General features: G+C 41.1%; 6 protein-coding genes and 1 non-coding gene across 8 annotated transcripts in view; 5 read left to right on the forward strand and 2 right to left on the reverse strand.

Annotated features, from left to right (window-relative positions):
• The first annotated feature begins 1,051 nt into the window (after positions 1-1,051).
• Positions 1,052-40,989, forward strand: lmtk2 (lemur tyrosine kinase 2). Its single transcript, XM_002931972.5, has 14 exons — positions 1,052-1,462; positions 16,390-16,514; positions 19,237-19,381; positions 20,575-20,648; positions 21,840-21,958; positions 23,194-23,281; positions 26,867-27,000; positions 27,741-27,825; positions 28,800-28,921; positions 29,153-29,302; positions 30,907-33,610; positions 35,229-35,370; positions 35,975-36,220; positions 38,130-40,989. The coding sequence occupies exons 1-14, from the start codon at positions 1,366-1,368 to the stop codon at positions 38,156-38,158; spliced, it is 4,260 nt and encodes a 1,419-aa protein (XP_002932018.3). The 5' UTR covers positions 1,052-1,365; the 3' UTR covers positions 38,159-40,989.
• Positions 27,423-27,482, forward strand: mir338-2 (microRNA mir-338-2). Its single transcript, NR_049698.1, has one exon. It is a non-coding gene; the product is annotated as a microRNA mir-338-2 (primary transcript).
• A 5,157-nt stretch (positions 40,990-46,146) lies between the features above and the next one.
• Positions 46,147-60,849, forward strand: bhlha15 (basic helix-loop-helix family member a15). The gene is made up of 2 exons (XM_018097339.2): positions 46,147-46,492; positions 59,303-60,849. Exon 2 carries the CDS (start codon positions 59,378-59,380, stop codon positions 59,903-59,905), a length of 528 nt encoding a protein of 175 aa, XP_017952828.2. The 5' UTR covers positions 46,147-46,492; positions 59,303-59,377; the 3' UTR covers positions 59,906-60,849.
• Positions 60,850-71,749: 10,900 nt separating this feature from the next.
• On the reverse strand, positions 71,750-116,727 carry tecpr1 (tectonin beta-propeller repeat containing 1). Of its 2 annotated transcripts, none has more exon segments than NM_001113816.1 (25): positions 71,750-75,378; positions 76,176-76,295; positions 76,393-76,499; positions 76,762-76,854; positions 80,656-80,791; positions 83,024-83,198; positions 85,329-85,385; positions 86,219-86,298; positions 87,743-87,839; positions 88,258-88,360; positions 89,896-90,023; positions 92,167-92,324; positions 92,448-92,597; positions 94,113-94,268; positions 94,526-94,671; positions 96,003-96,496; positions 96,938-97,083; positions 97,767-97,868; positions 98,596-98,696; positions 99,747-99,921; positions 101,759-101,884; positions 102,855-102,977; positions 104,222-104,404; positions 104,717-104,949; positions 115,512-115,579. In NM_001113816.1, coding segments are annotated over 24 exon segments (3,522 nt in total). In that variant the 5' UTR covers positions 104,942-104,949; positions 115,512-115,579; the 3' UTR covers positions 71,750-75,237.
• A 5,899-nt stretch (positions 116,728-122,626) lies between these two features.
• On the forward strand, positions 122,627-133,368 carry bri3 (brain protein I3). The gene is given in 3 exon segments (NM_001122812.1): positions 122,627-122,993; positions 130,489-130,594; positions 132,704-133,368. Coding segments are annotated over 3 exon segments (405 nt in total). The 5' UTR covers positions 122,627-122,827; the 3' UTR covers positions 132,837-133,368.
• Positions 133,369-136,538: 3,170 nt separating this feature from the next.
• baiap2l1 (BAI1 associated protein 2 like 1) lies at positions 136,539-206,967 on the reverse strand. Its single transcript, NM_001100227.1, is given in 14 exon segments — positions 136,539-138,447; positions 140,410-140,450; positions 143,514-143,703; positions 144,815-144,886; positions 149,352-149,559; positions 151,777-151,921; positions 154,223-154,390; positions 156,566-156,718; positions 157,496-157,633; positions 158,271-158,342; positions 159,185-159,246; positions 180,949-181,035; positions 187,343-187,418; positions 206,795-206,967. Coding segments are annotated over 14 exon segments (1,539 nt in total). The 5' UTR covers positions 206,846-206,967; the 3' UTR covers positions 136,539-138,371.
• Positions 206,968-282,223: 75,256 nt separating this feature from the next.
• Positions 282,224-288,358, forward strand: part of nptx2 (neuronal pentraxin 2) — a 15,167-nt gene continuing 9,032 nt past the window's right edge. Inside the window, 2 exon segments of the mRNA NM_001102834.1 lie at positions 282,224-282,923; positions 284,726-284,942. Of these exon segments, the coding sequence (NP_001096304.1) occupies positions 282,474-282,923; positions 284,726-284,942 (667 nt within the window). The 5' untranslated portion in view covers positions 282,224-282,473.

A 288,358-nucleotide genomic window follows, 5' to 3' on the forward strand; every position in this document is an offset into this window, starting at 1 on the left:
TCAAACTGGCATTGAAGTCAATATATTTTTCTTTACATCTTACTACTTGTAAATGAAGAGCTGTAGTTTTAAACAAGGGAACAACACAATACTAGAACATACAGTACAGTTATGGGATCCCTTATATGTAAACCCGTTATCCAGAAAATTCAGAATTACGATAAGGCCATCTCCCATAGACTCCATTATAAGAAAATTACTTTTTCTCTGTAATAATAAAACATTACCTTGTACTTGAACCCAACTAAGATATAATTACCCCTTATTGGGGCAGAACAGCCCTATTGGGTTTATTTAATGGTTAAATGATTCCCTTTTCTCTGTAATAATAAAACATTACCTTGTACTTGAACCCAACTAAGATCTAAGTAATCCTTAATGGAGGCAAAACAAGCCTATTTGGTTTGTTCAATATGATTTTTAGCAGACTTAACTTATGCAGATCAAAATTACATAAAGATCCCTTATCTGGAAAACCCCAGGTCCCGAGCATTCTGGATAATAGGTCCCATACCTGTAGTACCAATATACAATGTATGCAGTTACAATGAAGTGCTAATTGTTGAGATGCAAGAAGGAGGTTCCTAGGCCCTAGCCTAATATTTTATATAGTTCCATACTAAAATAGCTAGCCGCCCCTGCCAAAAATGCCCACAAATGTCCCTATTGAGCAGGAAAGGCTGGGATTGGAGGGATTGGAGTAAAATGTACAATTTTCGTTGTGTTTAAAACAGGTGCTAATTCCAGGGAAAAGATAATCATTTTCAATTTCTATAATTCCGCCTCCCCCATTGCTGTTCTACAAGGCACGCTGGGATTCGTAGTACTAAAGCCACCGAATTACCACACCGGTTGCAAGCCCCTCCCTATGGAAATTGACTTGCTCTGCCGATGACATCATAGATCTCACCTTGACTCACAGCCCCTCCCACTCACGCTTTTCGATATTCATTGGTCAGAAAGAGAAGCTGGTTTCTATTTTTATTGGCTAACGTTCCTGCCAATCGGAAACATGGATTCGTCTTTTTTTTTTTTTTTCCCCTCCCGCCCTTACCCCGTAAGATGTCATAGAATATGGCGGCCGCTGTGTGGTGAAGGTTCCTAGGAAACTGCGGCGGTGTCTGTGGCGGCACAGGCCTGCTAGTTATGAGCTGTGCGGGGATTATGTCGACTGAAGAGCCCGGGAGAAACCTATGGGGGTTGGTGGGTGACAGCGGCGGGTGGAAGTGAGAAGCTTCGGTGCGTATCCATACCCCCCCCCCTTTTACACTACTGCGTCCCCCGTTGCCAGCCGGGGGAGGACTGGGTTACCGCCGCACTGCGCGGCTCTGGACCTCTATTCACTGAGCCTCGAACTGTAGGGCCATGAAGGGACTTGGCCTTACCCTTGAGGGCTTCGGACTCCTGCTCATCCTGACGCTGGGTCGGGTCCAAGCAGCTCCACTTCCTGAAACAGGTGCAGGTAAGCCATACGGTCTGCCCCCGTCCCTCTCCCTCGGGCAGCCATTGCATTGGGCTCTTACCCCTGCAGCCATCAGACCCTTCCTAAGTACTTTAATAATCATGGGTAATACCCCCAATTGAGTCGTATCGTAATAAATTGGTTGGTTGGGGGGGGATCTAAATGCATGGTCCTATTTGGTGGGGGAGGGGCAAGGAAGAGAGATTTACATTAGAGGGGCCCCTGGGGGGGGGGTGTTAGTGTAGGCCTTAAAGATATTATTTACAGAGATTATACATCAAGATTACAGTATGTAGCTACACACATAGGAATAATGGAATCATTTAGATTGTGGGAGCTGCACATGTATGTATGTATATCTTTATTTATAAAGCGCTACTTATGTACGCAGCGCTGTACAGTAGAATACATTAATACAGACAGGGGGTTATTAAGATGATAGATAAATACAAAGTATAACAATAAATACAACTGCAATAAGTTAAGAGTCGAGGACACAAGAGGATGGAGGTCCCTGCCCCGTAGAGCTTACAATCTATATGGGAGGGGTAACTAACAGACACAAATAGGCAAATATAAGTGCTGTAGGTCATAGTGGGTGACATTACAGTATAAGTGCCACATCCTTACCCCTCATTAAAATGGGGTCCCCAAGCTTGGCAGCATTGACAGGGCCCCCTCCTTCCTAACTGTTGCTCTGTCTCTGACTGCAGTGGAGACCCCGAGCTTGCATTTTGTAAGATTTCAAATGGTGTTTACCGCTTTCTAATGTTTATAAAAATAAATAAAGGGGGGGGGGGTTACTGACGGTAATCAAGGCATTTCCTCACATCTTGTTATTGATTCAGTGTTTCAGATGTGTATATTTATAGATAGAGGGGTCTCGTATATCATGGGCAAGTGGAGTCAGCTCTGTCAAGGGTTTCCATTTAAAGCATGGTTTCTTAACCTTTTCTGCCCTGACTTGGAATTCTTTCAGGCTGACTTGGTATTACTTACAGTTGGAGTATTGGCTATCCCAATGGAGTAAAGTGGCTGACAAAACACCTCTGTCAGCCTGTAACCATTCCTAAAGCTGGCCATACACACCGATAATATCGTACGAAACCTCGTTTCGTACGATATTCGGTGTGTGTATGGCAAGTCGGCGAGTCGACCGATATCGCAGGAAGCTGCTGATATCGGTCGACTCGCCGATCGGCCAGGTTAGAAATTTTTGATTGGGCGCCATAGAAAAGTCGCCTGACCAAAATCTGCCGTCGGGGCTGAATCGGCAGAAGGAGATAGAAATCCTATTGTTTCTACCTCCTTATCTGCTGTTTCAGCCCTGACTGTGTGTGGTGGATCTGATGATGTTTCGTGCGACCGATGGTCGTCAGATCGCCACGTGTATGGCCAGCTTTAGAGTGCTCTACATTTAGTAATATTGGGGTGTGGTAACTGCTGTACAGGGACTTCATGACCACCTCCTGCACCCTCAGTGAATTTATTTGCTAGGTTTTTGTGTTTTCCCAGGCCGATGCTCATTTTGGGGGGGGGGAAACAAAACATCTGCCCCAAACATCTGCTTACTATCCTTCCTCAGTTGTCCTTAGCGCAGATTTAGACTCATACATGCATAATGCTTAAGTTTGCTGAGGGATGCTTGGGGAAGGTAAGTAAGATGGATGAGAAACACTCCACTATTGTTTCCTAAAAGTAGCACTGGCTTGGGAAAAAACCGTAGCAATTGAATTCACTTGGGGGTGTCTAACATATTGTCACCCCAAGATAAGACTTTCCTTGTCCTTTGCTTCCCTTCACTGAAAAACAGAAACACACTCTGGCTAGGATGGTTGTCCATAATTTATATTCCGGTAGTGTGAATAAAATTTGTTCCTGTTTAAGGGATTCTGTCATGATTTTTATGGTGCACTTTTATTTCTAAATTTTGTATTTGTTTTTTAGTTGTAATATTGGTGGCAGCCATCTGCATTGTGCCTGAGTCTGAGCCTTCAGAAAGAGCCAGTGCTACAATTTAGAACTGGTTTCAGGTTCTTCATATAACTGGGGGAGTCCCAAGCCGTACTTGGATTTCTAACTGAGTGCTGTTCTGATATCTACTGGGAGCTGCTCTCTTGCTCCCTTCCCATTGTTCTGCCAATCGGTTGCTGGAAGGGGCGTGATATCTCTCCAACTTGCAAAGCAGCAGTAACGGCTGTGACACACTGGGAGATTAGTTTCACCACAACAAATCTCCCTTGTCGCGGGCAACTAATCTCCCTAAAATGCCATCCCACCAGGTAGAATGTAAATCACCGGTGGGATGGCATTCGCGACTATTTGCCGAAGTTGCCTTGAGAGGAAACTTTGGCAAATCGCGCTGCCGCGTATGCCATCCCACCGGCGATTTACATTCTAGCCAATTGGATGGCATCTCGGGGAGATTGGTCGCGCCGTGACAAATCTTCCTTTGTCGCGGGTGACTAATCTCCCCGTGTATCACAGCCCTAAAATGTGACTGAAGTTTATCAGAGCACAAATCACATGGTTGTGGCACCCTGGGAAATGAAGAATATGGCTATCCCCATGTGATGTCATTATTTTATGGTTTCTGTTCTTCATTTTAACTTTATTAAATCCGCTCCAGTCTACATTGTAAATTTAGACAGTCCTTTCTAAGGGCTCTGGTACACGGGGAGATTAGTCGCCCGCGGCAAAACTCCCTGCTCGCGGGCGACTAATCTCCCCGAGTTGCCTTCCCCCTGCCATCCCACCGGCGAACGTGTAAATCGCCGGCGGGATGGCAGACACGGGCGACTAATCTCCCCGTGTACCAGAGCCCTAATAGAGGCATAGCCAATTTGTGACATTGTTTTTCTGATTCTTAGAGGAATGTAGTAGAGATGGTTACATAATTAGGCTCTTTAACCTATGTAAAAAGCTTCCCTCGTTTGGTGTTTTTTTTTTTTTTTGGAGCCCTGGGGCAGACTGAGACCATAGGGCTATTATCACATTTGCCAGGTTTTCCATGCTGCCTGTCCTCTTTGTATTGTATTGGTTACCAGTTGTAGTTTTGTATGTTATCTGTATGTTCAGTGTATTGTACGGCGCTGTGGAATATGTAGGTGCATTATAAATGTGTTGTTAATAATAATGAACCGTGCTTATTCTAAATAAAGCATATGGCTTGCATAATAATCACCATGAAAATAGACAATTAAGTCACCATACCTTTTTTAATTGCTTTAATTCAGGGTGCAGCACGTTTTAAATATGTAACTTCACAGTCAAAATCTGTGATGCTGCTTGCTTAATCCATCATCAGAAGTATCGGAAGTATTAACTATAACATGCCCATACGGTTTCTATCTGCACGTCCTATATCTTGTGTATATTATATGAAGGGCGGACTCCCGCCTATTTTTTCACATGTATATTTCATGGTTCTCTGAACCCCATGCTGCATACAATCGCCAACCATTTACACATTAAAGGCACGTCACGTGTAAGCGAGACATTGGCATTTGTGTATTGTCAGTGGGGATGTTCACGCTAATTATTCTGGCTGCGAGTCCAGTCAAGTTGCACCATGCTGCAGTTTTTTGTAAAAAGAAAAAAGAAAACCCGTCAGTTGGGCTTGTTAGGGAAACATATTAGAGTTTGAAATGTTTTTACATTTAACAGTACAGGTATGAGATCTGTTATCGCGAAAGCCCCGAATTATGGGAATTGACTCGGTTTTAATCAAATAATTGATCCTAACTAAGATATAATCAATCCTTATTTGGTGCAAAACAATCCTACTGGGTTTAAGGTGGCCTTACACGCTGCAATTATGATCTTTCCCACGACCATTGGTCATAGAAAAGATGGTTCATCCACTCTGCTAAATTTGAGAGCTGAATCATCAGAAATGCAGGTAAAAACAAAGGAACTCTTAATCCTATCTGACAATTCAGAATTAACATTTTACAATGTTCAGGCACCTTCAAAGGCGGCCGATCAAAAGTTTCTGATATCCAAGGCTTTTACCAATGTCTGTCGCCTTGTTTCCCACCATACATGCACCAATTTTCGTATGAAACTTAAATGCTTTTTAGCATACTCAAAGTATGGTAATCTAAATTACAGAAAGACCCCTTATCTGGAAATCTTCAGGTCCTGAGCAGTCTTGAAAACAGGTTTCGTACCGGTCCATGAAAGAATATGTGATTCATTTTTTGTTGTAGTATTAGAATATAATCCTTTAATAACACGGTGCTAATATATTATGCAATGGATTTATAAATAGCCCCTACTGCAAGGAAGCTAACACTCTAACTGCCCAAACACGTCTGGGGAAATTCAACTAGAATACACATGAAGGGCACCCACGCAGTCTTGGGCAGAACATACATACTCCACACACTGCCTTTATCGCCTGCCTACCCAAGGCACTGCAGCTGTGAGGCAGTCCTGTGCATGTCCAATTTCAAAAACATAGACCTGCAACCTGCGTTTTAACTCGCTTGGGGTTTTCTGGATAAGGGATATTTCTGTATTTGAATTTCCATACCTTAGGGCAGTTACACACGGGGAAATTGGTCACCACGCAACAAATCTTTGTAATCTCCCCGCAATGCCATCCCACCGGCTAGAATGTAAATTACCGGTGGGATGGCATATGCCCCAACACGTTTTGCCTAAGTCACCTGGTTTCCTCTCAAGGCGACTTTGGCAAATCGTGGCGCTGCGTATGCCATCCCACCGGCGATTTAGATTCTAGCTGGTGGTATAGCATTGTGGGGAGATTAGTCGCCCACGACAAGACTAATCTCCCCGTGCACCCCTGCCACTGAAGGTCACCTAAACAAGTTTTTTCCCCCCAATATTATTACTATAAATAGAAGTGGTATAAAGAGGGAGCACTGTTATTTTACTGCCCTCATGCGCATTTATTGCATTTGTAGTTGATACTGAAAAGTGGAATATTAACTTGTATCTTTGTTTAAACAAAAACAAGTTTTTAAAATGCGGAACACCTGGAAATGTTTTCTTTTCTCTAATGCCTTGGAAGTTTTTTCTTTTATTATTTCTCATTCCATACTGTGGCTGCACCAACCCAAGATTCTTCCAATTTTGTGGTGTCATTGTTTAGCTGAGCAGCAGGTTTTAGCTGCCTTTAAAGTTACAAGGAAACAATTCAGTTATTATATTTTGTTATAGCACAGTCACATGTATGCAGTGCTGCTTTACTGATACTGTTCAACATTCAGCTTCAACTATGGAGGAGCTTGCAATCTAGTCTATTGCATTCGCACTCATACACACACACTTTTTCACTGATTTTTTTTTCTTTCACATTAAAAAGTGTACTTTATGCAGTGCCTACTTACCACTATAAACACATTATAGAATAGATACAAGTGTTATTGATATTCTGCTTTTTTACATTTGCATCCATAATTGCAATTCACATACTGAACAGAGGAAGTAACAACTGATAAGCTTGATTATATGGAAAATGTTTACTTTTTTGTTCTTGTGAAGGAAATTTCCTGTCACCCTCATCTTATTTTACTTCCTTTATTTTACTTCCTCGAGCCAAATGATTACATTGCAATGAAGGTGATAGGAAAAGGTGGAGCAAGGACTGCATCAATAAGCCAATATGGTCCGATGATAAATCAAGCCTGTCCAATCAACATATGGCCATTTTTGGCCAGATATCGGTCGGAAAGGCCTGCCAGAGGCCCTCATACATGGGCAGCTGAAATCTGCCTGTGTATGGCCACCTTAAGAGGGCAAACGTTCTACAAGACACATGGCAGGGTTGGTTTACTTTTAAATTATTTGCCCTTGTTTTCTGCCTTCATATGGGGGGTTACTAATATCATCAGGCAAATGTTTATTCTGTGAGGCTATAATTTTGCAGTTTTAACTTTTTATGATTTATCTTACTATTCAAGCCTTATCCTGTTCATTTTCCATCCTTTTATTCGAACCACTATTTGATTGCTATGCTATACTGAAGCCTAGCAACTAGATAGATGCTAAACAAATAGCTAAATATTTTTTGTAAAAAAGACGCCGAGTTGCAGATTGGCACTGAGTATCATGTCTACACCATACTAAGGGGCCCATTCATTAAAGTACGAATTTTCGCCAATTAAAAGCACGTTTGGAAAAAATTCTAACAACAATCATTTCTGATGTGCAAAAATTATTTTCTTGGTCATACGAAAATATTGTAGTTGCGATTCAAAAGTCACAAAATTTTCGTATCTGAACAATTGTAAACGGTGTGAAAACCTTTCTGGCTTTGAAATTTCAATGCATGATTTTAGAAGCCTTCCATAGGACTCAATGGCACTCAGCAGCTCCAACCTGGCCAAAAGAAAGTCATGATACCAAAGCTTGAATGAATTCCAAAATGTTCGTAGTCGATGTGACCAATGCCATTTTGTCGTGGACTAACGCAAACTACGAAAAAGTTGTGTAATTTAACACATAACGCAAAATTCTATAAATTATAAAAAAAAATACGAATTTTTCTCATTCGTACTCAATCGTACTTTAATGAATGGGCCCCTAAAGGTTTATTTCAAAGTGAACTTCGCTTTTGTCGCATTTCTGCCACATTTTGTTTGCTAACCTACTGTGAAGACAGGGCATCAATTGACTTTTTACAGTGGAACAAGCTTTGTACTTTACACCTTAAAACAAACATGTCTTTTATATCGTCTGATTTTCACGTGCCCAGATAGTGATTTGGTCATAGGGCGTTGGTGCACTCTGCATAAACATCAATAAGCCATGTTTTGTGTTTACACATTGCTTGCTTAGTCGATCACCCCGTTCCTTTGGTCTTAAGTAATTTCGTACCCTTTATGCACAAGGTATGTCTCATTTCCCTTATTGCCCTCTGTGACTTCAGTCGCCAAGGTTTATTGCACAGGCACAATTACCCATCTCTGCTTAGAATGTCTGTGTGTGTATAGTGAGACTAGGAGCGTACTTAAACTTAATAGTCTGCCCTGCAACTGCCTTTGTTATAACTGTAAATTGGAAAAATTGACAATCTGTTATGTTGCTCTGAAATCCCTGCTATTTATAATGATATTGGGTGCTGGCGGGTTTTCTGCTGGCGTAGGATATTCAGCACAAAAGCTTTTATCTGCAAAATTGCATTTACTGTAGTGAAAGTGGCAATACTAGTTGATATGATAATATAAAATATCTAGACTGAGACTTGACAGTACCCACTACTTGGCACTTAGTATTGTTAAGCAAACATGGAAATACACAATGCCATTCTCTTTTCCAAAAGAGATGGCTTTTATATAGTTTTATATCGTTGCAGCTGGCATGACCTGTAATTTTCTTTTTACCATTTTAGCTTCTATCCGGGAACTTATTATCTAGAAAACTCAGAACTACACTTCCCATAGACTCAATTTTAATCAAATAATTCAAAATTTGTCATATGATTTCCTTTTTCTCTGTAATAATAAAACAGTACCTTATACTTGATCTCAGCTAAGATATAATTAACCCTTATTGGTGACAATACAATCCTGTTGGGTTTAATTAACATTTAAATTATTTTTTTAGTAGACCTAAAGGGGTTTCTCACCTTTGTACAAAATACACAAAATCTAACAGTTCGCATTAATAGAGCAATCATTGCTGTATACATAGGTAACACAACTGAAGAGATATTGACCTCAGAATTATCCTTCACTACTGCACAGACCCTGTCCTGGGGGGGTCGGTGACCCCTATAAACACTACAGTTGCTTATTCACTTCCTTATATGAAGTCACACATAGTACTGGCAGCACACTTGGCTCCTATTGGCTGTGTTTCCTGTCAGGACAGGCATAGGAAGCAATGTCAGAATATGTGACAGACTGCTGCAAATCCAACATAACAATATGTGAGATTAGTGATATGCCCAGTCTGTGTGCCTATGGCTATGCCATTGCAAGGGAGAAATTAATCAGTGATCTTTTATGCAACTGGTTAGAGTGCACAAGCAACCAATGAATTGGTCCAATAGGGCAAAGCCTGGATGTTGTTATGTAAGCATATAGAAAGTTCTCAGTGTGCCAAGTTCAAAATAGGCCCCCCCCCCCTATCCTTTCAGAAAACTGATCAGACACAGAAGGGCTGATTTAACTGGTATAAAACGTAGCTTTTTTCAACACACTGAGATTGTTTAACAAGATTTGAACATTGAAGCTGAGCAATGGAGATCCAAATTATGGAAAGACCCCTTATCCGGAAATCCCCACACCCCAAGCATTGTGGATATCTGGTCCCTTACCTGTACCTAGTAGTGCAGTGGCAGGGTCCCCACTTAGTTCCTAAGATTAGATACATAATGACTATATTTCTGCATTAGCTATTCAGCAATATTTCCAAGAATATCTTAACTAGAGGGCCCAGCCCCACAATTTGCCATCAGAAATGCTACCTTTTTAGGGATAATTGCTTTCCCTACAGTTTTGGAGAAGATCAGAACTTTTCGGCCGAATCTTCCATGGCAAGTTTGTTTAGTTTTAATCCTATTGAGGGCCATAACAATTCTGACATTGTTCTTATGTATGCAGCATTGTTGTTTTTTTCCTTGGAATAAATTCTGGGATAATATAGTAGGAATTTTGTATTCTAGGATATCACTAGGTTATGGGTAATTTAGACAGTACAAGTATGGGATCTTGAAGCCTGATATCCAGTAAGCCTTTAATTATGGCCATATCCAAGTTTAAGCGGATAATTCTATTTCCTCTCTGTAATAATAAAACACTAGCTTGTACTTAACTATAACTAAGTTTCATGAATCCATATGGTGGCAGAACAATTGTCTGGTTTATTTAACGGTTAAACATTTTCATCAACGGTTATCCAAAATGCAGAAAAACCCATTACCTGGAAAACACCCAGTTCCCAAGCATTTGGACAATAGATCCCGTAACCGTATTTGCTAATGTTTTATGACCCCAGCAATTCCTTATGACTAAAGTGCTCTTAACATTCTTTTTCTGCATATTTGCATCTGTACAAAGTTGCAGCTGCAATAATCTTTTCCTGTACTTAGATGTACTCATTAAGAATAATGCTAAGGCACAGCAGCTGCAAATAGAAATTTTGCTTGACATCTCTTGGAGGGTGAGCTTACTGCATTCACTGATGCTTATTATCTCTGTACATCTGGCAGGGAGCCACTGCTACAGGATGCAAGTCAGTGATCTTGTGTGTTTGTGTATATCTTTACACCGAGTCCAGGAGGGCCAGTAGATTGCTGCTAATGTCTGCTGATACCAGTGATGACGTACACTCATCTACTAGTACAGGCATGGCACCCATTATTTGGAACATGTTATCCAGAAAGCTCCAAATTATGTGAAACTATCTCCCAAAGTCTCTATTATATTTATATAATTCAAATAATTTTAAATCATTTTTTTTTCTCATAATAATTAAACAGAACCTTGTACTTGATGGTAACTAAGATATAATTAATCCTTATTGGAGGCAAAGCAATTCTATTGGGTTTATATAATGTTTGAATTATTTTTTAGGGGTTGTTCAACTTCAATGTCCAAATCTTATTAAACAAGCAATGCTCTCAGTGTCTTGGAAAATCCATTTTCTATAAAAAGGCCAATATAATAGCTACTTTTCATACCTGTTAAATCAGTTCTTTTTCTGTCTCTCTGATCAGTTTTCTGATGGGATGGGAGGGGCCTATTTTTAACATGACACAGTAAGAAATTCTTACATTGTAACATCCAAGCTTTGCCTTTTTTTCCTGTTGGACTAGTTCATTGGTTGCTTGTGCACTTTAACCAGTTGTACAAATTGAAAGGCCATTGGTTAATGTGCCCCTTGCAATGGCATATCCATAGGCCAATAGGAGCTAAGCCTGCTTCCAGTACTATGCGTGACATCATATAAGAAATTAAAAAAGCAACTGTAATTGCAGAAACATCAGCAGAGGGATGATTCTGAGGTGAATTTCTCTTCAGCTGTACAGTTAACTTTGTTTTTGGCAAAGATTGTTCTATTAATGTGTACTGTTAGAATTGTGAATGCTGTACAAAGGTAAACAACCCATTAGGACGAAGACACACTGGGCGATAAGTCGGCGCAACTTTTCAAAAAGTCGCAGCGACTAATTTGTGCAATGAAATTGCGCGCTCATATTGTCGTGGCAACCCAATTGTGCTCTATGGCCAGAAATTCGCTGCGATTAGTCGCCACCACTGAATTAATTAAAAGTCACGGCGACTAATCGCCCCGTGTGTCTTCGCCCTTAAGGTTGAAGACACACAGAACTAGTAGTAGCAGCTACTTGTTGTGGCTACTAAAAAAAAAAATGCTGATAATTTACTGATAATTGTCTTTGTGTGTTTTAGCAGAGGCAATTCTCAGTATTCTCCATGGCAGGGTATTTTCTGGTGTTTAGTAACTGACAAGTAGCTGCTACTAGTAGCTCATTGTGTCTTCACCCTAACATATGATGATCCAAATTATGGAAAACCCTTAGAAAACACCAGGTACCAAGCATTCTCAGTCCCATAGCTGTTCTTATAAATAGAGAATATAGGGAAAGACTTTGTTGTATGTAAGAGCAACGCTATGTATCATGTAACCTACATGACTTCTGGGGTAAATGATCGGGTTTCAAGTGGTTAAATCTGGTTGGAGAAATTGTACTAACATACTTTTAGGCCCTTAGAATGAACAAGCAGAATGTAATGTGGCTGGTAAATTTCTATAACAAAATAGGGGAAATTGTGCTCCCCATGACATTTTAAACAGTAAAGGCAGGGTGCAATGAGGCTGTCACCACAAAATTCAAACAAAGATAAGAGGCCCTCTGCACTCACCCATTATCATTATATATAGGACACGAAAACATTTTGTGCGTTAAGCTACGAAAAATGCTCTTCCCTTTAAACCAAAAAGAGGTTGTTTGTCCATAAATTGCAATATATTCAAGCTGGCCAACTATGCCGGTCATCTCCGGCTGGCCTGTCCTACACTCGCTTTCAACTGAAATTGAAGTAATAAATATGAAGTATGGCTTATTTTAGACATAGATTGTAAAGCTAAACAGGCAAGGCGCTTGTTTTCATATATGTACTATTCGACCCATCCCAGTCTGGCTGTGGGACATCAGGGCATCAGGTATTTTGTTCTTTTATAAACCTGCATTACATAGGAGATTGATATAAATCCGAGGCTTGTGTCTTGCATTCTGTTTTAGTTTTTACTATATATGCATGGTTATAAATATTCCATATCATATAGAATAAGTACAATAATGGAATGGAATAATACATGCAATATCGGAGATAACGTTGTTATGCTAATTCAATAGTAAATAAACAAAGTGTAATTTATAAGGATGTTGTATTGTATTTCCCTAGGCCATTTGTTGTGTCCCTTTCATGCTTCAATGGATTTTGGATGTATAACAAGATTTTGAACAACGTTCTTATGTAATGATGAGATGGGTGAAAACCTGCCTGAAAGGGAGACATTCAGAAAGGCAAAATACACAATTTTGTTACCTAGGGCTTCCAGCCCCATGGTTTCTATTGTAAACATTTAACTAAATATCGTTTGATATATTATCTAGGTGCTTTAAATAGTTTCCATATTGCTTCCTTTGCAGAGTTTGCACGTCCACAGGCTTTACTGAATGCGTAGCCAGTTTATCAGGAGCCATATATTGGCCATATGAACGCCCTTGATTTGTTTCTACGAAAGTCATTTAAGACATTTTACTTTATAATTTTAAAATGAGAAGTACACGCCCCTGTTTAACATAAACTGGGCTTATGTTAAACAATTAATACTGCTCTTTGGTATAAGAAGTTTTTTTTCTTGCATATGCATGCAATTTCGTACATTATTACTCTGTGAAGAAACTCTGGGTGACTCTTTAATCTGTGTCCCCAACCCTAGTAGGCAGGCATTTACTTATACCCCAGCATGTTCCACACAGTTGCAGTAAATTGCTGAACCTTCATTTACAGTATAAGCCCAAAAAGTATCATTTGGATTTGAATAAAAACAAAAATTGGTTTCTCCCACAGATCAGTATTTTTTTTAGATAGTGTTTATCTTCTGTCTTCTCACTGGCAGTTTTGAGGTAGCTTCATGGGAAGATATAGACCATTGTTTGTTTGTGTTTTGTTATACAGACATAACTGGTTCCAGAAATTGGAGTCAAACCATGGTACAGGCGGGTATGGGACCTGTTATCCAGAATGCTCGGGACCTGTTATCCAGAATGCTCGGGACCTGGATAAGGGGTCTTTCCCTAATTCGGATCTCCTACCTTAAGTCTGCTAAAAAAAATGATTTAAACAGTAATTGAACCCAATAGGATTGTTTTGGCTCCAATAAGGATCAATTATATCTTTGTAGGGATGAAGTACAAGGTACAGATATTGGACCTCTTATCCGGAAACCCGTTATCCAGAAACTAAGAAAATGGGGAAAGCCCATCTGCCATAAAATCCATTTTAATCAAATAATTCACATTTCCCTTTTTTCTGTAATAGTAAAACAGTACCTTGTACTTACCAACTCAAAGATATAATTAATCCCTATTGGACCTAGACAATCCTATTGGGTTTAATTACTATTTAAATATTTTTTTTTATAGACAAAAGGTAGGAGATACAAATTATGGAAAGACCCCTTATCTGGAAAAGGTCCCAAGCATTCTGGATAATGGGGCACATACCTGTACTGTTTTATTATTACAGAGAAAAGGGAAAACATTTTTAAGAATGTGAATTATTTTATTAAAATGAAGTCTATGGGAGTTCCTTTCCAGAACTTTTGAACTTTCTGGATAATGGGTTTCTAGATAAGGGGTACGATACCTGTACTCTGATTAACCCTTTCCCAACATCCCTTAAGGCTATACAGGGAAAAAAAGCTTTGTATTGCTATCCTTTCCGATTTTTTCACGCAAGCTAACGAAAAGTCCCGCGGGCGGCAAAATCACGCAAACAACGAAAAATTAGCCGAAAATACACTTGGAGCGTTCGTGTCTTAGTAAATCTGCCCCCAAGGGTTGGTGGGGAACGGATACCTACGAACAGAGAGAGAGAGAGACTATCAGTTTTTCCATTCTATCAGCAAAATCAGGCATGTCTATGTAAAAATATTGATAATTCTGGAAGTTTAGTATTTATACACTTTCTACCTAAGCCCAAAAAGTAACCTGTCAAAAAGGGGGCTATAATTTCCCTTTAATGCTACTAAGATGCATTCAAACCCCTATTATTTGAGTGGAAATCTTTCTATCACCACTGTTTGATGCAAAATAAATTGAACATAAAAACACACTTTCCAGCGACATTTCTCTGTTTTTCATTATATTTTTTATGGTTCTTCCCTGGGGACTCCTGTGAGCAGTGCACTTAATCTCTGTGCTGACCTATATATATTCTACTATTTCCCAGCATATAAAAGGGTAATGTAATAATGTAATCATACAATTCACGAAGTTTACACTAGGTCTACCTCAGTCATGGTTAGTTTTTATATATTCTTTATTCTATTTTAGTCTTTGAAATTAAGGAGGAAATTCTACACATTTGTATATTCTAGATCAGAAGTCCAGAATTTAAAGTAAAACTGCTATTATCCCTAGACAAACTGGTCAGAATGCTGGATAGGTGCGTTGACACAGGCAGTTAATGTCAGAGAATTTCGGACCTTGTACAGGTCCAAACTTCCTTGAAATTTGCATGGACTTGTCAAACCAGCATAACTTTAACCCAGTAATTGGCAGCCCATCCAGTCCAGCCATCTAACAGCCACACAAATATATCAGAGTATGTGTTGGCCAGTGTGTTACTACTGTGTGTAGTCGAATTTGCCTCTTGTCAGTCATTATGTGCTTAACAGTAGTTCAACTACAGCTGAAGGTGGTTCAAAGTTATTTATTGTAGACCTGTACTTGTGGTGGGAGGATTGGAGGAATTCTGCTAGAAACCTTTGGACTCAGTTAAGAAGTCTTGTGACATGTTATTAGTTTATGCAATTTCCCTTTGATCATAGTAGGCTTGCTAGCATTTCTGGAATGTTTAAAGGAGTGATAATAACTTGCAACTGTGTAGCTCTCTTTGTTAATCATACTTTGTATCTGAGAATATTCCAGCAAAATTTGCTCCCCTTTAGTCAACAATTAAACGTAGCGTTCTTACAAAACAACAAAAACTTACCTTAATGGCTAACATCCTTGCAAGTATATATTCAGTAGACCAAAATGACTTCATTCCCAATTCTTAGTGAATCCATTTAATTTGATGAATAAATACTGAATAATGAATATGCAAGTTACTATACAGGTATGGGATCTGTTATATGAAAACCTGTTTTCCAGAGAGTTTCAATTTACAGAGAGACGGTCTTCCATAGACTGCATTGTGCAATTCAAATTTTTGAAATTAATTTTCTTTTTCTCTTTAATAACACAACTGTACTTGATCCAAACTAAGATATAATTAATCCTTATTGAAAGCACAACAATTCTGTTGGGTTCATTTAATGGTTAGAATAATTTTCAGCAGACTTAAGTATGGTGATACAAATTACAGAAAGACCCTCTTAACTGGAAAACGTCCGGTCCCGAGCATTTTGGATAACAGGTCCCATACCTGTATTATATTGTAATATGAGCTTTGTTTTCTTAACTCCAGGGATTAGGGGGTTAGTTTAGTACCCCAGTAGCAGTTTGCATGAGGGGTTATATATGATTTTGTGTGTGTGTGTATAATCATAATGTTTCAAGGCAAGTTTCCAAATTGCCTGCATCATATTCTAAAAGCAAAATGTTGTGCTGTAACATCAAATAATTCAGGTAAAAAGACAAAAATATCGCACTGGGAACATAAAATTTAACAGCCAATTCATTTCTGTATCAACAGAAGATGTTCCCACTGATGGAGTTCCCTTGTTTTCTGTGCTTCTGTCCGTATGCAGTTTTATTGCATTGGTTCTCCTTGTGATCGGCTGTATATCTTGCTGCAAAGAGCAAGAAATAGACTTCAAGGTAGGTGCTTTTTCCTGATCATCTTGTCATTTCAGATGACATTTGTCCTGGTGGTGGTCATAATTTCTAAAACTAAATCACCAGGAAAGCTGGGGTTACAATGATCATATCTATGTGAATATTGTAGTACTACTGTGCTTACTTTAAATGAAATATAAATGTGGACTTTTTCTCACATGTTACAATGCAGTGGGGACGTTATGGAGCTTGTGCTTCCTCTTTCCTGATATTTGTTCATCCATGAGTTAAACTCCATTAAAATGTACACCCGCATCTCAGTAACTGCTATCAGGTTTCTATTTACTAATTACTCACCCTTGGTAACTCAAAGTAGGAAGTACACTCAAGCAAACAAAATCAGACATGTCTCTTCCCTGTTTCCTCTTCTGTTATTATGTTTTATGTATATTTGCCATGTGTAATAGATGTAATTTCTCTGTTACATTATTATCAAGCTGTTTTGCAAACTGATGATGGTATGTTTCCATCTATAGCACACTGAAACCAATTAGGTGTTATCTCCGGAAATGGCTATATATATATATATATGGACTGGGTGTGTTTGTTAAGCTAGACAACTAAAGATGGTGAAATATCCACCTGTCTGGATGCTGGCTTATATTCAAGATTTTAGTGCATTTTCAAAATTACTGGCATGGCTCAATCAAATAAAAAACAAAATCTTATTTGCTGCACAGTGGCCTTAAGTAATTATGTGTATACCCACTTTGAATTATAATTGGGTGAGTGAATGATACAATATTTCTGTCGTGGACCTTATTATTCTAGAAGAGCTTGTAAAATATTTTTGCACCTTAAAGATAAAAGCAACACCCACAACCATTGACAAGCACATTACTAGTTAAAGTTGCCACTGGAGTATATGCTGTCATATTGCACCTGGTACAATTGGCATACCCCCTTGTCTAATCCACCTTGCTTTGCTGGTTAAGCATGACATTCTGCCATTACCTGTAACAAAAATGCTTCTGTACCTCCTGTAGAAACCATAGATAGATGGCTACTAAGACATGCCATCCCCTAGGATTGTTTGTTAATATGTTAAAGCACAAATACATTCAGCTGGCTAATTATGTCAGTCATCCCCACCCTGGCCTGTCCTTAACTTTCATCTTATTCATTAAGATTTATACTGTTTCATTGTATTCATTTTACACAGGGACTAAGTTTTACCTATCACCACTATATTGCAATTTATGGACAAACATAGTGCCCAAAAATTGTATTACAATAAAGGCAAATTTGGCAACATTTTGGCCATGCAGCGTGTCCTTTCTCAAGCCCACAAGCCATCTCACAGTGCATACTCATTGCACAAAATATAAAGATAAGCAGCAGTAAGTGACATCTTTAGTTTCCTAAGAGCTAAAATATCGTGGGACGATCCGAAAGTTCAGAAATTTTCGTATCCGAGCAATCGGAAACAGTGCAAAAAACTTTCTGACTTTGAAACTTCAGTGCATGTTTTTGGAAACCTCCCACAGGACTCAAATGGCACACTGCAGCTCCAACCTGGCCAAAGGAAAGTCTCCCATAGGGCTCAATGGCACTCTGCAGCTCCAACCTGGCCCAAGGAAAGTCTCCCATAGGGCTCAATGGCACTCTTCAGCTCCAACCTGGCCCAAGGAAAGTCTCCCATAGGGCTCAATGGCACTCTGCAGCTCCAACCTGGCCCAAGGAAAGTCTCCCATAGGGCTCAATGGCACTCTGCAGCTCCAACCTGGCCAAAGGAAAGTCACGATACCGAAGCTTGAATGAATCCGAGCAATCGGAAACAGTGCAAAAAACTTTCTGACTTTGAAACTTCAGTGCATGTTTTTGGAAACCTCCCACAGGACTCAAATGGCACACTGCAGCTCCAACCTGGCCAAAGGAAAGTCTCCCATAGGGCTCAATGGCACTCTGCAGCTCCAACCTGGCCCAAGGAAAGTCTCCCATAGGGCTCAATGGCACTCTTCAGCTCCAACCTGGCCCAAGGAAAGTCTCCCATAGGGCTCAATGGCACTCTGCAGCTCCAACCTGGCCCAAGGAAAGTCTCCCATAGGGCTCAATGGCACTCTGCAGCTCCAACCTGGCCAAAGGAAAGTCACGATACCGAAGCTTGAATGAATAACAAAACTTTTATACACAAATTGACGCATAGTATGAAAAAGTTGTGGAAATTACACACAGACTTTAATGAATGGGCCGCTAGTTATTTAGTTTTCTCTGTGTATGAGGTGCATTTATCTATTGCTTTGCTCCTGGGTAGCGAAGTAAGTCTGCATTCTGTCTGTTGAAAATCTATATATAATGTTACTTATACAGCGCTGCGGAATATGTTGGTGCTTTATAAATAAATGTTAATAATAATAATATGTGGTGCTAGGTAGTGATTTTATTTTTAACAAAAGAAATGTAATTATATAACACCATTTATGTGATAAATATTTACACATTTTCAGCATAAGACTAACTCTCTGACTGTTATCGCTGTAAATGTAGTGTCTGTGGCACCCACATTAAAAGACTGTAGTTCCTGTGCTGTAGATTCTATGGTACTGGTCATCTGCTGTTGATAAATGTTAACAAGATAACTTTTCTTTAACACATTTCCCCTGGCTTTATATTTTCCTGTAATTTACAGTATTTATTTCTTGTTCTCTTGAGAACATAAAATGGGGATTCTGCTGAATGCAAATTTGATTTTGCTTTGTTGTAGGAATTTGAGGATCATTTTGATGAGGAACTTGATTTTACACCTCCCGCAGAAGATACCCCATCAAATCAGTCTCCTGCTGATGTTTTTACTTTAACTGTCCCAACTGTGTCTCTCTCTGTTCCTTCCCAGCTACAGGCAGCTCAAGGTCAGTTTTTGGATTGCTCATATCTGAATGATCACATTTTTACAGATAAGCTTTTTTTATTTATCAAATAACTTTGAACAGACTGCATGCTTCAGGCATACATAGCAAAGTGTAACACTGTGTATGATCTTGCCAAATGAGCAGATTTTTACCAAATTTGGCCACCAGTGCTCTGGACCAATTTGGGACGATCTGTTCATCTGACCCACTGGGTTGGTTGGTTGCCGGCTTAATCTGGATGTACACAGTTGGCAGCTTTTCTGGCCTGTGCATGGCTACCTTTAAGTAAACATTGTTTGCAAACAAAATGCATATGAATGTGCTGCAAATACTTTGATATGTGCAGTTTATAGCAATGGCACCTTGGGCTCCTTAAAAAGGCTACTTCATTAGTTTGAAAGTGCCCCATGTTCCAGTAAAGCAATGCTTTGTTATTTATCTGAAAATGTTCATGACATTCATATTGACATCTGGTGCATTTTTGTAGCATTTATCACCTTTGTTGGTGAGAAGAATGCAAAATATACTTTTAGAGAGATGGGTAAAGATTATGATGGATCTGGGCAGGTATGAACAAACCACAGACAGGCTTATTTTCTGCTTAAACTTGGTCTCTGGCTCCCTTTTAATCTAAAGTTGGTATGGTATCAGTATTAAGGTGCCCTTGCACCCACAGCTTATTGCTGACAGGCCTTCCCGGCAGATATCTGGGCAAAAATTGGGGTGGGCTTATCGGGAGAAAGATCCACTCGTTTGGCAACCTGGCCAAATGAGCAAAACTTATAGTATGTGGCCACCTTTAGACGAATAGTAGCCATACCTTACCTGGCTATCATGTAATATACTTGCATACCTTGCCTTGCCTTCAGAAATTCTCAATGCTAAACCCTGTAAAGGCTTACATGTAATGTGCACATTTAAAAAAATAAAACCTTATAATAATGCTGACTGTATGCGCATGTACTTCTGTTGCAAGCTCTGCATGTTAGGCAACCTTATTCCCAGAACAATGCAGAAAGTTTGTCAGCAGATTGCAGCCCTGTCTCTGTTTAAAAGGCATTATAAATCTTATGAATAAAGCCTGTTGTTCCTTCCTGCATACTGCAGATTTTTCTCATTCCGGTTTTACCACCCCCTTCATGCATTGCAGTTCAAATCTGTTTTACCAGTTTTCTTTTCCTCCCCTAACACAGATTTATCAAAGTACCAAATACCTCGTCACAGTCTGAGCTACATCCAGGAAATTGGAAATGGCTGGTTTGGGAAGGTAAGTGTGTTACTTTGTTCTGTTATTGACTAAATATTTTATACAGCTTAGTGATCTTAATGAAAGATCTGAAGGCTCTGCTCTGATCCTAAGCTATTAACTGCTAAGCATTGCAAACAAAAAATTAGTCATTGGCACTGCTGCATTATTAATAGATTTTATTAGGTTGAAGTGAATATCAATTTTAAGTGGATGATACTTATATATTTAAAGGCATGACATAGCATGACACCGTGTACATTGCAAATTGTTCAATCTACAATTTAAAATTGTATTCTTGAATAAATTCTTGAATATTGTTTCCCCTACTGAATGTAACTGGAGGAGTCCTGGCCAGACTTGGTTGTTTAATATTGAGTGCTTTTCTCATATCTTCCACTATGTGGGGCATGGAAGCATTTTTAAGCAGTGCAGGTATCAGGGAGCTGCTATCTTGTTACCTGCCCATTGTTCTGTTGATAGGCAGAGGGTGTGGATATTTCAGCTTGCTGCACAGCAGTAAAAAGACTGAAGTTCACCAGACCACAAGTCAAATGGCTAAGGGCACCTGGGAAACTAAGAATATGTCTAACCCAACTTCAAAAAATGATGGAGGAGCGCTAATAACTGATGCATTTTGTGAAAAACATGTTTTCTCGGACAAATCCCTTTAATCTTGTGTGGACTCCTCTAAAGGCTCTGAACTGCAGTGCCTGCCCTAAACATTCAGGTTTTTTCCCATTTCAATAAGATGTCATCCTTTAGTATTTGCATTTACTAAAATGTACATGTTTTTGCCTATTCTTAGCAATAGCAGTGCAAGTAGCACCTGTAAATCTACTCCATATGTCAGGGTTCATTTGAGTGATTTATCAGTGTTCACAAGACTTTTTATTAATGCTTTTTTCACCAAAAACACACCGCTTTATTTATGCTCTGTTTCTCCCAGATGGCCATAACTTGAGTAAAAAGGCTAAAACACAAACATGAAAATCTTCCTTATTAAAATTATACAATCGGAACACAGCCAAATTCCTGCTCACAAGTACACACCTTATTTGTATGCCTACTGAGTTTTGGGGCTTTGCAGTTGTGGTTATTTGCCTGCTACACTACTAGATTGCATGTCTGCTTCCTCTCAATTTAAAGTAAGCAAGGGTATACGCTGTTTGTGTCACTATGTAATAGACTCCATAATTCTGTTTCTTACAGGTACTGCTTGGAGAGATCTACAGAGAAAACAGTGTAGCAAGAGTGATTGTGAAGGAATTAAAGGCAAGCGCTAACCCCAAAGAGCAAGATCACTTTATAAACCATGGAGAGCCATACAGGTACATTTATTGCTGGGAAGTTATGTATCTTGTCCCCTACTGTTTAAGAAGGCAGAAATAATCAGAGATGTATAAAAGGGCTGACATAGGCTTCAGCAGAGAACTGCAGCAGTCAAAATACCTCAAATCACCTGTCGCTCTTCTCCCAAAATGACGGTAAATGGACAAATGCTGTCTGAAGGCAGGATAAGCAAGTGCAAATAGCAAGAGATGAATATATATACATACGTGTAGCATGTACTGTGTTTGGAACTGCTTGTAGAGAAGAAAATAATTAGTTTGTGTCTTAAATTTTACAAATGAGGCACAATTCTGCATTTTTACGTAGGGGTTAATTTACTAACAAGCGCTAAATTGCAGTTATTAATGTGTGAGAACTTCTGCATTCTTTACTTGGCAGATGGTTAAACACTATCTATAGACTTGTTAAAACCTTAGAATCCTTCCTTAGGGATACCAAGCAATAACTTTTTAAGTTATGAGATGGTCCATAAGAAACGATGATGTTTCCATAATTTATTAGTGGTTGAATCTTTACTGAAAAGAATCAAGGTCTGTTTAGCTGACAGAAGGCTCGAACAAGGTTTGTTTCTAGGCAAATGTAATGTGCCGAGATTTCTATTTCATTTTCTGATAAGCACCTCAAGTCCTGTTAGGATTCATAGCAGGGATATAAGCTTTTCTCTATAGGTCAGAGCCACTGTTTCCAATAAAGTAAAATATAGGCTACATGGTCCAGGTTTTTTGCATCTCTGCTAGCAAATAATTTGCCATGTGTACCATGATCCTTAGCCACAAACATCTAGATAAAGGTGTGCTGTAAATCTTGAATTTGTTTTAAAGGGACAGTATATACACCCTTAATCAACATGAGTTGAATAGGGCTTGTGCTAAATACACAATGTCATGAAAAATCTTTGGTTTTTGGTATTTCTTGAACTAAATAGGGCAAAGTTAGAAATTCAAGCTACTCCACTCTACACTGCAATTTCTATATTTTTAAGGTTTAAAAAAACATGTTTACTGTTTGTTAAATAATGAGAGTATAATCTAATGTACCTGAACTTGAATGAAAGATACCAGGGCTATTTTGGGTGACTTTCATCTGACTAAATACAGGATTTAATTTTGGCAGTAGCCCATCAAATAAAACGTGTGTTTTAATACATATAAAAGGCTAAAATGATTGTGGCTGAATTTACTTATCTTTTATTCACTTGTCAATTGTTTTTCAGTTTTCTTCATCATCCTAATATTGTGCAGTGTGTTGGGCACTGCATTGAAACCATGCCCTATCTCTTGGTGTTCGAGTTGTGTGACTTGGTAAGTCAAGTAAACAAAATGACTGTATAGTACAAGTATGGGGCCTATTATCCAGAATACGTGGGACCTGGGGTTTTCCTGAGAAAAGAACATTTTTTAAAAATTGGAATTATGTGCTTAAAACGGCCTTCCCGTAATTTGGAGCTTTCTAGATAATGGGTTGCCAGATAACTGATCCCATACCTGTACTTAAGGGCATGAGATAGCAAATGGAAGCATCTCTTGTTCATTTAAATATTGTGCATTGTCTGGATTTTTTTTTTTTTTTAAATGTGTTTTTTTTTTTTGTTTTTCTTTTTTTATTAACAACCATGTGTCTGGTACATTTAACCAGTGGAATATCTTTTCCATTGTGCTCTATAATTGTGGGCATGACAGTGTGTCATTGTCTGCACAGAATAGTTATCAGTGTGAAGCTTTGATAAGTTAAAGGACAAAGAAAGAGATGCATATGTTATAGGGCCTCTCCCCATTTAAATTGTACCACCCACACTCCCTGACATTGCCTCACAACTGGTAATAAAAAGTAGCTTAGCACAATGGGGTCGGCAGCCACCATGTCTGTCTGCTTGACTTCCTCTTCCTAGCTCTCTGGCAGCGATCACCCACCAGGATACAGTGCAACTAAAGGCAGGAGTATATTGGCTTCAGCTGTGCATGTTGCTCATCAGTCATTGTCTGTTTTTTTGAAAAGGTAAAATGTTTAAAATATATTATGTATTATTTGGTAAATCTAGAGCATTGTTATTTTAGTGAGCAAGAACTTAACTGCATCCTTTCAGTTTTCTTTTCTGAATCACTGCCATTTGTGATTTCTAGTAAAAATGTCTGATTCATAACAGACTTCATTAAATGCTATTCCAAGGTCAGTTACCTTCTTGTCTTTCTTATGAACGAGGAGGCATTTTTATAAAGATTTATGGCTAACATTTAGTCAGTATATCAAAAAGTATGATTGCTTTATAACAAGTTTTATTATTTATAGTAAGGTGAGTGTCTTTACACCTTAGCCTGAATGACTAGAGTCTGGAGGTATTTATGGCAAATCTCTGGGTATTGTAATGTGTAAAATGTAAGGAATTTATGATATACTGTTCTCCCTAGCGGCTCATGGCAGCATAGTAGTAACCTTACTATCGCATTACTCTTGCACGTCTTATATTTGGGTCATAGGTTGATATGCTCTCTGTCCAATGTCTCTAGGGTAATAGCAGCAGTAACTGTATGTGATCTAAACTAAACCTATTCAGGAAAGCAATTATTCATTTAGCGAGGGACTGTGCTTTCTGTACTTTGGTGGGCCATCTGCTAAAGCCAGCTGCTTGGGAAAATCAACTCTGTGGTTATATGTAACCCTGCCATTTCCCTAACCTTAGCACATCTGTAATCTGACTGCCTGTGTAAGGTAGCTGCCTTAAGGCTGAATGCAACTGTTCAAGAATGAGGAGAATGTTACAAGTATATTGTGCATCAACCAATTTACATAGCAAGCAATAAATACAGTAAATACAACTTCCCCAATTGTGATAAATGTCAGTATGTCTTCTTAAGCAGTGCCAATGGTTTAAAAAGAATACTTGTGTGCTACTTTTAAATAATTTTCTACCACCAACATGTCCAAGCTGTGAAATAAAGCTTAAGATGAACATGTCCTTTTAAAGGAGAAGTAAAGAGTAGGCTAGAATCGCTGCACATTGTTATGGGCTTCTATACCAGCCCAAAGCAACTACTTGCCCCCAGCACAGCGGTTCTCAACCTGTGGGTCGGGACCCCTTTGAGGGTCGAACAACCCTTTAACAGGGATCGCCTAAGACCATCGGAAAACGCATTTTCCGATGGTCTTTGGAAAAATTTTATGGTTGGTGGTCACCACAACAGGAGGAACTGTATTAAAGGGTTGCGGCATTAGGAAGCTTGAGAACCATTGCCCCAGCAGTTCCCCATTATCTTTTCTATTGATTCATATGCTTTGTGCTGTTGTTACTGAGCTTAGGGACTGCATAAAACTGAGTCACAATACAAGGTTAAATAGCAATTCATTTAGTTATTAATTATCTGGTAGCTCACAAACCAGTGCAATTTGGACCAGGATTTAATAAAAGCTCTCCTTTTAATACCATGCCGCAGGGGAGTTTATTCATCTGCACTTGGGCGTACACTTGTGCACAGTAGAGTAAAAATGTACTAAAAATACTACCTATATCCTGCTGCAAATTTCAGAAATAGTAGCCAAAAACAATCCTGAAATCAAACAAATCTGCCACTAAGTGTTAAAGGGTTAGTGACACTTTTACACATTTCAAGTTCTTTTGACTGTTCTGGTAGCGTATCTGCCCATGTATGAGACCCCCGACAACCCCCCCCCCCCCCCCCGTTGATACCTGCCCAAAAATCGTACAGGTGTCAATCAGGTCCCTAGGGCCAAACGATCAAATTAGATTGATATCGGGAGAAGATCTGCTCATTTGAGAACCTCGCCAAACAAGTGGATCTTACCATGTATGGCCACCTTTATTAACATTAAATTTGGACGGAGGGGCAAAGTTTAGATGAACAAATCATATGTAAGCCAAGCCCCAGCCTGTTGGGTCTTTGGGTCACCCCTGAAGTCAGACACCTACCAAGGGTAAAGTAGCTGCAGTGACAGGTACACTGACAATTTACTTAGCTTTTCCATGGTGCCTTTAGCACAGATTCACATGTGCACATGCGCAGTAAAGCTGAAAAGATAAGGATACAGCTAAGCTGAGCTAGGTGGCAGCATCTAACCATTTAAAAATAATAGTCTCCCTACAAAAAAGTGGTTTGCAAGAAAGCCGTTTTATTCCTGTTACGTACTTGCCTTTTAGGAAACTGAGGTTTACAGGCATGCTTCAAAATGCTCAGAGAAGCAACATCTGCCTTCTCACAAAAGTACTGTAGTAGTAGTAGTATTGTACTGGGAATTTTGTACCCAGGGCTACCATAGAAATGAACCTAGTTTCCCTGCTTTTAGAGGTGAATTGTTTGCATCTCTAAGCAGTATCCAAAACTGACTGCCATTATAGTAGTGTAGTATAGTAGCTACAGAGGTAATGAGTCTATCAGCGGGAATGTAGACTAAATATATGGAGCTCATGGCCCAGTTATAAGCAATTCTGTTTTGCAGAGCTAGGGCCCTTTGTTCATTTCTGACCTATGCAATGGGGGCAATAGATTTATATGTATTTTTTAAATTTATGTAGCACAACTTATGTATGGAGCGCTGTACAGCAAATCAGTAATACAGAAACGGGTAATTACAATAATATAAAGTACAGTTACATTAAAGATTAGGTGCTAAGTGGCAAAGAGACAAGAACAAGGAGATCAAAGTTTCAAAATACAAGTCTTGTTTATGTTTGACCTTTAAGTTATAAAATGTACTGTTTCTCTGTTTAATGATTTGCCTTACTCTTCTTTAAAGTGTAGTTTACCTTTCAAATACATTAATATGTGTCCAAAACTATTAAACTGCAAAACTTTAATAACCTTGTTGAATACTTAGAAGTTTTTCTGAACCGGCAAATGAGCCCACTAACTTCTGCCTCCATTTTTCTTTTGCAGGGTGACTTGAAAACTTATTTAACCAATCAGAGAGAGAAATTGAAAGGGGATACAGAAATTGTGCTGCTCCAGCGAATGGCTTGTCAGATAGCAGCAGGACTTGCCATAATGCACAAACACAATTTTGTGCACAGGTATGTACTATTAGCAGCAACGCAAAACCTAGGGGACTGACGAGCGGAGACGGCACTGGCCCGGTCCGTTTGTCAAATTTTAAGTCAATGTGGCCCCTGAGCCTAAAAGTTTGCCCGCCCCTGGTCTAGCACATGGGATGTAAAATGGCTTGCCTAGCACTATAAACATTTAGTAAACCTATACAGCTCCATAAATGTTCACATACCCAAACAATATTGCCACAGGAGCAAACAGAGGCATACACCCAAAGAGCAGAGATGAAGATGATTTACACCTTATTCAGAACAGTTTCTTGCAGAAATCTTTATTTTTTTTATAATTCATGAACTTTAAATGAAGGATGTGTATTGCAAAGAAGTCTGAATGAGTGGAATTAAACCACCGTCTCCATTCCACTGAGAGGCCATGTGTTTACTTCTGGCAACAATATCCTGATGCCGTCTGAGTGTGCGGGAAAGCTCCAGCATCAGTGATTTTGTTGGTGGTGGTAAATAAAAAGCATCTTAGACTCTGCTTTGGACTTCGCATTTATCATTGTTTTAATGTCTGATTAACTTTGTGCATGTTATTTTAACATGTTTCCTTGCACATAGAAATGTAACTTTATCATAACTCATTGAGTATACTGGTAGCTACCATCTGCTTAAAGAAATCTGTTTTGAGTTTGGTTTTCTGATTTGGTGAAATAACTGTTACGTTTGCATTAGCCGCGCTTTTAAACGTTGTCTGTATTTTTCAGTGATCTGGCGCTCCGGAATTGTTATGTTACATCCGATTTAACCGTAAAAATAGGAGACTATGGCATAGGATTCACTAGGTATAAGGTAAGTAGGGTTTTTGGGGTTTTTTTTTCTTCACTTCTGTAAAATCAGTGTCAACATTCTGATTAGAACACTGATACTCCCATGTTGGGAAGCTGTTTTGTTCAAAAGTAATTGCATTACAATTTTATTTTTAACTAATTTATTCACTGGAGGGCACTTTCCCTACCTCTTTATATAAAAGTGGCTCCTGCCACTGACATATTAGATCTCAGGCATACTGTAAATAAAAAGATTTAGCCTCTGGCCGACATGGCCTTATCTAATATTGGGGTCTCTTTTAAACACTGGGCAAATTTGCCCATACGTAGTAACCCAGTAGCAACCAATCAGTGATTGGTATTTTTTAGCCATGTTGAACAATTCAAGTGAACATCTAATTTAATTTGGTTGTTATGAGTTACTGCCCAGGTACAAATTTGCCCAATGAGCCCCGAATTAAAATTTGCTGAAGCCACAATACAGAGTTTCTCCCATATATGTGTGTGATTACACAGACGCAAATTGCACCCATGACAAAGAAGCCAGCTGAATGATCTTGCTTATACACCTAATTTTTGTGGTGTCATGTAGAAAAATTAGGCAGAAAGGTGACATTGCATTTTAAGCCTGATCAGCATGTGTTAAGTATAGAGGGCTTCCTTGCACCTTTGTGTCCATTTGCATTTGGAGCTAGAAGTGGCTATTCATGGGTTTTTGGTGTGAAAACAGAAGCAAACTTGCTTGAGCTAAGCCTTAAGTTGTTGTGGCCCTATGGATTCACTACATGTTTCACTTAGCAAGAAAAGCCACACAGAACACATTTTGTAAATATATTTCAAATGCAAACAAGAGAATGGGCTACGTGTAAATGCTATTTAATAACAGAAACCTACATACACACTGTAGGCTGGATTGTGTTCTGTGTCCTGATGAAAAATGAATATAACTTTTTTTGTTTCTTTGTAATATAATCTAATAGATTTTTGACATTTTAGGAAGACTACATGGAGACCACTGAGGAAAAGTTTATTCCTGTTAGATGGACTGCTCCAGAGTTAGTGACAAGCTATCAGGATCAATTACTAGTGGCAGATCAGACAAAGTCCAGTAATATTTGGTAAGGTGTGTGTGTGTGTGCCCAGAAAATGCCTGTCTTTATACATGTGGCTTAGTCCCAGAATTTATCTAGATTTTATTTAAAAAAAAAAAAGTGTGATGTCCACTGCAGAGTGCCATGATTGAAGCACATAAGGTCCAATAATGAGTGCCACATGTCAAACTGCAATACATATGGATACATAATATCATAATGCATAAAAAAACCTATTGATGATTTTCTTATCTCCAGGTCACTAGGGGTAACACTTTGGGAGCTATTTGAAAATGCAGCCACTCCCTACGAAGATCTGTCAGACAGTGAAGTCTTGGCTCAAGTCATTAAACAGAGAGAAGTTAAACTTCCTAATCCGCAACTGGAACAACCGTATGCAGACAGATGGTAACGTAAACTGTTCTAATATACTGGAGTGTGAAGGCTTTTTCAATTGCAAATAACTTGTCCGCAAAAACCTTTTATCTTTTCAGTCTCCTTGTGTGATGACACAAATGTATCTGCTTGCTATTATTCACTGCAAGACTTACCACTGATATATCCATCCATTGAGTGGTCATACATCCCAGCAGGCTTGGATAAGTCTGAACAGCCCTTTCCTGCTAAAGGACCCACAAACATAGATTTAGCTGATTTCTTTTTAGTATATTGAACAGTACTGCACTGTACAGTTAGGTTTTAGCATGGCAGCCAACATTATTGTGTACCTTGCTGTTCCAAACACAGTACTTAAAGGAGAAGGAAAGGCTAATAAAGAGTTAATCTCAAGCTGCAGGCATACCTTCAGTTCTCTCAATAGTGCCCTTAAGTCTCCCCATATTTCACCTGTTCAGATGATCAGAAGCCAAACAGGAAGAAAAAACGCTGAGTTGTGTAAAGAAAGTTCCCATAATGCCTCACTCCTGCACAGAGACCGAGACTGAGTGTACATGCTCAGTTAGTTAGACTATGAGTCAGCTTCCTGCTGATTGGCTCAGATCCACATTCCTAAGGGGGGGGAGTGAGTTCTTAGCATTCTTGAGGAAAGGGGTAGCAGGAGAGAGCTGCGTGTTTTGAATTACACATGAATTACAGACACAAGAAATCCTTTTTTTTTTTTTTTTTGTTTTAGAGAAGTCAGTGCAGCGTTTCTGTGAGTGCTTCTGGCTGTATTTACATAGACCTTTCTGATAAAGCTTACTTCGTTTTTATCTTTCTTTCTCCTTTAAAGGGATAGGTGAATATTTCTTGAAAATGCAGAATTGCACCTGTTTAAATAAGTTACTGTTACTTGTGGTATTTTTAAAGTGAATATGATGACTGAGGTGTCATGTACTGAAAGGCACTAAGTTTGCCGAGGAGCAGTAACCCATAGCAACTAATCAGCAGGTAGCATTTACTGGTCACCAATTTAAAAGCAGTCTTTTTATTGGGTGCGATTGGTTACTGTTCCTGGGCAAACTTAGTGCCTTTTATTACATGTATGTATTTTTTTTCCCCCCTCCCGAGGAACTACAAAAGGCTTGAAAAAAACATTTGATGATTGCCTTGTGTGCCATTGCCCTTAAAACCATCACTTTGGCCATATCTTTGGCCATATCAGTCTGTTTTAGCAAGGCATGTTTGTTCTGTTCTTTTATTAAGATTAAGACTGGAATGTGTAGCTGGGATATAGTTATTCCTGGGGTCACAGACTATAGAAAGAAGCAATCTTTAGTATTTGCTTAATTATTAAAATACCCTTAAAGCTTCTTTATACAGGGCAACTCATGTGCTGTTATTAAGTTTATCCTTTATGTAGCAATGTTTATATGTATCTTTGTAGACCCTAATGGTCAGACACAGCGGGTCCATGCCCTGTAATGCTGCATAATAAATGTAGTTCCCTAGGGAAGATAAGGGGCATACTTATAAACCCCCATGTTGGGTAGCATAAATATATTGTCAAGCTAAATGATTAATTTCTTGTTTTTAATACACTGCTCAACCAATTAATTTTCTTTCTGTTGAAGGTATGAAGTTTTGCAGTTCTGTTGGTTAACTTCAGACAAAAGACTCACTGCTGAAGAAGTCCATAGACTACTTACATACCTCCGCATGCAGAGCCAGAAGGAGACGGAAGATGACTTTGAACAACGTTGGAATTCTCTTAAACCAAACACTAGTAATCGGCAAGCATCTACAAATAACTTGGCTTTTCCAATCTTGGAGCATTTCAGTGGCGATGAGCTAAGCCAAGAAATGGATGAAGTTCTTACTGTTACTGAAACGAGCCAGGGGCTTAGCTTTGAGTATGTATGGGAGGCAGCCAAAGAAGACCACTTTGAAGAGCAGGGACACTCCGATTCTGATGCTACGGTCAATTACAATAGTTTATTTTTCCCAGTGCCTGTTGATGTTTTACAAAAGCCAGGTGTTGATGCAGAACAAGGGAAGCCAGAACACAGTGGGCGCGACAACACCCTTGGTGCTTCGGAAGTTGTTCCAGTATTTGATTCCCACAATGTTTCGGTTGCCAATGAATATTATATTCAATTGGAGGAGCCAGGAGAAAGCAGATTGGACTTTGATAATAAGAAACAAGAATCAGAAAGTGCAACTTTGCAGTTTATTGCCCTTAATGAGCTCAAATCATCTGGAACAAACATAAAATCTGATTTTCTTCCATTTGAAGCTGAACATCGCCATCTACCAGAATATCTGCATGTTTCTAGTGACAGTTTTCCATTCTATAACTCAATTAAGAATGTTGATTGGTCTGATAAAAAGCCTCTTGGTAGTACTGTCCGTGAGCTTCCACTACAAAATGGTCTTCACGCTGACAATCCCTCCCTTCCATTTTCTGAAAGCTTTAAATATTCTGAAAAAGAGTCCACTATTTGGGGAAATATTCTAGAGACTGACCCCGTTGTACTAAATGTGGAGGAATTGTCTGAAAACTTCCTGTTTCTTAGAGAAAATCATTTGTTATCTGACTCTCTGTTTAAGGGAAACAAAACCTATGAGCCTCAAGCAGAATTTTCAAGTAAAGTCAGTTCGCAAAAGCTCTTTGAAATCTCCCACACAAACAGTTTGGATGTGGAACTCCAGCTTTCAGAGTTAAATTCATCTGTGCTCCAGTCAAATAAAACTAGTTTTGATAACTCTCCACAAACTGGGCAAGAGAGTGGTCTCAAAACAGAGTTAACCTTGCCCTTACCTAATACAGAAGGTCTGACAAATGATTTTTTTGTAACCTCAGTGAGACCTGGACTCACAGATAACCAACATACAGCTATTGAAGTTAAGAACGTAAACCATGCAAGTGAAGGTGTACCGAACAGCCAGCTTGCTCCTAAGAGCCATGCTGCAATAGATGATAGTATTGATCTTTACAGATCAGGCAGCAATGAAAATATATTTGTTCTGCCAAGCACCAAAGTGGTTAATGATGATGCACCTTTAGGGCAAGCGTGCCTCAACTCTGTAGAAGCTCCTTCACCCCAGCACCACACAGACAGTGCCAGTGTGAATGATGATGACCTAAATCCATTCATTGTAACGTCTGCTGTTCCATCTGATTCTACAAGTCAGGATAGCCTGTTAGATGATAGTTCAAATTTTATGCCGTCTTTGGTGCCATCCATAGGAACCCCTGATTCTTTAGACTCTTTAGATGTTCAGAATGTGCTAGAGACTCTGGAAAGTGAAGAGCATCAGAAATTTGGACATTCCGATAAACCTGCTGATAGCGGCTACGAAACGGAGAACGTGGAGTCTCCAGAGTGGACATCTCATGCTAATGGGCAGTTAGGCCATGACCCTAATGAAAGGAATGGAGTGTCTGCTGCCACTGCTCCGATTATAATCATATCAGATGCTGACCATCTGTTGGATGATGTCGGCAAAACCCAAATGCCTACAGATGTAAGTCCCAGTTCTTACAGAGACTCTGCTTATTTTTCAGACAATGATTCTGAGCCTGAAAAGAGGCCAGAGACCAATTCAAATCTGCCAGTATTACTCACATTTTCAGTAACAGGATCATTGTCTGAATCCACTGATAAAGTAATTAGCCCCGAGTTAGCTGCCAAAAATGAAACAGAGGTGGAAATTGTGTCACAAAAAGATGACCCGAGTTTTCCACTGCAGTCCGTAGAACAGGTAGAAACCGACCTGAATAAACATGAGGATTCAGAGGAGAATGAACATTATGAAGAATGGAATGATTTTTCACCCAGTTCTGAAGATGATGCAAACCATTTTTCAGCTGAACCAACCCGCCCAGAAAATGATGAGGATTTTCTAAACCCTTTTGGAGCATCAGAGATCTTTTCTTCCATGAATAAACTGAAAGAGATGCCAATTGTAAGCCTCCCTGATGCTCAGAAATTGAAAGAGCCTGATATGGAAGGGAAATACCTGGGAAAACTCGATGCATCTGGCCTGCTGGATTTGTCATCAGAGGACGGCATGGATGCAGATGAAGAAGATGAAAATAGTGACGACTCTGACGACGATATAAGGGCTTTTAATCTTAACAGTTTTAGCTCTGATAGTGATGATGACATCGTCCATCCTGTTCCTGTTGTTCATGTGGAAAATGATGACGGAAGGCACCTAAAAAGCCTAATAAAATCAAGCAAACCTGCTACTGACATGTTCTCTGAACTTGAGAAAAGGAGCAGTAAAGCTGTGAGCTTCTTTGATGATGTCACGGTCTATTTATTTGATCAGGTGAGTGTCTGCTAGCCATGGCCGGCACGTTAAACACTTATTCTGGCCCTTTATCCCTTGATAAGCCTGATGTATTCTGCCACTTTTGTTTCAAATGTTAGCTTAACATATCTATTTATCAGAAGCTTAAAGTGACCTGCTTACAGGAATAGTTCACCTTTAAATTAACTTTTAGTATGTTATAGAATAACTAGTTATTAGCAACTTCTCAGTTGGTCTTCATTTTTTAATTATTTGCATTTCTGTTCTGACTCTCTTCAGCTTTTAAAAGGCTGTCACTGGCCTGGCAGCCAAAAATGATTGCTCTGTAGAGCTACAATTTAATTGTTTCTTATTATCATTCAGGCCCTTTCCTATGCATCTTACAGTTTCTCATTCAAGCTACTGCCTCATTGCTAGGGTAATTTGAATCCTACCAACCATATAGCTGCTGAAATTCCAAACTGAAGTGTTGCTGAATAAAAAGTTAAATAACCCAAAAAATTTCAGAATGTTTCAGAATAGCACGCTCTACAACATACTAAAGATTAATTTAAAGCTGAGCAACCCCTATACCCCAACTATATGGTGCTGGCTACCCAGTTTGTGTTTCTATGACCATCATTAATGGTTTGAGTGTTTCCATGTGTGTGATGTTGGGCAAGAAGGCATTACCTTTTAAATGTATATGAAGCTCTTGCTGTTGACATTAGATCCTGAATTTGGCTAATTATAAGATTCAGACTCATCATTGGTCATTTCAGATATACAATTATGATTCTTAAAAGGTTAGCTTTTCATATGATGTAGACAGACATTGCATTTGTCCTCATTTTTTTTATTTTTGTGTTTTTTTTTTAATTATTTAGCTTGTTGTTAACCAACTCTTCATTTTAGGCTAATGTCCCACTGGGAGATTTAGTCACTGCCATTTTTAAAAAGCGAGTTCCAGCAACAAGTCGCTCGTCTTTTCCTAACAAGCGATTACTAGAGATTTCAACAACAGAGCGATTCTGTTTCCCACAAATCCAAGTGTCATATTCCCCGCCCACAATTAGAAATTACATTCAGTGCAATATGGGGAAATCGCAGCCACTTCCCACTCAGTGGGTTTTACTTTTAGCGATCCCAATGCTTTCTCTGTAAAATCGCTCGAAAAAGGGTCTTATAGCAATTTGGAGTGATAAGCGGTTTTAAGTAATATCATCTGTTTAGGTACTGATGATTTATATTCTTCTCTATGTAGAGACAAAACAAGCGACTTGATGCTGGAACTTGCTTTTTAAAAATCGCAGCAACTTAATCTCTCCATGGGATATTAGCCTTAGAATTTCAGCAGGTGTCTGGTTGCTAGAGTCCTGTTTATGCTAGCAATCACTGGGTAGATTGAATAAACAACTGAATATAAGACATTTTTGGAAGCTGATGAGCTATTCCAGTTGACTAAAGCAAAGTCTGTATGTCTTGGAGACCCGTTACTTTATTGCATATTATAGAAACTTCACCTCTTGGCTGAACAGCTGACAGACCTGTTAATACTATTTTGTGGCCCCAAAATAGCTGACCCCTTGTTTGCTGAAAATAATTTGAATTTTAAAGTTTGGTGCACTTAATTATTGTGTAATTTTAATTTTTTTAGGAAACTCCAACCAAAGATCTTGGTTCTCAGGTGGTGGATACAAACAGCCAAATCTTTAGTAGCTGTCCAACTACTCCTCCTCCACCCCCTCCAAGTTACCTAAACCGGTTTACAAACTCTGAGAGTTCTACTGATGAAGAAGGTAAAGAAAGTTTGCGCCAGTGTCTCAACTGAAATTTTATAACTCTTCTATTTCCCCTTTGTCAGACTACATATAAAGAAGCGCCTGCCCAGATTCATACCCTGAGCTATGGCTATAACAGGTCTTTTCCATGCAACTAGCTTTTGTCCAAAGTGCTCTCCCTATGACTACTTGCAGAAGGAGCACTACCAATGGATATGAGCAGGCTCGTGGTCTTGGACTTTAGCATGTGGGTAGCCCCAGACCTAATGCAAATGCGGCAGAAGGGGCTATTTAAGATATTAAAAAGGTGTAAAACAAAGCCCCTTTAGATTAGTATGCCCTAAGGGGAAACGTAGTGCACTATGTGTCAGTGAAGAACAAAGTTTTTTGGTTTTTTTCCCTCTATACTGTTTATTAAAATATGTATGAAATATAGTAGCAGTGGTACAATTGCAATTTGTAAATATCCAAACTGAAAACAGAAACATTTTTTAGATTTGGCTTTTGTGTTTTTTTTAAAACTTTTGCTATTCTGAATCTGGCAATTTTAATGACTGGTTCCTGTGTATGTGATATATTATATACCTTTCATATAATAACGCTGCTGTTCTTTTCTTTTCAGGGGGCGGCTTTGAATGGGACGATGATTTCTCCAATACCGAGCCTTCATTTTTAACTAAACCAGCAACGGGCTTCAGTGGGCAAAAACTTTCCATGAATCCCTCTAAGTACTTCTCACCTCCGCCTCCAAGGAGTTCTGATCAGAACTGGACGCACACCCCGTCTTATTCACGTTTCTCTATTTCACCAGCAAATATCGCCAGTTTCTCTCTTACGCATTTAACGGACTCCGATATAGAACAAGGAGGTGAGGTGTTCAAAAAGAATCAAAAGCAGATTTAACATGGGATAAGAAGTTCCTCTTGTTTTTCTGGGTGCCCCCCTGCAGGCCTGGACTGGCAAACATTAATTCTGGCAAATGCCAGAATTTAAGGTGCCAGAGACAGTCACTATTTATTGGTCTGGTGGGGGGATGTTTGGGCCTCTTTGTACTTGAAATTCCAGGACCTATTTTGAATCCCAGTCCAGGCCTTTCCCCGCTGTGTACTGGTATCCTGGGCATAGTGTATGCAGATGTAACTGCTAATAAACACCAAACAATAGGGCACAACATTCCTGAACTTTTCTGATTGTAACTGATACAGTTTCCACTTACCCTTGAGGAGTGCAGTACCAGTAACAGACAACTGTGGGGCATTGGCGCACCAACATTTCATAGAATAATAGAACCCCTGCAAGTTCTCAGCAAAGTAAGAGCTTGATATGAATATAGCAAGGAAAAAAAATCCATAATAGAAATGTTTATTTGCACTTGCATTGTGCGCTTGACAAGCGATAAGATAAATGTCCCTGTTAGCTTTCAGCACGTTTTTTTCTGCAGGAAAACTCTCTCCAGATTAGCAGTAAAGTGACATTGAACTAATGTGTGATTCCAACAGATGTGTGGGGGTATGAGAGGGGAACAGCTGTTCCTTGTCTTTTTAGTTAATATTTAATATATGCTGCTCTGAGTGAAGGGAAAAAGATCACTGGCAGTGGGTTTTTTTTTTTTTTTTTTAAAGTATTGCTGGCAACAAATCCAAATATTTATTTGGAACTGCCTTCCCCACCAAGGAATCTGCAGGGAGCCCATGAAACAAGTCACCTTATAAGCCAGTCCTAAGTCTGAAACAGTGACACTGCTCCTAGTTGTAACTTGTTCCTTATTAACTCATTAAAGGGGACATATTCCCTGTAACTCTATGCATGCAAAATTGTGCTGAGCACTTTTGCAGTTTACATTAATTATTCCTTTCCCCTGTTTTTATGATATTAGCAGTTTTTACACAAATACAATAAATGCGTGAGCATTCTCAACTGTTTTCTACAGGTTCATGCTGGAGAGAACTTAAAGGGGTTGTTCACCTTTAGATTAACTTTGTGTCATGTAGAGTGATATTCTGAGACAGAGTTTACAGATGGTCTTCATTACGTGCAGTTTTGCCATTCTTTAGCATGTTCAGCAGCTTTCCAGTTTGGAATTTCAGCAACTATCTAGTTGCTAAGGCCCAGTTTGCCATAGAAACAACTCAGTATTCAGGCCTGAATAGAAAGATAAGAAGTAAAATATAAGTTAACTCAAAGGTGAACTACCCCTTTTAAGAAGCTTTAGTTACTAATAGTGGAATAGCCTCTTGACTACTCTGCTCCGTTCTGTAGCTCCCCTGACACTTAATGATGAGACAAGTGAGCAGGGAAGCATCAGTAGACACCTCCAGCATCATTCATTTAAGCTGCTTTGGTTCTGTCGGGCCAGATTCTGGGCAAAATAGTAGGGGGATATCATCTTACATAGTCATGATATTACAATTGTAAAAATAGCTAATATCACAAAAAACCAAATGGGGTTAAAATGCAAAAAGTGCCCAGAAGAGCACTCTGAGCATATGAAGCTGTATCCTATTTGTTCCCTTTATATAGTATAGGGGATCATGGGAAGGTTCAAAATATTGAGCAGGACTGACTGATACTGCTGATTCGAAGTCTAATGGCCGCAGAAGTCAGTGCATCAGATTTGCCCGTTTTGTTTTTTTATTTTTTTTTCCAACAAGAACAAAGATGACAGCACTCAAGGCCACACTGCCTGCTACAGGAAGCCATTAACCTAATGCGTTTCAGGCTGCACCCTTAGTCATAGATAGCTGTAATAAAAAATGCTTTAATTTGTTTTTTTACAGGCAGCAGTGAGGATGGCGAGAGAGACTGAGCGACACTGGTGTGACAAGGATGGAGAGTGAAGACTTTCACTTTTGGGAGTGCAAACACAATGCATCTATTTGAAGTAACATGTTACGCATGAATTCTGCAAAAGAAATGACAGCGACACACTTTATGTTCCTCTGTGCAATCCGCTTCCTCATCGACGAAAAACCTGTTTCTACTGCCGTGCTCCTAATTACTTGAAGCACCGTTTGCTGTAAATAATCACAGAACTGTAGAATCGGTCCGACTTTGTAGGGATTGTTTTTCATTGTTTTCCTTTTTTTTTTTCCAGCTCGGCTGTAATGATTCTTTTGTATATATCTTCAATCATGTCTGTGCTACTGTAATGATATTTGGGAATGTGTATTCAGTGATGTATCAAAAACACTATGTATTGCTCCTTATTGCACTGTGTAATGTTTTCCTGCCTAATGATACGTGTACAGAGTTTTTAGCCGTTAACGGAGAAACGCCACTCGCCATGGATTTTCTCCTGTGCTCTTGTTTGAAATATTATTCCCTTGTATTGTATCCTGCATAATAAGCTGCTCCTGGGCATCTGGATCTCTGTTTTTAATATGCCGTTCCAGTTCTTGATAAATGCTTACTTTTACAGCAGCACTATGTCGGGATGTGGGATCCCGCCGCTTGCACCTCATATTGTGGATTTTTCACTCCTGCAGACGTTGGTTTGTTTACTGTGAATTGGAATTTGTTACTGGAATGTGGTAGGTGATAAATGATCACAATACAAAATGTTCAACTCTTTATTAGAAGAGCTAAAGTGGAGCAAGGCAACCTTCTTCTAGTGCTCCTTCTGAGCTCACCAGGTGGATAGTATGCCAAGCTCATCCAAGTCCAGGTGGATAGGATGTCAAGCTCGACCATCCCTTATTTTTCTTCATATGCTTGAACTTGAATGGGACCTACTCCATTCGTTGGAGTCGTCTGCTTTCTGCTGCTATAGGTTTGTTTGTATACAGGACTGTACCGTCGCATTTTAACTGGGTGTTGTGCTTGTCTTCAATGGTTCAGCCCCTAGCAGGTGCAATTTCTCCGCCACTGGCCTCCAGATCAATGATCAGTGTGTGTTTTTCATTTGTTTTTCTTTTTTTTTGCATTTGTGTTGACTAGGTAAATACTGGTACAATTCTGACTGTTTTTCATTTCATAGAGTGTTCTTCCATTGTGGTATGAAGAGACTCACTTGATGTTTAGTTGTATGAAAGATGACTTGTTTAAAATTGCTGGCAAATTTTATCCAGATTTTTACAGTTGGGCTGCTACAGAAGGCTATCTTAAAAGGAAAAAAAAACATGGTTCCTGTTAGTGGATTTATGATTATATAGTGTAACGTTTTATTTGCCTTTTCCTTCGTATAGTTGGATCTCACCACCTACATATTTCTTTGATTTGGTGTATAATACCTATTTTTTTTTTTACATTTTTATAGTTCTTAAAATGTCTCATTGAAAACGGTAGATAAACCTAAGATAATACTTTGGGCTTTGTTTTCTCATGTTCAAAAGTTTCCTTAGTGTCGATCACCTAGGACAGATTTTTTGGTTGTGATGATTTGCTCAATTACACTGGTTTTTACATGATGTTTTCCCTTTACCTCTTGTCTTTAGTCTTACTATAAATCAGGACTGTTCAAATGGAAGCCCATGGGCTGAATGTGGCCCTCTGAAGGGTTTCTATGGCCCCCAGTCTGCTCAAGGGCTTCAAAGACTTTTTTTTTTTTTATATAACCTGGCCCTAGAACCAAATGTATGAGAAATAATGGGCCTACTACATGTATTAAGTTAGACACAATTGCTATCAATTAATGGAAAGTAGTCCTAAAGGTGAAGGCGTTTACTTAATTTCCTAATTAAGTGCACTTCCCTGTGACATTCCGGGGGGGTATGTGCTGGTTTCCTTTCTGAAAGTGAAACTAATGTGGCACATACAAGGTGGATGATAGTTTCCCAGTATCTATGTTGCTGAAGAGCAGCCAAAATCCATTGAATCTAAATCTAAAGGAGCCGATTATTAGGTTATAATGTTTAGGTCGGAGATTCTTGTTTTGGAACAGCAATGCAAGCAAATCCAGATTCCTCTTGCTTTTTCATATAGATAATATGATATGAGTCTTTTCAATGCCAAAGACCTGCTATTACTCGGATTGGAAGTTTCATCACTTCAGCGCTACAAAGATAAAATTACATATTCAGTTCCCAATGATTTCATTGGTATCTTTTTCTTTGGAAAATGAAAACTTTTGGGGTTTTTTTGTTTTTTTTGAGATGTCACCTGACTACTGAAATGGCTGGAGACTGTATGAATGCTGGGAATTAAAGAAATCACTGCGAACATTTGATCATTTCTTCAATTAAATGTGATTGAGATGACTCTCAAACGGACGCAAGGGATGTTGCTAAAGATTACACAAACGATTCAACACAACTATGCGAGTTTAACTTAAATAGGGGTTTTTGGGGGTCTAGCCACACTAATTGTTGGACATTATCTAAAATGTCTGAGGCAATATAACCAGTTGCACTGACAAGCCTATCTCCCTCCTTCCTATAACTAATGTGCAATCAGTCAGTATTTTACAAAATACTCCTGTATGTGTAAATTGTATTGCTATGAATATAGAAACATAACAAATGACACCTCTAGGTCTTAGATACTGCCCTGTACTGAATACTCAGTATGTGCAAGTGTGGTATATTTTGAATATAGATGTATATTGGGGGGTGGGGTCTTAGGCATGAAGGTTTTGTAGCCTTATTATATTTGCCTTAAATTAAAATTGTATAAAAAAAATTAATTCCTCCCTTCCCCCCCAAAAAAAATAGTAGTCATAACTTCTTGATTTAAAGGTGTATTGTTTCAATCTTTCAATGTTGTATCTTCCTGGAGAAGAGGAACCATTGCAGCACAGTGTATATATACACAAGACCTTCATAAAGGTGAGAGTTGTAGTCGTGCGTTTTTCCTATGAATTTAATGAGGTGTATGGCAATATTCTAAAGAATGAATTTACAGGTCCTTCGGTCTTTAAATGGTGTACATTTTTCTTTTTTGTTTGATTTGTAAAAAAAAATTTTACTGTAAATTTGATTCTCATGCCTAGTGTGATTCAAACTGCTTGTAATTTAAAACTATTTAATATTCAAAATAAAAGTTATATATTTATAAACAGCGTTTGACGGAGGCCTTTGATTTTCTATCCATACATAAAACGGGGGATTGGAAACTTATTAAATGTTGTCTTTTTTTTTTTTTGTATTATAAATTCCATGTACTATAGCAGAAGGGGGCACTTGCAATCTGGTGATCTGATAGGCTCTGAGCGAATGAATGAGATACACTCGGGTGCAGGCAAATGTTATACGCATAAAAACACAAGACTTTGCATTCTCTCGCGTTTTCAAGCGTATATCGACTACATGTGCCTGCACCCGAGCGTATCTGAATTATTCGGGTGCAGGCACATGTAGGAGGCATAGGGCGGAATTTTCAGCAAGTGCTTTTCCGCTTGTCGAAAATATCCGCCCTACGCCTCGTCTTGCATTAGCCTAAAGGAGACATATTGGATAAATGGAAAAAACCCTAATTTTGTAGGCAATTATGAATAATATTCGGTGCTGGTTTCACTTTGGGCTAAACATTAATCCTATCTGTAAAAATGGCCCCTTTATTGGAGCTCCCTATAGATCCTATCACTTCTCTGTCCGAGTTTCAAATGAAGGGTGGGCGTGTCCTAAGGGTCCCAGCCAGAAGCAGAGCAGGAGGGGGAGAGCCAATCACAGCCGTGCAAGCATATAAGCAAAGACAGGCTTCAGTTCCCTATCAGGTCAACTTAGCTGATGATTGGTTCCTATCCTACAGTGCAGTGTACTGAGAGCCGCCGGCTCCCCAGCTCATCCAGAGAATTCAGCCAGCAGGAAGTGGAACAGATGGGCGGGGCTAGTGGGGTTTGGGTGGAATTTCTCAATAATTCAGTCTGAAACAACTTTTTTTTTAAGCACAATCCTTCTATATTATTCATTGTATTTAGTATAATTCACTGGTACATTCTTAATTTGTCTATGATACGTCTCATTTAAATGCCTTAGAATTTTAATGTGGCTTTATCCCAGTGATAGCCAACAAGGACTTTCCTCTACATTGTCCACAGCACACTTGGAAATGCTCATTCTTTAGATATTGAGGGACTGTTTCAGCACCCCCTCACACCCAAGACTTTGAAAGCATATGATTTGTCCAATGTTTTTATACTTTCCCCGTTGTGTGTGCAGCTTCCCAAGTATGGTCTCCACAAACCCATCAAGTGATTAATGCTTTTGAAAGAAGAGTAGGAAGTAAAAAATGCCCTCTCATAGAGAAGTTACTTAAAAATCAAGTACAGGTATGGGATCCGTTATCTGGAAACCCATTATCCAGAAAGCTCTGAACTACGGAATGCCTTTCTCCCATAGACTCCATTTTCATTTTTCTCTGTAGTAATAAAACAGAACCTTGTATTTGATCCCAACTAAGATATAATTAATCCTGGAGGCAAAACAATCCTAGTGGGTTTAATTAATGTTTTATTGTTTTTTTAGTAGACTTAGGATATGGAGATCCAAACTACGGAAATATCCCTTATCTGGAATACCCTTGGCCCCAAGCATTCTGGATAACAGGTCCTATATCTGTACTGTAAAAATGTCAGTTTGTTTCCCATTTAGAGATAAACACTTGGTGGAATTTGTTGACTACCCGTTGGCCTTCAGTCTGAGGGAAGCAGATACAAGTAGGCGAGGAGCCGCGCCAAACGTTACAAGAGATTTAGTTGTATGTAATGAAGCTGCCTACATTGCAGAAGATTATTTCCATGAAATATATTGTGTAATTCATATTACACTTTTTGCATGAAATACTACAGCTTTATTTTTGTATGGGTTTTCAACTGTGCTCCACGGAAATGTTCATTCACAAACAGTAAAAGTGAATTCTTTGGCAGTGAACAGCATTCCTTCCAGAGTTTAGCTAATAAATGTTGGACAACTAAGCAAGCAAGATATGATAGTGGATATGTTGCCCTTGGGTTTTTGTACTGTAGGTCATGGTTTCTTAGAGATTTTACTCCAGGGACCAGCAATATCTAAGAAACCTTTCCCAAACCTTAGTAAGTAGATTTGGTCCGTTTCTGATGAAGGTGGGTTTTCACAAAGGCCGAAGTGGTGGCAACACTAGAAATTCTTGCACTGATAAGCAAACACTGGTGCTCAGTAGCTGCATCTGGTATGAAATCGCCACAAGAGGGCAGCAGATGTAGGCTACCAAATACAATACAGCCAGATGTAACTAGAATAAAAGGTAACCAGTCTTGCCATGCTTAGCTGAAGACCAGGGTCAAATACCCAGCCATAAAAATTAGTCCTGTGGACAAGTAAAATGAGTGAAGGTTCAAGGGTCCAGTTTCTACACGGGATTCTAATTTTGTGGGTATCAATTAGCACCTGCCTTTTTTCATGGGTGGTGGAGTAGGATTACATAAAAAAACCAAGCACTAATGAAGCCACCATCTTAAGGGCATAAACAATGGGATACGTGATTCTCATGTATGTGGTCAGAAGTCTGGATCCCTTGGGCCTTAATAAAGGCTCCTTTATCAACACTGAACAGCAACATATTTCCTAAAGGTTCTCCACAGCCTGAGAAGTGTTTTTGGTAAAGTTGAGTTCTGAAGGAGTTACAAAGAATTTATGTGGGTATCTATTTGCACCCACCTTTTTTCATGATTGGTGGAGTAGGTTTAGATGCAAATAACCCCACTAATGAAGCCACCATGCTTAGGGTATAAATGATGGCATAAGTGCGTCAACACATGGGAACTGGGCTGATAGGTCATCCCACTATTTCCTTGCAGCAGGTTTAGATGTTTTGATTCTCCTGCATGTGGTGAGAGACATAACGTCTGGAGCCCTTTAGGCCTCAATAAAGGTGGCTCGTGTACCCACACTGAACAGCGAGGAAGATGCATCTCCTGATGTTTTTTTATGGTCTGTTGCACCTGGGCAGCATTCTTGGTCAATTTCTGTAGAGAACTATGGAAGTGCAGTGGGAATGTTTAGATCAGGAGGCTTCTCTTGATGCTTCTCTCTTCTGTTTTACTGTATGTTGTGGTAGAACTTTGCAGAGATGAGTCAGGAGATGCCTCCTGCATTAGGTGAACTGCTGGCTTCAGTCTGGCCATACTCATTCATGATATTGACAGTGAAAAGCCAAAGAAAAGCCCCCTTTAAAACAATATCCATTGTGCATTGCTCTGGCTGTCGTTGAATCCGAAGATATCCTGTTCCGCACGTCAGCCCCTGGATTTCCTTTTGCTTGCATTGGTACAAATCCGGTTTGACAGCCAAGCAGAGTGGGGCAAGAGAATGGCCTTTTACTTGCGTTGTCATTTGCTTAAGCAGTTTATTAGCACTTTGGTTTTTAGCAAGATAAGGTCATCACAACAGATAATGCCTGATTAAATTTCATGCTCAAATCGCAGTACATAATGCTGGGTTTTATTCCGGTGTGCTGGGTTATCAACGCCAATTGCACAAGACACTGCTAAAACTGGCAAGGCAATAAAAGAGCAAATGTTCTGCTTAACCCCCCACTTAAAAAGAGGCGTGTGCAGAGGTTTTAAATACAGAACTGAGAAAATGACATGAACCTCTGGCTTCTAGAAAGCTCAAATCAGTAAACAAATGTCATTATTTAAAGGGAAACTAAAGGTCCCCATACACGGGCCGATTCTAGCTGCCGATATCGGTCCCTTAGACCGATGTGGCAGCTAATCAGCCCATGTAGGGGCACTACTGATCGGCAGGTTTAAAAATCTAGTCGGATCGGGGACCACATCGGCTCATTGATGTGGTCCCCGGACCGACATTATAATTCGATCGTATCACCCACCCGTAGGTGCGGGATATCGGGAGAAGATGCGTTCGCTTGATGACATCGCCAAGCGAGCGGATCTGCCCGTGTATGGGGAGCTTAACACTATAGAAAAAAAAAAAAACAACTTACTGTATCAACCCAAAGGTTTTAGCAGCCCTATAACAGCAATGATCCAGGCTTTCAAGGTTGTCAACAGCAGCTTCCCAGCTTGGCTTTTGCTAGATCATCTTTAGCCAGTGGCTCTGCACATGCTCAGTGCCATCTAGGCTGCTGTTAAGAAGCAATCCAAGGGGTTGTTGGAAATGACATTAGCAGAAAAGAAGATAAGGGGCTATTGGGGGCATCTTCTGAGGCACAGATCTTCTATGTTAAAGGGCCGTGGATGCCTTGGGCTGGTACAGAAGCCCAAAGAAAGAAAGCTCATTCATAAACCCAGCCACAAGTTTAAGTTGTAATTGGCTGTTTCTTATGGTGGTGGTGGGGAAGAGGGGGGTGGAAAGTAGCCACAAAGGTTAATAAAGGATTTGGATTTCAAGGGCAGGCTGGGGGGACTTCGTGATTGTCCTTGCAAGTTTTATTACTGTAAATTTCAGCTTCCAAGTTACTTCTGGTCAAATTCTGCCAGTTGCTCTCATAAACCCTAGACCACTAGAACCAATTGAATACGTTCAATAAAATAGTGCAGTGGCATTTGGAGCCAGCTGAACCCCCTACCTGAATAAACACTGCATCATTTAATACTTTTCATTTCAGTTTTAAGCAGCCCCAGAGGGCACAAGGTTCCTTCTCCCCCCATCACCGCCTCCACTGAAACTCAGCTTAGATCTCTAGGGAACTGTACAACGTCAAACAAGGACATCCTGTAATTCATTTTAGTCTTTTATTCTCATTTGGAGAGGCTTGGGTGGCTTTTGGCAGGCCAGGTTTATTTGGTTGTCAGTAAGTAACTGTTCAGCCAGAGGGCAGATGTAATAGTTTACTGGGTTTGCAGCAATTGACAGCCTTTGCTTGCCTGTACGGGTCTTATATGAGCGGGGAATAACACAAATATGTTGCTATTTCTCCCATGGCAAGGTAAGGGACTGGCAGCCACTTTGTTCTGTGCCGAGAGTTCTAGGTGCTTGTTTGATTTTTGCATGTGGGATGCTGCCAGACCCCTCCTCCTCCTCCTTCTGAACTATGCAGTTAAGCTACGTGTACTATCAAAAGGCTCCCTCAGCAGCAGCCTGCAGTCTCTCTGCACCTGTAGCACCTGGGTTCCCCTAACCTAAGCAAGAGCCTTCATCTTTACAATTCCATCACCTGGACCCAAGTGAGATTCTGCGCCTGAAGCATTCCAACCACTGGACCCAAACAAGATCCTGCGCCTGTAGCATTCCAACCACTGGACCCAAGCAAGATCCTGCAGGTATAGTGTAAGCAACAATACCCGGGTAGTTCTCCTTGACTTACCACCAATAGCACCTACAGATCATGTACCAATGATCATGCAACCTTCAGGTGGTGACCTCTATAATATTAATTGTAACAGGGACTTGCAGTTAAGAGAGTAAGGATTATGTTAGTTTCCTCCAAGTCCTTCTTGTGAACAAGTGCAGGGACCCCAGAGCACCCAAAAACAATCGAACGCATAATTTAGTGCTTCCCTAGGCCCATTGTGTTTGGCACTTTCTACAAAACTCCACTGGCATCATGGGAACAATACTGGCTGCCCTGTATTTAAAAAGGGGTGCGTAAGGTAATCGGTCGCCTCACTGGCAAATCAGTAATCAGTTGACTGCTTGTCCGGCATAATCAGCATGGTGTCATGTACCTTTTAATTATTTTGTTGTTTTTATATCCCAATTTGGGGGTGTAATTAAAGGAAATTCTCTGTGTTAATGTAAATGTACCTATACAAGCAACAGCCCATTTTATATAAGGGATGCAGATCTCTTCTGTTACAGGTGGGATTATATTGTCATGCAATCAACCAATATTAAATGTTGCCTTTATTATTTTTAACGCACTGGAATAATTACATTGGACGTGTTGCTATTTACTATGCTTTGTGAATTTTCCCAGTTTCATTATTTGGGTAACATTAGAAGCACTGCCCCAAACAAAGATGTGATTTGTCTCTTTGTTATAATTGAGAGAAAGTGATACAGTCCTAATATCTCAAGATCTTACGTGTTGTCTGCAATGATTTTGGTAGGATCAGGTGGAATCACATTTTCAATATACCTTGAATAATAGTTAGGTCTGACTTATATATATGACTTAAATATATTGGCACGGGTTATTCTGCCTAGGGGGTCCTTATCTCTCTGTATATTGTTTTTTTATATGATTGCCAGCAACCATGATTGCTCTAATAAGAACCCCTGTTGGGCAGATTTTCAAATATAATGGTGGGATACTCGCATCTCTTCATAGTGGGTCTCAGCATCTCTCAGGCTCAGTGGTGCCATTGTTTTACTCTGCAAGAATAGCCTTGGTCATTTAACAAGACCAGGGGAAGAAGCACAAGAGCTCACCCTTTATTGCTCATTCAGACAGCAGTCTCCCCCACCCCCAGTCTGGCTGAACTCTGCACCTAATGCTGTACAAAAAAAATTAGGTGCAGATCGCAACACAAGGGGGTGCAGGCAGTGCTGTATTTAGGCCCTGTGAAACCATAGACACTGGACCTAAATACGCCCCCAGATTGCGGAAGTGATTGGTGATAACATTGTGCAGCCTACCCCCTCCCACCAAGCTTCAGCTCCAGAATTCACCAGAAACTTTTCAGCTAGGGGGGATTTTGAAATTTTTTTTTGCAAAAAAGAAAATGTATTTTATAAGCAACCATGCGCCACTCCCCAAAAGCTGCCACCCTAGGCACAGGCCTTCAGGTCCTATGGCCCTGGCTGCAGGTCAAACCCAAGGATAGGGTCCTGTTACAGAGTGTGGCCTGTGCCCTGTGCACTGTATTCATGAGGGGCGGGAGGGGGTGGGAAGTAAATGGCCTCCATCCCTCCCTTCATGAATACAGTGCTGCCCAGCACATGATATGCTGTATTTATCGAGGCAGCAGAAGGTCTCTGTGCTCCAAACCAGAGGGCAAAGACATGCAGCAAATGGGAACTAGAGGAAAGCTAAAAAGAATGCCCAATTGTGCCCTTTTTTCACTTTTCATAGTGCCTTCCAATAAGTAAGTGAGCCCTACTGTGTTCTTGTAATGCATTTTAATTGACTTTTCAAGGGGAGGCCTACCCCTTATCATAAGATCAAAAGGCAAAAAGTAATCAAACAGCTTCAGGCAGCATTCGAAAACTGCAGTGAATTTAATGGCAGTGTCAGGCCTGCCCCTTGTATCAGTTCAGTGCTATTGTGATATCATCAGGCTGATACCTGGGATGCTTTGAGAGTCAAAGGTATAGACCAGTCATCCCCAACCAGTGGCTTTTAGGCAACATGTTGCTCACCACCCACTTTGTTGCTCCCAGTGGCCTCAAAGTAGGTGCCCTTTTTTTACATTTCTGGCTTGGAGGCAAGTTTTGGAAATGAAGAGACACAGTTTTACTCCAAGCAGAGCCTTCTGCAGGCTAGCAGTCCACATGGGGCTACCAAATAGCCAATCACAGCCTTTATTTGGCATCCCCAAATAACTTTTTTCATGCTTGTGTGGCTCCCTGACACTTTTTATGTCTAAATGTGGCTCTCAAGTAAAAAAAATTGTGGATTCCTGGAGTAAAGGCAAGCATGAGTGAGCATGTGTATTTCAGGGACAGCCTCTAGATACTGGAGCTGCTTGTAAATTCTCACATTATCAATCATTCCATGTCAGTCTCACCAGCGGAGCTGTGCGGTATTCCCAGGCAGGGTTCTCAAGAGGGGGCAGAAAAAGCAGCTTATAGTTAAGGTCTCCTCACAATATTCTCATTTATTTTTATCTTTATATTAACAGGTCGGTGCTTAATTAAGCCTCACGATGTAGCCCCCTAACATTGCATCTAGATATGCAGCCCCCAGCACAACTGACAGATCTATCTGGCTGTGCTGCTAGAAAACATGGTTGGTCCCTAAAATAAGAACTTTTTTATCCAACAAAATCCTGATTTCTGAAAATTGCCATGTCTTTAAACCCTAAATGCAACATTTCCCCCCCAGAATTACAGTGTAAAAGTGGCTTTGAGCTAAGTTGCATCAGTCAGTGCAAAATGAGCCAACACAGGTGCAAACATTTCCAGAATGTGAACCAGAAGTGACATCACTCAGGTATGGATCAACTGGATAAAGGAAAAAAAATCCTTAATTGCCAGAGGTGGGTGGGTTCACAGCTGCACTTTATCCAGGTCCACAAGCAGAGTACCTGCAGACTGCCCACATGGTCAGGAAATTGGGGATTTTTTGGCCAAAACCCAACAGCTTAGCAGGTATTTTGCAGGTGTTTGACCCAATGGAGGTCTCTCTTTTCTCTTCCATATATCCTTTCTTTAATTTCTTTTCTTAATTTTTATATAGAAATAGGGAATGACCATGGTATAGGCATCCAAGGTCAAATATATAGATGAGGGGAAGGACCCACTGGTACAGGAGTGGTTTTCAGCTGCTTAATGTTGTAGTTCACAACAGCCGGAGAGCTATGAGATTAAATAATAAATAATTAAATAATAGATTGTTTTTTGTGGATTACTCTCTTCTCTTGGAATCAGCAGGGGTAGGTTAAGAAGCAGTGCCCCTGCCTCACCAGATTAGATAGACAGGAGTTCATTGGGTAGAGGGCTTAGCAAGGTGGGAGAATCTGGCTTTGTATCTACACTTTCTCATCACATCCTTGGGTTTAAAACCAAGCTACTTTGTAATTCAATTATTTTTTGTACAGTCATTTATTTGTACATTCAAATGATAGACAGAATATATATTGCACTTTTGTTGAATGCAAGTTCCAATTCTCTGCAATAAATATAAGTAGAAATAGGTAGCAACTTTGTCTCTCGAAGGAAGCAAGCTACTTAGTAATGGCATTAGTTTTAATCAGGCTTGTCAGGGTTGGACTGGTCTAGCAGCGTACCTCCCAGTGGGCCCCAGCATTGATCATTTCCCATCAGCCCTTTCTAATTTATACAATATGCCTGTATGAAATATCAAGTTGTTATAAGGCTGTGCCCAATGTCAAGTTCTCTGGTGGGTACTAAAAGCCAACTCCGACACTGCTTGATGCAATAGGCTGCCTGCAAACTATGGTGGCTACATTTGAAAGTCCAAGAGAAAGTCCAAGTCAAGTCAAGTGAGGTACTTTTACCAATGAGGTGATTTGGAGAAAAGTTTACAAAATGTTTTTTTCCACATTCGCTTACTTCTGATTCAAATTAATTGGAAACTCTCTGCCTGTGGTAAGCAGTGAGGATGGTAGGCGAGGGTTGCTTGGGAACGGCAAACCAAGTGTTCTTATATGCAGTAGCTCTAACATTTTACACCTAATTTCTCCTAGTGATAAACCAACATGAAAACGTTGAGGGGAATCGATATAAAGATTCTCCCAAATTCTACCCCAAGTTAGTATGTTTGTAGGTGCTGTTTTTAGCATAAGAGATCAGCACAGTTAGGTACATAGTAACCAAGGTCACCAAGCGAGGTGACCAAGCGAGCAGATCTTCTCCCGATATCCCCACCTACAAGTGGGTGTTATCAGGCTAATTCAGTCATTTGGCCCTGGGGGTATAGGCGATGAACCAACCGATGCGGTCCTTGATCCGACTGATTTTTAAACCTGCCCAATTGAGATCTGTCGGTCAGGCAGGCCCATCGTTAGTGCCCATACACGGGCCAATAAGCTGCCGTGTATGGCCACCTAAAGTGTATGATATCTTAAGTGATTTCCAGTCACTACACTGATCTGTAGCTCTCTAGAGAGACTCCTTGTCTCTAAGTGCACACACTTCCACACCACCTGCTTCGCTACAGGTTGCCTCTTTTACAGGTCCCTCTTTGGCCCCATGTCTCTTTTACAGGCTCCAGTGGCCTCTTATACAGTGACAACAGCCAGACCCATGTCTCCACTCCAGACAGCCAAGAGAGCATATAGGTGCAGAAGCACAGCCCTTATACAGGCAATAGCAGCTCTAACCTCAGCTGCCACTTAGATACCTGGCTAAGAGGGAAAGTTAACCCTTTTCTTTGGGCCTCCCTCTGTAGTCCATACAGTGCACTTAATATGCACAATTTAGAGCAGACAGGTGTGTTCTGGTCACTTTGTTACCAGATAGTAATCATAAGAGAACACTGAGTGCCTCTTTTACAACCTTTCCTCATAACTAAGTTCTTTCACAACTTATTGAACTACCTCTGTTATAATAATGTTATTTTTGTGTTCTGGAGACCAATGCTCCACAACATATTTAGATGGGGCCTTACCGGGCTTTGTAATAGTGATGTCAAGTCAGGAAAAAACTCAACCCTCACCTAACCCTAACCCACAAAACCTTAACCCAAACCCAGAAAGTGTTGCTACTGTAGGACCTGCACCCAACACATGCACTACTTTTGTGCACGTCTGATCCTCACCCAGCCTAATTCCCCAATGGCTGCCAGTGGTGTAGCCATAGAGAAGCATAGAAATCCCCCCTCCCCAGCCACTCTTCTTCTTTAAATATTTGTACACAACCACACTGGGTTGGGGCAGGTAGCTGCTGAGGGAACTCAGCCCCTTTGAAAATTTTTTGGGGGGGGAGCCCAGCTCCCTCTTGTTACACCACTGATGGCTGGCCAAATTTCAACCCAAACTAACCAACCTGGGACAACTTGCATATCGCTCTTTGTAATGGGGAATAATTGCCCTTCCCATCAGTAGATATAAAAGGGAACCCTTAAGTGGAAACCCATTATCCAGAAAATTCCAAATTATGGAAGGGCCATCTCCCATAGACTCCATTATTACCAATTAATTATAATTGCTAAAAATGGCTTTTTCTCTTTAATAATAAAACAGTAACTTGTACTTGATCCAAACTAAGCTTCATGAATCCAGATTAGTGTCAAAATAATCCTATTGGGTTTAATGTATAAAATCATTTGTTTGGCAGGGAGGAGGGACTCAAAGTAGACAGCCAGATCAACAGGGGAACAGGGGGTGGGGCTTAAGGAACTGTTCCAAACCATATTATTACATTAAATATAAAGGCTGCATATGTTAGTCGATGTATATTGCAAAGTTGCTTGAAATTATGTTAACTCTTCAAAAAGATTAAGTTGTGTTCGGGTGGAATTTCCCTTTAATTTAATCTTTTTATTATTGAAAATAGCTTTCAGACCCAAAATATCTGTTTACTTATTTTATATTTCTTGTGAAAACCCCAAGATTAAATTAAGTACCGAGCTTGTGTTTCACCTTTCAGTAGAAAAGGTGTTCACTAAACGAGGAAATGAAAATTAACCAGCTGCACCGGTGGGGGGGTCAAAGAGTAAGCCTTTTGTCTGTGCTGTATGGGAGTGTTGCTCAACCATGAGTTATCCAGAAGCTACATGGACTGTAACAACCTGCATTCATATTATCAAGAACGATACTCCATCAAAATCAGCAACAGATTCCAAAACCAGCAGCCCACCTAAAGCAAGAGGATTGCTTGTTCCCAAGTTCAGGCACTCTACCCTGCAGAGCAGTGATCCCCAGCCAGTGGCTCGAGGGCAACATGTTTCTCTCCAACTCCTTGGATGAAAGCAGATGCTTATTTTTGAATTCCTGGCTTGTAGGCAAATTTTGGTTGCATATAAATCTGGTGTGATGCCTTCTGTAGGCTGCCAGTCCAGTAGGTATAGGGGCTACCAAATAGGCAATCATAGCTCTTATTTTGCACCCCTGGATTTTGTTATGCTTTTGTTGCTCCCCAAAACACTTTTCCTATTTGAATGTGGCTTACACATATAGGAGGTTGGGGGACCCCTGCTGCAGACAGTTTTTTTTCTTCTTCCTCAGAACATCTGAACACCTGTATATCCACCATTCTGACATTTCATTACTGTGTAATATCACTAAGCCAAAACTGGTCAGAAATCTCCAGATTTTACATAACAGCAAGATGACATTTGGGCAAGATTTTTATTGGAGCTTTTTCCTTGTTATAAATTTTAGGCAGGCAACCTGACCAAGCCTTGGGTTGGCTAAAAAAAATATTACTTACTTGCATCTGGGATTCATTCTGAGATGATAGGCCAATATATGAGCAGTTACCAAATCCCATCATGGCACAAGGGATTCCATAAAAAGAAAGAGGCGGGTTACACGTATCTCTTTGTGTTTTATGGGAGAAAGTGTGAAGTTTAGATTTCTAGGGCAATGACCACAGAGCTTCTTGTCCCGGCTACACTATAGATACTGATAATTGTCTCTATTTGTGTTTTAGCAGAGACAGTTCTCAGTATTGTGTATTGTGTATTTTCTGGCGTTTTGTAGCTGCAACAAGTAGTTGGTGACAAGTAGCATTATGTGTAATAGCCCTTAGGCCGGTGCTGTGTGTGTGTTTTGCCACCAGCGATTCACTTTATTACCGGTGGTAAAGCATTCAGATGTAGTTAAATCTTGCGTAGCCTAAATTTAACTGTAGGTGACAAATCTCCCCCTGTGCCACTGCTCTTAGATGGTTCTTCTATAAATTTGGACTATGTTTGGTGAGCTGGAGGGGGCAGATAATTCTAATAAAGAGGTCTCTATGATTTTGTAATGAAATATTTTATACTTTGATGTATAAAGGGGAAATATAATATGCAATCAAATGTCATTGCTTCTGAATTATATTCATAAGGTTCAACGAATCAGGCCGAATGCCTTGCTGCCTTTCTCTATGTACTTTGCTTATGGCATGGCACTGTAGGATTGAAATGATTTTCTTTACAGAAATACATTCTTTCTTCTCCTCACTGTGTTAAATATATACCTTCCCCCCACCACTATCAGCAGTTCTTTCTACTGTTTACACTATTATTATTTTTGACATTTGTATATAATAAACCAGAGGTGTGTTCAGCAAATCTATATTCACAGTTGACTGCAGGCTGTTTTAGCAGATCTTTTAGTTGGGGAAGGCTGTTCCCTGGCTATGCCAAGAAGGAAGGTGGAGAACAGGATTAGATTTACCGCAGACATCCCTTGGCTCCGTTACAGAGTTACTGGAGGGCTGTCATTTGCTTGCACTTTGCAACAAACAAAGCAAATACGTTGGTTAACTGCTAAAGAGCCAGGTCTTTATGGATAAGGTTGAGTGCTCTAAGAAGCACATACATGAAACTGGAAGCAAAACCTACAAATGCTTTAGGGTTTGGCCTTCCCATAACTGCACCCTGCAGCTGTTGGCTGCACAGTCATGCTGGGATGATCTATAAATGCCTTAATAGCCCTATACGAGAAGCAACCAGTCCTATAAATAAGCTGTATTTGGCAAGAGATACTTTCTACTTTGACTTTGACTGGTTGCCCAAATTGTTATTGCTAGTTGTTATTGCTTTGTGGGACAGCACTAATACCCACAACCAACTGAGGTGCTATTATTTGTTTTTATCCAACTCTGCCCCAGTCAGATGAACTGGGGTCTTCAGGAGGCTTTCTGCACCTACATTATAGGGAGGCTTCTAACCTGGAATCTTCAGCTGAGGGACTCTATTGGCCCTATATGGAAAACCACCAGTCCTATAAATAAGCTGTTTTTGGCCATTTATCAACACGGGGCAAATTTGCCCATGTGTAGTAACCCATGGAATCCAATCAAATTGTTGCATTCATTGTTCTGCTAGCAACTGGCTAAGAAAAAAACAATCACTCATTGGTTGTTATGGGTTATTGCCCACAGGTAGATTTAGATTTTCGCAGTGTTGATAATGGAGCCCTAGTACTTTTTCTTGACTGTTGACTGGTTGCTCTAATTGTTATTGGTTTGTGAGACAGTACTAATACCCACAACTAACTGAGGTGCTATTGCTTGTTTGTATGTATGTATGTATGTATAACTTTATTTATAAAGCGCCACAAGGGTACGCAGCGCTGTACAATATTACAGAATACAAAATTACACACAGGGAGGACAAGTGATATAATAAATAAATACAATAAATATATATATATGCCAGTGGCATATGGTATGAGACACAGTAGGAAGGAGGTCCCTGCCCCGTAGAGCTTACAATCTAAGTGGTTGGGTAACATACAGGCACAAAGCGGAAGGTAAGAGTGCATCAGGTATGGGCAATTGCCCTTAAGCACAGGACTAGGCGAGATAATGTCTTAGTGCTCCAGAAGGTAACAGCTGAGCTTTTTCTTAAAGAGAGCGGGTGAGTTTTCCCTACGGAGGGATTCAACTCTGCCCCAGTCAGATGCACTGGACTCTTCAGGAGGCTTCCTGCACCTACATTTTAGGGAGGCTTTTCTTCCTTTCCCAAACTGGCTGAGGCTCCAGAACCCCAGATCCTATGCCACTATGGCCCAGGAGTCTGACAGCTGAGGGGCTGTGCTTCATGCATTTCCATCAGAACCTTGCAGGAACCAGAAAGTCAATAGACTGCTTGTCTAGAAAATCTGATGGCTAACAAACTCAAATGTTGGCTGTCAGTCTGCTGCAAATCTTAATGATAGAAATGACAGTAAGTGATAGGAAAGATATTTAATATTGAAAGTTGCTTACACTATATACAGCAGATAGTAAAGAGGAATAATATCCCTGTATGGATGTAAAATAATGCTTCAGAGAAGGTGTGTTTTATTCAGCACCCAGCTACGGGCCAGTTTCATTCTACCTTACAAGGCTTCCACTGACATGCGAAATGTGACATATAAACATAAATGAGCTTTGGACAAGTTTATCTTTTCCTAAATGTTTTGTGTAAGGAAGAGGCAGTTGCCTTTAGATTTACCTCATGGAAAGGCCATGTCGTACGAGTGAGCTTCAGGAAAAGCCAAACTTCTGTGTGCTTCAAATGGGATGTAAACCTCTAGTACCCCCTAGCTCTCTGAAGAAGGCACTCCAAATATAACTGGGTTAAAATAATTTGTTTGCCAGGTAGACTTTCCTTTAGGCCTATGGAACACCGTAGGGCAAACCTCTTTATCCAAGATTGATCTGCTATATCTTATATTTAAGGTTGACTGTAATAATCAATAATGGTGCCTGGGGTGCCAAATAAAGGCTGTTATTGGTTATTTGGTAGCCCCTATATGGACAGGGAGCCTACAGAAGGATCTGTTTGGCAGTACAAAATTGTCTCCAAGCCAGGAATTCAAAAATAAGCACCAGCTTTGATGCCACTGGGAACAACATCCAAGGGGCTGGTGAGCAACATGTTGCCTGTGAGCCACTGGTTGGGGATCACTGATTTTAATGAACAGTGACTACATATCTGTCCAAGAAGAAGGACAAACAAGTGCAATCTCTAGAGACAGTCTGTACCTTACTGCACGTCCATTCCTGCAGTACATTGGATTCTGTGTTTGCACTGACTTTCCCTCAGCCCTGCAAAACCTGTTCCATCACCTCAGTAGAAGTTCTGCCAAGAAATTGCTGAGGGTTACTTGGTAGCTTGCCTATGCTTTCTACAATGATAAGCCGTGTTTCCTATACAGGGGCTCCTACATAGAAAGGATCCACCGAAGGAGAACACAGGGTAAAACAACCATGTCTAAAGCTGTGTGTGTGGGGGTGGGGGGGTGGGGGGGGTGTTCCATGCTGGTGGTGTTTGCCACTGTAGCTGCAATGTTCTCTCGAAAATCCTACTGTAAATGTTTTCCATCATCTGCTGTGTCTAATATGGGTTCCACAGATGGACACAGATGTCCCTTCACAAGCCAAGCTGCATCAGAGCTGCCTTGGGTAGTTGGAAAATGTTTCTAATGTCACCTTTTAAAAACTTTGTAGTACATATGCATTATGTCACCAAAAATTATCCAAATACTATCTGTCCAACATCTCATTCTGCAACCAAGGGTAATAATATGTACTTGGTCCTCCTTTTGCTGCCCTTCTGGAAAGGCTTCTCATTGGATGTTAAAGTATTGTTGGTGGAATTTACATTTGTGAGGTTGGGAGCTGATGTTGAGACCTCACTGGCACTTTTTTTTTTTATAAACCTTTAACTACAGTTATATTTTTCTGGGGAAGTGATATAAAAATGTTCTTGGTTCTCTTTCCTGTTTCATACTTGGCTGGGTTTCTGCAGTATAATGGGTACATTAAGGACTTGGTACAGAACAATTATCTCTTCTTGGCTCCACTACAAAAGGATAATGTGTGCCACATATTCCTTCAACTACTTGCTACTATAAGAAAATAATGTGTATACACATATACACACTATATATATATAGTCCACTTCAATGCTATGCTTAGAATTGCTAGCAATAATTGTGCCTATCTAACAAGCATATAGAAGTAATTCCAGCCTTTCTCCTGCACTACCAGCACTAACCAGTATGCATGTAAAATAGGTATAGCTATGGGCTATAGGAAAATGGAGTGGTGAGAGTCTGTTATAAAGCCTTCAATTAACAAAAACACATAGTTGTCAGCCAACCAGAAGGAACTACCAAATTCTGGACTCCAGGCTATAGAAAGAGTAAGATTATAAGATTAGAGAATACGGCTATTTTAAATACCCCTAGCATTTGCCATGTTACTGCAACAAATAAATTACTAGTGATATTAAAATGTTTGAACATCTTCATATTCATCAGTGGTCCCTAAACTTAGGAGGATGGGGGCTCAGCCTGATAACCAATTGGAATGAGCTTTGACAAAAATGCATATTTGCTTTCCTATATAGTCTCAGCTTGAAGGTCAGTTTTGATCAACAAATATTTGCTTTCCTAGATATTCTTGGATCTCTTGCAGCATGGCTGATACACAAATGTTTTTGGATGTTTGTAACTTTGTTATGAGGTACAGGGTGCCCTGACCTAATGTGGGACCTCCAAGAGCTTGAACCAAAAGTCTGAAAACCATATGAAATGAAGGCCAGGAGATGATCTTTTTAGAGTCCCTGCAGGGCTAAGTTAGAACTCCTGCAAACAAAATATATGTGCCACGTGATGAGATGAAGGCTTCCAATTCTGGCTCCAGCTTACCTAAACTGACCACAAGATTGTTTGCTGTGCTTTCAGGATGTTTTTCCTGGTCCCCTGATTTGAAGTCTTACAGGATTTAGCTGACAAACCAAAAGGCCTAGGTCAGTAAGAAGAAGTCTAGGCATGGCCTGACAGGGCAAGGTCAGATTGAAGCAAAAGCCCTGGGCTTTAGGAGGACATCTAGAGATTACCTGGGGAGACTGATGAAGATGTGGTCTCTTACAGTCAATAAATAAGCATATGAGAAGTGCTTGCTATGATAGTCTGTATGTATTGTACAGTATTGTGATGAAAGGCCCTAAGCTGTGTGTCTAAACTTGGGCCTGTACCATTTAGAGAGGATTTACTCTCTTTAGGTTTATGCTCTTTAGGTTTTCTGCATCTTTCAGTGGATTAAACTGTCGGACACAGGCATTAAGTATAGGGTCCTCCTGCACAGCACAACCCCTGCTAGTCCTATTTAAAATGGGCTTTGCTTAAATCCCCACAGTTTGTGTAATTGCATCTATCTAAAGAAGTAATGTTGATGTATTTTATAACAAAACGCTATTAAATGCTTCAGATTGTATTTAGTTAATTGATAACCTGGGCCGGTGATAGCAGAGCACTAGCCTGGGGTTCTTCTCAGCGAGCACCATGGAGCGATCCTTTTCTGCAGCAATGGGTCACCCAATGATGGTCAATGAAGAACCTCAGGCTGGGGCAGTTTTCTACTAACAGGAGCACCGGCCTGGGGTATCAGGTAAGGTAATTCAATGACTGGGGGGTGCCTAGCAACACCCAGTGATTCACCTTTCCTTCGCCTATAAGCAGTTAAATATCAATATAAAAAGAGTAAAGAAGAAATGATCTTTGCTTTCTGACATTGGTGTAATCCCCAGGTGGGCCACCCTGGACAAGCAGCCATGGGTTACAGATAAACCTTAATCATAAAATATGGACACAGCAAGAAAAATCACCTTGCAAATGTTCTTTCATATAGTCATTAGATTGCAGTATAGAACGTTGACAGGGCAGTTTATCTACTATTTATGGCTGACTTGTAGCGGATTATACTTTGTGGTTGGCTTTGAAACTGATATTAATGTCACAAGCAGGTGCACAAGTTTCACTCGCTGGTTTCTAATACGCTACTTTTTTGTGTTTTCCCAGAAATTTCATGCATAAAACTAGAAAAAAAAGATTTTGGTAAGACCCAGTCCACCTCCTCCAGTCTTCAGAAGAAATATGAAGGCAAAGTCCAAAGCAGCAAGAAGGAGGAGGTCGGTCAACATAGAAGACATTCATGAGCAGAGAAGTTCAAGTGAGGCGCACCTAGTCAAGTGCCCGAGTTATAAGGAGAAGAGGAAAGGAGAGGATGAAGAGCTAGTCAAACTCACAAGCAAAAAGAAAAGAGAGACGGCCAATGGGAAAGAACATAGCACCCGGAGGCTGGAGAGCAACGAGCGGGAGCGTCAGAGGATGCACAAACTAAATAATGCCTTCCAGGCTCTCAGAGAAGTCATCCCTCATGTCCGAGCTGAGAAGAAGTTGTCCAAGATCGAGACACTCACACTGGCCAAAAATTATATAAATACTTTAACAGCAACCATTCTGAACATGTCTAGCGGCTGTGCAGCTCCGGGCCAGGAGGGCAGACCCGCCAATGGCGGAAAGCTCTTTCAGCACTATCAACAGCAACACAGTGATGAGGACAATGACGGACATTTAAAGCAGTACTCAACGCAAATCCACAGCTTCCGGCAAGGCAGTTGATATATAGAAAAACAAACTGTTTTTATTGGGGTACAAACTCCACATTAATATATATATTTGAATGCTCTGAATAGAAACCTTATACCATTAACTGTTAGGGAAGTCCATGAGCTGCACTGGTGAGACTGCTGGGAATGTTAGTCCTTAAACAGCTGCGGTGCCAAAGGTCGCCAATGGTGCCCTAATGCAGGAAATACAGGATATCCAACAGGTTGTGGTGCATGATGATTGGATATTAGTGCAGTTTAGTGGGGCAGGTGAATGGCCAAACTGCATTGATGTAACAGGGGTGGTCAGATTATAAAGCATAAAGTGTAGACTAGAGTAGATCCAAACCAACTAATGGATATTTTAAATTTTTTTCAATCATCTTTGCAGCAGATTTTGATCTGACAAACAGGTCATTTTAGAAGCCCAAGCAGTTTGATTGGAAATGGATTAAATATGTCTGTGGCCAACGTAAGAGTTCATGAAAACACTGCCATATAAATAAATAAGTTCATTTATTTAGTCCGCCCAGTGTCAAGGGCCCACAGGGCCACCACCTAAAGGGCTCACCACCCTCACCCGGGGCTCACTGGGTTTCCTTTCGGTGCCCGCTGGCCCAGTCCCAGCCTGAGTTTGTCACTGATGCTAGTGTTCTTTAAGCAAATGTAAATATATATTAGGGCTAACTTGCCAACAAACCAGAGCTTTGCTTTCATGTTGTCAATCAGTTTCGGATTAGTTGCTTGTAGGAAGTGCAGTGGTGCAACTTAGCAGCTTTCTTAGTAAATAAGCCACCTGTAACTTCTGCACCTTTATTAGGCAGGAAAGGTTTAGGTTCTTTAGATGACTGGAATCAAATGTACATAGGTGATCTGGGCTGTTAATGACTAAGAACAGAAAATTGTGGTTTATTGAAATTAAAGATGAAACAAGATCAGAGGGTGATTGAATCTGCATCTGATGTGCGGTTTGAATTTGTGGAACGCATACTCCGTTTTCAGGACATAAGACTAGGCTACTGGCCATTCAACAATTCCCAGCGTCTTGGAGTCTGCAGGACAAATCCCGATGTCACAGATTTCATCTTGCTAGACTGTATTGTCACAACAGCACATTGGTGCGGTGCAGGCACATTATAAACACCTTGGTGCAGTGCCTAAAGACACAGTATAAACACCTTGGTTCAGTGGCTAAAGGCACAGTATAAACACATTGGTGGGGTGCCTAAAGGCACAGTATAAACACATTGGTGCAGTGGCTAAAGGCACAGTATAGACACATTGGTGGGGTGCCTAAAGGCACAGTATAGACACATTGGTGCAGTGGCTAAAGGCACAGTATAGACACATTGGTGGGGTGCCTAAAGGCACAGTATAGACACATTGGTGCAGTGGCTAAAGGCACAGTATAGACACATTGGTGAGGTGCCTAAAGGCACAGTATAGACACATTGGTGCAGTGGCTAAAGGCACAGTATAGACACATTGGTGCCGTGCTTAAAGGCACAGTATAGACACATTGGTGCAGTGGCTAAAGGCACAGTATAGACACATTGGTGGGGTGCCTAAAGGCACAGTATAGACACATTGGTGCCGTGCTTAAAGGCACAGTATAGACACATTGGTGCAGTGGCTAAAGGCACAGTATAGACACATTGGTGCCTTGCTTAAAGGCACAGTATAGACACATTGGTGAGGTGCCTAAAGGCACAGTATAGACACATTGGTGGGGTGCCTAAAGACACAGTATAGACACATTGGCGGGGTGCCTAAAGGCACAGTATAGACACATTGGTGGGGTGCCTAAAGACACAGTACAGACACATTGGTGGGGTGCCTAAAGGCACAGTATAGACACATTGGCGGGGTGCCTAAAGGCACAGTATAGACACATTGGCGGGGTGCCTAAAGACACAGTACAGACACATTGGTGGGGTGCCTAAAGGCACAGTACAGACACATTGGTGGGGTGCCTAAAGGCACAGTACAGACACATTGGTGGGGTGCCTAAAGGCACAGTACAGACACATTGGTGGGGTGCCTAAAGGCACAGTACAGACACATTGGTGGGGTGCCTAAAGGCACAGTACAGACACATTGGTGGGGTGCCTAAAGGCACAGTACAGACACATTGGTGGGGTGCCTAAAGACACAGTACAGACACATTGGTGAGGTGCCTAAAGACACAGTATAGACACATTGGTGGGGTGCCTAAAGGCACAGTACAGACACATTGGTGGGGTGCCTAAAGGCACAGTACAGACACATTGGTGGGGTGCCTAAAGGCACAGTACAGACACATTGGTGGGGTGCCTAAAGGCACAGTACAGACACATTGGTGGGGTGCCTAAAGGCACAGTACAGACACATTGGTGGGGTGCCTAAAGGCACAGTACAGACACATTGGTGGGGTGCCTAAAGGCACAGTACAGACACATTGGTGGGGTGCCTAAAGGCACAGTACAGACACATTGGTGGGGTGCCTAAAGGCACAGTACAGACACATTGGTGGGGTGCCTAAAGACACAGTACAGACACATTGGTGAGGTGCCTAAAGACACAGTACAGACACATTGGTGGGGTGCCTAAAGACACAGTACAGACACATTGGTGAGGTGCCTAAAGGCACAGTACAGGCACATTGGTGGGGTGCCTAAAGGCACAGTACAGACACATTGGTGGGGTGCCTAAAGACACAGTACAGACACATTGGTGGGGTGCCTAAAGACACAGTACAGACACATTGGTGGGGTGCCTAAAGGCACAGTACAGACACATTGGCGGGGTGCCTAAAGGCACAGTACAGGCACATTGGTGGGGTGCCTAAAGACACAGTACAGACACATTGGTGGGGTGCCTAAAGACACAGTACAGACACATTGGTGGGGTGCCTAAAGGCACAGTACAGACACATTGGTGGGGTGCCTAAAGGCACAGTACAGACACATTGGCGGGGTGCCTAAAGGCACAGTACAGACACATTGGTGGGGTGCCTAAAGACACAGTACAGACACATTGGTGAGGTGCCTAAAGGCACAGTACAGACACATTGGTGGGGTGCCTAAAGGCACAGTATAGACACATTGGTGGGGTGCCTAAAGGCACAGTACAGACACATTGGTGGGGTGCCTAAAGGCACAGTATAGACACATTGGTGGGGTGCCTAAAGGCACAGTACAGACACATTGGTGGGGTGCCTAAAGGCACAGTACAGACACATTGGTGGGGTGCCTAAAGGCACAGTATAGACACATTGGTGCGGTGCCTAAAGGCACAGTACAGACACATTGGTGGGGTGCCTAAAGGCACAGTACAGACACATTGGTGCGGTGCCTAAAGGCACAGTACAGACACATTGGTGGGGTGCCTAAAGACACAGTACAGACACATTGGTGGGGTGCCTAAAGGCACAGTACAGACACATTGGTGGGGTGCCTAAAGGCACAGTACAGACACATTGGTGAGGTGCCTAAAGGCACAGTATAGACACATTGGTGGGGTGCCTAAAGGCACAGTACAGACACATTGGTGGGGTGCCTAAAGACACAGTACAGACACATTGGTGGGGTGCCTAAAGACACAGTACAGACACATTGGTGGGGTGCCTAAAGGCACAGTACAGACACATTGGTGGGGTGCCTAAAGACACAGTACAGACACATTGGTGGGGTGCCTAAAGACACAGTACAGACACATTGGTGGGGTGCCTAAAGGCACAGTACAGACACATTGGTGGGGTGCCTAAAGGCACAGTACAGACACATTGGTGGGGTGCCTAAAGGCACAGTATAGACACATTGGTGGGGTGCCTAAAGGCACAGTACAGACACATTGGTGGGGTGCCTAAAGGCACAGTATAGACACATTGGTGGGGTGCCTAAAGGCACAGTATAGACACATTGGTGCAGTGCCTAAAGGCACAGTATAGACACATTGGTGCAGTGCCTAAAGGCATTGGGGGACTGATGGACAATGAATGATTGTTCTCTGTGACAAACTACTAGCAATAACATGGTAATCTGTGGCACTTGCTAATATTTCTTTCTCTGCCCCCAGCTTCTACTTTGTATTTCTGTCAGGGAACACAGCCATGCCAACCATGATGTGCAATTACACAAGGGCCTCAGTTCCCTCACCAAGACCAGTTTATGTGCAAACGATGGCCAGCTGAAATGAATCTTTTTAATTTTCTTTTGAGGGTCCCAGTGTTTCTAAGGTTGCCCCACTGGTATATGTCCGGTCCAGCCTGTAAATCAGCAGCTAAGGCCATGGCTGAAATTACCGTACAAATTAATACCCTCCCTTCCCTGACCCTCTCTGGATTTTTTGAGCAAACAAGGGCCAGATTTTTCATGAGGATAATTTAGGAAAATACAGTGGGTGACAAATTGTATTTTGCCATTAACCCTTTCTGTTAGGGGTTTTACTCAGTATCAGTGAAACAGTGAATTGTGGACACAGTGAATTGTGATAGCAGTTGCCATAAGTACCTGTCAAATTTCCCTTATTGGACCCTGGTACATTTGTTTGTGTGATTATTCAACACCTAAACATATTTTCTGAAGCAGGATCATTGCAACAAATGGCCGTTTGTTACTTGCCTTGTAACCTGTGCCGGGGACCAAAAAAATACACTTTTATCCCGGTTGCTAACAACTCCTGCCGCACCACAACCTCTGCCCCCAACAGTTGACCAACTGCTTAATAGGGCTCCTAATTTTGCCTAATAATAGCACCACTGCCACCAGAGTCTCTGCTTTATAATATATTATATAAATAATGATTTTTTTTATCAGATATTTAAATTATTATATATAATGTTTTTTCTCTGCTCAGAGCTCTAACTTGTGCCAAGGAACAAAAAAGTCAAATTTTCCTGGTTTTCAACAATATCTGTTGCCACTTGACCAAGCTTGAAATAGGCAGAAGAGGATGGCAAATAATTAAAAACCTTTAAAAATGAAAACTAGATGTAAAGTTGCTACACATTCTATAAAATACTATATATATATGTTATATATTCATATAACATAGAGGGGTGAACTGCCCCTCACACACAATACAGTTTATATCCTTAATTAAACAACTGCACTATGTAAAAACTCCAATAAGGCAGCATTAAATAGCACTTTTTTATATGGATACAGTATGGAATGCCTTATTCGGAAACCCATTATCCAGAAATCTCCAAAGGCTATTTCCTATGGAGTATATTTTTAGCAAAATAATTTTATTTAAGGTTGTCAGACTTGTTGACTCCCCTGGAATTTCAGGAGTCACACAGACCTAACCCCCACTCACCTGGCCCCCCGCAGTACATGAAGCATTTTCTTACCTCACCTTTGAAAAGCACAGAAGTTGCACCAAACTGGACCAGGAAGCCTGATTGGGGGCGTGGCCTGAGCAGATCAGGGGATTAGGGCAGAATGGTTGGGGAAGGGCAGGGCCAAACAACCTGGGCCTACACTAGATACGCTTACTATAAGTCTATTACTGGCAAATGAGGCTAAGATATTGCTAAATATCTCCAGACAAGCACAAACGATTTGGTGGCCGACAGGCCTAGATTTGTGGCAAGATCACAAAGGCCCAGGCTTATGGCGGCACAAATGGATGGGAAGAGGGAATGAGAGTGGAGTCTGACAGGGGGCGGCCTGTGAGTGCCCATTTGGCAAATCCGGCGCTGGTGGCGGACATGTTAGGCCCCATTAGTGTGATGCTTAATCAGAGAATACAAATACGAATGCATTACATTATACATTACACAATAATGCTAGAATTTGAAAACAAAGTCTCTATTCATTTGCCACAGCCTTGTTTTTCTTGGTGTGCTCAGGTTAAATTCCTGTTTCAGCTCTCAAATGTGTAAAAAGGAAACAGATGTTAAGATTTACAGGTTTACATTACAGGATGCACTGTGTTTTCAGGCAGAATAATCTCCCTTGTAGGTGCAAATAAAAAAAGTGGGGGTATTAATCCTATGGGATTAACCTATAAATTCCATGCAGGATGCTAACACTTTGTAGAAGGACTACAATGAAAAACTGGGCAGGAAACTGGCAAATCACGTTCAGTGTTGATAAGTGCAAGTTTATCACTTTGGTAAATAACATTAATTTAAGCTTACACTGATGGTAGTGTGTTAGGCCAATGCCGCAAGCAGAGATTAGTCGCCTAAAATAAATCTCTACTGCCGTGGGCGACTAACCTCCCTAAAAATGCCTTTCCAGTTACCTGCAGGAGGGGGATCCTTAATGGAGAAGGATCTAGGGGTTTTTTGTAGATCACAAGTTGTCTAATTCCAGGCAGTGTCATTCTGTGGCTACTAAAGCAAATAAAGTGCTGTCTTGTATAAAAAAGGGCATTGACTCAAGGGATGAGAACATAATTTTGCCCCTTTATAGGTCCCTGGTAAGGCCTCACCTTGAGTATGCAGTGCAGTTTTGGGCTCCAGTCCTTAAGAAGGATATTAATGAGCTGGAGAGAGTGCAGAGACTGCAACTAAACTGGTAAAGGGGATGGAAGATTTAAAGTATGAGAAAAGGTTGGGGTTGTTTACTTATGATTACATAAGTACAAGAGAGGACATTATAGACAGATCTTTTTTTCCCATAGAAAAGATCAATTCATTAGAGGCCACCTCTTTAGACTAGGGCAGTGATCTTCAACCAGTGGCTAATGGGCAACATGTTGCTCTCCCTTTGATGTTGCTCCCAGTGGCTACAAAGTAGGTGCCCATTTTTACATTCCTGGCTTGGAGGCAAGTTTGGGAAGCACAGAGACACCGTTTTACTCCAATCAGAGCCTCCTAAGCTAGCAATCCTCATGGGACTACCAAACAGCCAATCACAGTCTATATTTATCACCCCCAAAGAAATTTTTTATGCTTGTGTGGCTAGAGGAACGGAACTTTCAGTTGAAGCAGCGTAAGGGGTTTTCCCAGTGAGGTTGGGGAATGCCCTTCCTAGTGATGTTGTGATGGCAGATTCTATTAATGCCTTTAAGAGGGGTCTGGATGGTTTATTGACCAAGCTATTGTGGTACTTAAATCTACAGTTAGTATAGATATTGGTGTATATAGTATGTATAATTATGTGTATATATGTGCACTGGGGTTTGTTAGAAGGGCATGAACTTGATGAACTTCGGTCTTTTTTTCAGCCCAACTTGCCTGTAACTACTATGATGCATGCCCCAGCGTTGAAATAAAGTTGAGAGCTTTCTTGTATATTATGCACTAAACTGAACTGAAAAAGTACATGCAGGAAAAAAAAAGTGCAGAAATTCGGCTTTTGCAAATTGTTGCACAAAAAAACAGCATCAAAAACCCGAAACCTCTACAGTTTCAAAGCAAAAGAAGGATCCTCCAGGGAAGGGACATCGACATAATCGAATTTAGAATTTTAGTAGGGATGCACCGAATCCAGGATTCAGCCTTTTTCAGCAGGATTTGGCTGAACCCACGCTCCTGACTGAACCGAATCCAAATCCTTACAATCACGTGATTTTACAGTCACATAAACATGGAAGACGAAAATTTTTTGTAAAAAGTCGCAACTTTTTTTTAGCACTAAAAAAATCAGAATCGGAAATAAACGACCCCCTTAGAATCGCTGTGCAAATACTTTTGCCCATGTTGTGCATTTGGGGCAACACACAGTTATTTAGGTGAAGTTGTAAAATTTGCACCAACTTTATTTTTTTGGAGACAGTAAATCTCATTCTAGCTCCTCTTCTGGAACATCTCATTTACCTTATTGCCACAGGGCTTATAATGGAGCCTGGGCTTCTGCCAAATGGCACTTTATAAGAAGGATATGCAGCGTACGTGCATCTGGTCTGTGTGCTTCTCGGTAAATAAAATAGCGTTTGATCAACCTGTATTTCCTCATTGAGGAACAGCTTCCTGGTTAATATGGGCTTGGTGGCTTCTCTTAAAAGACAAACTGTACCAGCAGTACAACAGGTTTTGACCAACAGAAACATGAGACCTCTAGGCTGATACTTTTCTTGGTGGCTAAGGCCCCACCATCCCATTTATTACACAGAAGGAGATGAATCTGAGATTAGAGAGTGGAATCAAGTGATGGCACAGTCAGTTTAAATGAGTGTTCTCTATGTTCCTTGCACTGGTCAGATACATTTATAATGCTGGTAGTGGCGTCAGTTTAGATTGGGATACACTGTGTCATCACCATGTATGTACTTATGTATGCAGTTAATATCCTTATTTCACCTGAGTGTTTGTGTGACAGTCAGAAACGATTGGGGACCCAAAATGTTTCTTTACCTTTTTATTAGGGCTCAAAGCTCATACCTTATTGGCTTTTTTGGCCAAAACATACTGCTGGAGTAGGTCATTTTAGCATACAAAAGGTCCTTATTTTAGGTTTGGGGGACACTTTATGCCACAGTTGCCTTTTCATCCGCTGTGACATCATGGTATCTGCCTGTAGTGTTGGAGAAGTCTTTTTCCATCTTTACAAATCTGGGATTTAAAAGCTTCTGCACAGGATGAAGGTCCCCAAGAACCCAACTACCTGCTAGCTCACAGACAGGCTGTGCATCACCATTAGTTTATTTACCCTACCCGAGCCTTGCGGATAGCTTACAGAAAACATGAAAGAGGCAGCCAAACATAAAAAGATTTCCCCAATTGCCAACCTATGTGTGGGGCAATCAGGCTGCTGCATTTGTCGGCCAAGGGGTCAATGATTGGCTTATACTGAGGGCTTATGGGGGCCCATTGGTCAAGAACCACATGAACACACAGTCCTTACACAAGGGGGATATTCAAACCTGTTGAATAGATATCTGGGCAATTTTCGTTCATAGATTGGTCAGGTAGGTAGGCCTGAGCGCCTCATACATGGGCCAATAAGCTGCTAACCTGCTTTACAGACCCATATGTCCCTAAGGAAATTCAGTCTCCTTTTTTTTTTTTTTCTAGGTACAGGTATGGGACCTGTTATCCAGAATGCTCGGGACCTGGGGGTTTCCGAATAAGGGATCTTTCCGTAATTTGGATCTCCATAACTTAAGTTTACTAAAAAACATTTAAATATTGAATAAACCCAATAGGCTTGTTCTGCCTCCAATAAGGACTAATTATATCTTATTTGGGATCAAGTACAGGTACTGTTTTATTATTACAGAGAAAAGGGAATCATTTAACCATTAAATAAACCCAATAGGGCTGTTCTGCCCCCAATAAGGGGTAATTATATCTTAGTTGGGATCAAGTACAGGTACTGTTTTATTATTACAGAGAAAAGGGAATCATTTAACCATTAAATAAACCCAATAGGACTGTTCTGCCCCCAATAAGGGGTAATTATATCTTAGTTGGGATCAAGTACAGGTACTGTTTTATTATTACAGAGAAAAGGGAATCATTTAACCATTAAATAAACCCAATAGGGCTGTTCTGCCCCCAATAAGGGGTAATTATATCTTAGTTGGGATCAAGTACAGGTACTGTTTTATTATTACAGAGAAAAGGGAATCATTTAACCATTAAATAAACCCAATAGGGCTGTTCTGCCCCCAATAAGGGGTATTTATATCTTAGTTGGGATCAAGTACAGGTACTGTTTTATTATTACAGAGAAAAAAGAAAATAATTTTAAAAAATTAGAATTATTTGCCTATAATGGAGTCTATGGGAGATGGCTTTACAGTAATTCGGAATGGGAATGGGTTTCCGGATAAGGGATCCCATACCTGTACGGTAAAAACCAAGTGAATATCGGACCCCAATACCTTACAGATGCCCCTCAATTTCACATACTGTTCCTTATTGTGCCACTGTCTTTATCAGCTGCTGGATGGCGGCGTTGGTTCAAACGCCCCGTAAGCCATTAGCCAAAAGAATCCGCTTACTCCTTTGCCAAATATGAAAATAAAGAATTCATTGTACATTTTACATGAAATTGTAGTTATAAAATATTCAGTTTCAAATGAAAAAGCCAGCTCCCCCATTTAGCGTCTCCTTGTTTTATTTCTATCAAAATTGCTTTTAATTACATTGCACTGTGCAAACAATGACATTGCCTTTTGTAAACATACAATGTTAAACCAATGCCTTTCATAGCATGCCGTTCACATGAAGACAGAAAAGAAATTCAGCAAGGAGTTAGAGACTGAAGCCGCCATGATTCTGTTCAAAATACAAATAACCTATTCCAAGAACAGCTACAATTCTTCAATAAATCATTACAAACCAGAATATTTCCTATAATCTTCATTAAAATATTAACGTTAAAGACTCTCAAGAAACTCTCAATGTAAACAATATTTTTGGTTGCCTTCACATTCATTTGAAAAATCCGTGTTTGGGAAAAAGTATCAATCAAGATAGCAGCTGCCCAAAATACATGGCCTCGTTTAAAGGGGAACTCCACCCAAACACAACTTAAGCTTTTTGAAAAAAATAAACATAATTTCAAGCAACTTTACAATATACATCAGTTAAAAAATATGCAGCCTTTCCATGATTTTTAATGTAATATTATGGTTTGGAACAGTTCCCTAAGCCCCGCCCCTGTTCCCCTGCTGATCTGGCTGACCTTACAGTAGTAAACAGTAGTCGCCTGTCCTCAGCCTGCATCCTCCAAATCCCACAATCCCCTGCACACGTGATGTCAATAAGGAAAGGAACATCACAGTGCAATGAATTGTGGGTTATGTAGTTCCTGCATGCTGTCTGTAAGCTGTGGAGAAGTTGTTACAATTTGTAACATCAATGTTTTAGTCCCTCCTCCCCTGCCAGGATTTCAAATGAAGTAGAAAGAGAAGAGAAACTGTTTCACAGCTGGATTTCAGCATATAAAAATGGTATTTGTTTATACTTTTTGAAGGAACAGATTACAATGATTGATATATTAGGGGTTTCTGTGTTATGTGGGGCTCTTAAACAAATTTTGGTTTGGAAGCCGGAGTTCCCCTTTAATTAGTGTATTGGTTAGTCCAGCAGCAGAGTATAAGTAGAAATAATTACAAATGCGTAGATCAATGACCCGGACAGCACAGACATCATCATCATTATAATCGGCTTTGTTGTATCACTTGTGTATGTACCTGAAGAAGGCTCTTAAGCCGAAACATATAGAGCAATGATGTCTCCACAAATAAACAATGAAGCATGAAGATACGGTGTGCTCTCTGGGTCATTGGGCTGCGCATTTGTAACTGCTAACAGCCAGCACAGGGTCTGTAACATGTTGAGGAGCACGGATTATTATGTAAGATGCTACATAAGGAATTATTTGCTACTTTGTGTACAAGTAGAAGTATATTTACACCATATTATTTCTATGTAATAACAATGTCATATATGGATTTTTATGGCTGCATATAAATATACATTATTTATTCCCCAAAACATAGTTTTGTAGAATACTTCAGGGTGATTTGATGGAGGAGTCTAGGACTTTTCTGGGAGAAACTTCATCTAGGTTTTGCCAAACTGGCAGTTTCTCCACTATGAACCAATAGGACAGCAGTACCAGCTGTGATTTGTGTTACTAACAACCCACTGACAATTGAGATGAGAAAGAAAACAAGGCAGGCCCTTTGTTTTGATTAGCTGGAAGAGCTCTACAACATAAATACTAACAATCCTGACACAATTTCAGTGTTTATAATAATTATACAACTTTGGTAAATCAACAGTATCATTTGAATGTTGGGTTTCTCCCTCTCAATCGAGAACAAAAAATAATATGTATAGTATTGAGCAGCTTTAAATGTAGCAATGGTCAAACCCATTTAAGGGGTTCTTTACCTTTGAGTATGATGCAGAGAGTAATATTTTCAGACAATTTGCATTTGGTCTTTATTTTTTATTATTTGTGGCTTTTTTTTTTTTTGTTAATTATTTGGCTTTTTGTTCAGCAACTCTCCAGTCTTGCATTTCAGCAGCTTCTTGGTTGCTAGGGTCAGAATGAAATTAGCAACAAGGGAGCAGTTCAGATGAGGAGTATATGAATAGGAGAGAACCTGAATAGAAAAATCAAAACAAATAATAATAAAAATTTAACCTCACAGAGCAATGCTTTTTTGGCTGCTGGGAACAGTGACCCCCCATTTGAAAACTGGAAAGAATCAGAACAGAAGGCAAATAATTCATAAACTGTAAAAATAAATAACAAAGACCAATTGGAAAGTTGCTTAGAATTGGCCATTTTATAACATACTAACAGTTAACTTAAAAAGGTGAACCGCCCCTTTAAAAGCATCACAAAAAGTAGAAAGAAAGGTAAAATTAACTACCCAGGGCTTGTGTTCCTTTCTTTAAAAAATGCACTGGGCAAGGGCACTGTGTTGTGTGTCATGCCGAGATCTTCTCCCAAGATTGTGCAGAAACCCAACTAGAACTGGTGGAAGGGACACCCAGGAGAACCAAAAAGATGGAGCGTGATCCTTTGGTGCGTTTTTAAAGAAGAGGAGTGCGACACCAGGGTAGCAGGTAAGGGACTAGAATTGCTCAGGGGTGCCTAAAAACGTGGTAATTTTACCTTTGCTTTTCCTTTAAACAAAAGGTGTGATTGAATGTTTGGCTTAGCCACGGGGATACACACACCAACAATATTCATCTTCCAAAACTCCATACAGTCAAAACAAAAAATAGAACCCAAAAATATAAATGTAAACAAATCCTTGATAATAACATGTCTACACATTAGTAAGAATGTGACTACAAGAGTGTTTGCTAGCCAATATAGCCTAAACATGGAATATATCAGTAATACATCTGCTATGCTGATAACAAATTAATATTACTTGTATCTAAAGAGTACAGAGAAACTCTACATTAGCCGCAATAATAAATAATCCTATTTTTAAACATACAGCTTCCGTTCTGAAGTCATACAGTGTGTACCTTAAGGTGCTTCCCCTAATGAGAAAACGTCAAACCTTCAAATACATGTCAAGAGAAAATAATGAGAGAGATGAATGAAGAATAATATTCCAGCTGCAGGGATTTCCCTTTGTTTTATAAAGAAGCTTCTTCCTTTGACTAGATTTGACTTGAGATAGAAAGTCATTCATACTTTCCTGGCATCATAGTCCTACACGTCTACTCCTAAAGGCCTTCTGTCATCTTCAGTGAGTAGTCCTTTTTCAACAGGTGCATAGGGAGACGCCTAAAAGAAAAACGGCCACTAACATAGCTGTGAAGGTATGTGTAGGACCAGATGGACTAGCAACCATAGATAGGAGGCACAGGGAAGACAAAAAGACCAGCTTAGTGTGGTTACTGAAAGAAAATGTAAAATTATGGGACATCATTTGTGTCTCGGGACATGTGGAACATTATTTTTGCACGAGAAGTCACATATTGTCATTTACATTTGTTCTTTCTCATATTCATTATCTGTAGATCCCTTAGACTCCAGAATTCTAGAGAAAACTTGAGTAAAGTGAAGTGATAGAAAGATCTCCGCAGCTTTGGGCTCCAGAAAGCCAGTCATTGAGATCGGACGAAATTTCAACTTGATAAATTAGACAGGTTTACGGATAATGGATCCCATACCTGTATATAAATGAGTAGGGTTTTTTTCATGAAACAATAGCAAATCTTACACTAAAAATATACAAAAAATACATATATTTGTAACTCCAGGCAAAATAAGAGCATTATCATACACCATCCATAAAGAAACTTCTGCAAAACCTCCATTCCTTCTGTCCTGTCCCCGAGTGGGGTGTGTTATTCTGTATTAAAGTTGTACATCCACAATTACAGCAGATCCCTTACACTTTAATGAAAAATAATCCAAAAATTATTGGGAACTCTTGAAAATATTTGAGTAATATGGAGTAATAGAAAGATCTCAGCAGCTTTGGGCTCCAGGAAAGCCAGATAGACACACTGAACATTCATAAATATCCTAAAAATATTGGCGAAATCTGCTGGAGAAACAGTATTTTTCATTGAGATCGGACAAAATTTCAACTTGATAAACGGGACCCTATGTTTAATGCTTTCCCTTGCATGAGGTATATATAAGGCTAACATGCCTTTCATTTTTATGATTCAGGAACAGTATGATACCCAATCAAGTTGGATCAACTCAGCGTAGAAGCCTGTATTGTACACAAGGAATATTAAGGGTTGTGCTTACAGCGCATAACAGGCAGTATAATGCCAGGAGAATGCTGAGGATATCTGTATCTGCATCTCACTAGACTGTATCTGTATCTGCATCTCACTAGACTGTATCTGTATCTCACTAGACTGTATCTGTATCTGCATCTCACTAGACTGTATCTGTATCTCACTAGACTGTATCTGTATCTGCATCTCACTAGACTGGAGTCTCGGGGAACCTTTGGAAGCAACACCTTGTTTCCCAGCTGTGGCTATTAGAATTATCTGCTTACAGATAATTACAGAAGAGTATATGGCACTACTCTAGAAAGTGAACCTATTATTAAAGCGTTTTGCTTTGGAAGTGCTGTTTTGTAATGGCACTCATGACAGCGACATTGTAGAGTTCTGAGATGCCATGGTGGTGCTTGTATTTGTTAAACATTCAATCCTTCTTCTTCCATTAGAACCAGCGCTGTTCATCTTTCTACATCTAGCAGGCCTATTATTTCTCATACCACATGTTCAAGAGACAGATTATATTAAAAGGATGACCCAGAAACACAGTAATTCTCTAAAAGCAAATAAAAAAGTTGAAATAAAACCAATCTTAGGCTGTACTTAATTCATTCAGTCAATAGTTTACAGCATCCCTACTAATGCCCAACCAGTTGTGGTCGTACGGCATTTTAAAGGGTTAAAAACAACAATAATGGGGCAGGACAGTTTGGGAGATATTTAGCACCCCATTCTCCTGTAAGGAAAACTCCTATTTCTGCCCAGTTTAATTGATATCTAAGCAAACAGATATCAATCAAGTCCAAATTGACTTATTATATGCCTACCTATGAAAACCTTGATGGTCTGTTTTAAATTTGGCCTATGACAACTCAAGGACCTTCAACATCTCCTGTACTAAACTTTGGAGCTTGACAGAGATGAGACAGTGAGCTGTGCATAAATATTAATACCACTGAATATCCTAATAAAGGTTAACATTATTTTCACTTCAAGGTACTGATAAACACAAACATGATTGCTTTTAGAACACAGCGTCCCCTATATGTTAAGGGCTAAAAATGCCTAGAGATAGTTTCACAGTTTACCATTGTTAAAGCTAAACACTTCCCACAACATGCTAAATAAATACGTGAGACTGATCTGTTCTCCAAGCAATAAATGAACAAGCACTGAAGTAGGATTGTATCACCGGTAAGGTCCATTCCAAGAGGCCATCTTGTATTGCAGAGTCAGCAGTTTGCTATATGCGAGAAGGCTGACTCTCCATTTTCTTCCTGTGGATCTGGTTTCTCTGTGGCATTTTCTTTAGGTTGCAGGGTTTTGGCCATATCGGCCCTGTTCCCTCTCACAGTAATGTGCTCCCAACCTCCCTAAAAAACAGAACCATAAAGAAAGTTTAAGGTACTTCAGCTGCAACCACAATGGGTATTGGCCAACCCAACAGAAGTGCAGCTACAAGCTACAACCTACCGGGGCCCTTAGCGTTTTAGCCCATAGGGCACTTTGGTGGTCATAGAGTGAACCAAAAAATGCCTTCATTGCTTATCACAATGGGAAACACTGGCAGTGAGATTAGCTCAGAAATGAATAAATACCGTGTGATTTAATATAACCTTACGCTGAAGAAAAGAGACTCTAAACTATTGTAGGGGACAGGGCTGTACAAGTGCATATAGAAGGTGGGCAGGTGTACAGGACAACCACATATTCACACAAAGTATCTGATCTGGATAATGGATCCAATACCTGTACATAAATGAGTAGGGATCCTTCATGAAACAATAGCAAATCTTACACTATAAATATACAAAAAATACATATGCTTGGAACTCTGGGTAAAAGAAGAGCATTAAGATAGGGGTTTCTCTGTATCATTTAACTTACACCACCCATGAAGCACAGAAGGGACCTCCATGCCTTCTGTCCTGTCCAGAGTGGGGTGTTTTATTCTGTATTAAAGTTGTACATCCACAGTTACTACAGTTGTGAATTACAGTGCCCAAGGCAGCAGTTGCTGAGTTCTAATTTTTTTTTAAGGATCATGAATCAGGAGAGAAATTGTCTTTAACAATATAAGGGGAATTGAGAAGACAAGAATGAAGTGATGGTTTCTCATGCTACACAACATAGCAAAATGGTTACCAAGAGTAAAAGGCAGTAGGCTTACCCCTATTCCATAATCCCAGGAATGCCCCTTTAGTTGCATTGGCTGCACACCCAAGCGATGGCAGACTGTTCCACAGCTCAGACTGTGGCTCCCTTGAACTTTGTCTGCGATCACCCAAATCTACAATTCAACATATAAAGAAGGGTGTAAGTTGGCAAACAAGGAAGACGCCTTCTGGACATGACCTTACTGTAAGTTCTATACACGTTGTACATACCTGGTCAAGGGGCCCCACAGACACCTTACGGATATTATTTGACATATGCTCCCATGTTGTTCCTTGAGGGTAGGTAGGGGTAATTCCATGGCGGAACCACAGGTTTCCTAAAAACAGAATAAATTGCCTATAAACTCATTTGCTCCCAACCAATAGCTATATCCCACATTGTAATTTGAAATGTTGCTATATTGCTCCTGTGCTAGCTGCAAGGTATACTTGGGAAAGCAGAAAAGATTGCAGCAGCCCCTCTGGCATTTGCCAGAATCCACAGATTGGCAGCCCAGGCCAAATTCAAAAAACAGAAGTGGCCCCAGGTACAACGTGGGTTAACCAAACAGAATAAATAAGATATAAATATGCACTTACCATTTTCATCCACAACAAAGACTGACGTGTGTCCCACTGAGACCTGCTGCAGCTTCTGCTTGTGAGGTGAGGGGATGTGATACCAGCAGTCACCTAGAAATATCACAATTCAGTTCTGTCACTGTGCAGAGGGTTTGGTGGGATTATCCTTTATTTATATAGCAGCAAGATGTTAAGCTCAGATTTACAGTGTTTATTCCCATCAGTTCTGTTTTTGTGATGCTGTTTTCGCCCAATGTCTGTACATGCAGTTAATGCTGGGTCAGCAAATAATGATGAAAGAATGTAGAATAAATCATTGTGTAGGGCAGAAGGGGGTCATCCTTCACTTACTTGGGAAATCCCCAGTTAGAGTTAACTCCCAGGCACAGGGTGGCATAGTGAAGCTATGGGTGGCAGGAGGTTCCCATAAGCTCTGATGGGGGAGCATTTTATTGGTCTAGTGTCAAGGGTGTTCCCTAGTTTACAAAAGGTAAGATGGCTTAGGTTGTGTTTTCTTGGACACCACTTGCTAGAAGAGGGGGAATGGTTCCAGGCTTGAAGTGAAATATATTGTGAGTAAAGAAGAAGTACTATAGGTAAGGAGGCCACCTCGGTGAGGTCAGAGGGAGCTATCAATGGGAATTAAATACTGTGAGGGCTAGCTCCTGTAATGTTTGCTCCAAGAATAAGGGATAGACTGAAGGTAATTAGCAGAGCAGCCAAGGGCTCCACTAAGGGTAAGGACCCTAGACGTAACCCACCAGTGTAGGGACACAAGGGAATAGGCATATATCCCTAAAGTGCAACACTGCAAGGGCCTTGTACTCTACATCTGGATACCTGCTGAGGGATCCCCACCTGCATCAGTAACATTTGACAAGCCATGAACTTTGTACCATGTGAGAGGAGATTGAATTTAACCTCTTGCTAGAAGCCTGTAGGGACAGTAAGGTCCCATTTAACAGCTAGATGACTAGTCCCAGTTACTGCAAAGCAGTAAAGTGTGTGTGAGTATCAGCATGGAAAGTCTTCCTTCAGTTCTTAAGCACGGGCCCAAACAATCACAGAAAGACACTGTGACTTCTTTCTATTAACGTGGCTTAATTATCATCAACTGCAGTTAGATTCTTATTATTACAGAAGAAATAACAAATCAGTCAAAAATGAGGGAATTGTTTTACTAAATTAATTGCTTGCTGTATATCAGAGCTTTCTGCATAACTGGTTTCTGTAGAATAGATCCCATACCTATAATTAAAGGATTGGACTTATCATGTTACCCACCTGTCCAGTTTTGAACCAAATTTGAATCAAAGTTTTGATCATCACCTGGAAAAATATACTTTGCAAGATATACCCACATGGAAATGATCTTAACAGAGCTGCCATATTGCTTAACCTCACTCACTGTAGACACTAGTTCCCTTTGACATCACTATCAATGCCAATCTGCTAAACACTTTACTGTTTATATAAGAGACGATAACCTTTTCCTATACACAGACTCTCTTTTCTTTCCACTTAAGGAAAATAAAGGAATGATTAAACAGGGTATATTAGGGCTGCACTCAGTAACCCCGACTGGCAACGCAAGCCCTGCCCACAACGCTTTGTCCCAAGGTATTTTTACATGAAGATTATCAATTTGCAAGTGTCAGTATAATATCCTTCTGTGGCTGTTTACGGTTGTCAAATATACATATTTGCTTTCCTATTAAAACTGTTAGAAGGTCACCTCTGATACTGGCGTGCTATTTACTTATTTCTTAACCATGAACAGCACCGGGGCTCACGTGACGGGGAAAAGAGCCCGGGGCGTCCGCAATACAAATAATAAATATGGCATTCCTGTGTACATGACATTTAAGCTTTCTATGTTCCCATCATTTGTGGCAGGACTTCTGGAACTGATCAGTCTGTATTCTCAGTATTAATTTCACTCTCTGCGTCTTCCTTTTGGGCGTGCCAATTAGTCACAGTCACTTTCCGTGCTGTCTGTGCCACTCGCACTTAGCGCATCACTCTGCTATATTGAGATGCATTTGTTCTGCACGTCACTGCCACTCTCGCTCTGTCTCTGCCTCAGTCCCTGAGACTGTCCCTGCCACTCTCGCTCTGTCTCTGCCTCAGTCCCTGAGACTGTCCCTGCCACACTCTCCCATGGGTGCATCTCTGTCACTCTTGCTTAGTGCATCAATCTGATACACTTACTTGATGTGTCTCTGCCAATCTCACTCTATGGGGTATATTTTACTAAAGAGTGAAGTTAGTGCTTGCCACAGTCCATTAGAGTGAAATTCCACCACTCTCCATTCATTTCTATGGCATTTTTAAGGCATATTTATCAAAGGGTGAACTTTCGTTTTCACTCATTGATAAATACTCTTTTCAAAATCCTATAGAAATGAATGGAGATTGGCGGAATCTCACTATAGTGGACTGTGGCAAGCTCTAACTTTCTTTGATAAATATACCCTTATGTACCTTATAGCCAAATTACAGTAGGTGCATCTCTTAAAGGGCATGTCTCTGCCACTCTCACTGGGTGTGTCTCTGCCCCTCTCACTGGGTGTGTCTCTGCCACTCTCACTGGGTGCGTCTCTGCCACTCTCACTGGCTGTGTCTCTGCCACTCTCACTGGCTGTGTCTCTGCCACTCTCACTGGGTGCGTCTCTGCCACTCTCACTGGGTGCGTCTCTGCCACTCTCACTGGCTGTGTCTCTGCCACTCTCACTGGGCGCGTCTCTGCCACTCTCACTGGGCGCGTCTCTGCCACTCTCACTGGGCGCGTCTCAGCCACTCTCACTGGGCGCGTCTCTGCCCCTCTCACTGGCTGTGTCTCTGCCACTCTCACTGAGTGCTTAGTGTACCAATCTGCTACACTTACTGGATGTTTTTCTCTGTCACTTGCACTCTGATTATCTCACTGCTAAATTATGTGTGAGCATCTCTGCCACTCTTTCTGGGCATCTCTGTCACTCTTTCTGGGTGCATCTCTGCCTCTCCCACTGGGTGTGTCTCTGCTGCCCCCACTAGGTGCATCTCTGTCCCTCTCACTAAGTACACTTTTCTGCCTAATGTAAGTATTTATTAATATTGGAGACAAACATTACCGGTGATGTTGCCCATAGCAACCAATCAGCAATTAGATTTAAACAGTCACCTACAAGTTGGAAAACAAAAGCAAAGATCTGGTTGGTTTCTATGGGCAACATCACCAGTGATGTTTGTCTCCGATGTTAATAAACACTTCCTCATCTGTGTGGGTATCTGTGCCACACTCACTAGGTGCATACCCTTACAATACCAACCTGTGTGTCTCCCAGAGTTTCCTGGGTGATTGTTACTGAGTGTGTGTGGCTTATGAAAGACTTCCCTAGAAAATGCTGTAATAAAGTAAATTCCATTTGCTGCTAATACTTCCTGGAGAAACTAATGAGATTACCTGCAATAAAGCTCATCATTCACATGACAACTTTGAGTCTAATGTATAAACTGGGGCCAAATGTGACCACAAATATAGATAACCAGATTCCAGATATTAGACATAACAGCCAGGCAGCCCTAATCTTGTGGCTATTGGCCACCTAGCTTGGTTCATATAGAAGCCTGGCTGTTCTATTCTGCGCAGTCATTTCTGGTGAGGGCATTATACACAATAATTTAGACTGACGTTCATACAATCACCGAGTTGGCTGATCTGGTTGCTGCTTGTGTGAGCAGTTTAACCGCATCAGTACGGTACTTTTCTGAAACATATCCTGCGTATTGAGATCATTTTAATCAATTATGCTTTTATGTGACATGCTAAAAGCCATGCTGACAAATATGTTCCTGGCACAATGAATGGAAGAATAAAAATAACCACTAAACAATAGCAGCAAAAATCTAAAACCCTTTCAGAGGAATTACCGGCAGGCTGGGCAGGCGACACCGAGCCACGGTAGAAGGCAGACCCGTCTCTTGCTATTGCCCACACCTGAAGGCACCCTCCGACAGAGACTGAAATAAATGGCTGATCTGTTCCAACATGGAGCCAAGAGGAACCCTGAAACATAGATTTGCACATTACTTTTTTTTAGACCGTTGTGACATAAAAATTGTTTAAAGGAAAACTATACCCCTGAATCATACAGATCTCTATAAAAATGCATATCATAAACCAGCTCATTTGTAAAAACCTGTTTGTCTAAATAAAACATTTTTATAAAAATATACTTAAGCAGTACAGGGATGGGATCCCTTATCCGGAAACCCGTTATCCAGAAAGTTCCAAATTAATGGAGACTATCTCTCATAGTCTCCATTATAAGCAAATCATTTTAATTTTTAAAAACGATTTCCTTTTTCTCTTTAATTATTAAACAGTACCTTGTACTTGATTCTAACTAAGATATAATAGATCCTTATTGGAGGCAAAACAAGCCTATTGGGTTTATTCAATATTTAAATAATTTTTAGCAGACTTAAGTTATGGAGATCCAAATTACAGAAAGATCCCATATCCGGAAAACCCCAGGTCCCGAGTATTCTGGATAATAGGTCCCATACCTGTATGTGCCATTGGGTAATCCTCAATAGAAAATTTCAATTTTAAGTACTAAGCTCCGCCCCCTGGGATTATAGGATGCACAGTGCACACAAATAAACCAAGGGCACACATACATGTTAGGTCACATCAGAATGGAAAAAGTTCTGCCTTTTGCTCCCACACTACTTCCTGTTACAGTTAAAGCTGCATTATTTCCTGTCAGCTGATCTCTGAGAGAGCACACAGCCCATCACTAAATGGAGGCTCAAGGGAATGGATCTAAAAGGGCAATATTTACTGATATATATATTCCAGTTTGTTGAGATTCTTTAATAGGCCACTTAATAGGATACAAACTGTCTGTTCTGGAGGTCCTTTTAATTCTGCCAATCACAGAACAAGCTTTTTTTGTACCTGTACTGGTGATGTGGTGCGACTATAATGAAAAACTGCAGAATGCTTTGTTGGGGTTGAGGCCACCTTGTTAGCTGAGCTGAGACCTAGTGGACTCAATCTAGACTCAAGACCTTTGAGTCACCTTTGCAACTTTGTGATTGTGACACATACCGGCAAAGAGAAAAATAGGTTTTGCCTGATACTTATTGGCCAAGACTAAGTACAACAGTACACAAGGCAAAGAGAAAACAACAAAGTTGACCAGTCTTCAGTTATTTGGTCAATTCAAAGCCATGAAAAATCGATCATTTATGTACAACACTCAAAATGGCAGTAATATGAAAAGATTAAACGGCTCCATTTACATGTAGACATAGCGTGCATGTAGGAACCCATGTATAATGTATGATCCCCTTTGCATCATCTTGTGTGTATTGGGGGTGGCAGAAAGTTGGAACCCAGAGCACATATATGTGAGGTTGTGCCATTGATCCTTCTCCCTTAGTGGTGATTGGGCTTTGTGTGTTTTGTAACAGGTTATGGGCCAATAAATGATGCTATATATATATAAATATATGATAGTTTTTTTGTCCCCTTTAGGTGGGCTCTTATTCCCCATCATGGCTTTCCTTTAAAGCAGACACTCTAAGCCATCAGAATATCTAGATATAATAACAGAACAGATATCAGAGCCAATAGGTCCAATTATCTCTCCTGAGCTTACATCCTCTAAAGCTCTATAAGAAACTATGGCTCTGAGACAAAACAAGTTAAGGTACCCATACACGGGCCGATTGTAGCTGCCGATATCGGTCCCTTAGACCCATTCGGCAGCTTATCGGCCCATGTAGGGGCACAAACGACAGGCCTGCCCAACTGACTTCTGGGCTGAAATCGGGCATATAGCGATCAGGCAGGTTAAAAAATGTAGTCGGATCGGGGACCGCGTCGGCTTGTTGATGCAGTCCCCAAATCGATTGCGCCTATTACCGGCTTCCTAATTCGTTCGTTTGGCCCCAGGTCCAAACAACTGAATTAGCCTGAATTCACCCGATATCGCCCACCTGTAGGTGGGGGATATTGGGAGAAGATCTGCTCACTTGGCGACCTCGCCAGGCAAGTGGTTCTTAACGTGTATGGGCACCTTTAGGGTGTCAGTATATAAGGAACAGAGCAGAAATCACTGCAGCAACTGAATTCATTTGGCTATGAGTAGAAGAGGAGTTTGCAAATAATTCTTATGCCAGCGCTTTAAATAAATCATATGCAAAATGGCATTACTCCTGATACAGCAAGAAATGCTTTGCAAACCCCTCTGGCGTTCATTTGTTAAGCGTTTAAATATTGGCTTACACTTGGACTCTGTTTTGTGACGCCGAGTCGACACAGTACGTCTCCCTTGTTGCTAATTGCCCACAGAGCTATTGATTCGCTATTGTGAGCTCCACTGCTCGGCGATATGGAGATATCCCACAGGCAGATAGGAGGGACCTCCAGCCAAGGTCCACTTGTCACTATGCGGCATTTTCTGGCAAAAAAAGAGAACAAGTTTATTAGCAGAAATACAGTATTAACCAAGTCTTGTTATGCAGTACAGGTATGGAAACTGTTACCCAAAAACCCATTATCCAGAGAGCTCTGAATTACAAAACAGCCATTTCCCATAGAGTCCATTTTAATCAAATAATTCAAATTTTAAAAAAAGTCCTTTTTTCTGTGTAATAATAAAACAGTACCTTGTACTTGATCCCAACTAAGATATAATTAATCCTTATCGGGGGCGAAGCAACCCTACTGGGTTTATTTAACGTTTAAATGATTTTTTTTAGTAGACTTAAGGTCTGAAGATCAAAATTATGGAAAGACCCCTTATCTGCAAAAATCTGCTGTGGATATGAAGCTGTTAAAGGGGACATACAGGATAAATGGCAATTATGAATAATATACGGTGCTGGTTTCCCTTTGTGCTAAAAATGAATCCTATCTGTAAAAATGGCCCCTTTACTGAGCTCCCTATAGATCCTATCACTTCTCTGTCCGAGTTTGAAATGGAGAGTGGGCGTGTCCTAACGGTCCCTGCCAGAAGCACAGTAGGAGGGGGAGAGCCAATCACAGCTCTGCACCCCGACAAGCAAAGACAGACTTCAGTTCCCTATCAGGTCAGCCTAGCTGCTGATTGGTTCCTATCCTACAGTGCAGGGTACGAGGGCCGCCGGCTCCCCTGCACATCCAGAGAATTCAGCCAGCAGGAAGTGGAACTGATGGGCGGGACTAGTGGAGTTTTGGTGGAATTTCTCAATAAATCAGTCTGAAATACAACTTTTTTTTTTAAGCACATTCCTTCTATATCTAGAGGAGTATAATTCTCTGGTACATTCTTAAGTTTTATAGGATATGTCTCCTTTAAAAACCTTGGAGGTTTGGCGACAGGGGATACTGTGAGTCACATTTCCAAAAAGGTTACAGGCTGGATATTTCTAATAATAAAGCCTCACTATCCTGAATTATGTACTTTAAAGACAGAGGCAACTCATTAGGCAACGCTTTACAGAACACCTTTTGTGACATTACAGAGTGTGGTAGGATAAGGTCTATGGGATGCCAATCACACATTTACCAGGCTTTACTAATCTGCAGCTAAAGATGGGCACAATACACTTACCAACTATTAATATAATAAAATACTCTGCAAAATCACTGTTATAAAGTTGGCTGCATGTAGGAAAATAATATGGTGATATCGGAGCCAATATCTACACACAGGTGAGCCTGAGACAACTAACTTTCCGGCAGGAATTAAGTCATCTAGATAGAAAATCTGTTTATCAGATCATTGGTGAGTGTAATCTGTCATTGGCCAGACAGACTGCGTGGCTTGCTGATTGCCAAAAGAACTGACTTGTGCTTTTACTGGCTGCTTAGTCCTACCACATGCTGCCTCTTGTTTGGCTGTCAGCTTCTATAGACCGATATGTTAATTGGTGGCTGCTTTATTGTATTTGGAGACTGCTTTAAGACACAGCATGAAATCACATTATTCTCACCGTATTTTGCTTTGCTTAGCAGGTGTATTTTGATAAATATTAGTTCTATTTATGTGCAAATAAGATTGGCAGAGGGTGTTATATTTCTGCTTGGGAAGTCATGAAGCTTGTTTGCCAAACACTACTCCATTTTGTATTGTTATTTCTTTTTTTCCCCTTACATTATAGTACCCGAACTGATCAAGCTTTATAGACTCCGCTTAAACAGGAATCCATACAATCATTTGTAGGTACCGTATTGTGCAAATGTTTCCCTGGTTAATGGAAAGGGTGCATGTTGCTTATTGGAAAGGCTGGGATTTCTACAGATAATGTCACAGCTCTCTGCAGACCCAGACTGGCAATCTAAGGATTCTAGCAAATGCCAGAGGGGCTGCTGTAAGATGCCACAGTCACGAATTAGTGGGCCAGTGGGGGGCCATTAGGGCCTCTGTGTACTTGAAATTCCAGGACCTATTTTGAATCCCATTCCAGACCTGGCTTTTTAGAATGGTGTTAGTCTCAATGCAACCTCACTAGGTATTCTATTTCATAGATCAATAGTATTAAATTACAGTTCATAACTGGGCCAGGTGCATATTATTCCACTGAGCCACTTTCTTGGAAGTAATTACCTGGCCCAGCGTCTCCGGCGAACAAAGTCCTTAATGGTCTTGTACCCATGATAGGATCTGAAATGAAAAATACACGGTGTGTCTTTGCATGCTGACCCCGCAAGTACAGCATATCCCTGCACTCTATTGTTTCACTTTTGTTGACCCAGCACTGTTGTTTTAGTCCATTTTGTGCCAATCTCAATAGATGCTTTGTTCCCTCCAATGACATTCAGGCTTTAAAGGCTTATTAAGCTGCATTTGGCTAGGGTTAAACCACACACTGCAAAGGCAGGCAACAAGTGTTTAAGGGTATAGTGACGCATTCCAGAGTTTTAAAGAAACATGCCAGTATCACTTTAAAAAGCTTATGTGTACTAATGCAATGTGCTAAAACTGACAATCCCCAGGCACCTTGTTACTTACCTGTGATGGCCAACTATGTGGTTTTAAATAATGGGTAACAAGATGGCACACGTTTGGCAGTTCTGGCATTCTGAATTTGATTCTTACTAGGACAGAGTGCCTGGACTTAATAGGGAACATTTACTATTCCCCCAGGCAAAAAAACAAAAGCCTCCCTTAGTTCTCTTGCGCTCTGTGCACAGATAGGAAGAAAATAAAAAATCCATCAAAAGTGTGCCCTGTGCTGCAAAACAGCCAAGTTACCTACTGTGACACTGTCCTGTCCAAGTGCTACATTCTCCATAATTATGGTGAGACTTTTCACCTCTAATCCTAGATGCTTGCACTGGGCTAAACCATGGCAGTGCCAACAGTCCTTTTCAAAGACAGTTCTAGGTAGCTAAGTTTCAAAACTTCCATGCCATCCTGAACAAAGTGGCTTATTTTTTCAAATATCAGCTGTACAAAGGAATGTACTGATGAACTTGAGGCTTTTTGGTACTCACGCTGGAAAATCTGCAGCAAACTGCCATCCTTCTCGGTCTGTTCCACTGGGAACATTAAAGTCTATATACCAGTCCGACACCTGCAGTCAGAGAACCAGAGCAAAGCTATGTACATCTCATTCATTGGCAAAGGGCACAAGTGTGTCATATTTACAAAAAAAGAACCAATTCTATTAGTCAGGGAGGCAATATTGTGATTGCAACTGCTTTGTTCTGCCTATAGCCTTCTGACCAGAAATGTCCTGTACTAAACCTTGGCTTTCTAGCAGCCAGTCAATGGGAATTGTTTCCAGGAACCTCTGAGGTGGTGCCATTTGCACAGATGTGAACTAGGTCATTTGGTTGTCAGACTATGGTATGTGGGCCTGTGTTGATGTAGCCAGAGGGAGGGAGGGAGGGAGGGAGGATTTACTTGTAAATAAATACAGGTGCACAGGGATATTATAAAATGCCCCATGCAATGTGAAACGTGCAAAAAAGAAGCCTTAGTTCGCCCATTTTTTCGCATTTTGATTTTTGATCAGGATCTTCCTGCGAAGAGCAGCACACCCATGGGTGCCCTTAGAATGAGAACTAAAAGCCACATTTTTATGTCCCTTAGTGCCCTTGCTCTTGTTCCCAGGGGCTTTGAAAATAAGCTGTAAATTCTTTGAATATTTGTTAAACCCAAAGCTGAAACTGTGTGGTCAGAAATTATACAGGAAGATCAGAGCCATAGTCATGGAACTCCCCTTTTTGCTGAATCCCATCTCATTTTCACACCATCGTTAATAGTAATGAATTGATTATTTTCACATTAGTTATCTTTTATTATCGTTTGCACTGTAAAAATTAAGTTGGCTGTACATGGCCGGAAAAAGCTACCCTTAAGGGGGCCACACACGAAACATCGTCAGATCCGCCACACACCGTTCAGGGCTGAAACAGCAGATAAGGAGGTAGAAACAATAGGATTTCTACCTCCTTCTGCCGATTCAGCCCTGACGGCAGATTTTGCTCAGGCGCCTTCTATGGCACCCGATCAAAATTTTCTAACCTGGCCGATCAGCGAGTCGACGGTCGACTCGCCGACATGCCATACACGCACCGAATATCGTACGAAACGAGGTTTCGTACGATATTATCGGTGCGTGTATGGCCAGCTTCAGCCTTTCCAACAGCCTGCTAACCAATATCTGCCAGAAAATCTGATAAATGTCTATTGTGCTGGACAAAAAATACTGCTGGGATTGCAGGATCTAGCACCCTCCCTTCTCCTCGATCCATAGACATTGCCATTGAAAGCCCCAGAAAGAGGGCCCTGGAGGAAATAAAAACACTACCAGTCCTCAGTGTGGCACCACCTGGGTAGGTGATTCAGGGCAGGGGGTGCTATCAGTTTCTGTAACATTGCCTCATAGGAGAAAGAATTAGACCTCTAGAGCCTGCCTTCTCCATAATGATAGAGGGGATAAAAATATGACTGAATAAGACTTAAATTGCTAAGAGGTTCCATAACTCTTTAGGCTGCTATACAAATCTTACCCATGTCCATTGTGGAGATGGAGGCTTTGTGTTGGTCTTTGTACACTCCTGTAAGCCTGAAGCATCACTCCACATGTATCTGTCTGTAGGCAGGCCTCTGCAGAAAAAAAGAGAGGGGCTTCCATTGGTTACCAGAAAATCACACATAGGTTAAAGGCGGCCATACACTGGCTGATACTCTTCGGACAGACATGGTATGAGTGGCCATATAAGAGTACTTACTATCGGATAATGAAGACCACTCCTCCTGTCCACGTTTTAACCTGCACCCTGGTTGCCTACAAACCCTTCCCTACTTAGGCTAGTATCAGTGAGCTGGGAGACCCAGTAACTTTGGTGCAGCATTAGCCAAGTGACATATTGCTTCAGTATGACTGGCTGCACTACATGGGGTGCCATTTTATTCAACTGGAAAATTCAATGTTCCTAAAACAGCTTGGTAAAACACAGTACATATTGCTAGCAGATGCACCGGGATAATCCCTGTGGTAGCTCAATATATAAAGCATACTTACGTGCTGCTGTATCCAGTGATGGGATTCCACCTCTGATTCTCGTAGATATACACACATTTTGTGTCAGTCTGTGGAAATATGTTGTCTGTGCTGCTAGCAATACCTTGGGATTACAAGGAAATAACAGAGCTTATTAAGAGAAATCATAGGGATGTCACAGTGGGGTTGAACGAAATGCAAAGGATCCAAATTGTGTTATGTGTTAAGGTGGCCATACACGAGCAGATCCGCTCGCTTGGCGATGTCGCCAAGCGAGCGGATCTTCCCCCGATATCCCCACCTACGGGTGGGCGATATCGGGGACCATTTAGGTAAAAAAAATAATAATCCGATCGTTTGGCCCTGGGGCCAGACGATCGGATTATGTGGGCGGCAATGGGGCAGTAGGATCGGGGACCGCATCAACGAGCCGATGCGGTCCCCGATCCGACCAGATTTTCTAACCTGGCCGATCGAGATCTGGCCAATTTCAGGCCAGATATCGGTCGGCCAGGCCGCTCTGCTCTCCCCATACACGGGCCGATTAGCTGCCGAATCGGTCCAAGGGACCGATATCGGCAGCTATAGTCGGCCCGTGTATGGCCACCTTTAGTGTTATGGACCCAGCAACCCAGTCTCCACCCTCCAACCCGAAATTATAAATATACACTGTAGCAGTGGTTTCCTGACTGTTTGGGTTCAAGCTCCCACTTTGATTTCCGATACATGATCAGACCCCCCCCCCCCCCCCCCCCCCCCCCACTGGAAGAAAACATAGTTACAAATGTATGAAAATACTTTGCAACACACATCAATTAAAAAATATGCATTTTTCATGATTTTAATGTACAAGTATGGGACCTGTTATCCAGAATTCTCGGGACCTGGGGTTTTCTGGATAAGGGATCTTTCTGTAATTTGGATCCCCATAACTTGAGTTTGTTAAAAATCATTTAAATATTGAATAAACCCAATTGGATTGTTTTGCCTCCAATAAGAATTAATTATATTTTAGTTGGGATCAAGTACAGGTACTGTTTTATTATTACAGAAAAAAGGAAATAATTTTTAAAAATTATAATGGTTTGCTTATAGTGGACTCTAAGGGAGTTGGCCTTTCCTTAATTACAAACTTTCTGGATAACGAGTTTCCGGATAAGGGATCCCATACCTGTAATAATATGGTTTGGAACAGTTACCTAAGCCCGGCCCCATGTTCTCCTGCTGATCTGGATTTCTTTGAGACTCAAAAAAAATGAAACAGTAGTCGACTGTCCTCAGCCTGCATCCTCCCAATCCCACAATTCCCTGCACATGTGATGTCAATAAGGAAAAGAACCTCACAGTGAAATGCATTGTGGGTTATGTAGTTCCTGCATGCTGTCTGTAAGCTGTGGAAAAGTTGTTACAAATAGTAACATCAATATTTTAGTACCTCCTCCCCTGCCAGGATTTCAAATGATGCAGAAAGAGAAGAACTGTTCTGCAGCTGGATTTCAGCATATATAAATGGTATTTCTGTATTGTGTGAGGCTCAATTTTGGTTTGGAAAACGTAGTCCCCCTTTAAAATTGGCCATTCAGTCCCACAGCTTGGAAACCACAGCATTAAGGGTATAAAAGACATATTCACAACATATGCACAACAACCAGTTGTTACCTGGAAAGAAACCCCCGCCATAACCGCCAGTATAAACCCATGCTGTATGGTCATATCCGAGCCCCCACACAACTCCATTGCTGCTGCTCTCCACCATCCTGAGGTGTCCCCCAATCTGACGCCAGAACCTGAAATAATGGCATTTGTGGGTTTTGTGCTAAAATATCATTAAACTGGTCATGTTAATTCTACAGCACAGCAGAAATGCTCTGTCAGCTTGCGAAATCACTAAAGGCGAGGGAGTGAGTTGGAAGATATGTGTTCTGACTGGCCAAGGATGTAGACCCTTACAGTATCAATTACTGTGTCTTAAATGATGTTCCAGAGGACCCGGTTCTCATTTGCTTGAGTACTTTGATTTAACAAGTGACTATTTGACCACAGGGTTAATCCAGTGGTCTACAAATACAATGGAACTGGCCTCCATATTGGATTGGATCTGATTTAGTCAGAGTATCATAATAATTAGTAGTAGATGTTCAGAGTATTCTTGTGTAAGAAAACATTGTGTAAACATTGATACTCATGTGGCTGCCCTATACCTAATATTGGCCCAAAAAGCTGCAGTCTTTCCTTGCTTTCTGGCAGGGATTTTAGATGAACAAACAGGGTTATGGCAATAGTCTCACAAGACCCATAGATCCTTTTTCTGGAAGGCTCATGTAAAATATTGCTGGCTGGAAAAAGAGGAAAATGGCTTTGGAGACAAAGTCATTCCAAGGGAATGGTGCATGAATAAGACACATATGCCCATACTTGTGAATCAAATCACATCATCATGAAGGACAGAAGTGAAAATAATAATTGCCTAGAATACTATTGAAACACAGACGTGCAACCAGTAAACATAAAACTTGCGTAAGGCGGAAGGATTATAATACATACGTTAGGGTCATGGTGTATACGATGCATTTTGTTTCACCCTATCACTGCAACTGAAAATGCCTCACGTGACCATTGCTCTGCTATTGATGCCAGCCATGGCACTGCCAAGTGACTTGTAAGGCTGCTGACAGTAGAAAATAACCAGCAATGATATACATGTTTCTCATACTGTTTAGAAATACCCAGTTCCTTCCAGATGCACTTCTGTTCTCCCGGCCACCTGAAATGTCAGGCCCAGTGCTGCCGCCCTCACCCGGGGGATAGGATCACTGGTATAGAAAGAGTTGTACTCTCAGCACTAAAAAAGCACTTTCCAGTTAAAATGAAGTGAAAATCTAGCTCTCAAGTTATGTGGCAAAGAGCTGCTTCTTGGATTATTTCTTGACAAGTGTTCTGGCTCCAAAAAACAATATGAGGTTTCTTTAGCATCATGCCAAGTAAAGATTTACACTCCTGGGATGTGAACTGCAAAGAAATTCTGTAACCTCCTGCATGGCACCCATGCTGCGGGTGCTGCCCTGGTGATTACCATGCACCACAGCTGTGGCACTGTCGTTCTGGGTCCTGAGAGGACTCTTTCCGGTGAAGAAGGCAGATTGCTAGGATCTCCAGCACATTGATAAGAAGTGATGACTACAAAGAAAAGCCATTTGCCCTGAGCCATAAGGCCCTGTCAAACTACATCCAGTTCCAAAGACTGGAATCCTTAGTTAGGAGGGCCCACCGCAGCCACCAAGCCATTAGCTTCTCCTAGAATGAGGAATGGCAATTGGGGAGGTCTCTGTGTTCTACTTGCTGAGGATGTTAAATGTTAAAGTGGATGAGTGTGAAATCGAACAAACTTAACCTTATCTATGCCAGAGGCCCTAGAGCCCAGGTCTTGCATGTAGGTCTTAAGGAGAGTCTCTAGTAAAGAGTTTAGTCATTCAGACCAACAGATTCCAACTTTGTCCAGAGTGACAGTGGTATGGCAGAGTTAGGTTTCAAACACTGTGCCATTTCATTTGCTGAGTGGGCTTCAGGCATAACTTCTTGAAGTTGATGATCCAGCCATGCCATGGCAAAGTCTGTATCGCCTTAGACAGAATGGAGAGGTCAGGTGGAAAGAGTGGGCTTTGATGAGCAGATCGTCCAAGTAGGGGGTGATCGGTACTCCCTGGGCACAGATGAGAGCCATCACTAGGGCCAGGACCTTTGTAAAGACTCAGGGAGCAGTTATGACGCTGAAAGGTAAGGCGACAAACTGGAGATGATCTCCCTGGGTGATGGGTCATGTAGTGATCAGCGACAAAAAAAGAACAGCCAACAGCACAGAAAGTAAAGGCATGCTATGCAACTGAAAATTAGCGTGTTGTGAGAAATGATTCCAAAGAGAAAAGTACTTACATCTGGTCACATGACCTGCCGTTAGAGAGAGACTCGAGATCTGCTTTGGGTTCACTGACAAAGATGTCCCCTTTACATGTAACGGACCAGATAGCTTGACTGGAGGGGGCGCCCTGTAACTTTCTGCTCTCATAGCAGGACATACTTAGTAGAACAAGCTGCAATTAAAATCAGTTTGATCAGAGAGAAGTGTAAGGTGCCAAGTGTCATAAGGCTGACCTAACTATAAATAAGAATGATATATAACTACTACATTCATTCTCCTCCTGTCATTTCCTTACCCAGTCATGCATTTCCTGCTCCGTGGCAGCTGCCAGCCGAATTGGCCATCTTTGTTTGGTCTTTTCTGGAGTGTAGATGGCAAAGGAGTGTTTAGCTTCATTTGCAACAGGCACTAAAATGGTCACTTCATTCAGAAATATATGTATGTACTGGAATGAGAACCAGAGTTTTGTTCAACATGACATAAATACTGTAATAATGATGGCAGAATTGCATTCATAAAGCCCCTGGGATTTTAGCAGCTATGCTCTCTCTACACTGGAAGGGGTAAGTGCACCCTGAGGCATCTCACAATTAGGGTTACCACCTTTCCTCAATCTTTATACCGGTCAGATCCGGGGCAGGGCACGTGACTTTAGGGGCAGAGCTGTAATGTAAATGGGGGAGGGCGTGATTTTGGTGGGCTGCATATAAGGGGAATTAGTGAGTGGGGCAGGCTAGAAAGGGAGCTGGGACAGGGGAATGGAGGTGGATCGGAGGTGGGATGGGGGCAGGCCAGGGTGGAGGACAAGTTATTACAAAATTAACGGCAACTACTGCCAGTAAATGTATAATACCAGACCTGACCCTGGCTGGTATTTTATTGGCTAGGCCAGTGAAATACCAGCCAGGTGGCAACCCTACTAACAAACCATAGGGATCTAGTGATAAGTTTGTTATCCTCTATGGCCCTGCTCACTTTCACTATCTGTACTTTTCTATTTGATTTAGCTGGTCCAGTTATGGAATGATATTAACCTGCTATTCTTATACTGATTACTATGCAAAATAAGTGACAATATGCAATTATAAACAATACAATTAGTAATACATTTATTAGACGTAAAGAGGTAAATAAGTTATCTTTACCAGCATGAACAGTCCAGACACAAAAGGCACAAGGTAGCACTAATATATTTGTCTACTGATATAATTTCCTAGATTTGAGAGATTTTACAGAACACTGCCGCCTAGTGATGAGAATAAAAATTGAAGAACAGTGTGAACAAACTTTTGCCTTGTGCATAATAAGGAACATGGGCTATAATATAACTTCAGTCAGTGAGCAGGGCTGGGTTACATCAAGAATCTATGGGGGTGAGGCTTAACCTTGCACTGGGAGAAAGAGAGAGAGTAAATCAGTCATGGATTTTGTAAAATTATAGATGAGGCCAAAGGATGCATTCTATCCCTGTTCCACTGTATGCTATGTAAAGACGATTCTTCTAATTAGTTGGGATTTGCTATTTAAAATACACTAGGTGGCAGCATTTTGTTATCTTTTTTTTTCTGCTTGAACTAAAGCAGAGTAAAGCAAAACCTCAAATCATATACTCCATTCCATTGGTTTTTGGCTACATTTTGTAAGTTTTTAAAGGTGAAGTTTAGTTCACAAACAAAAATATAAAAGTGCATAATACTTGACAATAAAATAAAACTACTTAATAATCTTCATTACCTGACCTGGCTGATAAAAGGGAAGATGGCAGCCGTATACAGTAGCAGGTAAAGCTGGTTTGATGCTGACATCAGTCTAATAGTGCATTCCCATCAGCATATCTAGTGGGGCTCTCAGACCCTGCCCTTCCATAGAGACAGCAGCTCTGGGGCTTAAAAAATGTGCTGTAGGGAAGACGCACTGGCTTAGGAAACGCAGAATAAAGTCCAGTTTACTTTGTGCTCACCTTCTTCTCCTCACCATGAGTGTAGTATACAAAGAGAATGCTGTCTCGGGAGCCATCAGTGCCTGTGAGCTGTTCAAGAGCCACACGGACATCAATCCACTTGTTTGGTTTCCAGTCCCGGTACCACTGCAGAGCTCCAGTCTTAACCCATACGGACTGAAAGTAAAATTAAAAAATAAAAAGTACTGCAGCAGCTACTGTACTGGCAAGGTGTCAGCTACAAAGAGATTTCTTTGCCTATTGCAAAGAAAGGTTTGCGTTTTTTTGATGAACTGTGCACAATTCAGGGTGCAATTTACAGGCCCCACTGGGACATGAGAGGTCTGGAATTAACATGTGCCTTTGTTAGGTATTACTGCCAGGGTTCCCTTACAGAAGCCAGACACAAGATAGTAGAGAGGCGGCGAGTGTACCTGTTCTACAGCTTGCTCATAGTGCCGGAAACTGTCAAGTTCTCGTTTGGAGCGCTCGCTGAGCTGGTCAAATATCTGCTTCCGCCAGGCTGCAGTGTGGGCCGGAGTGATGGACAAAGAGAGTGACTGCATGGAGGCAGATAAACCTGCAGCATTAACAGAGACAAGAAACAGGTAGATGGTTAGAAGGAGAATCACAAAATGAAAATTATAAAGGGGACCTTTCACCCACACATAAAAAGATGTAAAATAAAAGTCTTTGCAAATTAAACATGAAAACCAATTTCTTTTTTTTTTATTAAACCAAATCAGTTATATAATACCTGCCCCGTCTCTATACCTGAGGTTTAGAGACAGAGCAGGTAATATATAACTGACAGCTAAGATTTTTTCATTACAATTACTTTCACTTTCCAATCAGCACTTCCTACATGTCACCTAGATAGTGTATACTCAAGATTCAGGGGTTATCCAAAATGTGCTTTAATAACATAGTCCACAAAATGGTGCCTGCCTGCTTGCTGTAATTGTGAATCCCCAGACTGAAGGAAACAAGGCGATATACAAGTAACATAGTGTAAGTTAAGTTCATTTTGCTCAACTAACATGATAGAAGAAGATTTGGAATTTTTTGTTAGGGTGACAGGTCCCCTTTAACTTGCTAAACTAGCTCTCTCTTGTTTGTAGTTGGTGAATATTTATAATAAATATCCTGGGCGGTAACTGATAGCAAGCAGTTTCACTTTCATTCCTGCAGAAGAATAATGAAAGTAAAAAGCTCATTGCTGACTTGTTGCTATGGGTTACTACATGGGGCAGATCTACCCAGTATTACAAGTGCAGCCCAGCATGTTTTGAGAATAAACCCCTTTGGTGTAATAGCACACTGGGTGCTTTCGGGCATGTCTTGAGTACCATTTTTTAAGCAGCCAAAAAAACAAAATATCCCCCAAAGTGCCCAGTTACACTGAGACTAATTGTCTAGATCTGTTGGGCAGTGTAAATATTAATAAGTATATAATCATTTATATGAAAACCTTGGGAGTGTAAATTGCACTTAACCAGTATAACTTTAATGAACTAGCACATGTAGAACAAAGTAAAGGGTAGACCGCTGTCTATCTAAATGGGAAGTCTACATTTATTTATGGATGGTAAATTATTGTTAAAAAAGATTCCACCACCTCTTTCTATCTTTCCTTCTACTCTTTCCTACCCTTATTTATTTTTTTTTGTTGTTTATAAAAATCAATAAAGAAAATCTTTCAAAAAAAGTTTAAAAGGATTAATAGCTATAGGCATGTGCTTCTGTGGTTTATCTTTTGAAAAATAGTTGGCAGTCATGTAGATGTCTATAAAGAATGTCTTGACACAGGAGACCAATAGTTCACCCACCCAATCATATGTATAAAAGGAAATACAGAGAAAAGTGATATTCTCTTCCAAAGAACTTTAATCAGATTATATATAATATTACCTGTCTGTAGCGTAAACCACTTCAGAGGCGTATGGGACTCAACAAGGCAGCCACCCCCAGATACCCAAGTCCACAAAGGATGTGTTTCACACACAAAGGACTCCTCTTCTCCTGCAGTGAATATTCCAAGCGTAGACAATCCAGTCATATCACCTGAAGCTCTGGCTGGATTAATACGTGCTTCCAACAAGTCAATGCTTGTCCATTTAGGGGCTCCAGCCTTTGGCACAGGGCCCGCTGAGTGGGCAGAGTCTTCACCACTGTCTTTAGAGAGACTAGATCCTGCTTTTTGTTGGCCATCAAGCTCTAAAACTGCACTTAGTTCCTCATCCTTGGGCTCATCCTGCTGACTGGGGCCCACATCAGCTGGTTCGGATGAATCAGAAGAGTTTTCCTGCACAGCAGACTGTTCGGGTTCTGAAGAGCTCTCTATGTCAGAAGGGATTGGCGAATCGGAATGCTCCTTGATTTCATCTCCGAAAAAACAGCCGGCACTAAATAAACCAGACACAGACCGTAGTATATTAGCACACAGTGAAGACAATTTGACATTTGCGCAGACCACGAGTCAAGTTCAGGCAACTGTTTGCCCACAAGGTTCTAATAAGCTCCCATATGCATCTATCCTTAGTGTCTATACCTCAGATTTAGCGAACATTTTTTTTAAAATGTACCATCTTTCTTGGATTAGGTATTAAGCCCCTTTTTGTAAAGGCAAAGCTAAACCAATCTTGAATAAGTATTTTGTTTTTTTCCACAATGGATTAATGCTTACTGCTTTTTGTTTGCTATGGGTTAGGGGTAGTGGCTTAAACCTTTTTTTATTCTAGTAAATGTATCATTATTCAGTGGAAAATATTGTGGACTGATTGCATGATATTATAGGGGGTCATCAAGATTAAACTGCTGTTAAGATATTGAATGCAGTTTATTACCTGAGAAGGCTATTTGGACTTTCTGAGTTTGACCTTTCATTTCCCCTGGGAACCACTATGGATTTCCAAGCTTTCCCACTTAGTTCACTTGGAGTGACGCCCTGTCGAAAATAAACCGCACGATCCTCATATCCAACTCCAAACACCTGTAACCAAGGTAAAACACAGGTTATGCATTACATGAGAGGGGCACAATTTTGCATAATCACCTTGTCATGGTCCTTATACTCATGTTTTTGGGTACCTATGGTACAATAAAGGGCAGGCAAAGTTGTGAGCATACCTCTGGTCTAGTATCAATGAACTAGCATTAGCCACTTGTGCTGAAAACTGCTAATTCCAGTATGTTACTGGTATGTGCCAAATTACAGTACAACATAGATGGAACCAGTCGTTATATTCCTTGTTCAAGACATTCTACTTATCTGCCTATTAAAAGGCAGGTCCAGTTGCCAATAAAACTGTGCTATTTTCTACAGCAGTGTTCTTCAGAATTGTTCAAGCCCAATAGTGGTCCAACATTTGGTCAAAAACCCTCCTTACTTCCACACAAGGATATAGATCTATGATAACTTCATTGTATCAGTTATTGCGCTCCAACATGAAGGGCAGCTAATAAGTGTTAATCCCTAATCTTACTCAAACTAGAATTGGGTTGGGTTTCAAGGAATATCTAAAAGAGAAAATGCCATCTTAACTGGCTTTCAGGTTTAGCTGAGTTTGCTTTATTGTCACAAGAGAGCTGTAATATTACTGAGAGTGTAAAACTGGCCTGCAGAATGTAACACAGAAATAAATACATAATAAAATGATACATGACATTACCTACCTGGTCATTTAGTCCAACATCCACCATTGCCATTTCTCCCACCATCTCTATCCAGCCAGTGCCACATGGGTTATGGGAGTTTACTCCACGCCTAAACCATACCTGGAGGGTTATAAAAGAAGTGCCAACATCATTAGTTCCTTTACTCTTATATCCATTAGATGAGCCACATCATACTTGGTTTTCTTTCTCATCGTTCATTCCATATCTGCCTGCCTTCTGCTCTGCAACTCCTTTTTGCTCTGTTATAATCCTGCTGTGTGCCTTCATCTATCTATTCCTCTTGTATGATGGAATATCAGGTCTGATATCAGGTCTGGAATTTCAGGGTACCTACATTTACAATATGTGCTGCTGAGCTTGCATACTATTTGTTTTATAAACAAAATGATAATATAAGTATATCTGTATGTAGAAATGTTTGGGCACCAAATGGAAACCAAAAGAGATGACGCTAGAGGACGTAAGTGACAAAGAAAGAGGTGAGGTGAAGATATACAGATCAAAACATTAAAAGGGTACAGGAATGGCATGTGGGACCCAGAAAGGGATACAAAGCTGGCACAGAAAGGGAAGACATAGAATGGGACACAGGAAGGTAAAAAAGGACAGAATAGGATGGGACAGAAGAAAAGAAAGAAAGACAGGCATAGGATGGGACAGAGGAAGCTAAAGAAGGACAGACATAGGATGGGGCACAGGAAGGTAAAGAAGGAAGAACATAGGATGGGACAAAGTAAGTTAAATAATTACAGATATAGGAGGAAGGATAATGAGGCAAGAAATGGGATAAAGGAATTAGATAGAACCTGTGAGTATGTGCTTTTACCTTCCGATCCTTGGTCACTGCCCACACCACATTCACTCCAACAGACACATGCATTATGCCATTCTCAGGAGTTGGTGCTTCAACGATGGTCCACGAACTTCCTGTAATACGGATATGATATATTTAAGTAGTGCAACGTGGCACAACATATTCATGCCCATAAGCAAGTGCTGGCTCTAAGCAGACTCTGTTTCAGAGCTCTCAAAATTTTACCAACAAAGCATTGGGAACAAGGATAGTTAAATAAATATACAACTCCTGTGTTACAACTACATTTAAATAAAATATTGTGTACTTCACCAAAGCCATCTCTGTTGCCTATGGTATCCAGCTGCACTGTGTCTGAAATGCATCATTAATGAGCTTATAGTAAATGGACCTGAAAGCTGTAGTAGTAGGATCAAACTTTAATCTCTTATAATAAGTCTCATTTGGAAGTAACATCTTGGTTACATATAAGACGAGTGGCCACCTTGCTGGTTTAATGACTACTTTATTCCAGTTTTGAATTTCTTTTCATACTAATGTTATCCTTCAGTTATAATGGTGGGTCCAAAATCAGGTAATTTGTCACGCATGAATAACAAACTAAATATCTGTATGGCAGGGCAAATGTTTTTATAGGGTATGCATTTACACTTCAATTTGATTGACTTTCCAATCTCAGTCTGTCCACTGGCAAAGTATTCTTCCAAAGTAAGTTGATAACAAAAGAGAAAATAAAGTTTCCTTTCCTTTGCCGGCCTGTGGGATCTGTGAGTGCCTACTGTACATCTGTAACACCTTCATTATTAAACTCAGAATCAGGAATCTCAGATTCAGTTACCATCTGGTTCTTAAAGTCACATATCAATTGCATAAAGCAATCTGTCATAATGGTCTCTCATCATTATATCTGTATGCAGGGGATACCTGCAGGGAGTATTTGTCTCAGGTAAGAAGACTACCATGAGTGCTAAGCCTTCTTCCAGTTCCCCACTATTCTAGTTTATTTTAATACTCTATGGAGAAATTTTAGACTGTTATCCTTGTTGTTCATATCCCCTTGTATTAAAAACAGATAGAAAGAAAACATCAAAGCCTTATGGGTAATATATTCTATGGTGTGGTTGCACTGCACAACAAATGCACTGAGGCTTTCAAGATCTTACCCTTTGGGTTATTCCTGTTGATACCTTCTCTCACCATGGCTTGGCCTTCCCAAAGGGAAGCCCACAGAAGGTCATTAGGGCCACAGCTGATCTGTATGACCTCACTGGGAGTCTCTAATTCAGTCCAGGATGAACCCTCTGGGATGTTTTGGCAGACATCCTCTCGGTACCAAACCTGCCAGAAAAATGAGAGTATCAAGTAACCCAGCACAACAACAACCTACTCTAGTATAGCATATAATAAGGAAATGGTCTGGTTTAATCACAGCAATGTACCTGCTCATAAGATTCTGCATTATTCATTCACCTATTGCTTGGCACATCATGGGCACATAATGGCAGATAATGGCACATCATGGGCATTCAAAATAGCTTAAGTAAAGTCCAGAAAGTTCTTTTTTAAAGGGATACTGTCGTGATTTTTATGGTGTACTTTTTATTTCTAGATTACACTGTTTACATAGCAAATAATTCCCTCTACCATTTAAAATGTTATTCTTGAACCAACAAATGTATTTTTTTTAGCTGTAATATTGGTGAGTAGGCGCCATCTCAGTGCATTGTGCCTGAGTCTGAGCTTTCAGAAGGAGCCAGCGCTACACATTAGAACTGCTTTCAGATATCCTATTGTTTCTCCTACTCCCATGTAACTGGAGGAGTCCCAAGCCAGGCTTGGATTTCTTACTATTGAGTGCTATTCTGATACCTACTGGGAGCTGCTATCTTGCTCCCTTCCCATTGTTCTGCTGGTTGGCTGCTGGGAGGGGGTGATATCACTCCAATTTGCAGCTCAGCAGTAAAGTGTGACTGAAGTTTATCAGAGCACAGGTCACATGGCTGTGGCACCCTGGGAAATGAAGAATATGGCTAGCACTATATTAAATTTCAAAATTAAATATAAAATAATTCTGCTTGTGCTTTTGAAAAACAGATTTCAATGTCGGATTCTGCTGGAGAAGCTCTATTAACTGATGCGTTTTAAAAAAAACAAACAAAAAACAAAACATGTTTTCCCATGACAGTATTTCTTTAAGGGGGAAGTTCAATTTTAAGGGGAAAGGTGGTTTGTCTGGCCTTCCAGTTAAGGCAGTTCAGCAAACCACAAACATCCCAGCAACCACTGAAGAAGGTTCCTCAGAATTCAATCACAAAAATGAGCTGCATTAGATATTGTGATACAAAAGGGTTAATTTAAGTATAAAACTTCACATACCACCTGGCAATTACAAAGCAATAACCACGTCAACTTTTTAGTGCATCAATGTGGCCTCAAAAAGTGGTATTTGCAGTGTGGCTTGTAACACCAGAAACAGTCCTGTGATTTATGGAGGTGCAAAATACAAATAAGGTCTGGAAGTAAATCCTCCTAAGGGCAGGTGCTAATCCCAGGGTTCCTTTGGGTCTGGGCAGCCTGCACCCCCTTCAAAATATGTATTGACATCCAAATACAGAATTTGGATGTTTCCAATTTTGTTTCCATTTGCACTTTGTGTGCACCTGTGTTTGTAACTAAACCCTATAATGTGATGTAACAATTCAAGTACCATGGCATTATTACCAGGGATGCACCGAATCCAGAATTCAGTTTGGGATACAGCTGAACCCAAGCCTTTTTCAGCAGGATTTGGCTAAATCCAAGAGCCTGGCTAAACCGAATCCAAACGCTACAAAGCGTTACAGATTAGCAGCGCATCAATTCTTTGGCTCAGAGCACCTATTTATGGCCCCAGGAAAGGATTCAGCCGAATCCTGTGTAAAGGAATGGGGATTTGGCCAAATCCCAAAAAGTATGATCAGGTCCATCCCTTCTGAACAGTGACAAGCTCTGGGGGCTTCTAGCCAGTCAAGATAATTGTAATAAAACCAAGCACTACAGCCCAGAGATAGCATGGGTGCTTATTCTGTCTTGATATACTTTCCCTGAACTATTTCTGAGGTACATAAATCCATGTATTACAGAATCTGAAAAGCCAGGCTTATATATAGATATATTGTATGGAGTGTGCACCTACCTTTCCTTGTAAAGATGCTGCCCACACCGACAGACATCCCACAGGCTCATCTGTAATTTCCCAACCTCCAACTGTAATGTCATTGAAAGGATCCGGCAACTTCTTGTTATCCTCATGTGATGGAATCTAGCGCACAAAAAAACTTACAATCTCAGACCCTGCCCTAGGCATTAGACCTCAGCCCACCCCTAAGCCGTTAACTGGCGTAAGTGCAGAAGGACCTACTCCATTGTGGACGCTAAGGTATTCTCTGCTCCACTGCTGGACTTATCTGGCAAGTATCCAGCAACACGGGGGGGGGGGGGGGGGGTTCCTGGCACATTTATATTTACCATATAAGCACCCGAGGGCTGCCCCCCTAAAGCTGCTGCCCTAGGCACGGTTCCATGAGTGCACAGAAGTCCCAGTGTAGGTGGGGTAAAAGACACAGAAACAGTTTCTTTTTCTCCCCTAATGCTGCATTGTACTGTTTTCAAAATACCCCACTTGCTTGAATTTAATAATAGACATTGAAGATTGTCATGCCAACTGAACATAATACTGCTTATTGTGGTATCACACATGCTCTGGCAATCCTTACTCACAGTCCAGTTTTAACCTCAGAAAAAATTAGAATTCATTTTAAAAATGTTTGTGTCTACATATTGAAATATCCTTGTTTCCTGGTGTACATAGGGGAGAAAATTACAAACAGCGCCTGTTTCATGTACCTTGAGGCTCACTGTCATTGCAGCACTGCTGGGGTTTAAGTGAGACTTGGGTACCCCTGAAATTACAGAATTAAACTGCCCTGTGGGGATTAATATATGGGCAGGCATTTATTGTGTATAGCTTATGCATTAATGCAGTTTGGTTCTGTGTTAAAGAAGGTGTCCTAAATGACATATAATAATCACAACTAATATATACAGTAAATAGACTGGAATTCTTCAGATAGGATTTTATTTGCATTTGGGGCATGGGGGATCTTTGTTGTACTTGGTATAACCTACAAATGGGAAAATAGGCTGCTCTATAATTGCAGTTGTAAGGCCAAAAAACAGATTACTGGGAATCACAGTCCACCTCCCTGCAACCCAAGAACATAGGTTCTCACCTTGGCCCAAGTGTTTCTGGACTTGTATTTTCTGTATCGGATCCATCTCCGCCGGCGAACGCAGGAGTTCCACTTTTTATCCTTGGTGTACGTTGCAGGGAAATCTATAGCATAGGTCCAGCCCTGGAAACACAGAAAAAGGTTTGCTTCTTTGATGTGAAAACTGCAAAGATTATCAGTAACTTGATATATTGCTCATTTATTGCTATATTACATGCCATAGTATTCAGACTATGGTCCCAGCAGCCTCATATTGTAATGCCCCTAACCACAGTGCATTAGTGCAGAGGTCTTAAGTGGTGCACTCACAAGCATATGTGCCCCTATATTTCAAGAGATACACTATAATATCCTTTCTGCTATCTCAATTGAGATTTTAATAATGTCTGTATTTCAAAATATGTGCAACACAGCAATTTATTATTGACTATGCTAGTTCATCTTCTACCAATGTCTATGGGGAAAGCATAAACCAGAGATAAGCAGCAAAATGTTGGCTCTCACTAATATGTATAATGTGTTGCCATTTAGATTAGAAGAATTCCCCATTCATTGTGTTCAAGTCCATCACATAAAAACTAAGAAAGAGGATGTTCAACCAAAGAGAAGCAAAAATGTGCAAAACTGCATATGTCCAGTCAAATAGTAATTCAGCTGTTACTAATTCAAGTGGAAAGTAGCTCTTAGCTACCAGCAAATTGTAAAATTAAAATAGACAAGATATAAGAAGCCTGTATTGAGGTTAATAGAAAACGATAACAATTAGCTTACCATCGGTCAGGCAATTAAAAAGTATTAATATGTATATCATTATTAATATTTATATCATATTTTTAATTCACGTATATTGCAAAGGCGCTTGAAATTATGTTTTCTTTTCAAAAAGCTTATGTTGTGTTTGGGTGGACTTCCCCTTTAAAAAGGGAGGCTTCTATAAAATACTGCTATTTTGAAAGGGGTCTTTACCCTGGGGGTGCAAATGCAGGAGTGCTAAGGGATGCAAGAGTGCAGAATGCAAAAAAAAGGCTTGATGCATCCTATGCTTGCACTTGTACATGAGGCTTGGAGACTTGCAGGAGCAAGGGAATGTCCCGGTGAGCATTGTGCCTACCAGCTCTATGCCAGTCATCTTGCTTTTGTCTAGCACAGGATGATTATAGTGAGACGCAGGCCCACATCGTAAGTAAGTCAGGTTTCTTCCTGTGTGCCATTATACAAGCAGGCAGCCAGGAGCGACTGCCAGGACTCTTGGGCCCTATACACCCACCTGCCCTTGCTCCTCATCCACCTGAAGACCTGCCCCCATTCCATCCAAACTCTGCCCCCATTAGCAGGAATCCCTGCCCTTTTTGTGGCAGTCCACTTACCCCTTTTTCTGTGGGCTCTCCACCAATATTCTCATCCACATACCAATCAGACTCCCACTCCCAGTGGGGAGAGGGGAGCATAAAGCTCTCCAGTTGCTGGTGCCGTAACCCTGTGACATCGCTCCACTGCCAGCGGTCACTGGGCAGAAGTTTCTCACAGTATCCGTCCACTGGATTCCAGCGCTGTAATAATGGGAGGGTGAAGGTCAACCAATTGTTGGAGCCCAAGAACAATGTGATATGGTACGAATAGTTTTTGTGGCCAGCATTGATGCTAAGAAGATCATTTATTAATGTAAAACGATACCCCCATATTGAATAAACAACTGATAGTTTATATCATATTGGTGTAACCCCAAAATGAATAAGTTGTTCAAAAATATAAGAAATGTACCAACCCCAGGATATAGGAACAAGGGGATGGCACTGCAGAACTATAGAAATTCTGCCACTATTCCCCTATCCATGACAGATGTGTTCAGTGAGTGCTCATACCTGATTCTCATAGGTTTCTTCTTGATACCGAATGGGAAGATCACTGGCATGGACATAAAGATATATCTGATGGTTGCAGCCGACCCCCCAGCAACACGATCGTACTGCGGATACCCGCTTGAACTCTACGTGCCCATTCTTGCACGGTGCCCACTGCTGCCCATCTGTCGACAAAGTGAAAACTTTCCCAAAAATATCAGTTGCCCACAGCACGGTGCTTGGCATCCTAGGGTCTGAAAACAAAATAATGGTGATTGGGTGAGTGGATAAAGTTTCTCAGCAGTTACAGTTCCATTCATAGCTACAGACTTGTAACTTGTATCAGTCACAGTAGCTTATGGGGCAGTTCCCCTTCCACTTTTAACTTGACTCCTTGGGGATGCTAGCTAAAGGCTTTTTTTTAGGTTTTTTTTTAATCAGTTGCATTAATATTCTGCCTCTTTCCAGTTTAGAGTTTACAATGCTGTGTGGTTGTTTGGGTAACTGATCCCAGTAACAATTGTAATTGTCACTATGTATTGATTATCTTTATTTGTTCCCTCCCCCTGCTATTCATCTTCCAGTTTAAAAAAACCAAACAAACCTCTGCCTGTTTGCTGGGACCCCGGCAAGCAGATAGGTATTAACAGTCCTAGTCTGTGACCAAAAAATATATTTGGTGAATAATGGCATAATGTACCCCCTGTTGGAAAACATAGAAATAATATAAGAGACCAAGGAGCTTCATGACCATACCATACATGTAATGGAACGCCAAGGTGACTTCTAATATCCTCATATTTTACAACAGGGGGTGCAATATTAATTATAATACACAAGTTTCAGTGAGTCATATGACAAAAAAGACATCACTAAGCACCCATTATAACTGGTGACATCACTAAGATACAATTATAAGGATATAATTTAGAGGATATTCATGGCTCTTGTGTATTATATATATTATATGTAATGAAGAATAATAATTGCCAGTTGCCTTGGAATACTGCACCCTACTTCACAGTAGAAGTTAATATTGACATGAGATACCCCTTTTATCTGTCCCTACACCGATCCGAAAACTTTTTTTTTTTTAATTGATCTGGAATGCTCCACGTTAGGACTGCACAACAAAAAAACTACTTTCTGCTACAAGAACACCCATTTTTATACATAATGAAATGCTTTCTCCTATTTGCTCTTCATTTTTAGCAGTTTCCCTCTGGGAAACCAACTGGCCATAATTTTCTATACCATTATATACTCTCCGGGTAGGATAAAGTCCTTCTACCCAATGGATTGACAGAGGCAATCTATAAAACTGGCAAGGCTAGGCCCACAGTAAGGGGATTATTGCCCAGTCTGGCCACCCAAATAGTGGCAGATTCAATAATTTGGCACTTGGGCCAACAATTATGTCACACTGGAGGGCCAGAACAGAACCACATGCTTGAAAATGTACCCACTGCCCTATGTGGCCCTTAGCAGGAAAGGAGGCATAACCAATGTGAGTCCTGATTAGATGTCAAGAAGAAAACCCAATCAATATGGCTGCTAACTTGGACAAATGTCCTTCTGCCTGTGTACAGGCAGGCATAGCATTTTGACATGGCATCCATTATGCAGCCACGTAAGGAGATAAATAGAGTGTTGAATGTAATGGATACATGCGTCTCAGTAAAACTCACTGCACCAGCTGGACTGTGGGCACTGGGAATTTTGCAGACAGCTAAGAAAAGTTCAGCTGAGTCCATAGCAGAAAAAAACAAATGTTTGCTTTCACAATTCTAACTACACAATCTAGAACTGCTGATTGGTTGCTATGGCTGTCTGCACTGGGATAAAGTTCCCCAGTGTTTCCGCATCACCATCAGTAAGACTATCACTCTCTCGGCACTGTGTTTAAAAATCCAGATTTCAGGGGCTGATTTACAAACAGCTGCTGAATTACAAATGTGCAGTTATCAACAGCAACCAATCAGTCATTTCGTAACAATCTGGTACTAACAGTTATTTAAGTGCTTTGTAACCCACGCCATTGCCTGATTCCATACCTATATGTAATAAATGAACAAATATATAATTAATTTGCACTCAGCCAAGATAATGATCAATTCAGTTCATCAGAACATTATAAGGAGTTAATACAATTCTAATTACCCCACTACCAACCCATCAGCAAGTAGTATTTACTGAACCCATTTAAAAGCAGACATCTAATTTGTTGCTATGGGTTACTAGACCTGGCCCAAACGTTTTTTTTTTTTTTAAACATCATCCCAATAGAGTTTTAAAAATGGCTGTATCTATAAACAATCACTATATTCAAAGATCAGGGCTGTCCAAATGAAGGCCCACACCCTACAATTCTTTTATAGCCCCCAGCCTGCCCAAAGGTTCAGGACTTCTTTGTATGACTTTTTTTTTTTTATTATGTGTAGTGGTTGTGGGTGCACTGGCCTAGAATATTAAAGGGCTACTATATAACCTAGCTCCATTTCTAAATCCGTCTATGAATTTGGTTCATGGACACATTTATGGGGTTATGTAAGAAATGGCGCTATGTTTCCCATAGCAACCAATCAGCAGGTAGCATTTGCTGGTCACTTGTTTAAAAGTAAACATTTTATTGGTTGCTATGAAGTTACTGCACTTGGGCAAACTTAGAATAAAACTTAAGAGTTTATTGTATAATTATTTTCTTTTTGTGTCTCCCGTAGCAACTGTGAATGTATCATTTACTCACTTGCAGTTTACCCTTGTCTGAAATGGATTAAGAAGGGCACCCACTTTAAGTCCTACTCATCCAACAATATCTGACTGTTTTTTGGCAAGATATCGGTCTTCCTGGCCATCTCATGGGATGTCTAATGTCCCAACTAGGTTTGGAGGGACAGTAAGTGGCCTGTATATAGGCTGTTTGGTTGCATACTACTATTGTTGTTATTATTATTTATATAGAGCCACTATATTCCGCAGTGCTTGTTAATATACATCATTCACAACAAATCCTGCCCCAGTGAAGCTTAAATGGGATGAAAAGGGGGATACGGTAAGAATCCCTTTGCCAACTTTGTATAAGACTTTTTTTTAACCTATCAAGAGATATCCACTCCGTACCCCTGGCTATGATGATTCTGAGTGAAAGTAGTTGCTGGTTGTTCTATCAGTGCTGGGGAGCCCATTGGTGACAAGTATATATGGCATATACAGTGGTGTGAAAAACTATTTGCCCCCTTCCTGATTTCTTATTCTTTTGCATGTTTGTCACACTTAAATGTTTCTGCTCATCAAAAACCGTTAACTATTAGTCAAAGATAACATAATTGAACACAAAATGCAGTTTTTAAATGAAGGTTTACGTTATTAAGGGAGAAAAAAAACTCCAAATCTACATGGCCCTGTGTGAAAAAGTGATTGCCCCCCTTGTTAAAAAATAACTTAACTGTGGTTTATCAATTTCAATATCAATTTCTGTAGTCACCCCCAGGCCTGATTACTGCCACACCTGTTTCAATCAAGAAATCACTTAAATAGGAGCTACCTGACACAGAGAAGTAGACCAAAAGCACATCAAAAGCTAGACATCATGCCAAGATCCAAAGAAATTGAGGAACAAATGAGAACAAAAGTAATTGAGATCTATCAGTCTGGTAAAGGTTATAAAGCCATTTCTAAAGCTTTGGGACTCCAGCGAACCACAGTGAGAGCCATTATCCACAAATGGCAAAAACATGGAACAGTGGTGAACCTTCCCAGGAGTGGCCGGCCGACCAAAATTACCCCAAGAGCGCAGAGACAACTCATCCGAGAGACCACAAAAGACCCCAGGACAACATCTAAAGAACTGCAGGCCTCACTTGCCTCAATTAAGGTCAGTGTTCACGACTCCACCATAAGAAAGAGACTGGGCAAAAACGGCCTGCATGGCAGATTTCCAAGGCGCAAACCACTTTTAAGCAAAAAGAACATTATGGCTCGTCTCAATTTTGCTAAAAAACATCTCAATGATTGCCAAGACTTTTGGGAAAATATCTTGTGGACCGACGAGACAAAAGTTGAACTTTTTGGAAGGTGCGTGTCCCATTACATCTGGCGTAAAAGTAACACTGCATTTCAGAAAAAGAACATCATACCAACAGTAAAATATGGTGGTGGTAGTGTGATGGTCTGGGGTTGTTTTGCTGCTTCAGGACCTGGAAGGCTTGCTGTGATAGATGGAACCATGAATTCTACTGTCTACCAAAAAATCCTGAAGGAGAATGTCCGGCCATCTGTTCGTCAACTCAAGCTGAAGCGATCTTGGGTGCTGCAGCAGGACAATGACCCAAAACATACCAGCAAATCCACCTCTGAATGGCTGAAGAAAAACAAAATGAAGACTTTGGAGTGGCCTAGTCAAAGTCCTGACCTGAATCCTATTGAGATGTTGTGGCATGACCTTAAAAAGGCGGTTCATGCTAGAAAACCCTCAAATAAAGCTGAATTACAACAATTCTGCAAAGATGAGTGGGCCAAAATTCCTCCAGAGCGCTGTAAAAGACTCGTTGCAAGTTATCGCAAATGCTTGATTGCAGTTATTGCTGCTAAGGGTGGCCCAACCAGTTATTAGGTTCAGGGGGCAATTACTTTTTCACACAGGGCCATGTAGGTTTGGATTGTTTTTCTCCCTAAATAATAAAAACCCTCATTTAAAAACTGCATTTTGTGTTTACTTGTGTTATCTTTGACTAATAGTTAAATGTGTTTGATGATCAGAAACATTTTGTGTGACAAACATGCAAAAGAATAAGAAATCAGGAAGGGGGCAAATAGTTTTTCACACCACTGTAAGCATGATGTTACTCCTGACTGGCAGCTGCAAACCATACACATACAATTTTGCATACCTAAGAGAGAAAAAAAATTGCTGGCAAACATTTTGGCCAAAATATATCATCTTATGTGTCACGTCAAGGTCCCTCATTTAATGTTAGTCTTAAGGTCCCCATACATGGGCCGATTCTAGCTGCCGTTATTGGTCCCTTAGACCAATTCGGCAGCTAATCGGCCTGTGTATGGGCACTACCGATGGGACTGCCTGACCGCATCGGCTCGTTGATGTGGTCCCCGAACCAACTTTGCCTATACCCGTCATTATAATTCGATCGTTTGGCCCAAGGCCCAAACGATCAAATTAGCCTGAATTCTCCCAATATCGCCCACCCGTAGGTGGGGGATATCGGGAGAAGATCAGCTCGCTTGGCAACATCGGCAAGCGAGCGGATCTTAAGGTGTATGGGGACCTTTACATTGCCTGCTAATGTAATAAATAATGTACAGGTATAGGACCCATTATCCAGAATGCTCGGGACCAAGGGTATTCCGTATAAGGGGTTTTTCCGTAATTTGGATCTCCATACCTTAAGTCTACTAAAAATATAAATAAAACATTACTTAAACCCAATAGGATTGTTTTGCATCCAATAAGGATTATTTATATCTTAGTTCTGTCAAGGTACTGTTTTATTATTACAGAGAAAAAGGAAATAAGTTTTAAAATTCTGAATTATTTGATTAAAATGGAGCCTATGGGAGACAGGCATTCCATAATTCAGAGCTTTCTGGATAATGGGTTTTTGGATAAGGGATCCCATACCTGTACTAAATAGCAACAATGTGCTTTATATGCGACTAAGTGGTAACGCATGTTGTTGGTGGCCAAATCAAGTAAAGAAGTCACCAAATGAGCAGATCTTAGAGTGTATCCCCAGATTTGTAAGTTATTATAAATTATTTCTAAGTGTGATTGCTACAAAAAAAGCAGTACAGCTATATGTCCCCAGGCCCGGATTTGTGGAGAGGCCACAAAGGCCCGGGCCTAGGGCGGCAGAAGTTTAGGGGCGGCATGCCGCCCCGCCGCAAGAACATTTTTTAATTTTGCTCCCATACGGAGCAGTCAGGACCTCTCCCCACTGCTCCGTATGGGAGTTAAAAAGAGCGTTCGCGCATGCGCTGGCGCTTTGCGCATGCGCAATGGGGAGCTGGCGCTTTGCGCATGCGCAATGGGGAGCTGGCCCTTTGCGCATGCGCAATGGGGGCGCGCTTGCGCATGCGCACCGGGGGCGTGTTTGCGCATGCGCACTGGGGTACGCGTTCGCGCATGCGCATGGGGGACTCCCACAGGGGCGGCCTCGGGGCGCACCAAAGAGAAATCCGGCCCTGTATGTCCCTTTCTATTCTCTTCATCATCATCAATGTTTATTCAAATAGTACCAGCAAGTTACGCATTTATAACACACAGGGCTCTTACAATAATTTAACAAACAAGGGTTAGAGAATAAAAATGGGATTAAATGTGTCCTGCTCACAAAAGCTTACAATCGCTTCACTGCTGGTCCTGACTACAGAACCACGTAAACATTGCAGCAGTAGTCTGCCAGACTCCAGTAGTAGCCAGGACTCCAGTTCCCATAAGGCCTTGTATGTTCTCAGGCAGGGCAGTTATTCACAGCACCTTCTGGTTCCGGAATCAGTCCCTTGGATATTTGTGCTACTGTATTGTTCTCACTGCATTTATCATTGTTTAACTTTGGGCGTGTTTTTCTTACTTTCCACACATGTACAGGGGGTCAGTAAATACAACTCACAAAATTTTCCAGTAGCTCTTACACACACATACACACGGTAGTTAAACAAGTCACGTAACAACTGTTAGTGTTCGTATGCAGATCCAGTTACATTCTGACACCCCTTCATTAAACATTGAATTTCATATGCAGATTTCCAACGGCCTCCTTGCTTCTATCCTCTTGGATATCCCTGCATATAACAGGGAAACGGATTACCAGTATTAGATTAAATTAGAATTACCAGTATAAAGATCTGCTCTTTCTCCCTTTGTTGTGACTGTTTAGTTAGCAGGAGTATATTAGTATTGTTTTTTTTATTAGTAAGATTCATCTCTTATACTCTGAAACAACTACTAAAACCTTCACCCCATTACTTTGTCTTATCGTACCACTTGCAGTTACTGCTCATAAGTAAGCTGGACATTGTGTGGGTGTCAGATAAAATTGTCCATTGCCCTTAGAGCCAACTCGCCTTCCGCTGTTTAAATCTGTATAATGGCTCCAAATAAAGCAATACCACATGGTAATTGCACTAACCCTGCTGCTACTATTACAAGTCAGGTGATCATTGTTAAAAAATGTGAATTTTTAAGCAAGCTATAAGTTACATGGGTGGCAAAACAATCCACGTTCTGTTACCCCAAAATCTTAGAATATGAATTCCTCAGTGAGGAACTCTCCATTAGGCTCTTTGAATGCAAATCCAACCCTTTGAAACAGCAGCACAATATGCCCCAACCAGGGTCGGACTGGCCTGCTGGGGCGTCAGGAGAAAGTGGGCCCTGCTTGGGCGATTATCTACTCTAGTAATTATCAGCAGTAGTAGCAGACTTAATCATTGGAAACAACGCAGTGTGTAGGATCGGTGGGCTCTTAGATGGGGGGTCATGGTGCAATTGGAGTGGTGGGCCCTTTGCTTGGGTTTTCTGGTGGGCCCCACCTCCCCCAATCTGACACTGGCCCCAACCATTGTTATGGATTCAAATATTACCCTTCGATTGGTGTCTGTTAGTTATTCACACACTTAGATAGTAAGCTCTATGGGCAGGGACCTCCTCCATCCATTGGCACACAATGGGTATATTTTTATCTTTGTATTTATTGCAATGTTTTTCCCATCTCTGTATTTTGGTGTTTTTTTAAAAAAAGAATTATATTATACATTTCAGTCACATGTAAATTCCACAGCAATTCCAAGGATACAAGGGACACTGTCATCCTTTAATTCAAATCACTCGCAGTCACAAAGAGTCCATTCAAACAGGGATGCTACGCTGCATGGATGGAAGCAATGCAGGGTTTTTTTTCTAAGAGAGGTCATCAGGTCCAAGTCATCAAGGAGCTAGTGACCCAGTCTGGGCTCATTATAGACCGGTTTCAGGTTACCATGCATTACAACAGGGAAAAAAATCTTTAAAAAGTTGGGTCATTATCTTCTAGATGACATGAAGGGTGTGAATGGCAGGGCACAAAGTGTCTTCCCCACTTCTTGAATTGCCACAGATCCCCGAGGTCTGTTCCAGAGCACAGAAATCTGCCCCTCATGAAAATCCCTCTGGGACAAAGTGCAGAGCTCAGCCAGACTTTGATAGAAGTACTCTCTCGCTTTTAAACCCCTTAATTCTTTTGTACTGCTGTCCAGGATCTTCATAAATGAACCCAGTGGCATTAAGCTGGGCTGAAGATTTAGGTACCCTCTCGTGGATAATATGGGGCCAAACTGACAGTCTGCCTAATCGAAAATTTGCTAGATATTTATATGACAATTATGAATTCCACAGTACTCTAAATTAGGTTTGAAAATCCATCTGGACAAGCTGGAGCAGTCCTCACTCAACTGGTCTTCAAAGGTCCCCAAGAACTAGTCTTTGGCCCGGGGAACAAACAGATCACCTACATGTCTAACTGATGATAGATCTGTGATCTCACCAAACAAGAGGACCTTTCCATTTATTCCCAGTTTAAGGTGAAGGCTAATTGAAGGCACAAGCAATTTCCATTTAAGAGTTCCTATCATCTGCACCTCATCTGCCAGGTGCCCAAGACTATAATAAAAATCCTTTGGACAGAATGGGCCCCGCAGGGTGCAGTTGGACAGCACTGCCCTAGTCACAACCTGGACACAAGTGCTCTTTAAATTAGCGCTAAAGGATGTGCTTTTAGTACCCCTTAGTGCTTGTGTCCAGGGTCCAGAATGCTTAGTAGTCACAGACCAACATTGGCCAGAGGTCTACAGGCAGTACATATACCTCCCAGGAACTCTGGCTTCCAAATCAAAATCACTGTAATCTGTTCCTTCAAAAAGTAGGAAAAATACCATTTTTATATGCTGAAATCCAGCAGCAAAACAGTTATTCTCTTTCTGTGTCATTTGAAATCCTGGCAGGGGAGAAGGGACTGAAACATTGATGTTTCCTAAGTTCTCTCTCATGTTAAAGTTTTCTCTAGAGAAACCATACAGCTCTACTCAAAAAAACAGTATACATTATAGTAAATTACTTCAATGTGATACAATGTGAAATTGTAACCTCTGCTGGATAAATATTTGCATTAACCCACACCCACTCTTTCTTCTGTCCCCCTCCCTGTTCAAAAAGTTATAAATAAAGAATTCACAAAAAAAAACCAATTGATGTTTTAACTTCTCCACAGCATACAGCATGCAGGAACTACATAACCCATAATGTTTTGTACTGAGATGTTGACATGCAGGCTGAAGGCAGACTGAGGACAGTCGACTACTGTTGCATTCATTGAGCCTCAAAGTAGGCAGCCAGATCAGCAGGGGAACAGGGGGCGGGGCTTAGGGAACTGTTCCAAACCATATTATTACATTAAAGATCATGAACAGGCTGCATATTTTTTAATCAATGCATATTGTGAAGTTGCTTAAAATTATTTTCAAAAAGTTTTAAGGAGTTATGCAATTTAGACCACGCCCTAATTGTGTGGCCACACCCACTCATGCCAGTGACATGTCCCTGATCTGCCCCAAATCCCACTACTTTCTGGTAAGCACAAAAATTGTCACACAGTATCTAAAGATGGGCCAAACCAATACTGGCAACTTTCCATGTGTTCACTAAATGTATTTAAAGGGGACTTAACCTTGGCTACATTTTCAGAGCCCTCTGGGTAAGAAGTTTCTTAATCACAGATCTGATACCTACAGGGATATCAACTTTTATTTCTATCTTTTGGGGTGAATTTTCACCACGCCCTAGCACTAGCCATGGCTGACCCTTGGGCGGAAAGCAAAGACATTATTTAGGTGAGTGCTTCTTAAATAGAACATAATAGTGTCAATGTGTTCTGTATTCAGGCTATTCTTGCCATGATATATCCCTATATTACACACATAACCCATGCATTATTTAATCAGGTAGGTTAATAAATTATGAAGGTGACAGTGCAGCTAAAAGATCAGTAGCCATTTATTATGCTTTCATGTAAGTTATTTTTAACTTATAATGTATTAGGGCTCATTTGCCATGCAGAATGCAGTGTGCAAATTGCAAAAAAAGGTTGCAATTGGCCATTTTGTTGCACAGTATGTTCTGTTTTACCTTTACAGTGGTGACTGCATATGGCAGAGCTGTATTGCTAAGGGGCGGGGGGAGGCACATAGGAATTACCCCTCTTGCCCCATCATTCAGAAGCACAAATTAGGGAGTGGCAGCCCACAATAGGGCCCTGTCCTTACCGCTTGCACCTTGATGGTGTGCAGTGTACCCCAGGGCACAAGAGCTAAATAAGCACTAAGGGTCTTGCACTCTAACACTCGTGCCCTCCATGGTGTAGTTGATCATTGCTAGTTTAAAAGGAAACCCCACTCTAAAAACTGGCTTCTGCTACATTGTTTCAGGAGTCAGAACCAGTAGCTTAGAGAGTATAAACAACCAGACATAAGCTGCTTTCAGTAGCAGTTACATTTACAAATAGCTTTAAAGCCACGGAAACATTTTGATGAATACATACTGGAAAACTGCTAAGAACTATATTTTCTTTCATTGGCAGAAATGCTTGTAGGTGTTAAACCATCACCCGTTGCCCAGTAGGAAATTGTTTTAGCTCTTGGCATCCTATTAACCTCTGGGCTCTCCTATATTAGACTTCATTCTAGTGATTGAATTAAAGCCACTGATTGGTAGTTTGCAAGCTACACCTATTAATGACTGGGTTAACCCCAAGCAGGGGAGCCTTACCTTACGGGGTTACAGTCGCTCCCACAGCAGGACAGGTGACCTGGTTACACGCATTGTGCTGATAGTGATGCACAGACTGTAGCCATTACCGTGTATCTAACGCCTCCTTCCCTAGCAGTCACGGGGAGGGCCCTGCCAGCACAGGGTCAGTTTCTAGTGGCTGAGAGAGGACTATCACAAATGGGAAGCTGCCTAACTTGGCACAGTGCTGCCAGCCAGCTTGTGTTCTGAGCAGGGAGGAGTGGGAGTGGCCAACCCTTCCTCACTGACATGTACAGTTCCGCCCCCTCTCTCCAACTCTCCCATCTGATTGAAATTCCGGAAAAGCTTCCAGCAGAATCCAGCCCAAAGGCACCCTTTCATTGCCGGGCACTTTGGGCAGATATATCAAAATGTGAGTTTAGAGCTTAATACATAAAAACTCACCCACATTCTATTCATTCCTATAGGATATTTAGAAGCGTATTTATCAATGAGTAAAAGTTAGAACTCACCATTTGATACATATGCTTCTAAAAATCCCATAGGAATGAATAAAAGTGTGTGAAATTTGTATGTATTAAATTCTAAACTTTAACACTGGTGCCATCCATGGTGCAGTTGATCATTGCTAGTTTGAAAGGAAACTCCACTCTAAAAATTTCTGGCTTCTGCTACATTGTTTCAGGAGTCAGAACCAGTAGCTTAGAGAGTATAAACAACCAGACATATTTTGATAAATCTGCCCCTTTCTGTCTCACACACCTGATCGGGTGCATAATAATCCTGCAGTTTAGTGAATCTGAAGTAACAAATATTTTATTTTATCATCTTTACATGAAATATCTAATTTTTTTCTTACCTGAGCAGCAGCCAGCAAATGATTTGGCACAGCTTAGCCTGTAGGTGATGGTGTGAGTTGTAGTTCAGCAGCAACAGCTTTAGCGCATCCCACTGCACATCTCACAAAAATACAAAAATAAGTATATTAATTATATTAAGAAAGAGCATTTTATGCATTTTAGTTTCTGTTTTATGATTCATATTTGTAATTGTATTTTCCATGCATACAGATCCTTCTATCAGGATTCTGCTTTCCTTGCCCTGCTGCATAGTTTGGAGACACTTTTAGACAAGCAAATAAAACTACTAAGTGCTGAGGTTTTGGGCCTTAATGGATTTAAACAAAGACCGGATTTAATCCTATCTGTGCAGATGTAGTTATCATGAGCCCCCAGTCCAGTCCGACTCCATTCCGGTACTTCTCCTCTGTGCAGTTCGGCTGCTAGGGGGCGTGGCTTTATGCCGCGCAACAGCAAATCAGCTTTCACTGTGCGCTGTCACTCACAGATTTGTCAGTCAGTGACACAGGACCAGGTAGTCTGGGGGTGGGGAGAGAGGCTGCTTCAAATAAATGAGTCGTAGTGCAGAGCAGCTGGCAGGGGCAGAGGTCGGGATTCCCGGTTCTGGAATGAGAAGAGGGAAGGGGTTAATTATTATCGATTGTTGTGGTACCGAGAGCTGTGCAGAGGAGCTTGCAATCTATTATAAGAATAACTGGATTTCTGTGTGTGTTTTTTACATAAGAGTTTCACACTATTGGATGGTTGGTGCCCTGTTTGCTGCTCATGACATATAATTCATTCTCATTACACCAACTGAAGACACAATACTGAGTAGTCCAACACTTTCACCCATAGTTATATGCCCCTGAGCAAACTCCATAGGCCATTTCATTGCTCAGTACAAATAAATACAGTCAAACCCCTTTCGAACAGCCAATTTCATTAAAAAGAAAATTTGACAATGTGTAATGGTTGGTAAAGAAGTTTTGGAAAATGTACAATGCAGCAGTACTGTTGTGCTTTATGGCTACCATTATACAGTAGAACAGCCAGACAACAGTGGCTGCTGAGAGATCCTCTGTGGAATCCATTGTTTACATCACTGCAAGACAAATAGCAACATTGTGCAAATAAGAAAGCTTAGCAAGGCATAGAAAACAAACCCACTGCAGTATTAAAATGGAGTATTGGTATAACAGAAATAGCATGTCTTGATGGATAAGTTAAATGGGGCAGATTTATCAAAATGTGAGATGAAAGCTCATGTCAGAAAAATTCACCCACTTCCTATTCATTCCTACTGGGATTTTTAGAATCATATTTATCAGTGGGTGAAAGCGTTCACTGTTTGATAAAATACACTTCTAAAAATCTCATAGGAATGAAAAGAAAGTGGGTGAATTCTTCTGACGTGACCTATAATTTCAAACCTTGATAAATCTGCCCTATAGTGTACCCAGCTCTATGGGTGCTAGAAAGGTTTCTGCTCTAGACACTACACAGAGGGGGTCATTCCAATGCAATGGTGACTTGGTGACAGATGAAAGCTGTCTAGAAGGCAATCCCATTCTCAGGCTTAACCTGGCACAATGAGGGCACTCACACACTGTTAGATACAGCAACAATACACAAGATATACACGTGTTATACCCCATATACTCTTTATGTTATAAAAGAAGACCAACATTTTACCCCACTTTGATCCCACTGCAAAGAAGAGACTGGAGGCATAAAATGTATAGCAAGCCACTGGTAAAGGCAATCATCATGCAAAGGGTGGGTTGTGTGGTTCTTCAGCTTGTTGGTAAGGCATGTGATCTGGGATAATCTGTTTTTGCTATGTAATAGTTTGGATTAGCTCAGTGGAAATGTCATTATATTTAAAGGGGAACTCCAGCTTCCTAAACAAAAATTTTAAAGAGCTCCACACAACATAGAAACCTCTAAAATACCTTTCACTGAATTTGTTCCTTTAAAAATAGGAATACATACCATTTTTATATGCAGAAATTGAACTACAAAACAGTTCTCCTGCCTCATTTGAAATCCTGGCAGAGGAGGAGGGACTAAAACATTGATGTTGTTACAGCATGCAGGAACTACATAACCCACAATGCATTGCACTCTGATGTTCCTTTCCTTATTGACATCATGTGTGCAGGGAATTGTGGGATTGGGAGGATGCAGGCTGAGGACAGCCGACTACTGTTACATTTTATTTTGGGTCACAAAGTAGTCAGCCAGATCAGCAGGGGGCTTAGGGAACTGTTCAAAACCATATTATTACATTAAAAATAATGAAAAGGCTGCATATTTTTAACTGACATATAAGTTGTTTGAAATTATGTTTTCTTTTCAAAAAGATTAAGTTGTGTTTGGGTGGAGTTCCCCTTTAAGTCAGTGTGCTCTTCTATCCCTCAGATATGTTTGTATATAAGCAGCGTTATTCTATGGGAAGGTAACACATGTTTGTGTGACTTTGGTATCACTAAGTCACCTTTTATGGTAATCACATGCCTTTTTATATCAGCCAGGTGCAATCCAGTAACAAATAGCAAGGAAAGTCCCATACAATAACTGATAGTAGACTATTATTATGCTTTATTGTCATGGCACTGATACAGTCTGTACTGCTTTACAGAGGTTATACATCATTCCCATCCGTCCCTGCCCCAGTGGAGCTTACAATATAAGGCTGATGCCACACGAGGCGTAGGGCTGATATTTTCGGCAAGCCGAAAAACGCTTGGCGAAAATTCAGCCCTACGCCTGCTACTTGTGTCTGCATCCGAATACGCTCTTACGTGTTTTCATGCGTATATCAGCTACAAGCGTATTCCATTCATTCGGGTGCAGGCACAAGTAGCAGGCGTAGGGCTGAATTTTTTCCAAGCGCTTTTCCGCTTGCCGAAAATATCAGCCCTACGCCTCGTGTGGCATCAGCCTAAGGTCTGTCACAGTCACACACAGAAGGGTCAGTTTTATTAGGAGCCAATTGACCTGCCTGTGTGTTTTTGGAGTGTAGTAGAAAAGTGCAGTACCTGGGGGAGACCCATGCAGATACAGGGACAACATAAAAACTCCCTACAGATAAAGTCCTGGCTGAAATTAAACCTTGGACCCCAGCAATGCAAAGGAGCAATGCTACCCACTAAAAGCATTTAAAAATAAAATGAACCTAGTAGGATTATTTTGCCACCAATATGGATTCATGCAGCTTAGTTAAGATCAAGAACAGAGATGATTTCCTTTTTCCAGAGAAAAAGGAAATCATTTAAAATAAATAGGGCCGGTATTACATATTTACTGGCAATGTATTTTCTGTTGTTCTGCCCCCCGGGTCATCCCTGTCCTCACAAGTTCCATTTACCACCATTTTTTGTAATCAAAGTCAACCCAAAATATAATTTTTTCCTAATAAAAGAAAACATTATTCTAAACAACTTTGCAATATACATTCATTACAAATTTGCAATGCGTTTTTGACATATTTGTTTATATAATTGCTATTAAAGGAGACATTGGATACATGGAAAACCCCTAATTTTGTAGGCAATTATGAATAATATAAGGTGCTGGTTTCACTTTGTGCTAAACATTAATCCTATTTCTAAAAATGGCCCCTTTATGGAGCTCCCTATAGATCCTATCAGTTTTCTGTCTGAGTTTCAAATGAAGGGTGGGCGTGTCCTAACGGTCCCTGCCAGAAGCACAGCAGGAGGGGGAGAGCCAATCACAGGCCAGCACTCACACAAGCACAGACATGCTTCAGTTCCCTATCAGGTCAGCCTAGCTGCTGATTGGTTCCTATCCTACAGTGTTGTGTATTGAGATATACAGAGAATTCAACCAGCAGGAAGTGGAACAGATGGGCGGGACTAGAGAAGTTTTGGTGGAATTTCTCAATAAATAAGTCTGGAACACAACTTTTTAACGCACAATCCTTCTATATTTAGAGGAGTATAATTCACTGGTACATTCTTAAGTTTTATATGATACGTCTCCTTTAAAAGGAGTCCAGTCCTTTTCTATTCTCTGCTCTGGTGGCTGTGACTCTTGAAACAATGTAACACAAGGCAGCAGACTAACAGACCTGATCTGCTGGAGGAGACTGGCCTTTGCAACACTATTTAAAAGGTAACAACCAAGAGTCCAGCAAATTCTTTTTTCAATAGCAATTACATTTACAAAATACTTTTAAAACACTAAACACTTTTAATAAATTCACATTGGAATGTTGCTTAGAATTATGTTTTCTTTTATTACGCAAAAAAATATAAGTACAAATATTATGTTTCTGGTCAATTTTCCTAAATTTAATTAGTAACCTGGTACTTAGTAAAATCTAAACAAATCACATCCACTGCCATCCCATAGTCTAGGTTTCTGTTGCCCTTCTCATAGAAGGCAATTTGATTAGTTTGGCAAGATCTATTAAGTATAAAACCGAGCTTATAGTTTTTAGGCTGAGATGGGAAACCTTCTAAAGTTGAACCCCATGCTAGCAATTCATCAATCTCTGGGTGCTTTGCCAGGACTCAAAGACTGTTGAGAAATGAAGTAAAGTCTGGCAATCACAGAGTTCTCTTGGATGAATACCATCTGGTCCAGGACCTTTGTACATGTCTTTTTCCTCATGAATTAATAGTTATTAGAATTGGGTCTATTATAAGGAAACCTTTATCAGCTGGTTCCTTAGTTGAGTAGTCTGATGAAAAGTAAATGTTTAGAAGCTCTGCTTTTTCCCTGCTCTCATTAACAAATTGACCTACCTCTCATACTAATGCCTCCCTTCTTGCTTAATTTTTTGTTCATTATTTAGATCTTAAAAATTTTGATAATTTTTGATTATAATCTTGAATTTGTTTTACTCTTTGCTTCAAAGTCCTTTTTATTGTTTATTTGAACTTGCCTGATAGCTGTTTTGCAAATATGTGTTTTCCGATGGTCTTAGGGCTCTGGCACACGGGGAGATTAGTCGCCCACGACAAAACTCCCTGTTCGCGATTTCCCGAAATCGCCGAAAAAGACTCGCGAGGCTTTTTCGGGAAATCGCGCCGCCGCGTGTGCCATCCTACCGGCGACTTACATGTTCACCGGTGGGATGGCGGGTCATGGCAACTCGGGGATATTAGTCGCCCATGACAAGGGAGATTTGTCGCGGGTGACTAATCTCCCCGTGTGCCAGAGCCCTTAAGGTGCCCACACACGTGGCGATCTGCGATCTTACAAAAGATCATACAATCAGCCACTAACCTTCAGGGCTGAAACAGCAGATAAGGAGGTACAAACAATAGGATTTCTACCTCCTTCTGGCGATTCAGCCCTGACGGCAGATTTTGCTCAGGCGCCTTCTATGGCGCCCGATCAAAATCTTTTGACCTGGCCGATCGGCGAGTCGACCGATAGCAGCTACCTGCGATATCAGTCACCTCGCCGACTTGCCATACACGCACCGAATATCGTTCGGAACGAGGTTTTGTACGATATTATCGGTGCGTGTATGGCCAGCTTTAGGCGACCCCCAAAGGGGTCCCGACTCACAGGTTGAGAACCCCTGGACTAGGGGAATAAAAGAGGTACGTGCCTACTGCCCCCTATCAAACTTGTGCCCTAAGCACATACCTCTTCTGCCTACCCGTAGTTCCGCCCCGAGACACAGAGCAGATTTGGGCACCAAAACACGCAATTGGCACAGTTGACCGAGTTGTTGCCACTTCCCAGTGTATTTCCTAGTTATTTGAGGATGCCATGCCTAAACCAATGGGGCCTGTAAAGCACATTTTTACAATAGGAGTAGGTTTAGCCATTAAGGAGGCACAAGGAGATGCTCTAAGAAACATCTGAATAATGTAAGGGCGCTGAATGTAAATAATATGCGCCCCTTACTGGCAATTATGTACTACGGTTTATTACTACTAGCAAAACGCCCAATTTGGGGAGCAAGTTATCTACCAAGGACCGTAAAGCAAGCCCGCCATGACAATAATAATAAAGCAAGCCCGCCGTGACAATAATAATAAAGCCAGCCCGCCATGACAATAATAATAATAAAGCCAGCCCGCCATGACAATAATAATAAAGCCAGCCCGCCATGACAATAATAATAATAAAGCCAGCCCGCCATGACAATAATAATGAGTGGAAGCGGCAGGGTGAGACGGAGCGGTGAGAGGCAGTGAGTGCGCTGCGCCTTTAATGAGCAGCCCTTCCTGCCGGGGATGCGCCGCTAGGGAATGGTCACATGACCCGAGTCTTGTGACTGGCCTGATCCAGCACAGAGCTGAGCACATTAGCGCTTGCACCTTGTACTTCGGGACTCCGGGACCCAGTTGAGAGGAGAGGGTGGGACAGTTGTGCCGGACAGAAGGGATCGGGTACCTGTGGCCCTGGGCACCTCCCCCCGAGAGTCTCCCACAAACTTGTGCCCACACCCCGCTGCCAGGGAAGCCGCTTTCACTTTGTGATTGATCCCCTTGTGGCCGGTAGGGAATGGATAGCAAGCCCCTTCTGCAGGACAGACCCCCAGCCTACAGCCCGGCGGTACCGGGGGGCTATGACTACGGGCAACAGAACTATGGCACTATTCCTGGGGCTCCGCAAACAGCTGCCCAGCCTGCCTTCCAGCCCCCTCCATACCCTTACCCTCCTGGCGCCGGTAGGTACCCATAGTCTTACTATTACTGCAGTTACTTAGGCTCTCTGCTCTGGGCTAGCACTCATCTACAGAAGTACAAAGTGAATTCATAGGTGCCTGGTGTATTTGGGGCATGTTTGTCTATATATATATATATGTATGTATGTATATGTAGCCACTGGAGCTTACAATCAAATCAGATTTTCTTTTAGCCAGGAACCATTTATACAAATATATTTGAGGTGACAATCAGTTGTCCCTGTCACCCATATGCAGAGGGGCAGTTTGATCAGGAACCATTCTAAGGGTGAAGACACACAGAGCTACTAGTAGCAGCTACTTGTTGTGGCTACTAAAACAGACAATGCTGATCATTTACTGATAATTGTCTCTACGTATGTTTTAGCAGAGGTAATTCTCAGTACAGGTATGGGACTTGTTATCCAGAATGCTCTCTGGGGTTCTCTGGATAAGGGATCTTTCCGTAATTTGGATCTCCATAACTTAAGTCTGCTAAAAAATCATGTTCGATAAACCCAATAGGGTTGATTTGCCCCCAGTAAGGATTAATTATGTCTTAGTTGGGATCAAGTACAAGGTACTGTTTTATTATTACAGAGAAAAAGGAAAGGGAGATCGCCTTTCTGTAATTGGGAACTTTCTGGATAATGGGCTTCCGAATAAGGGATCCCAAACCTTATTGTCTATGGCAGGGTATTTTATGGCATTTAGTAGCCGTGACAAGTAGCTGCTACTAAGTAGCTCCATGTGTCTTTGCTCTAAAGGTTCCACTCCCTTAAAACTGATGTCCCACAGAGCAGTTCAGTCGGCTGCAATAGATCTTTGCTATTGTGGGCAACTAACTGCTCCAAAATGCCTTTCCACTGGCAGGCAGCTTTGCGCGACTTTGGAAAACTGAAGTGATGTGAGGGGCTTTCCAATCGCAACTCTTATTGTTGGAGGTGGAAAGGCATTTCACAGCTAAAAATACAGCCCTGGGGACTAATTGGCGTGACAATACCTCCGTTCAAATATATACAAATTGCTGTGTGTGTAATGTGCTGCACGGTCGCCATGACTTTTTAGCATGTCGATTGGTCGCTGTGACTGGCTTGTTAAAATCACAGCGACTAATTGTCCTGTCTGTCTTTGCCCTTAAATTGCTTTGTTCCATAAATTCTGCCAAGGTTTTGGCTCCTGCTTGGGGCCCTTTTCTAGGCTAAAATCATTTGAAGAAACAAGAATATATATATATATTGAGCCATGAATATACTGTGAAATATCCTTATAAACTGTGCATAGTGATGTCATCAGCTATAATTGCTGCTTAGTGATGTGATTTTTGTCACATGACTCTGAAATGTGTGTTTTATGATTAATAATCTATTGGAATTTACAACCTCTTGTAAAATATACACAGTGCTTTTATATGGTTGTAGAACTCCTTGCTGACTTATAATATCCTTATATTTTTACTATAGGGGGCATATTATTCAATATATATTTGTGTATTTACATAGTAAAGTGAAAGATTATGGAAAGGCCCTCTTCTATAGACTCCATTACACCTGTTATCCAGAATGCTTGGAACTTGGGGTTTTCCGGATAAGGAATCTTTCTGTAATTTTGATCCCCCTACCTTATGTCTACTAAAAAATAATTAAAACATTAAATAAACCCAACAGGATTGTTTTGCCTCCAATAACAAATCATTATATCTTAGTTGGGATCAAGTACAGGTACTGTTTTATTATTACAGAGAAAAGGGAATCATTTAACCATTAAATAAACCCAATAGGGCTGTTCTGCCCCAATAAGGGGTAATTATATCTTAGTTGGGATCAAGTACAAGGTACTGTTTTATTATTACAGAGAAAAGGGAATCATTTAACCATTAAATAAACCCGATAGGGCTGTTCTGCCCCCAATAAGGGGTAATTATATCTTAGTTGGGATCAAGTACAGGTACTGTTTTATTATTACAGAGAAAAGGGAATCATTTAACCATGAAATAAACCCAATAGGGCTGTTCTGCCCCCAATAAGGGGTAATTATATCTTAGTTGGGATCAAGTACAGGTACTGTTTTATTATTACAGAGAAAAGGGAATCATTTAACCATTAAATAAACCCAATAGGGCTGTTCTGCCCCCAATAAGGGGTAATTATATCTTAGTTGGGATCAAGTACAAGGTACTGTTTTATTATTACAGAGAAATAGGGAATCATTTTACAAATCTGAATTATTTGCTAATGGAGTCTGTGGGAGATGGCCTTCCTGAAATTTGGAACTCTCTGGATTTCAGGTTTGCGGATAAGAGATCCCATACCTGTAAGCAAATAATACTAATTTTTTAGGGATATACATGAGAGATTACTATATGCAAAGAAGCATGGCCATAGCTAATGCAGGTATAATGCAGTCACAAAACAGTTAAACCTTCTGTAGTTTAAGCTAATGACATACAGGCGTATTATAAAAACATAATGTTAATTTTCGAAAACAGCCCAAATTGCACTGCGATAGGGAATAGGGAGTGTGTGTCCAACTAAAAGGGAAGCAGGTGTGGAGGGTAAATGAGTTTTTATTGCCCTGATTCTCTCTTTATTAACCTGGGAACTGTTCATTGAGGGATTTCTAGTTCAATATTTTCCCCATTTATCAGTGTTTTGAAATATTGACACATTCTATCAAAGCTGATGGTTTTGAACAATCTGCGTGCTGGGCCTTATCTCAAGTTTAATTTACTATAAGTCCCTGCTTGTTATCATGCAATTATAAAGTGGTGCATACATTATTGGAGCTCTATAAGCAAATAATAACAATGAACAATCAGTATGCGTGCAGCCCTTTAAATTCTGTGAGCTAGCTAAGGATGCTGGGAGTTGTTCATGGTAACTGGAGGTACATCTGAAAACTTCCAGAGTATGCTGTTGTTCTATGTCATATGTCTGCCCCTTAAAAAAAAGGGCAGGATAAAGGTTCCGACTGTAAAATGTAATGGGGACCTGACACAGTGTTTATCTCTCGTTCCCATCTGCTTTTTGACCCCAGTTAGCTCATCTCTTACGTATGAGGAGAACGTGATGTTTGCATGGACAGTCCTCTAATCTGAAATGCAGGGTTGTCCAGCCTTCATTGGTCAGGATCCAAATGACATGACCTCTTGCACCATTGCACATCTTACATTGGTCAGAAGAATGGGCAGCCCTCAGAATTCAAAGGCTGCCACCTTTTGAAGGCATGTCCCGCTTTCATTGGTTAGGGCAATCCTCAAGATCTAAATTACATGATTTCATTGGTCAGTAGAATGGGCAACCCTCAGAATTCGAAGGCTACCTACCGCCTTTGCAAGGATATCCAGCTACCATTGGTCAGAGTATGATTCATCAAACATGACGAGCTGGGGCAGAAATGTAACAATGGATCGACAGCAGACCCAGCAGTTGCTGCAGAACCTAGTCCTCTCTCTTGCAATGAAGATATAGAGACTCATTTATCAAGGAAAAAGTCACAAAGGCAAACTAGCATATTCTTGGCCCCGGTACCCTCCTGCTTGCCTGATACAGGACACATTCAGAGCGCTGAACCCCTCTCAAGGTAACCATTTAAGGTGGCCATACATGGGCAGTTTGGACTGGGGATTAATCAGCTCACTGGTTGAATGAGTGAAACATGTATGAGTGTGCGGCCACCTTTTATATTTGTGCAAATGTTCATGCAAAGAGCACAAGCAATTGAACAGCAGGGACTGATCCACTGTGCACTGCCCAACATGGTGCACTGGCAAACCTGTCCAACCCTAGAATCAACCAGTATCCACCGTACATAGATATCAATATGGAATGAGGGCCACCGTGCACACATCATATTACATTTATATGTGTATGTACGGCCTTGTCAAGTTTAGCACTTCTATGGGTGGATAAACATTAGTGAATGGCACTCTAAGGGCTAAACTGTAGCATTCTGTGGCACCCCCTACCCATAATTAAATGATGCCTGTAGTTTTCTGCGGTCTTTCTGTACAGAAAGTGACCAAGCTTGGGTGGTGGCAGTTTGTGTTTGACTGCCTTCACTGTAGTAAGGCTATTACTGACTCGCTATTAGTGCCTCAAAACACCACACAGAGGTGCTGCTTAACGAAATTAGTACAGTGAATGAGTAACAGTGTACCTTGTACATTGTAGTGGCCATTGACCAGTTCTGAGTAGAAGGTCTCCTTGCACACTGCACCTGTCCTTTTTTTTTTGCACCCAAAAATTGCATGTAGTTGAGTGATAAGAATGTCCATACAATGTCCAGAATGCCTTGGTATGATTTGTGCTCGATTTACAAACAGGATACGTTTAGCACTGTGTTGTTATATAGCTTGCACCCAACCAATTGGCAGCAAAACTACTCATTTGTGTTGATTTTTGCATCTGGCCCCAGTTAGTTAATGAGGCCCACAAAGCCTAGAGATCAGTGACACCTGTATAGATGCTTGGGGAACTGATTATTCATTCACAACGTCTGGGTACGACCCACCAGAAATGAAAATGATACTCATAATAGCTTTATGTGGATCAAACATAACCAGTCTGGCAGCCTGGAACCTAAAGAACAGAGCTATGCTTTCAGCTCACACGCAATCTGGAATTTTGTCCAAAAAGCACACATTATGCAATTCTCCCCGGCTCATTTTACACCCACAATAGCACTAGGGAAGTGCTCTGCAAATAGATACATGCTCTCATGGTTACACGTGTGGCCAAAACTACTCTGCTACCCTGACCCTTCAGCATGAATAAATAGGTATGTATCATATGTATTTGGGGGGTAACATCAATATATAGAGAGATTATTAAAGGAGACATATCCTATAAAAATGATGAATGTTCCAGTGAATTATACTCCTCTAGATATAGAAGGATTGTGCTTAAAAAAGTTGTGTTTCTGACTGATTTATTGAGAAATTCCACCGAAACCCCACTAGCCCCACCCATCTGTTCCACTTCCTGCTGCCTGAATTCTCTGGATGAGCTGGGGAACCGGCGGCCCTCCGTACACTGCACTGTAGGATAGGAACCAATCAGCAGCTAGGCTGACCTGATAGGGAACTGAAGCCTGTCTGTGCTTGTGTGAGTGCAGGGCTGTGATTGGCTACTCTCCTCCTACTGTGCTTCTGGCAGGGACCATTAGGACACGCCCACTCTTCATTTCACACACCGACAGAGAAGTGAGAGGCTCTATAGGAAGCTCCAATAAAGGGGCCATTGTTACAGAGAGGATTAATGTATAGCACAAAGTGAAACCAGCACCGTATATTATTCATAATTGCCTCCAAAATTGGGTTTTCCCCATTTATGTAATATGTCTCCTTTAAAACCTGATCAGAACATTGCAGAAATTGCCCCCTATATCTATCCCATTGCAATAGGATCAGGTATAAGGAGAGGGTATAATTGTAAATCTTAATAATCACAAGCATAACTTATATTAAAGAGAAACTATTAATATCACTTGTAAATCTTTTTAGACTTGATTTTATTCACTTATATATTTTTAATCCAATCCATAACTTTTAATTATTAACATATGTAAAGGCAATGAAAAATGTGCAAATCTGGAGCATTCTGCCCATTGGCTTTTTGTAGTAGGCCAAACATGTAGGGTGAAAATGTCCAAATTCTCCCACTGTTTATTGCTCTGGCAGTGGTGCTAAAGCGCCAGTTCTCGCTCTACCAGCTTCTTCACTAGTGGTCCAGATATCACAAATGCATCAAGTTCATGGGCTGCCCTGGGGCAGATATAGGCAGCAAAGTTTAAGTGGGGAAACAATATTCCATTGGTACAGTATGTATGTGGGTGGAGTTGTGGGATATGGTGGGAACTGAGGAACATGGTTACCTGCTGCAGATGTGAGACGAGATGGAGACCAAATGACCATGATGTGGAGTTCTCTGGGTGAATATGGGGAGTAGGGATGCACAGAATGCATATTTTTTTATATTCATCCCAATAACAAATCCTGCACAAAAGACGTGGCCAAGTACCAACTGAACATGACCCTTAGATTGGAGACAAATCAGACAGTTGTACCATCTGTTGTGTTGAGTTGTCTATCACTTAAAGGGTTCAAATCTGTTTGGCTAAAGAACCAGGATGTGGCCTAATCCGTACCCTGCAAAACATGCCAGGACTTGGCTGAATTCTGTGTTTGGCCCTTCTCTAATGATTGACAGAAGAGAGATGTAAAGTTAACAAATTGTTACAGGATACACTAGGCCATCAGTATGTTGACTCCTCTTCTAACTATTGGCATTGCCTAAAAGTCAGATCCCTACAGAATGTGGTTGAGATGGGCAGGGCTGGGAGTAGAAGACTTGAATAGCACAGAGCCCTGACCTCATCTCATTGGATGAATTGGAACACTGACGAGAGCCAGACCTGATCCCCCAACATTGTTACCAACTTCTAATATATGTATAGAAGCCATTTCCACCAGCAATGTCCCAGCATCCAGTGGGAAGCCTTCCCAGAAGAGTAGGGACTGTTATAGCAGCAAATGGAGGACCACCTTCATGTTAATACCCTGGGCTTTGGAATAAGATGTTGGACAGGCAGGTGTATAGTTTAGCCCATATAGTGTATGTTAGATAAATGATGAACAGTGGCTCGGTTGGCCTATGTTTGGCCACCTTGCATTTACTAGACTTGGGCCACTCTCTCCCATACACTGCAGTGAGTACTGCCAGCTTTAGGCTAATGGCCCACAGAGTGATTTACAGTTACCTGCTACTGCGGGTGACTAGTCGCTCCAAAATGCCTTTGCACCATGGATTGCCTATGTTGCAGGCGGAAAGGCATTTTGGAGCGATTAGTTACGCACTGTAGCAGAGATCTGTCGCAGGCGACTAAATCACTCCGTGGGACTTTAGCCTTATGGTACATTCCTGTGTAGCTATGGAGTATGTTCTTTTATAAATAGCCCGGCCAGAGGCTTTACGTACTGAATCTGTGCCAAAGGGGAAGCTCGGCTCTAGCTATTTCATTTTGCACCAGATTTTACTTTTAATCAAATAAACATTGAGCTGAAGTGCACAGTACAGTGCATCATTGTAAGAACCCCCCACCTGTAACAATGAGTGAGTGGGAGTGGGTACTCCGCTGAGCGCTACTCACATTTTGCTGGATAGTCAGGGGGACAGTGTTCTGACTTCCTAGCAAGGAGTCCATGTGTTTTGCCTAACAGCTAGCAATGTATTTTATGTGCGCAGGCAAACCCACTTGTTTATGCTTTGCCTTACTAATGGGTGCTTGGCACTGGGAGTATCAATACTCCATATTGGCAGCATTAGTGGAAGTTTGATTCAACACATTACCTGTGCCATTAGGATTTAGATATTGCTATGTATTAATCCAAAATGAAAGGATGGATTCGGCAGATCCCTATAATAACCTATAATATCTCATTGGCATGATTTTGTGTAAGGAAATAGCTTTTTAATATTTCTTTTTCTGCTTATTTTAGGATTTGTTCCTCCTTCCCAGCCGGCCTATCCCAGCACTTACACCATAATCCAACAGCCAGCAGCAACTACATCTGTGGTGGTAGTGGGAGGCTGCCCTGCGTGCAGGTAAATATGGACGTACATAGCTTGGCCACAATGAGAGTCAGGCTGGGCTGCTTGCTCCCCTCCCCGTGAATATAGGCGGGACGATGCTCCAATTAGATCCACAAAGCACCACCATGCTTTTTGGCCGTAGGTAAAGGGCTGAGAATATAACAGTATAACAGTAAATGCTGGTACTGTTTATTTTTCACCTTTTTTAAAGAAAACGGCTAAAGTGTATACATAAAGTGTATCCCTTTTGCTGCACATATACAACCAAGAGCTATGGTATCATGTAGTATCATGTAATATCATGTAGTATCATGTAGTACCATGTAGTATCATGTAGTACCATGTATCATGCTCTCAGTGGAGTCTCAGATCACAGACCCCAAATGAGTGGGACTGAAAGCGAGCAAGGTTTTGGACAAGCCTAAGTGTGATTTGGGCTTATCAAGGCATTTTCAAATATATTCCTTTCCGCCCCCCTATATTATGGGAAGCATGAAGTTAAGGGGGCAGTATACACGTAATAACACCTTTGCGAATCACAATAAATAGGACTTATTTTGAAATTACATTTTGCCTATAATTTTCATTAAAATAAAGCTATACTTTCCATTTTTTGCCATTATAAAGCACTAATTTTAGTTTCTACTGAACTAATCGCCCCCTTTTCTTTAAAATCATGGCAATTAGTTCAGAGCCCCTATCTACCTTTTAACAAATAGCCCCCTTTCTACACAACAGCCCTTTGAGCAGCTCATTATCAGAGGCTACTCAGTGGACTGGTAATTCATTTTATTAGCTTCTCTGAGTTTCTGTTTGACAGGAAGTGCTAAAGAGAAACTAGCTTCGTATTCTTGTTTAGTGTCAGAAATAACCTAATGTATAGATATGTCTTGATAAAAACGATAGGCAAAAAGTATGTTCAGCACAAGCCCTATTCAATGAGTTGATGTTGAAAAGGGGTGTATACTGCCCCTTTAATTTAGATCCCCACCCTGGCTGAAGTCAGGGCAAATGATAGTCATTTAACAGGAAAAGAAATCCATGCAGTATTGGCTAAATCTGGCACTGAGTGAGCGGGATCAGCAGCAAAGGATTGTAGTAGTGTGGGGACAAGCTGTGCTTGTAGTGTGTATGTATGGCAGCTGTTGGGCCATGGGGCCACCCTTGCAAAGGATTGTGGTAGTGAGGGGACACGCTGTGCTTGTAGTGTGTATGTATGGCAGCTGTTGGGCCATGGGGCCACCCTTGCTAGTAATGGCCGCCCATTGAATGTGCATGTGTGCTATACTGTGCAGCTGACAGGAATGTGTTCTGGTGAGTTTCCAGTCACCTCGGGAAGCAGTTGGCCCAACTCCAGTGAGTAAATGTTGACATTGACTAAAGATGTTGGTTTTTGTTTTTGTTAAACAGTAGATTCATTAACTATTAAACCTAAGGGCTTGCTTTTTGATTTGCTACTGAACTTGCTAGCCGGGTGCCTTTCTGGGCATCTTTGCTCCTTTGGGAAGAATGGTAGCTCTCTTGTGCGCCGCTGGAGAGCAGAGTGGGTGTGGCCAAGGGCTTCAGGTGACCAGTGACCTAATAGTCAGGGGGAGGGCCTTGCTGCCTTGATAGTTTGGGGCCCTTATGTTGCAGCTGGTCAGACACAGCCACATTCTAGATGCTGAAAATGTATAAAATGTGCTTTCCCTTTAATCTGCCGCACACAAGCCTGTTAGCCAGATAGGGTCACATGTTGTGCAGCCTGGTGCTGTATTGGTCATGTGGTTAGAGGAGCCTCCTTGTTCCCTTTTTAGCATGTGAATAATTGGAAGCAGCATCACATGCACTGACATTAACCCCGAGAGAGGCGCATTGCTCTGTGGCATACAGGTGGTTAAATATGCAGCCAGTTAGAGGGCCCCTCAGTGAATTGATTATATGGATTTGGGTATAAGATTGTTTAAAGACTGAAACTGCTTATTAGTCCGTGCCCTCATAGACCTGCAGGGTCTGCCGTGCCAGTAGTTTAACCCTGATATTTCCCGCACCCTAAAGCCTAGGGGGAGCAGTTAGTACCTCGAGATGAATGAAAACCGTCCCTCACGTCATTTTGTTTTTCTTTCCCCCCTCCCCCCACAGAGTTGGCGTCTTGGAAGATTCCTTCACTTGCCTGGGTCTGTTTTGTGCCATTTTCTTCTTTCCAATCGGGATCCTGTTCTGCATGGCACTGAGGCAGCGAAGATGCCCCAACTGTGGCGCTACTTTTGGATAAGGCCGGAGAACTTACCCCACAGAGAGGCTTTATATCTTGCACTTCTCCGTTCCCTTCTGTAAATCTCCTCACCTAGGTGCACAATCCTTCTCTTTGATTAAATGGCATATTTGTATGGGGGTGTGTGATAGAGTTCCTTCCTTTTCCTGGTTATTGCTTGGGGCATGGGGATTGCTGTGCCATTGTGGCGGCTGGAGGTATAAACGCTTCCACGCTCTGGTGCCTTTACACATTGTACAAAGCAGTTCCCTCTGTCCCCCTCCTCTGTCTACTGATTCCAGGGACAGCCGGTCTTTGGCTCTCCGTCCGCTGCTAAACTACAACTCCCTGATGCTGACCAGGCCAAGGATGCTGAGAATTGTAGTTCAGCAACAGATGGAGAGCCATGGACCGGTTTCCTCTCATCTAATGTAAAGGTGATTATTGTTTCAGTTACATGGACCGATGTTTTTTGTATGTAATTCTGCAAAATGTACAAATTTTATAGTAAAACCAGAAAAGCACTGTGAAAATATTAAAGATAATTCTATGATATGGGTGGATAGAAAAGCTTCTTTCACTTGGTACCAGTGGGGCACACACATGCCTTTGCCCCATAACCTCTGCATACCCTGTGTTACTCTCCACATCTCTGGATCCAATGGCAGCTGCTGGGATAAGTAGTGGGCTGCTTTGGGGGAGGAGGGGGCTTTATTAAGCAGGAAATAAGACTAACATGACAGCCTTGGGTGTTACAGCAGGTATGAGTGGTTTTCGGAGCAGCCTATTATTTCCCTGAGGAAAAAAAAGCCCCCTGTGTGGCATCATCCTAAAGAGAGGTTTTAAAGGAGCATTAACTCCTCTATAATAAAAATAGATAAAAAATAAAATTGCTCATAGCGCTCTTCTAAGCACTTTTTCCATTTACATTAATTACATTGTTTTTAGTTTTCAAGATATCTGCAGGTTTTCACCCAATATGATGCATTTGAGTCAACAGTGCCACCTGCTGTTCATTCTAGGGGAGTAGCTACAGTCAGCAGAAAATGAATTTCTTGAGAAAACGAAAGTATTGTGATGTTTCGCTGCTTAGGAAATGAGGTTCGTAATGCGAGAGAGAAAGGTCATTGGAAATTTCTCTGTTCAAATGTAAGCAGAGCAACATCACATGACTTTTCCTTTTTCAAGAAAATATCGATTGCAATACAATGTACTTGGGAATTTATATAGGGATTTTTCAGAGACCTTTCTAGTGCTGGGGATCCATTGGCAAATGAACTGGCTCCTATATAAGATGATCGCCTGACTGCAGTGTGGCAAACGGCTACTTCCGCTTCAGTTCATCCACATTCTCCCTACAGGTCAGTCCCTTCCAATTTCCCTGCACTTCTCATAAACAGCTGCCAAAAAAGTAGGGCTGAATCCAGAACTCGGAGGGAAAACAGATTTTCCATTTGCTGTTCTACCCAGTGATGGCTTGTTGGACTCCAACAAACCATCTCCAGCACATAATTACATGGGGGTTACAGCATGCTGGGAGCTGTTAGTGCAACGCAGGGGTCCCCAACCTTTTACATGTGTGAGCCATATTCAATTGGAAAAAGAGTTTGGCAGCAACACAAGCATAAAAAATATTTCCTGGGGATGCCAATTAAGGGCTGTGATTGGCTATTTGGCAGCCTACAGAAAGCTCTGCTTGGCAGAACCCCTGGTTTGTACTCAACCAAAACTTGCCTCCAAGTCAGAAATTTAAAAATAAGCACCTGCTTTGAGTCCACTGGGAGCAACATCTAAGGGACGGGTTCTTTATTAATAAAACGTTATCAAGCTGTTGGCCAATTGAAGCTAGAGGGACCTCCAATGAGAATCCTTGGCTGCTCGGGGTACACTCAACTCTTCGTTTATATGGGTGCACCAGAGGCGTTAAGCAAATGTTAACTCGCTCTGAGCACCTAAATGCCACCTAGATTCCCCGTCTGAGATTTAACACAGTGGTGCAATTCCTAATTTGTAACTGTAAAAAAAAAAATCACAGTGTGTAAACCAGTTGACATGCAGTGACCCAGCTGAATCTCAGTAAGATACGGCCTTTTGCACTACAAGGTGTTTTTGGATGCTTTTGGACAGCTATACTTGCCGTAGCCCTAAAATGGAATGTTCTACTGGTGAATAATGCATGAGGGTGATTATATTGTTCCCTTATGTTATTATAAACAAAGCTTTATCAGTGATTTATAGGGGAAACCCTTGCTCCTGTGTAGATACACTAAGGGGCCCATTTACTAAGGTTTTCCGAGAAAATTTATTTGTTTTTTTTTTTATTGTTTTTTTTTTTTTCTTCAAGTTTTATGTATGTGTTAGCAGTATCCAATTATTTGTTTTTTTTCTCAAAAAATTTGAGGTTTATTGAACCATTGAGTCCTATGAAGGCTACAATAGTAGAGAAATAGAATAGTGACAGCCTGTCCTTGACACATTTTCAAAGTTAAGCATTATTGTTTTCTATTTTACATACTTTCAAGTGAATCTTAAACATATTATTGTTTCCAAGAATTAGCGCCAATGCTCTTAAAATGGCCGCTGGAACATTTCCTGTTTGGGAAAAAATAAAGAAGATTCATGGAGCGAAGGCCATTTCAATTTCAGGATTTTTTTCGCAAAAATAAAAAACTTTCACCAGAATTTCCACATTTTGAGAAACTTTTATACGATCAAGGTACAAATTGTGACTATTTATAAATACATTATTGCTAGAATTTTTTTTTAATCAAAAAACTCGCAGGAGTCTTAGTTCCTAAAAACAAAAAGAAAATCAGGTTTTTACTGGCCCTTTAGATGCTGCCATTGCTTGATACAACTAAGTTTATTACCCAGCAGTACCCCAGGGTCGTTCTTCAAAGAAATTAAGGGTATAATTGGCTTTCATATCCCCATTAATCAAACCTGAACCACGGTCCTTCCAAACAGTTGTCTAATGAGTGGATATATATCTGGCTAACTCGATTGTTTGGCCTTAGGGCTACATGATCGTATTACAATGGGTATAGGAGCCATCGGAGCAAGGGCCGCATCAATAAGCTGATCTGGTCCAAACAAGAAAATGAAACCTGCCTGATAGACACCTGGTCAATTTCCAGACAGATATCAGTTGTGTAGGCCCGTCGGGGGGGCCACATACATTATAAAAAAGCAAGTCAAGCTGAGATGAAGTCAAGATGATAGGTTTGATTCATCATAAAGGCACAATGATTTATTTTTTTAGTCAGTCTCCAGGAGAAAATCTTGAACATGATCTATTAACAAGCCTTTCTAACTTACCCACTACCAGTGTCTGACTTACAGGTCTATAATTGCAAATCTGAGCCTGAAAAGTAATGAAATTAGTTTAGTTTTAGCCCAGACACTAATTATGATTTAAGTACTCAGGTCTGGAACACTGTTCAGATTCTAGCAGCCGATATCGGCAGCTAGAATCTGCCCGTGTATGGGGACCTTTACAATGATCAGACATTCCCTAAGATACAGGCCATGCCCCCAGCACTCTGAACAAGGCACAGCCAATAGTTACTGCCCAGCTGCCATTTTACAGCAAATACAGACTGTGACTGCTCATCCAATGGCATTAACTCAATTTTCCAAGTCACGTTTCTTCCATTAGTGACTGCACAAAAGAAAAAATGATTTAAAAAAAAAAAAAAAATGTTTTTTTTATGAGAATATTTATTTTTTTTCTGGAATTTCCTGATTGAAACCAATGAAATATATATCATCTTTTACATACATATAGTTATCATTTTATATAAAGGCATTTAAGTAACGTATCAAATAACTTAACAAGGCTGCGGGCTGCCGGCGACGCGCGGAACCATGAAACACTGGATAGAGATATTAAAGTTCGGCCGCAGGATTAAGAAAATGTTTAAAATAACATTTTTTTCCCAATAACTACATTCATTTAAAATTAACAGAACTTATGGAAAGGCTGGAATTTAGCAGAGGGTGAATCTGTGCAACTCCCAGGAATCAGCCAATGAGCCGCCATCGAGCAGGAAGCCAATGCTGTGTTTGCACCTTGAATGCAGATGCACCATGAAGTGGCGGCGGGATATAAGATGTAGAAGCATCAATTGGATGATGTGGTCTTACCTATTTATACTGCCCTTACAATCTCTCCGGCCCCCAGTAATCTAGCGCCACATAGCAACCAAGTGCGCCATCACTTGACTGTAACTACAATGAAGATAAAATCTACAAAAAGGATCCATTGTTTCAAGTAAAATTTGAGGTGCCTAAAGGGATCGAGGGGAGCCAACATGGCCGGCTTCACCTCAGACTAAAAGGGAACAGTTCTGTAGTCTGGATAGAATTACAGATTCAGGATTTATTCGACAAGCTAAAGCAACCAATGTACTAGGCTCGAAGACAAGATTTTAAGCAGCCATTAGCCTCCAATTATTTTCCCTTGAACAATTACATGAGGATACAGCTCACTATCAGAACAGAACACCCTTTCTGTGTGTCGGTGCCGCCATGTTGTCTGCTTGGCTGAAGCATCTACTGCAACAACAGAAATCCCTACTGGGCTTTGAAACTAGAGGCCTCATTTACTATGTCGAGCATAGTGCAAAGGGCAGGAAACAGGTGCCCGCTGCCATGTTGTTTGCACCATGGCCAGCCCTTAATTCCCACAGGTGGTTCTATGAGCTCCACAATGAAACAGAACAGTATGTGACTTTCCCATGAGGCTCTGTGTTCATGAGGGGCTGGGTGGCAGTAGGTGGACACCCCTTTGCTCCCACATCACTCAGAGTTAGGGAGCACCAATGGGTGCAAGAAGGGCCCTGTACTTACGCTGTGCTTATGGCAGTACAGGGCTGTGTTGCACCTTGTGCTCTGTAATCCAATAGGTGCAAGTTCTCCCTAGTGCTCTAACACATGCAGTGGCCTGACATTACTGAACATTTTTCTCCTGGGACCAAAATTATTTTTGGGAATCCGCCTGGTGTCCCACAAATAGGTTTAGAATCAGTTATTTACCTTATTCCAAAAACTACTCACAAAAGTAACATGAACTATTATATATACACAATAACTGTCCCATTCCGTACCTTACTGTAATCTAAAGGCAATGTGCAGAGGGAAGAACCCATTTTTAACCCAGCAATTGCTTCCCCTTTAAGGTGAGGAGCATTAACATGGAAACACTTGTCTTTAGAAGTACCAACCCCTTTAAATGGGGAGGCTATTAACTGTAAAACAACCTGTTCCCAATCAATATGGTTCTGGAAAGGTTAAATCTCTGTGCAGCTACTGCCACGGATCCAGGCGTTACTCACTCCTATGAAAGCCCGTGGGCAACCCCAGCACTGCAAGGTTTGGGCACAGATTTTCACTGACAGTAAATGAGGCCAGCGGATAGGCTTACAGGTCCAGCTGTTCCCTGGGTGGAAGAACACAGCAGAAATTACAGTACACAGCTCATCAAGCTCAAAGAAATGATATACAGTATACATATATATTTATAAAAATAATGTTAATTAAATTAATGGGTCCAGCTCATCGAATAATCGGCGCAGATCGGTCATTTGTTACGGTTGGTCGCAGTTTGACGGTTGCAAATGGGTTTTCTCCACTGTAACAGAGAACAGAGAATCACCAATAAGGCTTTATAATGGGATTAAGTCCAGTAGAAAGGTGGGGGATGTAGTTACTCCTGGGTTGCTAAAATGTATCAGTGCAACAGGCTACCTATTTCTGCAGCACCCTTATGTCTGACTTTGCATTGCTTTACTCCACTAACAAAAGTATGGGGCATATTTATTATAGTGTGTAAGCCAACATTACTGGTGGTGCTGCCCATAGCAACCAATCAGATCTTTACCTTTCTGTCTTGTTAAGTTAGAAAACAAAAGCAAAGTCTTTACAGAAACAGTAGTGAATGCTGTGCAATCCCCATCATTTAAAGGCCAAATCCGTTCCTGCCAGGCCAGGGCTGCTCGTGTTTGTGTTACTGTGCTCCAGTGAATGAGCTGAGAATAGCATGTACTCTGGCTTTGTTTTACATACAAACAATGAGGAGTGAGAGCAGGAACCCGCACTTCCTTCTGTGGGACATGCACCGAGAGAAGCCCAGTGACTCAGTACAACAGGAAGCTGTGGGTGCCACTGAGTGGGAGGTTCCTCATTCCCCAGCGTTATTATGGGTGCCAGGGAGAGGGGCTCAGCTAGGAGGCACAGGCACTCTATTCTTGTATCCCCCACATTAACTCCTAGCTAGAGGCTTGGCCATAGCACTTCGTACTCCTATTCACTTTCCCATGGCTCCCATGACAAGGCCCTAGAGGTGAGGCACATGGGATGGGAGCACTGACACAATGAAGGTGTCACACACAAGGGCACACATACCCCCTCTATCCTGGGAATCAGGGAAACTAAATTAGGGAAAGGGTTAATTTAACTATAATAGGAATGAACTAGTTGGGTTATACATTAGCTCTATAATACATACACATATTTTTTTACTTTTTTAAAGACATGCAATCTCCATAATTCCCTCTGCTGCAGCCCTGTGGCGAGCGACTGGCAAGGGGTCATGCCCATAAAAGGGGAGAATACTATATGGCAACCTGAAAGCACTGCTAACCCAACTACCAATATATTAACTTTGGTTATTGCAACTATGGAAGCTGCACGGGGGTTGCAGAAAAATGAAAGGCCCAGTTTGAGGGGGAAAATACGTATGTAAAAAAGGGTTGTCCATCCTGTGACCCAGAACGCACGCAACTTCCAGTCCTCCCTGACAGCCACTGCTTCTATATGTTATGTATTAAATGCCTATGGGATATTGTGTCTGCCTTACACTGCCTAATCTCTAGATGGCAGCAGAGCTAAATAAATAAAACACTTTTGAATTTCCCTCGAAATGGACATACAAATGTAAAAAATTAGTAGCAAAACGAACTAGGACTAAGAAACTTGAATGTTATCATATTCATTTTACAGAGAAGTCAGTGTTTGGGGCTTGCAGGGAACATGTGGAGCTATAAGTGGACAAAGAGCCAATTAGCCCCGAAACTTTGCTGCTGCCCGCATTGTAATAATGGTGTTAAAATGAAATAATGGAGTGCTGCCTATAACCATTTGGCCATAAGTGGATAAATCAGTCATGAGTTTGTATGAGCCCTAACTAACTGTTCAATTGCTACCAAGAAGATACTGAGCATGTGCAGTGCCCTAACGAGATTCAATTAGGGAATCATTACTGTTATAGGGCTGCTGAGTGTCTCTGCTGGTACAGTAAGTTCATTATGTAAAATACAGCATTGCTAGCCATATCCATTTTAGGTTTTAGTTCTCCTTTAAGGGTGAAGACACACAGAGCTACTAGTAGCAGCTACTTTTACATGGCTACTAAACTCCAGAAAATACCCTGCCATAGACAATACTGAGAATTGCCTCTACTAAACCACACATAGAGACAATTATCAGTAAATGGTCAGCATTGTGTGTTTAGTAGCCACAACAAGTAGCTGCTACTAGTAGCTCCATGTGTCTTCATCGTAAGAGAAATGTGAATGTGTGCATCTGTACTTACCTTAGAAATGGGTGGTTAGTCAGGCCATTTGCAGTTGGCTTCTATAAACAAGCAGAAGCAAAGACAAAGAATTAATTAGAAGAGCTTGGAAGGCACCCAGAGCAGGTTTTATTATGACTAAAGCCAATAAACATTCTCTTTTCCCAGAAACATTACTTTTATTTCCTTGTTGATGGGACAGTATGTTAGTATAGTATTTAAGCTATGCAATTCCCGCTCCTATAAAGCTACCAGCGCATACCGGCTACTGCAACTGCCTGCTATTACACTGCCTCATCCCCAGGTGGCAGCAAATAGCTTAATATAGAAAATATTTCACTGCTATAGAAGTTCCCAAAAAGTTTCATGCTCATAAAGAGCACAGTCATAATGACCAAGCTACATATATAACGTATATACTTTATAGGGGATTCAATTGAACTTGCCATCACTGGTTCTTGCTTCTCCTTACAGTTAATCTAGAGAGAGTGGCAGTGTCTAAACACTAAATTCTGATGGCAGGGGCCTGAGTTTATCCCTGGACATGATCATTAAGGGGCAGATTTATCAAAAATGTGAGTTAAGAGCTAAGCACATAGAAACTCACTTTCTATTCATTAATATGGGATTTTTAGAAGCGTATTTATCAATGTGTGAGAGTTCACCATATGATAAATACACTTCCAAAAAAACCCCCATAGGAATGAAGAGAATGTGGGTGAGTTTCTATGTATTATGCTCTAAACTCTTTTGATTTTAATAAATCTGCCCTGCACTGTAAGATCTGCTCATTTGGTGAGGTCGCCAAGCAAACAAATATTCTCCCGATATTCCCACCTACAGGCAGGCATAGGTGTCATCGGATCGGGGACCACATCAAGGAGCCGACGCAGTTCCCAATCTGGCGGAAAAATGGAACCTGCCCGATTGAGATGTGGCCAGTTTCAGACCATATGTCGGTGAGGGAGGCGAGTCAGTGGTAAATAGAGAGTACACCCCCCTTTGTTCAACACAAGTGCAATGAAAAGAATTTGTACTGAACATACTTTTTGTTATTTCTTGAGTTAAATGCGGAAACTGAAGCCACTCCATGTTGGGTTTTTCAAGCTGGATAATTAGAATCTCAGAACACAGATAACCCCCTGTATAATGGACTCCCACTTATTGGTGAAGAAAGAGGGTTGTTTATACAAAGCTCATTATATCTAGTTTCATGCTATTTTCAGAATGTAATTTTAAAATAAGCCTTATGTATTTTGCTCATGTTGACAAAATGATATCCAATGAATACCCCACAGTATTTGTCGGACTATGGCATGGCTACTTACTTCCCTTATATAGCTCCTATTACACTGATATTTTATTTCCCCTATTTTATCTGTGGAGTTTTGTACAAACAGATTAGCTGGGGCCTTCCTTTCCAGGTGTTATCTGTGTCGTGTGATTGTTTGGGGACAAACATCATTGTGATTCTATACTGGTAATTCAGTTCCCACAATAGCACTTCCCATGAATAACTGGCCCAGGACCATGTGACCGATTATAAGGAACCAAGTACGGGTAATGTCCCACGGAGAGATCTTTGCTACCACAGGCGACTAGTCTCTCTGAAATACTCGGTGGAAAGGCCTACGCATCACTTTGGTTTTTGTCCAAAGTTTCATCCTGCAGGCAACTTTGTGTAACTGCGGAAAACCAAAGTGATGTAGTGATGTGTAGGCCTTTCCACCGGTGATTCCCTTTGTTGCCAGTGGGAAGGCATTTTGGGGAGATTAGTCTCCCATGGTAGCAGAGATTAACCATGGAGAACTGTTGAGCTATTCTTTACCAGGGAGACAGAAAGCCCATAATCACTAAGTGTGCCACTGCCCTAATTGGTGGAGTGGGTGAGGCTGCGTTTGAGTGCCAGTGGGGTGCTGTTGGGATATATGAATGTCTTTATTTGATGTGTAGAAGAGAGAAGTCCACCCTGAACCCTTCAGGCGACTGTTAAACTACAACTTCCAACTCACCCAAGTGCTGGGATGTCAAGGTTAAAAGTAATTAAAATATGATGTACTGTTGCCCTGCACTGGTAAACCTGGTGTGTTTGCTTCAGAAACACTGATATAGTTTATATAAATAAGCTGCTGTGTAGCCATGGGGGGTAGCCACATAAACTGGAAAAAAGGAGAAAAAAGCACAGGTTACAGATAAACTCTGTAGAATACAATAGTGTTTTACAGAGCTAATCTACATAATCTGTGCCATTTAGCCCTATTTCAATTTGAATGGCTACCCCATGGCTGCACAGCAGCTTTGTTAATATAAACTGTAGTGGTGTTTCTGAAGCAAACACACATGCAGGGCAACAGAATAATTTTAATTACTTGTATACACTTTTCTTTTTTTTTATGTTTCTGTTCCTTTAAAGATACCTGGTGGGAGAAAAGTTGTGGTAGCGTATTTAAGGTTGCTGTAAAAGCCTGGGTATGATTTATTAGCATATGGAGGAGAGGTTGGTTATGTCACTCTAATGCCAGCATCACAGTAAAAGCTTTAATGCCTTTTGCATGGTCTGTAATGGTGACTGCAATGTCCAGAGGATTATAGACTGGTGCCTGATAGGAGGAGGGGCTATTCACACCAGCTGCTAGCGTGGGCCATCCCCGATTACAATAAAAAACACAACAGTAAAATAATAAAAATAGAAATGTGCCTGTAAGCACAGAACAAGGAAATAAGCCATTGTGAAAATTGGCTAAAGGACAAAGCCATGATTCAGAGCAGGTTTACAGGGCTATATGCTATGAACCCCATTCTGTTTCCTGGTGCCATAAAAGCCAATAATGCAGAATAAAGGCTGCTCAGACACACAGAATATGTAGCTACCTGTCTCCATTTTACTGGCAAAATAGTCATAAAATATATATTTCTTTTAAAGCAATATGGGATCGCCAGAAAAGGAAAGCCATGTGCATAGAATATGCTCGGAGTTCCATAATACAGAGAAATGCCATAGCCAACTGCAGGATATATTTCTGGAATTTTGGGACCCGATTAAAAAAAAAAGGATAAATAAACCACAGTGTGAAACATGCAGGGTAAATAGGCAGTAGCTTTGTTATGTACACAAATGCACTCACAGGAGATTCACTGTTTGCCTTCGGAGGAGGATCTTTGGCAATGAGAGGGCTGAAAGTGTATCCTCGGTTGTTGCTGCTGCTTTTCTCAGACATGGGTTCCAGATAATCCGGTTCTGGAAGGACAACTCTGCTTTTTTCAACTAAGTTGGCCGAGCTGAGGCTCCGGACTGGAGCAGGGCTTGGGGGCACACTGTAATGACAGAGTAAATTTAGCAAGGTTTAGAGGGAAATGAAGAATGAATGAGGTCGGAATGTATAAGAGCCGTGACAGACGGGGAGATTCTCCCTTGTCGCGGGCTACTAATCTCCCCGAAATGCGATCCCACCGGCTAGAATGTAAATCGCCGGTGGGATGATATACGCGGCGCTAAAATCATCAAAGTTTCCTCTCAAGGCAAATTCGGTGATTTTGGCAAATCGCAGCACCGCGTATGCCATCCCATTGGCTATTTACATTCTAGCCAGTGGGATGGCATTTGGGGGAGATTAGACGCCCCCGCGACAAGGGAGATTTGTTCCCCTCCCCTCTCTGTCACGGCCCTAAGGGCTCTGGCACACGGGGAGATTAGTCGCCCGCGACAAATCTCTCTAGTCGCAGGCGACTAATCTCCATGAGTTGCCATCCCACCGGCGAAAATGTAAGTCGCCGGTGGAATGGCACACGCGGCAGCGCGATTTCAACAAATTGCTGAAAATGCCTCGCGAGGCAACTTCGGCGATTTGCCGAAATCGCCTGCGCAGCGTGTGCCATCCCACCGGCGACTTACATTTTCGCCGGTGGGATGGCAACTCGGGGAGATTAGTCGCCCGCAAACAGAGAGATTTGTCGCGGGCGACTAATCTCCCCGTGTGCCAGAGCCCTTAAAGTACTGTTTATGGCTGAAGACACATGGAAAAGACACTGTTATCAATTGCTGTTTGCATCTATGCCTGGCAAATAGGAAGTGGCATTAGCACTATTTGCTTTCCATACAAGAGAAAAAGGGTAGATCAGTGACCAAACAACTCCAGCATTGTCATACGAGAGCACTATTGTTCTGCACAGACAGCAAGCAGTCCTGAAGCCGTGCCTTATGTACTTGGCATGCTCAGACGACACTCCCTGAACTTCTACATGCTCACATTCACTTTCCTGTTGCTAGGGCTTGCTTGTGGTTGCACTTAGTATTTATACAAATGCCAGATCACAGCCGAGGCTGCTTATATTGGGTGGTTACCATAATACTGCCTTATCCTGGCCAACAAGCGGCCTCTTTTGACTCATCATTGAGCTTTAGGAAGAGCATGTTGTGTTGCATTACCTTGGCACTTTCATTGGCTCTCTGCCATTCTCTTCCAGAGGCCTTGTATAAGATGAGGGGAACCAGCCTTTCCTGTAATTGGTACAAACAATATGGATTATTAGCTTTGCTGGAGAATTAACCAAGTTACTCATATTTGAATTCATGATTATAATTATATGCTAATTATGCCTTCTAATCAATCATTAGCATATTTAGTCATCACTTTCATACAGTTATCAGTGCTTGGGTTTTCTCTTCTTTAACTAGCTTTCCTATCTGATAAACCACAAGATGATTATAGGTCTAAGAAGTTGAGCCAAATGTTTTTGGTCAATAACTGCAACCTGTAAGGTAAGCTGATGATTAGGCAAAGATCTGCTATTTGTGGATTTCCACTGGTTTGCCATGTGGTTGGCCCGGTTGGGTTGAACTGATTGTCTGCCAAAATCAGATTGCAACAGAGGCCTATACAGGCCCACTGTTAGAGAACCACAGCATTAATAAACTAACCTACTGAAGGACAAAATTGACTACTCTCTGACAAAGTCTCTAGGCCTATTTATATTTTGATGCTAAGGCACCTGGCAGATTAAAGCTGCCGGTTAGGGACCTTCAGACCGTTTCAGTAGCATAGCTGCCCGTGTATTGGAACCGCAACAGGCCTACCTGACTGATATGTGGCCTAAAATTGGCCAGGATGTCAATCAAGCAAATTTGATTTTTCCATTTGATCAGGAACCTCATTGGCTCATTCAAGTGGTCCTTGCACCTGAGGGCCAAACAATATGATTATTTAGGTATCGCCCACCTTAGATATCGGGGTGGGTTAAAGCTCAGTTTGGCAGCCACCATGTTCCTTACCCAGGGCTCCCCTGCTCCTTCCTGATATAGTTATGATAACTGAATCATCATTGTGTTTTTTTCTTTTCCCATGTAAAAGTTACTGCCTGATTAAGGCCTAATTAAACCACCCCGTATAGATGAGGGGGATGAGGCCCAGCTATTGTTGCAAATGGAGAAGGCTTCAAAACTAGGTCAAGTTGTTGTTATGGGGGACTTTAATTATCCGGACATTGACTGGAGTAATGGGGTGGCTAAGTCAGAAAAAGCTAGTAGGTTTGTAAATATGCTAAATGACAACTTTTTATTTCAGGCAGTTCAAGAACCCACTAGGAATGACGCTATTTTGGACCTGGTGATTTCTAATAATAATGAACTCATCTCTAACATTTGTGTGGGTGAGCATTTGGGGAACAGTGATCACAACATGGTCTCCTTTGAGATAATGCTGCAGAGACAGCGCTATAAGGGAGTAACTAATACGCTCAATTTTAGACGTGCAGACTTTGCCAGTATAAGGGCATCTCTGCAATGTGTCAACTGGGAAAGGCTTTTCATGGGGTTAGACACAGAAGGAAAATGGAACATCTTTAAAACATTGCTTTGTAGGTATACACAACAGTATATCCCCCTTGTAAGCAAGGAGAGGCATCGCAAAGCAAAACCTTTATGGCTGAATAAAAGTGTTATTGTCGAGGTTGGTAAGAAAAAACGTGCTTTTAGGGCATTCAAGTTAGCTGGGACAGCAGAAACTTTCATCAGGTACAAGGAAGCAAATAAAGCATGCAAAAAAGCTATCAAGCAAGCTAAAATAGAAATGGAAAGGGATATTGCTGCTAGGAGTAAAAAGAATCCTAAATTATTTTTTAATTATGTGAATAGTAAAAAAATGAAGCAAGAAGGGGTGGGAACTTTATTATCACGGGGGGGGGGGGGGGGTAAGTTGGTTGATGAGAACGGGGAAAAAGCTGAAATTTTGAACTCTTATTTTTCATCTGTCTATACATCTGAGGAGCCAGATAATGAAGGCTTCCCTTGTAATATGCCCAGTTCTAGTAATTTAGCTACTGGCGCGTGGGTCACTCAGGAGGAAATTCAAAAGAGACTTGAACATGTAAAGGTAAACAAAGGTCCAGGGCCGGATGGGATTCATCCCAGGGTATTAAATGAGCTGAGCGCTGTGATTGCCAAACCTCTTCACTTAATTTTTCAGGATTCATTGAGGTCTGGCATGGTGCCAAGAGACTGGCGGATTACTAATGTGGTGCCGTTATTTAAAAAGGGATCCCGTTCTCAGCCTGAAAACTATAGGCCTGTTAGTCTGACATCAGTAGTAGGAAAACTTTTGGAAGGGGTAATAAGGGATAGGGTACTTGAATACATTGCAGTTCACAATACTATTAGTTTGTGCCAGCATGGTTTTATGCGTAACAGATCTTGCCAGACTAATTTAGTTGCCTTTTATGAGGAGGTGAGCAGGAACCTTGATGCTGGAATGGCAGTTGATGTCATCTACTTGGACTTTGCTAAAGCGTTTGATACAGTACCTCACAGAAGGTTAATGATCAAATTAAGGAATATTGGCCTAGAACATAATATTTGTATTTGGATAGAGAACTGGCTGAAGGATAGAGTACAAAGAGTGGTTGTAAATGGAACATTTTCTAATTGGACCAGTGTGGTTAGTGGAGTACCGCAGGGGTCAGTCCTTGGGCCTTTGCTTTTTAACTTGTTTATTAATGACCTGGAGGGGGGGGGGGCATAGAGAGTACTGTTTCTATTTTTGCTGATGACACAAAATTGTGCAAAACTATAAGTTCCATGCAGGATGCTGCCGCTTTGCAGAGCGATTTGACAAAATTAGATAACTGGGCAGCAAACTGGAAAATGAGGTTCAATGTTGATAAGTGCAAAGTTATGCACTTTGGTAGAAATAATATAAACGCAAACTATCTACTGAATGGTAGTGTGTTGGGGGTTTCCTTAATGGAGAAGGATCTAGGGGTTTTTGTTGATAACAAGTTGTCTAATGCCAGGCAGTGTCATTCTGTGGCTACTAAAGCAAATAAAGTGCTGTCTTGTATAAAAAAGGGCATTGACTCAAGGGATGAGAACATAATTTTGCCCCTTTATAGGTCCCTGGTAAGGCCTCACCTTGAGTATGCAGTGCAGTTTTGGGCTCCTGTCCTTAAGAAGGATATTAATGAGCTGGAGAGAGTGCAGAGACGTGCAACTAAACTGGTTAAGGGGATGGAAGATTTAAACTATGAGGTGAGACTGTCGAGGTTGGGGTTGTTTTCTCTGGAAAAGAGGTGCTTGCGAGGGGACATGATTACTCTGTACAAGTACATTAGAGGGGATTATAGGCAGTTGGGGGATGTTCTTTTTTCCCATAAAAACAATCAGCGCACCAGAGGTCACCCCTTTAGATTAGAGGAAAGGAGCTTCCATTTGAAGCAGCGTAGGTGGTTTTTCACGGTGAGGGCAGTGAGGTTGGGGAATGCCCTTCCTAGTGATGTGGTAATGGCAGATTCTGTTAATGCCTTTAAGAGGGGCCTGGATGAGTTCTTGATCAATCAGAATATCCAAGGCTATTGTGATACTAATATCTACAGTTAGTACTAGTGGTTGTATTTATAGTTTATGTATGTGAGTGTATAGATTGGTAGGTGTGGGTTAGGTGTGCTGGGTTTACTTGGATGGGTTGAACTTGATGGACACTGGTCTTTTTTCAACCCTATGTAACTATGTAACTATGTAATTGAACTTTATTATGTTTATTATAGTGTACTGGTCCATGCCAACCAATGATGAATAAAGTGCACAGCGCTTCAACAACTGCTTACTAAACTCCAGTGCTTATCATGCTCTGGCATTATACTATTTGCCAGTTCTCTCTCTGTTCTCTAACCCCTGGGACTCAGCCCAAGTCACAAAGGAAAAACAAACCAAATCCCTGTAGCCTGATAAGAGGTGCACCTAATGTTTTTAACAATTATAAAGTAATTGTTTTATAACAAGTGGCTTCTCTCCAAGTGAAACTATCAGCACAGCTAGGCATCACCCACATAAAACTCACCCTTTCAGCAGTGGTTTAGATACACTGTGTGCCAGGCAAACTCGACAGAACCAAACTGCTTCTTCCTACGCATGTCTTGGCCCTAATTTATCATTGTAAGTTTTATGAGAGTAGCCTTCTGATCCTTGTGTATCACTAGATGTTAATGCAGTTAATATCTCATGCTTAAGAACATGCTGCTTTGCACACAATGGCACAGAAGTATCCAGACACCTGACTTGCCAACATTGCATTCCCAAACCAACAGGATTAATATGAAGTTGGTCCTCCCTTTGCAGCTATAACAGCCACTACTTTTCTGGGACAGCTTGCCACAAGATCTTGCTTTGGGGCATTATTTGTTGAAAGAAGAAAGAGCTTTCCCCAAACTGATGCCACAAAGTAGGAAGTATGGAATTGTCATTGGCCATAGTCCAAACCATAAAAAATAGCCCCAGAGCAATATTCCTCCTGTAAAACTTTACAGTCAGAAGTGCCAATGCAGGCGGGTAGTGTTCTCCTGGCATCCACCAAACCCAGACCTGTCTGATAGCCAGATGGTGAAGAGTGATTCATTGCTCCAGTGAATGAGCAGCTTAAGGCAACTTCTTGTTCCATAAACCCTCACTAATAAATACGTATAAGGGTTTTGCTTACACTTTAGTTGCATCATGCTCTCCGTACAGCCAGCCATCTTTTTCCTCTGGGATAAGAAGTGTGATGATGTCGCCTTGAGCAAAACTCAGCTGCGTGTTGCCATTGCCGGAGTGTGGGAAAATGGTTCTTACTTTTCGTTTCTTTATTTGATTCAAGCCTGTTGCCACCGACATGGATCGAGGCAAACTGCTTTCTTCTTGGCCTTCTCCTGCAAGACAGCAACCACATCAATCATTCATTTATTAACCATACATGAAACCCAAGAAATTCGTATAATCTACTATCAAACTTGCGCAGGGGCCATAAAATTCCTTGGGGGATAGGCAAACCTAATCTGTGACCCTTCAGTTATTTAGCCCTGCCTTAAAGTATTAAAGGCCCCATTAAAGGGGTGGTGCATCTTCAGTGTGTTACAGAATGGCCTATTCTTATCAACTGGTCTTCATTTTTTATTTTTTTTATAGTTTTTGAATTATTTGCCTTCCTCTTTTGACTCTTTATGGTTTTCAATTGGGGGTTACTGACCCCGGCAGCAAAATATTATTGCTCTGTGAGGCTACCATTTTATTGTTACTTTTTATTACTTATAATTCTATTTAGGTCCTGGTCTATTAATTTCCCTGTCTCTGTCACACCACTGCCTGGTTGCTAGGTTAATTTGGAACCTAGCAACCAGACAGCTGCCAAAATTCCAAACTGGAGAGCAGCTGAACAAAAAGCTAAATAATTAAAAAACTGCAAACAGTATAAAATTAAGACCAACTGCAAACTGTCTCAGGATAGTACACTCTACATTACACTAAAAGTTAATTAAAAGGTGAACAACCCCTTTAATGTGTGTGCTAGTAAACTGCAGCTTATCTACCCAGTAGCCAGCATTTCTATATTATGGCATAGCTTTGGAATGGGGAAGAAAAGCAGGAGTGGGCGTAGGGTTGCCAACTAGTTCACTGTGCTGTCACACACATGCTGAATAGCAAGTGAAGGTGAAGCAAAAGAAGGGACAGAAGCACCTGTTGAGTAATGTGCACTATTACACAAGTAAGAGCTGTAATGTTTACCATCCTGGGATGGTCCCTTCAGAAACTCAGAAAAGGACTGTTTCCATCAAAGGATCTGCCAGCAAACATTACACCTGTACGTCCCACAAGCAAACAGTGACTCACTGACTCTACATACCTTATGCACGTTTTTAAAGGGTAAATGTAAAATATGAACACTTGCATTTTACGTTCACTGCATGGTGATAAAAAAAAATACACATATAATAGTATACATATGTATTTACATACACACCATCCCTGTCATCATCATTACCATAAGGATCATGCCCCTGGGAGACCACCCAGCTGTCCCTCCTCCTTGATAGGCACCACTGGGAACAACACACAGCTCTCTGCCATTTCTCTATATAACTGAAGGAAAGTATGGGTGAGGTCCAGTCAGTCAGTGGTGTGAATGGCACTAATGGACATCCCAATAAGGAAGTAGGAAGATGGCAGTCGTCATACGTATTGTATGCAAATTAAATCAGGCCAGTGGCTGAGTAAACAGCTTATCTGTAATAAAGGTACTATTTCATCCTGCGATGGATACAATAAAATACAGTTCGATAAGATCATGAAGTACACAAGGAAGTGTGTCGTCTATTACATATATGTGTGTGTCTACATCAGGGATCCCCAACCTTTCTTACTTGTGAGCCACGGTCAAATGTAAAAAGACTTGGAGAGCAACACAAGCATCATAAAAGTTCATGGAGGAGCCAAATAAGGGCTGTGATTGGCTATTAGGGGCCTCTATGCACCCTATCAGCTTACAGGGGCTTTATTTGGTAGGAAATCTTGTTTTTATTCAACCAAAACTTGCCCCCAAGTCAGGAATTCAAAAATAACTCCCTGGTTTGGGGCACTGAGAGCAACATCCAAGGGGTTGGTGAGCAACATGTTGCCCCTGAGCCACTGGTTGGGGATCACTGGTCTACATATGCATACACCATGACTATATTTTACTATAGAGGAGTAAAAAGAGCAATGATGATGAGAACAAGATGGAAGGTGAATATTTAAAGTACACCTGTAATAGGAACATGGTTTTGTACTACAGCCTGTATTCCGTGGAAATAATACTGTTTTGCCCAAAAAATGCTCATGGGGACATTCCGCCCACACTGGGAGGGAGCTCATGGTGTGGGCAGCCATGTTTGGTGACACGCATACGCTTATTGTGAGTGACATACATGTGCATAAATTAGCAAGCAGAACTTAGTGCCCCGACATGGCTGCACACAGCAGAAACTCCCAGTGCGGGATCCATATTTTCTTGCTGTTTTGATTTAATAGCCTGCACCTTGGGTGCAGTAGACAATGTTCCTATGATAGATGCCCCTTCAGACTGCAGAAAGTAAGATGTGAAACTACAGTACCTTGTGATGTCTTTAGTTTCTCATATGTTGATTTCTGGGCAACTGATGGGTTGTTAAACATGTCAACCAGGGGACTGGTGTGTGCTTTGGTCATGGGTGCTGGAGGCATCCTTAGTGTGTTCCTAGACAGGGTATCGCCAGCCATCTAAATAACAAAATCACAGGAGATCAGACACTGTACTGGAACCTCTCCAGTTAAAAAAAGGAAACTTATCCTAATGCACCCTTTTCACAAGTGAGGTTTAACTTCCCCACAGAAATATGGCTGTACATATACAGAGACAACAATTGGCCTACACCTGGGCAAACAATCAGATACCTTTAATGTCTTCTTAAGAAAAATGACGTCTATAATTCCCTTACTTACAATATTTGTCCTCTGCCAAACAAATAAGTAAGATGGCAAAATGTCCCTATTATGTTGCTGCCAGATTTAATGTTTGTATAAGTGGCTAGTCTGGGTCAAAGCAACAAAAGTCACAAGGATTACACCTGGTCTAACTATTAAGCGGGTGACTAGTAAATCCTACTTGCTGATTGGTTGAATTAAATTGCTATGAGTAACTATACCAGGTACAAACTTTGTGATTTTATGTATTACATTAAAAGAGAAAGAAAGGTATAATCACTAGGGGGTGCCAAAATGTACCCGGGGTCGGTGCTCCCGTTAGCAGAAACCTGCACCAGCCTGGGGTACCTGCGAGCAAGGGATCCTCTTCCTTCTTCTGTCGTTGCACTGCTAGCGCAGTAGAGTGAAAAGCAGAACTTTAACAAAGAAGCCATTGCAAAAAAGGACCACAAAGAAGAAGACAGGAGGAAGAGGATCACTCGTGCACATACCCCAAGCTGGTGCAGTTTTCTGCTGATAGGGGCACTGGCCCAGGTTATCAGGGGGCACCCCCCCAGCGAATTTACCTTTCCTTCTCCTTTAAAGATGAACTAAAACTTAAAACGAATTTATCCAGCTTAAAAGGTTCAGCATCTCTATAGCAGTAATTATTCAGGAATTCAAAGTTGTCACAGGGTGTCACCATACTGGAATCTGTTAGGAGTGTCAGTGACACAGCACATGCTCAGTGGGCTCTGAGCAGCTGTGGAGAAGCCAAGCTTAGGGGTCATAGCAAATTAACAAGCAGAAAATGAGGTTTGTCTGTCATATAAGCTGATGCTACAGGGCTGATGTTTAATTTCTGGTGCTAATTGCACTGGTTTCAGAGCTGTCATGCAATAATAATCTGTATTATTGTGACATTTATATTCTATATATAGTGTAATGTGCATCGGCCCCTAAGCTCAGTAACTGGCAGCAGCACAGAGCGTGTGAAGTGAGTCAGCAGAAAAGATGGGTAAATACTGGAGGGCAAATACTTTGGAGGCACAGATCTTCCCTGCTAAAGGGCTGCGGTTGCCTTGGGCTGGTACAGAAGCCCAAAACATAATGTACAACATTTCTAGCCAACATTTTTAGTTAAGCTTTAGTTCTCCTTTAACCCATAGCAACCTCAGACCAAATCAATCTAAATGCAAAAGGGTAGATCTAAATTAAGGATATTGGCTCTCATTTCCAATTTTGTTTCCAGTGTAAAAATATAAATAATGTCAGAAACAGTGATGACTCCCAGTTCTAAAAGGCCAAGTTTCTCGCCATTAATGCCTGGCTCCCAAAATGAGAAGTGCATACTGAACTACGGGCTAATGCGAATTCAACTACTGCGGAACTACAGCCACATGGCGGATTCAATCTGCTCCTACGTTAAATCAGCGCAATTCTGAGGAAGCGCTCGCTACAGGTACCCCTGGCTGGTGCAATTTTCTCCTAACAGGGGCACCAGCCCGGGGTACAAGGTAAGTGATTAAAGTCACTTTGGGGTACCTAACATTTTGGCACCCCCAAGTGACTTAGCCTTTCCTTGTCCTTTAAGAGTGGATTCTCATAGGCTGAGAATCCGCCAAGTGCGGTATAAGCCTATGGCACATTTTGTTCTGGATGCAAATACAGGTGGTTTGTTTTGTCTTCAGTGTATCAAAGCACACTGGTTACACAAACCATCTATGTGATTTTAGTTGCTATGGGAAGGAGGGCACAACAGCTGATCTATTTGCGGTTTTTCCCCAGGCAGAGGAAAGCGGTGATCCACTTTATGTGTGCCCCTGGCCTCAGAGTAGGGCACAGTCAGTGCCTAAACAAATCTTACTTACAAGGCACGGGCTTTATTAACAGAAACTCAGGCTGCATGCCTAGACTTAATAAACATAGCAGGTATACTCATACAGCAGTCATACTAAACAGTAATTTCTTTAGAAACTTCAGTAGATATCAGATAAATACCGGGAGTTATAGTTCAGGAAAAGGAAGGCAAACAAGTACATCCCTAGATTATTTTACCGATGACTCTACACAACCAAAATACATGCAAGGGACAGTAACATCGGTATGTGTCCTTACCAGGGCCTTTTTGTCCATTAATGGGGAGGGTTCAGGGGAAGCAGAAATGGGTGTGGTCACTGGGGTTTTCAAGTCCTGCACAATATTAACAACCGTGTCGGGAACTTGAGAGATGTCACTACACGTCTCCTGCCACTTGGGCAACTTGGAGGTGAGTAAATCCACAGCCTGCAATGAACAGAAACAGACACACAACAGTGATTGCTTTGCACACAGGCCCTGCAGGTAACTATATAATCCTTTATATCTAACGGGGCCTTACAACAATTTACCAGATGAGAGTTACAGAATAAAAGTAGGAGTTGAAGGCCCTGTTTAGAAGGGCTCTAAAGGATCTCGACAATCTAAGCAAGAGTGCTATGGCTATGGTCTGCTTATCTACAGATATAAGGGAAACACATGAATACAAAGGGTCTAATTTGTATTGGTTGTCCCTTAAGCCATACACGCACCGATAATATCGTACAAAACCTTGTTTCGTACGATATCCGGTGCGTGTATGGCAAGTCGGTGAGTCGACCGATATCGCAGGATGCTGCCGATATCGGTCGACTCACCGATCGGGACGGTTAAAAGATTTTGATCGGGCGCCATAGAAGGCTACTTAGTAGCAAATACTTGTCACTGCTAATAAATGCCAGAAAATACCCTTCCATAGACAAAATTGAGAACTGCCTTTGCTTAAACACATGTAGAGACAATTATCAGTAAATGATCGGCATTGTCTATTTTAGTAGCCGTGACAAGTAGCAGTAGTACTAGTAGCTCCGTGTGTCTTCACCCTTAGCAGAGATCTATCGCGGTGGCAACTAACTCACTCCTACCATGGGCGACTAACTGCTCCAAAATGCCTACGCATCGCTTCCGTTTTCCAAGTCGTGCAAAGTTGCCTTCAGGAGGAAGCTTCGGAATACAGAAGCGATGCATAGGCCTTTCCACCGGCAACCCCTATTGTTGCCAGTGGAAAAGATTTTCAGAGCGGTTAGTGGCCCATGGTAGCAGAGATCTATAAGTGGGTGACTAAATAGTTCCATTGGACACTAGCCTTAGAGGGGACACTATCACTTTTATTTGCCTCACTGATTGTTTTACACATACTTTTGTACATTTATATATAATTTAACCCAACCCATAACTTGTAATGTTAATATTTAACAGATTCTGCAAAGAAAAGAAAATACTTTGAAAATGACATTGCAGCAAATTTCAGACATCAATGAACTTCACCGCCTCAGGATTCTTCTCTATGCCTCATAGATACCTTCCAGCATTTTTTTCCCCACAGCCCCATTGCTCATATTTGCTTGGGCTGCCTGCCATAGATGTAAAGAGCAACCACCAAACAATCACTGACTCCCAATGGCAGCAAGCACTTAAAACCCCAACACGGGTATCACTAAATTATAAGTACAGAATGCTGCAATTATATATTCTGCACAGGGCCTATCTAACAAAGAGTAGGCTCCACCGAATGGACGCCAACATCTCCCCTGTATGTAATAGATGTGAGCAGGAGGAAGGCAATCTCATGCACACACTATGGTCTTGTACTAAGCTGAACGCATACTGGTCAGAGGTCCTAGACACCCTATCCCAAATCCTACAATACCCCATTCCGAGGTCACCGGAACTATGCTTACTAGGGGTCACTGCGTCATTAAAACTGCCTGTAGCAGATCTGCAATTCCTGCAGAAGGTACTATTTATAGCCAGAAAAGGCATAACGAGGCTTTGGAAATGCCCTGACCCTCCAAACTATAAGCAATGGTACAATGCAGTGGGGGACTTAGGTAAAATTGAGAAAGCTGCTTACACCAGGAAGGGAACCCACAAGAAATATTTAGCTATTTGGAGTAAATGGGAAAATGCAAAACAAACAATACTATAAACGTTTATGTGCCACTGTATTGCCAATGTACTGTATGTGGAAACTTCTAACTGCTGTATATCTGCTATGCATATGTATTAAGCCGTCTTACTGCAAATGGAATGTACCTATGTATTAATATGTACTTTTTCAATAAACACACCTGAGTAAAAAAAAAAAAAGAGCAACCACCAAAAAAATATGTGGGGCCATTTACCATATCAGCAAACATTTCCATAATGGAAGGACTGAGTACTGCTGTAGAAATGCCTGGATTTGATTTCCCATTAGCTCCGTGTGAATGTAGTCATTTTATCCCATAGTGCTCTAAGCTCCAGAATTAGATTGCAATCTCTACAGACAGGAACTCGCTGTGCTTGGCTTACAATGTTTAATAAAACAAATGTAACTATTTCTTCCCTAGGACACATTGTAATACTGTACTGTTGCAAGGCGCCCCTTGGATCCAAGCTTACCTGTACATGGAAATAGTTGAGATAATTCGAGAAGGTGCAGTGTTTGTCCACTAAGAAACAGAACCGTCTCTTCTCCTCTAGCAGAGCCTCCCTGCAGCCCTGCGCTATAAATTTATTTATATCCGACTGTCTGGACGTAATGGTTTCCAAGTACTAGGAACAAACAAAAAGTATAGTATTTAAGTTAAATCACACAGATGCAATTGTGATGTACCTACTGTTTGGTAAATACATTATCTAAAAGAGAAAGCAAGATTGCAGATGTCTATAAACATATATCACATAAAACCAGGGCTGGAACTAGGAGTAGGCAGAGGAGGCTTAGGGTGCAACAGAGTGTGGGCACTGGGCACATACCTCAGCTACCTGCCTACCCCTAGCTCCCAGTGTAGTGGCTAGCCAGGCTTGCACTGCCAATCTGTGGATTCTTGCAAATGCTGCTGCAAGATGCCAGACAGTCACAATTTATTGGGCTGGTGGGGGCTGTTTGAGCCTCTGTGTACTTGAAATGTCAGGGCCTATTTTGAATCCCAGTCCAGACCTGGATGTAGCATGACAACAGCCATATTAATGGATTAGCTCAGGGGTCCCCAACCTTTTTTTTACCCATGAGCAACATTTAAATATAAAAAAAAGATGGGGAGCAATGCAAGCATGAAAAAAGTTTCTAGGAGTTGACCAACAAGGGCCGTGCTTAGTTATTTGGTAGCCCAATGTGGACTGGCAGCCAACAGGAGGCTCTGTTTGTCAGTACACCTGGTTTTTATGCAACCAAAACTTGCCTCCAAGTCAGGAATTCAAAAATAAGCACATTCTTTGGGGCGCTGAGAGCAACATGTTGCTCCTGAGCCACTAGTTGGGGATCCCTGGATTAGCTAATTCAACCACATGGTGCCTATAATTTCAGAACAGTGTAGGAAACACACTTACCTCTGTTTCTTTCATTTCATACTTAGTGACATTTCTCCCTCCTTGACTTTTTCTCCTGAGTTTCTTTAGCTCTGACTGAGACTTCTCCAGCGAGTCTAGTTTATTCTTGTGCTCTGTCTGGTACCTCTTAAGGGTGGCCTGGCATAAAAAGTAACATTCATTATTGACAGCATTGCTTTTAAGTAGCCATCTGCGTACACTGGGCCACCATCAGGAAAATACTGCAGTCAGGGGTCCTGTGACATATTGGGGAGCCCCTAGATGGAAAGTCACAATTCCTGGGTCACTGGGTAGGGTTTGGATCATGGGTGCATTTTTTTTTTTTTTTTAGCAAAATGGGGTGTGTTGGGGCTATCAGCAGCATGACTATGCACAGGGAACCATTTTTATTAATGGCAGGGTCCATCATAGATGGCAGATAACTTAGCAGTTATGGGGCCCCATGATTACTGGGGAGACTTAGACTGTATATACAGCAGAATAAGCCAAGAAGCCCACCTTAATCCCCTGCAAAAACCAGTTTTACAATCTGATGTATATTCTAAGGGCTCTGGCACACGGGGAGATTAGTCGCCCGCGAACAGGGAGTTTTGCCGCGGGCGACTAATCTCCCCGTGTGCCAGAGCCCTAAAGCTGTGATTATGCTGTTGTTTGATACAGTACCCCTCTTTATATTGCCACTATACTCTTATACGGGGGACATTTACTCAGGCATATGAAGCTGGAACTGGATCTATGTCAGCCAATGGAACAAAACTGAATGCAGCCCACTTACATTCATATACTTTATATCTTGATCAGTCTTTCTCTCCAGCTCTGCAACGATCTCTCTGTGGAATTTTCTAAACTGCAAAGAATACAAAATATTGGCATTACAATGGATCCAATTTTGGTTTTCAAATGACAATAGTTCTTTTCTCCTAACTGTATATATACATGGCTGTTATAAATAGCCAGTTTAATAATAAAGAAATTTAAAGGAAAACTGCCACAGCCTGAAAAGCCTGGATATGCCGTTCCAGCCTAAAGCTGGTCAAACACAGGCTGACTTCATGGGTAATCCACTAGTTAGTGAACTTGCAGCCTTTATCCCTTCTGGATCTGACTGTGACCCTATTGAGCATGTGCACATCAAATTTCATTTTGGGCAGGCAAGCTGTTATCTGAAAAGAAGGTTGTTCTGTTGAAAGGGCCCCTGAGGTGTTATACATGCCCAGCTGGACAGGCAGTAGGGTCAACATTTTCCAAACTGCCCAACTGTATATAGACATATTTAGCTATCTTTAATAGACACAGTAGAGCCTGCTTTCATCATTAGCAAAACAACTGAAAGCGCTTCTGTGCATGTATTAGCATAGATCCTTAGCAGGGAAACTGCGTTTTTAATTTTGTTTGGCTTAAATACAGGCTAAATGGGACTTTCTATTTTATAAACAAGAGAGGGACCAAGGACACAATGAGCTTCCTTGTTCCATGAAGCAGTTCTACTCTGCAGCCCTCCCATAGGGCATGTATGATGCTTAGGGGCCAACTAAATTTAATAAGGGGCAGCACTACAATTTGCTATTCCACATAAAGAACTTTAGTTCCTGTAACTACAGTATGGTTCATATCCTGGCACCCTTCCCATTGCAGCGCCCCAGGCCCCTACTACTATAGGGTTAACAACAGTTACCAGCAGACACGTACATTTTCTTCTAAGTTGTCATTCAGCTTTTTGTGAACGTTGGAAACCTCCATGAGTACATGGCCTGGAAATGCAAAGGAAAGGGTCAAAAATTGAAAAAAAAACAAAACCTGAATCTAAAGAACGTTGTTAAATCAACACCGGTGGAGCTTTCAAGCACATTTCTTGCACAAGTACTAGTCATCTCATTCTTTATCTGCATGATTAGGTAATAGCCATGGGGCCACTACGTACATACTGAACATTTTATTGCTGAGATAGGAATGCATCATTGGGTAAAATGCCAGAGCAGCTTTGTTTAGGGCCACTGAAAAGTAAATACAGAAAAAACGAGCTGCCGACTTGGCAGACTAACATGTATGAGCCCTTACCCACCAAAATCTAGTAGTCCTGATAATCCCTACAGACTGCATTGGCCCATTGATATGTTCGTCTCAGCACAGGTATGCATAGCCGACATTATGATCCAAGTGTTGTTCCGGGTACCAAATGATTGGATCAGTCTGATTTGGCCCAACACTTTGAGTGGGTTACAGATTGAACTGTTTGGCAATGTCACCAAATAAATGGTGCCACAACCATGTGACCTGTGCTCTGCTAAACTTCAGTCACGCTTTACTGCAAGTTGCCGTGATATCACCCCCCTCCCAGTATGGAATGTTCTTTTTAAGCTCCCTATACCCACACACAGTAGCAATAAGCGCTTTACATATTACAGAACTTTCACACTTGGGATGAGACAGTAGCACCAGTTCTGACTTAAATAAGTGGATTTTTTTGTAAAGGTGGTTGTGCCCTAAAAAAAATCCACTTATTGTAAGTACTTCCTTTTGAGTGCAACTCCCAATGCCCTGTGTAAATTACATGGGGGGGGGGGGGGGGGTTGATCATGGGTCCTTAACCCCACCCCAACTACCCAGTGTCTATAGGCCACTGTGTACATTTTAAAAACAAGTAAGGTAACAAGTAGTTTCCTAGAATATTATGAGAGAGAGAGAGTTTATAAAACAGGATGCTCTACTGCAGGGGTACCCAACCACCAGTCCAAGGGCCGGGCCGTGGGCTGTGCTGAACCGGGCCACCTCTGGTCCCAATTACTTGTGATCCCAACTCCCTGATGCGTTACACAGCCTTGACAATAGCTATGCGAAGCCCAGGAAGATTTCTACTGATTACAACAAGGACCAAAGTACTTTATTAAGCTGTATTTAATAATAATAATAATAATAATAATAGTAAAGTGCATAATATAAAATTTAACTAGCACTAGTTGCGCCGCACCCCCCCATCCCCGGTCCTTGGAAAAATTGTCTTGCTTGAAACCGGTCCGTGGTGCAAAAAAAGTTGGCCTTTCCCATAGAGACACCAAACCTTCTGTCACTTCTAACTGTATCAAGTGAATGTCTATGCCAGCTAAATGAGGCAGCAACAGGGACATAATCACTTGTTATTATAGTATTATCTAGCACAGTGCTGTACAACTGGCGGCCCGCGGGCCGCCCCACCTGTCTGGCTGCTTTGATGGCTTACCTTTGAGTAAGCATTAAATGGTATCAGTACTGTGATTAACTGGCCCCCTGCATGGTTCTCACCTCAGATTCAGGCTAAAATCCCTCTGTATTGTTTAAAAAGGTAATCCCCTGTGTTTTTCACACCTTTTAATACCTGCATTGTTCACACCTCAGGCTCAGGCTGTAATCACTCCCATTGTTCACTTCTTCACACCTCAGACATAGGTACTGTAGGCAGAGTATGGCACATACAGCCAGCATAGGGCAGGTAGAGTATGGCACACACAGGCAGCATAGGTCAGGGAGGGTATGGCACACACAGGAAGGGTAGGGCAATCAGAGTATGGCACACAGAGGCAGCATAGGGAAGGCAGAGTATGGCACACACAGTCAGGGTAGGGCAGGCAGAGTATGGCACACACAGGCAGGGTAGGGCAGGCAGAGTATGGCACACAGAGGCAGCATAGGGAAGGCAGAGTATGGCACACACAGGCAGGGTAGGACAGGCAGAGTATGGCACACACAGACAGCATAGGACAGGCAGAGTGCTGCCTGTGTGTGCCATACTCTGCTTGCCCTATGCTGCTTGTGGGAGGTGAACCTGGCAGGGGTTTGTTGTGGGAGTTTGTTAGCAGTTGGAAATAGCCATTAAATAGTCCCTAAGGTGTGTAATTATGTACTGGGGGTTGCTCTGCTATCCACAGGGGAGGAGGAGGCATATGGAATTTAAGGGTATATCTTAATATGACATAATTCTTTCACATATGAATGATGGTTGATATCCCCACAGTAAGGACCAATCATTTGGGATTTTGCTGTGCTACCACCATTGTGATAAAATAGGTGTGGTTTGAAGTGGGTGTGGTTTCAAAAAGGGGAGTGGTCAAAACTGGCTTCCATTAGCGGCCCTCCACCATGTATGCTAGAGAAATTCCGGCCCTCGGCACCGTAGAAGTTGGACAGCACTGATCTAGCACATGCTTACAGTGCACCCAAAGCCATATCAAGTCTCTATACCTTGGCCACTGAGAGAAATGTGTAAGATAATGAATGTATACATTGTGTTTCTGTTATATGAGGCAAAGACACAGACGAGACAAAGACATTAACCAGGCGGGAGAGGTATAATATAGTAAATAATATGCAACCTATTGTAAAATATAAGGATAATATAAGTTACTGAGGAGTTCCATGCCCATATAAAAGCACAAGGCTGAGTGCTTTTATAAAGGTCATGGAACTCACAGGTGAATTTTAATATACTCATATTTTACAAAAGGTACATTATTTATTATAATGCAAGTTTCAGTGAGTCATGTGACAGAAATTACATCACTAAGCATCAATTATAACTGATGACATCACTAAGCACTAATGGCACTAAGCATTTATAAGGATATAATTAATATAATTCATGGCCCTTGTATATTATATATAAATTAATTGGGCTGATTTAAATACATGTATGAAACAATGCACTACAAAGAGTTCATTTGATTTATTTATCATTTTACATTACAACTTGGAAAAAGCATGAATAAAAGACCCTGCAATTCACAGGAGTATACCCTTTCATGTGAGCTGGGTGCTTGACTGCTGGGATTTGTAGTTTTCAATATATGTAGCCCCACCCATGGGGAAGGCAAATCAGTACCAATTGCACTAATTACAAATTATAAGCTCTTGCTAAATAGTTTACCCTTATACTGGCTTCCAAGCCTAGGGCATGGAAAATGATACACAGTAAACCTTCTATAACTACCTGGGTATGGCACCCTTTGTGGCCCACTGCCCTGGTGTATCAGGGTGTCACTCAGAGCTTTGCTGTATTTTCCCAGTTAGAGTTTATATATAAGAAGGAGGGAAATAATGGTTTATATAGGGTTATGCGCTACCTTTGGTGTTTTAAATATATATGACCATAACACAAAATTACATAACACCCAAGGAAGTATAATTCCTTATACCTGTGTAAGGTGAGTATGAGAACACTGAAATCTGCATGCCCACATAACAGTGCTTTAAGTAATTCCAGCACCAATGGGCACACTAGGGAGCGTATGTGAGCAACTATATCCATAGGCAAAACTCATATGGCAGAATATACAAACACAGGTAAGTGAGATCTAAACAGTCAGGGAACAAACTGTTTTTTGTTTCAGAAGATTCAGAACTAGGTGTATTACTATTAGATTTATTGTATGCTCAGCTAAATGTGCTGTACAGCAGAACAAAGAAACTGATTGCCAGAAGATATAAAGCCAAAAATGTGGTATGTGCTTTATTAAACCTTGTCAAGCCAAGTATCCTTCTCATAGTCCCTCGCTAAAGAAACATTACATAAGAAGCTCCATAAACACATTGGCATGGTATTAACTTTCCTTTGTCCTTTAATAGTATAAATGTAAATAGAGAGTTTTAATTTCATTCTTATAACCCCCTGAAAGCAGGCTGATAGCCTACAGAGAGAGGTACCACCAATCTGCTTGCAGCTTAGGCAGTTCCCTGTACTAGCACAATACATCTGGACTTACATGTGACCATTTTTCCTAGTTAAAGGGACCTGTCACCCACAAATAACAAGCTGTATACCAAAAGTTCTTTGCAAATGAACATGAAACCCAAATTCTTTTTTTTTTTTATTAAAACGCCCATACTTGTTATAAATATATTTAAAAATCTCAACTGTCAATCATATATTGCCTGCCCTGCCTCTATGCCTCAGACACAAAGGCGGGACAGGCAGTTACTTTCACTTTCCTTTCAGACCTTCCTAAATGCCACTGTGCTTCTCACAATCCCCCTTCCTGCTTAAAGTCTATAACTGCATATCCTTGTTATAGGCATGGGAATCAGGTCTCCCATTCTGGCACATACACAAGTTTTGGGGTAAGCAGCATTCAAAAAATGGCATCTGCCTGCTTGCTTGCTGTGGCTGCAAATTTCAACACTGATGGAAACAAAATGTAAATAGCATGAGTTTATTTTTTCTCAATTAACATGATAGAAAATGATTTGGAATTATTTCTTAGGGTGGCAGGTCCCCTTTATATTTAAATGCAGCCAATCATGAAAATATAATGAGCTGCAATTTTTCTTTTCTTTGAACACAAGAACTTCTTGGAAGGATTAGATTTCTCACGGAGGCAGCTTTACATACCATTATTTCAGAAAAGTCATGGTAAACATTAATAATAAAAAAAAATCCTGCCCAGCTGCCATACCTGCAGGAAGGTGCTCGCTGCTCATTAAAGTGACAGATTACACTATTAAAGGACAAGTTATGGGTACATTATATTATATATATATATATATATATATATATATATATATACACACCGAGCCATAGCATTACATGTTCTCATCCCAAACCACATAGTTTTTGCTGAATGTCGCAGGGAAATGTAATGTTTTAGACAGAGAATACTTGTAGTGTTTAGATAGGGGCCTAGGAGGGCATCAGCCTGGGCATTCCTGTGGCATGAAGGACTGTATTTGCTCCATGCAAAGGTCATGGGGGCTCAAGGAAAAGGGTTGCAAGTATACTGAGCAGGTGTCCAGGAAAAGGTGAGTTAAAGGGATAGTTTACCTTTAAACTACTTCAATTAATAGCTTTGTGTAGTTCTTGAACTATCTGCCTTCCTCTTCTGATTATTTACAACTTTCAAATGGGGGTCAGTGACCCAGGCAGCCAAAAAAATATTGGTCTGTGAGCTCACACTTTTTTTTACTTATTGCTAATCATTCCATGCAGAACCTCTCCTATCCATATTCCAGTCTCTAATTCGAACTGCTGCCTGGTTGCTAGGGTTTAACTGACCCTAGCAACCAGATAGCTGCTGACATTCTAAACTACAGGTTTTAGAGAGCTACAAGTCACAGTCTTCATCAAACTAAAAGTTTATTTACAATTAAACTACCCATTTGAGAGGCCCTGAATATATATGCATGTTTGTTTGGGGCGCCATTAGCTGAAGTTGCCTTGCCCTTTAATACTATAAATGTAAACAGTGAGCTTTCTTTCTTTCTTTCTTTCCCAAGAGACATCACAAAGCAAATGGGCAGTCTATGACAGGATGTGAGATGATAATGTACAGTAAATATATATCTGCCCTGCTATCTTCTGATTCCCAGCAGCGTCATTGCTTGCCAATACCATTGTTTTGCCGTTGCTACAGATACAATAACAACTGAAACATTTTTATGGCTCTGCACCTCAGCAAGGTGCGTCAGGTCCTTTCTGAGCCAATAGCATGTTTCTATAACACACATAGTTATTCTATGGCTAATAGGTTCACTGAGAAGAGAGATTACCTAGAAGATAAAATGTACCTTCCAGTGAGAAGACCTAGGTATAAGGGTCTGAAATACAGTATATAATATCTTACCCTTTGTACTGACAAAAATCACTCCTATACCCATTTGAAAGTCATCTGAAAAGGACATGTTTGTTTAAAGGACAAGGAAGTGTGAATTCACTGTGAGAGCGAATTTGTTTAAGCCACAAGTGCTTACGTCCATTCCTGGGAGAGCCGGCCCGGGGTGTTTTTGTCCAGAACAGGCAGCCACAATCTCGCCCCCAATTCAAAGGTATATGTGTCATGTGATGTAAACGCTTTATTAATGATTGAACACAATTTCTGTCCACAAATCGTATGATTTTTTTCTCAAATTGGAATAAGCAAATTGGGTTTCAAATTCGGTTTGGTATTTGGACAAAAAATTTTGTGGAAGATTTGGTATGTAGCCAAATCCCAAAAAAATACAGTATATATAATTTTCCTTTGCTCAAAGTAGCCATACACTTGAAAATCCACTCTATATGTTGGGCCAACAGGTTCATTTGATATTTTGGACCTCGGGCCAACAATCAGATCTCAACAGAGACCAATGCAGGCTGTCCAGAGAGGACTGCATCAGCGAGTGGTCCTTGCCCCAACAGGAAGTTTAAACCTGCATAAAAGATTTTCTGCCAGATATCTGTCAGGGAGGGCCCATACATGGGCAGATAAGCTGTAAGCATACATGGGCAGATAAGCTGTTGACTTGGCCTAAACGGGCTGAATCAGCATCTTCAATCTGTTGTGTTTTGCAGTTTTGAGCTAATGCCACATTGGGCTGTTTCTCAGCCTGTGTAAAAAGCCCAGCACGGCTTTAGCATTACTGTGTTCAATGATTGAAATTAACCCACCGAAGAGTAGCATTTTAAAAATGGTTTCCTTTACAGGAAATTCTACTCACAAACTTTGGTACAATCAGCCAACAAAGTGTTGGGAAATAGGCATATTATTGGAATGGTAAATGAGGCAGATATAGGGATCAGTAGGCTATTGTTTGGATACAAACAGGCGCATGTGTTCCATAGGACACAATTCAGAATAGTTCTTTCCATTTGGTGGTAACATCTGAAAGGGCAAGTAGGATTTGCCTTTATCTTTTATAGATAATAAAACAAACAACTGCAGCTTATAGTAAATAAAACAATCTTAATTTGGATAATGTGATTAAACAAATTCCCTATAAATGAATCCCAGTGCAGGTACAAAAAGAAAACACCATGCCGCACAGAGGGTGAAAACAGCCGAACAATACTAGCCTAATTATAGGCCGAGCACCTTTTATTAAAGGCATAGCATCAGGAGGGCGGGGGTTTGTTACCATAAACAAAGCGCGGAACTGGAAGTAAGAAATGATTGATATGCTTGATGTGCTGAAAGCAATGGTTAGTTGTTAGTCTGATGCATGAAAACAAAACCTGCCCTTTATCCCATCTATTGCTGCTACTGACATCTTTTTGTGGGGCTTGCTACTTTGTACAGTGTTGAACTTCTTTTTGTCCATGCAGCTGCACAACTTGCCCCTGCTATTCAGCTGAACGTAACAGGCTGGGTAAGGGTCACAATGCGGAAAGACTTGCTTGGCAGCAGGGTTCCTATTACAGCCCCTTGTCAAACCCCGTGTCATGCTATGGAAGTACTGGGAGATCCGATAGGCACTCCCTACCTACTGCTTGCATGACCAAGCCAATGATATTGCAATGAAATCTATAGAGAATATTTCAGACTGGAGTAGTCATCATCTGGCAGGCAACTTTACAGATATCCCTGCCCTGACATGGCATTTTTAAGCTTCCTGACATAAATGTACCAAATGTAGCCATATTACAACATAACCTTGTCATTTAAACAATGGCAACACTCTCAGTACCTGTAATGATTAATATTGATTGAGAAATAAGACTGAGTTTTACTATGAGGCAATAGATTTGATTTCAAACCCAGTGTCACACCCTCTGACATTAGCATTAGGTTTCCCAAAGAGAACATTTTCCCAGCAGCACGGCCTGCTCTGCCAGAATTCCCAGTCCTATCTCTGATTCACTCATGCCACTGTGTGTGCTGCTGGTGTAGCCGGAGTGTTAAAGGGCATGTAAACAAAATAATATTGTGATTAAAGTCAGTGCAATTCTAATCAACTTTCCGATGTGTATTCATTAAAGATTTGCAGCCGTTTCAAAGTTATTTGTAAAGTGCAATTGCAAACATATATATATATATATATATATATATATATATATTTTTTTTTTTTTTTTTTTTTTTTTTTTTGCACTGCTGGCTCTGTCCCGTGAAACAATGTAGCAGCCTTTCATGCTTCTTTACAGGTCTGTTAATCATCCGACTTCTGCTACAAATGTAGAATAACCAGGGCTGAGAATCAAAAGGGACAGGCAGATATTGCTTTTAATAGCCATGCTTAACTAATTATAGTTGCAGAGAATTACAATTTATTTGATGAGGCAAAGTGTAATATTTGGGTTTCCATCCCCTTTAACAACCGCTGCTTAAACAAGATCTTAGAGTAGGCAAGTAAACAAAAACAAAAGGTTAATCAAAGCATTTATTTTGGCAAGATAACACCACCCTCTATAATCTGTAAATAATGAAAATATCCGTTCGGGATAATGGCAGGTAAAAGTATCGCTGTGCCTCGGGTTTCTGTAGCAACCCATGAAACAGAGCGATTTCTTGCTCAGTAACGGCTATTCTCAAGGTTGCCCTTCATCCCTGTTCAGCGCTATTCAAGTGTGCAACAAAAGCAAATTGCCTTTACGCACAAGTAACCACGAGGACAGAGTAACTGTAAATTATCACTGGTCCAAATATTTAAGATTAAAATCAATAAGGGAAATTTTTGGGGGGTTTAAAAGGTCAAGATCTGGAAATAAATAATGTCTGTATCCATAAATGTATTTGATAAAGGATTGTTTAAACAAGCGGTGTTCAGATTTACCTTGTTCGAGCCCTACCTTTAAGTGCTAACATTTGGGCTGTCCCCACCCCCCTTAACACATACAAGGTTACAGATACATGATAATATTTCTATATCTGCTATAGTTCCATATATACCTAGAACATTAATTTATTGTTTACCCCAAATCTCGCCCTAACTGACGCTTGGGCAAATTGTGTTTTAACCACTGCTGCCCTTGCAGAGAAGAGTGTCAATTAAAGGGGAATTAACCCCTAAAAACAAATATGGGTAGAAAGTCTGAACATTGTGCACAAGCCTAAGGTTTCAGAATTTCAGAAACAGTAATGATCCAGGCCTTCACAGTAACTCTGTAACTGACAGCAGCACAGAGCATGTGTAGGGAAGCAGCAGAAAAGAAGATGGGGAGCTACTGTTTCCTTGCTAAAGGGCTGGGGTTGCCTTGGGCTGGTACAGATTCCAAAAACATAAGGCGCAGCATTTTTAGCCTTCCTTGTTACGCTTTAGTTCTCCTTTAAGATGCCTCATAAAACACTGAATGTAAAGTGCCCTACTGAATGAACACACTCTAGCAGATGTTCTGTGCTAAAAAGCTCAAGCCCACATGTCACAGTTTTGTGTGCATTCAGTATGACTCTTTTCATCCACTATTATCAGAAGCGATGACAGTCGAGCAGGGGGGGGGGGGTTTGGTCGCCACAGTTTTCCACTGGAGGGCAGCAGTGGGCAAATGTCCCAAATGCAATAGTCTTAAGGCACTGCGAATGCTTGTACTACCATTCATAGCAATAGTACAAATATGGCTGCTGGCACCCCTGGGGGAGGGGAGTGGGTTGGACCACCAGTTTGGGAACCTTATTGCTGTTATGTTTATTGGGCTAACCCAAAAGAAGCAATACATGGATTGTTATAGTGCATTATGAGGTATCAAACTTTAAATATGCATATTATATTCTATTTAATTTGTAAAGTGTTTGTACTTGTACATCAGTAAAGGATAAGTTAAAAATCTGCCAGGCAGGAGGATTGTTCAGATACAATTTTGTAGACTGTTTAAATCTGAATATGCAAAATGAGGCATGGATTTAGTTCTTTTGTGGAAGGGGTCCCACATGCTACAGTATGACTGAAGTCAAACATGGAGAAGCTTAGAGACAGTGGTATACTGAATTTAAGCCAATAATTCAGATTGCCTCTGGTATCACTGGAGGCCAGTCTTATGTTTATGGTTATAGGAAGCCACACAAAGTGCAGCATCAAAGGCAATGGGAGGGAATCATTATGGGGTTTATAGCTTTTGGATGAAACAACGAGTTTTAATTGTCATAAGCAACACCCAGGAGTAGCCCTGGATATAAAAACCTCAAAGCTATTATTTGGAATATGTGCTGCAGGTGGTCTGAGTTAATTAACTGCAATATATGTATATTAGTGTATAATCTGCAAATCCTGCTAAAGCAATCGTTCCAGTATGAGCTTATCCTGGGGCTTTATGCAATACAGGCCTGTTTCCCAAGGTAAGGCCTGGAAATCTAGGGGGCTAAATGTGGCACAGCAAATGAGCTACTGCAGGGTTCCCCAACCTTTCTTACTCGTGAGTCACAGTCAAATGTAAAAAGACTTGGGGAGCAACACAAGCATCATAAAAGTTCATGGAGGTGCCAAATAAGGGCTAAGATTGGCTATTAGGGAGCCTCTATACACACATCAGCTTACAGAAGGGTTTATTTGGCAGTAAATCTTTTTTTTATTCAACCAAGACTTGCCCCCAAGTCAGGAATTCAAAAATAACTACCTGGTTTGGGGGCACTGAGAGCAACATCCAAGGGGTTGGTGAGCAACATGTTGCCCCTGACCCACTGGTTTGGGACCATTGTTCTATTGGCATCCAGCTTACCCAGACTTCTTACTACACCAATTTCATAGAAGTTTAGTCCAGATACTGAACATGATTGTCAGCCCACTACTTGGAAAAAAATTGGACTTCGCTGCCTTGGACTTTGACCCTTTATACAATGTTCTTTAACTACTTTATACAATGTAGCTGGTTTAAGCAAGAACATCCTGAAAGAGAAACTGCCCTGTGTGTCATCAACCTAGAAAAGCAACATCAACCCCATGTTAAATACCTCTTTGGAATATATAAGGCCTTTGTCCTAACACTCCTCTGTAGGTCAGCCCACATCTGGGTCATGACTAGCTCTCGATGCGGATTATTAAGGACAGATATTGCTTTTTGAGCACTGCTGACATTAGTATGTATGCCTATAGTTACATTAGGGATGAGCAGATGACCCTCTCTCAGATTAGCACAGGGGATGATCATAGTTCTAGTCCTGTATACTGCTGTTCTGTAATTTAGTCTGGCTTGATTATTTCTCTGTAATTGCTTCCTTTCATGATGTGACTTAATGTTCCCACATGGTTTAGTGAAATCAGGGCAAATTGTATCTCTTTAGCATTTACAGAGGCTACTATATTCCTTATGTAAGTACTGGCCTGCTCAGAGACCCGAATGAGAAAGTGCATAGAGGCTGCCTGTCTGGTCATTCTTAGCTACTATAGCTGAATAACCCCATTGCACTAACAATGGGTATTGGCACCGGGCATAAGCTGTGGCACAACTGGTTCCTACTACAGACATTCACTCGTCCCCCTGGGAAAAAAAGGCAAAGTTGGAGCACAAGGCACAATGTTGGCAGCACCAATGATCCAAAGCCCTACAATTATATTCCTGCATTTAACCCTTAAAGTGTCAGGCAGCGCAGAATTTACAGTGCATGTATTTTGGCAGCAGGAAACCTTTAAAGCAATGGTCCCAAATAGATGGTCTGCCCTCCCATGAGTGGCACAGAGCAATGGCGTGGGGGGTGGCCAGAGGGACAATTTTGGTAGAAGCTTATTTGCTGTTCTGCAAACAATGTTTCCATATATTTTACTTATATTTAGTGACCTAAGGCAGGCATGAGCTGTACAGGCTTGGGGACACAGATCGCCCTTGGGGGCACTATATAATGCAGCTAGCTCCATGAGGGAGGAGCAGTTGTAGGGAGAAAGAGTATAGTGTTCAGAACATTTGCTAATCTTCAGTCCATCCTACTCCAGAGTATTTACTCCACTGAGATCCTTTAACAAGATACTGGTAAGTAAAATATCTCACCTAGGACTATGTTTGGCAGAGGCAATCTTTGACCTTCCAGATATAGAAGGAGAGATAACACAAGGCCATGTCTTCGAATTGTATGATCATTTACTCAAGCTACCCTTGGCCTGCCAGGAAACTCATGAGAGCGGCACTTGGAAACCTAAGTGTTAGGGCTATAAACATGGCTGTTATGGTATAAACAAGTTATCGCCTGAGTGGATTACAAAGCAATTAACTAATCTAGTGCATAGGGGCAAAAAGCCAGTTACAAAACTTTGTGTGGTCGTTTGACTAAACATGAGAGGCTTGTTCCCCACTTACATCACTTTGTGCACCGGTACCTATTCTTTTCTACTTTGCTGGGGGAGTGCCATTTCCCCTGGGTCTGTGCACCAGGTGGGATCGCTTTACAAAGGGGACTGGGTGTGCTTGTGTACATCTCTGCAAAAAGCCAGTTAAAAATCATAATATACAGAAAGACCCAGAAATGATTTTGGCAGGAAAGTCCTAAAAATGCTACAAGTTTTGAGATGGTGAATGTCTAAGCCCTCCAGATGTTTGACAGATACAGTACCCTGCCTTCCACATTTGCTCACTCCATTCAGACACAGCACAAGTCGCTTTGGACACCCAAAGAATGGGAGCCAATCCAAGGCAAGGGTGTCAATGTGACCCTCACCCTGAGGCAGGGGCAGATGAATGAATTCATTAATTATGAAAATATACAAGATGATCAAACTAAAGGGCTAACACACCTACCAAATCTATAAGTTATTGTTGATTTGTATAAAAACAGTAAGTTCTATCTAATATGATAAAAGAATATAAGGTTTACAGGTATTAATAGAAAGTATATGTATAGGATGAACAAGTATTGTGTAAAATGTAACTTTCTATGATGACACTACCTAAATAAAGCCTCGAATAGAAAAAAAAAAGAAAATATATGGCACTATAATTGTTAAATAATTGGATTTAGACAGAAAACAGGTGTCAACCACAGTAAAAAATTTTCTGGAATTGCATCCCACCCTTCTGAAAACCCTTCTGAATTCCAGTGGTTCAAAATCTTAGCATTAACCATACCTTTTCATATACTCTTGTACCTGGATTCAAAGTTGGCCTTGATTTGTCTCCAAACAATGCTGCCAAATACAAGTACAAGGGAGTTTCAGACAAGCCTGAACATGACTCAGCTTTGTATGAGCTCAAAGCACATTTGGAGACCCATCCATATGCCAACGTGGGTACATTATAAGCGGGGCACACCTCCTACTAGATATCTAATTATACACAATGTCGCTTGGTGAAGGGATAAAAATGTGGCTGCCATGCACAATTTTTTTAAACAGGTTAAGTGATTTAAAGGCGGGGGACTACAGATCACCCTTAAGGTGAAAAACAGGGACTAAAAGATACACTGCATAGAGGGTAGGTGGCCACAGGTTTATACATGCAGCTTAAAGAATCTCAAAATGAAGTTGAAATAAGGGATTGTAGTAAAAAGGTTTTTCTTGTCCTTGAAACGGGATCCCTGGCCTTTCCTGTATTTAGCAGACAGAGCAGTTACATGGACACTAACAGCTGACAAAAGCTTAAGGAAAGGCATTCTCTGTATCAAATTGCTTTAGCGACTCAGGGAATCTGGGATGTATTGTTTTTTTTTCACGGATACCATATCCTCAGTCTCTTCCAAACCTTGTGTCTTCAGTCCCTAAAACATCTGAAATAAATGAATAAACACCTGAAAGGCAAATGGTTCCAGGAAAGGTCTGGGAACCATGGGACTCTATTAACCTAGGAACTGAAGACAGCCCCTCTGCACACCCCCCTGCACTAATTCCCCGGCTTTCTGGCCTCCAGTTGTGCCAAAGATTGCCAGATGAGATGCACGGATCACTTGGAATTAAATACTGAAGCCACAGATCTGTATCAAAGAATGGATCTGCTCACAGCGATTTGTGACTATGGAAAAAATGTCATGGAAAAACCAGTAAAACAAGTTGGCTTTCCAACTTCCATAGTAACCAATGGATAGAACAGATGTCAGCAGCTAACTAATTACTGTATCATCCAAACTGACCTAGAAAACAGGACACACAAGGTAAACAAAAATACTGCACTCCAATAAGGGATAATACATTTCATTATATTTACATGGATATCTAGAAAAAAACAAAAATTGAAAGAATCTGATAAAGCATGGTTTTTGTTATTTCTAAACAGCAAAGAAATTGCATGTACAGTCTACTTTCTTTTTTACTTTAGGAGCAAATTACTAGTCCAATGAAAAGGCTTCTGTATAATAAGCTGCATCTTATATCAAAGCCAAAGAAAGGCTGCAGCTAAGGGGAGGGATTAGTTTATACAAAGGGATTTGCAGTGGGCTAGTAATTTGCTAGTACAGACAAAACGTAGAGTTTTACTTTCAGTTTTTGCTCTATTTATTCAAAGAAAAACAAAAAACAGATATTTCGTATGGTTGACAACAGGCAAAATGATGTTTAGCACAAGCCCCATTCACTGAACTAATGTATAAAGACAGGGGCACAATACCCCTTAAAATTAAAAACTCGTTTCTTTTTTGGCCGTGACTGTTACAGATTGTTCAAACGCACAGTAAGAGATTATTCAGAGATGTGAAAGACTGTAGTGCACACGTGTTCTCCCTGTTCATTTGTCATAGTTTCCCCATCTGATTTTATTCCATATTCTTAGAGGGGCTGTTCACCTTTGGGTTAACATTACTGTGATGTATAGAGCGATATTCTTGTGTTTTTTTTTTTTTTTTTTTAATTGTTTACATTTTTGTTCAGCAGCTCTACAGTTTGAAACAGCTACTTGGTTGCTGGGGTCTAAACTGCCTTAGCAACAAGGAATTAGTTTGCATAAAAGACTGGAATATAATAGGAGAGGACCTAAATAGAAAGATAAATAAAAATTTAACAATAACAAAATTGCAGCCTCACAAAGCAATAGGTTTCCTAACTCCTGGGGTCAAAAAAAAACCTATAAAAAATTAAAAATGGAAAGCATTGCTTTTGCAGTTGCTTTGAACTGGCCATTCTGTAACATAGTAAAAGTTAAAGAAATGTTAAACTACCCCCTTAAATTACAGATTCAGATTACAAATACAAGACCTAATGCATACAGGGTGGGACAAAGGATGATGTATGGCAAGACTTTCCAACACCTGGCAAGACCAAAATAAGGGGGCACACTGTACCTAAATCTAATCACTAAATCAGTGATCTCCAACCAGTGGCTCGTGAGCAGAGTCCCTTGGATGTTGCTCCCAGTGGCCTCAAAGTAGATTTTTGAATTCCTGGCTTTTGGGCAAGTTTTGGTTGCATAAAAAACAGGTGTAAAACAGAGCCTCCTGTAGGCTGCCAGTCCACATAGGGACTACCAAATAGCCAATAAGAGACCCTATGTGTAACCAGGGCTCACAAGAAAATTTTCTGGGCCCCCCTCCCACCAGTACAAAAGACTCACAGCCAGCAGGCCCCCCTCCCCCAATACATGGTAGCCAGCAGTGCCCCCCCCAGTAGATTGGTAGCCAGCAGTGCCCCCCCCCAGTACATTGGTAGCCAGCAGTGCCCCCCCCAGTACATTGGTAGCCAGCAGCCCCCCCCCCAAGTACATTGGTAGCCAGCAGGCCCCCCCCAAGTACATTGGTAGCCAGCAGGCCCCCCCAAGTACATTGGTAGCCAGCAGTGCCCCCCCCCAAGTACATTGGTAGCCAGCAGTGCCCCCCAGTACATTGGTAGCCAGCAGTGCCCCCCCTAGTACATTGGTAGCCAGCAGCCCCCCCCCCTAGTACATTGGTAGCCAGCAGGCCCCCCCCCAAGTACATTGGTAGCCAGCAGTGCCCCCCCCCAAGTACATTGGTAGCCAGCAGGGCCCCCCCTAGTACATTGGTAGCCAGCAGTGCCCCGCAGTACATTGGTAGCCAGCAGTGCCCCCCCCTAGTACATTGGTAGCCAGCAGCCCCCCCCCCCCCCCAAGTACACTGGTAGCCAGCAGGGCCCCCTCCCCAAGTACACTGGTAGCCAGCAGGGCCCCCTCCCCAAGTACACTGGTAGCCAGCAGGGCCCCCTCCCCAAGTACACTGGTAGCCAGCAGGGCACCCTCCCCAAGTACACTGGTAGCCAGCAGGGCCCCCTCCCCAAGTACATTGGTAGCCAGCAGGGCCCCCTCCCCAAGTACATTGGTAGCCAGCAGGGCCCCCTCCCCAAGTACATTGGTAGCCAGCAGGGCCCCCTCCCCAAGTACATTGGTAGCCAGCAGGGCCCCCTCCCCAAGTACATTGGTAGCCAGCAGGGCCCCCTCCCCAAGTACATTGGTAGCCAGCAGGGCCCCCTCCCCAAGTACATTGGTAGCCAGCACAGCACGGAACGGAACGGAACAGCACAGCCAGCGGCGTCTTCAGCGGCGTCTTCACGTTCCTCCTTGGCGAAGCCTCTGCACTTCTGAGTGCCGGCAGAAGACAGGCCCTTTTATAAGGTTGCGCCCCGTGCGTACTGACGTGCATGTACGCACGGGGTGCGACCAATAGGATCACCCGCTGACCACCAATGACAGGGGGCCCGGAATTAATTTAAGGGGGCCCGAGCTATTAAGAAACTTGAGCACAGCCGGGCCCCCTTTTAAGGTTAAAATTGTCCGGGCCCCGGACGGCTGTACCCCCTGTGCCCCCCTGATGGCGGCCCTGTGTGTAACCCAGGAACATTTTTCATGCTTGTGTTGCTCTTCAACTCTTTATACATTTGAACATGGCTCACAGGTAAAAAAGTTTGGGGATCCTTGCACTAAATATACTAGATAGAGGATTAAACAACCAACTACTTAACCAAAAATAGTATATTAAAGGAATCTCTTGTAAAATGCCCATAATTTTCTAAAAAAAAAGCCTTTTGCCTTTTGTGTCAAAGACTTAATCCAGTTAACCAACTGCAAATGAAGCACAATTACCTGTCATATTAAGTTAATGAATATTTTTTTTTACCTATAACCCAAGAGTTCTTTATTGGTTGCTTGAATAATTAATACACTGAAGTTCAAGTGCTATGTAAGGTTTACTGATGTATCCTATGTACCTGCCATTAATAGAACTATATAGAACAGTGCTGTCCAACTGGCGGCCCGCGACCCCCCTCTGTGTGGCCCCCCACCTGTCTGGCTGCTTTGATGGCTTACCTTTGAGTAAGCATTAAATGGGATCAGTACTGTGATTAACTGGCCCCCTGCATGGTTCTCACCTCAGATTCAGGCTGTAGTCCCTCTGTATTGTTTAAAAATGTAATCCCCTGTATCTCTGTATTGTCCACCCCCTGCAGTGTTCACACCTCAGGCTCAGGCTGTAATCACTCCCATTGTTCACTTCTTCACACCTCAGACATAGGTACTGTAGGCAGAGTATGGCACATACAGCCAGCATAGGGCAGGTAGAGTATGGCACACACGGGCAGCATAGGTCAGGGAGGGTATGGCACAGACAGGAAGGGTAGGGCAGGCAGAGTATGGCACACAGAGTCAGGGTAGGGCAGGCAGAGTATGGCACACACAGTCAGGGTAGGGCAGGCAGAGTATGGCACACACAGGCAGGGTAGGGCAGGCAGAGTATGGCACACACAGGCAGGGTAGGGCAGGCAGAGTATGGCACACAGAGGCAGCATAGGGAAGGCAGAGCATGGCACACACAGACAGCATAGGACAGGCAGAGTGCTGCCTGTGTGTGCCATACTCTGCTTGCCCTATGCTGCTTGTGGGAGGTGAACCTGGCAGGGGTTTGTTGTGGGAGTTTGTTAGCAGTTGGAAATAGCCATTAAATGGTCCCTAAGGTGTGTAATTATGTACTGGGGGTTGCTCTGCTATCCACAGGGGAGGAGGAGGCATATGGAATTTAAGGGTATATCTTAATATGACATAATTCTTTCACATATGAATGACAGTTGATATCCCCACAGTAAGGACCAAGCATTTGGGATTTTGCTGTGCTACCACCATTGTGATAAAATAGGTGTGGTTTGAAGTGGGTGTGGTTTCAAAAAGGGGAGTGGTCAAAACTGGCTTCAATTAGCGGCCCTCCACCATGTATGCTAGAGAAATTCCGGCCCTCGGCACCGTAGAAGTTGGACAGCACTGATATAGAGCTTTAGTGCAAAGGACTAATGCAGGAGTGGAAAAACGTGACCCTGTGGATATAGAAGGCTGCTGGGGGGATAATTTGAGAGAAGGCTCTACAAAATATGGGGGTAGCAATTGCCCTTGATTGGTCTAAAGCTCAGTTAAGTGACCATGGGATTCATTTCCCTAATATGCTAGCTATTTCCCCTTTCCAGAAGCTCTAAATGACAAAGCCCTGCCTATCTTCAAAGGCATTTTTATTAAAACAACACTTGTGTTTCAAATGACTTCACTTTATAAGCCACAGATTTGAATACAAAACAATAGGAGCTTGGGAAGAAAGCCTGCTTTTGTGCCAATGAAACTTTATAGTGTCTCTATTGAACTAGAATTACATGTAGCCATATTTTACGCACTGGTCTTTTACCCAAGCCTGATGAAAAGGTTGAAAAGGAAAGAAGAAATCTTGTGAACTGGATTGCAATTGTATGGGCAAATAAAACAAGAGGAGCTGCATAGGAGATTTTGCTATTAAACACTTGACTGCTTACAGTTCTAAAATTATCATAATATTGTATCGTTAGGAACAAGGACAACTGTCATGATTCTATTATCAATTTAATGCTGTGAAACAGGTCTTGTTTGTCTGATTGGCAGCATCTTATCCAACAGTCATAATTTCCCATAGAGAACTAGGCTACCTAAAGCACATGTAGAGGTATAAGGCAGGCCACAATGCAAACAAAATGAAGATAAACTGCAAACTGTCTCAAAATATTACTCTCTCCATCTTACTAAAAGTTAACTCAAAGATAAACAGTTACTATAGCCTTTAGGTCCAAGGAACTTGATTTGGGCAGGCCTTGCATTAGCTCCTGTCTCAACCATTTTAAGCTTTCGAGAGTCATTATTACTACTAACAGATATTATAAAGTGCCAACATATTCCACAGCACTGTGAAACTTAAAGGTGCATACCTTAAACAAACCAATTACATACATATGTACATATTTTTGCCCTGCACAAAAGAGTATGATTACCCAAAAGGCAGCGAGTGTCCAAAACGCAAAGCACTTGGGGTGACTACAATTTAGCACTGTTATAGTTCAGCATTGCAGTTTTAAGTTCAGAGAAAGCAAATAAAAACTAATCTGCTAAGCAGAACGATAGGGCACAACATTTTTTTCCAAACCAAATGGTGCAGAAGGCACCAAAGTCAATGGGTACAACAATATAGGAAAAGGCTAGTGTACTTCCCATCTGGTAACCCATTCCCTAAATCGGTGATTCCCAACCAGTGGCTCGCACGCAATATGTTGCCCACCAACCCCTTGGATGTTGCTCCCAGTGGCCTCAAAGCAGGTGCTCATTTTTGAATTCCTGGAATGGAGGTAAGTTTTGGTTGCATCAAAACCATGAGTACTACCAAACAGAGCCTCCTGTAGGCTGCCAGTCCTCAAACGCCAATCACAGCCCATATTTGGCACTCCCAGGTTCTTTTTGAATGCTTGTGTTGCTACCCAACATGTTTTACATTTAAATGGGGCTCATGGGTAAAAAAAAAAAAAAGGTTGTAGATCCCTGCCCTAAATGATTAGTATCCTAGAGCCCTGTATCAGTCCAAAGCATTCTTCTAGTCTACTAGAATAGAAGGCTTTCATGAATTCCCCTTCTGTGTTTGCTACTAACACCTCTAATGTAACAGTATCTTTATATCCCAAACTTTTCAGCAACCAGTCTCAGACTGAACTGTATGGCTGCTGCTGCTGTCCTTTTTTTTGCTCAGAATGAAGCTAAAGGGTTAAATTCTGTTACAGCTTCAGAAGGGTCACTCAGACTGACAGACACAATAGAGCTAATCCACTGCTCATTTTTTACATTTTTTTTCAACAAACACAACCATTATTTTCACTAAAGCTGGCTAAAACTAACAAGTTCATACGCAATAGTCTCTGAATGTTTGCTCATTTCTGTTTGCTTTTGAACCACTCCCGAAATCTGAACACAGCCATGGGAAAACCTTGCTCATATTAAACTGCCCAGCATTTTTCTATTCATATCTCCTAGTGTAACAGTTAGAAAAAAAAAAGTTTTTTCTTTCAAAACCAAGCACAATAATGCATATTAACCCATTCTAGAATTAAAATCCTATCTTGCATATTTGCAGCTAGGGGACACAACCAGCTGCACTAGCCCTGTCACATTTTCCTTGCTTCAAAACCTGCACTCAGTCGAGGGTTTGAATTTTCTCAGAGCTGCAGTTTCATCCCATTGCTAGCAAATGAGAACTTACATGTCTGTCCTCCTATAAGGGACCCATATGGGTGCTAAATGACATCAAGCAAAGGAGGGCTTGGACAGGCAAGGCTAAAGATGGATTATAAAGCAATTTGGTTGACCATCCTATTGGGACAGGGAATATTCCATAGGTTAGGCATAGGGTCACCTAGAAACATTCCTAGCTATGCTACCGTACCAAAGACAAAGATGAATTGTATTTGCTAAAACAATTCAAAATATATCTGTGGTTGTCACAATGTCAGCTTCTGTGAGTAATGACTCAAAGTACAAGAAATTGCTGGGGAGCGGCAACTTGTTAGGCACCCTCCAGTGAACTGAGAAGCCCACCTCTGGCTATGGGCAGGGCACCTGTTCCATAACAATACAAAAATGCTTCAGCCTGGGGTGCCTGGCTGGAGAGTGTCACAACACCGTATTTTTTCATCTCCCATGGAGTCCTTGCAGTGATATGGCTGGGTGCATAAAAGGTACACCAAGCCTTTCTAGAATTGCTGCCCATGCATTCAGTACAAGCCTAAGAGCTGATGGTTTGTATTTTGGGTAACTAAGGAGTATTTAACAAACTGGCATCCCCACAGTATGTGATGTGATGCGATGCATAGGAACCAGAGGTTGGATTCAGATGACCAAAGTGCAATCTTGAAAAAAGTCTTTTTGTTGTTTAAATTATTTTTAGCAGAATTTAGAGAGTGCTACTCTGAAACAATTTGCATTAGGTCTTCATGTTTTTATTATTTTTGGTTTTTGAATTATTAAGCTTTTTATTCAGCAGCTATATATTTGCTAGGGTCAAAATTACCCTAACAACGAGGCAGTAGCTTGAATGAGAAACTGGAATATAAATACGAGTGGGTCTGAATAGAAAGACAACAATAAAAAGTAATAACAATAAAACCGTAGAATCAAAGAGTAATACTTTTTTGGCTGGCGGGGACGGTGACCTCCTTTTGAAAGCTAGAAAAGTGTCAAAAGAGGAAAGAAAATAATTCAAAAATGCTATAAAATATAAAATGAAAGTTCACTTAAAAGTGAACCAATCATTTTAATTTCCCTCATAAAGCCAAATGCCAATTAAAGCACAGTCACTAAGGCGCATTCACCATGCCTTAAGTTGTATGCAAAGTGCAAAAACAGTCTGTAATTGGCCGTTTTTTGTTTTTTTTTTTTGCATTTTGCACACTGCGTGGGGCACTGAGTTAGTAGCCACAGGCTATGTGGACCTGTCAACTGCACTTTAGATCTAGTGCGGCCTGCAGATGGGCAAAGGTATGGAGCGTCTGGAGTCACAGGCTGCATTAGGGCCCTGTCCTTATTGCCTGCTCTTGAGTCCCTTTTGCGCTATTGCACTTGTGCCCAGGGGCTTTCTAAATGAGCTCTATTATGTATTAAAAAAAAAGACAATGCAACTTACCTAGCTCTTTTGATACAGGAGATGCAGAAGCCAATTCGCCCATCTTGCCTACTCCATCATAATATGCTCTTCCCGCCTGTACCATTGCTGGAAGAGATGGACATTTATTAAAAAAATGTAAAAGTAAGTGGTTCCACAGAAGATCACAAATAAACCCCCAAAAAATAAGTTGTTCAACAACCAATTTAGCAGAAATGACATATTTGTTAAGCCCGCACCAGCAGTCTCTCTGTAGACACCCCCCCTGCGCCGCATCTAGTTCTTGCACATGTTCGTTCCCATGCAGAACACATGAGAAAAAATGCGAAAGCGTGAAGGGCAAAATGAGCTATCAGAGGGAATCAGGTGCCTCTGCACCAAGGTGGTAGGCATGAACTCTTTTTGGAAGAAGAAATTTTGAAGGAGAAAGGCATTTAAATGGTAAATGCATGGTAAATACATTTGTCAGCTATTTGGGGCTAAATAAATATGGCATTTCAGGGACTGCATTAGAGAGCATTCAAATGGACAAACTTCCTTTTGGGGTTTTAAAAGAAATGGAAGGCAGACCCCCCCCCCCCCCACCACCCTTACTAACGCTGTATACTTTCCCTTTAGGATCTCTCAAGCTAGCAATGTGGTATTAGAGAAAGTCCAAGGTAGCAGAACTCTATATTTAAGCTATTTAAACTGCATAGGTACTTGATATAGGACATCAAATTTCACACCACAGCCTCTGCCTGGGAAATGCAGGGTGCCATAAATAATAAAGGACATGTCTGTTTCTAAAGCCTATCCATGTACTCCTCTGGTTCAGTACATTAAATGCTTGGCTAAGCTGCTGCACAGGAACAAATGCCTTTACAGTATATTAACAGTCTACTAACTCTGGACACTTGCAACAGGGATGTCAAAATATAGAAAACAAAGGCTCCGTAAAATTTTATGAACCAATAAATCAATTATATAGCACCCTAATGGAAAATAAAAAGCTATGTATCCAACAGTTCATTACATCAAGGGAGATATGTAAGTGTATGTCCCATATGCTGACTACATTTATTTTGTGATTATACAGGTGTCAAGACAGATACTGTGCATGGAGAGTGTGCTGCATACTATGTAAACACCTGAAGACTGTATTTTTATAGTTGTCTTTCATTTTTTCAAAACATCACCACCATCAAATAGCAGCCCATGGCAATTTAACATTAAATACAATTTAAAGAAATCTATTGTCTGTATGTTCCTGTTGCCACTATCTATGCAGTTCTAAAGGGGTTTGTTTACCTTTAAATTTACATTTAGTATGACGCAGAGAATTTGCAATTGGTTTTCATTTTTTTAAATTCAAAGTTATTTAGGTTTTTGTTCAGCAGCCCTTCAGTTTGGTATTCCAGCAGCTATGTGGTTACTAGGGTCTTAGCAACCAGGCAATTGTCTGGAATATGAGAAGGGAATGATTAAGAGAGGATCGGTATAGAAAAATAAGTAATAAAAAGTAATAATAGCAATAATATTGTAGTCTCACAAAGCAATAGCTTTTAGCTGCTGGGCCATAGTATAATATACAAGGTTATCTGAGAGGTAACCCACCCCTTTCTGGAATGTGTGCTGCTGGTGCTTTGGCATCTTGCTGACCCTTAGGCTGAATAATAAAATTGATAATGTAGCTTAGTGTGACAGTCCGAGTTTTGCCATTGACATTTCTCAGGTATGACGCAGGTGCACCAAGCAAAATATTGCTTAATTATATAAACCAATTACCCAGTAGCTACTCTCAGGGTGGAAAGGGATACAAAACAAATTCCAGTGTTCTGTGAGTGTTTTTGTCTCAAGGTGGAGCACTTATAGAATAAAATTTAACATTAGACAGGACTACGTGATTATTTGTAGAATGCACAGGGTAATTAACTCCCCAATAAAAAAAAAAAATCATGCTTAATTAACCAAATTAGGACTGTGCTGACAAATGGCACCCCAAGAACATGGGTACAGCTAAAGCACGGTGGCAGAAGTTATTTACCTAAAAACGCCCAGCAGAGGTGGGGTTAAGCTACATGGCATTAGTGCGCCATGCAAATGGAAATTTCCAAAAATACTATTTGACAATCCGTTTGGAAGATATGCAAAGCAAAGGCTGGTTAAAACAGGATTAACCCTTTCCCAGGCTTCTGGAGACAATGCCACATCAACCATAGCCACTACAAGTTCTGCCTGAAGTTATTGATCCTCTTGTAGGTTGAAAATATTTATTTATCACAAATATTTTATTATTATTGACTGGTATCAAGCAAATATTCAGGAATTTTACAGGGGGGAAAAATGTTACCCCTAAAATTTATTAGGGATGCACTGAATCCAGGATTTGTTTCAGGATTAACAAAGATTCAGCCTTTTTCAGCAGGATTCAGATTAGGCCGCATCCGTGTTCCTGGCCAAACCGAATCCTTAAATTCCCGTGACTTTGCATGACAAATACAAAAATCGAACTGCGAGCTCAGCACATGGTTATCTTTAACTTTTCTGTACCCTCATTTACAAATGCAAATTAATATTTGGTTCAGTATCTGGCGGAATCTTTCTTGAATGTCCCTCACCTATTCATATTCCAGTCTCTCATTCAAACCACTGTCTGGTTGCTAAAGTAAACAAGATCCTAGCAGCCAGATAGCCTCTGAAATACTACACTAAAAAATGAATAAGATCAGATGCAAAGTATCTCTGAATATCACTGTCTACATCATACTAAAAGGTGAACTACCACTTTAAAGGAAACCTATACCCCCAAACAATGTAGGTCTCTATAAAAATATATTGCATAAACAAGCTCATAAGCTCATAAAACCCTGCTTTATCTAAATAAACCATTTTCATAAAAATATATTTTTTAGTAGTATGTGCTATTGGGTACTCCTAAATAGAAAATTGCCATTTTAAGAATTAAAGGCCGCCTTCTGGGATCATCGGATTCACAGTGCACACAAACAAGCCAAGGCACACATACAAGCTAGGCCCCATCAGCCAATGAATGGACAGAGTTCTTCCTTTCGCTTTCACACTACTTCCTGTTACAGTTAAAGCTGCATTATTTCTGGTCATGTGATTTCTGAAGGAGCACACAGCCCATCACTAAATGGTGGATCAAGGGAAAGGATGTAAAGGGCAATATTTACTGATATATATATTACAGTTTTTCGAGATTCTTGAATAGGTCACTTAATATAAACTAACTGTTGGTTAAGTATTCATTCTGGGGGTATAGTTTTCCTTTAAGGTGATAATTAAAGGACAAGAAAATGGCCATTACGCCATGTCTCTAGCATCTAATAGAACCCCCACACTGTACCTAATTGCTAATTTACTTTTTCCTAACTGCTCCTATTTCCCCTGTGGTGCCCTCTCAGTTAACTCTATTTACGCTCCATCACGGCGGCCATTTTTCTCAGAATATTCCCACGACCCGATCACAGTGCTGTGCAGATGACAGTAGGCAAGGAAAAATGGAGGAATAATAGGAAACACTGATCAGTGCAGAGCAAGTAATATATGCTGGCTGATCAGTGTATTTCTTCCTTCTTTAGTCGCGCGTCACCATATTGTGTTACTCGTTTGCTATTGGTGCACGCCGAGTAAAGCGAGGGAATTGCTGAAATCGCTGTTTGGCAATGCTCCTTCCCACAACACTCCCAAAGCCTACTAATCCTATATTGTGCGCATGCCCTGTTATTGGCCTTTGTGAAGGAGAGCCGAATCATGGGATTTTTTTTTTTCAAGACAGCGTTTTTTTTTCTCAAAAATGTTGCATTTGATTAGGTTAAGGGCTCAAAAGAGAGGAGATTTAGTAGCAATGATGACATCACTGGAGGTATGCCTTACAAAGGAGTTTAAATCTTTACTAGACTATCCTTGTCCTTTAAAGGACAGTGAAAGGTTTATATAAATTAAAAGTAAGTCTAAAGGCATTCTTTTTAAGTACTTACTGCATATCTAAATTCCCAGATCCCTGCTTGCTTCTCTGAGATATGGTGCTGGCAGCCTACAGCAGTGTGAAGCCTACAGTGACATCACTGAAATCTCTCTCCCCTTCCTGTAGGTGCCAGCAGCAGCCTTCCTATTGTCTGAGCATGTGTGTAACTTGATCCTGTCTCCTGTTCTGAGCTACACATGCCCACCAGCCAATCAGAAGTGGATCTGGCAGAGGGGAGGGGGGGAGGGAATGAAACGTGCAGTATGAAGCAAGGAGGGAAAGGAAGGGAGAATACCTTTTTAGAGATGGCTGCCTGTTCTAGAAAATGTGAAGTAAGTGTGACTGAGTAAATATTTGATTAGGTGAGCCAAAAGTGTGGCGTTTTTACTAAACAATAGGAGGACTATTGGGCAGTATGCTTTTTACATTTTGACTTGCATTCTCCTTTAAACAAAAGGCAAAGAACAGCAAAGAAATGGCATGTTATGCAAATAATGTCTACACTTATTCTGACTGACATCACCACTCGTGATGGTTTGTAGAGAACCATTACACTCAGCGGCATAGTTATATAGGTGTATTGAAAAATGGTGTTAAAATATAATTTTCATCACCACTATAGCACTATGGAATGCCATTTAAAATCACTTTTACCACAGTATTTTATGAATGATTTTCTCATTTTGTCTAACCTTATTTTGTCTTGCTGACCTTAATAGACTAAACCAGAACTATTGTACTAGTGTAAAATAATAGGCATAATTTTCTGCGTTAATCTGGTGTAGAACAAATGACACACCTTTATAAATATGCCGATTAGCTCTTTGTAATGGGTCACGTCTGTGATAGTGATGGATAGCATTAAATCATGCGCAGGCTGCAATACAGCTTTATAAATACAACACCCAAGGGCCAAACGATCGGATTATTTTTTTTTTAAGTTACTTGCTACCTGATATCGCCCACGCGTAGGTGGGGATATCGGGTGAAGATCCACTCGCTTGGCGACATCGCCAAGCGAGCAGATCTTATAGTGTATGGGCACCTTTAATTGCACCACTTTTTACACAGCTTTTATCAGTGTAAAATATTTAACACAGCTTTATAAATATACCCCTTAATCTATAACAAACACTCTCCGACATCCGATAACATGTTGGAAGGCATAACACTTACTTCCTTTTTACTATACTATGTTCTCTCCTTAGCATGGTAACAAGGGCATGGGGCCAGTTCCAAGGAAACCTGGATAAAATCCCAACTAGGATTTTTTTCCATGGAGATACCACAATAACCTGTAACGTGTGCATGTACACATAAAGAAATAATGAAAAAAAAAGTCAACACAAATACCCTGGCAGTGTCATAGTGCCGTAATGCTCTGCACAACTGAATTTGATTTTTTTTTTTTGTTCAAAGATGTCAAATGTTTTGAATATGAAAATTAGGTATCAGATTGAGTTCTCATCTTCTGTGGAGGATTTGGTGCATTCCTACTTTGTACACATGCCTAACCTACAGTATGGCACCAAGACAGCACACTACAAGTATGTTAAGGCAAGCCTTGCAAAAACAACCCACAAGGTAAGTGCGGGTGCTCACTGTGGGAAATGGCACAACAATGCACTGCCATAAAAGGAAATAAAATAAGATTTTGGTCTTTAAAGAGTTGGTTATATACAGGTTAACATTTATAATCTTATAAAATGGCCCATGCTTAGAAATTCGGTCTTTATTTTTTATTGTTTATAGTTTATTAATTATTCGCCTTCCTCTTTTGGCTTTCCAAACGTCAAATGGGTGTCACTTACCCCAGAAGGCAAAAAAACCCTTCCTATGTGAGGCTACAATTTTATTGTTATTTTATTACTTGTTATTAATTAGCTTTCTATTTTGGCCCTACTCTATCCATATTCAGGTCTCTTTTTCAAACCACTAAATGGTTGCTAGGTTAAACAGGAACCTAGCAGCCAGATAGGTACTGAAATTTACAACTGGCAAGTTGCTGAACAAAAAAATGAAATAATTAAAAAAAATACAAATAGCAAAAAAAAAAAAAAAGACCAATTGTCTGATAGTAAGTGTTAATTTAAAGGTAAACAGCCCCTTAAATTGCCATGTAAATGGAAGTATGATTGATTTATACTTGACACCCCAAGGCTTTATCCATACCAGAAACTGCCAATTAGCAATTAACTTTGCTTAGTGCAAAGGAGACACATTGCTGTGTTGCATTTCCACATCTTTCAAATTCAATTTCTAGGGTTTACAAAGATAAAAAAAAATTAAAGAACAATAGAAAAAAGCTGCTATATCAAATGTACTGGTTTGAGAGAGTGCATACTGAGTGTGCACACATGCTCTTTGTGCAGTTATTCCAACACGGGTCTTTTACAGCCATTCTTCCACATATAGTAAACAAAACTTTACCTTAATGAATCTTACCTGTCACTGCTTTTTCATAGTTCCTTCCAAGATTAACAAGATTCCTTAACCCGGGGTTGAACTGATCCATCACATTCTAGAGAACAAAGAGAAAAAAAGCAACGTTTATTTTATGTCATGTTGCCATAAGCAAGACAAGCAGCATTGTCCCATAATCCACATTGTAACAAATATAACTTTTATATCCAGGATAAAATGAAATTTGTTGATAATTATAACTTTTATATATCATTTTTTTTTTTTATAATATAAGCATGAATCAATATGATGTGAGCTCCGGGGGCTCTTGTAATTTAACAATCTGTTTTGTGTGCGGCAGAATACACAACCTCATCCTTACCCAACATGACACGACACTGGCTACAGTGATGAACACACAAAATAAATGTGAGCGCCTATACTCCTAGCTAATTGTATCACTAACTAAATGAAGTCCCAAAGAATCTAAAATACTGATTATCAGAATCCCCATACAGCCCGTCAAAACGTCAGGCTTATAGTGACAGTGTAATTTTGGATACTAAGGGAGTCATCTTAAATAATGTACTCAGGTTTTTATTAAAGGGGTGGTTCGCCTTCAGGTTCATTTTTAGAATATTATCGAATGGCATATTCTTAGCAAATTTTCAGTTGGTCTTCATTTTTTGTTATAGTTTTTGAATTATTTGCCTTCTGTTTCTGACTCTTTCCTTCTTTTAGGTGAAGGTCACTGACCTCAGCACCCAAATAACTATTGCTCTCCGAGGCTACAATTCTATTATTGCTACTTTTAATTACTTATCTTTCTATTTAGGCCTTCCTCTATTCAGTTTCACATCTCTCTTATAACCCACTCCCTGGTTGCTAGGTTAAACTGGACCAAAGCAACCAGGTACCTTCTAAAATTCCAAACTGAGAGGGGCTAAACCAAATGCTTAATAATTAAAAAAAACTTAAAAAAATAAAAAATGAAGACCAATTGCTAATTGTCTCTAAATCATTCTCTACATCATACTAATTTTCATCTTGAGCCTTTTAACATCAACAACACTAATGACCGCAATCACCCCAATTGCAACATGCTGTAATTGAGGTTAAAAGGAATCCCAAGACAGTAATAATCTAATAATGGGCTGTTCAAGTAGAAGGCCCGCGGGATGAAGGTTTCTATGGCCCTTAGACAGCTAAGCTATATCTGAAATATAAGAAGTGCAATTAGCCATCCCTGACCTAGAGTTAACATACTTTCCCTTTATACGGTTTGTCAAAACGCACAGATGCCTTGTTATCTTCAGAGCTTAATTTTGTGACTGATCTCAAAGGAAAAGCATAAATGAATGCATTATTAATGCAATAAAAAACCTAATTGCATGAGTCAGATAGTACAATTGCTTGGGTGGAGTTTAATTAACCACTTATTAAAGGGGTTGTTCACATTTAAATTAACTTGTAGTATGATGTAGAGCAGCGGTTCTCAAGCTGTGGGTCGGGAGCCCTTTGGGGGTCGAATGACCCTTTCACAGGGGTCGCCTAAGACCATCGGAAAACACATATTTCCGATGGTCTTAGAAATAATTTTATGGTTGGGGGTCACCACAACATGAGAAACTGTATTACAGGGTTGTGGCATTAGGAAGGTTGAGAACCACTGATGTAGAGAGTGCTATACTGAGGCAATTTGCAATTCTTCATTTTTGTATTATTTGTGTTTTTTTATTTATTTAGGTTTTTGTTCAGCAGCTCTCCAGTTTGCAAATTCAGTAGCTATTTGGTTGCTTGGGTCCAATTTAACCTAGCAACCAGACAGTTGTTTGAAAAAGACACAGGAATATGAACAGATGAGGGCTTAAATAGAAATGGAAGTAATAAAATGTAACAATAACAATAGAAGCTACAATAAAATTGTAGCCTCACAGAGCAACAGTTTTTTGGCTGCTGGGGTCAGTGACCCCCATTTGAAAGTTGGAAAGAGTCAGAAGATAAAGGCAAATAATTCAAAAACTATAAAAAAATTAAAAATATGAAAAAAAAATGAAGACCAATTTAAAAGTTTCTAAGAATAAACAATTCTAAAACAAGTTACCCTGAAGGTGAACCACCCCTAATATGTGATACAGCAGCCATCTATGTCTCAAGTTACAAGAACTTTCACAGCAGCAATTGCGTCAGTTCATATTTAAACTAAACCCCCCCTGATATATTTACATATGATCTGCAAAGATAAATCTATTTTCACGAAGGCGAGAGCCTTTTATTCTGTTTCCTGCACAAGATTTAACAATTTTCTGGACTGGAATGATTTTTCCATCATGGAAAATTGTCAGAATGTAACAATTTGAAGCATGGAGTAAGGGTTCTAAAGGTGATGGTGCTCAGCGCTGCTTGCGAATACCACTGAAGGCTCAGACAGAATGGGCCTAATCAGGTGAATACTGTACATTCTGACACAGGTACTGAATTTATTAAATGTACCTTACACACTCTGCTTACAATCTGCTCATTTGGATATCGGTCAAGTAGGCCCGTCAGTGTGCAGCATACATTGGCAATTAAGACTGAAGGAACCAAATCGGCAGCTTAAGGCTGCCCGTGTATGCTCATCTTTGGTGAGTTTGGGGGGGGAAGACAAATGCTGAAGCCCAAACTGGTCCTGAATTTAAGAATTCTAAGGATCTTTAGTATGTAATACACTGACGTCATGTTTTAAGGCTTCTTTGATCACTTTTCTTTCTAGAGTCTCAAGTCAAGGGGGGATATGAGGAGAGTATTCTTATTTTCTCTGCAACAGAAGTATTTGAATGCTCGGCCGCTAGCTGCAGTTAAACCTAAACAATAACTAAAGATATTTTTTAATTGTGTGAAAATCTGCCATAAAACAAGCCACAATGTCATCTCATTGTGTATGCACAGAGATTTTACATACACAACGATTCCTGTCACCTTCACCTCAGGCATCTTTGCTTGAAAAAGTTCCACAACCAGCTAACCGGATATACTTTCAGTATATCCTGAGATCTGTCTAAACTGAACTGTTCTACAAACAGATGGAGATCTGATAAAAGAGTAGAGGTTTGTGTTCAGAATAGATCTTTCTAGAAATTCTGTGCTCTCAAGGCAACTTCCGCGATTTCGGGAAATCGCGGCGCTGCGTTTGCCATCCCACCGGCGATTTACATTTTCACCGGTGGCATGGCATTTCAGGGAGATTAGTCGCCCGTGACAAGGGAGATTTGTCGCGGGCGACTAATCTCCCCCTTGTGCCACAGCCCTTAAAGGAAGGTACAATCAATGGAGGGTGCCAACTGTTAGGTACCCCCCAGTGATTGTAATCACTTACCAGATACCCCGGGCTGGTGACCATCAGCAGAAAACTGCACCGGCTCAGGGCACCTGCATGTGAGCGATCCTCTTCCTCCTGTCTTCTTTCTTTGTGATCCCGGGGGTGACGCATGCGCAGTACTGTGAAAAATGCGACTTTTTTGTTAAAGTTTGGCTATTCACTCTACTGCCCATGCACAAGCGGTGCAAAGGCAGAAAATGTCACGTTGTGATCCCAAGGAACTTCAAAGTACCTGATAAAACTATTTACCAGTCCACTGAGAAGCCCTGATAATGAGCTTCTCAATGTTGCTGTTTAGATATGGGAGAGGTTTGTTTGTGTAGATAGGGAGCTCTGAACAAACTGTCCTGTTTATAAAGAAAGGGAAGGGGTATAGTCATTGAACATAGCCCAACTTTCAAATTTGTGCCTTATAATGACAAAAAATAGGAAAACATATTTTGTTTTAATGAAAACAATAGGCAGCACAAGTCCTATTAATTGTGTTTAATTTTAGCAAAGGTGTGTTATGTGTTTACTGTCCCTTTAAGTGCAAAAGAAGCCTCCAATAAGTACAAACATTCTTCAGGTAGATAACACTTTATCTATGGGTTCTGAGGTACTTTACACGCTTACTGCATTGCCAAAGACAAACAGTTCATTGGCTTATGACCCACCTGTTTCTAGAGTCCAATGTCCAACACAAATTAATTAATTTAGTTACCAACATTCTTCATCATAGATAGCAGATAGATTTCTCCATGTGAGTACTCTGTATGTACTGCATTCGGGTCCTAAAGGTGACCCAGGGTTAGAAGGTAACATTTTGCAGAATATTTAAGGAGTTATGTAATAAACAGCACTACGTTTGCCCAGGAGCAGTAACCTATAGCAACCAATCAGCAGGTAGCATTCAATAGTAACCCGTTTAAATGCAAAAATCTTATTGGTTGTTATGGGTTACTACACAGTGCCTTTTATTAAATATGGGGCAAATCTGTAAGAAGTTACACCTTTGTGTATTTAATATTAAATGCCAATCTTCCAGCACTGATCGGAAAATCAATGATGGCAGAATGTAATGTATTCTATTTTAGGGTGGCCAGCATTTATGCTAAAACTGCCCTTGCAAAACACATAAAATAAAGTTAAAAATTCTCTAGCAAAAGATGAAGAGGAGCAAAAATGAGGCAATAAAGATTACAAGCATATTTACTAAACTACCCACACATTCTTCTTATCATTCTTGGCACTTTTACAACACAGTGATGTTTACTGTGTGAAACCCATTGTTTAAACCATTAAGTGATTTTTGTTCCGTGCTGTGTAAATCAGTTTGGACCCAGAGGCCTAAAAAAGGGGCATCTATTTTGGGAGACCAAACCTTACAATGGCTTGTTTGACATAGGATGTCTTTTCCTTTATAATTGTAATGAAGGAGTAATTACTATGTACACCTTAAAGGACTAATTATACTTTAAATTTACTTTTAGTATGATATAGCTAGTGATATGCTGAAACAATTTGCTAGGGTCTTAATTACCCTAGCAATAAGGCAGTGGTTTAAAAGAGAGACTGGAGTATGAATAGGTGAGAGACTAAACAGAAAGATAAGTAGTAAAAAGCAACAATAAGAATAAAATTGTAGCTTCACAGAGCAATAGTTTTTTGGCTGCTGGGTCACTGGCCCCTTTTGAAAGCTGGAAAGAGGCAGAAGAGGAAGAAAAATAATTCAAAACCTATAAGAAATAAATTATAAAGATAAACACAAAGTTTCCACGATTAAAACATTCGACAAATTAAAAGTTCACTTAAATGTGAACCACCCCCTTAAAGCTGGCCATACACGTGGCGATCTGACGAAATATCGTCAGATCCGCCACACACAGTCAGGGCTGAAAGAGCAGATAAGGAGGTAGAAACAATAGGATTTCTACCTCCTTCTGCCGATTCAGCCCTGACGGCAGATTTTGGTCAGGCGCCTTCTATGGCGCCCGATCAAAATTTCCTAACCTGGCCGATCGGCGAGCCGTCCGATATCAGCAGCTTCCTGCGATATCGGTCGACTCGCCGACATGCCATACACGCACTTAATATCGTACGAAACGAGGTTTCGTACGATAGTATCGGTGCGTGTATGGCCAGCTTTAGTCTGCCTCTACAGGAGCAATACGAAAGATCTGCCAGGGGCTTCCTTATACAGACCTATACTGTGGAGGTCAAAAAGTAACCTCTGTAGCTGTTTACTATTGCACGTGCTCTCTATCAAAGTCAGAGCTAGTGCAACAAGAACCATCATCTTCTGATGGGCAGCTTCTAAGCATGCACAGGGTGAACCTCAAATACAAACAAGGACATCAACACTATGCACAAATGCACCACTGATCATATGTAAAACTACAGAAATATTTGTAAACATACATGGGCTGGCCATACACGTCCTTCCCAATCAAAATCTGGTAGAAAATTGGCCAGCTTTTATTTTCCCATAGGACGAGGGACCGCATCGGCTCATTGATGCAGTCCTCAGTCCGACATCCCCTATGCCTGTATTAGGTGGGCATATCGGATGATCCTAATGAGTGGATCATAATGTGTATGGTCACCTTAAGTTTAAACCACTGGTTCATGGTCAGCAATGCAGATTGTATTTTAAAACTTCAAGGGTTTCTGAAAAGAAAGCCACAGCCCTATAAGGGAGGATGGGGTAGCTTAGACTTATGAGCATCTCTGTGTCTGGTAAAGTTAACGTCAATGAATGCTCTCTTTCATGTAAGAAAACTTGTATTCCAGTTTTGTGTCCTCTTAAAAGCTTTCACACCAAAGGGTCAGGCAGCATAAAAATTACAGCATGAGCTGAACAGTTTCACTGTTAATAAAACAAAACACCACTATCCTTAGTTTCACTGTATATTTTTCCAGCGGCCATATTTGGGTCACTAACACAAAACGCCTGTACTCCTCAATCTGGTTATTTATATAAGAGTCAGGCAATTTGTGGTTATGGACGGAGTTCTGACAGAACGCTCGGAGTTTATGTTTTGGAAGGAATTAACAGAGAGCACAGCATATTCCAGCTAAGCATCACCTTTCCAGCCTAAAGAGTTTGGTCAGTCTGTGAAAATACTCTTGGGGTTTCTTTTGGGAGGTCAAATGGGAACAGATTCTTAGAAGGCAGTCCCCTTCTTTTATATCCACTCTTACATGTTCTTTTGAGGGGAACTATACCTACAATCATTACCATATCAACATGTCGATTCAGGACTGCAATAAGGTGCATCTCACCTCAGGCATCCTTGATTTTGGTCTATGAATGAGAGGGTTGCTCAAATCTGTGCTTGGCTTTCACTGATTCAGTTACAGTGGAACCTCAATTTTACATCCCCTGATTATAAGTTTTCCTGCATTTTACACCATTGTTTTGGGGTTCCACTAATACATAACACATAATAGACTTCCCTGATTTTGCACCATTTTTTTCTGGTCCCCTGAAAAACTTAAAATGAGGGTTCCACTGTATTTGAGGTGCCATATTTATACTTAAGTTTGGGGAGAATTTCTATTTGTTATCCTACATACACCTGAAAGGCCACATTAAAAGCAAATTAATGTGATATTTGGGGTGACAATGTATTTGCTGTTTTAGATATTCATTGCGCATAGGGGACCGACTAAAGGGCTTGAATTGAAAAGGTCTGACACTTACTGCCTTAAGGTGGTCATACACTGTAAGATCTGTTCTTTTGGTGAGGTTGTCAAGCAAGCGGATCTTTTCCAGATATGCCCACCTATGGGTGGGCGATATCAGGCTAATTTGATCATTTGGCCCTACAGCCAAAACAATGAAATTTAAATGGCGGGCATAGGCGCTGTTGGTGCAGGGACCACATCAATGAGCCGATGTGGTGCCCGATCCGATGGAAAATTCAAACCTGCCTGATGTAAATCAGGCCAGATGTCAGTCAGGGAGGCCCGTAGGTGGTGCCCATACACGGGCAGATAAGCTGCCAAAACAGTCTAAAGGACTGATATTAGCAGCTTTAGGGCCACCTTTAGGGCAATAACAACACTGGGGTTTCGGATCGCTACCACTGGCAGTGACAGTTAAAAGAGAGTGAAACCCTTAGTTAATACAATTGTCCTTGCTGCACTACTCTGTTTTGCAGAACAAGACAAGGAAAAAATTGCATTTAGGGCAGTGGTCCCCAGGACTGGGGTTGGAGTTACAACTCGTGCATAGTATATAGTTTAATACATACATAATCTAATTATTACATTTTATATTATGCACTTTATTTTTATTGTTATTAATATTATTACATTATAAAATATAATACAGCTCACCATAATACAAAATCAGTGGGAGCCCTTAAGGTCTCCCACTGATTTTGTATTATGGTGAGCTGTTTTATATTTTATAATGTAATAATATTAATAACAATAAAAATAAAGTGCATAATATAAAATGTAATAATTAGAAGTTTCCTCTCAAGGCAACTGAAATTGCGCTGCGTATGCCATCCCACCGGCGATTTACATTTTCGCCGGTGGGATGGCATATCAGGGAGATTAGTCGCGCGACTAATCTCCCCGTGTGCCAGAGCCCTAACTTGTTTCCCTGCAACTAGGTGCGTCCAGGTTCAGCACAGCCTGCGGCCCAGTGGTTGGGGAACCCTGATTTAGGTGGTCCAAAGTCATGCAAGTTCAGGAAGTGGGCCCACTTATTAGTAAACATTTAATTCCCCTCAAAACCACCCACTATCTGCAATGGATCCCTTTCCTCTGAATTGAAAAGTGCCCTGCATATGCAATTATCATCCAAAACACTCACTGCTTTGTTTTAATGCGTTCATTTCCTATGGGGGTCCAAGTGCTTTAACTTCATGTGAATGAGGAGCAATCTGAGCTAATTACATTGCCTACATGGCAGATTTATTATAAAGGAGTACAGTTCGTTTACGAAATGCAAAAGATCCATATAACCATTAATCTGGTGGAACTCCAAATTCACAGACATAGGGTGGGGATAGATGGTTACTTCCCGCCAATGCATTACATGCGGTTGTCTCACTTTTTGTACTGTTTCGTCATCATGAATATTTACTGCATAAAACAAATATTCCCAGAAATTTGCAATCTCACATTATCAAAGGACTGGCCTTTCCATCAGGAATCCAGTGGGATATCAACTCCTCCGCTCTGTAATTTACTCTATCTCTGTTCTCATTACAGGGTAATGGTTAGGAAATCACAGCCAGGTCAGTGCAGGTTACATAGCTAAGCGGATACTTAATAAAAAGCTCAAATGGCCTTTAGCCAACCCGGTATTCAGTATGACTTTGTATCTAAATTATAATTATTATTTGAACAAGCTTTTCATATTCAGATTTTTTAAATAAATAAGCAAACATTTAACATTTAAACATTTTTTTTTTTTTTTTTTAAATGTGACTTTATTGAAAGTAGAAAAAAAATTCTCCAATTCACAAACAATAAATAAGCCCCTAATTGTACATACAGTAGGTGTTTTCAGGCAGCTATTGAACAAGCACAAGTCATTGATTTCAGTGTTAGATTTTGGGGGCTCCATTTGTGTTTTTTTGAACTATGTAAAAAAGAAGGACTTAAAGAGGAAGGAAAGGCTGCATCATTGGGGTTAGGTACCCCCCGGAACATTAATTGCTATCTGGAACCCCCCTGGGTGGTGCTTCTGGTAAAACTGCACCGATCAGGTTGTATGCAGGTGAGCAATCTTTCTTTGATTGCATGCGCAATAGAGTGATTAGCTGACAAAAAAACAGTACATACCCCCATGCCGGTGCAGGTTTCCCCTATCAGGAGCACTGGCCAGGGGTATCAGGTAAGTAATTACAATCACTGGGGGGTGCCAAAAATTTTGCATCCCCCAGTAATTTAGCCTTTCCTTCTGCTTTAAAGTTCCCAAAACAGCCCCATGATATGTTGCCTTTGAACGTTGGATCTTTTGGTGCCCAAATTATACTAAATAATAAATGAAAAGGCTATACAGTCCATACAGTCATTTTTAAGCGTGATAAAAATGGAACAGAAATATATAGGATTATCAGAATTTTCCATCAATGCAAGGTACATATACAGCAATTTATTATGCAACACTGAATTGGATCTCACAGAAAACTATACTTCACTTGAGCATCCTGCATTAAACAGGGAGACTGGATCACTGTAATTTTAGATGGCTGTGAACACGTTCTAATGTTCAGATACCATTTTAATTATGGAGGACGCACAAGGGCAGCTCCAGTTGAAATACTGGTGTGTCATACAGAATGGGGATGAAACTTTTACACTGAGGGAACACTGAAACACACAAAATCTGTGCAACTGTATCTATGCAGGCTCCAGGAATATCGGATAGGAATCACACATCAAGGACCAACCAATTTTTTAGCTACAGAGTTAGAAACTCTGTATAAAATCTATGGATGGGTGAAAATACAGGAATTATTCAGCCAGTGAGAAGCCTACAGACTGTACCAAAAGAAGCCCCTTGTTTCTGAGAATTTCCAGATGGACTATACAGTGTTTCTTGGTTATGGGCTCATAGTAATATGGTGACCTTTATGCCTCATTTTAATTTCACTACATTGAGGGGGTGACCCATCATAAGGAGCACAGAGAGCAGTTTTTTGGCAGGAATTATTCCTATTTCTAACCTTCCTGTGGCACCCAGATCATCCAGTGGTTCATATTCTAGTTTGGACTTGGGCCATCCAAGAATTCAAGGTCTTAAGGTGGCCATACATGTTAAATGCAGTCCCTGATCCAATGGGAAAAGTCAAACCTGCCCAATTGTCACCTGGCCCAATTTTGGCCAGGTATTGATTGGGTAGGCCTGTCGGGGGGGGCCCATACATGGGCAGATAAGCTGCCGAATTGGTCTAAAAGACTCAAATAGGCAGCTGAAGTTGCAGTTGCAAACATCCACTGGTCCTACCACCATGTGAGGCAACATATTGTTCTTCTTTTGAAAAAAAATATAATTTCTCCTTAAAGCCTTTTGCCACCAAAAAGCTGATCTGGTTAGGGCCAGGCAGTCATTGTGACCCATATTTGACGAGCTTTATTGTCTTACTACTCTGTCCTTCAACAGGAATAAAGGCAGGAATACTACTGTGCAATTCTGCAAAGTTGCTTAAATATACACGCACACAACTTTTTTGGCAATTATTTTAAGCTGCAATATATTTGTATAATATAATATCTTTGGCTTTACTTTCATTTTAGTCATAATTGCTCTTTATATACCCATATACTAAGAAGCACTCCTTAATGATTTGAAGCGAAGTAAAGCACTTAATCAGCACATAAAATGCTGAGCAACAGGAATTTTTACTTTAAGAGCTCTCATCATCCAAGCAGTTTCAAGCGAAAGTCAAAACCACACAGACAGGACAAGATTGTGAAATATTCTGCTAGATTTTCAGGATGAACTGGAAATTACAAAAATAAATGGGACAAAACACAACCACTATGTTACTTTCCTGTATTGTGTCTTTATACCAGTCTCTCTTGTTTTCAGCTTTAATTATAAAGGATGTTCAAACCAAAATCAGACGGACTTAGCACCTGAGTCTCAAGGTGGCTATGCACTGGCCAATCCTATATGGTATCTGGACAAAGAATATGCCGACCTTTTTATTGTTCCATACATTCTGCAGATACACTATGCACCGGCCAACATAGTACCCCTCCACATAATTTTAAAATATGCCCAACCGACGAAGCAGCCAATATAAATAGTGCAAATACAACGTGCTGTGGGATTGTACTGTCTGAAGGTCATAATCAAATCTGCGTTAAAAACCCACTGCACAGTCCTTCTGGAGTCTGTAAAAAGTCTTCTATTGTGGCGGGCGAGGTTGGGGCAGGCTTCAAGACACAACAGTAAACAAGAGTGCTTATGGCCGGAGCCAGAGGGCATACAAAAAATGCCAGGAAGAGCTCCCATCTACATGGAAGAACACTACAAAGGCACCAAACCTAGACCAAGCATGTCAGTCGTACATATGGGTGTTTGACGTTTGCAAGCAAAAAATTGTATTAGTGATACATTCAACCAAGGCTGTCAAACTGCCTCAGATATTAAAACTTTAGGAAGGCAAACAGTGGACCTATGAGGACTTTGGTTCTGAAGTCAGAGCCAGTGATGGATTTCTGACAAATAATGTGATAATGTGTACCCCTGAGGGAGGGGGGGTGCACCAGCCCAAGGGTGCCTTGAGCCACAGAGCAGACAGATAACCCTACCATTGCTGAAAGCTTGCCAAGCATATAAGCAACATTTTAGCATACTATAGCTTGAATGAAAAACAAACTCACAGCGTAAACACGTCTATGTGCACAGTGTCCCTTTTAGGGCTTTATGTAATAGTTTTCAAAGCAATCTTTAATCTCTCTTGGTTTTGTGCAGGGTTTAAAGGATTTGCAAAAAGTGGGGGCAATTCTAACAGTCTCAGCGGTACTTATGGCTGATCCATCTATGCTGCAAGAACTAATCATCTGTTACTTTAGAAAAATAGTTACTTATAGTACTTAAATAGTATATGAGTGAGTATATGAGTATCATGGAACTCAGGGGACTGCCTCTACTTCTTTCACGTGCAGCTGAGATATCCCCAAAATTACAGGAATAATCTCAAGGACCAAATACAATATATTGTAAAGGCTCATTCTAGCCTGGAGAAGTATTATCACATATAAAGGAGATGTTAAAGCTAGGAACTCCTTTTCACTGCAAATGCCACTACTTGTATTACAGTAATGCACATCCACAACTTGACACTGATTGAACACCCATACATATCCATTCCATTTATCCTGAAGCTGGACATAAGTGGAGCTTTCTCCAATTTGGCTCCAACACTCAAATTCAGACGATCCAAATGTTAGGCCCTTAGGACAATGACCAGATCAAAATGGGCCCCAAAAGTGACCCATCAGGAAATGGTCACATCTGCACTCATATAGTGGGATTCTGAATACAGCCTGGTAGTTAGATCAAAGTTTCTGTTTGACACAATTGTGTTACAGTTCCTCTGTATATAAATGACATAAGCCGTTATTGTCTGGACAAATAAAAAGCCGTTCGAATTACAGAAGTAAAAATCTATACTAAAAAAACAATTGGAAATTACTAAAGCTTGCATGTATAAATGACTGCATTCAATATTGTACACCCAAGTGCTTTGTTAGACACTCTGACATATGTGTTTCACCTTAAAGGGTAAGTAAAGAATGATAATATGCTATATTTTACTCCGTTTTCCTATGCTTCTTAAGTTGCAGACATATACAATATACAATGCCCCTTCTATTGCATCAAAGAACCGAGATACATGCACAAGCCCCAAAAACAGCCATGTCAAGTACATCACAGCAAATCCCAGAAAAAATCCTTTACTTGGGGAATCTCTCTTTTTACCGACGGGTAAAGCACAATTCAGGCAGAAAAGCAGCATCAGAGCTTTAACTGGCACAGAGCTGAGCAAAGAAGCATTGGCACCCAAGTCCAGGGTGGAACCTGCCTGAACCATGGCAATACAGTAGGGGCATATTTTTATAGTGTGTAAGCCAACATCACCTGTGATGTTGGCTTACACACTATAATAAATATGCCCCTAGGTGCACCACAACATTTCTACAGCCTAGCATTTACATCATTGACCACCTGGGGTGAAGCAATGGCAGACCCTCAAGGCCAAAACCATGTTAAACCCCAAGTCCATACATACAAGCTGGCCATCAAAATAACTTTTAACACACTGTTCTCTAGTTTCACCAGATCGAGGTGGACTTTTAAACAGAGCATATCAACAATCTGCACACATGGCTGCAAATTCTCTTCTGCTACATTGTGCATCTGCAAACCATAGAGGACAAAGCAAGCTATCCGCAGTCCATGTCTTGTGAGTCGGCAGTTTATTGGCTGCCAAACAGGCCTGGACTGGTATTCAAAATAGGCCCTGGCATTTCAAGTACAGAGAAGCCCAAACAGCCCCCCACCAGCCCAATAAATAGTGACTGTCTATGGCATCTTACAGCAGCCCCTCTGGCATTTGCCAGAACCTACCAGTCCAAGCCTGCTACCAAAAATCTCTCTTAAACAGTTTAAAAATTGCAACAGACAAGGACCACAAGTGCTTTTTGTGGTCCTCTCTCAATAGCACCCATTGTGATTTTATCATTGGCCCAGGTGATCCTGGTTTGGCCCAACACTTTGGTGGCCAAATGGGGTAAAGATCGGCACATTTTTTTGACCTTGCAATACAATGGGATTTTACCATGCATGCCCAGATTTACTGCACATTACAATCACAATAAAACAAATACAACAGTATGAGCTGGTGATAAAGAAAGTCAGGAACAGGTTTTTATTTTAAATAAGTGATGAAAGTTCCCCATATCATATTTACTCTCAGTAGGTCTTGTACAGTAGGTTTCCGAGTTACTTTTTTGTTAGGTAAAAATAACAGGGACATGAATGGGTAGCTCCTGGTGTGTGTATACTTACTGTTGTCGATAGGTGCGCCACAGTGAAAAAAATGAAGGAAAGGTAAAAAAATAAATAAATAAAATGCTCACAGGAAGCATTTATTTCTAACACAGACGCGGTTTATTTTTGCTGTGTGGTCACGTGAAATAAGCATGCACTCTTTTCCAAAACCTTTCCCATTATTATTTGCGTTCGCTCAACCACATCTTCGACAAACAGCCGTTGTCATCATTTGTTGTGCAACACATCAGTTCTATAGAAATTATGACTTCTCCCAGCCACCCTTGCGCTGCACACTGACTGTATGAAAGGCCTGATGCTGCGGAGAACAACTTGCTACAATGGACTTCACCCTAATCTAAACCATTAAGGCCTAAGGCTGAGGTTACATGGGCAAGCTCTAGCAGATATATAGAAGTAGAAAACATCCAAGCTCCTGTATTATTTGGCACCTATTAGAAGTGTTATATCCAGATCTTCATTCTGGGCTTACAGCCCTGCCCTACTCTTTGCCGAGACTGGGGCCATCAATCTATGCAAAGGTAGCACCAAACCTATTGGCAAGGGCTGGATTGCTAACGACCATAAATCAAACACAATAATTTGTCAGCTAAACCCACAATTTATGGGATAGTTTGTTACATATATTTAACTTTGAAACTTGGCATTCCTGAAACTCTGGATAGTGTGGTGAGAGGAATATTTGTGAGGTCAAAGCCCTTTATTTAAAAAAAAAAAAAAAAAAAAAAATCTTTTAACAAACTTTTTATCATGATCATGTCAGTTGTTATACATAAGTAATGAATGTTTTATAAATCATATAAAAATGCACATATTCAATTCTAAATTTAAAGCTGTATTCTTCTTGCCCACAAAATACCTTTGTAGCACACTGAAATTGGAAGCCATGTAAAAAAGTGTTTTAGTTGCCCAAGTACATACAAAACAAGAGCAATGTTTCGGGCCCCTCCGGACCCTTTCTCAAGCTAATGGTGCACTAATTAGCGTTCAAGTTATAAAGGTGCTGAAGTGGGTGGGAATAGGAAAAGCCTCCAATACCCCAGTGATATCATTGTCAAATTCAACAATAAGTCCATTTAAACCACATATGTGCATAATAACAAATTAGTCCTTGAAATTTCTTATATATAAAAGTGTTAACAAATGTTTGTTATTATGCACATTTACATGTTATTATGCACATGCACATATTATTCACAACCTTTATAACTTGAACACTAATTAGTGCACCATTAGCTTGAGAAGGGGTCCGGAGGGGCTCGAAACGTTGCTCTTGTTTTGTACTTGGGCAAATACAACACTTTTTTTTGCTTTCAAACTGACCGCCATGATTGTTCCTTCCATAGAATAATATTCATTTGAAAGTGCACATCATTCTATGGAAGGGGAAACCCAGAAAAGTGGCAGCACATCTAACAATACACATAACAGGCAAAAAGCAGCATTAGAGCTTGGACTGGCACAGAGGTGAGCCAAGAAAGTTTGGTAAAAATAGAACCTGCCTGCACCAATGCAATATAGTAAGGGGCAGATTTATTATGCTATCTAAAAAAACAGCAACATACTTACATAAGGTCTGAAGTGGCTTAAAATAAGAGTGACAAATTTGGTGCTTTGACAGCATAAAATAAATGCACCTTAAAAAAAATTGCCATTTATTTGACACGGTTTTTGTCAAAATTTTGTTTTACGCATAAATACACATAATACATAGGCCCCTTAGCCCACCACAACATTTCTACAGCCTAGCATTTACATCATTGCCCACTGCAATGGCAGACCCTCAAGGCCAAACCCATGTTGAACCACAAGTCTATACATAAATAGCCCATGTTGTCTTTTGCTTACGAACAGTTAATTTCATACAGTTTATGTAACTGCTCCCAACTTGTTCAATGAAGTTTCGACACAGTCATGAAGCTGGCCACCGGAATAACTATTAAAACACTGCTCTCTGGCTTTACCAGATCAAGGTGAAACAGAGCATCAGAGAATCTGCACACATGGCTGCAACAGTGTGCATCTGTAAACCACAGAGGACAATGCAAGCTATCTGCAGTACATGAGTCTTCCTCCCTCTTATGTTCCCTGGGATGAACCTGATGCTAAAAGTAGCAGCAAGGAACCTCCTAAGAAAAACCAGTAAGACAAACGTACAAGCTACAACAGACCCCAGTGGAAGATAAGAGACTTGTGGAAACTTTACAGCACTCATACAGTCATAACTTGAAACCAAAGTTAACAGGTGGGCAGATGCCTGTCAATATCTTATTTTGAACCAAAACCTATTGATGTTATGTTGCTCCCACCTTTGATGCAATAAAAGCCTCTACTCTTCTGAGAAGACTTTCAAAAAGGCATTGAACTATTGTTGGTGGGATTTATTTCCATATTCCAATCACAAGCTTTAGAAAGTTTAGGTATGGATGTTGGTCAGACAGTCCAACACGCATTCAGCTGTGTTGAGTTTAGACCTTTGAATTAAATTCTTCCACTGCCCTCTCAGCAACCCCATTCTGTAAGGATCTTACTTATGTTGAAACAGGAAAAAGTATTTCCAAACTGATGCCAGAAAGTAGTATGGAACAGTCAGAATGTCATTATGATTGGAAAAAGGGCCCTGGCTTGCACCATTTAAAACAGTCCAGACCACTACTGCTCCGCCATATTGAACATTTTGTTAAAGTGATAAGATTTCAATGCAGTACAGCTAAAATGATTGTGATGCCACCATATCACAAACACTAATTGGTAAATTTACCATGCTGTGTAAAAAGTAAAGTGAAGTATTACTGGTGATGTTGCCCAGGGCAACCAATCAGCAATTAGATTTTAACAGTTAGAAATCCTAAGCAAAGCATCTGATTGGCCGCAATGAGCAACATCACCAGTAATGTTTTACTCCACTTTTTACACAGCAGATAAATATACCCCTAAGGCTGATGTCCCACTGAGTATGTTAGTTGCCCACAAAAGATCTCTACTATCTTGGGTGACTAACCGCTCCAAAGGGCCTTTTCACTAGCAACAATAGGAGTCGCTGATGGAAAGGACTTCGCATCGCTTCCGTGTTCCAAAGTACCACAAAGTTGCCTGCAAAAGGAAAATTGGAGCGACTTAAGAAAACTGAAGCAATATGACAGTAAAAAGGCATTTCGGAGCATTGGGCCTCTGCTCATAAGAGGTGATCAGCAGTAGAGGTGGTCAGGCAAGGGAGGGATTTATAGGTAGAGCTGCCACCCTTATAATTTTAATAGATTGGGCAGGCATTTCTCAAGAATGACCAAACATTACCAGTGTAGGCTCTAATTTACTGGATCAATTTCACTGAAATCTACCGCTGTATCTACATAGTTAAAAGGCAAGTTCAAATGCCATAAAAATGTAAATCTATTTTCAATAGGAGGAAATATAGTACATACTTTTCTAATAAAATCAGTAAGAGCATACGTCAACAACATTTTTATAAGTCGGGGATCTAATTGCCTATGGTCAGCTGGTTAGCAGCTCGATATCTACTGGCAGAGCACAATCTACCATTTGGGAACCAGTGGTCTAATAACACTTATTAAACAGAGGGGGGGAAACGCCCATGTGTATGAGCCATAAGAAAACGTATTCATAGCGGTACAAGAGTGGTATTGTTCTGTGCACTAATTTTAGCCTTTGCACTGAGTGACATAAGAAACAGGCAAAACACCCTTAGGGCTGGCTTTGCTGCTACCCTAACACACCATAAATACGTCAGTGTTATTCATATGCGTTTAACAACATAAGTGTGTGCATGCTACCTATTGTCTGGGTGCAGTTTGTAGCAATACAGGCCATTGTCAGATTTCAAAGGAAAAACAGATTTCAATGGAGGTTGCAAATATGATTGGTAGCCCCCAGTGAATTCAATTCAAGTTTTTCCCCCAAGTCAGTGCTCATTAAAAAAAAAATAAAAATGCACTGGTCCAGGAGTTTACATGGTTGGTGGCGGAACAGTTCAGGGAGGGCATGAAAGGACAGGTAATTACAAATTTACCACCATGTACATTGGATTTTTGAGTGCAGAATCCACAGAGCTTGTGTCAAAAAACACTTTGTTTTTCACCTCAAGCGGTCTCTGGTAACTGAATTGCACCAACAATAGTAATACCTGCCCTAGCTGGTGATTTACTGGCTTGGCTAGTGAAATACTGGCCAGGTGGCAACCATACACACATAGACATAGCCCTGGATTTCAAGTTTCAAGTTTATTGTCATATACAAATAACAATGAAGCATCATTACTGTAATGAAATTTTTTTGACCCGTGTTCCTCCCAACTTTACATAGACAAACAAAACAAAAAACAAAAATACAAATATTAAATATAATAAAAGTGTGCAATAAAGGTACAAGTATTTACAATAATAAAATTTGGCAGATCTATCTCAGGTATAATCTCACCGAAGCCGATAGTAAAACTAAAAACGCCTTTTTCCCCAGGGAGCAGTAGCTCAACAGTGTCCTGGTCAGGATTATAAAACTATACTTTAGCCACAGCTAGTGGTATGCAGGTTTGACACTGCTGATTTTCTCTCTATCTGGCAATACAGGGGCCAATGCTGATTGCCTTCTTGGCGACTCTTTACTGAGTCAGCAACTTGGGGGTGAAAATGACAGATTTTTGACACATCAGACCAAAGGTACAATCCTCTGAACACAATCACCCCAAGTTATCCAAACTAAACTCTTTGGCTCACTACTCAAAACAGGCAAAGCCCCTTTATTTTACTCACCAAAGGGCAGATGTACCCATTTTTGGCCCTCTTACCTAAGCAGTACTATAGTCACCACTGTAATCCAAAATTAATTACGGCGGCCAGCAATGGTAATTAGTGTGCTTAGAGAATAATCTCCCCAATAAAGCTCTATGGCAAAGAATATGCAGTTACTAACGGCTTACTAAAGGCATACATACCTGCGAGCAGCTCTACCTATTATTGCTACATATACACAAACAAAAATATGTATATATATATATATAACAACCCATCACACCCCTATGTTTAAGGAGGTATATCCACGGAAACATTAGTAGGAGTTCTAGGAGTGAGAGCCACAAATGCTGTTTCCATGTTCACATCAGCTGAACTACACCGCAGCAAATAGTCAGATAGATCTAAATATCCCACAAAATGCTGCCATGCAACTCCTCGCAGTAACACAGGACACAGAGCAGTTTGGTTTAGTTCCTAAATGAGGAATTTAAGGAGTGTAAACTATTGTCTATAACAACCAACTGGAACATTTCCCTACCCATTTCACTTATATCACCTAGTCCTTAGTGCCACTCTGAAGGCTGCCCCGACTTTGCAGGATGGAATAACTACAGGGGTGCCCAGTCTGGGGCATTCAACTTTCCCTTACATTTCAATGCCCCTTTAAGAGAGGGAGAGAGTTGTAGTTCAGCAGCAAGTCTGGGCTGTATCACTAGCACTAATGTTCACTGGAGGGGGGAGAATATTCCAAAGTACATGAGACTTCACACTTCTTTGACCCCTAGAGCGGCCCCTGGAGCAGCCAGTGCGGCGTTATTACCCGGGGGTCCCACAGCAGCAGCCCCACTTACTTTGTACGTGTTCTCTGTGATCTTTGTCACGGCGTCTGCGTCCCGGGACATGGCTACGGCTCTCCCCGCACCACCCCCAGGTGGATAACTCCGCTAATACTGCTGCTTGCTCTCCCCAGCGGCCACCTTGCTCGGTACTGCGCTTCCCTGCCGGTCACTCAGCAGCACAACTGTCAGCCAACCCTGCACAACCTGCTCCGCCCGCCCTGGCAGCGGAAGGTGTGGCCGGAGGGACGAGCGCCAGGAGCCGGGGAGGGACGCACCTGCGTGGGGAGGGCGGGGCTCGTTTTGGGAGCGACAGAGGGGGCGGGGCCTCCAGATAACTTGGCACTTAGTCTGGGTTTGTCTACCGAATCATTAGTGCTCAGCTTGGCATGGGATTGGGATGTACCTGGGGAGCTGCACCCCTGCATGGCGGTGACATATACTAGCTATGTATGCGGAAGGGAAGGGCTGGCACTGCCCTATATAGAATATGTATACGTTTTTGGAATTAAACATGAAGTTTAATTCAGCCATACATGTATATATCTTGGCTATGTATCTGAGGGGCATTAAATATGAAGTTGACACTATACACAGAGGCTCAAACAGCCCCCCCCCCCTCCCACCAGCCAAAGAAATAGGGACTGTCTATGGAATCTTACAGCAGCCCCTCTGGAATTTGCCAGAATCCACTGATTGACAGTCTGGGCCAGCAACACTGGGATTTCTGTGCAAAATATAAAGTATATAAATGTGCATATACAGCCAACGTGACGTTTCGGTCCTCCCTGGGACCTTTCTCAAGGCCAGGTGCACAATATTTTTACCGTGCACCTCGGTATTTAATTAAAGCGGTGTGCCACCCTTCTGGTAATATATATATATCCCATATAGCTGTGGGGATCATAGGGTTAACATGCCCCTATGGCTTTAAAGTCTACAACTTCCTAGTTTATGCTGTTACTGGGCGAAGACCCATGTATCCAGTCATACTTTTGCATATGTGCCTTATTGGTTTACAGGTTGACTAAACCCTTTTCCCTCCAATATAGTGTTTAGCAAAGGGGTGGGGCTTCCTCTTTGGCTGCCTCTGATGTCTCAGGTGGAAGGTCCAATGAGCCTGGAATCAGAATAGGCCCCAGTAAAGCCACTTCTAGAGTTACCATCCACTCTAGAGAAGACAGGGACCCCGTGAATGAGGACTAGTTATATAGTTACACTCCGTAAAGCACTTTCTAGGAAAGTGAGGTAGTGAGGAAAGGAAGCAAGGAGCAAGGAGCTGCTTTTTGTCTCCACCAAGGAAAGTAGCTGGAAGTACCCTTCCATACAGGCACTGTTGCCTCAGCATAGGGCCAAGGTTAAGACATAGGAGACAGGCAGTACCTAACCTGATCCACAGTCGGCTGTAGGACTCTTTAAGCTAAAGGTATTCAACCTGAGGGCTGAGGTATTTATCCAGACTGTTTTCCTTAGTGGTGCCGAGCTGACCATGTGCTTTATCCTGCCCAGTCTCCCAAAGAGGTGGGATAAACCCTCTTTGGGAGAGTTTAATAGCCCCACCAAGGAGAATTAGTTCTGGAAGTACCCTTCCATCTGGCAATGTTGCCTCAGTGTAGGGCCACGGAGTAGAGATAGGAGACAGGCTAGAATAAACCCTGATCCCTACTCACCTGGAGGACTCTCATGCTAGGGGTTATCAACCTGAGGAATAAGGTATCTACCCAGGCTATCTCCAAAGGGGTATCAAGCTGACAGGTGGGTTTACCCTGCCCAGACTCTACAAAGACGTGGGATAGAACGGTGTTTACCCTCCTTTGTTTGTCTTCAAGGGGTATTGTCATCTATCCTCTATATCTGCTTGTATGTGAGTATTTGATCTAACCCTGCATTTAAATTGTCTTGGACAATAAACTGTACTATAGTTCTGCAAGAACCTTCTGGCATCCATCTTTAATAATTTGCAGTACACAGCTCAGTGAGTTGTAGTTCAACTACACCCTTGCTCCGTCTGGTGTCTTCCACCTAGCGAAGGCCCATCCTGTTTAAGAGAGTCATAATGTAACCTATGCTCTAAACCTAGCACTAGCCTGGGTTTTGCCTAAATATAGCCAAACAAGCGTTACATGTGTATATATGGCACTGTAAAATACCAGCCAGGTGGCAACTCTAGTTCTCAGGGCATGAACCCTTTAAGTGTCACCCAACGTAGAATCTACATTCTCTATATAAAAGTACTTAAGTGCCACAGAACGTAGATTCTACATTCGGCGGGACTTCCTGGTTAACAAGCGATGTGCGCGCTTTTAATCAGCGCATCGCTTGTAAACCCAACACATCCCCCTAGGCAATGAGCAAATAAGGACATACTTACAGATCGGGTCCCCGATTGCCCCTCAATCCTTCCCCCAGCCAATGACAGCAGTGGGCACCCGATGATGACGTGCTGGCTGACATGGTGGCTTGGGCCTTTTTTTGCTAACAGGAGCATCAGGGGGGTGCCCACCCAATGATTATACCTAACCTAACAGGCTGAACAATGCATGGTGCCACAGGCCTCAATAGTATTCCTGCTAAAGCTGGCCATACACGTGGCGATCTGACGATGTTTCGTGCGACCGATGGTCGTCATCGTCAGATCCGCCACACACCATTCAGGGCTGAATCGGCAGGTAAGGAGGTAGAAACAATAGGATTTCTACCTCCTTCTGCCGATTCAGCGCTGAAGGGAGATTTTGGTCAGGCGCCTTCTATGGCGCCCGATCAAAATTTTCAAACTGGTCCGATCGGCGAGTCGGCTGATATCAGCAGCTTCCTGTGATATCGGTTGACTCGCCGACATACCATACACGCACCGAATATAGTACGAAACGAGGTTTCGTACGATATTATCGGTGCGTGTATGGCCACCTTAAGGCAAACAAAATGACAGGGCCCAGCAATGTAGAAATGCAAAAATAGGCAATATAATTTAGCATTCTGAAGCAATAACAAGAGATAAAATATAAATATTGGGAAAATTAATACTAGGCTTCAGCAGGACAGAAACCAAAACTGTGTCTGCTTGCCTTACACCTCAAGGAAGTTGCTGGCAAAAAATTGTAACCTGTTTACAATTCACATTCTGTTCATTTTTTACATGTTTATTACACATATTGCTATCTTTTATTTCCCTCGGGGACCTTTATTTATCTGCATATTTGTGTTTATTATCATGAGGGAAAATAGTTGTCATTGCCAAGTTTAAAATCCTCATCCAAAGCTCATACTGAAACAGTGACTTGTAGTGGCCAATTGTCAGGCATAATAGTGAATGTCTTCCTGGATCTATCAAATAATGAGCCAGATTCACTTTAATGAGGAAAAATATCTAATGGTTTCTTATAAAAACTCAGTGGAACTTTGGAAATTACTTAGTAGATATGTTTTACTGATTGAATTGAATTCACCCCAATATCATTTTAATGAATCATCCCTGAGATATGGGATCAAATATAATTTACTAAGGAAGAATGTGTTTGCTGCTCAGTGACTAAAGCAGTTGGATCTCTCTTTGAACAAAGTTTCACATGTTCCCCCCCTAAATCCTGTAATAAAACATAGTCTCACAAGTTATAGATGTATGAAAACCATAGTCTATCAGTCATTCAGCCATAGTTGCAAGAATACCTAGAACAAGAGTAAACCTTGCAGGTCCCCTTAACCATTAAAAGGGGTTCTGAAAGGGGTTGGATATCTTGGAGGGTAAACAGCCATTACCTTCAAACTGGGCCCCCAGCCACAACTCCAGGCTCCTCTATGGGGAACAATTCCATATTTTGTAAACCTCTTAAATCGAATAAACCTGTGGAAGTATTGGTCAGTAGAACTGACCTACCCTATGGTGTTTGCCGCCGAATGGACAAGTATGATTGCAGTCAATGCTGTATCTTGCAGTAAAAGCAGAACGTGAACATGAAGGGGATTATAAGTGAAAGGGAGAAAACAATTGAAGATGTACAATGTGCAAACTGCCTAAAAATGGAGTAAAGTCAGAAAGTCAGAGAACTCTTTCCCCTGTTTCTCTGTCTGTGACATCATCTCGCCCAGTTACAGGCTGGGGAAAAACACGATTGGCTGGATGCCCCAGCGCTCTGTTGGGAGAGAGGAGGTGTGCCTAGGTTTGGAGTCAAAAATCAGGGGCGGGCCCAGCAGTTTATAAAGGGAACCCCTGTTGTTTTGCTAGAGTTGAGACAGAGAGACCATCCAGAAAGCAGTGACAGTGTGAAGTAGCTCTGCTTAGCATTGAGTGCCTGTAAAGAGAGATCTGCTACACTGCTGTTAGATGCCTTACCCCCTGCGGATCCCCTGTGAGTGATCCATCAGAGGGAAAGGTATTGACAGTCTCTTGTGTGTGTCCCCTGTGTGAGGACAGGTGTTTCTCGTGGCCTGCTACATGGGAGTAACTGCCTATCCAAAGGGAGAGGTACTTTGGGGCAGGTAGTGCTACCTGGGGAAACTGAAAGAGCTCTGGGGAAGGGACTTTGCCAGGACTGAAATGGGAAAGGGTATTTCATCCAGGAATGGAGTGTGGAACTGTGTCCTCAGAGAGACTGAGCCAGTAGTGGCTAACACCACATAGGTTTCCAAAGCAGGGTTCAATACTGTTGCATGTTATAAGTATTTCATCTTCACACCTTTATTTAAAGTTGATATTTGCTGCAAACTGTGTGTGATTATTTTCCTAGTGGTAATCCCCCTGAGGTGTGCTCCTCAGTGTCCACTAGGTGGAGGCACTGTGCTAAAATCGCAGTTCCCATTACCTTTCACTATAGCAAGGGGGACCAAATCATCTGTTAATCAAGTATACAGCCCAAATTAAGTGAGTGCGTCAAGAAAGGGTTACAGTAATGACCTATGGTAAAAGATACAGGCATCCTAGAGATCATTCTGATAAGGAAATACTAATACGGTACTGAGTTGCCTCGAAGATTATTGTATAAATCAGCAGTGAGAGTGACGTTAATATGAAATCAAAGACCGAAGATAGTAACTGAACCAGAACATGGACAGGAGAGGAGTTATTAGCCTGGAACCCAAGCCACATTACAGGTCTATCCTGTGAATGTTTTTACAAGGTGACATGGCTCTTTCTCTTTGTGCTGTAGAAAGCTGATGTAGGTGCCACACATTAACAACTACAGGTTATATTTTATATGCACGTTGTATATTAATGAACCTCAAAGTCTTCAGATATTAAGAGCAATAACCTGCAGAAGAAACTGAATCATAGATTTACTGTTGCTGATGGCTGAGACATGGCCTCATCCAGATGAACTTTATAGACCTAATTGCTCATTTTTGCCAGCCCGTAGCTGTTCTTGATCAAATGAGAAGTGATTAGCCTCCGATAGGGGAAGCACTTCTCTTACCTCTCGTGAATCCATTTGGCCACGTGGACATAATCTTTCCCCAGTTATACATAGCTGAGTTGAACCGTCAAATCACTAACCAGTCAGCCTATTTGTGGCCAGTGTAAACAAACCCTCTTGTTGCACTTTATAATGGCTTTTTGTCCCCGTGGTGTACTTATGGCTACACATTGGTGTGTAGAGCAATGGTTGTCGGGCTTCCCTTGGAGGGCCAACCTTAGCTCACAACAAGATTACAGATATATATCAATATCACTGTATGACGAATTCTTAGTATAGCAAATAAGTTTACACTGAAATTCTTCTTCTAACTGACCCTGAATCTAGGCTTTCAGGTATATCTAGGAAAGCATTCTCTCTAAATCTTACCCTAACTGGGATTTAGGTTGATCCCCCCTGTCACTGTTCTAAACCCCTCTAAAGGAGCCACTGCCTTAAGCTGGCCATCCACATTGCGTATGGCCTGCTTTAATTATTTGCACCTAGGCAATACCCTAACAAATATGCAAAAAGGGATCAAGTTCTTTCTAGTAAGCGTTGTCTGAGTGTTTTCTTGGGGAGCACATGATTATGTTTGGCACACAAAGGCCTATTAGATAATTTTTACCACTAAAACTTTTTTATTTTGCCTGTGTAATAGAAATGTTAAGAGGCCAACAAGTCATTCTTTCCCCCTTACTTTCCCTTACTTCTAGGGTCAAACTGGCCTGTTAGAGTATGAGAGGATCTTCAGCCAACATCAGGTAAGGCCAATTTCCATCAGCCATTACTTATTCCCTCTATATTGTTAGCTCTCAGGGGCAGGGTCTTTTGAGCTCCTGTTGATTGATGCTTGTTTTATTATTTGTAATTGGTTTGTTTATCTCTTCACACTATCTGTGCTTCCTCGGGTCATTGTTGGTTAGCTGTGGAATAAACAAGTACTTTACTAATAAACAATAGTTAAATAATTTACACCACAGGCCTGCATTACATCTTATTATATCTATTTAAGTGGCACCCCTTCCTCTTGCTAAGCAGGATTTTATATTTAGTAATTGCCTAAATTAACTCCTATATTATTTACCATTATTAGTGCGTTGGCTGAAGGTTAGTAATGACTGGCTAATAGGGCAGGATTTGGAGTCTGAGAGGTTATTCAGCTCATTACTAGTATTAATGCTTTGTTATGTTACTTCCATAGACAGTTTCTTGTTTTTTTAACACACGCCACATACACATACGGTTACTTTTCAGGAGGATTTGGTATTTGACTCTGTAAAGCACAGATTTGTAGTATGAATACAGTTATTATATACTAATGCCATGTGGCTGAATGACAAAGGCAAGGTGGGGAAGGCAAGGCAGCAGCAGGGAATGCCACTGCTTGGAGGACAGGGCTCTCTTGTTTCTTAAGCTGTGTGACGTTCCTCAGTAGGGAGGGGGCAGCAGGCAGAGCCTCTGGTTACGTACATCTTCACCTGGTCTGAACAGGCAGATCCACTCGTCATCAGGCTAACTATGTAATACAGATACAGAGACCATGACTCACTTCTTCATAAAGATGAGATATGATGGCTGAAGGCCTAGATAAATAGATTTACATTACTATTAAAAGTAAATATCACAAGTCTTTGAGCCCTGGTAGCTAAAAACAGCAACCATATTCTGCAGGAAGCATTTACAGAAATTACAGATGATGAGATATTGTGCATGCCCTTTCTCTCCTAGTTTAGTTGTTGGTATATTTGAAATGCCCACCTGCCAAGCAAATTAACAAACAAATGTTACTTAAGGAAGAACTAATAAGCCAAAACACAAAAAGAAAAACATCTAAAGCGAGTGAGAGTTAACTAAGGGGCAGATTTATCAAAATGGGAGTTTAGAGCTTAATACATAAACACTCACCAATATTCTATTCATTCCTATGGGATTTTTAGAAGCATATTTATCAATTGGTGAAATTTAGAGTTCACCGTTGGAATGAGTAGAATGTGGGTGAGTTTTTATGTATTAGGCTCAAAACTCACATTTTGATAAATCTGCCCCTGAGTTAACTCTCACTAAATCAGATGTTTTTCTTTTTTACAGATATGACAGTTGCCCTTTAAGGTCGGGTTGTAAGCAACACCCAGAGCCAGAGTTACCAGAAATGTGACAAACATGTCAATAAAACATCCCATTCACTTTTTTTTTTTTTTTTGCAACCAACAACCTGTCCTTTATTGTGTTTTTAAAATAGATCTGATGAGGAAACTGTATAAAGCTAGTGACACAAAGCAGCTGCAATAAATAGTGAAAAGGCTTGGTCAAATCAGCTTTAAATAGGCCATATCTTCCCCTCTCAGAAGGGAATATATTTTTTTCAGTGGAAGTTAAGGTTTTGCGCAGGTAGAAGGGAGGTAATCTCTGGACAAATTTGAAGTCATTTGCAATTTTGGTGCTTCTGGTTTTGAGCAAGATCTACTGAAGCCAATCTACAAATACCAGCTATATATTTAGAGGACAAGCCATTATGATTTCAAGCTCCCCTTTGAGGTCCAGATACACATCACTGTGTCAACCTTTCTGTCACAGTTCACCCCCAAATTTTACTCTAACACCTTCAAACTGGGCTTCCAGGAGTATCTAAAGGTCATTCTACCCAAATGTCTCCTAACTGGCCTTTAGCTGGGCCCCTAAGGGGTCAGCCATTCAGTTTAGGCAACACAAATTTCTATACAGAGAAAAATAATGGAATATTGGACTTTTTGTGAAAATATATGATCCCAGGGTTCTCTGGTTCAAGGCGTGCCAGGGCTGAGAGAGGTTCAAGGCAGGGGGAGATGTTAATCAGCAGATAATTTCCGGTGCTGAGTGTAAATCTGTGAATTACCTAAGACATAGCCTTAAGATACTAAGCTAAAGGTAGAACAAGTTCTGCAAGTCACTAAAATGGAGAATAATGGTTTCAGTTTGATCAGATTTGAAACAATGCTATTTCTACCTACAGGGAGATATACAGATAGTCACAGTTTTATGGTGGTGATGGTATTTAATGCAAGTGAATGCATTTAATGGTGAGGGAATTATATGCTTATAAATGGTGCTTAGTGACATCCCAGCAATATTGTTTTTACCTCTATGACTCATAAAAATTATATGCTTACAGAACCAATGCCCTACTCAGGGAATTTCATATTATAGATTGGTGCTATTTTTCTCATGTTTTGACCCCCATTCTCCTGTCCCATGTGCACTGGAATCACCATCACCAACCCAACTTTTATTTGAGAGGTGGTCATGTTGTTTGCAGTGCCAGCTGGGATGCCATGGGTCTACCAGAAAACCTTAGGCCAGTGATCCCTAACCAGTGGCCCCATATTGCTCACCAACCCTTTGGATGTTGCTCTCAGTGCCCCCAAACCAGGTAGTTATTTTTGAATTTCTGACTTGGTGGCAGGTTTTGGTTGAATCTTGAAAACAAGATTTACTACCAAATAAAGCCTCCTGTAAGCTGATAATGTGCATAGAGGCTGCCTAATAGCCAAACTTAGCCCTTATTTGGCACCTCCATGAACATTTATGATGCTTGTGTTGCTCTCCAAGTCTTTTTACATTTGACTGTGGCTCACATAGTAACATAGAAAGTTAGGTTGAAAAAAGACGTACGTCCATCAGATTCAACCATAATGCCTCACAACCAATAATCTCACAACTGAGAAAGGTTGGGGACCCCTGCCTTAGACAACTCTCCAAATGAATCTTCCTCCTCCACTAACTCAATCTCTTTATTCTCCTACTCTCTTTCCTTTACATACTATTACCTTTACTTTGATTTAGCTTCTTTGTTTCCATACAGAAGTAGGGAGTGATCAAGAAATAGTCACAATGGCTAGAAGCAGGAGGGTCACTGACACCTGAGCCCACTGGGAGTTTTCCTGGTAGTCCGGTGGGCCAGTCCAGCACTGGTTGTTGGCATCCCTTCCCGCTGAGGTAAGGGTTAATCAGTTGCAGGCATGCAAGCAAGGAGTAGGTATTTACATAACTATTTGCCAGGGCCAGAACTAGGGGTAGGCAGAAGAGGCACCTGCCTAGTGCGCAACGGTGGAGGGGTGCCAGACAAGTACCTATTTTTTTTACATACCTCTAGTTCTGGACCCTTTCCCCCTACTGTGCGCCACCCTGTGCACACACGGGGGGGGGGGGGGGGGTCAGCCAGCTTAGGAGGTCCTTTGGCGCAGACAATGTCACTGTGCAAATTGGCCAATCAGGGAGCCATGAGTAGCACCACATTCCACCAATCGCTGTAAACCTGAAGTGCCTCCCTCATTGGCCAATTTGTCCTCTGCCCCGAAGAAGGACTGCAATATTTTTGTCACGCTGCTCCATAAGTCCCCCTCTCCTCTCCTCCTTGTGCACGGGAGGCATATAACAAAATACTTATGCTCAAATCGTTCCTCAAATATTTGCTAATGTATATGTTATGTATTTGTCATTCTGATATGAGTTCTGGGGGGGTATTATGCATGGTATTGCCTCTGCGTTGATTTATATAATTACTGAGGGTGTATCTGTAAAATTGAAGTGGTTTGTTGAGGGCGTAGCCTAGAAATTTGCTGTGGCGCGCAACAACATTTTTACCCCTGTCCCCAGATTTTGCTCCAAAAATCTGTTTACCTTAGGATGGGGTGCTGGTTGGGGCAAGCCAAGCTGACCAGGTGCCTAGGGTGCATGGTCAGCTTGGCCCAGCACTGCAATTTGCTGATAGATCTCAGAGAGTATCAATATGGCAACACGAACTTGAACCCCTTGTTGCCTAACCAAATGCCTCTCAGATCATGCAAACCCTGGGTCCTGAGATGGAGCTCAAATAAAAGCAAAAATATTACCTAGTTCTATAGATTTAACTACCCTTATATGGGGGCTGCTAACAAAAGTGGCCCAACTCTTAACCTTTGTGGGTGGAGGAAGCCTTAACCTAAGTTTTCAAATCAGCTCTGACCTATAGGCTCTCAACTCCTATTTGCCAGTGGGGTGAAGGTTGAATGGGGCAAGATAATATAAATCCAGGTCTGTAAAACAATTAGAAAACTGTGCATTTTTCCAAACTGCATTGAAATGGTTGCATTGAAATGGTTGCATTTTTTACTGTTTCTGCTCTCTCAATAGAAGAGCTAAATTAGTTCAGTTTTATAGCTGCAAAACTATGTGCTCATAAAAATATGCCTGATGGTAGGTTTTTATTCCAGTGATAACTCACAAGAGCAAAGGTTACAGGAAAGCACCAATCAGATGCTTCTTTGTTGGATCGGGCACAGGTTCTGTCTTTGGAATTCGGCTACTGTCCAACAATCTTCATGTGCCCATTTAAAGGAGTGTGTGCAACTCTAGTAATGTACTGTACCCTAAATACAGGTCTAAACATACACAGACGTATTCTGAACAGATGAATCCAAGCGCACCGCACAGCAAGGATATTTGCTTAAAACATTTTTCAATTCATTTAAAATTAGGCGTGAATATTCTTGCTGTCTGGTGCGCTTGGAGTCGTCTGTTCAGAATACATCTTACCTTCCCTGGCTGTGGGTTTGGGGCTTTAAGCACCCGGACCATACTTGGACAGCAACCACTATGGGCACATGGACACTCAAGGCTCTCCGCAGGGGTCACAAAGTTTGAAAGTAAAAAAGACCTAGATTAAAGATTAAAACATAAAGCATCTCCATAAACCCCACACGTTTCATGCCCTAGGGGCCCATAGTCATGATCTTTATAAAGCTATACTGCCAACCAAGATGCAATATACAAAAGAGTAAAAAAGTCATTATAAAAGTTTCGCTCATTATAAAATGAAAAATACCACAAAGGAAACCCCCAAGCTGTTGAGTAGAAGAATGTTGTGGGAAGAATAGGACAACATTTCACTTTCAGAATTACTCAACATTCCGAAACGTTTATGAAGTGTTATTAAAAGAAGAGGTAATGCAACACTGTGGGAAACATGCTCCTCGCCCAAATTCTTGGAAAGGTGATGCTGTATGTTGGTATTTGTACTGTTTGCAATTAATTTTTATTTATTATTTATTTAAATTTTACACAGTCTCCCAGCAGGCTTCTATACCCGTTGAATCAATGCCATCTAGTGGTCAGCAAAAATGTTACATGGTGAATATTCATTATTACAAAATATACAAGAATTAGTGATGTGCGGATCTGGAAAAAATCAACCTGCACCCAACGGCAACCCACAAAAACTCAAACTGCACCTGACCCTAACCCAGAAAACCTTTGCCGCAAAATGTTCCCATAGTTGGACCTGCACCCAACCTGTATCTGTGTCTTTCCGCTTTAGGAAACTTTAGGAGCAGAGTTAGAATGTCTATCCCTACTGCACTTAAACCGATCCTAAATTTTAGCCCTGACCTGCCAGACCTAAGGCTTGCAGGTCAACCTGCACTTCACTACAGAAATTTCAATAAAATCGTACAAACATATGTAGTTCTTATACAACATAACAACATAGAGAATCTGTAAAAGGCATGCAAGCATAAAATAAATGTATATCACATATAAATATCTCCCAGTTATTCATATAAAGTTGACCCTCCCTTTGCTGCAATAACAGCCTCTACTCTTCTGGGAAGGCTTTACAGCATTAGAGAGATAGGGCACTGATGTTGGGGATCAGGTTTAGTGCAGTCTGTGTGGGGCAGAAATCAGTTGTTAGTGTCTGTCCTCACTCTTCAACCTATAGATAGGTTTCTTCCAAGAAGCATAGCCATTATGATGAGGTATGGCACTTTAAGCATTCTTTTGGTGTATTTCATGTACGGCAGAAAGGCTCAGTGACAAAATGTCCCTGGAAATTTTCAGGTGTTCAAAATACATGGGACGTGCCAGGGTGGAGGAGGGAGGCATGTTTGAAAGATACATTTTAAAACAAGGTTGGGTCCAGAGATGTCAACTAACCCTGTAGCTTCCAATTTCTTTTTTTTTTTTACTGGTGCTTTTATCATCTAAACCACTAGGTGGCGATATAATCTAATGTAAAGCAAAAGTTGAGTAATAAGGTGACCAGATTTCCCTATTGATGCAGATGGATTCTTTTTCTGCGCAAAATTATTTTCTTTGTAGACATGATGCATTAAAGGGAAGGTCTGGTCATCTTTAACTGTCACACATGGAAATGTTCTCTTCTGACTTCTCCAGACATTGGCAGAACTACAGGGATAGCAGGGGATGTGACTGGGGTCTTCTCCACCCATGGAGCCCACCAGGACACCATCAGTGCAGCTGTAGTGCTGCAAGAAGCCACACTGGTTGCTAAGTAGGAGGGGAAGTAGAACCTGAATTTACACCCCCAGTGAATTAAATTGTTGATTTTTTTTCCCACTACTCCACCAAGTGGTTTCTCCTGAAATAAACTTCATTTTCAAATTACAATTTCTCTACTGGATAGTTTCTTCTCCATTTTGTTTAGTCTTCATGGTCAAGCTCTGACTGCTTTATCAGACATCTGATTAGTTGCCATGGGTAACTGGACAGGTACAAATGTTTCCAGTCGTAATAAATGACCCCCACTGTCTATAACCTTTTGTGTTTTTAGGGTGCCTATTTTGTGATGTAGCCTTTTTTGCTTAGTAGAATTAGATTTATGATGTGTAAGGGATGATTTCTTTAAAAGTTATTGCTCAGTAAAGCAAACAAGCATGTGGTCATGTTTCATAATACCCTTACAAATGGCACTGTTTTATTGGAGCAAGCAGTGCTACAGCTCAAATACATACTAATAAATACAAATATGCAGTCACATAGTATTCTCTTTGCAGTATAATCTGTGCCCATTTACCAAAAATATAAGTAAATAAATATAGGTAAGTAAATTATTTTAAAATATTTGCTATGCCATTGCCATCATTCCTGGGATGCAACTATTTTTAGAGCTAGTTACTAAATGCATGATAAAAAAAAGCCGGCAAATGTGTTTATGGGCCCTTAATTAAATCTAGTTTTTTGTGGTTCAATAACAACTCCAGAGTCTCAGGCTGGCTCTCACTGACAATAGAGGGCACTCACCCCTATCTAAAAAGTACACTGCCCTATTTTTCCTTTGAGACCATGAGGGGGTTAAAACCAATGGATTCCAAGCTAGCGTGCTTCATGTGTATTATCAGTTGATGGCGTGAATACAGTTTCCTTTGTAATGCTGTAGAAAACACCTGAGGCTTATAGAATTCTCAGTGGTAAGGCAGGCAGTTGCTAAGAACTACAGAGGCAATAACCCAGCTTTGTGCCTACCATGGCTCTGGTTACCAAGCGCAGTAAACAGAGTGAGAAGGGCCTTTCCAAGGGACACTATTAACACAGAAATGAACTACATGCAGACAAAAAGGATGATTTGGTCCAACCAGTGTGCTCATTAGGTGATTTATTCAAGTTTTGCTTGAAGTCTTTAAAGTTCTGTATCACGATTTAGGACATGGGAGTACCTACACTCTGTAATACCTGCAGATGCATTACCTTGTGGAGGAAGGGTTATCCACACCATATTACACAAACATAACTTGATCTATCAACTAACTCTAAAAACAAAATAACTCTTTATTGACTAAATTTCCCTAGCACTCACTTGACCTACTGAGGCCTACCTCCACCCCAGGCCCTTTAGCACAAAACCTTCTCCGAATATATAGTGGCTTTCCTTTTTAAATAACTATAGAACCCTGTCTCCCCCTGAACTGCTATAGAAATAGTTTAACCCAGGAATAGAAAAAACTCCCCTTCCCATCTGCAAATCAGGCCCAATATCTTAGGTGTCCAAAACCCTCATAGAGGACTACCTGAAATAAAGGTTGGCCAAACCTTTTCCACACTACAGTTGTTTTGTATCTCAGTCATGTGTAGTATCTACTAGTAGCAAATGTAAATGAACTAGACTGGCTAAGTAGTCTTTAAAACATTGAGGGGGGGGGATAATGTTTGCCACCCCCAATGGGGCAAATCTCTAACCTTGTTGTTCTTTCTTCTAGGGTGCTGCCATGTTTGATCTACTTCCCAAGTATATCTTGAGCTACCATCATCAGGCACATACACAGTATAGCAAATTCTACAAAATACTGTTCTGTGTATGCTGTGTATGTGATGTCCTAAAAAATACCCCCGGGTGGTCAGATTTTTATTGGCCTCAGCCAAGGTTCTCCTAATTAGTGGTGAAATGTTTTCCCCAACATTTCTAGCTGCTTTTAGATTTATGAGAACTATATACAGGTATGGGACCCATTATCCAGAATGCTTGGGACCTGGGGTTTTCCTGATAAGGGGGTCTTTCTGTAATTTGGATCTCCTACCTTAAGTCTACTAAAAAAATTATTTAAACAGTAATTAAACGCAATAGGATGGTTTTGGCTCTAATAATGATTAATTATATATTCGCTGGGATGGAGTACAAGGTACTGTTTTATTATTACAGGGAAAAAGGAAACCATTTTTAAAAATCTGAATTATTTGATTAAAATTGAGTCTATGGGAGATGGCCTTTTGGTAATTCGGAACTTTCTAGATAATGGGTTTCCGGATAAGGGGTCCAGTACCTGTACTAAATATAAGAACCAGGATAAATGAAAAAGCCTTTATAGACTATGCCACTTGTGTCCTTTACTGAGTTTGCCTCCGCCACATTTGAAGGCAAATGTATTTACCATCTTCACTTTGGGTCCCAGAGGATCTAGCCATGTTGAGATGCCATAAATATTTGCATTTATCAGTAAATGTCAGACAAGCAGGAGCAATTCACATAGGTGGGAAGTGGAGTGCCTGTGGATGCAATGTGCATCGGGAGCCCTGTATCGTGCAGGAATAGGGGCAAATGCTTGATATATGGCGTGCTTAGTGTTCAAGTTCTGCCCCTGTATATAATAATCCCCTAATCATTTCGACTGTGTTTGCTTTTTAAGTATAAACTGCCTGTTTTTTTGAATGGTGTGAAGACAAAGCTCGTCTACAAACTATTTGGTTTTATGTAGGACCTTAATACACTGCCAGTGGCTAATTCCTCATCCTCATTTGCCTCAGCCCAGTAGCTGGTGGTGCAGCCCATCAATAAGTTCTGAATCAAAGCTTGTGAATTAATGAGGGGAAGGAAACCTGTGCCCCTCACTGCTGCCCACCGTGCTGCTGCTATTTATTAACCAGCTCTAGGCAGTTTGCTAAATACTAAAAGAACAGATTTTGTTTGAAGGCTCCGTGCCTTCAACACAGCATTGGACAAAATAATTGTCCCTCTGTCCTTTTCATGTAGGATGACGGTTTGAATCCGCGTGAGACCGGGGCAATAAGCATTCACTGAATATCTTTTGATGAGTCATAATACAGACAAAATAAAAGATGAAATGGTTTTTTTGGTGGACCTTTGATCAAGACTCTTCAGAGTTTAGTGTAATATCTACCAGCCACACGCAAATACACTCAGCTGAGCTGCGGTTTGTACAAAGTCAATATCCCTTGCCTCTAATTGCTTGAATGAATCCATGTAGATGTGCATTGCTTCCCATCAAACAGATTGCTTTTTCCTCATTGCTCGTAGAAAGTGCCCTGATAGGATGGGACGTAAGCGCAGATCAGTACCTTTGCTACAGATGGATGGCAAATAAACAATGAAACAGATATGCGCTGCAAGAATGGGTTTGTGTTCCCTTTGTCTGATGCATTAAATTAAACATAAGGCTGATGTTTCATGCTTCCCTTCTCCTGACTGCTGAGCTTATTTCAAGCAGCCAAGGGAGGTAGCATAACCGGAATAGATATAGCAAAATGCTTGAGGGAAGAATACAGGAGATGAAAATCTTTAAAGTTAGTTTCATGGACCCCAAAAGTCAAATGTGGGGCCCCACAGAGCCATAGCTGTAGGCAAATGGAAAGCAGAAAGAAGTATATTACACATGCTTCTCCTGTTGGACTGGGCTGTAGCTTCTGGTTTACTGAATCGGTAAGGAAAGTTGTTGGCACAGGATGGGGCAGAAGCTGTGGGACAGTGTATTTAGGTGGGAAATGGGGGAGTGTTTATAATTAGGCAAGATAGTGTCAGGCAAAAGGTGCTGCTACTCTGTATTAGTGTGTATAGTAAAATAAGATAATGGGAGTAATATACAGATACCACAGCACTAAGGGTCTCAAAGTGCACCCCTTAGTACTCATTCAAAGAGCACTTGTATCCAAGGTCTGGCTCACTCTGTGCCCTGTGCTGGGTAATTATCTGGCATGGTGGTTGCAAGGCAGCCCAGTCCTTAACCATATACCATAGGGAAGGCAGTAAATAAAGGTTTCCACTGCGGCCTAAACCCACTGATACTCCCTAGCCTGCCTGTATAAATGATGTTTGGGGATAGGTAGAGAGCAGGATGGGGGTGTACATGTGCCTCCCACAGCCCCTCATAAATACAGCAGTGATGAACACAGGCAGTGTTGATTGGGGCAACACAGGTTGCCACCTATCTGGTATTTAACCAGCCTAGCCGGTAAATCGACAGGTAGGGCAAGCACCAGTATTACAAATTTACCAGTAAGTATTTTCCAGTTAATTTGTAATAGCCTATAAATCTCCCCCCTTTCCTCGTCTTCTGCACTGCTGATCAGATTTTATACTCAGCAGCGCACCTTTGCCCTGCCCATTTCCCTGCTCACGCCACCCATTTCCCAGCCCATTTGCCAGTGATATTCATCATTCCCCTCCTCGCTCCGCACTTTTCCCTGCCGCTTACATCATAGCTCTGCCCCCAAATTACATCACTTTGTGTGGTTTCAATAATGCATTGGATCTGTGCCTTGACACCATTAAGGACAACAACTACAATCACAGGAGATGCCCTTTAACTAAAAGTCGAGAGGAGTCATTTAAAAGCACTAAAGTGCCCCCTTAGTGCTCATTCTGACAGCACTTGCAGGTTTTTCCACTCCATTTTGGACACAGAGATTTGTAACAATCTTACATGGTGCAAAGTACAAAAAATATATTGTTTTTAAACTTTGCACCCTGTCCTGCATTTAATAAGTGACCCCTCTTATATTTACAACATAATATGATAGATAGTTTTTTATTGCTCACCAGGGATGCCCAGTCTGTACCTGGTGAGTTAATGTTTCACTGACACAGGTGCCCTTCTGATCTCACCAACCATAATTTATATGTTAGTTTGGATTAGTTCTGATTTATTTATCACTTTAAAGATCCAAACATTAAGTATATTTCCCCCATACTGACCTGCCCAGATACCCCTGATCACCTACCTCCTTGGCCACTGAAATTAGAATTCTGTTGCAGAAAAAAACACACAGAGGTGTGCCCCATAATGTCACAGACTAAAACTTTAGGGTGACTACAGCTTATGGGGGCGTGTAATAACAAGGACAAAACCTGAATCAGGTCTAATTACCTAAAGCAACCAATTAGTTTCAGTATAAACAGTAATGGGTTACTAGATCTAGAGCTAATTTTATATCATATAATGGTATTTTACAGGGTAAGGGGCACAGAGACTAAAAAGTCAAAGGGAATACAAAGGGTTTTACAGTTTTATGATTATATATTTTTTTAACTAAAACCTCGTTTTTAAAAATACAGGTATGGGATCCCTTATCCGGAAACCCGTTATCCAGAAAGCTCTGAATTACGGAAAGCCTGTCTCCCATAGACTCCATTTTAATCAAATAATTTAGAATTTTAAAACTGATTTCCTTTTTCTCTGTAATAATAAAACAGTAACATGTAATTGATCCCAACTAAGATATACATAATCCTTATTGGATTCAAAACAGTCCTATTGGGTTTAATTAATGTTTTATTGATTTTATTAGTAGACTTAAGGTATGGAGATCCAAATTACGGAAAGACCTCTTATCCGGAATACCCTTGCTCCCAAGCATTCTGGATAACGGGTCCTATACCTGTATAGGCACTTGCACATATACTAAATACTAATAAAATGGGGGGGGCCAGGGAACATCTATTGATAAATACTATATTTTAGTAAAGTTTTTACTTTAAACTGAAAACGATAGGAAATGCTGTATAATGTACAGTAGAACTTTGCTTTTGTGGTTTCCAGTGTAAATTCCTGGAAAACATAAAATGCCAATAACCTGCTCTAGATTTCGAATAAACAGTGTCATTTCTGGAAAACCTAATTTCTGGATATGTAAAAGCAGGGTTCTACTATAGGTTAGCTCTGGAACTTCACAGCTTTAAGCTACGGCCACACGAGGCTGATTCTGGGCCTGCAGATAAATGCAGACCGAGAATCAGCCACTGTGCTCAGAAAAGCCTTTCCATGTACCCGTACCTGGGGCCACTGCTTTTGCCCTGGTGCAGGCACGCAAAGTGGATTTCGCCACTGAGATGTGTATTCTGGTGCCGAAAGACAATCTGTGTGTGTACACCCAGGCCGACACAGTGGCTCCAGGTCTAGGCACATCTGAAAGCTGATCGGAGCATAGGGGCTGACTCTCGGCCAGCGTTTATCCCCAGAATCAGCTCTATATGACTGTGGCTTTAACCGTTATTGGAACTCTTTGTTCCGGCATGGGTAGGAGAAGTGGGACTTGTAAGCAGATGCACTTTAATATATAAATACGTGAAATCCAAAGCTGTTATGTAACAAATAAAATAACAGATACATTTTGAGAAAAACAAATTATAAGACAATATCCCATTAATAAGCCACTGCATTTTTAGTACATGAAAAAAAATACAATGCATTGCCTTATTATATACTTTAAAATGCATTTTTATGTTTCCTTTTACAGTTCTGCTTTGAAATATAACTCACCCATGGCCCGCTGAGCACACAAAGTGGAAAACTCACTGAAAGCAAGCATTTAGCAGGATATTTTAGAATGTGAAATATCTTTAAATGAGTTTTAAAAGGATGTCTCAGTCCAAAGGCTATTACATTTGTTAATGCCACAAAGGAATAACAGTGGGATAATTGGATAACTTTCTCTTACCCCTGTGGGATTAAAGCCTCACACATCAGAAATTACTGCATTAGTTTAAAATGAATATATTCACCTGTTAAAGTCAATTTTCCCCTTTTGTGATAGTCTAGCCTGGATACTTGCTAGGGTTGGTTACACTGTGTGGTAATAGTCTTATGGAAAAAAAGAGAGACTTTTTTTTATTCAGTGGGGGAATAGCTTTAATGGCCTACCCTCTAACTTCTGTTCTGGGGCTAAATAAATGCAGAAAAGAGCAGTTTACGCACCTCTGCCCACTTTCCAGGAGTAAGCATTTCCTTGGGAATAGTAGGTCACTAACCTTCATTCATCAGTCACTCAGTGTAGGTGTCAATACTACAATAGGTATATGTCTCAGTGTGAAACCTATATGGTGTCAAATCACATCCACACTAGAGGAAATTTCTTTAAAATAACTGCTGTTCTGACCTGTTTTGGTTTAAATGGATAGAGCTAAGCATAATCTGCTGCCATCAGAATGACACTTAGAAGCTAAGGAAATCAAACCAAACAAGCGAATCATGTGTATAGCCACCTTAAGGGTGAAGACACACAGAGCTACTAGTAGCAGCTACTTGTTGATCATTTAATGATAATTGTCTATACGTGTGTTTTAGCAGAGGCAATTCTCAGCATTTTCTATGGTAGGGGATTTTCTGGAGTTTAGTAGCCTTGAAAAAGTAGCTGTTACTAGTAGCCCAGTGTGTCTTCACCCTCAGTATTTTCAGAAGGCAGCTAACTCTCAGACCTGGGGCACAGTCTTACAAAGTGGGTTGATCCCTGGAAAGACATGCATGAGCCCTACCTATGTGATCTTAGTAACCCTAAGGGCTCTGGCACACGGGGAAATTAGTTGCCTGCGACAAAACTCCCTGTTCGCGGGCGACTAATCTCCCTGGATTGCCATCCCACCGGCGAAAATGTAAATCGCCGGTGGGATGGCATACACGGCGGCGCGATTTCAGTGAAATTGCACAAATTGCCTCGAGAGGAAACCATTCCACCGGCGATTTACATTTTCACCAGTGGGATGGCATTTCTGGGAGATTAGTCGCCCGAGACACGGGAGATTTGTCGCAGGCGACTAATCTCCCCGTGTGCCAGAGCCCTAAGACATGGCTTTGGCTCCTTTAGCATACAAATAGATATCTCTGAACCATTCAGAAGAAAGTCCAAATTATACCATCTGAAAAAGACCCATAATAAAAGGAGTTTGGATTAATCATTGCTTGAATGGCTGGGTTACATTTAAATCTAGTGGATTTGGGCATGGCCAAAGTCAAAATGTTTAAACCAAGAATGTTGGTGGTGTAGTCCATTCTTTATAGAGGTCAAAATCAATACTTTAGCCTAATGTTGACCAAAGTAATTAAAGGGAATTTCATGTTGAATTATTTTTCTAGCATTTTTTAGATGGACACTACAATACATTATAGTGAATGTGAATTTTAAATGAGGACTTTAACCTAAATATAAATTAGCAGTCCAGTAATTATCCATGCCTTCAAAGTTCTCCACAGGAGCTTCCCATCTTGGATCTTGTTAGGCTATTTTTGAGTGTCAGGGGCACTGGACATGCTCAGTGTCCTCCAGGCAGCTGTTGAGCTGTTAAGTTTAGGTGTCATTGTAATTCTTCATGATCAAGAATGCAAGGTGAATTTGGATAAAGTACTGATTAGTAGTGATTAAGAATGTATATACTATTTATTGTAAGTCCCTAAGCTCAAGTAATGATAGCAGGAAAAGAAGATGGCGAGCTACTGGGGGCATCTTTGAAGCACAGATCTTCCCTACTAGTAGGCTATGGTAGCCTGGTAAAATAATGTATAGCACTATCCAACTTCTTAGCTAAGCTTAGTTTTCCATTGAGATGCCGCACTGCTTGCTATATATGATCTGTATGTCATTATCTTCATGTTGGAGAACATTCAGTGTGCTAGCAATGAAAAACAATAGACTATGCAGCTACATTTAAACCTAAAACTAGGACTTTGCCAGGGCATGTCAAGTCATGTGTCCTTCTGCTAAACATATTTCAATTGCAAATGCTAAAAATCCATTTAACTCGGCAACATTGACTGAAAATGGAAATTCTCTGCGTGGCTATTACTATAGAACAAAACGACATTCTCCTTTGTTAACTGATCAAAAAAGAAAATCTCGCTTCAAATGTAAAGCTTGTGCAAAAGGCAGAAAAGAAGCTGGATACTGTGACGCAGAAGATACTTTAGAGATGGACAAAGCTTATTAGTTTCTGACACTTCCCTCAGATCTGATAAATTGATTCTAGCTGTGAAAATGAAGAAGTGTAGAATCTGTACAAAATCTCCATTACCTGAAAACGCTGGGCAGAGGGAAGTGTAAATCAACAAAAACGGGAACTGAGTTATTGGTACAGAATTCTTCTCCTAAGGAAAACAAAGCATAAAAGGTTTTAGAGCTTCAAATGATGGCACATTAATAGCTTTCATTGTGCCCAGCCAAAGGTCAGCATAGTAAAGCACCACTAATGTTAATGAGGATGAACCCAGATGGATATTTGGTCATGTAAAAGACAACATTTTGAAAGTAGACTAAATGGGGATTTTATTGTAGTTCATCTCATGTGGGTAGGGAATTAGATTAGATAATAAAGACTCTATATGTTACTCAGATGATCTAAGGTCACCAGAGTACCTGCTATTCATGGACAACAAGAAGTCCAGGCTGAGATTCAAATTAGGCTGGCACTTTAGGTACACAGAGGCCCAAATAGCCCTCCACAGGCCCAATAAATAGTGACTGTCCATGACATCTTACAGAAGCCCCTCTGGCATTTGCTTGGATCTATAGATTGCCAGTCTAGGTCTGATGGATAAGTCTCAGAATCATCAGGAAGTGTGATAAGAAACAGGTTTTTTATGAGGCTTATTTATCAATAAAGCCACACTGATCAGTATTGGGTCCCCAGGCATGGTAGCCAGTTGGGGCCTGACTTGGGGCTTGATTGTTCCACTGCCAACACAATTTGTCTCCCAGACATACATGCAAAAATACCTTTAGGGAATCCAAAATGGAGACGTGAATGAAGACTGCCTCCTGACCACACCCCATTTCACCCCTGGTAATGCCGATGATCAGGGCCACCGTCATGTTAGTACAGGGAGCACGGCAGCCATGGGGATAAAATGGAAAGAAATAATTTAATAATTTAAAGGTCCAAAAAAAGGAAAGACAGTTTCTTTACTTTACTTTCTACTTCACTAGTTTACTTACTACTGGCATATATTCAGTATTGGTTTTTCTGTCACACAGCAAGCAAGTGACTTGGCTATTATTTTAGGTGACCACATAAGGGTGGAGAGATAGGGTGGAGATAGGGTGACTACTAAAAAAGCACCATAGTGTTTAATCTGTTTTGCCGAAAGACCTGCCAACACAAAAGATGGCCCCATTTTTATGCTGCTATGATTGGGTCTCCTAATCCTTGTGGGGCCCTTAGCACTGGCAGCTCCCTAGGCAGGAGCCCTATCAGTTCTTATCAGTGGCATTGGCTTGGAATTAATTAGAAAAAACACATGGTTTATGCCTTTTCAGATATATATAAATGTTTTAAATTGGACAAATTTGTCTTAGAATATAACTCACAGCATAATCCATGTCTTTCTGTGTAGAAAGCCATTTATAAGTTATACCCCATAAAAGAGGTAAAACTAAATTTTATTAAGCGAAATACAAGTTAGAAATAGCCGCATAAAATGTAATTAGTTCCGTGGAGAACAAGAAAGTTATACAGCAAACTAACGTAATTATATTAGAGTTGGACTTTGGCTTTTACAGCTGGAAATGTATAGATTTAGTTGCTGCATATCCAGAATTACAGTGTGGTTTTAAGCAGGAATATACAGAAGTGAGTTTATGGTCTTGCACTGTTTCCTCGCGGGCATATGTCCAGATCTATGAAACTGACACTAATTACCAAGGTAGTGACGAAATTGGGACCAAGGGACCACTGGAGTGTGGAAATGAAAATATCTTTTCATCCCTTGGGCATGTAACGTGGCTGAAGATATAAAATGTTTTCCTTAAAGAGAGAGAGAGAGCCAAGACCTATACATAATTATAGAGTACGTGTATGATAGGGACCTTAAACTGTTAGCTCCACTGGGCCAGGCGCTGCTGTGAATGATGTATAATCCTGTTAAAAGTGCTGTGGAATATGTCAGTGCCATTATTAAAGAAAGATAATAATAGTAATGACAAAAAAAGGGTAATTCACAAAAGCAGCTGAAAGTGTCCCGCAAGAATAGGTGCAGATGTTTCAGGTATTGACGCAGTTCTCTAACACAGTTCTTGCACTTTTGAATAGCTTCCCTAAGTGTTATTGCGTTCATTCCAGTCTGCAAATGCACCCATTGATGCTAGAGAACCCTGGAACTACCACTACCCTCACCGTGTTGGTAATTCCAGGGTTCTCATAGCAGGTTGTCTAAGTAGGTGCAGCAGCAAAAAAAAAAAACCCTTCACACACCAAAGGTAGTGTAGGGGATCAGAGAACTCTGTCCCCTGTTTCTCAGTCTGTGACATCATCCAGCCTAGCTACAGACTGGGGAGGAACGCGATTGGCTGGATGCCCCAGTGCACGTCTGGGAAGAGGTGTGCTTAAGTTTGGAGCCAAAAATCAAGGGGCGGGCCCAGCAGTTGATAAAGGGAGCCCCTGTTGTTTTGCCAGTTGTTGGATAAGAGATACAGAGTGAGCAGCCAGTACCAAGTGTTGTGAGTTCAGACTGAAAGGATGAGTCTGCTTGTTTGCCAGTGATTACAAAGTCCTCTGTGGAATCTCTGTGTGTGTCCCCTGAGGAGGACAGGTATTGCTTGTTTGCCTGCTACGTGGGAGCAGCCACCTTTTTAAAAGGGAAGGTACTCTGGGGCAGGTAGCACTACCTGGGGGGACTTAAGAGCTCTTGGGGAAGGGACTGAACTAATTTAATGGTTGGGGTCTATCTGTATCCAAGTTGGGACTGGGCACCTACAGAGACTGTGCCAGGAGTGGATAGACTGCACAAGTTCCTCAGGACAGGAAATTTAGTTATCCCTAAAGCTGTTTTACATTCTATTTCAACGGTTATATAAAGTTTGATATTGCTGCAAAACTGTGTGTGATTATTCCTAGTGGAAAGTCCCTTGAGGTGTGCTCCTCAGGGTCCACTAGGTGGAGGCACTGCGCTATATCCCAGTTCCCAGTAGCTATAATTCAAAGAGAACGAAAATCTCCTGTACTAAAGCCTATATGCAACCCAAATTAAGTGAGTGTGCCAAGAAAGGGTTACAGTAGGTTTGCACCTACTTTTCTTAGTACAAATAAAGGACCTCTTATCCAGAATGCTTGGGACTTGGTCACATAGGCCCGGGCCTATGGCGGCCCACTGGCTGCATCTGAATTGGGTCGGGAGATTTTGACAACTATTTAAATCTCTCGCCTGCCCAGTCCCCAGTTCTGGCAATAGGAGTAACTGTGGGGTGAAAGTTAAGGTCATGGGAGTGGGTGGAGTGAATTTACCCGAATGTGTGCTTTCTGAAAATATATGGTTTTGGAGGATCAGTGTATTTTTTTGTTTTTACCCCACAGAAAATGCAGTAAATGTGTTGAATTTTCAGTAGCTAAAGAGATCTCCGTGGAAATTTGTATATACAGTACCAACTTCCTTTTGGGGTATCTAAATGCCAGATACATTGGTGCTCCTATGCACAGTGGGCATCAAACTGTTCGGTGGACTCTTGACTTTCATATTTAGGATGTCTTTTCTTGGTACCTAATGTTATGTGGGAGATATGATGCATGAAAGTGGAAGCTTTGAGGTGATTTTTTAGAATTTTCATAATTTTTTATAGAAACTGTTCATAGAAAAGTTCAGTAAAGCATTGCTGTTGGGTACTTAGGAGTTGGAAGACACGGTTACCCATTTCGGATTCGGCAGAATGTGTACTTTTCAAAAATATATGGTTTCCTTGATTAAACCTAATGTTCCAGGATTTTTGGCTTTGGAATGTAAAGTTTGCCGTAATCTGCTGTAATGCTTTGAAAATTTGGTAATTTACTGCTGGGAGTTTTTGATCTATAGAAGTCAGAAATTTCCATAAAACTATACATATCAGGTATTGGCAGGTTTGGGAGACACGAGGCTTTCCAAATCAGTAAAATTTTTGTCCATAAAATAAATAATGTTTTTGGTATAAATCTCTATATCATGAAAAAATATCATTTTTTATTTTTTTTTTGTATTTCGAGCTCTAACTATTGTTCCAGAAGTTGAAATACACAAAAACTGAGGCAGATTTGACAAATGAAAGCACAGAATGTTTACAAAACGTCTGGCACTGAGGGGAACCGAAATGTGAAATTCTGCAGGCACTTAAAGGGTTAAAGCATGTAGGCTTTAAGAATACAGTGTATAAAAGGCTTGTAAAAATACAGTGTGGCATTTACGTGTGTCACAGAGAGAGACAGAGATGGGCCTTATGCTGTTTCCTTATGTGCAGTTGTCCAGATCTGTGATACTGACACTAATTGCAAGGAGGTCACAGTGGAGGGATTTAGGGACCATTGCTGTGTGTAAAATAAAATATCCCCTGATCCCTATGGATTTTTAAAGCAGAAGAGGAAGTTCAAGGGGATGGGAAAACTAAATTTAGTCAAACACTGAAGCATCAAGCTAAAGATATTTGTAAATCAAACACATTCCACTGTAAAGGCCAAGACTTCACTTTCAGTAAGTAAACACATTCATGTTAAAGGATAATTAAAGCTTAACTAAAGAAGTGAGGGCAGCATTGTTGTATATTATGTTTTGGTCTTGTGTACCCAAGGCAACCACTGCCTTTTAGCAGAGATATGTGCCTCTAAACTTGCCCCAATTACTCCCCAAGTCTGCTGATTTACTGCTGCTGCCCAGAGCATGTGCATTGCCGCTGACACTTCTAACAAAATCCAAGATGGGGAGCTCCTGTGACAACTTTCAAGGCCTGGATCATTGCTGTTTAGAGGTGCCTAACCTTTAGGCTGCTGCAGTAAGTTTAGTATATAGCTATATTCATTTTTGAGGTTAGTTCTCCTTTAAACAGACTCATACTACCATGCACGATGGCCTATCTTCAGCATAAAGCTCTTCACTGATTAATCCACAAGCATGTAATCCAGTACGAAACTTCCACTTCTCTACAATTAGGGTTGTCGATAAAATTGATGCTTGATGCCTCTGTTATTAATAGGGGAAATAAAGATACAAATACAGGGTAGTTTCTGTGGAAATGGTGGTAGCTCTATATGCAGTTTATAGTACATCAGCCCCTGCCCTCTCAGCACAGGAGAAGCACTTGCCATTGCAAACACGTGGCTCAGTATAAAGAAGTGAAGAGTAGTGCATATGACATCTTATTTACACTAAAGACAAACATTGTTAGAGTGCATTATGTTACTGATATTTCTTAGGTAATTCAGTCAGTCTGATCCTTGGTGTGTACAGGTATATTTGCACCCCCTGCTGAGCAGTTTGGAAGATGATAGCAACATTAAGCTGCTCATTACTATCCAATTTTTCTGCAGTATTTAGCCTGATATATACCACTATTTCAACACGCTTTATGCACCCTTCCTGCACCCCCTGTGACATTTTATTAAAGATGATTTATTTCTTTAATAGGACCTGACAGAAGGCTCGTGGCTTTGAGTTGCATTATGGGATATAATCAATATACAATGGGTATAAGGCTTATGCTTCCTTATATTGGCCCTCGAGGGTATTGATTTTTTGGAGAGCCTCTGATGAAGTGGCCATGACACTTGAAAAAAAAATAGGCACCTTGTTGTCTGTCATGCTTCCAGCTTGTCGTGTCAGGATACTGACTGCGTTCAAGTGCCTGCGTTTAAAAAGGGACCGACGTCAGAATCGGACGGTTTTATTTATTTTGGGAAAAGCAGGAGCACTGTATTCGTTTCATATTGCTGAAAAAGAAAGCAGTTCTGTCAGCTTTGAATGGGATCTTAACTCGTCTTAACTAATGTAAGATGAAGAGCTGTCTGTATCAGGGCCGCCATTGTTTATACCCTCATACCTAAATAAATTTAGGTGAATTTCTGTAGAAAAGGAGACAAATGACACAATGCTCTATGGTCAGAGAATTCTAACACCCACCAGGGAGGAGTTGAATCAGTCCCTTAAGGGTAACTAAAAGTCATATACCCTATGCTTGCTACAAATGCAGGGGCTTGCTGTACTGTTACCCACCTACACCAATCCATGGCAAAGGCATAGACTCTTCCCAGGACTGAGACTGCTTTTGTCCATATGTCAGGTTCTTCATCGGGACATTTGGCCAGTGGACTTCTTGTGAAGTTTTTAATAAAACACATAAAAACCCTATCTGATATATGCTATAGTTCACTCTTGCCCTGCTTACCTTCCAGACCCATCTTGTTTGTTGGCTGCCCACCCAGTAAGTTAATGCATTTGTCCCAACACATCTACCATAGGGTGCCACTCTGCAGAGGTGTTTAATGTACAGAAAAGGATACATTTGGTAGAGGGCACAACAGCCCTATGCATTTATAGCATTTAAATGGGATGGAGAATTAGTTTCTTCTTAATATGGACTCATGAGGTCAAGGATGATGATTTATATACATGTAAGCAATTTTCATGGCATCTTTATCTTCATATTTATTTAAAGGCACAAGCGTGCAGACCTCAGAGGTGACAATGCCAATAACCTTGTCATTTAGAGGAAGGGGGACCAGTTTTTTGTTGTTGCAGAATTATAGGAGTGTAGATTTGTTATGGTTATAAGCTGCATATGTACAGAAGGCACCAGCTGTACGCTCTGCTTCACTTCAAGGCTTTTGATGCACAGCCTCCATTGTTTGAGCTTTATTATGTATGTTGGGATTGAGAGGATGCTGGTTGCCATAGTTACGCTTTGTACATATTCTGATTATTCCAACCTGAAAAGGAGATTTAGATGGACAAGTTCACCTTATTCAGTAGTTCCATCATGGCTGCGGTACAGATGCTGCAGAGCAGAGAAACTCAGCAGCTTTACTAAGCTACTTTCTAGCCAACACCCAAAACTCCATTTGTGTTCTTCTAGCAAATCCAAGACTTCATTCAAGATTAAGCTAAATCCCAGGATTCTTTAGGTATCCTAGCAAAACCCCTCCGATTTCAGTAAACTGAACCTGATGCTCTGACTGCCCTGGGCATGAAGATACTTTGTCCACAGCAGCTGTGGCTTCAGCCAGCATAAATCGCTGGCCATTTTGCTCTGTTTTTTAAAGGGCAAATAAAAGCACTTAATCTTACATAGAAGGTTCCAGATCACATGAGGTACAAATGCAGTGCAATGTGGGAAGTGTAACATCTGCTTCAAACTGTTTTATTGCCCACAATGTGCAATGTGAATATGCAATGGCATTAGTTCCAAGGGAAGGTGGGACATTAAAAGCCATTTTCTTATAATATGAAAGTATTACTGCCAATGCACCTTTCCTCATGTGATATTAACCCCAACCAACACCGCCCCATGCAGGTCCCATACCCCGCTCCCCCCCTCCTTCCCCCCTTGGTGCTTGATGCACTAGCTTTCCTTGCCTCCTAGCCAATGCACCCTGGGCCACTTCCTCCACCCTGCTTGTCTGCATGCAAGAAGGGCAGGAAAAGGGTATAGGCATGCAGAAAAGATATGGCTGCTTATTTCAAAACTAATAGTTCCCATGGCACATTTTGGCAGCGATAAAAATGCCTCTACTCACCTCAGACCTCTTCAGTTGATGGGGAAGCATTACCCTTCAGCACCCCAAGGTACTAGTGCTTGAAAATGTGCGGCCCTTAAGGTTGCAATACAAATTTGCTGAGGTTGTTAAACAAGCGCATCTTTCCACTGATATGCCCACCTAAGGTGGGCGATATCGGAGTAATCTGAATTACAATGACGGGAATAGGACCCGCATCAATGAGCTGATGCAGCCTCCTGATTGTCATCTGGTCAATTTTAGGCCAGATATCAGTCAGGTAGGCCTATTGGGGATCCCCATACACAAGCAGATAAGCTGCCGAATTGGTCTAAAGGACCCGAATTGGCAGTATAAATGTACCTGTGTATGACCCCCTTTGTTTCCTTCTTTTTGTGCCACCCAACGTAGAATCTATGTTCCATGTATAAATGTACTTAAGTGCCACAGAATGTAGAGTCTACGTTGTGCAGCACTTTCGGGTTTACAAGCGCTATGCTAGCTTGTAAAGCAGCAGATCCCCTTAGGCAACAAGCAAGTAAGCACATACTTACTGATCGGGTCCCTGATCCTCCACGATCTGCTCCTCAACCAATGACCAACAGTGGGCATGTGATGATGACGCGGTTGCCTACAACAGTACACCACTGCTTATTTTGCATATTTCTGTCTTAACTGTCCAAATTTGTTTTTTTTTTAATTTTTTTGTTCATTTCTTCTTTGATTTTTCTCATTAGCACACTTTTGCACACACATCAGTGATCCTATGCACAATGGGCATCAAACTGTTCAGTGGACCCTTGGCTTTCATATTTAGGGTGTGTTTTCTTGGTACCTAATGTTATGTGGGAGATAAGGTGCTTGAAAGTGGAAGGTTTAATGCGATTTTCAAGTATTTCATCAAAACCGCCAATTTTGGTAAAGTATTACGACTGTAGTTTGGAGTAGAAAGACATGGGTAACCATTTTGAATTCACACAAATGTGTACTTTCCGAAAATATATGGTTTTGGGGGGGGTCAATGTATTTTTTTGTGTTTTTACCCCACAGAAAATGCAGTAAATGTGTTGAACTTTCAATAGGTAAAGAGATCTCCAGGGCAATTTGTATGCACTAACTTCCTTTTGGGGTCTCCTAAATGCCAGATACATTGGTGATCCTATGCACAATGGGCATCAAACTGTTCGGTGGACCCTAGGCCTTCAGATTTAGGATGTATTTTCTTGGTACCTAATGTTATGTTGGAAATATGATGCTTGAAAGTGGAAGCTTTGAGGCGATTTTTTAGAATTTTCATACATTTTTATAGATACTGCTAAATTCAGGAAAACATTGCTGTTTGGTACTTAGGAGTTGGAAGACATAGTTACCCATTATGGATTTGGCAGAATGTGTACTTTTCAAAAATACATGGTTTCCTGGAGTAAACCTAATGTTCCAGGATTTTTGGCTTTGGAATGTAAAGTTTGCCATATTCCGCTGTAATGCTTTGAAAATTTGGTAATTAACTGCTGGGAGTTTTTGATCTATAGAAGTCAGAAATCTCCATAAAACTGTACATATCAGGTATTGGCACGTTCGCGAGACACAAGGCTTTCCAAATCAGTTGAATTTTTGTCCATAAAATGAATTGTTTCTGGAATAAATCCCTATATCATGAAAAATATAAAAAAAATGTTTGTATTTTGAGCTCTAAATCTTGTTCCAGGAGTTGAAATACACCAAAACTCAGGTTCCCCTGAAAAAAACAATATGTATAGTTTGCCTACCTAAACTTAACCCCCCCCCCCAGTAAATGCCCAGAATGTTTACAAAATGTCTGGCACTAAGGGGAACCGAAATGTGAAATTCTGCTTGCACTTAAAGTGTTAAAGACAGTGAACTGTTCATTCTTTCCGTTATATTTTTTTAATTTATTTTTTTTTATATTTGGTGAGCACAGCGGGCAATAATAAAATAAAGTCTAGTGTGCCTTTAAGCAAATACATTATTAATCATATACTATATAAATTCTCTGCCTTTTATTACTGTACTATTTATTACAGGAAGTAGAAGTTGGCCGAGCCAGTCTGTAAAGGATTCAGCTGTAAATGATTTCACGTATTAATGGTTTTCAATCAGTCAATGTAAGAGAGTCATTCAATAAATAATGAAACAAGAACATAGATCGCTTTAATCTCTGCTATTTTGAAAGGCTTCCGCTCCTTATTCCAGACAGTAAGGCCTGGTCCCAGGTGTGTAATAATTCTAAGTAGTAAAATGCTTCCGGAACAGGATAATTTAGCTTGGCCTTCAACTTACATGTGTTACAGCGTTACACTATAATAAGGGTACACATGCTACCAGCTAGTTAAGGGGGATATAAACCTTCAATATTTCCACCCACTAGGCCAGCCACCCCCTGCAACCCACCTACTCGCTACCTGCACTGATTTCAGGGTCATTCTGAACTTTTTGGTTAACGTCGGAACTTTGGAGGAAGCTAACACTGGAGAAGAGAGTTGAAAAGCAAACTATAGAAAGGGTAAACAAAGATGTAGTCATTTTATAGGCAGTGGTTGAGGTTGGCAGTGATACTGTAAGTCAGAAACAGGTTGGAGGCTTAGGAAAAATCCATCAGTGTCACAAATAACAGTGCACCCAGGAATTTACTAGGTAAGACCTTCATTCCGACATTGATCCTCGGTCCCTGGCGTCTATATATTTTACATTTCCTAGTGGCCATAGTGTTGTGACATCATGGAGTCACACACAGTGCGATTATCCTCACTGTTGGTAGCTATAGTATAGAGATATCAGGGCTAGATTCTTAAAGCAACAGTGCTCATAAAAATTTGCCTCTTCCTCTCAAGAGTTTGGGGACAATTTAATGAAAGAGATTCCTCCAATGAGAACATCGCCCCATTATTGTAAGCATTAAGCTTGAATATATATTTTGCTGTAACAGTTTAAGACTCAAGATAACCCCACATCTGCACTGGTTGGTTTTTGGTTTTAGTGTCTCTGTGAAGAATTGCAGTAAATGTCCTGTACTACAACCCCCAGTGCATTCAACTATATTACCAATAACTATTGGCAGTAGTAGTCCAGTTATATCAGGGGTCGCTTTATAACCTATACTATAGCAATAACATATTGGCAGGTTAAACTCGACCTACAGATGCGATAGAAATGTCTAATGAAAATGATTTCATGGTTGTCAAAATGGCATGTACAATAGCCCTTAGCCTTTCCATTGTCTAGCAATCAGGCCAGTGGTGTAAGTAGATGTTACTGATGTAACTCTGGGATATTTTGGAAAACGAAATGCTGCCAATGCCTCCCCACCAGCAATTTACTTTATTGTCGGTAGGAAGGAATTTCGGGGAGATTAGTCAAACACAGTAGCCGAGATTTAACCACGGGTGACCAATGTCCCCATGTGCCATTGCGCTTATGAAGGCAACATTTTGGCTGGGTTGGCAGATGGCTATCTGCAGAACAATATTTAACCCTGCAAATGCCAGAAAGACTAAGCTACATAAGGGGATTCTTGTTGGCACACAGCAGCACACAGTTAAGGGAAAGTGCTATCAGTGACAGCTGACTTTAACAACCAGCCTAGCATTGAAGCTGTTAAGGTACCTTCAGGTGTCATGGAAGCACTATTTGTACGCTTATAATGAGCAAAACTATTTACATGGCACAAGATAGATTCCCTTCAATTGTCTCTTCAGTAGAAGCACGTGCCTCATATTCTGCTTGATCTTGCTGCTTGATGAATCAGAGCTCCCAAATGCATATGGACGCACACGTATAGTTTCGTTGAATGGATTCATTACACAGGGTTGTAGCAGAATCAAAGCTGACGCACTGCTCCCAGGGTCCATTGTTTGCATTGTTACAGAGCCTACATTTTGTATTCTCATTTATTGGGTGACTCACAATAGTTTGAATAGACGCAGGTCAAGTTGCTTTTAAGCCGACATCACGCAACTGTACAATGATGAGAGAGCGCAGCAGAACTGCATGTACCTGCAACCTGGGTTGTATCCATGTATGGCCCAAGCAATGAACCCGCTCGAGTGTGAAATGTATCTATTGTTCCCCCCGTACAGCCAGAAGATCTGAGACACGAGTAAACAAACACGTTTTTTATTCTTTCCACTCAGCAAAGGACCTGGCCCTGAGCATCCAAAGAATTCTTTTTTGTCTTTCACATAAAACTTTCATGACTTGCTGGCTTTGCTCTCAGATGTCATACACTGGATTTTGTTTGATTTAAATCCACCAGTCAGCTTGCTTATTTATGGACACTGTCGGTTGGATTAGTAGCTGTACTTTACCTTAAGCCAAGAGGGAACATTACATGTTTTCAGGCTACTAAATCAGTAAGTCCATATGTTTATTAATGCATACATTTTATGCCTGCTTGTTTCCCAGCAAATAACAAAGGGCATACAGTGCAGATCTGCTCCATGTGCCTTCACCCAGGCTGACACAGTGGCCAGGTCTGGACATGCATTAAAATAGGCCCTGGCATTTCAAATACACAGAGACCCAAACAGCCCCCAGCATCTCAATAAAAACCTACTGTCTATGGCATCTTACAGCAGCCTCTTTGTCATTTGCCAGAATCCACCATTCACTGGAATCACAGCATCTCACCAACAGCCAGAGGCATTCATTATTTTCCCACAGATTGATGACTTTTTCAAAATTCCCCAGCCTGTGGGTGCCAAAGGCAAGTCCTTGCCCTGATCAACCCATCACCATCTCTGACCAACACCCCTCTTCCACGTACGACTTTCGCAACTAATCCTAGACTTTCAGATGGGCCAAAATTAGTGGAAGGCAGGTAGAAGATGTTAGTACCCAGTGCCCCCCGCCCATTCACCCTAGGCATGTGCCTCTTTTGCATAGTTCTGGCCTTTTCCAATGCTCCTTGATCTCTAACTCCATCCATGGGCGCAAGTACATCAGCTGATTGAAGGAGCAGATGAGTAAACTTGATTGCTAGGAATAGACAGAGGTAGCTGCTTATAAGCTGTGCCCTGGGCAGCTGCCTACCCTGCCTTCCTCTAGTTCTGGTCTTGACTACTTCTTTAGGAAGTAGGGCTGTGGCTGTGGCAGATGTGTGTATTGACCATTAGCATTTTTCAACCCATAGAAAAGTGCCCCATACTTGTGCCTCCTATTCATTTGAACTGTTAAATGCAAGAGAGTGATGGAACTACCACATTTCAGCCTGAAAATTATTAGTTTTAAGCTGAAATATTCCTGTTCCAGAGCTATCATGAGTTTCTTATATAAATGAATGACTGATTTGGCTGTTTCTCGGGTAGCTGAAGAACGCTGGAATTTGCACATGTGCTATCACACTTAATCAGTGCATAACAGATAACAATAAGACATGGTAGCCAATCTGTTTGACCAATGCTTGTGTTTTGATGATGTGTGCTTTAATTGGCAGACAAGACTTTTAGGGGCCCTGGTTACTAGCCAATAGCCAAGCTATTGAAAGGTTATATCTGGGCATTTAAAAGTTTATCTGACCCTTATATAATCATTTCCCAATTATGGGAATCTGTCATTGCCTGGCCTGGGGTAGGGAGCGCCCAGGGCAAGCACCAGTCCCAAAATGGCTCCCGCTTTTGTGTGTGAGAACCTCTCACATGTGAGTGCACATTTGCGCATCTTAACTTTGCAAAAACCCCAAACTAAAGCAAGGTAGGCAGAACATGTATTCGCCCAGTGCCACCCACCATTGCACCCCAGACTTGTGTCTCTTCTGCCTACCTCTAGTTCCAGCCCTGGAATCTGTTTAAACTGGAGTAGCTGTGTAGTATTACAATGGCAGAGGGGAGATGGGTTTACTTTTTCCACACCTTGGGTGCCAATGCCCCCTGGCCCAGCTCTGATTAACTGAGCTGAGTGTGATCTCCACCCTTTCAATATGAACTGCCACATAGGTTTTACAGAAATACCAGCGAGGTAGTGAAGTTTCCTTATATACAAAACAAAATACTGGGGGGGGCAACAATCATGTAACTATGTAATTAAGAGATAGCACTTTTAATGAAGAGCACCCATCTGCCTACAGGTATATCGCCTCTCCATAATAATAACCATTCCTGCGCTGCTTCTCTGCCAGTATTTTAACGTATAGATTTTTTAGCAAGGGTCCTTTATTTTTAAATAAATTCTGCAGCCTTATTAAGAGCCGTTTGGGCAGACCTTGATAGCACGAGCTGCATTAAGCCATCAGGGAGTAGGAAATCCATTTGTAGGAATAAGCTGAATATCTTCTTACGTAATCAGAAAACGACCTCCAGCTAATCCTCTTTTCCATTCATACTTGACATGAATCTCTGCCGACCTCTTTCCCCAAGTGCCTCTGCCATGGATTCTCTATGTTCCTGTAGCTGGAAGGGAGCTCTGATGGAAATTCAACTTGTCTCTGTTTTATGTTTTTTGTTTGTGTTCCTTCTTTGAAGTGTTCAGCACAGTAAGATGTTGATTAACCTGTATGAGAGAGGCACGGAGGCAGTCATAGAGGAAGAGATTACAAGGGACTGCATCATTATTTTCCTACCTTGCACCAGCCCTCTATATGTGATACCTATATACACTGCTCCGTTTATGAGTTGTTTTTCCTTCTATGTTTTCTGTGACCTTCGTGAACTCAATAGAAAAATTAGAAGAAGTGAAAGGGGAAGAGGGAGATCGGGAAAGGAGAAGAATTACATTCTCTTTGGGAAGTACAGATGAAAAAAAATGCCTTTGTATTTGAAAAAAGGTGCCAGAGGCTATGCCGGTACCAAGGAGGTAAAGAAATCAAATGAAATACAGAAATTGCACTGATAGATTTACTAACATATTGTAGATGTTATATTGCACCAGTGCAGTTACCTCTATCAACCAATCAACCAATAAGGTCTGTGATTGCCTATTTGGTAACCCAATGTGGACTGGCAGCCTACAGACGGCTTTGGCATTATATCTGGTTTTTATGCAAGCAAAACTTGCCTTCAAAACGTTTCTCAAGACTCCAAAACATGGCACTGTGATTGGCCAGTGTGGTCTTGTAAACTTAATTCTACTCACTAAACCCTGATTATTTTACTGAGCATGAAATATGGAAGCTATATTTATCTAGTCAGGAATTTCCTCCAGATAGCCGAGAAGTCTTTCCCACTAGGGATGTAGCGAACCTCAAAAAAAAAGTTTGCGAACGCGTTCGCGAACTTACGCCAAAAAGCGTGAATATTCGCAAATTTTGCGAACCCCATAGACTTCAATGGGAAGGTGAACTTTAAAACCTAGAAAAGCCATTTCTGGCCAGAAAACTGATTTTAAAGTTGTTTAAAGGGTGCCACGACCTGGACAGGGGCATGCAGGAGGGGGATCAAGGCAAAAATTTCTCTGAAAAATACTTTGTTGACACAGCGCTGCGTAAAACCGCAAAGGCAGCTGGCAGACCTAGCGGAAATACGCAGCATTTTTTGCTATTTCACACTATTAGCACCATGGACACGGGATTTGCTTACACCAGTACTAGGATGAAAAAACCATGTGTGGCTTGTGCGGCGTTTTTAGGCCGAGGAAAAACGCAGCAGAAAAAAAAACGCGGCAAACCCAAATTGCGAACATACGCGAAAAGTTCGCAAACTTCCGAACTTGCGAACACCCGATGTTCGAGCGAATTAGTTCGCCGGTGAACAGTTCGCTACATCTCTATTTCCCACTCTAAGCTGATGCGTTTGAACCTATTGCATTCTGTATTCTCCCATAGAGCATTCCCTCTGAAGCCCGTTAATTATATGGTTCAGAAATAACATCAGGGGTAGAATTTACTGAAATGTGAGAACTTATGGTTTTTAGAATCTGATATTTTACTGGTGAACCTAGAAGACAAATCAATATGGCTTATCTGTACTGACATATGTTAGACAAATAAATGCTTTGTCCCTCTTTTAAGCTTATACATCATTAAATGGGACTATTCATACCCACATGTGTTTTGTGCCCCCAGTTACCCAGCTATCAGGCTAAGTATTATTTCCGCTTTACCTTCATTTGGCTGTTTTACACCTAAGCAATTTGATCGCTTTCTCACTAAATTCACATATCTATAATGTTTAAACATCAGAATGGGTGTTCTAAAGACTTGCCAGGGAGCTGAAGCTGCCTAGAACGGTGGGATCAGGGCCGGATTTCTAAACCGGCCGCCCCCAGTCGCACGCCCCCCTCCCCCCGAGTGCGCATGCGCAACAGGAGGGTTCCGTGCGCATGCGCAATGTGCGAAGAGCGCGCGGGGTAGGGTTGCGCGCACGCATGCGCGGTCGGCCAAAGTTGCATACGGAGCAGTGGGGAGAAGACCCCATTGCTCCGTATGTGAACAAAAATTGCAACTGCAGATGTAATGAAAGGATTATTTGCTTTGATGTATATAATGTTGCTTTTACATATGATTAAGCCAAGGTTTACCAAAGCCCAAAAACTGCATACAAGATTTCGCTAATGGGATTTACTCATTATAGAACTGATACTGTGTTACAAAAACACACTGGGGCTATTTATTACGTTAGTTTTTATTACAGATATTGATGCTACAGTGACACTTGTCACTTCATAATTGCTGCCAACAAAATGAACTAACCTTGATTAATGTGGACCTTGAAGGTGAGGTCAGTTCTCAAAAACACTTAGGTCTTATCCCCACGCCAAGACCAAGGCCAAGATATGAGTAAAAAGAGTTAAGCATAAACATCCTAGATTCATTTTCACTTTGCCTTCTAGGGGTTGCAAATCAAGCAATAATTTAATGTAAAACATGTTTGGCAAATTATTATCAAAGGTAAGAAACCCTTGCCACATGCAACTGACTCATAACAAATTATTTTGCTCCAATGAATTACTGGAGGAACTAATTACAGCCTGTGCTGAACATCATTTTCAGTTGCCTCTTTCGTTTTGAAAAAAATGATATATTCATACATTAGATTATTGGTAAATATATCAGGAACGTCCAGCCTATAGTCTTTAATTTGTTAGTGAACCACCACTGTGGGGGATGTGAAAAGGTTAAGTTCCTGTACTTTGTAAATTGTACCCTATTTTCTGTTCTGTTCTCCCTATTGAGCTAAGGTTGTTATGGGTGATCCTTTTTAGGAAAAGTAAAGTGGACAAACTCTTTCTCCTTGGACTCCACTCTGTGGAAGGGGTTGATGCAGCTGAAGAACCAGAGGCAGGTGTTCTCAGTAAGGAGAAGCCTTTACTGTTTACCTCTATTCTGCGAGGGCCTAGGTGAGAGTCACAAGTAGAAGTTGCAGCAGCAGTTACAGGACCCCCTTTTCCATAGTACTACACCAATCTCAGGTCATTGTAGTCCTTGAACAGCTGGAAGCCCACAGGTTGTCTAATGCCCCGAACCCCAGCCATTGATCCAAGGTGGTCTTCTGCATCAGAGGATCAGTTATATACTACACCAAAATCAACATGCCTTTCCTTTATTTGCAATATTTAAGCAAAAAGACATTCTATGAAGTTATCCTACAAAAATGTCCATTTAAAGTGCCATTGTTAGATCAGACTACGCGGCGTGCTGTGTTGGTTTTATAAGTTGCACATTCCCATAGGACACTCTTAACCAGCTTTGCAACTGCATGCATCTTTCATCACAAGAATATCTCCTTTTGATGTCAGGAGCTACAGCACTGAGCATAGCATTGCTAGCATGTTTATGTTCCAGTTGGTTAGTAAAGATGCTTAAGGTTAAAAGAAACATCTTGGAAATCACCCATGCAGACAGAACCTGTAAACATACCCAAGAAGTAATAACAGGTTAAAGAATAACAGGTACAAGATATAGGAAAGTACTTAATACAGTATATATCAGTATGATTCTGCATGGCAGACCGAACACGGAACAGCAACTGGCAAGGTTGTCAAAGGTGCAAATCTTTCCCCCTATATGCCCACCTTGGGTGGGCAATATCATACTAATGCGATCGTTTGGCCGTAGGGCCAAACAATCACATTACAACAAAAGAGATAGGAAAAGAGGAGGACCCCATCAATGAGCCGATTCAGTCCCGGATGTGATGAAAAATCAAGCTTGTCCAATCAACATATGGCCAATTTTTCGCCAGATATTGTTTGGGAAGGCCTGTCAGAGGGCCCTATACATGGGCAGATAAGCTGCCATGTCGGTCTTAAGGACTGAAACCTTACCAATATTTACTGGAATGCCCTGCCTTCAGATACAGTTTAGGTAAGACACAATAAGAAGGGAGGGATTTAAAAGCATTTCTAAAAGGCTTTTTTAACCTACTTCTTTATGGCTATAGACTGTCTGTGTACACAGAGAAAACACAAACATGTCCTTCATGCTTAATTAGTTAAGGATCCAACTATAATTCTGCTGTGTGTGTGTCAATGTTTTCTGTCTCTATTGGCTCTTCTGGGATATTGGTATCCACTGGCTCAGGGCTTTTGTTTGGGCAGGCTACTAACAGATGGCTTTTTTTTTTTGTGAAGGCTAAAAGTCACCCTATATGAACAAAGTTTCTTACAATAACCGCAACCGTCATCGGTAAAAGCCTTTAAAGGTGCCTGAGCATCATAAATGTTAATGCTGAATCATCAGATAGGAGAAAGAATTCCTTTGTTTTTACCTGCATATCTGACCATTCAGCTCTTAACGTTAGTAGAGTGGAAGAACGATCTTTCCTATCACCAATGGTCATGGGAAAGATCGTAATTGTATGGTATATAGTCACCTTAAGCCAGGGTGAGACTGGTGGGCCCTGGAACTATTCGGCCCCAGGCTGGGGAAATTCCCAGTAGACTCTTTTGTCATAACCCTATTTAACATCTATAACAATTGACATCATCTAATTGTTGTCAGAGTGGGTGCTCTCCCTAGGAGGCTTATTCCAACACTAGGTTAAGCCTCCCTCACCACCTATGCTGGTATCCATACTCCAAAAAAGCCAAACTTTCAGGGTAAGTAAAAGAGAAGCAGTTTTTAGTGTTTTATCCTTCAGTCATAGATATGAATGAAAAAACCCTCATCAGCAAATTTAATTGTAAAGCCTTCAATTAGAGATCCACAGCTAACACCATGCCATGACAATCCTTTGGTTGCCATTTTTTCTGGTTGCATGATCCTGGTTCTGAACAAAAAATATTAAACATTAGCTTTCTTTTTAATAACAACCTCTTTTGATCTCAAGGCATAAAAAAGTAGTATTTTAGCAGAGCTGTCAAGGTGGAGTCACAGCAAACCATATGACACCTTTGTGGCTCTACTCAGTCTCCTCAGAACACACTCTTCCTGAGACCTTTTCTTTCCGCTACCCCTTGGCTGAACACCCCAATTTATTGGGTAGTGAGGATTCTGAGGAGGTGGAAACTGTGACTTTTGCAATTTCCAGATCCATTGCTACAGCAATGAGACTGCTGCCAAACATAGATGTCAAAAAGCATGATGCTTGCAATGGCTGTATTAGTTCAGGGTCATATTAAATTGTAGCCATAAAATGGAGACCCTTATAAAGCAATATTAAAGATATTAATAACAACCTAAAAATGGCAGCTGTCATTTGATTATGATGTCTGCTGAGCTTTTGCTGTCTGCCTAGACACATGGATTTCTGCCAGCACATGGATTTCTACATCACTGCACTCAGTATTCCATTTACAGTTGTTAAGTGCTTTTTATTCCACTGGGAGGTTAGTGATATGCAATTATTACTATGTTCAGTTGACAATCTTTCCTACATGCATATCATTTATGGACCAAACAAACATCAGCGTACACAATACTGGCATACTAAAGCATTCAGTGCCCCGTATAAAGGCTAGATTTGAGTACTCTCCTGGCATCCAGCATGTTTTACTATGCTACCTATTCAAGGGTGAGGCCACAAACCACTAAATTGGAGTCATTCTCTACCATGTTTCTTTTTCTCTCTATAAACAAACGTCTTAGGGACTGACTTCTATTCAAGTGAATGTAGTACAAAGTGACTTGTGTAGTATTTGTGTACATTGTGACTTGTGTACATTGAGAAACAATAATGTTCTTAATAGTGGGATTCCAGGTAAGAACACAAGGGAAATACTGGAATTATCTTGTCTGTTCCGTAAGCTATATTAATCTTAAATATTGAACTGGGAGACCAATGTTGATATGACTTTCTGGAAAAGCCCCTGAGTCAAGTTGTGGGTTTCAATCAAGGCCAAATGCGTGTCAGGGGGTCCAGGTCAGGTCTGTGACGGATGCGGGTCTGCCAAACCAGAGCCACGCAGATCCCCTACCTTTTAATTTTGTTATAATATCTCAAGTGCTTGAGAAACAATTCCTACTTTTAAGCTTTAAGGCAAAAAACTTTTTATAGTCCCATCATGCTTATCATTATAGTTTCACTATGAAGAATAAGATAACTATTAGCTTAACATTTTCACTGTGACAGCCACCTCCAATAAGCTGTAAAAGTGTTAACCCATCCAATGCAATCCTGATTTGAAAATTAAGGTTCTTACATGTGGGAAGTTAACAAGGGGACTTTTATATGATTGTTACAATGAGCAGAAAAAAAAAAATATTCTCGCCTTCAAAACGTATCATAAATGTATCGCATACCCATAATGCTCCGCACATGAATCAGCGCCAGGTAGAGCGCTCAGACTGCAAAGCAGTTCAGTGCCACATCCAGACTGGAACACATTCCTTTTATTAATATTAAATTAGATTCCTTATAGTCATGAAATTCACTCCTTACAATAAGCCCTCGTTAAAATACAGTTACTGTTGCATTATGTAACATTCTAGAGGGAAAAGACGAGACTAAATTTATTCCCAGCTATAGATTTTAGAGAGAATCAATATTTCTTCCTATAAGAAAGGACAAAACCCTTGAAATATATTTCAGTAGACTAAGAAAAAAGCATACAGTTCTGTATTATGTCTGAAATGATTTTGGAAATGAAATATGGTCTTTTTTTTTATATTCAGGTATGGGATCCATTATCCGGAAACCCATAATCCAGAAAGCTCCGAATTATGGAAGGCCATCTCTCATAGATTCGTTTGTAAGCAAATAATTCAAAATTTTCAAACAATCGTCCTTTTTCGCTGTAAAAAAAAACGTTGTAGTTGATTTTTAATAAGATAAAATTAATCTATATTGGAGGAAAAACAATCCTATTAAGTTTATGTAATGTTTACATTTTTATTTAGAAGACTTAAGGTATGGAGATCCAAATTACAAAAAGACCCCCTTACTTGGAAAACTCCAGGTCCTGAGCATTCTGAATAACAGGTCCCATACCTGTACTTGCTTTTACAGGAACCATTTGGTATTGTCCATCTTAGGGGTTGGAAGGCCTGCTGGGGGTTCTACAGATGCTGGTGTGCCAAGTGCACAGGTGTGGAATCCGTTATTTGGATCCAGTGAGCTCCAAATTATGGGAAGGCCATCTCCCATAGAATCCATTTTGATCAAATAATTCATATATCAAACATTCAAAACAGTCCTATTGGGGTTAATTAATGAAACTGCAGTTTTGATGGTTGCTAGGGTCCAAATTACCTTAGCAAACAGAGAGTGGCTTGAATAAGAGACTGATATATTTATAGGAGAGGACCTTCATAGTTTTTTTTATATAAAGTGACAATAACAATAAAACTGTAGCCGCAAAGAGCAATAGTTTTTGGTCAGTGACCCCCTTTTCAAAGCTTCAAAGAGTTAGAAGAAAAAGGTAAATAATTCAAAAACGAAAACAAATAAATAATGAAGACCAATTGAAAAGTTGCCTAGAATTGGCAATTCTATAACATGCTAAAAGTTAGGTGTAAGGTGCATCACCCCTTTAAAGTATTGTTGCCCATATAGTTGAAGAGGTTGTTTGATTTTTTTTCTATTTTAAGACCCTTTTTGAGGTGCAGTATTTGATCAGTTCCCCTTGGCTCATAACAAGGTTACACATATAGGAAAATATTAGTGTAACAATCATTCAGCCAAAGTTCTTAGAATATTTGTGATTTTTAATAAGTTTTTACCATAGCTGACCTTCAAGCTGGGGGTATCTAGAAGGGCTAATTGGCAGTCTATCCAAATCTTACTTCAGAAGGTTCAGGTATAATTTCCCAAAAGTAAATTTTTTCATAATACAGAGAGATAGATACTAATATTGAAATGGACAGAGTGGGGAAAAAACCCAGTAGGCCCTGCAGACCCTGTTCTGCTCCCAGTACAGTATTGCTCTGGTACAGCAATATTTTCATAAAGGAATGGGGAAGCCCCCCAAAGGGTTAGCCTCCAAGACGCGTTTCGCACCAAAAAAATCCAACAACCGCTGTTCTAATTATATTTTTCTGCAAAATGTTTAGGTGAACTCATAACAAAACTGCAAAAGAACAATGCAGAGTAACAATACATCTTACATATAGATAATGCTGAAACAAAATATTAATGAGCTCTCCACAGTGTCCTGTGAAAGTGATTAGTTATTCATTCCTTGTAAACATATAATTCCATTGTAATTTTAGCTCTCTGCGGGGAGCTTGCATTGTATTAGTGACAGTGGAAGGATGAAGCAGTCAGTGTTTCTCTATGCTTGCTGACACAGAATTAAAGGTACGAACCTCAGCACAACACAAACATTTAATGCCTGTAATTATACACTGGGAGGCAGAGAGTGGCACTTACAGATTTCAATGCAGAGAACATGGTTATTCCTCATCAAGGTATTCATACATTCTCTTGTCCGGAGGCAGAATATTGTGCACAAAGAGAAGACTAATAGAATATTACTCACAATGCTTGTGTATAGGCATGTGTGTGTGTTTTGTTGTATGTGTGTGTATATATAAATATATATATAAACAACCGCCTAATGGTTTACAATTTAGTGGTTGAGCACAACTTTCCCTTTTTCTTGTGTTATTGTTTATACAGGAGCAGTGGCCAGCTCCATGTTGTAGCCCCCACTATTCCCAGCTACAGTCAGGTGATCCCATTGGAGCCAATAAAAGGGCAACCATATGGGAGTTTTAACCTTATAAGCAAGCATGTTGCAGGTAAAACTTAGTCTCTTTGCTCAGTACTAATCTTAAATTACTTATATAGGTCAGTCAGTGTAGGACTGGCCAGAAGGGATGACTTTGACGTAGTTGGCCAGCTTGAAGTATATTGCAATGTATGGACAAACAATCCCTCTTTTTGGGGTGGGGAGGGAAGGCATTTCTTAGTAGCTGAATGCACAGAAATGTCCTAATGTCCTATTTCTACATATTGATAATGGGTGAGTGCAGAGGATTTTTTGCGGTTGTTTATATGTATTTTGTGGTCACAGCCTCATTGCACCCCCGCCTAATGGTTTACAATTTAGTAGTTGAGCACAACTTTCCCTTTTTCTTGTGTTATTATATATATATATATATATATAGAGAGAGAGAGAGTGAGAGAAAGAGAGAGAGATGTACCCCTTACATACATATATATTATAAGTTATCAAAGAGTTCCATGCCCTTATATAATGCTCAAAATGTTTTGAGTGCAGAGGACCTCTTGCCTTTTTCGGTATGAATTATGTTGTTACAGCCTCACCCCCCCCCCCCGCCTAATGGTTTAAAATTTTAGTGGCAAGCCCATCTTCCCCCTTTTTGCTATACAGCTATGGGACCCGTTATCTAGAATGCTCGGGACCTGGGGTTTTTCGGATAAGGGATCTTTCCGTAATTTGGATCTCCATAAATTGAGTCTGCTAAAAATCATTTAAATATTGAATGAACCCAATAGGATTGTTTTGCCTCCAATAAGGATTGTTTTGCCTCCAATAAGGATTAATTATATCGTAGTTAGGATCAAGTACAGTATAATTACAGAGAAAAACGAAATCATTTTTAAAAATTAGAATTATTTGCTTATATTGAAGTCTATGGGAGATGGCCTTTCCGTAATTCAGAACTTTCTGGATAAGGGATCCCATACCTGTAGTATATACAGGAGCAGTGGCCAGCTCTATGTTGTTGCTCCCACCATTCCCAGCTACAGTCAGGTGGTCCCAGTGGTGTCCAATAAAAAGGGCAACCATTTTTTCCATTTTGCAGTTGAAAAGCCAGCAAGTTGCAGGTAAAACTCCCTTTGTTAAATGAATAATGAAGCAGTAGAATTCTTAATGAATCAGATAAAAGTGAGTGTAGGACTGGCCAGACCAGCGATGATTTTGATGTAGTTGTCCAGCTTGAATACATTGCAATATATGGGCAATAAAACCCAGTTTTTCTTAAAGAGGAGGGCATTTTTAGTAGCTTCATGCACAAATGTTTTGGAGTCCTATACAGTATATTGTAAATAAAGTACCCCCTCTTGTAAAATATAAGGATATTATTAGTCAGCCAAGGAGTCTTGATCATAAAAAGACATGAGGCCGCAGGCTGCTCTAAGCCGATATGAACCACGCAATGAACTTGTGGTTGGCTACCACCCCACAGCATGTAAAAGCTGTGCCTTCTTCCTTTATCCTTTATGTGGCCCATTATACTTGCATCTCTGCGAGACTAGTTATCCTTGCCAATTGCTTCAGAGTACTGTCCTTTTGTAGCCCCCAGATAGGGACTGTTTTACGGTGAGGCAGAACATCCAATACCCTGGGCTTTCCTCATATTCGGATCGTATAGAAAAGGGATGTCAGGAAGTGTCAGACTGGGACCCCAGGGGCCCACCAGAAACCTTTAGACCATGGGCCCACTCTCCAAACTAGTTTTCATCTACTTCTTACTTCGACTTCTTACAGTCTCTAGAGTTTTTTTTATCTTTGCATTCTATAAGTTATTCTTCTTTATGCTACTTACATTATAGGAACAGCAGGGTCAGGCTTCCATCCCAGGGGTGCCTAAAGCTCCAGGGGTTGGTCTCTCCTGCTGAAGCTGGCATTGCACATCTAAAGTCCTCTAACAGCTTCACCAGAGGAGCCGACAGGCTTGACAAAGTGTAAGTTACGCTTTTGCCCTGCGGGTGTTCAGGGTTGTTACTGCATGATGATGGCTTGGCAGACTGTTGGCTTGACATGTAAAATGTTGGCAATAAATGCACTGATATCTGTTGCCTTATATTTTCCTTACACATCTGTGTTGTTATATATAGTCGCAGAACTGTAGTAATTTGTGTTGAAAGAAGACAACTGTCCATCAGGGTGACTGTGCACATATCTTTATATATGTATTCAATTACTATAGCCCCAATTATGATTTAGCTTTATCCTTACATTTCCATGTAATTTTTTGGCCGCAAGATAGCCGCAGATAGATAGATAGATAGATGATTTATATAGATAATAGATAGACAGATGATGATAGATAATAGATAGATGATAGTAGATAGACAGATCAATAGATTGATTGATAGATAGTAGGTAGATAGAAAGTTAGATCTAGATAGTTTATGGGATTTATAGATAGATAGATGTCCCCAGGGATTATTTTGCAGGACAGCAGAGTTTAAACACAAGAAGCCTATTGCAGTGAGTTGCTTAAATGAATCCTCAATGAGAAGAGCTTTATTAATCCTGGTCCTGTGCACACAGAATCCACGCGTACTGAAGCTGCCATTGAAGATAATGAAGGGCTCCGCAGCAGACACGGCCACTGAATGGAGACTTTGCCAATGCAGAACATCAAAACGAAGCCAGCTGTTCTAAGTATAAAGGTTTGTACCAATGCATTTGAAACAGAAACAACTAGAAAAAGTCTTTTGGTTAAATGAAGCATTTTACAACCCCCCCCCTTGACCTTTTAAAGAGCAACTGAATTTAATGGCAGCTGGCATAACCGAATGTACCAAACACGGATATATGCATGAAAGTCCATCTGCCTTTACAGAACCTAATGTGAAAAATCCTGAGCACCAAAAGTATAATCAATAACTTTATTTAAAACTATCATTTATAAGCAACACACTGTGGAGCATTGCACCAAGAGAATTATATGCTTATGGTCATTACTGATGGCAAGCTGCCATTTTTTGCTGCAGATAATAATGGGGAGAGTCCACAAGGGAGTGGGGGTATTATGCAAAGGGTTAGAGTTGTGCTGTAAATGGTTGGAGTTTGCGGCCACATTGGAGGGTATTTTGTAAGTAGGGTTTGTGCCCGTGGGAGCTGGGAGGGGAGATTGGGAAAGATCATAGGCATGCTGGGGACAGATGGTTTAGTCATTACAAATTTAATGGCAGGGCCGTATTTTTATATATATATATATATATATATATAGGCACCCGAGGATCAGTGCCTAGGGCAGTGTTTTTTTTTTGGGGGGGCTGTTCGGTGCCTATATATTATGATTTAGAATTACAAAAAAAAACCCCATCATCCGCCGCATATTCCCTTAGGAAATCCGGTGATGAAGCTGCACACTGGGTTGTACTGACACTTTTTAGTATACGGTTCTCTATGTATTTTTTGATGGGTATAGGCTAAAGAAATGAGCCACGTATATATGCCAAATTTCATAAAGGTCCGAAAGTGTTCTTAGTAACCTGCACTACGTTTGTAAATGTCCCTATAAGCATATGGAAATTTCCCATACTGTAGCTCAGCGTAAAGCTTTAAACAAGTTAAAGGGGTGGTTCACCTTTAAGTAGACTATTAGTATGTCATAGAATGTCCTATTCCTAGCAACTTAACAACTGATATTTATGATTTTTTTTTATATTTTTTTCAATCATTTACCTTCCAATTCTGCTTCTTTCTATTCAGTCCTTCACCTATACCTGTGTGTGTATATATATATATATATATATATAATCTCCCATCATCCTTAGACTTACAATGGTTTTGGGATAACACTATGGAGGGGATGAAGTGGAAATAACACCCACACATTACAGTAGAAGGGGGAATTGACAGAGAGAGACAGCGCTAAACGAACAGTAAGTTATAACAGATGTTTTTCGTTTGCCTGATTACCTGTGTGAGCAAAAACATTGTCTTTCAGTTGCTAATTGGAGTGGTTTATAAAATACCAATTACTACTCATATTTAATATGCTTTGCTGTCTGTAAAGCTGAATATTTTCTATCTCAAGCTCTTATCTGTGAGTGTCTCATTATTATACCTGTATCAGTAAATGCTCATTAACGAGCAATTAACTTCTAAAGTATCTCTTCCCCATCTGAAAGAGTGATACTGTCAAACTTTGAGTTTGTACTAAGCCAGAATTCATATTTCTTTTATGTACCATAAATGTACCTGTTCATATTACAGGGCTGGGATCCATTATCTGGAAACCCTTTGAATTACAGGAAGCCCATCTCCCATAGACTCCATTTTAATGAAATAATCGAGATTTTTAAAAATTTTTACCTTTTCTCTTTAATAATGAAACAGTATCTTGTACTTGATCTCAACAAAGATATAATTAATCCTTATTGGAGACACAAGAATCTCATTGGGTTTAATTAATTTTTAAATTAATTTTTAGTAGACTTAGGGGCAGATTTACTAATCCACGAACGGACCGAAAGCGTCCGAACGCATTTTTTTCATAATGATCTATATTTTTGCGACTTTTCCGTCGCCTTCACGACTTTTTCGTATGTCCCGCGATTTTTTCGTCGCTGTTACGACTTTATCGTATATTTTCCATGACTTTTTCGGCAAAATCGGATTGGTATTTCCGCCGTTTACAATTGCTCAATACGAAAAAATCGCGGCGGCGACGAAAAAGTTGAGCAAAATCCGATAAAGTCGTGATGGCGACGAAAAAATCACACAAAATATGAAAAAAACGTGACGGTGACGAAAAAGTCGCAAAATGTTTGTTTCCAATCCGATTTTTTCCTATTCGGGATTCGGATTCGTGGATTAGTAAATATGCCCCTTAGGGTATGCAGATCCAAATTATAGAAAGACTTATCTCCCCAGGTCCAGAGCATTCAGGATAACAGGTCCTACACATGTATTTTGATCATGTTTCCCTGAAAAAGGCAAGCATACAGTAAGTCCTACTGTAGATTTGCGTGCATGTAACTTCTATTTATTGTTTGTGTCTAACTTCTATTATATTGTATGTATGTAACTTCTATTATATTGCACCTTGGCTCTTGATAAGTAGTTAATAATAATGAGCTATAAATAGAATCCTGACTGTGCCTAAAGATAGCTGCTTCCATTGCTTCAATGCACGTTCAGCCCCATGGGAGGAAAAAGCCATATAGATATTCTCCTTTGTACATTGTTTCTCATGACTTCAGAATTTTGATAAATCGATCCCTGAGGGCTGCAGTTCATCGGCACAGAAAAGCACAGACAAGGAATGTGTTTCTTTTACACAAGATGAAGACTGAAGTACAGAGAGAGCGAGAATTGTAGAGGCTCTAGCACTGAGCCCAACAAATTGGAAATAAAAATACACTTACTTGTGAGTAGGAAGAATGAGTAATTGTGTAAGTAAATTATGGCAGGAGAGGGGCTGACCTTTAGACGTGGCAGAAGGTTGTTCATTAAAGACAGTTATTTTATCTGTCTCAGTAATATGTTGTGGGTGTAGAAGGGGTAAGATAGAAATTGCATTGCTGTTTGGAGGTCACAGATGAATGCAGGTGATGAGTAAAGAAATAATAAAGGAAAAATTCATACGAATGAAAGAAGGAAAAGGGGGCTCGAGGACACTGGTGGGTCGAGGAAGAATAAGAAACAGAGGCATGGCTAGAATAGACAGAAAGGGAAAATGTCAAGCTGGAGAGCAAGCCATGGAGCCATTACATAGCTAAATTGAATATTGCACCTATAATGTAAGAGGAGTTTTTTTTAACCAAAGGGGTATTGTGTAAGTTTCTCGGTTAAATTAAAATACACGCCATATTAAATTGCTTAATGACAAATACCACATTTTTCTCAAGGACTCATCCTTACTCCCTTTAATTTGTTACAGTTGTTTTTTTGTGGAGCAAAACACAGGCTTGTCATAAGTGAAACCTCCTCTTTCCGTTTATTACCTGATATTTGTAGGGGTTGGCTCTCTTAGATCTGTGTTGTTAATACCATGGGGGCAGGGGGTGCAAATGCACTTGTGTCTGCCCCTCCATGAGACACACAGGGGAGACTGAGACATAGTGGCTCATTTGTAAATCCAGATGCAGTGTAGAAAGTGCAACAAAAGCCAAAATCAACAATTTTTTGCACTTTGCATGCTGTGTTGGGTTGTGTATGTAGGGGTTTACCAAAAATGGGCCCTTAGGACAGATACCCCTAGGTAACAGGGACACTGGGATGACTGGGTTCTAAATAGTTAACAGGGTGTATACCTGTAGTTCGGGTTATGGCCACAGGGTGGTGCATAGGCCCATATAAGGGGTTGCAGCCATGTGCTGTGGATCAGACATTTTGGGGACTGCTCCAGGCAGGAGTACCCCAGGTACAGTTAAGATAGAAGTTCATGTAAGAGATCATTCTAGGAGTGATATGTAGGTCACCTAGCTAGAATGGGCGGACATTGCCCCTCCAGGAGTGGTAGTGAGGTTAAGACCTCCCAGCATTACATCTGCTGGAGTGCAGGGCCATAAGTGGCTAGGTAGGTGGACAAGGTCACCGCTAGTCCAGGAGGCTGGATCTGAGGGGGCTTAGGCGAGAGTACCGGAGTGGGCTGCCTGTGGTGAGGCTGCCTAGCGTGAGTACCGGGAAGGACCTCAAGAGGGGGTGCCTTCTGGCGTGAGTACCGGGGAGATCACCTAGAAGGGGACACTTGGCGTGAGTACAGTGAGTTGCCCAACAGGAAAAGGTTCTCAATGAGTAGTAAGGAGGAAAAGCCCTGCATGCTGTGACTGATTTGTATATGCCACTCCTGGAGAGGTCCTGCCTGAATAAAGCACTTATCTGATTCATCATATAAACTGTGTAACTGGATCTTTCCTGCACCAAGGATCACCTACCTGCCGGTAAGCAACTACCCCAGGGAGGGGCAAGGTACCGGGGGCTGTGTGTGGATCCCAGGCAGAGGTACTACTGACACATTAAGTTCCCAGGGTGTGGGTTATAGTTCCACAAGATCATCCCTTGGTGGAGGCACGCCTTTTAGGGGAGAAATCCCTGTAAACCCCCATAGTAAGCGGGGGCTCAGGACTCCTGTAGCGCCAAAGTACAGTAATCAGCAGGTAGCAGCACAGAATAACCAAAAGTGGGCTACATGTACAAACAGCCGCAGGCAGTGGGAATGCGCATGCTACAGAAATGAACTCATGCGTCCTTAATGGTCAGGGTATGAGCATGTTTGGGGTTTGGGGTTGGCCCATGGGTCTATAGGTACAAAGGGACATCACTGATCTTAGTAGTACCTCCTGAATTGAAAGCCTGAGAAACCATGAGTACCCTATGGAGCAGGGGTAGGGAACCTATGGCTCGCGAGCCAGATATGACTCTTTTGATGGCTGCATCTAGCTCGCTGCCAAATCTTAAAAAAAATAAAAATAAAATAAATAAATAATGGAGGTGTGGCCTGCACTCGGCGGCTAGAAGACGTGTTCTAAGCCTTAGAACACGTCTTCTATCCGCCGAGTGCAGGCCACGCCCTCCTCCGCATCGCATCCGGCATCCTTGGCACCCACCCTAGCTTGCCCCTGCGCTCGGCGGATAGAAGCCCGCTTAGAACATGTCTTCTATTCGCTGAGCATAGGCCACGCCCTCCACATCCGGCATCCTTGGGACCCACCCTACCTTGCCCCTGCGGTTGGCGGATAGAAGACGTGTTCTAAGCCTTAGAACATGTCTTCTATCCGCTGAGCGCAGGCTACGCCCTCCTCGGCATCGCATCTGCATCCGGCATCCTTGGGACCCACCCTACCTTGCCCCGCAACATCCGCGGCTAAACATACTGTATGGCTCTCACAGAATTACATTTTAAAATATGTGGTGTTTATGGCTCTCTCAGCCAAAAAGATTCCCGACCCCTGCTATGGAGCAAAGATTATATAGCAAGATGCCAATATCCCTAAAGGAAAGCAAGTAAAGAAGGTCAGGCCCCAGAAACAAATCTCTAAAATGTATTTATTTTTCATGTGTGTATGGAAATGATTATTGGAGGATGACCCTTGCAACCCTTTGGGATAAAGAGGCATATCCATGGGGGAGAAAAGACCCACACATGGGAGTTACAGAGGTTAAATGGACCCTATTTTAAGGCGAGAAGCAGACACAATTTAAGTGGACCTTAGAGGGGGTTAAGAGATTGATGAAGAGAGGTAGAATTGGAGCGCTGCATTTTTATTGAAGCTCCCAGTTGGATCTGTAATTAAATTTCGGCTGCTTACTTTCAAGACCTGGAGATAACAATGAAGAGTGTTTTAGGGAGAATTTACACCCCTTTTATTAAATAGGCTGATTTTGCGAAATCATCAAACGGTCAAAATATAATTAAAATGAAATACGTGGGTTAACAGAAAGCAGGTTTTGCACTCTTGCACTTCTAAGAGAGATTCACCCAAGAATGTGATGATATTTTGGATTTATTTTTGCACTTAAGCTAAGAGTTAGGCCTAAATACTGATAAGTGGATAATATTCAGAAAATATTCCGGTGCTCAGTATGATGGGGATGATGACTTGAGAGAGAGAGAAAAGTTCAGTAAGCCTTTAGGGAGCTCTAACATGTACTGTATATCCGGATATGTAAGTACTCTGCCAGTATGTCTGGCTAGGAATGGCTTTTAACTAGATTTGGCCATGAATCTTTCATCGTTACGATTATAAATTGAAATGAGGCACACAAAATGACATTTCTAGTGAGCGCATTTGTTACATTGGGACATTGATCGAAGCTCCTTATATATAAAAACCTTAGCTTAAGTGAAGGGGAAAAAAATGTAGCATTATTTGAATGTAATGTACTGTGTACTGTTGGAGAGTTGGAATTGTTTTAAAATTTTAACACATTCCAAAGATTATTCATAATTCCCATCAGTCCCTGCCCCAGTGAAGCTTAAAATCTAAGGCCCTGTTCTGGTTCAGACTGGGCCGGCAGGACACTAGGAGTAAACCTGGTGGACTCCAACCCACATGGGCCCCAGTGACCCAGGCCTGCTCCCTGCCAGGACCAGTGGCAAGGGGGCAAGTACAAAGTCAGATAAGTGAGGGTGGGGGAGAGTGCATTGGGTGAGTGGATGGGCTAAAAGTAGGCAGTGCAGAGGGAAGTTTATGATGGGCTAGTAGAAGTGGACCCTAAAGTTTGGGGCCTGGTGGGCCCTGGATCCCTAGTCTACCCTGTCCTAATCAAATTCACACACACTATGGTCAATTTAGTCAGAAGCCAATTACCCTGCCTGTGTCCAAGGCTATAGTAATCTCAGGACCTACAGTTCATTTATACATATTTTAGTGCAGGTGAGTCTATTGATGAGCTATGTCTGTATATGTGTGTGCATATATATATAAATATACTGTGGATAATTTGGGGTTAAATATGATGCACTAGACTATCATCTTTTTTGAACCCAAATAAACTCTGTAATATTAAAGGAAAATAATTTGATTAATCCAGTCCCAAAAACGCTTGTGCAGATTTTTTGTCTGTTGTTTTCTTTATAGGGGTGTATTTTATCTCTGTACTGTTTGAAATCCACTCATTGACGGAAGGATCGTTCCATTCTAAACGAAATGAAGAGCAGCTGCCAGTTACTACAGAGCCCGTGCTAATTGCTGGTAATGGATCAGTTTCACAGTGTATGACTTGGCTCTTCTACATTTTATATTATTCCAGCATTCTGTGGCTGCACTTTCCTGTAAGCCTGAAATACAAGACGTTGTTGTGGGTTTGTGAGCAATGAAGACAGAGTTGGTGGTACTGCATTTTCTAATGATATCAAGTGCAATAAGAATGAGGGATCTAATTTAGGCAGGCATGTTTATTTCGCTTTATTCTCCTAGTGGAATTTCTTAAAGCGTTTGCCATCTCATACAGTTGCTTTGGGCAGAGTAATGGAATAATGTTTTCTAGCGCTCTGTTCTGTACTTGCACATTCTCAGGCTGAGCCATTGCAAATCTAATGCTGGGGCTTCAAGACTTTCTCTTTCCTTTTAATTACCAGCTAACCTGAGACAGACTGCAAGTGGCATATTGTGGGTGGCCATGAATGTTACTGAGATTCTGGCTTGTTGGTTGATCTCAAGGACACTGCTGCCCTAAAGCTAGTCCTTACTCCACTCACAGCTCTACAAATTCAGGAGAATAAAAACCAAGAACATGTATCTCAAAACCAGCATGGCCTGTGGATTTCTTGAATGTTAGAGAAACAGAACCCATGCAGGGGGACGGGGGATATAATTACACATGTAAAGTTGGCTGGAAGTTGTTAACCCATAACAACATATACAGTAGCAGTTTGCTTACAGACATCAAACAGGTAAGCTGTACAAGCCAGGATATTGGCCCCAAAATAATAAGCCACGACATCCAATTAGCAGTTAGTATTTACTATATCTATGATCTCAAATATCTTACTAGTTTCCATGGATTAGGAGTAGACATGGGAAAACCCCTGCTTGTTATTACATTACATATTACTTAAGCAAAAGGCACTTTAACACCATTATAACGCTATAAGGGACCCTTCTTGTCCTACCCGGGTCACTACTCTATTTAGCCATTTCCAGTTGTATAGAGTTTTGGAACTTTGTAAATAGCAAAATAATAATTGTAAAATAATTAGCAGTCCAGTCAATGCCAGAGGATCCTTTAATGATAATCATGTCTTTTCTCTTTACATTTGATGCTGTTGGTCTTATAAGATCATTGCTGAAGGCATTAGACTCATTTTTACTAGTTCTAAACATATAAACAGCACTGTATTCAGCCTTCTCAAATCTATTCCAGGGTGGTACTCAGTATGTTAGGTAACAATAAGGTGGCTGACACTGCTATAGGATGATTCTCATTGATGAACATTCATGCATGTGTATTTCAGTTTAAAAAAGCCTGCTTAACTAAGTGAACAGGCAGTTTGATTGTCGGGATTCTTCTGGTGAGTATCTGAGGAAGGCAACAGTACCATACCAAGCTGGAACTATAGGTTGGCAGAAGCAGAATGTGCATGTACCTTCTGGCCTGGCTGTGGCACCTTGTGAGGAATACATCAGGACACTTTGTTGACTTTTTTTTTTTCAAAGTTATTAGGCACTTCCAATATGGAGACCTGCTCTACAGGCCCACTTAATGGTCCCATTACACCCAAAGTAGGTATATCAGCATCTACCCCTTGGAATACTGAAGTCGCCATAAGCAAACATTAACAAAAGTGTGTAGATGTACATGTTCTGCTTTCAGGGCTGAGGCAAGATAGTCCCCATATGTTTGTATCAATGCTTAGTTTCTTTAAAGGTGCCAGTTTTGAACTGAGCATTCAGCTTGCTTACTTACTTAATAAATGGAGGCTGAGAGCTACAGATGGAATAGGCTTCATGCAAGCATCTGGTACCCTCAGCCATATCCCTTTTATCAGTCAAATGTATGGCGTACTGTGTGCATCATGTGCGACATATACATCCATTATGTATAGTTCACAGGATCTGATTCCATATGATTTATGATATTCAGTAAGCCCAAAACACCAACAATATTTTTCATAAAATAAGTGGAAAATTTTAATTGGCAAAGGCATCTCTGCTAAGCCAGTTCCCATGCTGGTAAAGCAGTATTAATGAGCAAGACGAACCTAGATTTCCTAGTCAGCAGCTGCACTGTATTCAAGCCCACAACAATTATATTTGGGCTCATACCAATTGATTAAGTAACAGGCATTAGTGCAATACTAGTTTAATGTTGCAATATAATGAGCTCCTCTGAATTGACTGTGAGCTGCAAATGATTGTGTAACAGGCAATAATAATTGCTTGGAAACCTCGTCTGCACCTTTCAGATCGTTTGTATGTTTATTCCCCATTATATATTTTTAGAATGTAATTAAAACATTTTTGACTGGTAATACACATTTCTGTGTTTACGTAAGGAAGGGTAACAGACCACCTCTAATCCAGCCATGCTCATAGCTTGTGCTATGAAATTTAATTAGCACTGCTAACGTAGTTTTGCTGGTTTGATTCCTATTTTTTTTTAATGACTTTGAGGATTATTCGTCCTGATGGTTACATTGGTTAGCCAACAGCAAGTAAAGAGGAGCAGCGGCCACTCTTTAATGATACTAATCATACTATTCACTATTCACCTATCCTATGAGTAAATGGGGGTAATAACAGGTGCAAAGTGTGCTCTGGGTCTAGTAACCTATAGCAACCAATCACACTAGACAAGCACATCACTAAATTCTACCTACTAATTGGTTGCTGTCATTTTAAACATTGATCCTGTTTTGCCTTCCCATATTAAAAGTAATAGTTCCCAAAGCATAGATGTTATGCAACAGTTATTTATAAAACACACAACAAAGATCTATGGAGCAGGCCAAAATATTTAAAAGGGTTGGCGTGACTTTTAGTATGTTATAGAACTGCTAATTCTAAGCAACTTTTCAAGTGGTCTTTCCAACATTTCAAAATCACAATGAAGGACAAAAAGATTTACTGCATGCCAGAATGTTGCCCACTTATTGGCCACACCCACAAAATGCCACGCCCATTTTACACTGGGTTTAAAGAGAGACACAATGGTTCCCACATCTCATGACTTATTGGGTGTAATGTGAACAGTACCGCCGCTCCCTATACGCAGAGTACGCAGTCTGCGTAGGGCACCAACTCCCAGGGGGGCACCATCCCAGCTGCTCAAAAAATCGTTTTTATATATTATAATAATAAATTAATATTAATAAATTCTATTTTGGCCCCTATAGTAGGTGTTTTTTTTTTATTATTTTATTTTTACTTCCGTAATATTTGGGGGAGGGGGCACAAAAGTAAATTTCTGCTTAGGGCACCCATTTGGCCAGCAGCGGCCCTGAATGTGAAGGCGGTGTTAGGGAAAGGGTCTGTTACCTTAAACGTGTGCAGGTTTGGACTGGGCCGCCGAGACACCGGGAATAATCCCGGTGGCCCCCGGCTCCAGTGGGCCCCAGCAGCCCAGACCCGACTCTTGCGGCGCTCCCCCTGCCCTACCGCTCCTCCCCTGACGCGTTAAATTTATACGCTCGGAGTAAGACGTGTGGGGGCCCCGGCGAGGGGGGTTAGGGGGGTCCCTGGGGGAGGGTTAGGGGACACCTGCAGGGCCCCTGGGGCAGGAGCCCCGGTGGGCCCTTCACCCCCCAATCTGACCCTGAGCATGTGTACAAGGCAAGATGGTTTCGAGAGAAGGGACTGCAACTTTAGCATCATGGGAAGGCAATACTTTTTATCAGTGCTGTCCAACTTGCAGCTTCCTGCTGTAGCTAAACTGCAAATACCAACATCACCCAACAGATACAGAAAGTTGTAGTTCAACATTAGGCTCTGAAGTTTATAGGAAGGAATGCTGTGGTTGAGGGAATGTTGGCCTAAAGGTTATAAATAACTGGGTAGGGAGGTAATGGCAATGAGTTGGAGACTGACAGAGAGAGATGGAGACAGGTCAGCAGTCAGAGGGAAAGAAAGAGAAAGCAGGAAATCAGCATTAGTGAAAATTGTAGGAATCAGTAAGAAGGTTGGAGCAAGAGGTAAAGGGAGACAGAAAGGGATATGGTCATTCTTCACGTTTTCCTTTTTTATAAATTTGAATAATGTGGCTTCTTTCTTAGGCACATTCTAGCTTATAAATGGGGATCAATGACCCCAAAATCATAACAACAAATTCCGTGTAAGGCTACAATTGTATTGTTATTGCTACTTTTTGTTGCTCATCTGTCTATTCAGGTTCTCTCCTGAGAATATTCCATTCTCTCATTTAAATCAATGCCTGGTTGCTAGGGTAATTTTGACCCTAGCAACCAGATGGCTTTTGAAATTCTGATTTAGAAAGCTAAATAACTAACCACAAATAATACAAAATAAAAAACAAGTTGCAAAGTATCTCACTCTCTACATAATACGAAAAGTCAAGGGGTGAACTACCTGTTCAAGGTTGGTGTGACACCCTGCAGCACCTGCATCTCTTTGGCCCAGTGCAGTCCCTACCTAATGGGATTTTACAGCTAAATAGATACAATACCCCTTGAACTATATTCTATTTTATGTTTTCATTTCTAGGTTTGCCGCAGTCACATGACAAACACTGCAAATCTGCATTGTTTATTCTCTCTACATAAAGACATCTGAAACATTTGTGAGCTTTCTCTCTATGTGCTAGCGAGCAAACTGGGAATGTATCAAGCCCAAAAATAACATTTCCTTTAAAAACAACAGAAGAAGCCAATTTGTAATAAAATATTAAACATATCCATTATGTGGGATGGGAATGCGCCGCTGAATAGTCAAGCAATGGTTGGGGTCAAAGCAGTATGAAACGGGCTTGATTGATACCACAAGCTGTCACACTCTATTCCAAGCCTTAGAAACACAACCATATCTGTGCTCGCATTCATTATGTCTGGCAAATAAACATTTCTGAAGCAGAGCCACTGTGTGATGGTTTATATAAAACATGTCTCTGCCATAAAAGAAGGGGACATATTTAAATGAGAGGGTGGGTGTTGCACTCGCAAAGATTATTTTTCGTCAAACCGCATTGTTCCGTTGGCTGTTCCACATTCGTACAAGTTTGGTGCATTGGAAGCAGCGGCAGCTGTTTCTAAAAGAAGTCCAACTGGGCATCAATTGGGTAATATAATTAGTAATGGTCTTAGGCTTACAGTATTACCTATTAAAAACATGAACAATTTGAATTTAGTTATATTGTTTATGAGCAGGGGCTGTAATTCAGGCCCTCCATTGTGATTTCATCCCTTTTAAGGAGATGGTACAAGCCTGTTGAATACTGGGAAAGACATTTTAGCACTGCTCTGAACCCCTTAGAGGCAAGCAACTGGGTGAGACAGGGAGTCCTTATTTAAAATGGGGGTGGGGGGGGGCAACTGGCCATCACCCAAGGCCATCCCATAGCAGCATACAGGCTAGCTAGAATCACGATTATTTACAAATATCCTAGGAAAATTGCCAAAATCATAGGGGGTCACTTGTAAAAGCAGAACACAGTGTGCAAAGTGCAAAAATAGCCACAATCAGCTACTATCTTGCACTTTGCCCACTGTGTTCTGCTGTGGTAGAATGGCCCAGAGCCTCTGCACTCCATTTGAGCAGGCCCAGATATGTGGCAAGGCCACTAATGCCCAGGCCTAGGGCGGCACAAATTAAGGGGCAGCATGCCGCCCAGCCACACTAGAAATTTTCTCACACCTGCACACTGTGCTCTAGGCATGTCCCATTTTAAGATGGAAGGATGCGCTTAAGTACCATCCTAGGGGGCGGTGGTTGATGCCAGCCTCTGGGCGGCCAAAATCAAAATCCATCCCTGCATTTCAGAGCACAGGGACATCGGGTTGGCCCCTTTAAAAGAATGCTATCTGCATTACTTGATCCTAGTGAGGTTAGGGTTGTCACCTTTTTTTCTTGGTGGTGTACAGTGACATCACTTTAGGGCGGGGAAATGGGTGGACTAGGCAGGGGAATGGATGTATGGGGTGGGGAAATGGGAGGATGGACGGGGAAATGGGTGGGGTGGTAAAATGGGAGGAGCAGAAGCTGGCCTCTATATAAGAGGGAGTGATCTGCCATGGAGAGAGACAGGGAAGGAAGGGATTAAAGGTAGGGTTTCTGCACAATTGCTCTTACGTCCTTGCAGTGCACAAGCAACTGCTCCAGTGAGCCCTATTGGGGGTTTTGCAGTTGCACCCGCTGTTGCCCCTATAGTTATGCCACTGCCACTCCTGCCTACTATTAATCACTAACTAGAGCCTAATTGAGATGCCCTCGGGCACTATGGTCTGCTCCTCATGTTGAATTTTCAGTCTGGGGGCAGAAGAATAGTGCAGCTTTCACCAGGCTGCAAGTGCCTATTAAGTGAGCAGCAACAGTGTAACAATAGAGAAAGCAGTCCCCACGGCACAGGGCCCCCTCTAACTGCGGGGTCTGCACCCTCTATTCCAGCATATAAATCCCCAGTCCCTGCCAGGTCTCTGGTAGAAGAGGAGTGGGAATTTATACGCAAGCGGGCCACAGGAAGGGAAAGGGTTCCGGGTGGGGTTTGTTACTCTGAGCCGGGCCCCTCCAAAGTATTTTTGTTGGGGAGCGGGGCCCAGTGCAGACTGGTGAGCAGGGGAAAGCTCTTGCACCCTTTAGCGCTCTAATACTAGCACTTGTTAACACTCCTCTCACACTACATGCAACTGCCTACTATTCAGTCATTGTGGGGAAAAGATACACAGCATAATGCATTTATTTACATCTGTTGGGAATTAATGATTTAAGGATATAAATGGGCTCTGCTTGTTAAACTGCAGACAAACAAACACGTGGGGCCATTTAAATGCATAAACATGCTATACATAAGTTGACCTTATCATAACTGCATAAATAACCCATGAGGCTATTTAATAATAGATAATACAGCAAATCTCATTTGCCAATGATATACCTAAAGCAAAAGTGTTTCTATACCAATTCTCTAAGTGCAAAGCCAAAGTAGCAGCAGCCATTTAATTGATGGCAAAATAAGATCTAAAATTGCAGATGTTGAATTCTCATTTGAAATTAGCACCAGTATATCACTTAAGCCAGGGATCCCCAACCTTTTTCACCCGTGAGCAACATTTAAATGGAAAAAGTGTTGGGGAGCAACACAATCATGAAAAAGGTTTCTAGGAGTAGCAATAAGAGCTATAATTGGCTACTTAATAGCCCCTATGTGGACTGGCAGCCTACAGAAGGCTCTGTTTGGTATTATACTTGGTTTTTATGCAACCAAAACTTGCCTCCTTACCAGAAATTCAAAAATTATCACCTGCTTTGAGGCCACTGGGAGCAACATCCAAGGGGTTGGGGAGCAACATGTTGCTCACGAGCCACTGGTTGGGGAACACTGACTTAAGCTACAAAAAAGTTGCCCCCTCCCCCCAAAATGTTGGCCTTCTCTGTCAAGATCCACAGGTAACCTAGGGTATGTGTGGCACATTACACCCCAGAGCAGTGCAGTAAGCATGTGTAATGCCCTGAAGGACTTGTAGAGGGGATGGGAATCACAGAAGATAAGGGGGCACTGGGTCTGAAGCAATATTTAACCAGAATTTAATTTGCCCTTTACCAGATAACTGAAGTGAAATAGCTCCACATATTTATAATGCTATGAAAGCTGCACCTGTCTATTAAAATTAAGTAGAATATATATCTCTGCAAAAAGTCAACTAAAATTTCATAAAATGCTGTCAGTGCTGGGATTATGTGGGCAGCTTAATAACGACGGCGCTGGGTGTCACTACCTACAGGAATGTAGAGAGATATTAAAAGGAGGATGAAGATCTCCAAATCAGGCAGCTCAGACTTAATTATGAATGCAAGAAGATTGAGAAGTGAGAATTCTCCCCTTATGTCTTATTGGTTGTGCTGTTATCCAATATAGGGAGATCAGTGTGCAATTTTACCAGTCGCCATTACAGTGTAATTAAAGGGGTTCTAAGCAACATTGTTCAACTAAACCTTACTAAAAAAAGACTACAAATCCCAGCATGCTTTAACATATTCTCAGTGGTTAAAACATGCTGGGAGCTGTAGTCCAGCACCATCAGGGTTGTATTTTTAAAGCAATATTGCTCAATAAAACTTTTCCCCAGCTCTCCAGAGCCAGCGGCTGCATTAAAGGGGGTGTTTACCATTAAATTAACTTTAAGTATGATGTAGTGAGCTATTCTGAGACCATTTGCAATTGGTCTTCATTTTTTATTACTTGCAGTTTTGGAGTTATTAGGTTTTTGTTGAGCAGCTCTCCGGTTTGGAATTTCAGCAGCTACCTGGTTGCTAAGGTCTAATTTAACCTAGCAACCAGGCAGTGGTCTGAAAGAGAGACAGAAGTATGTATTGAAGCTGAAAATAGGCAGAAGAGGAAGGCAAATAATTAAAAACTATACAAAAATAAAAAATGAAGACCAATTGGAAAGTTGCTAAGAATATGCCATTCTATAACATACTAAAAGTTGGCTTGAAGGGGAACTACCCCTTAAAAATGCAAAATAATCTTCCAATGAGAATCCCAGCTGGTCTGTGTAAATATGGCTCCATGTTCTTTGTTCCTGCAACTGGAGTTGAAAGCTTTAAAAACAGATTCCTCAAACTGCTATGTACCAAGTCTTTTGCTCCAAAGAAATAAATGTATATTTACAGGATACAGAGGAGATATTTTAATGAACAGTGTTGGTCCTTCCTGATGGGGTTGGACTATACCTCCCAGAATGATTTAACCCCTGATTATATGTGGGAGTATCCTGAGAGTTTAAGACCAGCAGCATCTGAATAACCCATGATTAAGCAGCAGTGTTATTATAGGATTTGGGATCCTTTAGGGGTGGCTATTCCTATTCTGATTATTGTAATAACATGGAAACACATGTCTATTGTCCAGAAACTCCTAACAATAGACAGCAGACTTGTAAAGTAGGCATATCACAATAAAACCAGTAGGTCAGTATCTATCTATCATTTATCTTTCTCTATCATTTATCTATCTATCATCTATCTATCTATCTATCTATCTATCTATCTATCTATCTATCTATCTATCTATGTATCTGTCTGTCTGTCTGTCTGTCTGACTATCTATCTATCTATCTATCTATCTATCTATCTATTGATCTATCTCTTTCAAAGGCAGTATGTGCCAAACATGTAGCCTCTGTATATCTTGTAAAGAATACATATAATAATAAAACCAAGCATCTCATTGATTACTTTGGGTCAGTTCTATCTATATATCTGTCTGTCTATCTATCCTATCTATCTATCTATCTATCTATCTATCTATCTATCTATCTATCTATCTATCTATCTATCTAACACTTTCTATTGCTTTCTCTCTGTCTATCTATCTATCTATCTATTGCTTTCTCTCTATCTATCTATCTATCTATCTATCTATCTATCTATCATCTATCTATCTATCTATCTATCTATCATCTATCTATCTATCTATCTATCTATCTATCTATCTATCTATCATCTATCTATCTATCTATCTATCTATCTATCTATCTATCTATCATCTATTGCTTTCTCTCTGTCTATCTATCAATCTATCTATCTATATCTATCTATCTATCTATCTATCTATCTATCTATCTATCTATCTATCTATCATCTATATTTCAGTTTGCATGCTATCCTTCAGTTAATGCCTTCAGCCTTAGTTTGGCAGTTTGAATCCCATAGGCCGTAGTTTGGAGCCTAGGAGCATTTTTAAGGTGCTGGCCTGCCTCTGTTCCTAGTAAGCTTCTCTTTAAATGCAGAACTTTCTTGAGGGAAGAAACTGAAGCAAGTTGAGCCAGTAGGCACCTATTCAGTGTCTGACAAGTTCAATTATGCAAATGAATGGGCTTCCAGTTAATGCCGTACATGCCGTAGTAGCAACATACAGATGAAGCCGTTATTTCTCCTGGCTTGATTGGCTGAACTGCTGCCCAGCAAGAAACCTGGGAAAGAAGAGTGAATATTCTATGCCTGATGACTGTAGTGTAGTTTCTTTCTATTCCCCATTGGGATTTTTGTATGTGCGTTACTAGCAGGGATTACGCAATACTCTCCCTTGCCTTATTTCTTTCACTTTATCTCCCAATCAGTGAGTCGGCAGCATTGCTATTCCAAAATAAAGAATTTTAATATGGTTTATGTATGAGGCAGTGCAGCATTAATGCACCAGGGGCTCACAGCTCAAACATGACAGGCCTATATTATAGATGTGTCACAAATGGAACATTTACCCTACATCTATTACTGGCTGGCTGCTTGATTCATTTACTATTTAAATGGTGCAATAAACTGGCACTCACAGTGAATGGAAAAATAGAAAGCCAGAATGGCTGAGCCTTAAAAAAATGTTATTGTGCTACATTCACACAGGTTCCTTTCCCATTTTCCAATGAACTGAATAAGAAATGCACTGCCCTGTGGCAAGCTGTAGGGCCATGAAGAGATCGAGCCCCACCCACAGCTCTTGAGTACAGAGATGATTAGCAGAGGAAACACTGTATTCATGGGAAAAACACAGGTCTCTGAGGTCTATTTTGAATTGGTTAGCCACATCCTTCTTTGCTTTTGGGAAGGTTGGTTAGGAGGTGGCCATCACTAATTAGAAATACGTGCCCAAACCAGAGGAGCTTCAATAATTGTGCCATTTTTAAAGATAACTCTCCTTTTTTAGCCACATTTGAATCAGACACCATATATTACTTATCACTGACTACATTATAAGGTTGATTATAGAGAAAACACCATTGGTCCCCTTTAATATAGATAAAAGAGATACTCACAACATGCATTAAACAGTGCCCCAGGGTAAGTGCTAGAGCAATAAGAGTGGAAAAATTGCACCCCTTAGGGCCCATGCATGTCCTTGGTACTCTCTGCCTTGTGTATCTGATGAAGAGCAAACTGGGGTTTTACCAATAACTTTGCTAACAATATTTTTAATGTTTTTTTATTTTCACTGTTTGGATCATTCAAACCTGATTATTTAGAATTTGCAGGGTCCCAACCACTTCCCAAAACATATCAGGGTGCATTATGGGGCCTTTTGTGTCTGCTGTAATGAATGAGTGTGTTTATAGGAGAAATACAATGCAATAGTAGATGGAATTTTTTATTAATGCTCCATGAAATTTTATTTTAGGAAACATTTTCTTAAGGGGTATGCGGTCAACCACAGAATAGTATACTGATGAATAGGCACAGTGGTTTAACTAGTGTGGGGCCAGTTAGTTGGGACCAATAGCGTCATTTCTGCCTTTGAACCACTCATTTCTAGGCAATGCATGATTCCCATTGAATGGGGAAAAGTAGAATCTATGAGTCTTGCTCTACTTCTTTGGCACTGATACTCATAAGAAAGGATTTCTTATCTTATAAAATTGCCTTACAAGCCCACAAATGTAGAATGAGATGTGTAGCTCATTAGGCCTGCTTTCTACTGTCTCTCTAGCCTTGTCAGTATCATGTTACTGGGATATGTACGTTATAATTGGGAATTAATTCCATTTAGCATTATGTCTCTATGCAAAGCTCCAGAATCATGGTTAGAGATATGGGCAGATTGCAGTTCTTAGGCTCCAGCTAAAACATGTCAGACCTTTCCTGCCCGGCACATTATAAATATTCTCATTAACATGAGCTATTAGATTTGCCCAACTGGGCTGACAGCACATTTCTCTCAGCTACTTTTATTCCTTGTGTCGATTAAAATTACTTCAACCGCCGTGGCGGGCACACTACCCCACATAAGAAATGACAGGCGTACAATTAGTAAAAGGCGCTTGACTAATGGAGAATGTGTTTTATGGTAATGTGAGACTTTGTGAGCTATAGGCCTTCCCTGCAACATGATAAATAAACCCCTTTCATTTGCAAGGGAAAGTGCTATACTTCTGTGCGCTATTATTAACAATATCGAACATAGCCACTGAAACGACATAAATGATATTGCAGTAATTATTAACACCATGGCTGGGGTTATTTTGGAGACATTTTCTATATTCCAGTCACTTCCTTCTTGTATTGGGGCATTTTTTTTTAGCATAAACGGCATCATTATTTTACAGATTTAGCGTGCTGACTTAATTACCAACGTTAAAAATGTATTTTATTATTTTACACAAGTGCAGTTATTTCAGCTATTTTCTGTCACATTAAGAAAGAAAAATACAATCATTTTAAAAAATTAGTATTGTTTACTTAGAATTGACTTTCTGTAATTCAGAGATTTATGGATTACGACCTTCCAGATAAGGGCTGTGGGATAGCAGGTATAGTAGGGAGAGATGGTGCCTATAGTAGCAGTGGGGGGATAATAGCCTCTGGGAAGGGACTGTGGCTGTGGGATAGCAGGTATAGTAGGGAGAGATGGTGCCTATAGTAGCAGTGGGGGGATAATAGCCTCTGGGAAGGGACTGGGGCTGTGGGATAGCAGGTATAGTAGGGAGAGATGGTGCCTATAGTAGCAGTGGGGGGATAATAGCCTCTGGGGAGGGACTGTGGCTGTGGGATAGCAGGTATAGTAGGGAGAGATGGTGCCTATAGTAGCAGTGAGGATAATAGCCTCTGGGAAGGGACTGTGGCTGTGGGATAGCAGGTATAGTAGGGAGAGATGGTGCCTATAGTAGCAGTGGGATAATAGCCTCTGGGAAGGGACTGTGGCTGTGGGATAGCAGGTATAGTAGGGAGAGATGGTGCCTATAGTAGCAGTGGGATAATAGCCTCTGGGAAGGGACTGGGGCTGTGGGATAGCAGGTATAGTAGGGAGAGATGGTGCCTATAGTAGCAGTGGGGGGATAATAGCCTCTGGGAAGGGACTGTGGCTGTGGGATAGCAGGTATAGTAGGGAGAGATGGTGCCTATAGTAGCAGTGGGGGGATAATAGCCTCTGGGAAGGGACTGTGGCTGTGGGATAGCAGGTATAGTAGGGAGAGATGGTGCCTATAGTAGCAGTGGGGGGATAATAGCCTCTGGGAAGGGACTGTGGCTGTGGGATAGCAGGTATAGTAGGGAGAGATGGTGCCTATAGTAGCAGTGGGGGGATAATAGCCTCTGGGAAGGGACTGGGGCTGTGGGATAGCAGGTATAGTAGGGAGAGATGGTGCCTATAGTAGCAGTGGGGGGATAATAGCCTCTGGGAAGGGACTGGGGCTGTGGGATAGCAGGTATAGTAGGGAGAGATGGTGCCTATAGTAGCAGTGGGGGGATAATAGCCTCTGGGAAGGGACTGGGGCTGTGGGATAGCAGGTATAGTAGGGAGAGATGGTGCCTATAGTAGCAGTGGGATAATAGCCTCTGGGAAGGGACTGTGGCTGTGGGATAGCAGGTATAGTAGGGAGAGATGGTGCCTATAGTAGCAGTGGGGGGATAATAGCCTCTGGGAAGGGACTGTGGCTGTGGGATAGCAGGTATAGTAGGGAGAGATGGTGCCTATAGTAGCAGTGGGATAATAGCCTCTGGGAAGGGACTGTGGCTGTGGGATAGCAGGTATAGTAGGGAGAGATGGTGCCTATAGTAGCAGTGGGGGGATAATAGCCTCTGGGAAGGGACTGTGGCTGTGGGATAGCAGGTATAGTAGGGAGAGATGGTGCCTATAGTAGCAGTGGGGGATAATAGCCTCTGGGAAGGGACTGTGGCTGTGGGATAGCAGGTATAGTAGGGAGAGATGGTGCCTATAGTAGCAGTGGGATAATAGCCTCTGGGAAGGGACTGTGGCTGTGGGATAGCAGGTATAGTAGGGAGAGATGGTGCCTATAGTAGCAGTGGGGGATAATAGCCTCTGGGAAGGGACTGTGGCTGTGGGATAGCAGGTATAGTAGGGAGAGATGGTGCCTATAGTAGCAGTGGGATAATAGCCTCTGGGAAGGGACTGTGGCTGTGGGATAGCAGGTATAGTAGGGAGAGATGGTGCCTATAGTAGCAGTGGGGGGATAATAGCCTCTGGGAAGGGACTGGGGCTGTGGGATAGTAGGTATAGTAGGGAGAGATGGTGCCTATAGTAGCAGTGGGGGATAATAGCCTCTGGGAAGGGACTGGGGCTGTGGGATAGCAGGTATAGTAGGGAGAGATGGTGCCTATAGTAGCAGTGGGATAATAGCCTCTGGGAAGGGACTGGGGCTGTGGGATAGCAGGTATAGTAGGGAGAGATGGTGCCTATAGTAGCAGTGGGGGGATAATAGCCTCTGGGAAGGGACTGGGGCTGTGGGATAGCAGGTATAGCAGGGAGAGATGGTGCCTATAGGAGGAATGGGGGTAATAGTGTCTAAAGAAGAACTGTATAGCAATGACATACCACAGAACTCTCTTCAGATCTCCCTATTTAAGACAAATACACTAGAAGCCTATAACTTCTTTAAAAGTCTCAGCACTGTCTGTCCCCAGGTCCGTTCATTTTCTTGCCAGAAAGTTTTTGGTGCTACCATTTAACTAAAAACAGAATATCAATTACTGAGCTGAATGAATAAATGATGGTTATTGAAGATGTACAGGCATGTACAGACTAGACATGCTAAAAGCATAAAAACATCAATAAATCAGACTGTTGTGCTATTTTGGCTCAGCAAATGTTTCATGTGATTAACCCCATAACTAGCTGTATCCATCATGCATTATACTGTATCTGAAAGCACATAAAACTCATTAACCTTTTCAGGGGTACAAACACAGATAATCCTTGGAGGTTTTGCCAATAAAGGTTATGGGATCATTAAGTGGACACTAATCCAATATGTCACACTGACTATTTCCCCTGCCTGTTACTCATTTGTCTAGTTTGGAACTTCAGTATTCATTTCCATGGCTTGTTTTACTCTCCTGAGAGGTAACAATGCAGAATACAGAATGCTACATAGGAAGCCACTAGTGGATAGTGCCTTTGCTCTTTGAATGAATAGCAATCCATATCAGTGCAGCCCCGACAAAGGAAATGTTTGTATTAATGTGATATGGGTGGGGCCATTGCCCTTAGTCTGCATTGTATAGATTGAATCTTAAATATTTGTTCTGGTTTTAGATATATAAAACTAGCTGCTGGTAGATGGCTCTCAGATCACAACTGAATTCTAGGCTGCTATCAATGTAAAAAAATGTAATCTCTTGCTGGAAACACACTGCTTGTGTCTTTAAATGTAAAAATGGAAATATTTGATCTCCATCTTTCTCTGTGCTTTCTACCCATTTTTCAACTCCCGTTTCTTCTTCTGCCTCTCATTTTTCTATGGTGTATGATCTTCCCTGTGTGCAATTTTTTCATTCTTGTTCTCATTTTCTCCTATATGCCCCTCAGTGTTTCCCTCCCTTCCCTTCATAGCTCTGTCAAGAGCAGTGCAATCATAAGGTGCTTGCAGGTGGCACTCACATGGTCTTAAAAATCAATGTATAATACTGCCCAGTATGGGGTGCCCTACAGCATTAACTGGAGTTATCATATAGGCCACTGTCAGTATGCAGCTATACTGTGATTGCACAAGGGGGATGGCCAATCCAGCAATTACTAATTAACTCAGAAGGACCAACCAGTGCCTTAACCCATATACAGCTACAATTAGGGACTGTAAAAATATTTCTTAACTCACAACACAGTCTAGTCTTGTAACAGTAACTAGCACCCAAAAAGGGTCCTCTGGACCCCAATCAGGGTTGGACTGGGCTGGTGAGACACCAGAAAAAAACTCATTGGGCCCCACTGACCCAGACCTGCTCCCCATCTGACAGTATATATGCTTCCCCTGAATCCCCCCCTAATCACTACCAAAAAGTACAAGGGGTGGGGTGCAGGTTGTGGAGTCAGAGAACCTCATGATTGGGGCAGGAGCCCTGGGGGTGTGTGGGGGCCCCTGAGGTAGCAGCCCCAAAAACTCAAAGTTTGGCCACTGATATTATGTTTTTCTTGGCCTGCTAAGAGATTAGACCTAACCCTAGAGCTAAAATAGACAAGTCCTAACAGCAAATGAACAGCAATGGGTTAAATGCCTTCCATTCATATAACTGGATTATCTATACTGAAAATGGGCTGGGACTGAGCAAAACATTGACTAATTGAATGCATGTCCCCAAGTCATTATATAAGGAATGCATGTGTGTGTGATTTATATGCTTTCTTTCCATGAATGGCTTGTTAGTGAATACTTGTTAGTGAATACTTTCCATACGGTTGGAGGATGTAAAACTGACATTTTATGATTATACAGAAGGTGCTGAGCAAAAAACTGGCATTAAAAGCCAATAAAAATCTATGCATTTCATTGTTCCTGGAACTACTGTACCATTAGGCAACATTTCCTGCCTAAAGCACACCCATGGGCCATTGGACAGGTGAAATCCTTGTATAATTATAATGCAGAATTTATTGGAATAGGATTTCTTACAGACCTATACAGCATTACCCTTCTAACAGATATTCTTGTCTCTATGTTCAAGTTAAATATGAATTCCTGCATGCAAAGTGCAATGGCTGAAAGGATCGAAAGAAGGATGAGGATGAAGACTGGTGACCCCAGTATATAGTGAATATAAAGAATAAGCTTTGCATTATAGGGATACCGCTATGAAATAAAACTCAATGCAAAAAGAAATATTTGTTCTCTACCCGGCTTGCCTGCCAACTCCTTTATATTGTGGTTGTGACTTACACATTCTCCTTTCCATTACTAGAAACACACGAATACATCTCTTCTCCCCCAATTAATAATGCATTGCTTCCAGAGCTCTAAAACACAAATACATCTATATTTGCTGATTTCTGAATGAGGTTTTGTTGGACTTTGTGTTCTCTTCTTCTGCAGTCAGAATCATATCATTCTAAATGCCTATACTTGATAGAAACGAAACAATATAAACAAAAATATATTAGTTAGTAGGGGGAATTCTGGGAACTGAGAATTTTTTTTTGGGGGGGGGGTGGAGGTTGATTCAAATCCATAGTAAATGATTTCATTAATTGGCAGTACTCAGGTTTCAGGTATCCCTTGCCAAGACAGGGGCTGATCATAATTTATGACTAAAATATATGTTTATATATTGCACAGAGTAATAATAAAGAGCAAGCTGTGATGTAGAGGCAGAAGGCAGATTTCAATAAAATACCATACAAGGAATTCGGATGCATATTTACATCACATGCCAAAACTTCCTTGTATGAAACCGTGTGGGAAGATTCACAATGCAATTAACAGATGCCAGTTTTTTTTTTTAATCTGCTATATTTATGCTCAAATTCGTACCTTATTACGACTTCAGATATCTGAAATAAAAGATGTTTTGTACTTTTCACTTAGAGGCTTCTCCTGGTCAGGAGTTTTTTCTTGGTGTTATAAAGCTAATGTCAACCATAGTCAGGGTCCTTTACTACAGTATGTGCAAGGCATGGTGCAGGTGCAAAAAAATGGGCCTGCAGTGCTGTATTCATAAGGGGCAAGGAGAGGCAAATAGGTTCCCCCATCTCTCTCCTATTAACTTGTGCGTCATTCATTAGTTATGGAGCTCCTGTGGGTGGAGGTCAACAGAGCCCCATACTTACAGGGGAGGCAGTAAGGGCCGGTCTGCCATGTGCCCTCCTGGGCTCTTCTGGATTTTCCATCAGTTGCAAGGTGCAGAGTCCAGCCTAACCCCATATGCAAGTAATTTCTGCACTTACATCAGTCAAAGTAGAAAGTAGTCTTTACTTAAGTTATAGCTTTCCATAAACATTGCACACTACGGGACTCATTTACTATGGGCTCGGCACAAGTACTGGAGTTATAAGGGAAGCATACATGCACCTGTCCTTTGCAATGTGTAAGCTTAACACTGCCAACCCACACTCACCAGCACACCCTGGCCTTTCCGTGTATGTCCCACCTGGTGCACAATATTTAGAGAGGCCTTGGCACCCTCCACTATGTTCCAAATTGCACAAAAATACTGGCACAACAGGACTGTTGAATCCTGTTGTGCCAGAATTTTTGTGCAATTTTTAAGCTTAACACTGCACCATGGTCTACATTAAAACTACAACACAAAACACATAGCAGTGCCAGGGAGTCCTGAGCAGGGGCACCTGAATGTACAGGGTTATGGAGTGCCTTACATTGCCTTCCTAAATGATACAAGGAAGGGGTGTCAGATGACAGGTTCCACCAGCGTCTATGGCTCAAAAGTATAGAGATCCTGGAGCCAGATAACTCCATCTTAGACAACTGATATTGCTTCTGTTTAAATAAAATTTGGCATTTTCTTTTAATATTAATTCACGTTTCTTCCAGGGTCTTTGTGTTGAGATCTTGGCATTGTGGCTCGCACATATTAACAGTACATCTCATATCCATACCATTAATTCTATTGGTATGGAATTCATACCAAAAGATTCCGATTCCAGTCTGTATAAAGTACTGCCTTGCACAGTAGCAGTAGCTGCAATATTTTCCCTATCTGCTCAAGTTTTATCAGATTTTGCAGGGGTCTCTGGTACATCCCTACAATTCTGAAAAATAACAGCAACCCCTTGCAGAAGCAAAAGTTATGTAGATAAGCATATGTTGATCATTTGTAGGGTTAAGTTGCATGAAAACAGAAGCTATTCTAATTGGAATTGGTACAGGATGGTCCCCACAATGAATATTCTTATTTCTTTTAAACTGCTTGTTTCCAGGTTTCTGGCCCACTTCTCCTTATGGGTGTATCAAGTACCCAAACCCCACAATATGCTAGGCTTGGAGTAGGAGCAGGGCACTTCAAAAGGAACCCATTCATAAATTGTACTGCTTCTTTAAAAAGGAATTTGCCATAGAGCATTTTCATTATGGACTTCATACTGTATATTTGAAGATTTAGGTTCAGTTATATGATATCATAATGCTGAGCTCCTTACATTCAAGCAGCTGTCACACTCTACAGGCAAAGCACTAAATGTTATCATGTCACCATTAAAGATATACATGGTGTAAGGTCATGGTACTGCCTATATAAGGAGAAGACCCATAGAACAGACAGAAAGCCAGGCTTATATTCTGTCTATAATATAATTTATCCGAATGCAACCTGCAGAAAGGAAAGGAAAAAAGGGTTTGCTATTTGTTTAAATCAAGTGCTATTGCCTTGACTTTTTTTGTTAGAGATATCTGAAAACCCACTGTACAAGTCAAAGAGAATTCAGTCCATTAGTCACATCTTTTTGGAATGTTAATTCATATTTGAAAGCTTTTCTTTAAGCTCCCTGTCCCTGGGATGAGTAGAGGGGAAGTAAAACAAGCTCCTGGCATTGATCCGTTTTCTCGGTTGTTCTTGTGATATGTTTTGTGAGTCAACAGGTGAGCTCAGGAGCGGCCCCCAGGCTCTCATCACATTGCATGCAACAACAAACGTCCTTAGTACTCATCAACAGGGCCGGGCCAATGTATTTTTGGCACCCAGGGCAAGTACTTCACTCTGCACCCCCCTGTCCCACCTTACCGTAATCCCATCCCAAGTTTGATAACTGGCCCCTTACTGGCCCCTAAAAACTTCTAATCTGTGTGGGTTCTTTGTGACCCACATTCACAAATCTTTTATGCAGCAGTATGTAGAGCCACCTTTGTATCATATACAGTTGAGCTCCAAACATCTCCGGACACGACATGCTGCTAAAACCAGGTCTTTATTGTTCCATCTAAAAACTAGACGCCTGACGCGTTTCGTGCGCGCACGCACTTACTCATAGGCATACACATACAACAGTAGGAGGGTTTAAATAGTGTCATAAGCAATTAAACATGCAAATTAGGACATCAATACATACACCCCCATCAGTAAAAAGCACACATAGTGGAATCTGGAACCTGTATAAATCAAAACTGTAGGCTATATTTACAAGGCCAATCGTTTAAAGAAGAATTTTTTTGTAAAATACATATATAGAATACATCCAATTAATCCAAGTAAACTGTTCAATACATCAATATCATTAAATATAGTAAAAAGTAAACAATATTAATTTAATACATGAATGGCAACATTAAATGTTAGAAATTCTTTTATGTACAAATAAATAAACTCATAAATTCAAACATAGCAGCTAATGTCAAAAATAGAATTGAGGCCATTAGGATGTCGTGTATCAAGAGTAAATATCCATTTGACTTCAGAACGTAAGAGCCTAGCATATAAATCACTGCGCCTTGCATCAGGAAGAACTTTATCTATGACTTGAATGTGCAAAAACGATACATCAGATTGGCAACATTGTAAAAAGTGTCTAGCCACAGGACTGTTGCTATTTCTAGCAGCTATATGTCTAATGTGTTCCCTCATCCTGCTCTTAAGGGAGCGTGTTGTACAGCCAACATATTGAATGCTACATCTTGAACAGGTTAAAAGATACACAACATATCGCGTATTACAGTTGGCATAAAAATGCATGTTAAATACTGTCCCAGACACTGAACTACTAAAGGTAGTAGATTGCCTGATATGGGAACAAGTGACACATCTGCGTGCTCCACAGCGATATGTACCCTTTACTGTAAGCCATGTCGCTCTCAAAGGCCGGGACCGCCACAGAGTTGGTGAGAGTATATTACCCAATGTGGGAGCTTTTTTTGCAACAATATTGTAACCACCTTGTAATACCAATGCCAAGTCAGGATCATTATAGAGAACAGGAATTAAATTAGAAACTATACGTTTAATCTTATAGAACTGAGCCACCTTTGTGTTTAATGCCCATAGAGAACACAGCAGGGCCAATTTCATCTGTAATGCCCACAGAACCTATATCACTGTATATGCAGTGCCACTTTTATTTGTGATGCCCACAGAACACAAATATATATGTAATGCCAACTTCAGGTTTAATGCCCACAGAAAACACATCAGGATAATTGCAACCCTAGCTATATATTTAATGCCGCATAACACATAGCCATAGTCATTATTAATGCCATTCAACACATTTCAGAGAGGAAAAGATGTCAGTTTCAGCTTTACTGGAGAGTGGCAACTGGCAAGAAATATGACATTGGCATTGGGGGTTTAGGTTTGGTTTGGGGGAAGTGGGGAAGATCATACAAAGTTCCAGAATAATAGGAAGTGAATAAGTAGGTACCTGAATATTTAGTATAGTAACAAGGATTTAATAATAAGATGTAGGTACAGAGAAAATAGGGGATCTAAAAAGATAGCAGTTGAAGCAAATTGGTATGCTGTAATAGAGGGTTAACAGAGAGCTAGTGGGCAGATGTAGAGGGGCTTTAGAGATACTACAGGGAGCACAAAAGCAGATCCCAACTCACAATGCCCTTTCTCTGGGGCACAGTACTGCTTAGCAGCTGCTTCTGAGATACCCCCCACCCCAGCACAGACAGGCAGGCAGGCAGCAAGTAGAGGTACTTTCATTACTCACTGAGCGTCTGTGCAATAATTGGGATAGCTCCTACTGGAAAGTGCGCCCCCCAGTGACTGCTCCATAGGCAGCTGCTGTTTGCCCGCCTGCCCCTAGTTCCGCTCCCTGCATCAAGGTCTTTCATGCCTCAGCCAATGGGCTCCGCTCCTCCTCTCACACCCACCGGCAGCAGCAACATCATTCTACAACCCCCCGCTGGCACTCACAGGAGATGGGATGACGTGTGAATGGGAGATGGGCTGCCAATCATGCCACGCCTGCCCATGCTGTAGCTTTAAGATGAGCCGGGGAGATAAGCTCAGTCAGTGTTAGCTCAGTCAGGAGCTCAGAGAGCAGCCAGGGAAGAGTCTCAAGCCCAATTGCATGGAAGCAGAGGGAGGAAGGTGGCTGTGAGCAGGTTTTACTCTGAGACTACTCAAGGAAACTCCAGCTCAGGACAAATCCAGTCCAACTCAGTGTTTTATTCATTGTGAAGGGACTGGGCTCTGCTGCGCTTCTCAGGATTGTACTTGCATCGTTGACTTCTTTTGCTTCTGGTCTTCTTTGTGCTCCAGTTGGAAGTTTCTGATACAAGACAATGATTACTCTGCTCTGGGGCATCACTTGCCTACTGGCCCTTGTCAGTGGCAACAGCGTCAAAACGCAAGCGAGCACAGGGGAGCGCTTTGTTTGCACCGCTATTCCTGCCGATGCCAGCCCGGGGTGCCCCATGGCGCACGAAGCGCTATCCCAGGAAGATGTACTGCGCTCCACTGTATTCCAGCTGCGAGAGACCATCCTTCAGCAGAAAGAGACCATCGGGAACCAGAAGGAGACTATCCGGGAGCTGACTGCCAAGCTGACCCGGTGCGAAAGCCTCTCGGAGGGAGGAGGAGGGCCGGACGGAAAGCACGGCTCTTGGAGGAAGGTGCCCGGCAAGTCAGGAGGCAAAGACACCATGGGGGACCTGCCTAGGGACCCAAGTCAGGTCATTGACCAACTTAGTCGCACCATGCAGTCTCTGAAGGACAGACTGGAAAATCTAGAGGTATTGTCTGCTCGTTATACTGAATACTAATGTTACTTAGTATTAACTAAGTAGTGCCCTACCGTCCTGTAGTAACAATCTGCCCCAACATGACTTCCATAGAGTGCTAGACTTCTGATGTAACTGTACAGACCAGGATAGTCTTACCAACAGGCATGTACAGCGTATATTCATGTATTTAGCGCTGCCGCATAGCCTCCCTCCCGGGTACATGGGCGCTGCGCTCCAAAGAACAGAAAGAAGTTTATGCGCTCTCCGAGGTGCTGACATTTCATTCCAAGCTTGGTACTGTATGCATTAAATATTAGCCCCCTATGTACCCCCCCTCACTATATCACATCATAAAGGTGTATGTGCTCTCCGGTCTATTCAAAGCTCTGTTATAAAATAGATATTCCCTATGTGCCCTCACTATATCGGTTCCCCAAAAAAGAAGTTTATTTCCTCTCCGAGGGACTGACCTTCCATTCAGAGCTTGTGTACATTCCATTCATACAGCAGCCCATTCAGTGGGTTTGTATTAGCGGGCTGGTTCCATACAGAGCTGTACAGGGAGCTGTCACTGGTGCTGAACCTGTAGCTGCGGAGATTTTAGGGGCAGGAGTTTCAGAGTTTTTGTGATCGGAACCTGTATTGTGGGCTATGTGGTACCCCAAGCTCATCACAAGGTTAATGAAATATAAATTAATGGCTGAAACAGTCACCCTAATGCAAGTCAAGAGAATTCACCCCAAAATGTCACCCTGTCAAACCTTTACTCAGTGCTCCCTTCCTATGCATTGAGCCCTATAGTTTGTTAATAACTGTTATAGGGCTTATAGCTGCATGGGAACAACGTATATAGGGGCAGGTAATATGTATTCAGACAAACAGAATTATCTTTAACAGGAGTAAAGGCAGGGGGTGACTGCTGCAGGACACATACAGAGAAATACAATATACATGGGGCAGAGGTTGACAAGTGATAATGAACATTGCATGATTTATATAATACAGTGCATGTATTTTCATTGTTTTGTTCTCAGACATTGATTACACTGTGCAAACAGCAGAAACTTTAATTAAAATGTCAATAATTAATATTTTTCTTTTGTACAGTGTCTTTAGAAAATAATAAGGCAGGGATATTAAATGCCATTTAAATTCCCTGCTAATTCAGAGTCGGATCACTTATACCCCATGCTGAGCTCATCAATAATAATGTATGTTTATGTTCCATAAGTGGGGCATCTCCAGAAAATGACTTGCTGTGCTCTGCTCCAGTTACACTCTACAGTGTAATTCTTTGTGTTCTCTTGTCATATTGAATTGAATATCTTCGTAGTGTTGCAAGGCTGATTTAGTTAGTAAATGGGTTTGATACTTCTGTAACATGCATGAGTTTTATCTGCAATCATGGAGACAATATTAATGCTTATATAGATGTCATGCTTATAAAGATCTAACTGACAGCTAGAAAGAATTGTTCAATGACCCCCCCTCTGGTAGGGTTGGGAATAACATCCACAGCCAGCCCCAAAGCTCCCTACTTTTTATATAGAATGGAGTAGGGGTGCTACCTACTTGCAGATATTTTGTGCCCTACCCCAGACCTTTATAATGACAGGAGAAAATGCTATGTATAAAGTATATGGTATTTTAATATCCACCTTACCCTGAAGGTGACAATGGGGGGGGGGGGGGGGGGGGGTAGCTTATTTTCAACAAAGAAGAGGGCAAGAACTAATTGAAGAGCACATTGTAGACTTTTGTGTCCTAACCTTTCTAACAGATGCCTTATTGATGTGTCTTCTTTGTTAAAGCATCAGCTGAGATCCAATGTGTCCTATTCAGCTATGCCTAATGACCTTCGAGAGATGCTTCAAAGAAGGCTGGGGGACTTGGAGCATCAGCTTTTAAATAAAGTGACTGAACTTGAAGATGAGAAGTCATTGCTACATAACGAGAGTGCAGCTCACAGACATAAGACAGAGTCAGCCCTCACTGCTCTCTTGGAAAGAGTTAATGAACTTGAGAAAGGTAATGAAGCAATATCTGCTACCTGCAGCATAGACCTATATCTATCTATCTATCTATCTATCTATCTATCTATCTATCTATCTATCTATATATATAAAAAATAATAATTTTACCATCTACTACTGTCCCTCCGTAGCAATGCATGCAGCCAAATTGGTGAAATGATCACATTTATCCAGTTCCTCTACATAGGACAACATTTTTTAGCGTATCCTTAAAAGGGTTGTTCTTCAAATTGACTTTTAGTATGATGTAGATGTTAATATTCTGAGACAATTTGCAGTTGGTCTTCATTTTTAATCTTTTGTGGTTTTACAGTTATGTAGCATTTTGTTAAGCAGCTCTCCAGTTTGGAATTTTTAACAGCTATATGGTTGCTATGGTCTTATTTACCATAGCAACCAGGCAGTGGTGTGAATGTGAAACTGGAATATGAATAAGAGAGGATCTATATAGGAAAACAAGTAATTAAAAGTAACAATAACAGTAAAACTGTAGCCTCACAGAGTTTTTTGGCTGCCGGAGTCAGTGACCCCCATTTGAAAGCTGGAAAGAGGCAGAAGAGGAAGGCAATAATTAAAAAATAAATAATGAAGACCAATTAAGTTATTGAAGTAGTAATTGAAAAGTTACTATAATATACCAGAAGTTACCGTAAAGGTGAACCTTCCTATTAATGTAAAACTAATACCAAGCCATGGAGTAAGTTGATTTTTGGAGGCACCTCTCTGTAGAAAACGGTGGTTTTACAATGGACTTTATGAGAAAGCCTTTAATTACCACATTTGAAAACCCATGGTTTGAGATATTTTACAGCTGTGTAACCATTATGGTTTGACTGTAATGATCGACAGAAAGAGAAAGGATTTGGCAGGTTGAAGTGGAACAGGGAATAAGTGTAAATTTGTGCCGCAGAGCCCTGAGCTTTCTGTAACAATGGGGGGTTAGAATAAATGATGAGATGTTGACGTAGAAGCTTGAGTTTTGCAGGTTGGCTCCTCAAGGGGCTGTATGACTGCCAGTGGCTTTAGAGTGACAGATACATGGAAATATATATATAAACCAAGAATTTAATTGTTTAATGAAAACTATGGAATCCATTATAAAAATGAAAGACCTATTACATTAGCAGCTAAGGGTTTGATAGTTTTTATGCTTTTAAACATTGATGTCAGACATGCTGGGGCGGGTGTGAAAACCTTGTATTATGCAGATGTACCTACAGGAGTAGTCTGTACCATGAGTGAGCATGGCTGGAACTAACAAGCTGTTGTACAACATGCAATATAGGAAGGGAAACCTTCTGAGCTGCTCTCAATAGGGAAGGTTAAACACAATTTATGTGGAATATGAACTACAGCAGGAATTTGTAGAAAATGTATCTTTACCTTAAAGCAAAAACACACTCATTCTAATCTGTCTCTCTATCATCTATCATCTATCATCTATCTATCTATCTATGTATCTATCTATCTATGTATCTATCTATCTATCTATCTATCTATCAATCATCTATCTATCTATCTAATGCTTTCTATTGCTTTCTCTCTGTTTATCTATCTATCTATCTATCTATATCTATCTATCTATCTATCTATCTATCTATCTATCTATCTATCTATCTATCTATCTATCTATCTATCTATCTATCATCTATTGCTTTCTATCTATCTATCTATCTATCTATCTATCTATCATCTATCTATCTATCTATCTATCTATCTATCATCTATCTATCTATCTATCTATCTATCTATCTATCTATCTATCTATCATCTATCTATCTATTTATCTATCTATCTATCTATCTATCTATCATCTATCATCTATTGCTTTCTATCTATCCATCTATCTATTATCTATCTATCTATCTATCTATCTATCTATCTATCTATCATCTATCTATCTATCATCTATCTATCTATCTATCATCTATCTATCTATCTATCTATTGCTTTTTATCTATCTATCTATCTATCTATCTATCTATTTATCTATTGCTATCTATCTATCTATCTATATCTATTGCTATCTATCTATCTATTGCTTTCTCTCTGTCTATCTATCTATCTATCTATCTATCTATCTATCTATCTATCTATTATCTATCTATCTATCTATCTATCTATCTATCATCTATTGCTATCTATCTATCAATCTATCATCTATTGCTTTCTCTCTGTCTATCTATCTATCTATCTATCTATCTATCTATCTATCTATCTATCTATCTATTGCTATCTATCTATCTAACTATCTATTGCTTTCTCTCTGTCTATCTATCTATCTATCTATCTATTGCTATCTATCTAACTATCTATCTATCTATCTATCTATCTATCTAGCTATCATCTATCTATCTATCTATCTATCTATCTATCTATCTAACTAGCTATCATCTATCTATCTATCTATTGCTATCTATCTAACTATCTATCTATCTATCTATCTATCTATCTATCTAGCTATCATCTATCTATCTATCTATCTATCTATCTAACTAGCTATCATCTATCTATCTATCTATCATCTATCTATCTATCTATTGCTTTCTCTCTGTCTATCTATCTATCTATTGCTATCTATCTAACTAGCTATCATCTATCTATCTATCTATCTATCTATCTATCTATCTATCATCTATCTATCTATCAATTGCTATCTAACTATCTATCTATCTATCTATCTATCTATCTATCTATCTATCTATCTATCTATCATCTATCTATCTATCTATTGCTATCTATCTATCTATCTATCTATCTATCTATCTATCTATCTATCTATCTATCTATCTATCTATTATCTGTCTAATGAAGTGGTGAGAATAGTGCTTTTTAATTGCTGGTGGCATGTAGAGCTTTAACAACATTCAGCTGTGTAATTAATTGGAAACAGGGTGATTAATTAATTTGATGGAGGAAGCCACATGGAGAGAGAGAAAGACCTGATTTTTTTGTCACCTTTCCAATATATAATATAAACTCATTTAATTTTAAGAATCCCACCGTGCCTCGCAGGATTCTCTCTCTCTCCTGTCTCATTCCATCGAAAGCAATTAATGTGTTGTCATTTTCCTATTAAATCTGCATCCAATCTGTCCATGAAATGTGATTTTAGTATTATAAATGCAATTCACCATTATACAGAGCAGTGAATAGTGGGGGGTTGCAGGGCTTGAGTTAAAGATATTGAGAATGCAGAATATCATGGGGGCTTCTTTTCAGCTGGCACTGGGGCGAGACCCTGTTTGCCATTTTCAACTGTCTTTAGTGAGGAGCATTTGCAGCTCAGCATTTTATAAAACAATGTATACCCACCCCCTGATTTATTAAGCAAGTATTATTTTTTATACTTTACCCTATAACATAAACAACGTGGTTATAGTTTTTTTGCACACAGCAGATTCCAGTTCT

Source organism: Xenopus tropicalis, chromosome 9 (assembly GCF_000004195.4).
Source record: "Xenopus tropicalis strain Nigerian chromosome 9, UCB_Xtro_10.0, whole genome shotgun sequence".
NCBI classification, from domain to species: Eukaryota; Metazoa; Chordata; class Amphibia; order Anura; family Pipidae; genus Xenopus; species Xenopus tropicalis.

What these genes read in the sequence shown, in the direction of transcription:
- lmtk2 (XM_002931972.5), top strand. Translation starts at nt 1,366, where the DNA reads ATGAAGGGACTTGGCCTTACCCTTGAGGGCTTCGGACTCCTGCTCATC. An exon ending in TAGGATTCACTAGGTATAAG is followed by an intron (nt 27,826 to 28,799) that starts GTAAGTAGGGTT and finishes TTGACATTTTAG; the next exon opens with GAAGACTACATGGAGACCAC. An exon ending in CAACCGTATGCAGACAGATG is followed by an intron (nt 29,303 to 30,906) that starts GTAACGTAAACT and finishes TTTCTGTTGAAG; the next exon opens with GTATGAAGTTTTGCAGTTCT.
- bhlha15 (XM_018097339.2), top strand. Translation starts at nt 59,378, where the DNA reads ATGAAGGCAAAGTCCAAAGCAGCAAGAAGGAGGAGGTCGGTCAACATA.
- tecpr1 (XM_018097032.2), bottom strand. Translation starts at nt 104,941, where the DNA reads ATGCCAAGCACCGTGCTGTGGGCAACTGATATTTTTGGGAAAGTTTTC. An exon ending in AAGAAACCTATGAGAATCAG is followed by an intron (nt 104,405 to 104,716) that starts GTATGAGCACTC and finishes CCATTATTACAG; the next exon opens with CGCTGGAATCCAGTGGACGG. An exon ending in TCACAAAACAGAGTCCAAGT is followed by an intron (nt 80,792 to 83,023) that starts GTAAGCCAATAT and finishes TCTATGTTTCAG; the next exon opens with GGTTCCTCTTGGCTCCATGT.